The sequence below is a fragment of the Aulonocara sp. 'chitande type north' Nkhata Bay genome, linkage group LG19, assembly GCF_057382095.1.
Source record: "Aulonocara sp. 'chitande type north' Nkhata Bay isolate Kocher_YH1m ecotype deep benthic linkage group LG19, A_spYH_male_GT1.1, whole genome shotgun sequence".
NCBI classification, from domain to species: Eukaryota; Metazoa; Chordata; class Actinopteri; order Cichliformes; family Cichlidae; genus Aulonocara; species Aulonocara sp. 'chitande type north' Nkhata Bay.
The window spans coordinates 30,927,323-31,212,282 of NC_141362.1; the positions used below are offsets into that span (position 1 = coordinate 30,927,323).

Sequence of the window (284,960 nt, forward strand, 5' to 3'; positions counted from 1 at the left end):
CCTTGACCATGCAGGTAATTTACAGTGTTATGGGACGAGTGCAAAACATGCTGTAAATAAATAAGACTCGACCCGTTTCATTTTAGGACAGTGGGGAGGTCAGCTGTCCCCCCCCCCCACCACCACCACACCCAACCCGGCCCAACCCCCAAAACCTCACCCTGCTGCCCAGCTAACACAGTGATGTCCCATCACTGGGTGCGTCGGTATATCACCAGGAGGAAGGGGACCACAAATGGGGCAGCAAGCTACACTCTGCAGTCCATTTGCTAATTTCAATATGGTGTCCGTCTGCACGGGTATGGCCTTGGGCACAGTAGCAGTCCCCCTCTCAGTTCACTGCCGCTCCCCCGTCTCTCCATTGTGTCCCTTTGACCTTGCACTCAATCACAAACAGACTTCACACACATATTGACAGCATGAGAAACTGCACACAATCCACAGCACACAAAGAAACTCTGGGGTAAATAAAAAAAAAAGATTCATATATTCATTTTAGTTTAGTGCCACTTATGCAAGTTTTCTTTTCTTTCTTTTTTTTTTATGGAGCAATTAAAAGCGCCTCTTATTGTCAGACTCAGGCAAACAGAAATCTACCCGAGCCTGACAAACATCCAATATTTTTAGTGTACATGCTCTTTTTTTCTTTGTGCAGTAAGAGCTCATGTATCTGCGAGGCGTTTTAGGACACATTCAACGTAATTAATGAGTGAGCAGTCAGAGGATGAATAATTTTAGAAATCCCTGTGACCACATCGGTGAGTATGTGTGTGATCTGCAGCTTGTCTCTTGGCCCCAGCAGCGCAGACACACACCGCACATACCTGCATTTGAATTACTGTGACTTGCTCACAGCTCTCTACAGTGACACGGCTATGATCATTGCCCAGGAAACTGGTTTCTCTTACTGCTTCTCACAAACTTTCAAAGACAGACAGAAAAACTTAATCTGAAAAATTAAATGAAACTTTTTCCTGCGATCACATCACATTGTTTTGTCCTCAGTGCCCAGCACATCTGCCTGCCTGCTATTTAAAGCTTTACTGGTTCATGAATCGTGATGAAAACATCTCCTGTGAAATATCTTTTACGCTTGTTGCAGTTCGCGCGTACCCACAACCTCCTAACTTATAAGTGTCTGTACATGTTCTCTCATCCTCCCCTTTCATTTCATCTGTGTGTGTGAGTGTGTGAGTGAGAGAGAGCGTAACGAGAGTTCATGTGTGTGAGGGATAGGTGTTAGAGCAGAAGCAGAGGGAATATTACACAATCCTCTGTGCATTATTGTAATTAGATTTCCCAGGATAGCTCAATTAAGTCATACCGCTCCAGGGACCCGGTGGTTTGTGGTTTGACACTCACCCACAAGGGGTCCAGTGTATTAAGTAAGGCAGAGAAACACAACTAAAATGGTCACTATAGCCGTTTAAATGTTTTTTCTTCCTGAAAACGGCAACACTTTTGGGTTTTTTGTTTTAACATGGAGCAGGTAAAGGTTGAGCCTACACCACAGCACAGCTCTTGTGATGCTGTTTAAGGATGATGGACGGCGCACAGTTACCGGAGAAGAGCCTTGTAATGTAATGTAATGCATATTCTAATGAGAAGAGCTCCATCTATGGACCACCTGTTGAACTGCATTCATGATAAAATCCTGTAAACCCAGCTTGGTGTTGGGGGAGCAGAAAGGCTTGTGTGGGGCAATTTCAGATTTCAAAGCTCTATTTTTAGCAGCCACGGGATAAATCTGATGGACACTCAGTATTACTGTAGAGGTCAGCCTTTAAAGGGCCCTCCTGGCTTCCTGTGATTATTTATTTGTATGAATGCAACAAACATGAATATGTTTGGAGGAATTGCATGTCATGTGTGGTGACAAAAGGAGATTCAGCACTTTTGATGATATGTGGTTACATTACTGGTCTCAAGGCTGGCGCCGAGTTTAAATGCTCCAGTAACATTTCCTTTTATTTATATCCGCAGACCTTGGCTGAAATAAATGAGTTGAGACAAGTGTGAGGGGCCGGTGTTACGAACAATTTCTTCCTGACATCGGGAAACGAGTATGCGCAAGACATTCAACTCTTTCACTGCCAGTGGCTGACAGGCCGTCCCGGCTCGGCAGCAGGAGGCCTCTTAAAAAGATTCAATGTCGGCATCAACGTGAAAGTCGTTGTGTCATTATCTTAAATCTTAACTATCCAGCAGGATGAAAGTGTGAGAGACAACCATATCTGTCAGGGGTCGGCAGGAGATGTTTTATTCTCTGTGTACAGTGAGTGCCCCCTCTCACACGCTGAGATTAGCAGTCCCAACCGAGGAAGTCACTCTATAAGGGTCATTCTGCACCCTGCCTTCAATTTACTGCCACTTTTAATATTCTGTCATAGTTAAATTTTTTATTGCCCTCTTTTACGACCATATCCTTATGTCCCGTGCTTATGAACTTTTCTATGCAAATCACTCACTTGAATCAAAAATGAAGGCCCGTGCTCTTTGTTTTCAGGCAGCTGAGGCATCAAGAAAATCAGAAGCTTCTTGTCTTCTGTGCACAGTTTCTGCAAGCCCACCCCGTTTCTGAGACAATGTGTGGTCCGCTGGATGGAAGGGGACAGCTGTCCAGACAAAACAACTGAGGAACAGTGTCAGATATTAGGAATTCAAAATTACGTCAACTCGACGCTGTGTTTGGTTCAAAACATTTTTTCCCCTTTAGTAAAAGTGTATGAGTCTATTGTGGGAGCAAACAACACAACCTGAGCTGAATGCAGTGCTTCCATCCCATGTTTTTCTCTCTCTCTCTGTAACGGTGCACATGGGCTCACGGGGGACTGGTTTCTCTGAGCTCAACATTTGTACTTCCTTCACCTCGCTGTATTTTCACACTCTTCTTGCTCCCTGACAACTGCCCCGTCTTGTTTTCTCTTCCTTTGAGGCTTGACAGGCCAGCGGGCATCTGTCCCTCTTGAAGAAAAAAAAAAAAGAGCGGCGAAGAGGATGAGCCAGAGATTTACGGCTGCATCGATCTGCCACCCGGAGGATGAAGTTTATGAAGTTTATGATTTTGTCCTCTTTATAGGTTACAACGTTAAATGCAGAGAGCCGTGCCTTTTGATATGCCAGAAGCATGGATCATACAGTCTGCCACGTGGAGGAGGAGACTGGCGTGAGACTGAGTGGTCAGCAAGGCTGGACTATTGTCCTGGTGCCATGGTGACTGGGACCAATCGATACTGTATTAGTTTGATATGGATACGAGTTGGTGGATGCCTCTCTCCACACTCACACACCCACAAGCACACATGGACTTTTAATGATAGTTATCTGATTGGGAAAGGGGCATCGAGGAGAGGGCAGACCCCACCAGGGTGATGTGTGGATGTGCAGGGGGCCTCTAAGTGCTCATGAATGGCCCTAATGAGGGTGGCAAATGGAGACATAAAGAGGGAATGGGTACACTTTTCACTTTAGCCTGACATACCGTTGCTGCCCCCTAAAGCCCTTGAGGGGGCATTTGTAGAGGGTGCAACCATGCTTCAAATCCTCCTCCTCCTCGGACTAATTGTTGAGGATATTGACCTTGGGAAGGAGGAGAGAACGAGGGAGGGGAAATTGGGTGAAGGGTTGAGGTGGCTCACAGTTCATGCCGGTTGCTTGACCTACAGCTAGGCCATCTCAGTGCGGCCCACACACATAGTTTACAGTCTCAATGATGTTTGCAACCTTTGTGGAATCAAAGGAGTGCAAATAACATCACATTCAAGAACATGGCACCAAATCTGTTGGAATCAATCACTCCATTTTCTGGCCTGATTTTTGCGGCACTTTATTGATTTTAAACACGAACGCAGCACTATTGAATGCAGGAAGCCGAATGTGGGGGTCTCACACAAACATTCCCTTCCCCTGTCCCTTGCCCTGACCCTGATCTGCGTTAGACAAGTTCACCATCCCGTTCTTCTTCAACACCCAGTCAATGAGTGTCAATAAGCTGGATTGTCCGGGCGACAGGGGCTCGAAAGGGAGTCGATGAGGGGCTGAAAAGCAGGCTGCTTTGTTTTAGTAATGACGGCTTAAAAGAACGCCCGTCGGCCCTTCCGTTAAACCAGAGCCTCAACTCAAACAACAAGCTTACATCAATAAAGGGACGATAACACATATCTCTAGTACGGCTTCATCCTTAAAACATTTATGACACGCAGTTTTGCACAACCTCTTCAGATATTATTTTGATGCAACTTAAAGTGTCAAGCCCAAAGTTCACAACGTCCTCATCCAGATCAAGGGTTGCAGGGTCTTATTTCTCAGCGCTAACTAAGAAATTAGAAATCCAGCACTAAAACCCTTCCTTTTTATTTTTCATGCTGATTAATTGCCAGCTTAATGGCATTTTATAATGTTACATTAACACTTTAACGATTTAATACTCTTGGTTCTGCATTGTAATATCCAAAGTTCATTAGAAGTAAATCATATCTCATTACTGATCATGCTGGAGTTATTGAAATTGTAATTCTGATTTATATTACACCGAGATATACGGTATAGCAAGAAAAGCCGTGGATGCGGATGCAAATGTTTGATCAGAGGTGACTACGCATGAGCGTGCACATGCAACACAGCATGTATTCACACCACGGGAACTTAATGCACGCTTATGCTGATTGCACATGAAAAAGCAAGGGCGGCCGTGTGTCTGTGCTCCATGCATGGTTTTTAACCACTTACGTACTCGTTCCGTTGCTTTAATAAAGATGTTTACATTGCATGGCCTCCTGCTGGGAAATCACCTTTCAGTGCCGTAATTTTTCCCAACTGTTAATTGTCATTTTTCTCATTTAACTGTCTCATATACTCCTGCTCACAGTGTTAATTTTACTATGTATAGACACGGCTTAAAGACATAACAAAACACTATGATGAAGTTAATCACGACAGGCGTATAAAAGAGAGCTGCGGTGATATATTTATTACATTAATATGTGAGGTGTTGCGGGAAAAAAGAATAATGTTTTCAATGGATCATTGCCCCTGTTAACATTTAGCCTAAAGACTGCTTTGACCACTTGCTGTGCTGTACTGTATGACTGCAAACAATAGCCTTTTTACAAGAAAGCACTCCTCCCTCTCTCTATGACAGGCTTTTATGGTGTGACAGTTGCACTATACCTCCGCAATTACTTTTCAATTAGCACGATGAACATTTCCAACACTGCGGCACAATTATTTTATAGCCCAGTGTCTTAGCCCATTAATGGTGCTACCAACAGCATGGGAAGTGATAAACCATCTGGCCAGGCTCCCAAAGAGATAGAGCACACTTAATGGAGTGAAAAAGTAAAAGCAATTAATGTCACATTAATATAATGATAATAATGCCTTCCCTTACAGCTCTGGCAGGCAGAGCAGGATACTGGGACAGGGCTTTCATGAGTGCTGCAGAGCTGAGGACAGGAACTCTGCTGGGACTCTGCACAGCCCCAAACAACCCAGAGGATAGGGAAACAACCTCACTGCTCCTCCAGCTGGAACATGAATGGAAAGAAAGTCCTGGCAAGGGAGGAAAAATGTGAATGGAGAGGGAATCGGATACAACAGCAAGAAACGAATCCTGTTAGATATTTAATTCCTGTACAATTAGGGAAATTCATAAGCGGGCGATTGGTTTGAAGAATGTTTATGTCTATTGAAATATTCCTCCATCAATTTGAGTGTTTACATCTATCAAAGGTGACATTCCCTCAAAGGTGTATTAGCGCGTGCACCTGCAAACGTGTGTGTGTGTGTGTACATGCTCAGAAACATTAATGGGGTTCATTTTATTTAAGCCTGTGTGTGTGTTGCGTGTGTGTTTGTGCGTGTGTGGGGCAGTGCCTGTCTCACGAGCAGCTTCCCTGTCCTATCTCCTGACCCCTCTGTGTTCCCGCCGCCCTGCTCTGTTTGTGTTAATTCCTCTACATCTCCAGGGTGGCTTACATTAGAATATCTTAACCACTGGGCTGCATTAGCATAGTGTGATGGATGCCGCTGAATCTCCATGCCAGATAATGTCCACATTTTGCATTTTAAACTAAGCTACGCTATGGACGTGCTATCCATTTTCACAGGGGGAAATTAGGTCCTGGTGGGAGAGCGCCTGGCACTCTGTCATCCCAAGCAAAGCTCCCTGCCCAGGTTTTATGACACCTCTGGGGCACCATACAGAGACAGGTTGAGGGTCATTGTCTAGCACTGGTCAGCTGTGATGTCACATAAACACTTCGTAAACTTGGCTGTCAGTTTACTCCACTTGTTTGTTTTTTTAAAGCTCACCAAAGTTGGGGATGGGATTGTTGTGTAGCGTGCACCTGCAATATTCATGCCTTTCTGTATGGTCCACCTGTCCGCCAGTCTTTCTGCAATGCATCCTGTAATTCTTTCCATGGAGTTACTTGCAAGCGGAGCGTGATAAATCATGCATAATTTCCATTTTAATCCTTACAGTCCAACAGATGACTTGCGTGCACATGTGTCTGTGCAGTCAGACTGCCTTGGCTTTGAGGGAGTGTTGATTTCCGTTACGAGGCTGTCTCGGCCTCCGGCAGTTGATCAATAGGAATAAATCAGTGGGCTCCTTTATATGACATGAGATAGTTGTACATTTATAAGCCTCTTTATGAGATAAGATCTCAACACTTGAGATTGCATCATCCACGCTGACACACACTCGCATGCAGTGCCAGGTTCTCGGTGCTTATTAGGCAGCAGAATAATGGCATATCTGTATACTTTGCCTGAGGTGTGATATTCCTCAATAAACATCCACAGACGGATTTTATCACTTTTATCCTTATTGACAATGCTAACAAATGTTCTGACGGTGTTTTATAAAGCATCAGCCTTTAAATCAGATTGCACAAGCTAAAGAAATTAATTTTAAAAAATGACAACACTATGATTATGAAGGGTCAGATTGCATTACAGTAAAGAGCTGGATGGTTTTCACCAGTATATAAACACCACTTATATGCATAAGCCTGTGCAATGACTAGCTCATTGATTAGTCGTCTCCTTGCTTTTTCTTCACACAAGCATGAAAGGCATTGCTCTGCAGCCTAATAATTCCGTAATGTTCTGCTAATTACGTTTGACTAATTATGAGTCTTTTATGCGGCAATATAAGCTGGGAGTTTCGCCTATTATTACAATATAGGTCCTGGCTGTGCTTCATTGATTCACGATTGCACACCAAGGTCTCTGCTTTCTGTTTGTTTTGTAATTAAATATTAGCTTTAACCACGTTGAGGGTAGGGAAAAAGGGGGGTAATTAAACTATTACACCCCCACGCACCCAATGACCGCTCCAGAATGTGATCAAGTGAGACTCAAGCTTTAATTAGACGCTTGGACATCACTGTTTTTTTTCCCCAGGTTAGGAAAACCCAGGCAGGATGCTTTCAACACCAAGCACATTGACTGAGCTCAAATTACATCCGCCTTTAAATAGTGGATTGATTGGGGAAAGGATAGGCTGTCTTTACAAGCTAAGTATTTCTGAATAGAGCTGCAGCATATATCTCCTCTACTGCCCTTTCATATTCCCCCATAAAAAAAGGGCTCCGCTCAAATGGAGTGGGGAGTATGTGAAAAACAGAAGTGATTCAGATGTTTACAGTTTAATGAAAAAAAAGAAGGAGAAGAATCCATGACCCTAAAAAGTGAGGGTATCCTGCAGCTTTGTTGTGCTTTGTGGGGCATTTTCCAAGCCTAGTTTAGGTGTACTGTAAATCAGTCCAAAACCTTTTTAATGAGTATAATTTCTTCAAGACATGAAAATCATGTGACTAAAAGGCTGTGGTCACCATTGTCGTGAGACCTCGACCAACGATTATCAAATTTGATAGTGCATGCAACTATCTTTTGGAACCATGTTGTTCCAAATGTTCCCTTCAAAATACCCTCAGAGAGGTAGAGAATCTGAGCTAAGGCATATTGAAGCTCTTCCTTTGTCGCGCTTTGGCCTTAACACCATAGCAGGACACCTAATGTTGTTGTTGGTTTTTTTCCTTTAATTTGTCACCCGCCCGTAATTGAACAACACTTGTGTAGATGAAAAGGAGGGGGCCAGCGCCGTGGCAAAGACAGGATGTCTCAACAGAGAGTTCGAGAGAGGAATGTGCCGGGAAAGGTGTGTGCATGTGTGGGTAGGTGTGAGCATGTGTAGGTGTGTGTGTGTGTGTGTGTGTGTGTGTGTGTGTGTGTGTGTGTGTGTGTGTGTGCACGCGCTGGGGTGGGATGGGGGTGGAAAGCAAAGTGCCACTGTGCTCTCTCTCTCTCTCTCCACAGATGATGGATAGCAACAGTGGGGAGAACAAAACCAAGCATTCCTCATGCTGTCACCACAATGAAACAGGGACATAACAGGATTTGGTCACAATGCGAACGGAGCACTTCAGAGAGATGCCAGGCCATCATGCCACTTCTACTGGAAGTCAAAGACTCCATCCATCACATATAACGTCCCCTTAGCATTTGACTGGGGCTGGCGCTGCTGTCTTCCATGGGACTTCCCAGTCTAACTTGCTAGCCTGTGTGATGGATTTATTTCCCTGCCCATTGTTTAGCTTCTGTTGTTATTCTATTGAGGGAGTTGTGAATTGGGTGTGCAGAACAGTTCATGTAACATATGCAAACACAGGAGATAAAATTAAAAACCTATTGTGTCTCTTCTTGAGTCAGTTTAAAGTATTAATAATAATTTGTTAGATAGATGAGAAGGTCACCATCCCATTGGTTGATTAGTGAGCTTTGAATCTGCTGGTAGCCAGATATGGGTTTTCAGTCAGGCTATATTTTTTCCTCCATTTCTTATTCTTATTGTAAGCTAAGCCATATTTGGTGGTCTGAAAACTGAAACCAGGGCAGAAATGTTGTAAAATGGCATTCATATGCTATTTCAATTCAATTCAGTTTCATTTTACTTATATAGTGCCAAATCACAGCAACAGTTGCCTCAAGGTGCTTTTTATTGTAAGGTCAATACCCTACAATAATATAAAGAACACAGAGAGAACCCCAACAATCATAAGTCACGCTATGAGCAAGAACTTTGGAGACAGTGGGAAGGAAAAACTCCCTTTTAACAGGAGGAAACCTCCAGCAGAACCAGGCTCAGGGTAAGAGACACTCTTCAAATCAGTTTCAGCAGCCATGGCACAACGTGCCAGGAGACGAAAATTGGAAGGTGAACGACCTTTGTCAGACAGTACTGTGTGAGGTACTGCATGATGGGTATAAAAAGGCCCTTAGTGTGTCGCTATCTTGTCTAGGATATGTGCATGCAGGGTACTCAGGTTCTCAGCCTCACTTTCCTCGCAAATAACAAAAAACGTTTGCTAAGATTTTTTTTTTTAAACAAAAATCTTGCACCCTGATTATTATCATAAAACAAAGAGCGATGACTGTTACACCTGTCTTTTATTTACAGTCTAATGGGACAGCTGTGACAGTACCATCTACCTTATCATGTAATATTTAGAAAGCAAACAAATATTATTTCCCGAAAGTATGAAAATATAATTTGAAGCAAACTTCAAGTTTAAGATGCATAAGAATTATTTAGCATATTCTTCTTTATACCATTTAGTGATTTAATGTTTGTTTTTGCTCTGATGTTTTAAATCCACTTTGTCGGTCCTTTCTATTGATGGGTGTAGTCCGTGCAGCGCAGTGCTAGCAGGTGTTTCCCCTTGTGTCCCGAGCTAAGAGATCAGCTCTATCTATAGTCATGGGCTGTGCTCCTGTCTGTAATGTGAAGCCCCCCAATCACACCACACAAAACGAGGACCCTGGGGGGGGAGGACAGCACTTACAGCCGAGCTCCGGAGTGATAAACCCGATTGTGTAACACTCCTGTGATAATGTGAATATTGTGATGTGAGGAGCAGCTGGGGGTGTGGGTGCTTGGAATGAGTGATTGGAGGAGGGGAGTTGCATTCTCAAAATTAAAAATTGTAGCCTATTAGTCTGTGTTTGGTAGCTGAGCACGCGCCCATGCCTAGCACGCCTGCTAATAGGAAAAGATGTGTGGAAGTGTATGATTTATGGTTGCACGCAAGCAGGGGTGGAATAATTTGGTGCAGAACGGGTACTTACTGAACGGCAACAACTCGGCTACTTATCCGTACTTTCTGGTGATAAATTAGCTCTTGTTTAAAGTAGCTGGAGACCCATTTTTCATTTTGATTACTACACTTGATATCTCTTTCTTTCTTACTCTCTCTTTGTCAGCAGTGGTTCTTAGCATTTTTTGTGTGTGTGTATATGGTTCGGTGTATGGTGTATGTGTGTATTCAGTCAAGCCGCTGGTCCTTAAGCCCTCAGTGACTAGACACTGCAGCACACTCTCATGTAAAAACAAGGTAGCATTCCTAATTACGCAGAAACGCAACATGGTCAGAGTGACATGGCTTTTCTCATTGACCGTGAGCTGTCCTGCTGCCAGCTGGATGCAGGGCTCCTGTCAATCAGTGGCCGACCCCTGCCGGGACCTTCCCCTGCTCAGACAAGGTTCCCATTGATCCCTTCGTCGCCCCTCTGACAGGAAGCAGCTTCAGTGGGGGAAATAAGAAGATAAAATATTAAGTTATAAGTCAACTTCCAATCAATAAACAGAGACAGAAGGGGAGGGGTGGAGTCTGCACAGCAGGGTCCCCACTAGCCAGGGGGTAATGCGATTGAGGTCTGCGGATCACCCCAAAGACCTGCGGCAGAGCCGAAGCTACTTCTCTGCTCCCTGACTGAGGCTGTCACACTGAGTACACTGCCAAGTCCTGCAGCACTAGCTGGCACCCGCTCTTATAGACCTTGGCTTGGCACTGCCACCCATGTTAGTGCCCAGACAGAGCTGGACACTCTACAAACGGCATAAATAAAACATATGAGAGCTGTAATGAGAAAAGAGTTGCAGGGCCAACAGAGTCAGGGTGCACTGTCCATTGATACACACAGAGAGACAGCTAAAAAGGAGTCCGATACAATTACAGATGTAACAGAAGGCTTGCAGAGCCAACAGCTCCACCTTTGGAGAAGCACAGGTCGTATGTGTTTGAAGCCGTTGTCCTGAGTAGTTTGCTTAAATCGGTGAGCCTCTAGCCTCGGGGTTGGATAGCTTGGCAGGTGTCAGCGGTTATCTTGGATTGTCTTCTGTGGACAGGGCAACTGAGGAGGTAGCGATGAGCCCTTGTCAGCCCCCCTCCCTGTTAGGCCTGAAGGGGCAGGGGCATGGGGGCAGTAGGGCAGCTCAGAGAGAAGGCCTTTTTCCAGCAGGGCTACATCTCCAGGGTCTGCTCCTCCAGCCCCCTCCCCTCTCCACTCCCCCCTATGCTTGTGCTTCTGACTGACAGCTATCTTCCAGCTGCGGGACATGCACCCCAGCAACCCACTGCTGATAAAATGTTAATGTAATTAACAGATAATGGCTGTTGTTTTTAGCTGTCAATACTCGGACTGGGAAGGGATAAAGGATTGAAGCCGCACAAAGTCACATTCAGATATCTGCCAACCATTGTAGAATTCAATTATTCGGCAAAGCTATCCCCCACCTGTCCCTAGCTGCTAACCTCCACACCACCATCTCAGAAATCTCTTTTCTCACCTTTATTAAGCAGAAGCGCACATCCGATCGTCTCTATGTGATATTGACAGCATTTCCTCTGGCCCGTTATTCAAGGGTTATGTGACTGGAAGACGGGCTCGCTCTCTGGCCAGCCATCGGGAAGTTTTTCCATATTCAACTGCTGCTTTTGGATCATAAATCATGTGACTGAGGCAGGCAGCCACGGGGCTCCTCTCACCTCGGACAGCACGTCGGACACAAACAAACCCAGCCAGCCAGCCTGCCACAAGACAAATGTATTTTTATTTGTAACCAAAAACACAACGGCTATCAGGACATGGTCAGTGCTGCTTTGGACAGCGCCTGCCTGACTATTCTGGTATTTTAATAAGTATCAGGCCCAAACAAGATTAGGCTCTTCCAGTTTACGAAATGTCAGCGAAGGCAGTGCTATCACTCATAATAAATGGGCTTATGCAAACAGTGGGGTTTTTGCCATGCATAAGAGCTTGTTTGGTGTGCTCCACAGTGATGCTGTATGCTGATATGCAATTATTCTAAAGAGTATCAAAGTTCAGGTGTGAGTCTACCGTCTTACTGGAGCAGTGGGGGATGCTCTGAGCAGCTACAGATTACCACTGGAATATTCCATGAATAAAGAGGGGAAAAAAATTGTGACGATAAGCGGGAGCCTGGGAGTATGATAAAATACATTCCATAATGGATGGTTCTCTGTGTAATCATATTTTGTTTTTGGTCCAGCTCTATGGCCGATGTGAGTGATAACTCTGTAGCCCTAGCCTTAGCTGAATTTACTCCCAACAATGTCAGACTGGAACTTTGATCAGTCCACCTCAAGTGTTTGTGCTCCCATTCCCTAATTAACCCAGTTTGTATGTGCTAATGACACCTAATTATCATTTGTGTAACAAGATTGCTCTCATTGCCATAATGAGAAAAACTCCTTCAAATGTTGCACCGCTTACAAGCGGCTTTCTGCTGTTATTAGCGGAGTGTTTATGCAATCACATCTAATTGAAGCGTTGATTAAATCAGGAATACCATTTTGCTAAACAAAGACGCTAGGTAGCGGGAGAAAGCTAAGGTTAAAAGCCTAAAGACACCCCCTTTCTCGCCAAACATATTTTAGGAGCCTCCCCCCCCCTTACCATCCCCCACCACTCAAACCACACATCGTCTCACCCTTTTACCAGCTGCATCCACAGATGAGGAAGGAGAACCAAATAGAGGTGATTGGCACTTTGACTGGCTAGTTGAAATCAGGCCCCTCCCTCGCTCCCTCCTGCTGATTCACTCTTAATTGCCATGCACAAGAAAGTGGAAGGCCTGACGACTTTTGACCTTGTCTGCCCATCAATAATCATGTACCCGCTGAACGAGGACAAATATCAGTAGTCAGTATGTAGATAGACTGGACACGTTTTAGAAATCTAATGTGTATGTGTGGCCAGCAGAGACACACATTTGTATATTTACTTGACTAATATTAGCACAACATTAAAATGTAACATAACAAACACTGACTGTGACTATTATATTTTCTTGGATTTTTTTTAAATGGCATGAATCATCAAAAGTGCCATAAACACGTATCTTAGAATTTTAATTTGACATAACAGCTCACAAAGCTGAGAGAGGATGGAAACTCATTTCAAACTGCAGGTTTGTGTAATTTAGAAGATTTCTGGTTACTCCAGATAGAAAAAAATAATGCAGCAAAGACATAAATACTGTTATTACACCAAGTTTGCCTCATTCTTGTTAAAATGTGGCCTCTACATTACCCACAAAACACTTTGCCAAATCTTAGTGTGGCATTGTTGTAGCCCTTAAAACAAATTGTCTAGTACGGTGGCCCATGGAGCTCAAACGCACTACAACAATGCAGAAAAAATGCAGCAAAGGCACAAAAAAACACAATGGAAATTGATTTAAATACAAAGGAAATTAAAAACAACAACAACAAAAACAACAAAAGTGTTTTGGGGAAACAAAAATAATGTGACTGCAGAAGAGACATGCTAACAGAGAATGGCTAAAATCAAATTAAATTGTGATTAAAACACACATTACCTTGCATCTTTTTCTACCTCACAACAATGAATCCGTTGCTTCTTGTGAGCAAGTATCAGTGCAGACCTCTGCAGCTGTCCCGTCACATTATTGTCTCCCCAGAAACACTTCAGTTGTGTTTCGTGTGCCTTTGCAGCATTTTTATATTTGCTGGTGTTTTCTTAATCGGCAGTACAATTGACCTCTCGGGCTATTACTGAGATCTTGGGAAAAAACAAAACAAAAGATATTCCCGCTCTGTACTGTGCAATTCAGTGTGTTGCATTGCAGTGTTTAAAATATACATGTGAGACCTTTAAAAGCACCTGAGATCACTTCTTTCTACCTTTGTGGTATTAAAGTCAATACAGGTAAGACAAGTAACTCAAACATGCTATTTAAATTCTCAGTGCAACGCTCAGGAGCTGGCTGTGGAAAGTGTTGTGACGGAAATGTGTGTTTGTGAAATGTGTGCGTTAAGACTACATACACAATAGGTCATTCGATATTGTAGCAGTGATACACACATCTAAAAAGAGACAGATATTGCAGGTATTGGCACACACACAGAGAAAAAGCTTCAGTTAGGAGATTATGAATTGATTTCTTCCGCCCTATAAAGCTGATGTCTTCCTCGGTGAATGCAGTAATGTGTCCACTTGACCTTTCTTGGTGGACTCCTTTCTGGTGAATTGACTACTAAGTGTTTGGCCCTGGCCTTTTCAGCACCATGGGTGTCCTCCATCTGCAGAGTGTGGCCTGGCTGGCAGACATCAGCAGCCTGTCAGCGCGTCACGCTCGCCCTTACAAATGCAAGCACGCTCACTCTCACACGCTAAGTGCATTTAACTGCTGAGGCATAACACAGAAGGCCTTACTGTATAGTAATACAGTATGTCTGTATAAGGCTGATACAGTGAATCCAGCTGCAGGCAGACAGAAAACAAATCAAATCAAATCACTTTTTATTGTCACATCACATGTGCAGGCACACTGGCACAGCACATGCGAGTGAAATTCTTGTGTGCGAGCCCCACAAGCAACAGAGATGTGCAAACACAACAACACAAACGAGCAAAATACAAGAATGGCCAACCTGAAACTAATAAATATATGTACAATATATAATAGTGTATGCATTTCTGGATGTGTATACTAAATATTTTCCTACGTGTGTGTGTGTGTGTGTGTGTGTGTGTGTGTGTGTGTGTGTGTGTGTGTGTGTGTGTGTGTGTGTGTGTGTGTGTGTAGATACTGCATGAGAGTGCCATACGACTGAATTTATTTTGTTGACCTACACCTATTAAACTGGACTTTAGCCTATAGTTCTACCCAGCATAGTTAATGCATTATGCAGTGTAAGACACATGTATAGAGTATTTGCTGCCACTGAATTTCCTGGTCTTTGTCCAAGTGCCGTCTCAGGTCTGTGGAGTGTGGTGGAACTGAGAATGGTCAGTGACACCGAGGTCTCGGGCATCTGAACTAGCATCTGTTGCGGACAGGAGCAGCACAGCGGCCGCCCTGTCCTCGCTACTGGTCCGACATCCTCCCACACCGTCCACTGTCTGTCACATTCAGCACCACGCAAAGTTAATTGTGAACTAGAGTGGCGCGTTGGGGCCCTCTCGCTAAGCAGCCCCTAATGACAGGCAGAGAGACAGCTACACATGTTTGCTGGCTCTCCCTCTGGAGGAGGCTACAGATAGCGCTCCGGCACAGACACTGACCTGTCACAGTGCTGTCAGCAGCCAGCCTGTCAGCCACGCAGCCCAGCACGCGGCCTAGCTATCCCAGGTGCTCAGCTGACAATCTCTGCATCCTGTTCTGTCGGCTTCTCTGCCAAGCCTGCTGCCACTAAGATTCATTAAGGCTTTATTCAAAGCAGCCTCGGCCACTTCATTATGAACACACCGAAGTGTGCGGGACACACTTTACAAGCTTTGAATTGCTGTTCAGAGGCTTCTAGAGTCAATGTTGTTTAGTAATCTTGTACGGGTGTTAGATTTTGAGAAAATTCTCACCCCCTCTGTTCCACTTGGTCTCCCTTGTTGTGGCGGCTCCTGAGATGTGCGTTTTGTGTTTCTGAAGGATTCTCCTGGTAGTGCAGTGGAGCTCAGCACAGACGTATGGAACACATGTGCTAATATCTCCTCATAGGAGCCCAAATGAGCCATTACAGAAGCTAATCTGACAGGCACACTGCATTCAGTTCCCCATCTGCCATCCGCGGTATTGAGAGCCACATTGTGTTCCTTCTGAGTGCAGAGCTGGAATGGATCGGCCAGATGGAAAACACTCTACTTTGGAAACAAACTACTGACCACGGATACAGAGCGATGCACGGAGGAGGAGGACAGTTGATAGCATCGTGGAATTACCTGGTCAGGGGGAGATGTTTGCGGGAATCAACGCACAATTCAGCACTTTTGTGAATGAGGTTGAAGGAAATCCTTATTTAAAATTATACAACACCTTTTCTACCTGGCTACATGGACCCTCTGCATCTTCTGCTTCCATGCAGTTTCTCAGTTTCCTCCATGCTCTTAACCCATGGATATTAGGAGAAGAAAATGTGGAAGGAACAAAGGAACAGTACAGGCTGCTGCCTACCTCTTGAGGAAGAAGACATATAACATTAACGGCATCTGTTAACATCTCCTTAACCCCAATCCTCTTGCTTTTGGAGCACCTCCCATCCCCTGTGTCGTCCCCCCCTCGCAGCCAACCACAACCCAACACGGTCCCTTCTACCTCCACCCCACCCCTCAGGCTTTGCTCCCTGGGGGCCTGTTTGTTTCCCTGCCAGGGGCACAGGCGGTGGAACACTGATGAGGTGCTCAGGCCACCGTGAAATGCACCATAACCTGCCAGCGCAGGGGCCTGGTGAGATTGCCGTATTTACTTTTTAATCTGGCCGCCTTAATACATGCGATAAAAACTTTGTCACATTAGATGGTGACAGATGGGCCCGGAGATGTTATTACTGGTTGGGGGTGGGGGTGTCGGGAGGAGCGGGCGCGGGCTGGGGAGCACAGGGCGGGAAAAGGGGGGCAAGAGGGAGAGAGAGGCAATGCCCCCAATCACGATAATTTTTCATCACCCCAATTACATTGTTGAGTGCGTCTCGCGGTGGCATGTGCGCACCCAGTCCTGTTGCTGGGAAAAGAGCGAGGCAGAGAGACATAAATAAAGATAAAACGAGGTGCCCTAGGTCTTCTATCCCGCTGACTATTCCTCTGCCATCTCTCCAAACTGATGGAGGCCCTGTTTAAATGAAGGCTAAATCTTATTTAGATAAGAGAACTGAACTGCTGCCCGGGACGAGAGCATCATTGTTTGTTACTGATGGCTGGAGAGGTGGAGAGGAGGAGGAGTATGGGGAGCTTTAGGGCGGGGGGAGGGGGGTGGTCTTTGCATGTTCTTATGCTATGAGAGAGATTGAATGTTGTTTTTGTGTTTGCAGGAGAGCAGGCGAATGATATCTGACACTACAGAGATAGACAGGCGTGGTTTTTGCTTTCCAAGTGTGCATTTGTGAAGTCAGTCCCATGGTAATAAAATTTCATTGCAGTATATCTATCCTAATGTCATTTCCTACCTGGGAGCTCTTTTTGGCTCTGTATTGCACGGAATAAAAGATCACAATACAGCTGTTGTTTATAGTTTCCCTTTATAGATGAGCAGCCGAATGTTTGTTTGCATCTGTGAGTATTTGCTCCACAAACAATTTGCCTGAGCCGCTGAGCATGCCGCACTGAGAGGCCTCAAGCAGGACAAGTTTAGCAACTGTTTTCCTTTTTAATTGTTGCGGAAATTAAATAAGAGAGTTTGTGACATGAATGTTGGAGGTAATGAGAGCCCAAGAGCAGCTGGGAGGCTACGGGCCTGGCGTGTGCATCATTAGGAGCTCAGAGGCTCCCGGGCTCCACGCTAGCGTAAGCCGCTAATGAAAAGAATGTAGTCACAGATCTCATTTTTCAGGCAATTCTTGTGTAAACTGGAGATTTTCCAGTGTATGCACAGTGGAACAGGGGCCCCACATAAATCACGCGGGCTGGCTGCCCTCGGTAAGAAAAAAGAGGGGGTTTCGAGCGCATGCTAACTGCACAGACATATGCTGCAGAAAAGTGGAAATCTGCAATGGCACAGCTAGAGGGAGAGCAGCTCACAACACCTACACCTGTCTAACCCACTCACCCCACCCCAACACATCTCTCCCCATCTCCTCAAGCTCTCTATCCATCTCCACTGCCCCTGCACAACAGCCCAACCCCCACCACCACACCACCCCCAGACACACACACACCCATAACATCCCCTCCTACCCGCAGGCAAACCAGGCAACCGGCAATGCCTGCATGCAAGCTATTGAAATGGGTCATTTTTTAATTAAATACAATATTAATTACTGCGAGCATCATTACCGATATGTGAGATTTGACTAATTAGTGTAATAGTTTTGGAGTCACGCTCATTAAATATGAAAATTACAGCAGTAGAAAGGATTGGTTCCGTGATCAATCTTGTATGGACAGAGAGGAAATGATTTAGAGAATAGCTTTTATTGTACAATTAACTCCATTACAACCTGCCAGACAAGAATAAAGAGAGCAGGGAATTTGGTCGATGTTAAGAGTTTCACACAAGTGCTGCCTTCGGGTGCTGGCTCGCTCACTTTCAAGCGCAAATTTTTTTTCCCTCTAACTAAAAGAGACACTTGCCAAAGCATACTGTACAATACCCTCCCAAGGAACCTCAGCCTCATCACCCACTCAGTTATGACAGCTGCTAAATGGAGGACTTGTTGATCTCTTCTATTTGACACCCTAAGAGTTCTTTGTACTTTAGTTTGGCAGCTTTGCACGCAAAAGGGCAAAAAAAGTAGGTCAGAATTGTTCTGGGGAAGCTGCGATTCGTTCTGAGGTTCATCTTAGCTCAAAAGCTGTCCCTGGAAATTGCCGATCGACCCCCAAGCAAAAGATCATCAACAGGAGAAGGAAGGTTCAGGCAGGAAAAACGTAGCAATTCAAATAGACAATATTGTACAAAATAAACGTTCCACATGCCAGAAATAGATTATGGATGGTCTCCAAGGTGGCCAGTGGGCACAGAGCTCTATGTTATTTGTGTGCATCAGGGTCTCTCTCCACTGCCCTGGTAAACACATTGCATAGGACCACAGCCAGTGCATAAGAGCTGAACAGAGCTCCTCTATGTCCTCACCATTTGTATTGCTAAACACTGAGAAATTGGCCCCTTTTTTCTGCAGTGGGTTTTTTGTGTGTTTAGCATATCAAAGCTGTGAAAATAACCGTGTTTGCATTGCCTCTTCCCTTTCCAGGTGGTCTATCATATCTGGGCCCTCAGACCGAATGGCACGAGCTGTGTGTGCTGATCAATATAGCATCTGGGTAAGGGGAACACCCCTGGCTGGCACTGCAAGTGTGGTAGTTTCAATAGAAGTGATGGCAGCCATGGCAAAACAAACATGTCAAAAGCCTCATTCAAATTAGGCTTCTTTTTACATACGGTAATTGAACATTTTTTGATGGACAAATATCACCATACTAAGAAAGATAACCTTGCAGTTACCCTTTGATAAATTATTGACTGCAAGTCACCTGATAAATGATCACCCCCTAATAATCATTAAGTTTATTTATGTAATGCATCGATCCTTGTTCATCAGTTGCTCTCAGTCGTAAATAAGCTAGATTGTCATTTTTAATCATATTAAAAGGGATCTAAATATTATTCCTGTGAACTGTTTTGCATTAATATTGTACTTTATTGGCATCAGTTTGAATACAATTATATCCTCTTTGCAGTAAAGCTCCCTATTGTTCATGACCTTGTACCTTGAATGTCTTTGCGACCCTCTGCTTGTATACGTATGTACCATAAACATTTCCCCCCTCTTTGAATATATGCAATAATCCTATCTCCAGCCACATGAATACCGGCCCTCCATATTATTGTAATGCTAACCTCCAGACTGCATGCCTGATAGCCACTATTTTATCACAGCTTTGCCTTTTTTATGGGTCTGGTGTCTCTTTAAAATGATTGCCCCTGTTTTGATCTGATTAATTTTGTGTGAGCACAAACAATTACTTTTCATCTTTATCTGCTCAAGGAATCACCCTTTTTTTATGGGTATCATTTATTACAGGTGGACAGCTACTTGTTTATTAGAATTTCAAGCAGCCTATCGCTGCTGAGATCTCCCGCGGTCTATATTTACATTTCAACTTCAGCTAAACAGGTATGACAAACACACACAGCAAAGGGCCAGCCATGGCCACGCTTCATTTTCATATTGCCTCCTCACGAGCCAGCCAGACTGGACCTAATGCAAAAGTTCCTGACATGGTGGCAGAAGGCGCTGAGCGGGAGGGAGAGAAAAAGAGAGAGGGAAACTGAATGAGAAAGGAAGCAAGAGGAAGGGAGAAGGAGAGAGAGGAAGTGAGAGGGATGGGAGTGGAGGAGGTGGGATGGCGAGAGCAGGTTGACTGAGTATGTGTTTGAGCTTTCAGGTGAGTGTCCATCATTCAGGGAAAGAGAATGGGTTCATGGCCTCTGAAATCCATCCATGGCAAGGGGGTCTTCACAGTGAATATAAATATATGTGTGTGTGCCACGGCCAGGGCCACTCTTGACAAGCCAACAGCTGTTAATTATGAATTGGCCTGCAGCGAGGGAGACAGGCTAGTGAATATGCAGAGCTGAAGGAGCGCGCAGAGCCCGTGCAACACAAGTGTCAGACCCCCACTGCACCTAGAGTGGCAGGGGTTGACCTGGGTGTCAATCACAAGCACTGGCCAAGCAACAGGACAGAGTTTGCTTGGAAAGGACCCAAAAAACTGCAGTTTGACTCACACAGAAATTAACTTTTCTATTTGACGACAGTGAGCAGAGGTAAGTGCAATCCTTACCTCGTAAATATTGGAATATTAAAAATTAAGACTCGAGGGTGAAAGGAGAGATAGTTCAATCTTTGTACAGTGCTTGTTTTTAATTTCTCATGACTAACTGATGCTGTAACAAGCCAGTCACTTTTTTTTTCTTCTGTCTGCAGGCATTTTATCCAACCTGAATCATAGCTAAATGCATGTTAAACATCCAGAATGGAAGACGGCAGGTACATTTTAATTAAATAGAAATGTACTTCAAATATAAGCACCATAAATCAACATTTAAAAAGACACATGGGATATTACAGGTAAGAGAAAACAATGCTAAGTTTACATTCTTGCTAGCTGCTTTAGTAAGGGCTTTGAGCTAATTGCTAACACAAGATTAGCATCAGGCTTAGCTGTTTTTCACACTGTTTATCTTATTTGGTTTAGCCTGTTAGCAAAGATAATAAGAGCTAATGAGAAAATAAGTCGCTAAGGGCAATGGTTTGGGAGACATTTGGAATCAAACACCAAAGATGCCAGAATTTTGATTTATGTTTTATGGATGAATTTCTGTATACAGCTTCCTTAGAAAATCCCATAGCAATTGTTATTTCATTGCTGTGTTTTACTGTATTTTTTAAGGTACTGAGTTTAAATCAGAGCACTAAACCAAGTAAATGATATGGCTAAAAATGCACAACTAACAAAGACTAATTTAGATGAGAAGCTTCAATTTAAATATGTCTTAATTTCTTATTGATTTTGGTATTGGACATTTATAGCTAATGGTACTTTAGTTTTAAGTATGGCCTGATTTTACTGATAGTCTTCTACATTTGGGATGTAATGGCTCTCTAATGCAGACAGAAGCCTAACTATGCAAAGGTTAAAAAAATGTCATCCCTAAAATATATATATGCACATCTCCTTCCATTCACAGTGGAGAGCCCCTGTGTATACACTAGCTATTCACAGTAGGACCAGGGTTAACAGGGCCTGTGCCTTTAATGACAGGGATATCTCCAGGAATTTTAATTAATTTTCCACTCTTAGCAGCTGAATCCGCGTTAATTTCCCCCTCAAGGACTTTTATAAATTTCATCATTAATAAAATCAGACATTCAATTAGTCCCAAAATCCAGATTGCCAACTGTTTCATAACAGTCGTGGTCTGATTTTCCCTTTTTTATTGGGTTGGGTGAAAAAAAAGTTAAAACTAATTTCATTAATCTAATTGTCATAACTTCGAACCATCTCTTAATTAGTTCAAATTAATATGATTAATCACAATAATGACAAAAACTCATTCAATTACAGGTTTTCAATGGCAAGTGGATGTGTTCGGGGTGATAGGGGCATAAAGGATGAGGGCGGGAAGCTGAGCTGGCTGCGAGAGTTGGGATTGGTGGTGATTATTCCAATGACTGACAGGTTATCAATCATGCTGCACTTTTAATAAAGGCTGCCTGAACTTCAGTGGAAGGCCTGGCTCAGTTGTCTCCTTTCTTGTTTTATTTCTTCAAAATCCTTTGGAACTCTCCTCATTCCTCTGTGAAATATGATCCCTCTTTGAATGACTTGAGCTGCACATTTTAATGAAGAGAGTAGTGTGCGTGAAAACAAAAGTGGACTCATCCATATGTAAATAAAAAGATGGCAGTGCATATGCTCATCTTCACTACCCCATTATTGCAGAAAATTGCATACGTTTATGCACTGGAATGATATCACTTTATTTTCATTTGTCTGAGCCTTTCGCTAAAGCTGAAGATGAGTCTGCCCCCTCTTGCGTTCCTTTCTCTCCGATCCTCTGCAGACATATGGGTGTGAGAGGTGCCTGCTGCTTTGCTTTCAATCAGGGCCACCGATCTAACAAAGCAGGGAGCGGAAGCATGTCACCATTTGTCACATGCCACTGGGGCACAAGTCGAGCAGCAGGTACACCCTCGGGTGTGTTAGGCCAGGAGGGAGTGCTGCAGCTGCCAGTCTCAGGCAGGTTCCCTCTTGTCCCGTGCTGTCCCCCTGGGACCAGCCACCCAAATGTCCCCAGTCAGTTGTCTGGGACGATTTGACCTGTGATCCACCCATCTGGAGAGAAGGCTGCATTCTAACGGCTGCTTAGTTTCCATCACCCTGAGGAGGAAGGAGTCAGATGATCAGTAAGTCCATCTGCGGTTTGAGATCCCCGCCCTGGAGACTTCGGAGTCCTAGAGATGTACCTGTTTTGGCTATTCGTGCCCGCTTATTCCCTGCATTACTTCAGACACCATGCTTTGATCCCTTCTCCCGTGGGGATTGGTACTCAACAGGGGAATTCACCTGCCACCCCAGGTGAAGCCAGCCAAAGCCTGCTAGAGCGTTAAGCAAAGCATAGCATAGATACATATGTTATGTCTCTGTGACAGTGCTTATCATGAAGCTCAAGGGCTCCCATCCTTTACCCAATGGTTATATCTCACACAGCATTGGATCCATGTCTGATGCATATCATGGGTGACAACATAGTTGAAAGCCTGGAGCAATGATAGACATGTAAAAGTGTATATTGTATATTGAACTGCTCAAAGCAGTGTACACTGCAGCTTTTAAGTTGCTCTACTCTGCTGTGGCATTTGTTTATAGACCCTAGTGATTAGAGGCTGCTGGATGTGATGCAGAACCACATAGTGCCATACTTTCTGGATGTGGGGCAGCATATGGAGCAAGTTCCTCTTCTCTCTCCAGGACTTTTTAGACATGTCACTTGGGCCTTAATCATGCGTTTTTCTGCACAAGGAGAGAATTGGAGTATCTGTGCCAAGCTGGCTTTTGTGCCCATGCAGTTTTTCCACCAACAAAGTCAATCAATAGTGCCCAGTAGGGCTGCCACAAACGATTATTTTGATAGTCGACTAGTCACCGATTATTTTTGCGATTAGTCGACTAATCAGATCATCATCCATTAGCTTACAGCTTTAAGTGTTTAAGGTCTGTGCTAACTAAAAATAAAGACAAGATGATAGTTTATTAAATTTTAATGAAATTTGCAGATTGTTTCGGTGAAGTTTAATAAACTCCTTGCTATCTAAAATATAACAGGACACTGGAGTATATTCTGGAGCATCTCACACTTCTGATAATCAGCTGTCTGCTTGACGTTTATTCAGCTGTGTAAGAACTATAACTTTAATCTCAGACAAACTGATTTACTCAGGAACAAATAAAATACTAAAAAAAAAAGCCAAACAATAACATTTTAAGTTATCTAAGTGACTCATATATATTTAACCTGAGTAGCGAAAGACGGCGGTGGGTTTGAAAACGATTTGCGGGGAGTCCGGTGTTCTCACGGCTCTAGTTAGCCTCGCCCCCGGCTCGCTAACGAGCTAGTGGGTAACAGACGTCTCCGAAAACGTCGGAGCGCTTTTGAAAATATGTGGTGTCCTGATAAACTGAGCCGATATTTGAGGTTTACACAGCTACATTCTCGCCTGAAAATATGTTAAACGTTTATTTTGTGACCCAGAAAGAATAATAAGAGTAACATTAAAACTAACTAGCTGCCGCCATTGTTGGAAACTGCGCTGGGCCGCGCTATGAATTCTGGGACACAGCTGCTTCTTCTTCTTCGGGGTTTAACGGTAGCTGACATCCTTGTACATGCAGTGCTGCCATCTTCTGTTTCAGTCCGTTATTACACTCTTAAATCCTGCCACTTATTCCTGCGTCTTTTGTGATCGTACAAAGTTTCAAACGACGCGTCGACTATTAAATCAGTCGTCGACGATTTTGATAGTCGACGTAATCGTGACTAGTCGACAAATCGTGGCAGCCCTAGTGCCCAGTATCAATATGTACACAATACACAAACACACAGTCACAGACAAGCGCAGTAAAACACATACACACACACACACAGTTTACCTCAGTCCTATTTAGGAGTCCGAGCTTATGCTGTCTGTTATTCAGGCCACCGTGCTTTAGACCATTCCTTATTGTCATCATGCTTTTTAATTAGAAGAGAGTGAACTGGTGGATGGGGGACCATACCTCAGTAGTTTAGCCTTCCAGAGACTCAGGGACAAAAAGGGCATTTTTCAAGGTCTAAACCCACCCTCCCCTAATATGCTCAGCCATCTCCAAGTCCCCAGCCACCCTTGAGAGGGAAGCACAGCCTTCCATGTGCATAAAGTTGAAATAAACTGCAGTCTGTATTTTCATTGGGGAAAGTGAACCCAATTTACATGCTGCTCCATTGAAGATGAGCACTCTAGCATACCCTAGCTGGTAATCTTGCCCAGATTCCCCCCTTTGTGTCCTGCATTATTGTTGAAATAAATAACCTTTCACTGCAATCAGTGTGGGGATCTTCACTTAAATTATCGCCCCACAGATAGCTCACTCATGATCTGCTTCTATATCCATTAACTATCTGGGAAAGTGATTTATTGGTGAAGGGTAAGAAAAAGGGAATGAGGAAAAGCAGAGGATTCGGTTGGGTTAGACAATAGTGCCCTCTACTGTCTGAAAGTGGATCAGCGTGACGGAGTGAAGACTGGAGTCCTGCACTGATAACATCTTCAGCGGTGATGCTGCGATGGAGTTTTAGGAACGGCTTCGGTATCTCTTGTAAACAAAAACCTTGTTATATCAAAGTCTAAAAATTCAGTTAAAATGATCAGGCATGGCAGGATGAACAGATTAGATAGACAGCAATATTAGCGCACAATGTAAAGGCCAGTATATCCAATACTCTATTCAGAGAGACAGCAAAAACACAGAACTTTCATTTCAGATGGTAGCATGGGCATCATTATGCCCTCTCTCAGCAGCAATTTAAGCCAGGGCTCCACTACCTACCCCCCTCTTCATGCCTCCATCCCCTCCTCTGCAGGCCCTCCATCCCCACACTCCTGTGATGTGTCGTTACACGCTCGACTGGCTCCTCTTCCATGACAGACTGTTACTTCCTGGAGTGGAAACACATTTGATTGTTAACATCTGGGCCATTACAATTGCAAACTAGGGCTCTGTACATCAATCAGGAAGTGATTTCAAAACAAAGAGACCGTCCTCCAATCAATCTATTGGGAAGCGGGGGCATTACATGCTCCTGTAATCCCGGCTAATTAGCGGGATAATGGGAATGAGATTTATGAATCTGCTGAGGAGAGTGGAGGTGCGAGGGAACACTCAAATTAGCGGGGATGCGCAGCAGCCATTGCTGCAATAAGGAAGATGTGCTGTTGATTTTTTTTATAAACCTCTTGCTGCCTGGCCACCTTTGGCTTGGTGTCATTGTGAAGGAGGCATTACAGGGTAATGTACAGGAACTATGTAAGGCAGGGGTACAGTAATCACAAAGAGAACTAGGACTATAAAACCATGATCAGATTCTTAATGCTCCTGTTGAACATCTGCCACTTTGCAAAGGAATATGGTTTACATGTTATTAAACAACAGCACTAAAATGACCAACGTACTTTAAAGACTTTTTATATTAGATGTGTTTTTTTGCTTGCTCTTTGTATGGTTGTTGCTTCCTCGGTCCCTACCTAGCTCAGGTTTTTACATCTTTTTCCGCTAAAAAAATACCCACTTTGTGAGCTGTATAGCTACACACATCGGTCGGTGTTGGATTGGAGATAAAGGAGCTCTGATGATTTGAATGGGAAGATGCAGCCTGGTTGTCTCTGTCACCTGGAGTGCAGTGTATTCAAAAGTAAACATTTTGGGAGTCTTGACTTCTGGTTATATCATCAACGCCATATGATTGTTGGGTTTTTCTCTGTATCTATGAAGCGCCTTGAGGCGACTTTTGTTGTGATTTGGCGCTATATAAATAAAATTGAATTGAATTGAATTGAATTGTCTCTTCCCTTTCTCTTTTTATTGCCAGCTACTTAAAATCTATGATGTTAGGAAGAAAATTACAGTCTAAACTAATTCGATGTATAGTTTGGAATTTAAAAAATGTGGCAAACAGCCACCGGTCTCCTCTTTTCCACAGCTGTCTGTATGAGTGTATGAGAAAGATTATGTGTACGACACTTGCTGTGTGGTAGGCACTGTGTGTGAGGCAGTGGATCCCTGGAGGTGGCTGTCTTGGTGGGACCCTGAAGCCTCTTTCGCCCCAGCGGGCCCCGGGCCTGACCTTGCCCGCTGGCGGGGGGACATCTCCCATTAAAGCAGTGCATTGTGATAAGGCCATTTCTTTTCCTTCAGCATCCCTTTAATGTCATCCCTGAAATATGAAGTCATTAAGCGATATTAAAACAGTGCTGACAAACTAATTAACAGAAGACATTATACGGGATGGGCTCGATTAATCCGCTTTAATTGCTCTTTTAAATGGGGGCTCCAATTAAAATTAATAAAGATTTACTGGTGATCACACCAAACTACACCAAGAAGTGGTTGTCTGAAGGGCAGCCTAAAGTCAGCGGCTTCCATTCTCAAGTTACACTCCCTTCTGCTCCGAGGGCCCTCCCTGTGCGAGCCTGCCAAAAAGCTCCTATCCACGAGCAGGAGATTAAACAGAGGGACTCTCCCAGTGCCCCGAGTCCCACGGCTCCTATTGTTTCTAGCTCAGGGGTCTTTGATCCTGCCTTTGTCTTTCCAGGACCCCGCTAAGGAGACCAGATCTTTTTTTTTTTTATTATTTTTTTATTTTACAACGCACACACTGACAGTGCAAAATCATCCATGCTTCTCCAGCATCCAGACGCACATTTTGCAAATGAAAAATCTGTTATGGCAAAACATTTCATTCAGTACTTCATAGGGTCAGTTTGCAGTGTTTGCTGTCCTAATTCTCTTGGCATCCTCTCAGATTCTACACAGTGACAAGTGCACCCCTGTGTGGAGAATAGTGTGCATGACGCAGTCTGATGCTCGATATTTAATAGAATTAAACATTATATATGCAGAAACTTAAATTTATAAAGAATTGTAGCAATTGGTTGAAATGTGAAAACATATTTGCATACAATATACACTTAAAAGTATTCAACTTACTCCGTCGGAGTTGAATCAGTCAAGTTTGGGTCAAAGCTGAGATGTATGTGCGATACAGCAGACAATCACTAGATGATGCTGTTACCCTTCTGTAAATACATTGCTCTATTTCTAGGAACTGAGCGATTGGCTCTGATTTTTCTTTGTACTGAAAACAAAAATCACATTGTCGAGAATTTCCACGAGGTTTAATCCAAACAAAAAGCATCTGCTTAGCCAGTGTTTTTCTTTTCATTTTATCACGTCCCCGTGCCTTTTACTTTCCATTTCATCTTCATTACACAGCGCGGCGTTTTATCTGAGATTCTCTAATACAGAACATAATTTCATATCGCGCCGTTTAAGTTGAGGCCTCGTCAGCCGGAGGCAGTTAAACAACTGAAGGTATTTTCTTTGTTTTCTTTCATTATTTCAGAGGTTACCAAGTCTTGTTCAGAAAATGTCACACAATAAATTAATTTGAGCAAAGCACTTTGGTCCAGTCGGAGGCATTTTAATTGAGTTGAGAATGTAAATCAATTTGCTGAAGAAGACTGATCTAATTGAAAAGAAATGTCTATTAAAAGATTAGTGAGGTTTATTGTCTCCAGTCTTTGTCATCAACCAATCCAACTAATGTTTTAATTTCCTTAATGTTATCATTTCTGATGTAATTGGTGCTTGGGTGCCTAACAGGTTTTCCAATTAAATGTTTGGTTTTGGGCACTGACATTTGAATCTCACGCAGTGGAGAGAAACACTCAGCCTGCACTTTCGAGCTGTTGTGCACGCTGCGGTCCACCTTTCTTTTTGAAATTTTTAAAACTTAAATGCATTTTGCAGCCTTGTTCCTAGAGTTTTACTAATGTAATTACCTGCAAATATTGAATAATATTATAAAAATTGTCTATTAACTCATTCACTGCCAGCCATTGGCAGTGAATGAGTTAAACCCATTGACTCATTCACTGCCATTGACGGCTATAGACGTCAATGGCAGTGAATGAGTTAAAAGCGACACAAAAAGGAGGTGGCAAATTTGGCATTTATTTCCCCGCTGTGTGTTTATATTAAGCCCGGGGCATCGAGAGTAGCCAATCTGTGATTTCTGTGACATCACCAACCTGCGTGCGTGCGCGTGGTGTTTGCGATCAGCGTGGTCTGAGTGGATGCCTGGAAGAAAGAGTCAACGGGTTTGTGGAATTTTGCTTTGGTGGCACAACTGCGATATGAGGTCACCTCGGGCATTAGTCATTAGGAGGGAATGCATTGTGGCTGTTTTTAAGACATGGCAGTTGTCCGCATCCGCACAATGAATGCAGGCCTTAGAAAGTTGACTTGAATTGGCTCTGGTGAACAATGTGAACAGCATAGTTTGGTGGGGCATTTAACAGCTGGCTGTTGGACGTGGATTAGAGGCACCTTAGGGGCTCAGTACTGGGCAATACTGCTTTCACAGGAGGGTTAAACATTTACAACCCCAAATAAAGTGTGTGCCTGCTGCTTCTTGTGTCTTCAAATCATGAAAATATGCTCAATATAGTGGAAACTGTAAATTAGAAAAACCACAACACACTAGTTTATATTATAATTTAGTGCATCTTTAATTTTCATCATCATCCAATACAATGTCTGTGACTGAAACATCAGAAAATGATTGTTCTTTACATAAGAATCATACCTTTACACGTGGTAATAAAAAAACACACACATTATTTTCACATGCTTTCTGTCAAGGTAGTAGTTTACAGCATACAATCTGAAACACAGAGTAAGTAAATATACAGTTACAAGACACGCAGAGCAACAACAAAACAAAAGCAGAAAAATGGAATTAAAACTAAACTAATACCAGCATATCGAATGAGTTCCAAGAGGCTCAGGCTACGCTATGAATGAATACACATCTGTAAAACTTTATATACACCTACAAACTCAAAAAGCTCTCTAAATGTGTCGAGGCAGAATATATAAGTGAACACTACAAAAATCCACAAGAGCATTGCTGTGTGTTGTTTTCAGACAACAGATTCGTAACTCTTAAAATTGTGTGTGCGTGTGTCGGGGTGGGGGTACAAATTTCATCTACAGTTCACTTCACTAAGATACACTACAATAAATTATGATATAATACTGCCAAGTGACTAATTTCAAAAATCACCCATTCCTTCACCTGTACATTTCGCTACTTCAGCCTATAAGTAGGAAGACGTCTTGAACTCCTCCGGGACGTCGCTGTCCAGTTTACAGATTACCTTGTATATGGCTTTTTTCCATGACGGGTCTGAATCTTTAGTTGCGGAAATGGCGTTGTAAAACTCGTGCAAGGTAATCTCAGCAACCTCCAGAAACCTATCAGGGACCTGGAAGAGCAAAAGGAAGTGAAAGTAAGTCTAGTTAAAATCATACTTAGTGGAGAAATGCTCTTTGTGTAAAGCTGTGTTGCAAATGTGCCAAAGCGCCTGCCTTCAGATTTCTCAAAGTCAAAAACATAGCATGAAGAACTGCGGTGCAAACTCTTCAAACACTCAAACTGATGAAAGGCAGCTCTACTCTTTGTTCTCTGCACAAAATACAACAAATGTAATGCTTCAATAATTAACTTTAAATTAGGGGCCTCTTTGATTAGCTTTTTGTGTTTTCTTGAACCTTAACTAATTATAGGTAAGCCTTCTCCCCAGGGATTCTTCTCAGCTTACCTAAATAAAGCATTAGTATGAATTTCAATAGGAATATAGCAAGAAGCTGAAATTCGCTTGTATAAACCTTCAGACGAATAAAGATAATTGTGGATAAGTAAAGATTTGGAATGGTTATTGCTGGGGGCAAGAATATGGGACTGATAGGATCCACAAAAACACACCAACAAATAAAGGCTGGATGCAAGTGATACTGGGAGGAAAACTATCCAGCAGTGCAGCACTTGTTTCCCATCCATTGGCCGGTTAGCACAACAGTTGTTGGCATAAGTTATTTTTCTTTCCCCTCATCTCCTGACACAAAAGCATCCCTGGGAAAGGAATGTCTTGGTCCCAAGGTAAAGAAAACGGTCTCATCCCTTTCCCACCAACCGGCCTTCTCCCTCGGAATCCACAGCGTCTTTCTCAGCATTCCGCATCAGTAGCAATCTCTGTCTCGCTCAGGCGTACTGGTCCTCTAATCCCAAGTTGTTTTAGTGGGATTTTGCGGCTTCCTCTTCCCACAGTTTGATAAAGCATCACTCTGGAGTTTAGATAATGGCTGTAAAGGCTGGCCAGCCACAGGTGCAGTGTGACACACAGGTCAGCACACAGACATACATGACTGCAGCCACATGTTGGAGGTCCGACATGGTTACTAATAATAGTTGGTAAACAATGAGTCATTGCTTGACATACTGGGAAATACACATTTTAGTGATGAGTTTGGTGAGATTTGTATTACCCTTACATCTGTAATTACAATAACAAGGCTACAAGCAGCAACTAGTTATCTCAGCCTACTCTGTAAACAAGGGGAACGTCTAGCTTGACGAAAAGTAAAATAAAAATCAGCTAATACCTCTAAAATCACAAATGAGGTTAGGTAGATATATTCGTCACAGAAGAAGTTCAGAAGAAGTCATTTCAAGTGTTTCTTGGCCTTGTACGATATCCTCTTGGAGTTTCTGGAAACAACTGCGCAACATCAAGAAAATGCCTATTCCAGCATCCCAGTAAGCGATAACTTGAACAGTTTGTTAGACTGTCAACACTAATACGTTTTTGTTTTAAGCCTAGCATCTGCGCTCCTACAATGTTTTGGAACCCCTTATAATAGAAGTTTCGGAAACACTGCTGACACAGTTTTACTTTCAATCCTCTGATTGCATTTTAGTCAGGATGAGCAGAAAGCTGGGACTGTAAACAATAACACAGACGTGCGCGTTCACAGGACGAGAGCGCTGCTTCTTTTGACTAAAATACCTCCTCAGCGAAAGCATCAGCAAGATTTGTCAAACAATGCAAACTGGAAAACAAAAGGTCGGTGACTAACAGGTGACACTTACGTGAAAGTCGTTGGCTTTATTGTAGTGCATGTTCAGTGCCCGGAAGAGCTCCGAGTCCCTGCTAACTGAGATGTCTTTGATGTCGGTGACGCCGTCAACGATGGCCTGGCGGGCAAACTTCTCCATCTGGATGTAGTAGAACTCCCTGAAGTTACTGAACCACTTGATCAGCTGAGAGGTGATGCAGCGATTAAACTGGAGGTGGAGAGAAAAGACTTGTTTGACATAATGTAAATTAGACCAAGTTCACAGCAAGAGACTGCCCTGCGACTGAAGCTGCAAGCTGAGAAGAAATGCTCCAGCCAATGAGAGTAGCTCAGGGGAAAGTGGCTGTTTTGTTGCTAACTCTGACCTTTGTCCTCCTTGCTTGAGCAGACAAATAAATGCAGATTTCTTGAAATGGAATATATTATTTCAGAATTCAATTACAGAACTCAATAACGAATCTTGATGCTTTTTAATTAAAAAGGTCTGGTGTTTTGGCATTAGCAGCCATTTCCATTATTGACTAAAAAAATTAATTTAGTACCTGTAGGGCAAAATGTCACCTAATGGTCTATCACTAGACGGAACATTAATTGCTCCAATCTTTTCCCACCGATGTCCGGGATGAAAAAACATCTGTCGGGGCTCTGTGTTTCTAAACTCAGTCTTGACATTAGTCTTGTTTTTCTATCTTGTCATCCAGAAAGACAGAAAAAAAATGCCTAAGGGCTGGGCAGGCATCAAAGACGCTTCTTCTCTCTGGTGTGGTGGGTGAGAAAGCGGCGGCATAAGAGCAGAAGGAAGCTTCCCTCTCATTGACTCGGGCTGATAGGATGGAATCAGACATTGGGATTAGGCGCTCTTTTGTTCAGTGCCACTTCCCACCACAGGATTGTAAGCAAGGAGGAGACGTTTGCAGGGCTGCAGCGACAGCATCCTCCCCCCTGACCCCAGGGGTCAGAGCAGATAGAGAGGCATGGGGCCCGCACTGGCTCACAGATCCAGGAGACAAAATAGGAGAGGAGATGGGAGAGAAAGTTGAGAGGAAGCAAGGAAAGGCAGTGAGTATTAGTTTGTGAGGTAAAAAGATGGAAGAAGAGGAGCGTAGAGGCTAAATTAAAAATGCTAACACAAAGAAGGAAACAAGAGAAAGAACAAAAAGATGACATGAGACTGAAGCCAGAGCACACAGGATGTTGTGTTTAGGACGAGCTCACCACAGCCTGGTTGCTACCGCATAAGTCTCTTAATACCAACTCTCTGTTGACACTCAATAGCAATGCCTTGCCTACAGAGTCCTTTGTCAGTCCATTTGCTGACTGGAGTGGCTTTTTTTAAAGAGAGAATACCCCCGTATCTCCCTCTGCCCCCAGGACATACTAGCAGCTCAGTGCCTTTGTTTTTTAAGCCCTCTGCGTTTTTGTTTCTCTCCTCCAACACACTGCTGATTGTTTCTGCCCCAAACACACACTGACAAGTAGATACCAGGAAGTTAAACACAGGGCAAACCTTCCATAAACTGTTCGACATGTTAACATATTTGTGTACGTGTACATATAAGAAAAATTACCTTGACATCAGGGAAGAAGGTTTTCAGCACGTTGGAGCTGGGGTAGCGGGTGTAGAAGAACATGAGCTTCGCCTTCTTCAGATGACTCGGGGTGAGGCCCTCCTGGATGTTCACGTTAATGTTAAGGAAAAAAACCCAACTGAGAACTATACAGCACAGCATATAGTCCCATGCAAAGTGATAGGAGACCAGAGTATTGTGTTGCCTCAATCTTCAGCTAAATTGAATTTCACTAAAGAACAGCTTGGCATTAACTAGCGAGTCAATAATGACCCTAACATGTGCTTATTGGCAAAACAGAATTACGAATTAGATTAGGGATTTTTAATTAGAGAGTGAAGCACTTCATGCCTGGCAGTTAAGACAGCTTGTTGTGAAATGTTTTGAAAAAAGGGAGACGATTTTCTGATATAATTGAGTCGATTTAAAGGCGGCTTATGCTGCTGCGTGTTGTTTTTTCTTTTTTTTTACCCCATGAAAAGCCGCAAAAATGAAAAAAAAAAGATTTTAAACAGCTTAAAATAATAAAATACAATAATTTAATGCCGTAAAGGAGTAAACAGTTTAACATGTAACAACATTTCCTGTAATTAACACATTCATAATTAATAATTGAAATTTTCTTTCTAGGTTTTCGCCCCCCTCCCATGGCAATAAAGGTGCTCTGGATCATTTCCTCTGTAGTCCACCATTTCGCCTTCGGTCATAATATTTCCTTATCAGGTCACCGCACTACACATTTATTAGGGAATCCTACCTTTGAAATATGAAAGTTTGATAAAAGATTTATGTGGTATTGTTCAAAGAGAAGCAGAGCTCTTTACACTGTAAAGATAAAGCAACTCCTGACAGGATCCACACAGTATTCATCTCTAATGCCCCGACAAGACAATCACAACACTTGTGGGATTTTCGTTTGGTTTTTTTTAGGATTATTTACTTGTTAATGAGCAGCACAAAATTAAATTTCTTTCGTCTAAGGAAAAGAAAAATGAATATACACATTATTTTAATAGCATCAATCGTGCATGCTGATGACCTGAAAAATGCATATAGTTTTCAAACAATACCCATTTTTCTTCTTCCCATAAGAAAAAAACCCAAAACTTGATTTTCTTTGAGTTCCTGTGAGGTACAAATACTGTTATCTTACACTCAATTTCAATCATGTACGTTCTGACAAAGGTATCCAACAACAAATGCTCAAGACAAGAGCTCAAGTGTTATGGTTTGGAAGCACTTGTGGTTTCCACCAGCACTCAGATGTGACCTTTTTGATGCACCCCTATCACTCTGATGATGGAGAAATAGATCCTGCACCTTTTCAAGTCTGAAAAAACCACGCTTCCTGAAACAGAAACCGATGCTTTCTCTGCCTTTGAAAAATTGGCTTTTGTTCCTGGCAATTCTTATCAAAGCCTTGTATTCCTTTTTATTTGTCTTTTTCTAGACTTAAAGTCATTACTCTGCTCAGATTAAAGAAGATGCTATAATTTTCTATGGGGTTAGTGAGATCAAAGAAAAAATTCTCCTTGAAGTTTGTTACTGGAACTGCTCATGCTGCAATGAGCCTCAACCGAGCATTGTTCAAATGGAGAAGCTGAAATATGTGGGGTTTGTATAAAAGAGAAGGTAAATATGGTCTATATATATGAAATTATCAAACATAATCTGCGCTGCGAGAGTCAGGTTTTCGCTTCAAATTTTGTTTGTGCAGAAAAAAGAAAAGATAAAGAGGAAGTCTTAAATTAATACATTTGATATTGCTAGATGTTAAAAATGAACATCATAAAGGTGATTATGTTTATAGATACAGATGCCATTCTGACTCAGCTGTTAGCGAGTGAAAGGATATGTTTAGAGACATATACGGGTTTCTGTCGGCCATGCCCTGCAGTTCACCACACTCGATCTTGACGTGAGGGAGACACAGGTTGTCGACCGTCACCCCCCCAAGAGAGGAGGGACGAGCGTGATGGCCGAGGTGGCTGGATGTGACCTTGGATCTCATAGCAATGGTCTCCCAAGGCAGGTCGACTGAGTCTGGGGAGGTTCTGTCCATAGACGGGGGCAGGCAGGGGAGACCCCCGAAGTTGGAATGCGGCCCATATTTGAGAAGATGCTCGAGGATGTGGCTGTCGTGCAGAGGGGTACTGTAGCTGAATTGAAAGGGTGCCTGGTGCACAGGGTAGGGTCTCTTCACTGTAGGGGTGACGGAGCTCATAGGCGGCACCGCAGGCTTCCGTACCACCAGTGACAGCGCCTCGGTCTGGTCCTGTGGGCTGTGAGCCTCAGAGCTTTCGTAGTATTCTAACGACCGGGATTTTATCCCGACTCCCTCCGCCTGGGAGTGGTCGAGGGCAGAGCTGGCTTGCTGGCTCTTCCTCTCTGCACCTGTGCTAATTTGCATCTCTGGTGACGAGCAAATGCGCTGCTTAGGGGACAGGTCGAGCCCTTTGGAGGACACGTTCTTGAACACCCGGTCGACACAATCATTAACAGCTCTGGTGAGCTCCTGCTTCAGTGTTTCCTGTAGGTTCTGACTTTCTCTTTGCTGTACCAGATAATCGGCTACTTTAATACGGTCCTTACACTCTGCAGCCACCCTGTTATTTTTCCTCTCAAAGTCATCTTCAGCGCTTATGTAATGTGACTCTGTGCTTTCTTCCAGGATGTCACGCTCAACACCAACTTCGGTCTCATCTCTGTCATATTCGGCTTCTTCCTGGTGGTAAACTTGAAGAAACTTTTCCTGGAGGTGGCGCAGGAGACGCTGCATGCTGTGGAGCTGTTCTTTCAGCTTGTGGCACTCCTCATCCTTGGTGTTGCAGTTATCACTGCTGCTGCTTCCAGGCTTTCTGCTCACCTGCGCTGAGGCGCTGTGTTCCTGATGCTGAGGCAGCCTCTGCTTGCGTTTGTTCTCCCTGTAAGCTTCTCTGGCCTCTCTGGTGTCTCTCGCCTCATTTTCAGACCTCTCACTGTCTCCATGCTGCCTGCTGTTGGGAGAGCCAACCATGACTCTGATAATGTTCTCCACTCTGGCCCTCTTGGCCTGCAGATGATCGGACATTGCATGCTCTCCCTCTGGGCTGGCTCCTGTAGGGGCGTGACCACTGGGCGATGCAGCTTCGACAGTGCTGTCCTTTGAGGAGACACTGCTCTGGTCCTCCTGGCTGCAGTCAGCGACAGCAGAGCTGGAGAGGTAGAAAGGGCTTTCATCTAGTGCCCTCTTGCTGTGGATTGTCTTACGGAGGAGTTGGGAAATGATGGATCCGTTTGAGTACGAGGCCAGAGGCTCATCGTACATGTTTCGGTGGAAGCACGGCAGCATGACATCAGCTTTGTCGTCCTCTATGCAGCCTTCGCTCGAGCTGTGCATGCTTTGGTCAGGAAGACTGAGGTTCATGGTCTCTATTGGGCTTTACAGTACACACTGATGAATAAGATACGTAATACACAAGAATCTGAAAAGAGAGAAATTCAGACAATAAATTATAAATAATAACAACACCTCTTTACTGTCGTTAAATCCTGCGGGTGACCTTTTTTATATTAGCCTATGTGTTTATAAAAATACTTACCTAATACTTTTAAATGTTATTTTCTGGACACTGGGAAATTAAACATGCCTAGTAATGCTGTGGAATTATGACTATCTATCTATTATCTATTTATGTTTTCAATAGAATATATAAATGTGTGAAGAAAGCAGATAAATGAAAAGGTACAAAACATGTAATGCTTTAATTCGGTCTAAAACTTGATATTATAATTGTGATTGTGAAAGCAACTATATCACTATCACACCAACGGAAAAACAAGGAGACCGATGATATTTTCATATCTTCAGTTAAGGAAAAAACAACCACAACAACACCCATAAATGCTGAGCTTATATAAAGGAGCATATTCTTTTATATCCTTTCAGCTTTGGATTGTAATAATGGTTGACACAAAGGTTAAAAAAAATTGTGATAAAATCATGAAAGGTTACATTCAGGTCATGAGAGCAAAGCACTATGCAAAAGAAAGAGCTCTGTCTATACATTATTCACAAGAGAAACTACTCTGAAAATGTCTTTCTCCTTCTGATTTCACTCTAAGTAATAACAAAGATCATCAGTGCCGGTGAAAACAAAAAAGCTCATGGGGTGGAGACTGGCTTTAGCCACGTTTTGTCATAAAATACACAAATTAATCAAATCAATTTAAAAAAATGTGAATAGGGATAAAAACCAAATTGATGGTTTCAAGGAGAGCAGGTTGAACTTTAAATGTTCAAGTCAGGAAGTCCCACCTGTGTCTGTTTCTTGGTTTTTATATGTGTTCACTACAGTGTGGCAAATTAAATAAATACATAAATGAATAAATAAAAATAAAAATTACACTAAAAAAATCTTAGGAGTAATTTCTGTATTTCCTTTACTCGCAACAATTTTTTACAGCTTCTGCAATATAATGTAGCTGCAGTCCAACTGCTTGCTGGGCAAATTGTAATTTCGCTAATGCGCACTGCGTAAAAAAGGAGCATGCACTTGCAGTTTAGATTCATTTTAAAATTTCAAATTCATTTAGATAAATCTATAACAGATTAGAGTACTGACGGGTTGTCTATAGCCTTTTTAATAAACATAACACCCACAAGAAAACACTCGTGAAACATTCTCTAGACAATAAATAAACACTCAATTAGTCGATCAAGACCTTCAATATTAAAACCATAAAACACGCATTTATTAGCTGTAATGTGTGTGAAAGAGTGACTATTATTAAGCTTATTAAATTATTTTTTTTAAAAACCCCACTAAACTTGAAGAAAAGTGAGCTGCAGGCATGCGTTTTCACACTTGTAGGGTAGTGCAGCTAAACCACGGTTCGCAGACGGAGTGAGCGGCGGTGATGGGACCTTACCTGTTGCGCTGCGTCGCTGGTGTCGAGCTGCTGGCCTGCGCAGACTGTGAGTTGGATAGGAGAGTGCAGGAGAGTCGATGCGATGAGAAGGAAACTGAGCTGGGGCGTGGCCACATGAAAGCAAAGATAGTCCAGTCAACCCCACTCAAAAAAAAAGGCCCTGCAAAGGAGGAACCACAGCAGTAATGTTGTGTAGTTTTCACTTCTCTTTATGCTTTTAAAATACTGTTTCGTGGCGTTGAGGAAACATTTATTTTCAAGTTTAACAGCAGCGATGCCCTCTGAGTAAAACATCGTTCTTTTTGTGTGGTTTGTGCACACATATTTAAGATGTTGATATTTTTGAAGTCAGTCTTTCACTTTGTTTCACTACTTGAATATTTTTAGGTGGTGTTATGCCACAATATTGTTTGCCAAACTGTGATAGTGTTGCACTTATATTCATAACTTTAAAGTGTTCAGACATATATCCAAACAAGCTCGATGTATGAATAAGTGGCCTTTATTGGCTTATTACAGGTCAGTATGCTTTCATTTTTGCCCTTTTTGTACTGATTTAAAAACGTTTTTCATTACAGAACATAATTCAAAACAGAAGAGAAGAAAAAGTACTTTAGGTAATATAGAAATGTTGTTATTGTATAGTTTGCCGAGCAGAACGGACTTCTTTTGTTTACAGTACTCTGCAACACCTATAGCAGGGCAGGTCTGAGCATCACAGCTTAGCAGATGATGATGAGACACTGCTCCAGTGTTAGTGTTCATAAAAAATGAAATACATTTTCCCCTAAAAATATCAGATTTTTTTCATTCTAAAATCAAAGTGTTTGTTGTTTGGTATCTGTGTTATTAATATTATTATTATTATTAGTAGTAGTAGTAGTGATGTGCAGTGAAAGCACTTGAGCTGGTTACACAACACCCCCACCCTTTACATCCAAATGTTTTATTTCATCATTATGTTTAATTACAGTGCAGGTTGTGGCAAGTTTAAAGACCCAGACGTAGTCTGATTTTTCTATTTTTTTTTTAAAGTGGATCACCTACCCGATGAGCTTGTGAAGAAAGCAGAGGATGATGACTGTGCAGGGACATTTCTTTACCAGCTGTCAAGGAATGAATTTGCTCAGAGAAACTTTCACACTCACGGAGCAATATTAGAAGCCAGCTTACTCCTGCTATGAAAGTAACAGGGCCTAAAGGTAAGTTTTAAGAATCAGTGCTGGTTAATTGAGTAGACTACTTCATTTTCTTATTTTCGTGTTGCATTGACAGGATCGGTCAAGATATGGCACACAGACTGTATGTGATCACAGCGCATAGTACAAGGGAGGCACAACCTCTTTCAGCTCTAAGATATCAGGATATAATGAAAAAAACAAACATCTGGTGCTCGTCAGATAAGTACAACCTCAGGTCAATGACAAATGACATATTAGACCACGTCATTATTTATCTGACACAAATTAAGGCAAAATACAGAGGCAGTGTGTGAAAAGCCTTATTGCTTCCACAGGAATTAACTGGGTAAGTAGCAGCCGGTGCTGCTTATCAAATGCATTTGATTAATTGATCATCAGCAAGTGTGAGCACCTATATAAAAGAAGAGGTTTTGGTAAAGTGCAGTTATGGAGCAGTCAGCTCTAGTAACACTATGCCGTAGAGGAAAGCATCAAACATCACTATATCCCATCATTCATAAACTTGTTGAACCCCTTTGGTAGACATAATGGGTAATCATTTTCTATTACGTCTTGTGGTTTGTTCAAATGCAGTTTTGGAAACCTGAGACAATCTGTCATGTTCTTTTTAAAGAAAAGAGGCCTTGTTCAGTGTTTTTTACGCCATTAATTTTAACATTTAGCATGCTAACTGAGGGCTGTAGTATCTGAAATGTAGCTCTTGGGTTATTTGCAGTTTCTCTGACCTTTGCACAAAATAACCTTGGGAAAGATAAGTGGGTATCTTCAGCGTTTTCCACTTGGAAACACTCTTTCTCACTGCAGAATGGATGAACTTCAGATTGTTTGGAAATGACCTCATAACCTTTGCATTTGGTTAGTCACACCTAGATGCTAACTGAATGCATGCAGTAAGGATGTACTTAGCTTTTCACATGCTACTTTTGCATTTTAGCTGAATTTTTTGTCAAATAAATAATAACACAGTCTAAAAAGAAATGCTTTGTTGTTCATCTGAGGCTGTGTTTACCTAATTTTGAGACCTGATAAGGGCCAGATGTTTTTTGATTATGCACTGATATGTAAAACTGTCTCATTTCAGAAGAAATCTCTAGAGAGGAAGTGTTGTGAGGAGCACTAGAAGACGAAGGCTGGAAGATTAAAAAGTACTTCAATGGTTTTGTCCATTGCAGTAATTGAGTTTACTTACCTTCACTGAAATAAATCTAAGGGTTTTGACAATTAGTTTGCTGCAAAGACTCTGTATTGATATTATATTGAATGTGTTGAATTTGAGGCTTTAGTAGAATCTCGCCACGTTTTTGGCTACAGGAGGTGAAGTTTAGGGTCTTTTTGAATCGACTGAGCCTGATGGGCTTCTGCTACAGCTGCTGATCATCTCAGAAAAGGTACAGAGAGTATCTAGCCAACATAAAGGAAACACGGGTCTATCCATGCTATCCATGTTGCTTTCCACCTACCTTCAGATATGCCAGTGAAGCATCGCAAATTACAAGCATTTTCAAGCTTGACGATACTTACCTTTTCACCTAGCATCCTCACATATATCATCATCTGTAAGAATAAGATAAGTTCTATGTGAAGAAAATTTAATGCAACTTAATAATTATATTCTAATTTAATCAATTATGTTGATTCTAATTTAATCAATTATGTTTATTAAATTAGGTCATTTTGATTCATTTTTTTTCTTCAGTTATATCTGTTTGCATGTCAAACAATGCAGTGAAAAATGCAAATACTTTCATAAATCCTTTGAAATAATGTTCAGATAGAGATAAAAAAAAGTTGACAGTGCAAAGCTCTGACACTGGGGACCTAAATTCAACCCCAGAGTTTGCCGTAATCTGATAACTACATAACTGTATATTTTTAATATACGGTTAACATATTATTTTAATGTGTCATTTGGAGAAGGCAGTTATGCTATACTGCTGTTTAATGGTAAACATGACAGTTAAAAATAAAATATTGATCTTATGATAACATTGTGTACATAGTTATACACTCACTTTAAGTACATATACTCACATTTTAGGTGTCAAATTAATAAATAATCATAGTCAATAATTTGACTGATGGGCTTTAAATTCTCGTTTGTTTCCATTTTTATACATACTGCATCAATATTCTTATTGTAACTTATTTTGGCCATGATATCAGACTATTGAAAACCTGGTATCACATAAACTCTTATGCAGTTACTACTGCAAGTCACACTACAGTCACTGTGAGTTTAATCACTGACTAGCCACCCATGTAATGCCAAAAAAAAGAAACTCCACTGAAAGCTTTTTTCAAACAGAATGGGCCAAAAACGACGGTGAATCTGTTACAAGTAAACTAAAACTGTGGCAAATAGATGTCAAACATGATGCAGGCCTTTATAAATGAACATAAGCCTCAACCTCTTAATTTTTTATTTTTACTAAATAAATTACCACATTTGTCTTTAAATCCAAACGTCGTTAAAATCTTGAGGATAAAGAAGAAAACAGGAGAAGAACAGTGAAAAAGTTTAATATTTTAGGTTAACTACAGATTTAAATATTTAACCAAAAAAATAATTATCTCATTACGTTTTTTTAAAGCTCACCAAGATAAGCTTTGTCAGGTGAAACCCTAAATTATCTGTACCTTACCTTAATTTATTCAGTTCTATATTACTATTTCCGCGTTTACGTTGATACTTGTTGGCTGCCTGCGGGTGTATTCATGGGTGTACTGTGCGTACACAGTTGGGGGAGTAAAGGCTCGGGGGGGCAGTATGGACTCCCCTACTCCCCCTCCAGTAGGAGCAGTTGGTTTATCCCATAGTACTTCCTCAGTTGTTGCGCGTGCCTAGCTTAGCTGGTCTGTGTGACCGGAGTTTCCCTTCCGCTGACGGGCTGCTGTCACACACACACACGTACCATGTTTTCCCATTCCCGGTGTCTCACCAGGAATTTTGGCCGATCCCTCTCTGCCATCCGCCAGGTAGGCCGCAACCTCATAAAATGTTGTCTTTGCCATTCACAAGGGAATTGTATCCTGCGGCAATCTCTTCCGTTCATCTCTACCAGAGCTAACGTTAGCATTAGCCGGCTAGTTGCTATAGGCCAAGGAGAGGCCGTAACATTGTAAGCCAAGGACAGTATGACACTGCCGCTCACAAGTACTTGCTGCAGCTTAAAGTTGGAAACCGTACCTTCTGGATGTGTTTGATTTTGCCTTTTGACATACGTGTAGGAGGCTTGTGGTTTAGGCAGAGAGTAGTTGATCTATGTTCATGCAAAATCATTAAAAATGATTTCCACAGAATATGCTAGCTGTAAGCTAATTGTATGGATAACATAGCTAGCTGTCATTTTTCCGAGGTCATGTCAGAAAAGTAAGAGTCTGGTAGTGTAGCTTTCTGTGGCTATGTTAAAAAACTTTCAGTTAATCAAGACAGGTCCAGTTAATATAGACTGTCAGGTTGTTAGTGGGATTAGTAGTAAATAATTAAGCGTTAATGCAGCCAAGAATCCCCATGCTGAACACTCGGTCCAGCTGTCGTTCACTTCATTTTATTGATCATGTCAAAGGTCATCTTACGTCAGTGTGTGGAAGTGACTTTTGACCGCCAGCTTTCTCCAAAACAATTTATTTAAAATTAAAACTGTGGGTACTGTTTAACTTGATGGTGGATATTTGTGCATTTCCAAAGGTTGCAGATGTTTTGTAATGATTGACTTTGTCTTTTTACAGGGGAATAATGTGTTAGCTCGTCGGGCTGCAGCAGGTATGTATACTTACTGGTCAAACATGTTCATCCCTTCTCTAGAGAAGTTCTTTACATGGTTATCTTGTCATTCCTCGAACAGCTCTGTCAGCTAACAACTCTGTCATCATCAACAGCAACAATGTGTAAGTGCATACACTCTCTAGAGACTGTCTGAGCTACAGTCAGAATATGAGGACACTTTTACAAGAAATATGTGATAATGAGCTGAGTGTTATTCTATTCTTAGCTGGTAAAGTTTAATATAAATTCCATTTATCAGTGTCTCTTTACTTTTTTTTTTTAATTATTCAATAAACACTGCATGCTTCATGCATATGTTTCTTGTCTGATTGTTTTTTTTTTCTTCCTCCCTTTTATGTTTAGAAAACATAATCCCCGATCCAGTGTCTTCCAAATTCAGTACTTCAGAACATCTGTAGCCTACAGTAAGTATTAACTTGATTTTGTGAGGGCTGTTTAGCATTTAACATATTAGAACAGTGGACAGGGGAGCTGTGGACAGAAAACGGGGGAAGACGCGCAGTAAATGTCTTCAAGGGAAGTCGAAACTTGGGCTTATAGGTTATCTGGTCAACCCAGTGATCTAAACTGGCGCCTCAGCATTAACATATTTTAATGTTTCATTTTTACTCTTGTCTAACTGTCACTAAAGCACTTTCACAATACATTGAAATGAATGTCCTTTTACTCGTCTTTGCCCTTCAGGAGATGAAGTTGTCACAGTTAAGACCCCTGCATTTGCGGAATCTGTCACAGAGGGGGATGTGAGGTGGGAGAAAGGTAATGCTTTTAATTCCTAAACATAAACTCATTGTTTCTACTATAGACATTGGCAAGATTGTTACAATGTTTTCTCCTTACAGCTGTTGGAGACACTGTCTCTGAGGATGAGGTGGTGTGTGAAATTGAGACCGATAAGGTAAAACTAAATAAATGTTAAACTAATTCAATATGTTTTTTTACTGCTGGTGGTTGTTGGACTTTGAGGGCTAGGATATATTTCCTAACTTTACAATCTGTTTTGTATTTACCTATTCAATACAAAAATGTAAGATTGCAATCAAAAGGTGGTTTTTAAATACATTAATTCTTAATTTCACATGTTTTAATTTGGCACGGTTCACCTCGCAAAGGTAGACTGTGTGATATTGGGTTAATATCCTGGAACTTTGTGTATTTCTTTATATATTTTAAGCATTTTTACTGCTTTTCCATGTTATTAGACATCAGTGCAGGTTCCCTCTCCTGCCTCTGGAGTGATCGAGGAGCTTTTGGTCCCAGATGGAGGGAAGGTTGAAGGAGGAACTCCACTTTTTAAGCTTCGAAAAGGAGGTCTGTGGATTTTTGTAAAAAAAAAATTTTTTATTGATTAAACACACTCTAAAGACTGGGTTGTCATAACTGTTCATATCTCCATCTTTTAGCTGGTGCTCCTAAAGCTGCAGAAACTCCAAAAGCCGAAGCTCCAGCTGCTGCAGCCCCTCCACCGCCTTCTGCTGCCCCTCCACCCCCTCCCCCTTCATCCGTGGGCCCAATTCCCACAGCCATGCCCCCTGTGCCACCTGTGCCAGCACATGCTCTGGACAGCAAACCAGGTTAGTTGCCATCAGACAGACGGTCTGTGTCATGTGAGAACTGTTTTGCTTGACAGCTGCGTTCTTGACCTCCAGCTTACTTGATTAAACGTTGTTTGGTGCTCTTTCAGCAGTTGTAGACTGTATACTGATGTCCTTTTGCCTCATCAATTCTCACAGTTTCAGCCATCAAGCCCACCCCTGCTCCAACTGCACCAGTGGCACAAGCAGAGGGAGGGGCCAAAGCAGCCAGGACAGAGAGCAGGGTAAAGTGCAAAACATGACATTTAGGTGTATTTGAAAATTTCAGAGTTGTTTGATTTGAAGTAGTGTAGAGATGAAAAATATGCAACATAATTCTGTGTGTATTTGTGTTTTTTTTAGGTTAAGATGAACCGCATGAGACTGAGAATTGCCCAGAGACTGAAGGAAGCCCAAAACACCTGCGCTATGTTGACTACGTTTAATGAGGTCGACATGAGGTAGGAAATTCGAAATTAACTGACCTACATTATTAAACGCTCTGTGCTATTTTAGATAATCAATGTGAAGTGTTCCTTGTTACATGAACACACACAAATGGAAATTTCTAAAGAAAAAAACGACAGACTTTGCAAAGTTTATGAGCCAAACTCTGCAACTGTGCAAACGTGTATTTGTTTGTGGTATTTTGTGTATGTAGTATACATACTGTATCACCGTTAAAAGCCAAAGCAACACTTTCACAAATGGTTATAGATTGGAATCTGTCCAGCAGGAAAAGCTTTTTGAAACCCAATATCCTCTTAAACACTGGAATGTAAATATTTGGTCATAATTCCATCTAAAACAAAGATAAGAATTGTTAAAACAGGTTTTATTAATTTACAAGGAAATGTTATTGTCTGCACTTGCCCCCTGTGCTGAAGAGGACACTTTGAGGATTTCTTTTCCCCGCAAATGTGTGGTGTCAGCTTTCAGCTATTCAGGGTTTTCTATGTATCCTAATTAGATTGACATCGACGGTCTGGAGGAAGACTTCCCAGGCTAGGGCTCATCTGGAGCCGAAGGAGCTAGTCAGAACAGGAGGCTGGAGCATCTGCAGGGGCCCACAGAGACCTGCGCTCTGAGTGGAAGAGCTGCCTCAACCGATATGGGCTTTTATGACAGCCCAATAAGATTTACAGGCTCTAGAAAGTGAAGATTTTTATCGCTTCTTCTCTCCTTTCTCGGAGAGTCTGTGTCTTGGGAGGGGCTAATTACGTTAGCGGCGAAACCCTAGAGCTTCAACAGGGTTAGATACAGGAAAACAAACAATTAAGAGATACAAGAGGAAAAATGACCAATAGTGAAACAATTAGCAGGCCCAAAGCTTTTTTCTTTTTTTTTTTCACTACTATCAGAGCCAACATTCTTTTATAGCCATCAAAAAGCCATGTGTTAAACTTCAGAAGATACAGTATTTAAAACTCTTAAATAAATACAATAGTGGTGCACTTTGTAGTAGAAACTTGCACAACGGACAATTAAACGCTGCTCTTGTTTGTCAGCATGAGAAATAGGTTGTCATACTTTATTAAATTGTAGCTCAAAGCTTGCTAACCATTGGTTCAAAGATGCTGCCTGGCACAGCTCTCTCTGTGTCTCAGGAATTTAGACACAGTCAAGTTAGACCAAGACAACCAGAGTAGTTCTGCAGTATTTTGATCTACTAACTGAACTCTGTCAGCGTTAACTGAGCTATAACCACTTAACCAGAAGAATCCTCAAACGTGGTCTGCACAGACACGTAGACGCTATCCTTCAAAATTCATAACTCTGCTGGTGCTAGAATGGCCAACATGAGCCACACTAAACAAGCTAGCTATTTAAATTATATTGTATAAAACCATGTCGTTTAAATGGCCTTTAAAATCTTATGCTAAATTTGTACAGACAATGTTTATTCATGTTCCTTTTAAATGTGCTCAAGTTTGGAGTTTGTTTTTACTGTTAGACTAGTCAGGTAGTGTTTTTCTTCTTTTTTTATCACTTTGTAAATTAGTCAGCAGGAATAATTTCGTGCCTTACTAGCATGAGTCATGGATTGTCTGCTAAGAAATACTAGTGAAATCCTCAGAAAACCATTAACTTAAAAAAATAAAACTACTAAAAAAACTAAAACTACTACTAATCAAGTCAATCAGGGATTGTAATACCATAGAAATGATGGCATTTCTAAGTAGAATATATATATATATATATATATATATGGCCATTACATTATATTTTTGGTTATGCACCACCTTTTTGTTTTTAAAGAAATCAAGTTTTTTATAAATATTTTACATCTTTTCATTCATATTTAATGTGAATATATATATTCAAATACTGAGATCTTGTTAGACTGCACCAGTTAGAATTCCCTCCTTTTTTGGATTCCATCAAATCCAGTGTCTGTAGGCTTGAACTCTGCTTAATCCCCAAGTTGATGATTTTTTTGTTTTTTTTCCACAGCAACATCACAGAGATGAGGAAGACTTACAAAGATGCTTTCCTGAAAAAGCATAACATGAAGTTGGGCTTCATGTCTGCATTTGTGAAGGCTGCTGCCTACGCTCTTTCTGACCAACCTGCTGTTAATGCCGGTATAGATCAACCTCAAAAGAATGAGAACCCTTACTTGGTGGTATCAGTTTCGCACCACTGCTTTGCATGTTTGGTATCAAGTCATAGCAAGTATGTGCGGTGAAGAAAAAGATTTAAGTTTCAGTATCTTTCATTGCCCAACCACAAAACCGACTCTAACTTATTTACTGCTCCTAGACCACCCTGACCTATTTAGATAGACCTCAGTGAAACATGGGTGGTCTATATTTCTGCCCTATCTATAATTGTCTGTGGGTTTTTCTTGCCATGAGTTTTTACTTGCATGTAAGTGAAAATGGTACATAAGAAAGGGAACTTTTGGTTGCATGTAGTAGTGGAGATTCATAATTTAAATCTGCATGTAGATTTTCAGTAAGTCTTTCTTGTTTTGTGTTTCCAGTAATTGATGACACAACCAAAGAGATTGTGTACAGGGACTATGTTGATATCAGTGTGGCTGTGGCTACACCAAAGGTAAGACGAGTGAATTTTATGGTCGAGCTCATTGTGAGTGCTTGATGGCTCGTTTCTGAAATCTGACTCACGTGACTTTTTCTTTCAGGGTTTGGTGGTTCCTGTAATACGAAATGTCGAGGGAATGAACTTTGCTGATATCGAGAATGCCATCAATTTGTTGGGAGAAAAGGTAAGATTGTGAAACATTAAAAATTTTGTTATAGTTTGTTCCTTTTTTCTGTTTCTTTTCTAAAGTTTTATTGTTTTACATTGTTTTATTTACTGTTATATTGTTTTTATATTCCCATTTTCTGTGTTGTAAAGCACTTTGTGATTTTTATCTGTGAAAAGCGCTATATAAATAAATTTTACTTACTTACTTAAATCCTTGTTGGTAAAGAGTTTCTATCCATGCGTTTCCTCATTATATAAATTATGCGTTCTTAGGCCCGTAAGAATGAGCTGGCTGTCGAGGACATGGATGGAGGAACTTTCACCATCAGCAATGGTGGCGTGTTTGGGTCTCTGTTCGGCACCCCTATAATCAACCCACCGCAGTCTGCTATATTAGGCATGCATGGCATCTTTGACAGACCCGTTGCAGTCGGTGGAAAGGTTTGTGCTCTCATTATTAAAAAGAATCATGCCTGACAGAATCACTATTTAATGAAAATGTGCTGATAAATCTCTTTGAAAGGGTACAGCTTGGTTTATTTATGAATCAGGTTTAACCTTTGTGCACATATCTCACTAACATGCATTGGTCTCCAACTTGTCTGGGGAGAAACTTCACATTTAACTTAATATGTACAAACAATAGTTTTTTTTATATACCGGTACATAAAAATCACTGTAGTGCATACACATTGTGTCAGTAGTTATCTGCTGAATAATATGGTGCTCCACGGTCTGAGTATAGAGTGGCCTGGGGGGGGGGGGGGGGGGGTTTAATTACCCTTTGTACAGACTTCCTGTTCTCAGTCGTGCCCCCTGCTTACCAAACACCCAGCCAGCAGGAGAGCCACTGAGGAATAGTAGAGGGCCAGCAGCAGCTTCTGGTCCAGGTTATTCTTCCTCAGGACAAGGAGGAAGTGCAGCTGCTGCTGGTCCGCCTTTACCAGGGCATTTGTGTTGTGGGTCCAGGTGAGATCGACTGAGATGGTGATGCTCAGAAACCTGAAACCTTAAGTTGGAAAAAGGATCCCACCTGTTCTACATTTATAACATTTATAAATGTTTTTGGTGTTTTACTGCCAAAACTCAAATATAGTTTTGAAACATACAAATATGAGAATGTAAATACATTAGAAAAGTGGGAAATAGGAATGATTCACATTATGAAGACTGTCCATTGTTTTGTTTTTTTTTGTTTTTTTTTCACATGTACAGTAGAGTGACACTGATCGGGCATAACATTATGACCACCTGCCTAATTTTGTGTTGGCACCCCTTTTGCTGCCAGAACAGCCCTCATCCTTTGAGGCATGGACTCCACTATACCCTTCTCCAAAGTGTCTGGCACCTAGATATCAGCAACTTTAAGTCCTGTAAGTTGTCAGATGGGGCCTCCATGGGTCTGACTTGTTTGTCCAGGATGTCTCACACATGCACGATTGACTTGAGATCTGGGGAATCCATTTTTGCTCCGTGGCAGGGTGCGTTATCCTGCTGAAACAGGCCGCAGCCATCAGGGATGACTGTTTCAATGAAAGGCTGAACATGGTCTGGAGCAATGTTTAGATAGGTGGAATGTGTCAAAGTAACATCCACATGTATGACAGGACCCAAGGTTTCCAGCAGAAAATTGTCCAAAGCATCACACTGCCTCTGCCAGTTCCCATAATGCATGCTGTTGTCAGGTGTTTTCACAGGATAAGCAACCAGGCCACCTTTTTCCATTGCTCTGTGGTCCAGTTCTGAGGGTCACATGCCCACTGTTGGCGCTCTTATGTTGTTAACAGAGGTCAGCATGGGCACCCTGATGGTCTCCAGCTATGCAGCCCCATATTCAACAAACTGCGATTGCAACAAGCTCAACGTCAAAAAGAGTAAAGGTCGCTCTCGAGTAGGACTGCACGATTAATCGTTAGAAAATCGCGATCTCGATTCATACTTATGTGCGATCTCATTTCAAAAAGACGACGATTGTACCGCTTTTTGATCCGGGATGTAATCTGCATGAAAACAAGCGCTCACTCTTCCTGCTCAACAAATGACAAGGGCGGAGCCTTATACCACGTGATGCAGAAGCTGTGCTGTGTGATGCTAAAATTAGCAGGGAAAACCAACGGAGAGCACGTCAGGGATATGTTCAGTCTCAACTGTTACGAAGTTGATGTGCAGTTAATAAGTGCAATAAATATTTATATTGGAGAAAAAAATCGTGAGAGAATCGTGATCTCAATTCTAAGCCAAAAAATCGTGATTCTCATTTTATGCAAAATCGTGCAGCCCTACTCTCGAGGATGCCACTGTTCACATTTTGGACCCGAGAAGACACATTCGGTAAAAGACGCCATCTACGTCCACTGTAAATGGCTGTCACTGAAAAGAGGTGGTGGGTAACAACACCAACTGCCAGCCATCTAAAGTGTGCTCTTGAGATCCCTTCCCACGGTCCTCAAACCCCATTCACATCTTGCGTTAGGTGACCTCAATAGGCCACATGATGGGGTGGGGCAAGGTCTGATAGTGGTTTCACCTGAAACCTTTGGTGGTATAACCCACACCTTTTTTTAACACTTTGGCTCACATGATTTATAGTGGGTCAACAACCACCTCCTAAGAGACGACCCCCACTAGGGTTTAGTACCTGGGCCTCTCTGGCTTTTGGTTTTTCATTTTAAAAAGTTAAAAAGAAGTTTGCTGAACTTCTTTAAGCGCTTACCATGACCTGGATGACTGAGAACCTACACAGACAGCTCGTCTGCCCAAACAGGCCAGCCTTCGTTTCTCATGTGCATCAGTGAGACTTGGCAGCCCATGACCCTGATCGCTGATTCACCACTATTCCCTCCTATCACTTTTGATTGATAGTGACCACTGCAGACCGGGGATACCCCACCAGAGCTGCAGTTTTGGAGATTCTGTGTTGTCAAGGCATCACAATTTTCCTGCTTCTAACACATCAACTTTGAGGACACAATGTTTACTTGCTCACTAATATATCACACCTTAACTGGTGCCATGCTGAAGAGATAATCAGTGTTATTCACGTCACCTGTGATTGGTCATAATGCTGTACCTGATCAGTGTATATCATTATGACTCCTCTCTCTGTTTTATTAAACGAATTTTTATGTACAATATTATCAAGTAAGTTAAGTTAAGTCTTCACTTTCTTCATCATTATCGTTTGGTTGTGTCTTGTAGGTGGAAATCCGTCCAATGATGTATGTTGCCCTGACGTACGATCATCGGCTGATTGATGGAAGAGAGGCTGTCACTTTCCTGCGCAAGATCAAGTCCGTGGTGGAGGACCCCAGGGTGCTGCTCCTTGACATGTAAACCTCTGTGAACTCCAGGCCCAAACAAACAAACCACCCACACAAATAGTGGCTGTACTCATCTGACGAACATTACTACATGTAATTTTGTAATGTGTTGTTGTATTGGTTAACTACAGGGGGAAAAAAAGAAGACAACACTTGGGTTGTGCAATGGACATTTGCAAAACTAGCAGTGATAAAGGGTTTTGTGCTGCTGTGGAGAATTGTTGGGGTCTGGGGTTTCTGGTGCTGGTCTATAGATCAAAAAAAGAAAGAAAATTGTCATACTGATGTGCGCCATATGTCGTTTTCTACATAGGACTGAAAGATTTTCAACTTATTGTGAGACGAATGGCAGACACAGTTAAAACTCCATAGATTAATTTTATTGTTTTAGCAGAGAGAAAAACAAAGAGCACATATTGGGCTAGAAACCAAGAAAAGCTGTTCTAAAATCTCCAAAGTGATGAAGTCCTCAGAGAATTTACGCCACCTGCTCAGAATAAAAGAAAAACTGTCTCGTTTTGCTGTGTAAGAAAAACTATTTAAGAAAAAAAAACATTTTAAACAATAAAAGCTGAATTACTCGACTGTAGTCCTTGTCTGGGTTTGTTTTATTCCTTCCAGATTAACCACAAGGAATAGATGGCTTAGAAAGTAGCTGATTGACGTGTTTCAAATGAGGGGTGGATATGTTGCTTTGTAACATGAATGACAAAAATATGGGATGTAATCCAGCCCAGTGGATGGTTGCAGAGAGAAAAATGTTTGAAATGTCCACTGCAATTTACACCAGAAAACATGGCTGCAAGTGCTTCAGAACCGATTGCTTTGCATAGGTTTTGGTCAGAAATGCCAGATGTCTGACTCATTGTTAGCTTGAAGGCGGCCTTACTTACAAATTACCCGTGACCTGCCTTAGTACGCACAAAGGTCTGTAGGCCAAAGCGCCATGCTGACACACTGCTTTGAGTTATGACAGTAGTGTTCCTTTGTAATGGCACATTGTGTATTTTTTATTTTATTAACCTTTATTTAACCAGGAAGATCCCATTGAGATTAAAAACCTCTTTTTCAAGGGAGACCTGGCCAAGATAGGCAGCAGCAGATGTCTCACAGTTACAGAAATTATTCAAACACAGGCAGCAACATCACACATAAGTGAAAGAATACAAATAAAATAAAATAAATAAAATTCAAAAACAAAAAAAGTCAGTTAAAATGACAATCAATAAAAAGCTTGTTAGAAAAAACTAAAATCCATTTAAGATAGTTTTAAAAAAAAAACAAAAAAATACCCCAAAAATTCAAAGCAGACATTCAACAAGGAGACATGCTGCTGCCATCTTGGACTGTGGACATGCAAAATGTATGCATGTATCCAGGCAGAAAGAATCCTGAATAACTGCAGTTATTTTTCTGAAGACATCTCAAGCTCTTAATGTGTTTTGTTGATTTAATGTGAACTTTTTAAGAATCCAGTTGCAATTCTACTAAAAGAAAGTGGGAGATGTTGGCAAAGGATTTTGAAGTTGGAGCTGCCAGGCAGTAGGAGGAGAGACCAGAGAGAAGATTCATTGATGCAGTGGAGGAGCACATGAGAAGGACTTGTGTGACAGAAGAGAATGAGCTGCTGTGTTGACCCCTAAAGGCACCGGCTAGAGGAAAAATGCAGAGTAGTTTTAAATTTCTGACCCATTTGAGATCAAGTTGCACTTCATGTGACTCATGTGGGGGCGATACCATCTGTTGTAAATAACTTGTTTATCCTAGTTTCTGAACATACACTCACTGGCCACTTTATTAGGTACAACTTGCTAAGAATGGGTTGAACCACCTTTCAACTTAAGAACTGGCTTAATTCCCCATGACATAGATTCAGCAAGATGCTGGAAACATTTCCCAGAGACTTTGGTCCATACTGCCACGATAACATCACAGGGCTGCTGCATATTCATTGGCTGCACACCCATGACACAAGTCTTTCATTCCACTACATCATAAATGTGATCTATTGGACTGAGATCTGGTAACTGTGGAGGCCACTGTGGATACTCAAACTAGCCCCCGTGTCACCAATAACTGCACCATGTTCAAAGTCACTTAACCCACCTTTATTTTCCCATTCTGATGCTTGGTTTGAACTTGACCACGTCTTCATGCCTAAAAGCACTGAATTGCTGCCACGTGATTGGCTTATCGGTTTAATGTTTGGGCTAATGTGCAGTTTTAACAGGCTTACCCAACAAAGTGATCAGAGAGTGTAGGTATCCATGTCAATACCTGTACATTTTGAGTCATACTGCTGCAAATCTAATCTCAATAGGTTTAATGTATCCCTGATAGTATTACTGTTGTTTTAAAATTGTGGAGCCTTAAGACTCAGTGACAGACTTTGTGAACATATCCGAATGTACAACAAGGAAACACAACTCCTGAAGGGAAGGAACTGTCAACTTAAATGTAAGTTTCAGAGTGGTCTGTGGAGGTCCACAGCTATGGAGTGAACTTGAAAGCACAATAAAAACCCTTCTCTGTCTTTAAAAAGTGTTTTGCACCGTAGCCCAGTCCACACCCTAATGAATCTACACTTTTCATATTTTCATGTGTCACTATCAAGAGATGTAATCATTTCATGATATGATACTTTAGGATCTAGTTTAGTATGAGAATGTATGTTCAAAATGATATATTTTAGGTATTATGCAAGTATTTGCTGGTGTTTTGGGTCCCTGGTTATGAGCCCTGCATATCTTTTGGGGAGTCCCACTTCACAAATGGCTACTTTATATGTAATCATATTTGAAAAAGTTTAAAATTCATTTGAATAAACCAAAACTTAAAATTGTGCCAATCTTTGGACGTAGTAATGGCCTATTTATGAATGATAACCCAAAATGACAAAGGCTTTATAACAGGAAGGGATGTTCAAAGAAGATGTAACAATTTATTGCCTATTTATTCATTCTTCATTATTGTTTTTCTACATCAAGTAGTCCAAAATTAGTAATTTTTTCAATTGTCACATGTTAGGTTTAGTTGGCATCGGTTTTCATGCACGGTGATACTGAACTTGTAAAACTATCAAAATTACATCAAATATATATTAAGTTACATCTCAAGGGTTTAAAATAATCCATCTTGTTTCACTGTCCATGTGACAGTTCACCATTTTTGTTTCAGTTTTTATTTTGTCATATTTCTTTGGGAAGCACAAAATTCAAATGAAACCAGTATGCGGTGCTACAACTGTTAGGGCCACGTTAGGATGCTCGGATTCAGCCCAGTGTTTCAAGTCCAGTGTAACACACAGGGATCATCTCCTGCTAGCAGCTCAGAGCCTTCCAGGAAACTCCATTGAAGAAGGGATGACATTTGATGTCACTTACACCCCCACCTCCAGAGCCAAGGCGATAACCAGCATCGAACTGGAGCAACTGTAAGTGAAAATGAGTAGAAACACAGTTTAAAACTTTTTGAATACACTCTTTATAACAAAAGCCTTGCAGATCTTTCAACCCTTAACTCTAACCTCGGTAAGCAGAGAAGCGGCCGCGGTGCTCAGGTGGTCGGGGATGAGCAGCTGAGTGTGGGAGTGGATTCCTGCTGGGTGGAGCTGCCACAAAGGCTGCGGGAGAGTCAGAACCAATATTTTGCAGGGATGGTACAAAACTTACAAAATTCAAAAGTTGCAGACTATTACATTATTAATATGCTTGGAGAGCGTTTAGCTTACCATTCCTGTAAGAAGTTCGAACAGCAAAGCCCCAAGACTCCACCAATCGCAAGACTCTGTGATCCGGGACACTCCGCCAATTTCTGTCAACAAACATCAAGCTGAGCTGAGTTCAGGTATCACTGATGTTTCCTGAAGGTGTGTTTCTTGTTATCGCTTTATATTCACTTGCAATGTGTCGAGTTGGTTGAGATGAATTTAAAAGGCTCTACAGCTGAGTGAATGTGGCTCAGCCAATAGAGTGGCCAACTGCCTAATTGGAACGTTGGTGGTTTGATCCCTGGCTGCTCCAGGCTGTGTGGCAAAGTATTTTTGGGCACGACACTGAACCTCTAAGTTTGTCCTGATGCTGGATCACAGTGTGAATGGTAGACAGAGAGCACTTAGATGTAGAAAAATGTCCTTGTGTGAAGGTGTTTTGTATAAGAAGAGTAGAAAAGTGATATATAGAGACCTCTCCACTTACCATGAAGTACCCAACTTCTTGTTCAGGACAAAGTGGACCAAATGGACATTGCCACTAGGTGGCAGTTTATGCTAAGGAGTAAGCAAGGGTGCCAGCTTAGAGTGAAGTCTTACCGGGAGCACAGTACATCTGTTCCATGGATTTGGAGCTGATCTCTGACTGAACCTCACTCCACTGGCTGAAGAACGTCAAACACACCTTTCCTGTGAAAACATTATAGCAAATTAAACTCAAATACAGCACAAATTGGGTTTTTTATCATGTGGTCTTTGACAGTTGCTAGATTTGATAGCCTTACCGTTGCTAGTGAGCAGAACATTTCTAGGGTTAAGATCCCGACACAGGATGCCTTGCTGATGCAAACTCTCCAAGGCCAACAAGATCTGTGCCCCCCAGATGCGCACTTCATTCTCAGGAAGCCCCCAACAGGTCTGCATGGCCTTATCTGCAGCCCCGGGTGACTTGATAGGGAACCGAGGCAGATGGCACCACCCATCCACCTCTATGATCTGGTCTTCTCTTTCACCATCTGGTCTTTCTGGTTTTATAAAACCATCCACATCCTCTCGCTTCCTGTTGGGCGGGGCATCATGAGGGCCAGAGGAGAACCAGCCTACAGATGATCCCTTTGTTGTAGGTGCACGCTTCTCTCCAGGGCTTAGCAGCTCACGGGCTTCCTCTACTCCTTCTTTTGCCTCACTTGAGCAGGCTTCCCCTTTATTACTGAGCCCTGAAAAAGCCAAAGGAACCCTGGAAAACATGTGCTTTTTTTCTGTAACACTGAGGCAGAGTGAAGCTGAGGAAGGCCAAGAACTGTCCGAGGTGATCTGTGTATCTCTGTGGTCAGAAAATACTACTCTGTCTGTACTTCTGATAACTACCATTCCATTTCTTTCTTCCACAGTGGGACTGCTGCGTTCCTGCTTTGTGTTTAATTCTGCTGAGTTTACACCTAAAACAGATCCCTGGGGAGAGCCATTCATATCCCATGAAGCCCTGCCATGGATCTGGGTTTGGCAATGAAGAGGAAGATGCAAGATGGCAGGACTAGAACTCAAAACATTTTCACCGTTTTGTGACCCTGCTTTAATAAACGAGTCCAGATTCGTATGAGGTGCAGTTCGTTCTAGGGATAAATCAGCGTCAGTCAGTGCATAGGGGTTTGTTTTCTCACAGTTGTGCACTGGATCCGCAGCTTTCCAAGCCACTTCGAATTCGGAGCTGCACTCTATCAGCCCCATTCCAGGTTTCTTTTTATGGAGCTCCGACATGACGTCGAGAGCTTGACTGACACGAGCGCAGGAGAGAGGAAGAGCTGGCTTTTCCTGAGTTTCGCTGGAGTGCAAACACAAACTAGGAGCTGGTGGATGGATGTGAGTTTTGACCTGTGTCCTCGTCGGGCCAGACAGCAGAGTGAGCCGATCAAGCTTGGTGTAAAAAGACGCCGCCGAGCGTGTGTTCTGCAGACAACCCGTCTCTTCGATGTAGGAGTGAGTCCCGCAGCTCTCCAGTCGCTGCTGCGTCTCATCCCACGAGGTAGGGAAGTCTGCGTCGGGGCTTTCGTCGTTTAGTTTCTCAGGAATCACCGCTGCACTTCTGCTCTGCTGGTAGTCTGCGCTGATTGCAGGTGAGGTCCGGCTGGTCTTCAGCTTGGTGTTATGATGGCGAGAAGCGAAGCATTCTGGGTGTTCCTTGGCCTTCTCGTTCCTCAGTTTATGCAGCTTGGAGAAAAGCCTCCCACCTACAGAGAAGGAGCAATGCAAAAAACAAACAAAACAAAAGAAAAAAACCCTCTATATTACACTCCATTACTGTTACCAAAAATCCATCCACATTGTTCCAGCAGCAGTGAGAGCAGTGGTTAAACGCTCACCTTTGACATGCTCCAAATGCAGATACACAGCATCCTCACTGACGTAATATCTTAGCAGCTTAACCATGTATGGCACCCCTTGAGGAATGATGGTTGGCTGGTCCCTGCTCTCCCAGCTAGACTTAACCAGGCTCTGGAACATAATGAGCATGACTCATATAGTTATATATAAATTAGCATTTTCTAGATGAGAAAGACGCAGGTGCATTATTACTCATTCAGGCGTAGATTAACCACTGCTTGGATTGACCCTGTAGGTCCAAGTGCCTGTCTGCTGCAATGTCTATCTGTACACTGAAATATGAGGTGCACTAGCACTGGCTAAAAGGGTGAGAGCTCTTAGCCTTGATTAATGTGGAGTGATACTCTGGGAGACAATCAGCATCGACTAGCCTGCAACAGAATACAACAACGGTGTTGCTGCTAGACAGCCACCCTCCCCCTCAAATCATCTCAACTATCTGTGGACACGTGTTGGCCAATTGATGTGTTTTTATAGGTATAATTTTGTTGATCAACTGGCTACTATAGAGCGCACACTCACCTTTACCACAAATGTCTCCTTGTTGACCATACTTTGCACAATTAGGACCTTAAGAATGAGAAATAACACCTTTAGCCTTCCACATAAAAGCGGGTAAATTATTACAGCAAGTTTCAAGGTTGGAGCGCAGTTGATCATTGACACTTTCACTGTGTGCTACAAGGAGTGCAAAAAGGCAAAAGAAACAATAAAAATCAAAATTAAAACAAAAGTCTTTCATACCTTGTCAGCCACACCCACAACCTTACACATCTCCAGATCCTCCACGGGTGAACTCAGGTGTCTGATTGGACGGAACCTCAGACTGCTGTAGCCCTGATGACACAGAAATCAACCGGATCTCAAGTAAGAATTTGAAACTTGGTTTGTGATAGTAGGCACTAAATGTTTTGTCCTTTGAGAAGAGTACAAGCAAGGACTGCTGAGCTACAATATGTTACAACCCTGCATACAGATCAACAAACAAGATGCCTTTTTTTCTTCTCTTAAAAGCAGCAAAGGATGATTGTCTTACCCCTAAATGAGAGCTCCCTTTCCCCAGGTTATCCTGTAGATGTGTTATAAAGATTTCTTCTGCTCTCTTCAAATACTGGGTTGTTTTCCTCTTCACAGCCTCCCGACGATCCTTGTTCGGATCCACTGCAAAACAATTAAACTCAGTCTCACACCAGTAAAAGTGGGTAAAACCTTGGCTTTGGGAATATATTAAATGCCACAAAGTACCTTTGATCTATAAAACAGCAGCACACACCTAAAATATTTGGCCAGCAAGCAAATCTGTGCTTAACCTTTGGTTTATGACTTCCTGTTTTTATACTCGTTCACATCTTCCCATCACATGTCTTGTGCAAACATGCATTTCCATGTTCCCTATTCACTCTGTCACGCAGAAAAGAGACCAGATATTTTCCACTTACATTGAACCCCATTTAGCAGCAGGTCCACGCCGTTCTTGTAGTAACTGAAAGCTGCCTCATAGTCCTCATTCACCTCACTGTCCAGTGCCATGCGGATCTGCTTGGCCGCCTCCACCAAGTAATCTCTTTTTGCCATCACTTCTTCTTTTGGACCCGTCAAGGTCCAGCTGGGCCTGTGCATAGCAGGGAAAGTTAGACATTACTCTTAAATAAATGGAACTATATTTAAATATAGTTGAGATATGAGCAAACTGCCTAATCACAGAAACAGAAACTGAATATAAAACTTGGGTATGTTAATCACACTGCTGCTGTGAGGCTTTTAAAATGATATTAAAACAACACAACCGTTCAGATTACCTTTGCTCTTCAGTCTTATCAACAGCAGGGCTCATCTCTGCCCTCGATCACTGGAATCAGAGCGTGTCTGCTCCCAGTGACTCCAAAACGTGGGTCTCTGCAGAAAGGCATGATCATCTGAGCGAGCACAAGCAAAGAGTTAACCGTCAGAGCAGAACAGGAAGTGAGTGCAGGCTTTGCTCTTCTATTTGTGATGAATGGAAAGAAGCAGAGCAGAAAATGTCCAAGATGACAGAGAGATGACTCAGAGCACTGAGGCTCATAGCTGTATGTCTCATAAATGCAATGTTTTTTCCTTAAAATATGATAAATACGCAAAGGTTTGCCTGAAAAAGGTGTAGACACAAGGACTCCCAACTGTACATGCTATAAAAACTGGGGTAATCGACTCGCACAAATCACATGACAGTGATCACTTCCAAGGAGCAAAAGTATGTGCTAACAAGAGGCTTGATTAAATTTTTAGTATGCCATTTATAACATTAAATGAATGAATTATCAGGCTGCATGCGGAGGCTATGGCTCAAAAGAAAACCTTCTATATATGAAAATCCTATATCCCCCCTCCAGTTCAGTCTACACTGAAACATCAGAGCCATACACACCCCATCCAGCCGTGGAGGCGTCATCATCTGAGAAGTGTGAGCCACACAGACCCATCTGCAGTCTCCTCCATTATAATCCATCATCTTCACAACATTCACCTCATAGCCAGTAAGCTAGCAGTGTATCATGATACATAAGTGCACTAACACCACAGAAAACACGTGTAACCCGCACAAATGCACGCTGTGTACCTGATGCAAGGCGAGCATGGCCTGGACCCTCCGCCCCAGCAGCATCAGCAGCAGCAGCAGCAGCAGCCCGTGTCTTTAGCAACCAGAACACATCATCCCACAAGCAGGACAGGAGGAGAGAGCTCAGGCGAGGCTGCTGATTGGCTGAGCATGATGTCACTTTAGGGTACCATTCCACACACAGAGACCACTTCCCCCCTGTCATCCTGACAGATGCTAGAGGATTTAAAGAGACAGTGCTGTATTTGTGTTGACTGACTGAAGGCTATTTTCAGCCCAGATTTATTTATTTATTTAATTAAAAATAATGGATTTTCCTCAGATTTCTCCAGACAAATCGCATTTAAAATTATTCATTTTATACAACAATCGATTATTTTATTTTTTTAATGTCGACCATGTACAGTTAATGAAAGGTTCCTCCTGTTTAGAATTGATAAGCTGCTGGGTTTTGGTGGGTACTTGGTACCAGATGGAGCCACGCTCCAACCAGAGCACAAAGGCAAGTCCTCCCCCACCCCCTCACCCACCCAAGGGAGGGATTGGGTTACGGAAGTGGGAGGAAACTCCAGCATGTCCCTGGAAGAAGGGGGAGAAAGAGGGGCATAAGATCAAATGCTGTAACCTTATCCAAAAGGGGAGGGGTATTAGTCACCACAGAGGTTTTTTTTTAACCCATCCACAATTAAATCAAATCAAATTTTTATTTTGTTTTAATTCAAACTGAAGCAAAATAACCCAGTTGAATGATAAACTTTGATTTTAGCACAATGTAAGACAACATTTATGACAATCACAATACAGGAGACCAAGAAGATATCCGGGTGTTGAATGTTTCATGATAGGAACCATGATGTCACTGTGTTTGTAGATCGTCTGATTAGTGGGATTGTATGCAAGCTGACAAATTTCTCCTGAAATATCTGTAAGATGATTCTCACTTCCCTCAGTGTCATAGGTAGTAGAACTTCAAAGTATCTGGCCTTGTGACATAGATATCGTTTCCCACGGCGATCGTGGCTCAGGAGTTGGGAGTTCGCCTTGTAATCAGAAGGTTGCCGGTTCGAGCCCCGGCTCGGACGGTCTCGGTCGTTGTGTCCTTGGGCAAGACACTTCACCCGTTGCCTACTGGTGGTGGTCAGAGGGCCCGGTGGTGCCAGTGTCCGGCAGCCTCGCCTCTGTCAGTGCGCCCCAGGACGGCTGTGGCTACAATGTAGCTGCCATCACCAGTGTGTGAATGTGTGGATGACTGGATATGTAAAGCGCTTTGGGGTCCTTAGGGACTAGTAAAAGCGCTATATAAATACAGACCATTTACAGTTACAGGCATGTACACAGTTGTTGTCTTTTGTATTTCGGTTTTATTGAAAGAGCAGCATTAAAGACAAAGCAGTTGTGCTCTTGCTTGAAGAGCTTCTAACGTATTCAAATGTGACAGCTGCTGTTATCTGTAGTCTAATACTCCTCTTATTATCTGTGACATCATTTCATGGCCATAAACATTTTATTAGAACAGCATCACTGACCCTTGAGATTAGTGCACATGTGTGCATTATGCATACTATCCTTGGACTACTACAGGTCCATGACAGGGTTCCTGTTGTTTGTTTTCTTTATTTAATCTGATGTATGAAAAAAACAGAATTAAAAGATGATTATGGCGAATCTTTATCTTAGTACTTATGGTGAGAAACTTGAGTTTTTAGTATCAGAAAATAAATCCTGTATGAATTCTGTGAAATGTGTGTATATGTTTATTTGCATCGCATGATAACAGCTTATCTTCAGCTGCAGTTTAAAACAGTTTATTATCTCCTTTAAACTCCTGTAAACTCTCCAGTTACATGAAAGAACTGCTCAATTAGTTCACTTTGATCAATGAAAGCTAAAGTGATTAATCTGCAGTAAAAATCACATTTTATACTCAACTTTATGCGCATGTTAAATTCTGATTGTGAGTCTTAATGCCCAGCCGCAGATAGAGCACACAGTTATTTAAACCCCTGTTTAACATGTGAACACTGGACAAATGTGCACCACTGTGTCCCTATTTGTCATATTTTGGTTCATGTTTTTCTATTGGACTTGGGTGCAAAAATGTTTATCTGAATACAGTAAGAATTGTTTTATCAAATTCATGCATTTTTTCCTGTTTCATTTGATTATCTAGAACTATTTTAAATCTGAAGCTAAATTTGTGTGGCATAATTTCATAATGATATAATTTATGTGCATAGACAATTGTTCACTTTATTTGAATGCTTCAGTTTAATTTTATTCAGGAAAAGATGGCCAAAAGCCAGTGCATCACAGAAAACACAGGGCATAAGAGATTACAGAAGACTCGTATCGATCACAATACGGCAGATGACCGAGAGATAAAATTATTCTTTGTCAAATTTCACATTATAGGACACATAATAGCCATTGTTGTACATGTAGAGTTTCTGGTCGGTGGGGTTGTAGTCCAGGTTGGTGTATTTGTCCTGGAACTTCTGGAACTGAATACTGAGGTGTTTCTCCTCCTTGGTCTTCGTGTCAAATGCGTAGTAGATCTCCTCTGTGGCAACATCCACTGACCTGGTGGCATACATAACTCCACAGGCCATGAAAGAATTACCCACCATCTCCTTAAACACACCAGTATTCCACTGATCTTCAACACCAAAAGATTTTTCTTCTATCTTAGCAATGACAATTTTCCCTTTGCTTGCCTCTGAAGCATACATTACCCACATTCCATTTTCATCAGCTGCAAAGTCTAAGAACTGACTGGCTGAGTAACTGTAAGAGAACTTCGAACTAGCGGCTGAGATCACTCTGTAGTCATATGTGGAACTGGTCAGGTTCAGTTTGGCCATACTGAGAGGTGCGTTGCGCTGATAGTATAGGCTGTTACCGTGAACAATAAAATTGCTCCCAAGCCCTGCCCACCCGTTTGGTGTGCGATGGTGTTTGAATGCAGACCTCAGAATCAGCTTATCATAGTTAGAGTACAAGTAAAAGTCACTGATTGAAGGGGAGCTGTATGCACCAAAGAAGTACATGGACTCAGAACCTCGAAGAGGTTTGGAGTCTTTTCCCCAGCCCCCATAAATGGAACCTGGGGTCAGATGAGCATTCAGCTGAAGCACCATTGGCTTGCTGAGGGCCAAGATTCCCGTGTGATTGCAGTTACCTGAAGAGAAAAATAAGCATGTTTAAAATTATTAGTAATGTCAAAACCGTACACCAGCGTTAATCCAGCCAAGGCAGTGGCCTTACCAATATCTGGATTGATGAGCTCCTGCTCCTTCTGGCAGTCCTCCAGCTTCTTCTGCAGCTTAGCCAGCTCAATGCGGAACACCGCCAGGTTGCTCTCATCATAACTCTCCAGTTGGTTCACAATGAGGGTCATGTTGTGGATCTACAAAGCACAGAAAGACAGACACATAAATTAGGTGCTCTTAAAAATAAGTCATTTGCATGTAAGTTCAAACGCAGTTTTTACCTCAGTGTACAGGCTGTCAAATATGGGTGAGGAGGAGTTGAGAGAGTTTTTGAGCTGAGATACCAGAGCCTCAAATTCTCTCAGCTCAATCCTGAGCAGCTCAAAGTCCAGTTTCATGTATTTGTCAGGACTGCTTTCCAGTATGTTCACTCTAATTGTCAGCTCAGTTAGGTCCTGCAGGTAGACCGCCAGCTTAGCCTCAAAGCCCACTATCTGGAAGGGTGAAAAAAAGCAATGTTAATGTCTTACTACAGCATATGCTTTCAAATGTCACATAATTATTTAGTCCTACTGCACCTTGTTCATTTGGATTTCCACTTCCAACATCAGATCTTTAGTGACTTCTTGCATGTGCTCAACCCGGTCAGCAGGGAAGGTTGTGTCAGGCAGAAAAACATGGCAAACACACTGACCTGACTCACTCACTGATGCCGTTACATTTCCAGACTCCCAGTCCTCCACTGGCTAAAATTAAAACAAACAAACAAACAAACAAACAAAAAACATTAAAGAGACATAACTAATCACTGTGCCTGCATGCTTTATTAGAAAAGTAAAGGCACTTACAATCCAGGCCAAAACAGGGCTGAGGGCTGGCAGGAGCAGCAGCAGAAGAGCTGGCAACATTATGTCTCTGTTCATCTCTCAAAGGTTTTCTCCGTGGCTTTCTCAGAGTGTTTTTAAAGGTAGCTCTTATCAGACCATCTCAAACACCTTCTCTCTTCACAAATTTATTATCTTAGTCCAACATACACTCAGGCATTGTATTTGTTTGCTTATGACAAGCACAGAGGAATCCGCCACGTCACGTTTAATACAAATGTGGGGTGCGGATGAGAAGCACAGCATGTGTTGCTGCTGTGTTGTTATGTTTATGACCTGACAATTTGGACAAGTATTCATTCTATGATCCCGAGTCCTGTTTGCACAAAGGCAAACACAACTTTTTTTAGGAGTAGATTGCTGTAAGTCATAAAGGTTTTTTAGGACATCGTCCTAAAAGTGTGAAGTCACAAGTCCATTAAAATGGAGCAACTTATACTTCTCCATCTATGCCAGTAATTGCAAGTGACTTGGGTGGAGTTTTTGAACACCGTAGTTTGTGGAAACGAAGCGTTTTGCCACAAAGAACTTTGAATAAAATGCTGACTCAGCTCAATAAAATCACTATGTTTGACAAACCTATCTGAATCAAAATGCTGGTTTAAAGATTTCCTCATTAAATAGCATTAGAGTTTAAATGTATTAATAAAAGGCAGATGATACTCGAATGCATTTTCTTGTGAAAAGCTGACTGTGAGTGATTGAAAATCAATAAAGAAGGCAGTAATTGAAGACTGTAAACGAGCAGAGACAAGTGATAAAGCCACTGCTCTCATGACACAAACCTCTGAGGGCAGAAGGACTCACTGGATCATTAGATGAAGTATGTGTGAATCAGTCAATTTGGGCTTTACAGTTACCAAATGTACCAAGTCTACCAAAAGTATTTTCTATATCAGACATGATCACGTCACTCAAAGAAAGAATTTCCAGTAACTAAAGCACTTTGGATTTAGTTTATTTTTTTTGTAACAATTTCAAATGTTTGCCCTCATTAAGGTCTTTTTGGTTGAACAGCTATGGGAGATTTTGCCTGTTAGTGTGTGGTAGCACCTCACCTGTGAACTAGTTCACTATATGAACTAAATGATTTCTGCCTTTCTTGCTTTGACACACAAACATATTTATGGGGCTTTTATTTATTTATTTGTTTGTTTGTTTGTTTATTTCACATATTTTTGAACTCTTAAATATGTTTTCACAAAAAAAAAACACCCTGCTATTTGTCATATTAGAAAAACTGAAAAACACTGAGGGACAATCTTGCAATGACAATTCGAATGAGTTCTTGAACAATCTTCAGACTTGGCGTTCACACCTGTAAAGTTTTGAGACGACTTGATTTCATGATGAGATACAAACATGGACTTGCACAAAGACTCAAGAGGTGAAACAATACCAGGTGTGAGAAATATTGATCTTTTTTTTATTATTTATGTGGTATCAAGTCTGAATGTCTCCATCCCATATATGCCTAAGAATGCCCTCTAGTTTATTTTGTAAACACGATAAAGTTCAGTGCAAGGTGGGATCACGTTTGTTATATGCAGGAATAGAACCCTGTGTTGGGTGTCTCATTTACCCAATTGCAGAATAAGTTCTCTCTCCCTGAGTCACATTTTTTCGATATTTACAGATAAGAAACTATGTTCGTCAGAGTATTTTAAACTTTCCATCTCTTCCAGAAGGGGGGACCAATTTTTAAGCTCCTTCTGGGCTCCCCGAACTCTAACAAGTTGGTTTCTGGTTTTGTGAATGTTTTTCCAGAGTATTTGAATTCTAAATCTGACTTTGTGAAGAATGCATGGGAGGAGCTGGGTTTGCAAATTGGGGATGAGGCGTGGGAGAGGAGTCCGTGTAGGAATCATCATTGGAAATGGGGTAGGATGTATTCTCTGACTGTAGCAGTTTTTAGTCAAGTTACTGCACATACAGGATGATTATTCCATTGCACTTTAAATGCAGACATGCATACAGTGGTTCAGTTAGATCATTTATGACTGCAGTCAACACAGATGTTATAGTTTTGTATGTTCAAGTAAGTTTTATTTTTATTTCATTTTGACATTTTGTTTCTAATTCTGCATAATTTCAATTTCCAGGGTGGATTTCCACATTTGAGTTTCATTTTTATTGTGGGAAAATGTTTAGTTGAGTTTGGATCAGTTTCAGTGTTAGTTTTTTTTTGTTTGTTTGTTTTTAATCTTTTTAAATTTTACTGAATAGAGGGCAAACATCTGAGGCAAGATTGAGGAAAATGAGTACAGGTGTTACAATAAAAATATAGGTTTTGAAACCGTGGACTCACACTCTTGTAGACATGCCTATCAATGATTTGTCAGGGAAGTTATAATAATTACAAATATTGTATTAATAGTTAGCAAACTAACTAAAACAACAGATATTACCTCTACAGTAGAATAGAAGTGTTTGAAGGTACAATTAAGAACCATTTTTATTTTAATTCAGTTTTAGTTTTCAAAGTTCACAAAAAAAGACACTCATGACACTTGTGTGATGCTTGAAATCATTTATTAACAATCAAGAAGGATTAGGAGGTCATTACTCGACAAGATGAGACAATAGTTGGCTCATTCATATGATGTGATACTTCAGAAAATATCAGATCTTCAATTTAGGTTAAAAGAACTTGTGGCGCCGTGGTGGTCGTAGCCACAGCTGTGTGGTTAAACCACAGGTGATACTGGACATAGTAGCCATCATTGTACATGTAGAGCTTCTGGTCAGCGGGATTGTAGTGCAGGTTTGAGTACTTCTCTTGGAACCTCTCAAAGGGAATACTGATGTAAGTTTCCTCTTTGGTTTTAGTGTCGTACTTGTAAAATATCTCTTCAGTGATGGTATCGATTGTCCTGACCGCATACAAAGTGCCACAAACCATGAAGGCATTGCTCACACCCGGCTTGTAGATACTAGTCTCCATTTTCTCCTCTATCCCAAAAGACGCCTCATTTATTTTAGCAATGACCATCCGACCGGCAGACTGCTGTGTGGCATAGGTCACCCACAGCCCCGTCTCATCGGCAGCAAAGTCAAAGTTCTGACTGGAAAAGTATGCATAAGAGAAGCCTGAACTAGCCTTGGGGATCACCCTGGACTCATATGCCATTGTGGTGAAATTCAGTTTAGCTAACCCAAACGGGCTGTTGATCTGATAATACAGAGTGTTGTCACGGAAGATAAAATTGGTTCCTGTGCCACGCCAGCTGGTTTGTAAGCTGTGATGCTGAAAGTGGTTTCTTAAAATGAGGTTCTTGTAGTTAGTGTAGAACCTGATGTCAATAATGGAGGCACTTGTATACCCAGAGTACCAGTACATGGACTCTCTGTCTGGAATAGGTTTTGAATCTTTCCCCCATCCACCAAATTTGTAGCCAGCATTTAGATGGGCATTCAGTTGGCTTACTATGGGTTTGCTGAGCTTGGTGATACCAGTGTGTGCACATGAACCTGCAGAAGGAGACGAAAATTAGGTTGTAATCACAAAAACAGGGATTACAACTGGAATGACGGTATAAGTGAGCTTACCAATGTTGGGGTAGAAAAGCTCCTGGTGACGTCTCTCACACTCCTCTAGTTGCAGCTGCACCTTAAGGTATTCTCGGCGTGTCACCAGAATTAAATTCTTGTCGTAGGTCTTTTCCAGCCTGTTCAGGGTCTCCACCATGACTGTAATCTGAAAGATAACACAATGGATCTCCACTGCTTCTGCTGGCTTTTAAAACACCTTCAGCTCGGGACATACCTGTACACGCAGGGATTTAAGGACAGCAGTGGAGCCGTTGATGGAGAGCTGCAGGTCTACAATCAAGGCCTCCACTTGTTTAATCTCAATCTTTATCTCATTCCGTTCACTTTCACTGTAGCCATCAGGATTCTCCTCCATTTTTTCAATTTTTGCTGTGAGTTTTACGATCTTTTCTTCATATTCTGTCACTTTGATTTCATATTCCCCCAGCTGAAATTTAATTGGGAAAAAAAACATTCAAAAATGTTTTTTGTCACAATTATGCAATCTTTTAATGCACACGTTCCCTTGTGACTAAATACCTTGCCCATTTCCAGCTCCAGTTCATGTGAGATCTCCACTGCTGTCTGCTCTATCACCACCAGATCACCTACAGGAAAAGTTGAACCGGGCAGGAAGGCGTCACAGGAGCACCTTTCACCACCTCCACCTCCGGACTCATTTCTTGGATTCCCTTCACTCCACACGCTCCTCACTCCCTAAAAAAGAGTTAGATGGAAGAAGTCGTCTCACCTAAATGTGTACGGAGCTTTAAAGAATAAAGATGAATCGCTTGATCTACCTCATGCCATGCGTACCTCCCAGGCAACCGTGGAGCTCAGCAGTGCTGAGAAATACAGAGTGACGATCATTCTGCTGCAGTCAGAGTGGTTATGACTGAGATAGGTGGATCATTTGAATTTATAGATCCTCCTCCATCATATCAGAGGACACAGCACCTGTCTCAGTTCACAGAATTATTAGTTGAGGAACATGCCAGGATATAATGCTCGTTCTTATCTACAGCAAACAGAAATTAACGTCAGATGTTTGTTTACAGAACACCATTCCCGAATACCATGATGAAATATTATGTTTCTGAAGAAGGCCCATCCCACTCAGTGTCGTTAACTGCAAGGTGGCGAAGACATGACCGCTGATAACTTATTAAAGCAATAAATATAGATTTTTAGATAAGATTGATAATCAAATGTGTTATTTATTCATTTAAAAATATTGCATGACATAATAACCAAGGGAAAAACAAATCACATGTATAATATATCACGTAATACAGCATTATACAGTGTTCATGTCACTTGACCGTTACTGCAGGGTTCTTTGAAGCTTTGTCTGCATTCTTCTTCGGTTTCTTTTTCTTCATTTTCTTGGCTTTGACTTTACTTTTACCCTCTGACTGCTTTACATTGAGAGCGGGCCTGGATCTCGTCAGGCTGTTAGCAGTGGGGCTTAGCTTGCTGTGGCTCATCTCTGGATCTGAGCGAACGCCCTGAGCAGAGATGGACTTGTCTGGAGCAGAGCGAGGGGAATCGGCCGACAGGTTTGGCTGGGAGTACGAACGCATCCCGGAGGAGCTGGTGGGACGGTAAGGCGTGGCGCCTCTTAACATGGGCAGGTGGATGTTGCTCATGTTAGTGACAGAGTAGCGGCTGCTGTTGGACATGACAATGTGGTGCCAAGAGCTGAGAGGGGTGGCGGAAAAGTGTTGAGGGCCACTCGAGTCTTCTTTGGCACCTCCTGGAGACATGACTATGGAGCTGTGAGGTGTCACCGCCTCCACAGCACTTTGGAAGGTTTTGAGAATGCGGTCACTCTTCTGCTTCTCTTTCTTCTGACGGGACTCAAATTTCCTAAGCTGGCGGCGGTGATCCCTCATCATTTGTTTCCTTGTATCTGCCAGTCCCCTGCACAGAATGGTCAGATTGTAGTATAAACATCACTGACTGCTTTTAGATTCATACGCCAACCAATTATCTACCTGTCTCTCCACAACTGCACTTTTCTGTGAAGCCTAACAACTTGAACAGCCTCTCCTACCTCACTAACAACGTCACTACAATTACTGCTTGGGTGTCCTTAATATTCTCTCAATTTCAATCTCGACAACTGAGGTTCTTGTGTTCGGACCTGACAGCTTCTCATTCCACTGGCTGAGTTAGAGTTAATTTCAAAATGTTAGTATTTATCTATGTGCAGTGTGGCAGAACAATGAGGCAGTGGTTAACACTGCATGATGGTCCTAGTTTGAACCCACCTGTGTGTGGAATTTTTGCACGTTCACTGTACCCCAGATGAATTACATACAGTATAAAGCCCATCATACCCAGGCTTCTGTATGCATGAGGATCTGCTTTAACCTTATTCCAGCAGTAACCTCCCTGATCATATGATCAGGGTCTTATAATTGTCATATTTATATATTTTATGCTCATATTTAAATCTAGAGGCGATCATGTTTTTGAGACTGTAGCTTCTAAACGTTGGTGCAACCTCCCTCAGCCTGTCAGGATGGCTGAATCTGTGGTCTGCTTTAAACAACTGCGGAAAAGGGTTAGCTTTTTCTTAAACCTATGATCATTACTTTTCATGTAGTTTATAAAACACCTATATAAAAATATGAATGTATAGACCACATGGTTTACCATCTGTTTGCATGTTGAGCTACGTGGACTTCTTTAACATGTGTTTTTATCCAAACTGTGGAAGAAAAGTTCCCATACAAGTTATTCTTAGCTTATGATTCTCTCTGTGCTATACATAACTATACATATATAACACTATCACTACTTCAGTGGAGCTTCTGCGATTAGTTTGGTGTGTCTGTCTGTTTGTCTGTTAGTAGGATTACTTAAAAAATGTGATCAGATTTCTTTTCAGGCAGATTTGCAAAAAAGAAAAAACAACTTCTGTAGTAAATTATATATACAGTAGATCTGTGAATATTTGGAAAAAGCTTTTACCAGTGCGAGAGACAACCCAATATCCTAATATACCAGTCAAATAGACTTCTGCCGCAAGTGAGTGAACTTTTCAGGCTTGAAGAGGTTTTCAGCTACTCTTAGTTTTGATAGGGTCAGTTGAACTTAAGATCTGGGCAAATTCCCAGGTCATAACTAAGACACTCTATGCCCAGCTGTACTATCAGTAAACGAGAGATAAAAACAATCAAAATGTTAAAATGATAAGCTTTAACACGCCAAAGCTCCACCTTGTAACGTAAATATTGAAGCGTCAGATGTGAGTATATTTAGTCAGTATGGGAAATGCTCACCTGTAGTCCACCATTCCTGTCCTGTCCCGATCAAGTCTCTGAATCAGCTCCTCAATCTGGTATCGGTCCAAGGGAATGCTTGATTGCTTACAGTTTCACACAAAAGAGGAAAAGGGAATCAGTTTCATAGTTGCTCTCTTTATCACAGTAAACTCTCAGTGAAATGCACTGACTCTACACGGCTCCATATACAGTATCACAGTTTGTTTGGAAAACCTGAACTGCTTTCCTGAAGTCAGTAACAGACACTCTCATGATGCCATCTTTATCGATGTTTCGAAAGAAATCCCACAGCCGCAGTTTCCGTTGGTCCAGATAATCCTTCAGAAGCATTGGTAGAAGTGATTTTGACAATAATTAAATGCAGACCAACAAAATAAGTAAACATCAGAACAGCAAATATACTCTGAATAAAGAAAGAAAGAATAAAAATAAAGATATATTGTGTATATTTTCACAATAAAATTCATGCAGTATGTGTCAGATGCTCATTCGACCAACTGAGACAGACCTGAATGACTTTCATTGGATCAACACGTTTTGGTGGCTTCTTAGCCATGAAGCCTCCTACGCCTCCATACTGTACATCCAGACCAGGATGCTCCTGACACGTCACCTCCAATAGATGCACAAAGTGCTCATTTACCAGCACATTCTGTTCAGATAAAAGACAACATGATATACACACACACACATTTTGCTTCCTATGTCAAAAAAAAAGGAAAAAATTACAACTTTGACTTAATATGAACACAAAATTGAACTGAAATCAGAGCAAAAAGGAGTTGCTTAAAGAGAAAGTTCCCCTTATAATTACATATGTTTAAATCTGGCCTGTAGTGCAGTTTCTCTGTATAGACTTTTTAGATGAGAGTTGCTCAGTTTCAGTGGCACTGAATATTTCCAGAAATGACCTGGTTGTGAGCAGTTTCATTACTATTTTTTCTCCATAAAACAACACCTGCTGACTGCATAACTGTACAGAAGGAAGTGTGCATTTACCCATGACGAGAACCTGGTGATTGTGACAGCTTGGCAGGATGTAAACGCTGATAATGCTTTCTGCTATGGTGTAATATCAACCAGCTGCATGTCTACATTAGATTATGTCGTTTGGTAGAAAGAAAAAAGGACGTCGTGCAAGAATTGCTCTGAATTGCTCAAGAATTGCTCGGCTCTAATTGGGTCTTGATCTGCGGAAAGAAACATAACTGTGGGTTTTTCAGATGTATTATTTGAGTGCTTTGAGCATCACAAGTCAATTTCTATTAAATGTAGACACATCTCTACAACCAATAACTCAAGAACTGGGACATTTGCACCAGAACAATTCACATGGATAAATCCGACTACAGGCCAGCAGAACAATATGTAAATTTGATTTGTGGATGCACTGTCCCTACAGCCTGTGGTAATCTGTCATGACATGGAGCAGAGCAGGATGCACAGCCACTCACACATATGTTGATCTCCTCCAAGGCAGTTTTAGGTGAGTTCTTCACCACGTTGACTAGAGCCAGTGCGCCCTCTACTGTCAAAGAGTTATAAGCCAACTAAAGAAATAGAAGACATTATCCGATATTTCACTTGAAGCCATGACTGTGATATACGTTACCCTAATGCAATTTCATCCACCCACCGTCAGGACTCTGAGTGTGTCATTGAATTCAAGACCCCTGCACAGCATGCTGGCGCCTTCATTGGTCAGGCGGTTATTGTTGAGGTTGAGATGCACCAGGGTGGTGTTGAATTTGAGGGCTTCTCCCATTGCCAGAGCACCTTCGTTCCCAAAACCGTTCCACGATAAGTCAAGGTGCTTTAACATCATATTCACCTAAATGGGAAGACTGTGATGAAATGCTGCACACAGAGTAACTAACAAATTTTGTTAATCAGCCCTACTTTTAACCCAGCGCAAAAAGCCACAGCCCCTTTCATTCTTAGATGATTCCAGCTGAGGTCCAGCACCTCCAGGCCCTCATTGTTTGCTGTAGAAATAAGAAAGCCAAGTCAGTGAAAGAATACATCTATAATGCTATTAAGAACTAGTCTTAGACCTATTAAGACCTTTTACCATACCCAGCAGCTGTCCCAAATGCTCCCCTCCTTTTCCACAAAACTCATTATGGCTCAGATCCAGTACCTTTATCCTGGAATTGGTCTGAATGTAACAATATGTGACAGGTGCAAGTAGCAAAAGAACAATTTATGAATATAGAAATGACTAAAATGGGTTGTTATGTGTGAAAAAGCAGGACATAACTGATAACTTACTGACAGAGCATCTGCAAAATATTTAGCATCATCATCAGTAAATCCATTCCCTGCAGGGAAGAAAATGCATTCAAAACAATCATGAAAAAAAAAGATCACAATAATTATCGCTGTTAAATAGACAAACCAATCAGAAACTAACCTCGACTAACCTGTCAGGAAAAAGGCAACCCCGACACAACAAATGTAAGCTGACTGTTTGTGATGCCAGTCATCTGTCACGTAACATCTGACAAGTTAAATGCATTGTCACGTGCATATTACCTGAAAGCTTCACAGATTTTAACGAAATGCTGTCCAGCAGCATTTTAGCCACATACTCAGCCCCAGCAGATTTCAGATGGTTGTGGGATATATCCTGCAAAAAATGTATTATTAAAACCAAACTTGATGTAGAGCTCTCAGATTTAGACCTGAAATACACTTGTGCCCTCCAGTGGTCAACCTGCAGTCTTACATACCAGGTGCTGAATGGTGAAATTAGCCCTCAACGTCTCCATGAGGTATTTGGCTCCCTCAGCTTGAATTGAATTGTCTGCCAGTGCCAGGGCGCTTATTTGTGTATCAGTCTAAATAAAACCTGATCATCAGTTTTCTATTTAAAAGTGCCTCATTGATTAACAGCTCTTAGATTTTAAACATACCACTAAAGCAATAGCAAGTGCCTTGCATCCCAAAGGTCCGAGCCCATGGTGGGAGAGTGTCACAGCTGGAGAGTCAAGGTTTCGAATAAAGTAAGAGACCGGCACCACACCTACCAGCTTGCAGGCCTGCATGTACACCTCAGCAGTGTCCATCTCCTTGTTGATCTTATTTCCTGCATATTATAAAAGTCATAAATTAATATAACCAATGTATAGATTTATAGTAATGACTACTAAATTACTTAGTATTTAAACAAGAACCTCAAGGATTATTCCATGATTGAATTTAATATGCTCACCATCTGATTCCAAGTCTTTGTCAAACTCATCGCCAAAGCTGTCGAGATCAGTTGGGGATGGACAGTTGTCATCGTCTTTTAAGCAGAGGGACTCAAATGACGGTATCGACATTACGGCCTGTCTTTAAAACTTGTCCTTATTGAAACGGTTCCCACTCACAAACATCAGGCTGTGATGTGCCTGGTAAGAACAGGGCCTGTGAAATGAAAGGGGCCTGTACTATGCCCCGGGTAATTCTACCCCTCAGGTTGTGTGTCTTGTGTCGTTAACAATTTATGCATCACTCGGGTTACAATCCTAAGCAAAACCTACAGTTATAGTGTGCTGTAATTTAATTCATCCAATGTTATTTATTAGTACAATCTCCCACATTTACAAAATTCAACACATGACTGTCACAAGCAAAGTATGATACGTGTGCAGAGGAAGTTTCATAAAAATGTAATTTGATCTTCTTAATTGAAATTGTGACAATCCATCAGTTTGATGGAAGCAAGTGTATGTTTATGAGCAAATGCTAATGCTAACAGATAGAGCTACCAGTCGCTGCACCGTTGAAGTGTTAATATATAAAGAATTTAATGGGTCAATACTGGATCAATACTGGAGTTATTTAGCAAAAAGAAAATTGACTGCATTTCCACTGTAATGATTACTAACTGGTGTTATATGTAAGCTTTACTCCTTCTAGAAAATATGGAGCATTCACAGCCATTATAATGCTGAAAAAATCATGAAATAAATGCACTTATTCAAGAATTCACCAGTGATAGAGAAACAAGGATTAATTCATTCATTATGTCAGAGATTTATGGATTTCCACACAAGAATTGGCCAATTTCTGAATGACTGTGGGCAAGTGCAGCGCTGAGGTCTAGATGCCAGCAGATATGAGACAGCAAGCTGAGAAGGAAATTTAGTTAATCGTTTAAATTTACTAGTCAACACAAGTTTCAGTTTATATGAAGATTTAAGGAGGAAAATCCATCTTTGAAACAGGTTTCAGTTCAAATATACATGTAGTGTAGGTAGTCTCTAAACAGCTTAGAAATGAGTTTTTTTAGATTACTGTAAACACGTAGTAAAGGCTCATAATCAAGGGAATAGGGGGGGGAAAGGCACAAAGTTTTAGAAACTTGCTAGGAGCAAGTGAAAGCTTTACTAGTGGTTGAAGCTGTAACTTCTACATCCTGAATTTGGCACCAAATGGACCATTAAATAACAACAGTAACCTAGCATTGTGTTTCAGCCCACGCCAGGCTGCAGAGTGCAGCTGTCTTCATTATGCTAAAAATGAATCTTTATTTTTGAACAGGAACTTGTTACTTTGTTAAATACATGTGTTTAAAAAACATGCAAACAATGAAACCTTTATTGTTTAATAAAATGCAAACAAAAAACCCTAAATTAATTAAAATGTTATTGAGTGAATATGGTGAAGAAAAGTCCAAATGTATTATTTTTGAGGGCGTCGAATCTCAGGAGGCTATTTTTTTTTTTCATATACAAATATATGCGTTTTAAGGAGTTTGTCACGGCTGGGATAGCTGTTTGCAGAAGGAGGACTCAAGTTGCAGACACAAAGCAGTGATGAGAATTACAAAGTAAACTGAACTGGGAAAGCCAGTAAGCTGACCTAAAAACATAACACAAAGGGAAGACATGAGGCGAGAAACAGAAAACAGAGAGACACGGAGAAACACTAAAATAACACAGACGAACCGGCGATGAGCACAGACCGACACCCAGGCTATACACACACACACACACACACACACACACACACACACACACACACACACACACACACACACACAAGGTAATTAGGAAATGACACAGAGGGGGGAAGCACAGCTGATCCTAATCACAAGATGACGGGGAAACACAAGCTAAACACAGTTAAGTCACACACGGATCTACAAAGTAAAACAGGAAGTTTCCAGACAGAATACAAAATCAGAATAAAACTAGAACACGAGAAAAATAATCAAAACAAAACCACTGCGTGTGCAGACTCAGGACCATGATAGTTACTTAAATACAATGAAACAATAATCTTTTTCATGTTTATTCAGAATAAAATTGTTCATTTAAAAATTAAATACCGTATAAAAGCTTCTAATCTACTGGTTGTGAAACAGAGGCTTCTCTATTGGGTTTTGGAGGTGAACATAGGCCTCAAAACACACAACAAAGGATAAAGGGAGACTGACACAGATGTAGCTGGCAATGGAACAACAGGTGGGAAGACAGCTGAAACTAATCACAGATTAAAGAGACAGGGGAACCAAAACTGAACAAAACACACAGGGGAAAAGGGAATATTAAACAGGATACCTGGCAAACATTAACAAAAAATGTAAGAATATTTAACAATATCCAGAATACATTTAAGCTGGAATCACTGCCTCGTGGTTCTTTGCATCAGCCAAATTGTTAAGTTGTGGTTTAAATTCTTGTCTGTCGAATCATGTCTAGAGTCACTTCTGGCCAAATACCAAATGGCATTTATGTCATCAATGAAGCCGAGACAACATTTATCCTAGATTAACACTGTAGGACCTCTACCTTGCAATTTGAAGCAATAGAGATGAGTTTTTGACAGTTAAGCGGTGCTAAATGAAAATAAAATAAAAATAAAATAAATAAAACTGAACAGATCTAAAGGTGTTCCCGTAATTCGGGTTTATTAGAATAAAAGATCGATGAGGAAATTTTAAAAAAATATATGAGTTGGGTCAGTCATATACTCTGAATAAGTTCACTACATGTCTTAAAACTGAAACAACATTATCTGATGAGGGTATTTCCAAGCTTTGTGAGGCGGTCAAGGGATCCACATATGTGTAACAGGTGAGCAATCAGCTGAGTCTTCATCAGATGTACTGTGTGACATTAGAGATGGTAAGATATTCAAAGTAGTTCTTTTTTTTTTTTTTTTTAAACCAAAATCCATTATGTTTCAAACTACTGCTATACCAAGATGCCTTCGAAGTTGTTAATCCTTTAGGTTATGGAAATAAATAGATAAAACTGTAGTTAAAGGGACCATGTTTTGTATGCTGTAGATAATTTGGGCTCACATTGCACTGGTGGCTTCTGCTTTAGTCGTACACATCATTTCTGTAGATATTGTTTAATGATGCAATCTGTTTTTCAGGGTGGTCCAAATCAGTGTGGAGCAGAATGCACCACAGAGATGTACAACTCTCCTGCTGAACACCTCAAGACTGAAGGTACACCAGATATAGGAGGAGTAAAGTTTGAGTCAGTTTTCAACTGTTTAAAATATTTTCACATCTGTCAGCCAGGTTTGCCATTTTGATTAGGACACAAGATTTTTATGGCATTTTGTCATATGATGTTGTGCTGTTTCTTAAATTTTTTTGTGAAGAAAAAGAATGGTTCGCCTACTCCATTCTGAATTGGAGCATTAAACAGTTTAAATACTCTGACTCTGGTACCTCTTCAAAGCCGTGTGAGGTCAGTCCTCAACAAATTCTCAGCACAAACAAAACTGGAACTTTTTAAGGCTGTTGCCTCTCATAATTGGTGACAGAGTGGAAGATGGAACAGATGACTTTTACCCCACTGCATCCAGACTGCAAATAAATCGCGCATGTGCGAAGGCACTGCTGGCATGTGATGCACAACAGCAGAAGAAAAGGACCTGTGAGGCTCAGTAACAGAGATTTTATTAGAAAACTAAAGACATTTTGCCCCGAAAAATATATATTTTTCCCAATGCATCATGATAACTTCATTTCAGTTTTTTCTTTTCATCAACAAATAAAGGAGGTTACATATAAGCTACTTTTTTTTTATTGCTCAAAACTTGTCTGAACACAGGCTGCACGTGTTGGTCCACTGTGATGTATGTGGCTGACGAAAACAAATTGTACAACCTAAAAATAACAGCAGTCCTGATCAAAAGTTTTAGATCATTTGAAAAATGGCAAAAAATCATATTTTGCATGGTTGGATCTTAACAAGGTTCCAAGTAAAGCTTCAACATGCATGCAACAAGAAGAAATAGGAGTAAGGCAAAACATTTTTTGAGCATGCAATTTATTAAAAACAACGCTTAAACTGAAACAGGCTGTTTTACAGCTGATCAAAAGTTTAGGACCACACCTCCAAAAAACATGGGTAAACCCCCAAAACAGAAAGTTCCAAACGTGAACTCAATAATTAATTGGTCCGCTGTTATTGTTGATCACTTCATGCAAGCGTTTCCATGAGGTGAGTGGGAACATTTCTCCAAGTGGTTAAGACGGCCACACGAAGGGTGTCTACTGTCTGGAACTGTTGTCCATTCTCAGTTGGATTTAGATCAGGGAAAGACGCAGGATGGTCCAAAAGAGTGATGTTATTCTCCTGGAAGAAGTCCCTTGTCCTACGGGCATTGTGTACCGTAGCGTTGTCCTGTTGAAACACCCAGTCGTTACCACACAGATGAGGGCCCTCAGTCATGAGGAATGCTCTCTGTATCATCTGGACATAGCCAGCAGCCTTTGGACACTCCTGCACCTCCTGAAGCTCCATTGTTCCACTGAAGGAAAAAGCATCTCCCCAACCATTGTGGCACCCCCTCGTCTGTAGGGCGTAGAAAACATCTCAGGTGGGATGTGCTTGTCATGCCAGTAAGGTTGGAAGCCATCAGGACCATCAAGGTTGCATTTTTTTACAGGAGAAAAAAAAAGGTTATATTTTTTTCTCATCAGAGAATTTTTTTTTGAAGCTCTTCACCACTAATGGCCTTAATTTGGGTTGAGGATTTTTTAGGTCTTCCACTTCACGTTTTTGTTCCATAACCCCCGGGATTAGTTAGGAAATGACCGTCTTAAATGCATCCCACCTCAGCAGCGATGGCGCGCTGTGAGCGACCCTACTTATGCAGTTCAACAAGTCGACCATGTTCAAAAAGGAAATTTTTCTTTGCTTTTGCCATCAGAACATCCTGACAGTCTGACTACCTGACAGAAAATGACAATGAATCCACAGTTTTGCACAGATTTGGCCTTTTAAAGGCAAGTGGTCCTAAACATTTGATCAGCTGTAAAACAGCCTGTCCCAGTTTAAGTTTGTGAAATGTAAGTTAAATGTTTTGTCTCACTCCCATTTCTGCTTGTTGCATGTTGTTGGAACCTTGTTAAGATCCAGCCATGCAAAAGATGATTTTTTGCCATTTTTCAAGTGGTCTTAAACTTTTGATCGGGGCCGTATTTAATAATCAATTAGTTTCTTCTGAATGGATTAAGAATGCTTTATGTCCGCATTGCAATGCATCACAATTGTAAATCATTACACGATTAATTGTGTCAGCTCTATTAGATGTAAGATTGTATATTTGCTTTTGAAATGGGCAGTTTGCTTTATTGTGCTTTGTATTTGCTTTCAGACTGCAAGGAAAGAACGCTAATGTACACCGAGCATCTGAAGAACAACATGCAAGTGCTCCAGCACATTGGATCCAAAACCTGTTCCAGTTCCTCAGACACCGTCAGAGACTGTTTTGAAAGCCCTCTACTATCAATCTGGAGAAAAAGAAACTTTGCCAACCACTGCAAGTATCAAGTGTTTTAAATTTTGTTTGACTGTTTATTATGTACTTATTTGTTTTTGGTTGTATTAAGTTTGATATTAATTAGATCAGTGCCTTTTTAGTCATTAATTTGATTATTAAATATAAACTGTTTAGGGCAGCATGGTGGCACGGAGGTTAGCACTGTTGCTGCACAGCAAGAAGGTCCTGAGTTCAATTCCACCATCAGGCCGGGGTCTTTCTTTGTGGTGTTTGCATGGTTAATTGATTAATCCAAATTGCATAGGTGTAAATGTGAGTGCGAATGGTTGTCTGTCCCTGTGTGTTAGCCCTGTGACAGACTGGCAACCTGTCCAGGGTGTACTCCGCCTCTCGCCCTATGAAAGCTGGGATTGGCTCCAGCACAACCCTGAAAAAGGATAAGCGGATGGATGGATATTAACTGTTTAATTTAATCATTGTCTCTACTGGTTTTTATTAATGTTTCTAGCAAATTATGACAAAAAGTCAAAGAATGTAAGTTTTATGCCTATTAGCCCTATTGTGTTTATTACCTCATTTGTTGGACCTTAATCTTTTTAGACCACATTCTGGCTGCAACAGCTGCCAATAATTTCGTGTAAATATGAACTTTTGAATAAAAAGGCATGTTTTGTATTATACAGTTCTTCTGTGCTTTGTCAATAGGAGACGGTAAACAAGCTTATTAAAATGTATTTAAACTGGTTTACTTTATAATAGTTTTTTATTTCAATGTAATAATTGTACAAAAACCAAAGTTCACTGTGAATTTTACATTTATCAACAAATATACCGTTATGTATTCTGCATTATCACTATATTTTCCACGGTGAAATTCTGGCAACCACAGCTGCCAGTATTTTACCGTAATATTCAACTTTTTAGGTATGATACCGTATTATTTTATACAGTTTCACTATATTTAACAAAGTAAGACTGTAATCAGGTTAACGGAATGGGTGTTGTTTTCACATGAATTTATGTTTAAAAGTTAAAAGTTAGGGTTTTTTTGTTGCTCTTGTTTACTTTTAAGCCAAAAATAAAATAAATAAAGCTACAAGGTAGGGCTGGGCGATATAATTTGAAGCATGTGCGGTAACGATATATATCACGATATATATTCTTTTCTTCTGTATAACCACACAAAAAATCCTTTAATTTTCTCAAAAATCGAGAGTGCGCCTTATGTATGAATTCTGGTTGTGCTTACTGACCACGAACCGATTTCTGCGTGCAGAAATCTGTTAAAAATGTTTTATTACAACTTTGGCAAGCCGCACTGCTTGATGGATCGTCAGAGCATTACGGCTGCTGTAGTGAGGAGCTTCGTGGAGTAATCAGGGTCCAAAACTCCGTCCCTTCAGGTCCCAAAGTCAAACGAACACTGAGAGTTAAAAACGGTCTAAATTCTTCCATCTTTAATAAAATCATCAGCGTTGCTGCTTTATCGGGTGTAACAATTAAGTTTAACATCCAGGCATCCATGAAAACAGAATTTATTAAATTTAAAGGAGTTAGAAGTTAACAGGAAGTTAGCTCGCTAGTTTACACCTAAACATTTCATAGCATGTTCTGACAGAGATTTTTGAAGCTAATTAAAACGTACAGCTCTGCTATCACTTCCAACATAAATGAAGACAGAAAACTAAACAGCAGTGGCGTTTGCAGGGTTACTGAAGTTGGACTACCTGCTATATAATGATGTGCTACGTGATTGCTAGCGACACAGCTATGTTAGCATAACATTAGCACAGTGAAGCTGGAGGATGAACGCCAACTTTTTTCCACTCGATAAAAGTTAACGTGAGGGATTCTGGTGGTCAGGGACAAATGCAATCGCATAGCAGGATGCTGTACACGGGCCAAACTTCAGTCAGGAGAACAACTGAGATTATTCATCCACAATACGAGGTTAGTCATTAATATACTGCAACAACATGGGAACAGAACAGCTGCGAGAGAATTCAACATTAATGAATCAATGTTACGGAAGTGGAGGAAGCACAGTTTTTGGCTTTCCCCATATTTCAAAAGTGCTTCATCTCTTTGCTATGACTGTCGCCCAGCATAATTTGCAGATGATAATGGTTTTAGCTGCAGCTATGCTTTCGACCAAAACAGGCGCAGCTTGATGACATCATCAACATGCGCTATCGGATAGAGCGTCAAAGTCGCTATCGTTGGCCAAATTTATATCGTTTCTATCGCCCACCCCTACTACAAGGTTTAATATTGAGAAACTTGAGGTGGAAAATGACTTGAGCATTGTATAATTCAAGTAACATACATTGAACATACCATCAAAAAATAAAATAAATCATAACATTAAACTCACCTTGCTAAGTTGATCAGGCTTTTTCTTCATCCCCTGAGACCAGCTGCACTGAATCATCACCAGCTTTCCTCATCTTTTTCGCTCAGTGAGGTCTTTCCTTTCCTTGGCCATTCCTCTGCCAGCTGCCTTTGCACTGGAAAACCAAAGTGTGTGATCACAGGTGAAGTAAGGGATATTTTTTCCAGTGCAGGGTGTAGAGTAGTGATGGTAAATTTGATTCTTTTTACTGAATCGGATTTTAATGAGGCGCTCACCAAAGTGAATCGGTTTTTTTGAGTCATTTGATTCACTGAGTCAGTTGACCAGAGAGTGCAAAAAATTTACATTTTCACTCAAACTTAATTTGTCTCTCTTTTCATGTAAATCCCACTGCTAAGATGAATGATTCTAAAAAACAACCCAACTATTTTATGGAGCATAAAAGAGCAAAAACATTTCTAAAATTAAGCAATTTCCTATCAAAATTGCTTAATAAACATTTATTTTGTTTATTTTTATTTTATTAGTATTTTCCTTAAATGTGTTAAATATATATTTTCTCATCTAAATGTCCACTGAGCTGTGAGCCAGGGGGCGGTAATGCGCCTTAACATTGGTTGCCAACCAAGAAGAAGAAGAAGCTGTGAGCCAGGAGGGAGGGGGTGAGTGAGTGAGTGATTCGTTCGCTCGCTCTATGATTCAGCACAGGAGGGAGGGGGTGAGCGAGTCCTGAGTGATTTGCTTAAGCTTACGATTCAGCACAGGAAGGGAGGGGGTGAGTAGCTCAAATGTGTTGTTAGCATGTTAGCAGAGCGATGCTACTGTGAACCGAGGAGCTATTTTCTTGATGTGAGCTTCTACTCAGGGTTTTTTCTTCCAGTTCAGAGCAGAAATGCTTTTGTTAAGAAACTGGCTGTTGTTTTCTTCCCCCCCGCAATTTTAATTATAAGCTAGATATATTTCTACTAAGCAAATTAGTTTGCTAACAGAAACAGGGATGAGTCAGTGAGTCAGTTGGGCTTGTGAATCATGATTCACGAGTCAGTAAAGTGATTCTCGAGTATTGAACGATTCGTTCACGAATCGAACATCACTAGTTTAGAGTGCTCCATTTGGTGATAGCTGTTAAACAACATTTCTAAGGATGTTGAAAAAGACAAATATTTCTGTTTACTATTAGGCAAAATCATCACATAAATCACATTTTCAACAAAAGTTAGAGCGAAGGCACAGTTACAGGGAAAATGTGTCTGTCTGTGACTAAATGTACTGAGGTGAGTAATTTGCTATCAGCCTGCTTATTGATTCATTGTACTGATGCTACAATGATTTGTACAAATTTTGGAAATCTACAATAACATTTCTAAATAAAACTGATGATGTACAATGTTGTCAAACCACCTGATTTATAATATTGTTACTTAAGAATAAGAAAAGTAACAGTCTTCAACACTTGCAGATAACAAACTCACAGACACTCACCTCACGCTCGATGATACCAAACGCATCAGCAAAGAGCTCATCAACCTCCAGGATACTTACAAGACTGCAGTGGAAACCATGAAGGATGCCAGGAAGCAGCTGGACAGTGAGATGAGCCGTCAGACACAAACCAACTGGGAGCTTGAACACCAGACAAAAAGAAGCAATGACTATAAAAGTCAGATGGAAAAAGTTACAAAGGAAATTGAAGCCATGAGAACACGCTTATCAATGCTTAGTAAGACCGGTTTCATTGTTTCTGTATATGATAAAATTGTAAAAGCATAATGATTTATTTCATAATTTTTTATAAAGGTGGTATTATTTTTTGGAAACAGGCGATGGCTGCAAACACTGTCCTGCAGGATGGATTTTAATGAACTCTGTATGTTACTACTTCCCCTTGAAGTCAAATGAATTCAAAACATGGAAGGAATCCAGAGATTTCTGTCAGCTGCAGGGAGGAGATCTTATAATCATAGACAGCCAAGATGAAGAGGTTTGTTAGTATTTCTGTGGAGCAGTTTTCATGCAGATTTCTGAAAATTTATCTTTGGTTTTGTTTCTTTTTTTGTTAGAACTCAACAGTCAATTATTTGAGAAATCAGCTACTTCCGTGCAACTGATATAAGATGCGGTAACCTGAACACAGCTTCAACCGTCTGTTTGTTGAAAAATAGTAACTGTAACGGCGTTGTAACAATAGGAATAGTAATTAGATTACTCATTACTGAAAAAAGTAACGCCGTTTCTTGTAACGCCGTTATTCCCATCACTGGTCTTTCCTCATCATAAAATTTAGATTTTGTGGTAACAAACACATTGATGGCTTACATAATTGGGATAAAGAAGTTAAAAATATGTACAGCTTCTGAATTTAATGTAATTAAAAGATAAAATTCACAATATGCCCGCTCAAGTATTCACCAGAGAAAGAGAAAATGAATTAATTCATTTACTATGTCCCAGATTTAGGGGCTTCAACACAGGACTTGGCCAACTGGAAATCAGGCCGAGAAGGCAAAAATACTTTTAAAATTAAAATAGTGTTTACATTTATTAGTCAAGTTTGACTTTATATCGAGACTTAATGAGATAAAGGCAGGTTTCAGATCAAGTAGACATGTCAGGTGTGTGTTTGAATCAATGCCTTTAGAAAATGTCTGTTTGCTCCACTCATTGCAATGAAATGTTTGTAAAGCATTTTAAAAATATATAAATATTTTCCCGTTTTTGTCCGGACCAGATTATCAAATCAAAGCAAAGTAACAACTGAAAGTAACACACTGGAAAAACAAAACAAAAAACGTGACTTTTGCCTTCAGGCCCCTACCCTCCCACAGCTATCACCAAATTCGGAGTGCGCATGCGTTGATTTTTGTACCGCAACATGATTGGCAGTCTGATGTTTTATGTGCTCTACTATTTATCACGGTACCTGACCGTTCGACCCTCAGGTAAATCTAACAGTGGATTTGCAAACGTGTCTGAACTTGTGATTGTCGGCTGAGCAAATACGGACTGAAAAAAAAAACTACGTATGTATTTCCCCAGACACGCTGCCTGGAGCTAATAGTGCTAAAGTTTAGTTAGCACTTTTTTGCTGTCTGCTTCACCGGCATGAGGTTTTTGGTAATGTTTCCCGTTATAAGCTCAGTGTGACACACGTTGTGGTGTCCCCAATTTGCCAAAAGTTTCCTCTTTGTGAAAACGGTAACGAAGAACATATTTAGCTGTTGCAGTGTAGCTAACTTTATGAAGTGCTACATGAGTTAACTTGCACCTGTTCTTGAGGTCTTGACGCCCCCTTGTGACGCAAAGACGCTATCACATGACTTTTATGGTGTTGTTTATGTTCAGTAAGCACGTCTGTGTTTTCATGGGTTGTCGTTGACCTCTTAAAGTATAAGGTTTAGTAACTTTTAGCATACCTGCTTTCTTACTGTATTCTTGGCTTACAGGGGCCTCAAAAAAGGGCCTCCCTCCTGCCGTGGTTAATGACAAAGCTGCGTGGGATGCCAAAACCCGGAGGTTCACCGATTTGCAGACAGAGCAGCTGGAGCAGCGGCTCCGCCCAACCGGTGGTTCGAAGGGAGAAACGAAAGAAAGGGTAAAAGATCCAAGCCCGGAAGTGGAAAAAACTACAAGGAGCAACATGGACAAAGAACCTCCAACGGCTGTCCCGGATAAAGATACAATGAGTGACGGAAACTCAAACATTACTTCAGAAGTACCATCTGAAGTAAAAGAGGAAGAAGCGGGGAAGAGACATGGAGCAAATCAGGAGAACTTTCAAGATTCAAAACAGGAGGATAGAGAAATAATTACCCACCTTAAGGTGCTGCATATGGATGCAGAGGATGGGGGAATCTCGCCAGCAAAGGAGACGATGCCAGAGCAAGCACTCGAGGAACAGTTAAAGTGTCTGCAGACAGAGGACAGCATAAAAGATACTGCATCTCAAGTACAGAAACAAGCCATGGGAGAGTCTGGATCTCCAGCTAAGAAGAGCACACCGGAAATGACCAGCTCAGCAGAAGACCAAATTCAAATACCATACATGGAAAAGTTAGAGACTACTTTTGAAGAGTGCTGGGATGAATACATAGTCCCAGCTGCAGATGAGCCACATGATGGAGTCAGCATTTCCGAGACGGTGTTTCCCTCCCTTCTCTCTCATCCTCAGGCCCACTTTAAGCTCAGTGAGCAGCACCATGCACAAACCAGCTGGCACTTCCCTGCAGGACCTGGTCTCACAGAAGAGGTGCAGTGCCCGCTTATAACTTTTCCTTCTATGAGCTATTACCCTCCTGTAGAGCCAGCACTTCCCTTGGAAGGTGAGGATGAAGGCTATATTTTGTTTTTAATTTAATATTTTTACTTTTTTTAAAAACTAATTTACAGTTCAGTAACCCGCTCCATGTATATCTGTCCTTCTTCCAGTGATGTGGAGAGTCTGGGTAGAGATGGATGAGAGTGCTGCTTCAGCAGAGCCTGCCCTCATACCCTTCACAAATGCCACTATGGACTTCACTGTAATGTCCTACAACATCCTTGCTCAGGACTTACTAGAAGCCAACCAGCAACTGTACACACACTGCCCCCTGGAGGTGCTGGATTGGCATTACCGATGTAACCTGCTTTTAAAGGAAATAGAACAATGGCTACCAGACGTGAGTCATGTCAAATTCATGTTTCTGAAATTTAACCTGCAAAATTTTATATCTAATGTTAGGTGTCCGCTAATACTCTGTGTAGATTTTGTGTCTTCAAGAGGTTCAGGAGAACCACTACCATGAACAGCTGCATCCTGCCCTGTCTCAGATGGGTAGGTCAGCTGAGACAAAACAGTGGAAGAGTCATGTTGGGGGATGTTTTGACAAAGATGTTACACATATTCTGTTCATGTTGTTGATCCAGGCTACACTTGTGTGTACAAGAGGCGTACGGGAACCAAGACAGATGGATGTGCTACTTGCTTTCGTAGCAGCTTCTCTCAAGTGGCTGCCACTCACCTAGAGTTCTTCAAGCCTGAGACGGAGCTGTTAGACCGGCACAATGTGGGCATTGTTTTGCTTCTTCAGCCACTGGTCAACCGGGGTTCACAAGTGAAGGAGGTGGGCTCGCCACTCTGTGTAGCCAACACCCACCTGCTTTTCAACCCCAGGAGGGGGGACGTGAAGTTGGCTCAGTTAGCAATATTGCTGGCTGAAATTGACAGCGTGATCAAGTCCTGTAAGGCTAAAGGTGAACACTGTAACGTAATAATGTGTGGAGACTTTAACTCTGTCCCACACATGCCTCTGTACCAGCTGATCACTACCAGCCAACTCCACTACCAAAACCTGCCAGCATGGATGGTAAGAAAATATAAACTAATTAAGTAACACCTTGTCTCAATTTTTATTTAATCATGCCTCAGTAAGAGTTTCTGTATTCACTGACAGGTATCAGGTCAAGAAGATCTGTCATATAAGGCCAATTGCCACAGACTGTTGGCGCCACTTTGGCCCAGCTCTCTGGGAATCACTGGCAGCTGCCAGTACACTACTGCCAATGAGATATTTGAGAGACAGAAATCAGGTAAGGTTAAGTCAAGTGCACTGTTACTATAGTAATATTGATCCATAGCGCATGTCTCATTCTTCAGTGGTATCTTTTCTCCATAATTTCTATTGATGCTTGATGATTTCTTCTTCTTGCGTAGGGAAATGTCAGTACAGCCACGACTTCATGCTGCAGCTGCGCTACTGTCCAGCTGCTTGTGTCCGTCCTCAGGGCCTGGAAGAGATTCCAGGGGTGACTGACATCACACCAGGTAGTACAAAAATACAATACAGAAACTGCACTCGCATTTTCATTTAAAGCTCCTGATTTCCTTACCATGATATGTTGATTCTCTGTTCATTTTTTTCTTATTGTGCACAGATGCTTCAAGGGCAAATCATCTTGATGATAAAAGGTCAGTTTACCACAGAAGCAACAGACAATAAACAACATAGTATTAAAGTTACTGTAACTGAATTCTTTCTACCATTTAGAAAGTTACATATCACACATGGAGCTAATGTATGATGTACAATATTATCAAGCTTACGCTGATTTTTAGCTCCATGTTTTTAGTTTTAGACTCTCCTATGGTAGCTTTACATGGTTTAAAAAGCCCTTATTTATGTTGAAGTGAACCTCGGTGGAGAGCTCTGCATCATCCGCTGTCTGAAAAAAGTAGTTTTAGCTCCTGTCACTTTGAGGCCACCTTACCTTTAAGCCCTTTGTTCTGTTTGCTGCCCTTTGTAAACAAAACATTACGTAGCAGATGTATGGTGCTGCTGTTTACCTGGTATCTAGTCGTTTACCTGGGATGACAATATTAAGGATGTCCACACTGAGCCTAAGCTTTTGGGTCACACGGATCACATTTCAGTACTGTGTAAGCCTCTTTACATTTCTTTATATTTCACCAGGAACTTGGGAAATGCAGAGATTTATTGAAATGCATACAAAGATACAAAGTTTGTTCAATTCTAATGAGCTTTTAAAGTCAATAGTTGGTATTCTTCAGCACTCTATTAGGCAACTTTATTGTAATTTATTTAAGTGGTCTTTATAAATGGATCTTCAGGTGTTTTGAAGGACATTCAAAGCTCTTCTTTGGATGTTGCCTTTTATCTCATTCTCTGTCAAGATGATCCCACAGTGCTTCAGTGTTTTTCTTCATATCCAGGTATGCTTATACTGCATTGGTACTATGTTTGGGGCTGTCTTGCGGAAAATTCTAGCTTTTGTCAATCAGTTGCCTTCAGATAAGTGAGGCACAGTGGGTGAAAACTTCACAGTATTTTTATACATGCATAATTCCATTGTTTTGACAAGATCCCCCAACACCACTGGCTGAAATCCCACGACAGAGCCTTCCTGTATTTTACAGACTGCTTTAGAGGCCGTTTGTACCTCTCTTCTCCCTCCTCTGTGCATATTAATAATGGTTGGGGTGAGAAATTTCAAATTTGGATTCTCATCCCACAGCGTCATGGTGGTTAGGACTGTTGCCTCACAGCAAGAAGGTCCTGAGTTCAATTTCACCATCAGGCCGGGGTCTTTCTGTGTGTACTCCAGCTTCCTCCCACAGTTCAAAGACATGTAGTTAGCTAAGTTAGGTTAATTGGTAACTCTATAGTTAATTGCCCATAGTGAGTGCGAATGGTTGTCTGTCTCTATCTGTTATCCCTGTGACAGACTGGGTATACCCTACGACAGCTGGGATAGACAAAGATAAGTGGAAGAGAATGGATGGATGGATTCTCATCCCACAAGACCTGCTACCACTGACTTTCAGTCCAGTTCTTGTGTAATTTGTCATTCTTCATCCTTTTGGTATGGTAGCTACCCTTCCAGTAATTGTTTCTGATGAGGCTTTAGCAATAAGGATCGGCTGAAGGGCCATCTAGAATTTTTTTTCCTATTTCTTACCAAAATAATTTTCAAATACTGTCCATTTTCTGTTGATAGTTTCTTTTTGACTTGTTATTGCATCTTTTTTTCTGCACCTGTGCCGTTATCCTATTTTCTTTTTAACGACACACTGCACACTCTGCCAAGTTTTAGGCTAATAGCTTTTTGAAATTTTGCAAAAATACAGTACTATGCCTGTCAGACTTGTTATCACTGGCACTTTTTGTAGATTCAGCTAAAGAAAGTACACCTAATTATGTTTTATGTGACAGACTGCTAGCAACAAGGTGCCTAAAGAAACATCCCTTGAGTTTTTATGCTTCAGGGATCCATGGGTCAGTGTGAAGTGGCTTAATAAAGACCAAAAGATATTTATCTGAAAATGGTCTGTTTCAAGGACTGGACTAAAATGAGTAAAAAGCAGCCAATATCCAAGTAAGAACTTTTTTTTTTTTTTTTGTTATTACTTTATTCTGAACAAAACGAGACAGCAACTTAGAAGAGACAGATCCAGGACAAGGACATAGATGACTTAAAAACACGGACGATACAATAATTGAAACACGGGGGATATAGGAGCGAGTGTAGAATTTATAATGTGCAAGGAACCTCAATGTGAGAAGTGTCTTTAACCAGAATCTGTCAGTGATCAGGTGAAAGATGGTGGGATGTGGCAGCCCAGCAAGTAAGACAGCTGTGCAGTAATCTGGGTCCAAAAGGGCTTCATGTAGGTGCAGAGCCTGATTGCATCTCGGGGTGTTCTGAGAGCACTGTATGCAAGTATCGGTGTCGCTAAATCCAATTTTGCAAAGGTGATGCCAAGAGTGAGATGAGTAATTCTTTTTTTTTCTTTCCAAATAGTTGAATTGAACAAGCTATAATTGAATACAAAGTCTGGGTTATTGAAGATTAGTGACTTAGATTAGTGGATGGTCTAACTACAGAGTGTGTGATCTGATATGCATCCCACCAGAGTTGACGCTATTGTTATACTTTGGAAGCATTTATGTTTTTTAAGAGGCTGGGTGATAAGCGGTAGGTCTGACAAATGTATATCTTTACCAAGTACTTGTTTGGTATCTAACCAGATGGTTTCATGTTGGGAGTGCAAGTATAACTTTGAAAGACCTTCAGAAAGCTTGGAGAACTACTGCTCAAGAACACTTTAAAAACACGAAAGTGTCATTTGAAGCAAGATATCCAGAAAGGAGGGGGTGGCTCAAGACTTTTGCACAGAACAGTACATATGTTGACCTAATTGCATCTTTGGCCAAAACTAATGAGCATCCACCACTGTAACAGGATAGACAGATGAAAGATGATAAGTAACAGCAAAATATGTCCACTGGAAGTATAAATAAGATCTATTAATCATTAATTCTATGGTTTTGCAGGTTCAGACACACAGTCCACCATCGGTTAAACCTAGAGTCGGTTTATAAGCACATTCTCCCAGGTTCTGGAAATCCAGAAGTGACAACCCTGCATTCAGAGGTCGGACACACAGTCGACTACATCTTCTATTCTCCAAAACATGTTCTTACTGGTCGACAAGGTATGAGGATGTCTGACACGAAGAATATTTAAGATGTTCAAGCTCTAAATTAATTATTTGTGACATTAAATATATTGTGTTGTTTATTGTTTCTTTTCCTTAGCTTGTGCTAGCTTTCTGAACGATGGCCTGAAACTCATCGGGTCTCTTTCTCTTCTGTCTGAGGATGTCTTGTGGTCAATGAATGGCCTTCCCAATCACATATTCCCCTCAGACCATCTCAGTCTTCTCGCTAAATTTCAGCTGGACCTCAGTAATGCTTGACGGGAAGAACTGTGATTGAATGTTGGAACATATTTTCTTTCCAACTGTTCATTTATACAGGTTTTTGTTATAAATACATTTTTTCTGCTTCACTACTGGCAACAAAATCATAGTTTTGCAACTGAATAGACCTTAATTTCTTTTCCCAAATAGCAATGTAAATAATGGCCACCATTTTTCAGTCTACTTTTTTTGTGCTTTTCATTAGATAAATACTGAAATGTCACAATTCTTTAATGATGCTTTAACAGTTTCTTTTAAAAATGCAGCCATTGATTGCTTTGTTGCTGGTGTGGAAACTACATGGACCTGTTCATGTTCATGTTGGTGAATGTTGTTTTGTTTGGGGTGGGATTTTTTTCTTCTTTTAAATTTAGTCTTGAAACTATGAATATTTTTTAGATTGTTAATAATGCTGAATAAATATATTCCCTAAATGTGTGCATCTCCCTGTGTTTACTGTCTGGTGATGTCTGGATGACATGAATTAATATTTGTGTGGTGTTGATTTGTTAATGCATGATGAATCTTAGTGTGAAAGGGTAAAATGTAGGCTGTAGAGTGTGTCATCACCCCTGTCAGTATGCTGTTTAGATATATAGGGTTATGATGAAGGAAAACCATGAACCCCTTACCTCTGCTGGTATGATTTTGTTTACTTTGTGTGAATTGCAGTTAAAGTTCAGTTCATCATATACTAGTGCAGCCCCTCGATTAACCCACTGTTTGAGACGAGTCATTTTAAGATAACATACTTTATTTCTCCTTAAGTTAGGACATTCCCTTGCCCTGCTAGCTGCTTGTCCTGTGTGAGCACACCATGATTATTATTTCTACTAGGAGTAAAACTATAAATAGATTATTCAGTTTGGGCATGGTCTTACTTTTTCAGCATTTTTTCCAATTTGAAGGTATTCTGAAATCTAAAAGTCCAGTATGTTGAACTCTGCCATCGCAGTATGACAGTGCTTTAGTTTGCTGAGGCTTGTGTTTCCCCTGTTATAGAAGTGTTTGCTTTGTATAGTAGTCCTGACAGAGATGGTGTTTAGAGAGCTCAGTGCGCTCTTGTTATGTGCCTCTGTTCTGGAAGGATCTGCAGTGCTCATTATGAACTGCTGATAGATAGAAAACCAAAAAATTCCCTGCCTGGCACAAAGACACCAAATTACAGTGTGTCTCCTTGTTAAGTATAGAGTTTATGATCTTGTTAAGGATTAGCAGACATTTTAACCTTTTTTTAAGCAAGGTGTTGCGTAATCTCCAGGCATTCAAAGTTTTTTCTTTGGTCATTTGCTGCTTTTCACAAATTTTCAGTCCAGTCCTTGTACCTGACCCGTTTCCTAAACCACATAACACTGACCTATGACTTATTCAAAGCATAAAAAAGGCACGTAATTCAAGCAACGAACCTGTCTTGTGTTTACACATTATAGAAAGCTGAGCAAAGAACCAATTTTAAATTCTATATTCAGAAACTTTGTTACTAGAAGCCTGTCACAAAAGCAAATTTGTTTCCAGTTCTTCGGTTAAATCAAGGAAAACAACAAAAACTTGGGATATCTCAGTATAGCATACAGTGTGTTCTTAAACAGTCTGAGGAACCTGGACAAGTAGAAGACCAAAGACGTGTCAGGCCTAAAACCGTATCTACAGCAGATAAGCACCATCGGAAATTCCTTTAAAAAATTGGACAAATTCAACAAAGACTTAACCAGGGTCCAAGAGACCCATCTAGTGTCATAAAACTGTCCACAACTTGCAGTTATCACTAAAAAATAGATATACAAACACACTAAACCACTGCCTTAACTTTCTTGTTGGAGGTAATAAAAAAACCCATAAAGATGTGTTGCCATAATCAACGTGACTCTTTATTGTGATTCTGCAAATCAACAGTTTTTGATACAAAACAACCGTGTTATAAGACATGAGAATGGACAACACCTACCGTAGAGATAAAAACGTTGGCTGCAGCAACATTTGAAACAGGGTGATAAACAATTAAGTATTTACGGGTGATCGTCAACAACGAGGGTATAAAATGACGGCATTTCCAATAAAAAAATACAAAATGCAGGTAAAAGTGCTGTAAACAAACTGCTATACACTTTTGTTTAAATGGAAGTCAGTTACTTAGGTTACCACTTAAGGCAAGTGAAGCATTTGATAAAGTTGCTACAAATAAAAGTACAGTTCACACAAACTCGCCTCGTTGTTACTTTACAATAAATGCAGCTGCATTACTCATCGGCTTTAACTCATGTGAAAGATGTTATATTTATCAGTTAGAATAACTGATGACACGTGTGTTTATGTTATAGTGATTCAGACGGGCAGAGCTGCTTTGTGTTTAGTCGGGCAATAAGAATAATGGGTTAGATGTTTTTAAAAAAGTGTTTATCCTCCTCTTTGAATTATCACACAAGGCACGAGGGAAGTGGTTTGCAAACTAGTCACTACACAAGTAATGGTTGCCCAGCAGAATCTAAGTGGATATATACTACATGACATTTATTTGCACACTTACAGTACAACTAGACAGATTGCAGACGAGCCTCGAGAGCTTCTGTAGACAGCACAGGGACCTGTGATATGTCCAGCAGCTGAGCCGGTACTTTTTGTCCAGCTTTAGCTTCTTCGCTTTGTTTTACCAAAACTTTTTCAGTCATTTATAATGTTTACATATTACTGCACTTGTGCCCCAGCTCTGTTTTATGTTGGGAGCACTGCCAGCACCAATTTCTATGCACAGTAACTGCTACAGAAAAATACTGTAACAACACAGGGAAGCTGAATGAGGCGTTTGTTTGCGAGGAGTTGCTGGTAATCTATTCAACACTGAATCCTGTGAACGGGCCAGTGTGTACAAAAAAATAAACCTTAGGTTAAATCACTGGCCCCTGGAAAATATCAGATTCACGTCATATGACATGTAACACATTAACCACCACTTCCATGATCTAAATCTAAATCTGTGGGCACAAATTCAATGAGCAGCATTGGAATCTGTGAGCAAGAAACAAAACAAAAGGGTAGGAAGGCATAGAGGGGTACCTGTGTGTACAAAGCTCAGATCAGCCCCAAGCATGAGGGAAATTTATACACAAGTCAACTCTGCTTAAAAAAAATAAATTCTGCTTCTGCTTCTCTCACGACCTGATTCGAGGATTAGAAATCTCTCGGCCCTACTGTGATTGGTCACCGTAAACACAGTCATACCCACATGGAGATTCTTGTACTGTCACTGACAGCTAATATTACAGGAAGTCCAGAGGCGGTGGAGTTAATGGAGACTCCAAATTAAGGGTCCACATAACAAATTCAAGTAAAAACATTTTTGTCAAGTAACATATAAACATTGTAAAACTGGCAGGGAAAAAGTGCATTGTAAGATTTTCTTTAGCCTATCCAAATGAATAGCATTCCTTAACTGTTTTTAAGCCTGAATAGGTAAGGCTACACAGTGGGTATAACTGTTTTGCAGCAAAACACTCAACTCACACGCTCTGCCCTTTGTTCCTGATTGGATCATTAAATTGAAATTTAATAGAAGTGAAAACATCAGAGCAGGCGTTTTTCTTTTTACACTGAGCTGTGGTTGCACCTATAGAGCATCCATATTTCACTGCTGTAATCAGATTTTTAAAAATTGATATTGCATTTTTTATGTTGTTGTACCATTATGCAGCATACTGACTGTTTTTATGCTGCATTTTAGCGCTTTTTCTTTTAACCAAAACACATTTGAAAGATGATGTCACTTCACAGCTTTAGCTGTGCCATAGCATTAACCTGTATGAGCACGTGTGTCCTCCAGCACCAAGCAGAAACGCTCTCAGACACATGTCCCATTCTTTGCCTCTCCCTGTGTTTTTTGTTTCCAGCTTGCAGCTGCTTCCCGGTCATTGAATTTGTGCATGAGGACTTGTGAGTGGGTGGCAGTTAATATGTGCACGTGTGGAAATAATCAAATTTTCTAATGAACGTGTTCTGTTACGCTCGTATTCTATGGCAAAATCTAACACCCTGTGTGGCGCTTTGAAATCTGCTAATTATCTAAAAAAATAAAATAAAATCTTCCTCAGACTCGAATCTGGTATCCGTTCATATCTGTGGAGGATTTTTGTTCCAAAACCTTCTTGTCTCCAGAGGGGCTGCAAATAAATAAATAAATAAATGTTAGAAACAACAACGAGGTTTATTCATATAAGAAGCAAACTGTGACTAATTTAGAAGCTCCTTCTTTTTGCCTTCGATCATAAGACATCTCCAGCGCAAATACTGAGAGCTATGCAGAGCATGTGATTAATCATACCGCCTCTCAACACGGCTGATCCTCCGTATGGGGCTGCCTGGTCCTCTGAGGGGTGAACCCATGCTGTTCCTCCTATCTTTGGTGGGAGATGGAGGTGCAGGCTTTCCTATCTGCAAAACCACAAAAGAACATAAGAGCTTCATTCACTTGAAAACATCATGAGTGAGCTACCAGTGCTTTCACCATTACTCTGAGTGTCAGTGGCTGAAGTATGTCTCTGTCTTTAATGTGATTGTGTAATGCACTGAGTGCACAAGATCAGCTACTGATGGACAGAGCCACCCTTGAGTAAAGCACTGCAGAGCAGCGTCAAGTCAGTTTTATTATACACCGAGCTCAGCATCCAGGCTGCCTTCATTATATGAGCATCAGAGGTGATGAGAGAACAGCATTTGAGAGAGATTGCTCTTCAAACAGCAGTTCAAATCAGTGTCACCACGCATGAAGAGAGAGCACGTCAAAGGGAATTTGATAAGCAGAAAGGGCAGTCCACCTGCGCCACTCTACCTTTAGCCTCATGTCTCGAGTATGTCTCTCCAGCTCCTTCCGTAGCTCCTCCTTGGTGAGCTTGTCCACATCAAGTATCGAATGTTTCCACTCTATCTGCTCCACGCTGTGAGGATCGTGGGAAACGTACTGGCCAATCTTGACTTTTCGTAAGGTGTGCCAGTAGCCCCTGTATGCTCCTTCAAACTCCTGGACCAAGTCCAGTAGTGTTCGAAATTCCAGGGGCTTAAACATGAGTTCCTCTCTTCGGCTCATGCCCAGCGCTCCGAAGCGCCCCCCGCTGTGGACTCCCAGCACAATGTGGTGGAAGTGGTTCCCTGAGAACTGAGATTTAAAGCTGAGGGGGAAGCGCTCCACGGCAGGCATGTTGTTGGTGAGGTAACTGCATCAAGCTGAGTCAAGGAAACGTACAACTGACCTTCAAATCCTAAGTCTAAAAAACGTCTGTACAAATTGATCTAAAACCGGGCATATAATGGTGAAGCCTGCTGCTTCTTATTATGTAGAAAATCCATCTGTTTTGTTCCGCTATACTAGATAATATCTGAAGCCAAAATTTGATGAGAAAACATACGGTAGATCTGCCAAAAAACAAATTTATGAATCCATTTGTCAACCCATTCTGTCAGGCTCCACTGGAGTGAAGCAGAAAACAAAACAGTAACACTTTATAATACGGCCGTGACTAAAGGTGCAATCCCATAGCAATTAAATGGAATTTCATTGAATTTTATGCATATGTATTGATGTATCCATTAATGTTTTAAAATTACTGTTTGTTTTTTCACTAAACTACCAGGAAATTATGCAGTACTTAAATTTACATACAGTATAATTATTTCTTGTTTACCTACCCTTAAGTATTTGTGTAGAAATATAATTACATTGTAATTTTAAATAAAATTAATTGAAATTTAATTTAATTACAGGGTAATTACGCCCTTAGTCTCAAGCTGTATTGTAAAGTGCTGCCAACAAAACAATAAATTAAGACCTGCACCACGTCCTCTGTGGTCATAAAGATACATTCCCAAGATCACTGCCTCCAGACATTTGATTGGCAGAGCCTCCCGCGTCATCTCCTTAGCAATGTCCATTAACCTGCGCAAAACAAACGAAAAACAAGAGTACCATTTAATGTCATTCTGAGTTAGGGGACAGCAGCCTACTGCACTACCAGTTACAGGAACACATTGTTATTGATTTCATGAAAACAAAAGCATTGTCATTGAGCCAGGGAAATAATATTGGCGCTACTAAATCTAATAAAGTGAGGTCAGGGAAAGTGTTTTCCAGCCCTGTGCTGATTGACACACACTCCTACACACAAAGCCCTGAAGTAAACCAGAGAGATCCATATGCATGCACTCACAGCAACACTGGGTAAATATTAAGAAATCAAAGACCCTCATCCCAGACATCCTGTGATTGCTGCTGTAAATATCTGTGACTGAAGAACTCCTTACGCAGTAAGAGGGCGGCTTTTCTTTATTTCAAAAAACTGCGTTCCTGTGTGATTGTACCTGTAAAGCACAGTTAAGGTCATACTGCGAGAAGGCAACATGACAAATGTTTTAAGAGAAAGGAAAAGGCAGCTCCTTAAAGTGCTCTGTGGGAGTCATAGGCTGTTGGTTAATAATGGATGAAATCCTTCTCTGGCTGGAAATCAAGCTTTCACCTAATATAGCATCTGTGGTGGCCTACATTATATTTCAGCTGTCTGGCCCATATTTTAAACTGTGAAAAAAACAGTGGGTCAGTGGGATTCTGCACTTTAACATCCACATTTCCTATGATCGGTGTGTAAAATCTATAAACAATCTATATAGTCTCAAAATCATTTTAAATGCACCCTGTTATCACTGATTTAGTTCTAACCGGCTTGCTCAAAGGATACTGCAATTCCCTGATGTACTTCTGTATGGCTTCCAGGCGCTGTGGGATAGTGGTGGTAGGCTGGTATGTAGGCACACTTGGTATTGGAATCTGTGGGACAGAGCATCCGAACATCTGCATTACCATAACACAATCCCAATATTCATTGCAGCTGGTGAATGTAGCATTGTTTGACCTCTGTGCTCTTCTGTTTTGTATAACTAATAGCAAAAGTAGCAAAATAGAAATTTCCTGTGCAGGGAAGTTTGCACAAAACACGCATTATATATTCAGTGCTGTGCGAGCAGCTGCATTTCCTTCCTCCTTCCTTCGGGCTTTACCTTGGGCAGGTCAGTGGCACCTCTTATCTCCTTCGCCAATGCTTCACCGCTGGGATGGATTCGAGCCACATGGCGCCACATCCTCTCCCAAGTCTCCTCATCCACCGGGAAGCCACTTCTGTTCACATAGAAAGGCACCCCTCCATCCCTCAACTCTTCGTCGCCTTCATCCTCCTGCTCCTCGTCTCTCTCCTCCAATGAGCCAACTGTGGCCAAGAGCATCCCCTCCTTTACCAGGAAGCCCAGCAGAGTTCTGGCACAGAAACGTCCTGACTGATGCCTTTAAATCCTTACACCTTGATTAATCTGCTTGCAGGTTTAAGTAGGTGTCCACGACAGATGGCCAACTCATGACACCGAGTGGATTATGGCATCAGTATTTCATAAAAGAAAGGCTGATCTGCTATAATTAATATTCGCCTGTGTCACAGCACGTAAATATGAGGCAGTGGTTTAATAACGTGTATTAAAATCGTACTGCAATAAGTATTAGACACTTTGAAATAAACAATAGTAGACTAAAGGCATTCAATGACCAGAAATTGAAATAAATAAATCGAGACAATAAGGCTACTTAAGGTATAAAATGCTTGGCCTTACTGTTAATGTTCAGCAACAACCAAACACAGGCCAGCCAACATTAACACTCTCGATGCGAGGATTGACTTTGCAGACAGCAAAGTATAAATTCCTAATTCCCCCTTTCGTTAGAGGTCATTCACGCCACAGACATCCAGCAAATCGCCGCTCTCCTGCATTTCCATCTCCCCGGCGCTGCTCACACGTCCGCTTTGTCCGTTTCACCAAACGATTTCCGTCCAAGTCCGCCGGTTCATTGTTCACACAGATGCTCTTCTTGGCTTCAGCGTCTGCGGTTATTCACATCCAACGAGCTACTCAGACACTCCCCAAATCTCTTCTCCTGCGCATGCTCCCTACTTAGCGGATGATCTCAGCAGGGGTACGATGATGCATTTAGGTGCTCCTCGTAAGCTGTCAACCTGAGGTCTGCTTTAGCTTATATTTCAATTTTCCAATTTAACAGTATACTACAAGTAGAAAATAAGGAAATGTACTTCTTGATTATAAAATGTCACATTACTGTTAAATGTTAAATTAGCTCTGAGTAAACATCACTTTACACATTTAACATGGAAAAATGAAAGACAAGATATTTCAATAACACGTTTATTCAATGAAAAAAAAATTGGAACAAAATGTTTCAAGAACAAATCACTCAATTAAATTATTTTGCAGTTTGAAATGTGATCAAATACACCCCATCCTCACTAAATGAAACTTCCATCCATTCAAGGCTTATCTAATCCAGCTGACACTGGGTGAGAGGAAGGATACACGCCAGACAGGTCACCAGCTTATCACAGGGGGTGATGATCACAATCATTCACACTCAAACTCACCCATACTGTCAAACCACAATCCCCAGTTAATGTGTTTGTTATATTAACCTAACATGTACGTGTCTCTGGACTGTACGAGGAAGCAGGAGTATCCAGAGAAAACAAAATAAGCCTCAATCCTCAATATTTTTTAATACAAATGAAAGGAATAATCAACAAGAAACTTCAGTCTATTTACACTTCTTGGTCAGCTGTAGATACATTAAAATCTTGGAGCACCGTAGTCATCAGGCATCCGCTCAATGTTATACCTGTTTTTAGAATCAGAACAAATTGATTTCAAAGTTAGCAATAACATTATTTTAATTTTATATTTGAAAAACACTTGGAAAATAAAATAGCTACAATCAAAGCTGCCATATATTTTAATTAAAATGCAGAACCCTGCTACCTGTGGTTTGAGATGTACATGATGGGAACTCCAGGGATCTTCCTGACCCTCCTCTTCAGATCTCGGTCAACAGTGGCCAGGATGTAACACTTGTGCTGCAGAAATATTTTTACATAATTTACATCTCCCCTTAGCAACATAGCCAGCGTTAGAAGATGGACATTTATACACATCACAGTTACTATTTGGCAATTTGCCTTTTATCAGAGAACTGTTCCAGAAAGCAGGATTAGTGTAAACTTTTAACTCTATCACACTCCTCTTCTTACTGACTGGTTTTCTTTAATAAACCTGAACTGCTTATTTGATTCCTTCTACAAATACACACATGCATATATATTTTATCCTGTTTATTTACCAAAATTTTTAGTTTTTATGTTTTGTACCTCAGAAAATGTTTAATAAGATTGCCTTCTTTGCATATAATTTAGTTGCACTTTTACTTTTGTATAATGACAAAGATTCTGAATATATGTGCTTTGATATCAAGGTATCCATAAAGGAAAATTCAAATCAAGAGTAAATAATAGAAGAGTGGAACACACAAAATAAAATGCAATTCATGGACTTTTTTCCCCTTCCTGTTTTCTAATTCATTTGATCATCCTGTTTTTTGTTGTTGTTTGTTTAAATACCACATATCACTAATAGGGCTGCCACGATTAGTCGACTAGTCACGATTACGTTGACTATCAAAATCGTCGACGACTAATTTAATAGTCGACGCGTCGTTTGAAGCTTTGTAAGATCCCAAAAGACGCAGGAATTAGTAGGATTTAAGAGTGTAATAACGGACTGAAACAGAAGATGGCAGCACTGCATGTACAAGGATGCCAGCTGCCGTTAAACCCCGAAGAAGAAGAAGAAGCAGCTGTGTCCCAGAATTCATAGCGCGGCCCAGCGCAGTTTCCAACAATGGCGGCAGCTAGTTAGTTTTAATGTTACTCTTATTATTGTTTCTGGGTCACAAAATAAACGTTTAACATATTTTCAGGCGAGAATGTAGCTGTGTAAACCTCAAATATCTGCTCAGTTTATCAAGACACCACATATTTTCAAAAGCGCTCCGACGTTTTCGGAGACATCTGTTACCCACTAGCTCGATAGCGAGCCGGGGGCTAGGCTAACTAGAGCCGTGAGAACACCGGACTCCCGGCAAATCGTTTTCAAACCCACCGCCGTCTTTCGCTACTCAGGTTAAATATATATGAGTCACTTAGATAACTTAAAAATGTTATTGTTTGGCTTTTTTTAGTATTTTATTTGTTCCTGAGTAAATCGGTTTGGCTGAGATTAAAGTTATAGTTCTTACACAGCTGAATAAACGTCAAGCAGACAGCTGATTATCAGAAGTGTGAGATGCTGGAAAATTTACTCCAGTGTCCCGTTATATTTTAGATAGCAAGGAGTTGATTAAACTTCACCGAAACAATCTGCAGATTTCATTAAAATTTAATAAGCCCTAATCACTAATATAATATACTCGGAACATATCACAACCTGAACTCAGAGTGATAACACAGAATTAACTGATCTAACTACAATCAGCTGTTCTGGAAACTGAGACTCTGAGGTGATTTTTGCACATGAGACCTGGACGATCTTGAGAAAAATCTGGTTTTAACTTTGTCTGAAAGTGTCCTTTCTCACATGTAGCACACAGCAAAACACTAATCGTTTCAGCTGGGTTCTCACTATTGGAACTACTCTGTTTAATTTCAGCCTGAGTACAGGGTAACCACTCGCCTCATCAAATCTGCAATCGGTGTCTGCAAAGTCAGACTTAAGAGATGCAGCATCATACCTATGTTTTATCATCTGTTTCTTACTATCAGCAGATCAGACAGATAGACATTAGATATCTGACATTGCCATTTCCGGAAAGCTGACAATGAGCTGGCTAAACAACAGCAGCTGATTATAAGCTAACATTATTCCAGCTACTGTTAGGCTAAAGTGTCCTAAAAATCAATTTTCCATCTGTTGAACAGTTTTATTACATTGTCACATTTTATGAAAGTTAATTCAGTAAGTTTCTAAGTCCAACAATGTTTGTTCCACTTCAAAGAAAGTCTTACTAACACCACTAACAGCGGCAAAAACGGCAGCACTTAAAACCATCAGTGTCACTGTCATCAGACAGAAGTGAGCTCATATACTCATATCAGATTCCTTTCATGATATTTTATAGCGTTCTCCACAGTAAATGCACAAGGACACCAGCTGAGGTAAACAGCAGACTGCAGCAGACATTTTCTCTACATCCTTTACCTAATTTCTTTGTTTAGGGAATAGCTGCAAAGACTCCACTCTAGAGAGTTTTGGAGTTGGTTACGTAGTTCCTTTATTTTCTGTGGTCAATTTTTAAGGCTACCTAATTGTGTTATCTTACTGTTCAGCTCTTGTGTGTGCTGACAAGCAAACAGCTGGTGCAAAAAAAAATTAACACTGACATTTAATTGCATATATTACCTGTGTTACTCGTTGGACTAAACAGTCATCGGCATAAGTTCCCTTGTGTGTGCAAGGCAGACGCTCAAATCTTGGATCTTTTGCTATCCTACAAAAAATAAACGGGGTGAAGACTGTTTCAATAACAAACTTAACTTTAAATGCATTCAAGTTTGAAACACTTATTTACATCAAGCAGCCTTTACCTGAGTGCGACTCTGTATTTCATTCCAAGCTTTTCAATCTCCGCCATTACACAGTCTGTAATATATGGTATACCTGGATGGGATGGAATTTATTTAAAAAATTCATATAAACTTTCTGTTTTATTGGATGCTGATATAAAACAAGTGACATACAGCAACTTTATTATTTTCATAAAAAATTCCCACTGAACACTAATACTTACATTTGGCATAAAGGCAGTCCATCATAGACTGAACAATGTCCAGTTTGGCCTTGATGGAGAAGTTTATAAAGTTTGTGTCAACCAGAATGTGGTATGGTGGGCCAAGCTGAGTGTTGTATTGAAAAAAGAGGCACGATGGGTACTTAGTCCTGCACAAAAATCAAAGAAATGAAACCAAATTCATGATCAAACACTTTTTAACGATCCAATGCGTATTTCTGTTTCGTGGCTAACTTACACTTCTCTCTCCTTCAGCTGCGAAGGGTCTTTCTTCTTTTTCTCTTTTGCTTTGGCTCGGTCTGTCTCTTTTCTACAAAACAAACGATGAGTTGTGGCAGCTTTTTACGTGGGAAGTGGGTGAAGCAATGAATCACATGGCTCTAAATAAAGCAGAGACGCAGAAAGCACTGGCGAAACTTACATTCTTTGGTCCTTGAGACTGATCATTCTTTTCATCGCTGCATATCTCTTCGTTTTCTGCTTCCCCTGCATTGATGAAGCCCAAAATTGATCACAACCAACACTTAACAGCAGAAACTTCAACTGTGTTAATATACAATTTCTCTAAATAGAGTGACAGAACCTACTCAAAACCTTTTGAAACGTTAACGCTCGTTAAAAAAAGATACCGTTCACTGTTTAACCTTTAAAACGTCGCGACTAAAGATCCGATGTGGAAACATTGCATTAGCATTAGCATGTTAGCTTAACGGTAAATCTGCCAAAACTTTCTAACCTTCAAGTTAAAAAAAAAGAAGTTATCTAACAACAATTGTTAAGTCGGTGATGTTACTCTGATACAGTGAGAAACTACGTACCATTTCAAATTTCAGTGACTGAACCCACAGACCGGCTACAAGTACGACTTGCTACCCTCGTGTTAGCAATGCGCAGACGTAATCAAAAATCGACGCCCGTTCTGCGCATTTTCCGGTGGCTACGCTAGCGCCTCGCAGACGAAGGTAACTGCAGTGTTTAATAATAGTTTGGCTATATTACAATATTGCATTTGTTCAGTTTTGTTTTGTGTAGTCGTGGTTTTGCAAAAGGCACCTGTGACGATATGCACCTTAATAACCATTTTGGGGCAGGCGACGAGATTTCTGAAAGGACGCTGACATTCAGGGCTAACTCTGCTAGCTGTTAGCGTTGTGTTGTCTGGTCGGAGTGCTACTGTAGCAGTTGTGAAGGGTAGCCTTCCCACTGTGTCAACAGACCAGAGAGAATTGATGATGTTGCAGTTAACCTTCCGAGGCTTTTGACCTTCCCAATAAATTCTAGTTAAGCTTTCTGTTTGAATATGTTATTTCTTTAGCTAGCAGATAGTGTGAAAACGTGCTGGCAGCTGAGCTAGCGAGACCAGAATGGTTATCAATATCTGTCATAATCAGTAGCTGCACTGTTGGTCTCTCATTGGATTTGACTTGCATATCTTTGACCCTGTTTGTCCTTACTAAAAGGTTTGTCAGAGCCTCGTTTTTCATACATATTTCAATGCCACGGGTTTCGTATTATTCTGGACATTTTAAATATTCATGTTTGTTGGCAGGGATAGCTCAGTAGGTAGAGTGGTGGCCCCATGATCGGAAGGTCGGGGGTTCGATTCCCCTGAACAACTACCCTGAGGTACCCCTGAGCAAGGTACCGTCCCTACACACGGCGCCCAGTGGCTGCCCACTGCTTCACTGAGTGAATGGGTTAAATGCAGAGAGGGATTTTCCCCACGGGGACCAATAAAGTACACTTTCTTTCTTGACAGAACAGTCTACAGCCGGGCTCCTTGGTGTTTCCATCTACTGCTTGTTTGAGCAACTTTTTCTTTAAAATCCCATCTGGCTAAACTCATTTTTCCTCTGTTGTAGGAGATTTGAATAACTCGATGGTGTTTGGTGTTTGAGCACAGAGAAGTCTGAGTGAAGGCTGAAAGATGGTCTGATGGACCGCCGTTTCTTCCTGACCTTCCTCTTCTGCTCACTGTCGTGGATCTTTTTCTGGGAAGTGCGCTGGAAGAAAGGAAAAGAGAGTCAGATCGAGGAATGGCTCAAAGGACATAACCTCTCTCAATACAGAAACTTATTTGAAGGTCAGTGGATCACCTTTGACTTCAATCCTACCTGACCAAAACAATACAGACATTTAGCTGATTTCTTTTTCTTTTAAAGAGCAAGCTGATGTTAGTGATATGTGTGAGAAGACTTGAGTTTTTGCAGAAATAACAGAGGCAAAAGTATCACTTTCAACTGGATTTACTATGGGTTTATTTCAGAGAGATTGCATTACCTCTAGGTTTGACTCTGATGATATTTTTGTTTTGATCAGTAAACATTCAGACTAAATTGATGCCAGTGGCATGCACATACAAACAGCACAGGCTTAAGCTTTCATTATAGTAGGTTTTAATGAGGATATAGACGTTTCGGGTCATTATACTGATGTGGATTTACTGGCAAGTATGAGTATTGGAGATTTTATATGCTGTTCATGTGCCATCCAGATGTACACACACTTGAGGAACTGAGTCTGAGTGTTCTTAGTCGTTTGGAAGAGGTGGTGAAGGAACAGCAGCGCTGGAGGGAGATCGCAGAGGCTCACATCCAGCTGCTCCGAGACTTTGCCTTCCAGGAGTGGCTTTGCTCCCAGAACCTGGAGCACTATTATCATACGTAAGCAATGAAAAGTCTTAACTTCAACATTTCTACTAATCTGGTATGAGTAGCAACCCTTTGATGTAATCAATTACTTTTTGCCTTGTCATAAATATAGATTATTCCAGGTGATTTCTAAGATTTTGTTTATTTTTTTTAACGCTTTTTAAGTTGTTTCATGTTGGTTAACACACACTAGGTTTATTTATGTCCACTTGAGGGCACCCTCTCCATTCACGGCTAGCTGAGTCTGCTGACACGGAGCTGTGTAGGCTGCAGTGTTTTGGAGGGTCACTGCAGTAAAAAGCATTCTTTAGAGACTGCATTTGTGAGACCCTGCAGTAATGCAGATGTTTCTGTATATGTGTTGGGTGCTTTATTCTGATTCAAACAGAACCAGCTATGATTAGTATTAGTTATTGCGCTATCAAAACAATAAGTGTGCTGGGATTCTTTTTTGAGTAAACTGTTATGTTTCTAGAGATCAGCTTTGTTTCAGAAACATGGAAAATACTGTTTGTTAGGAAGATTCCTGACATTTTTAGTGGGATACAGTGTCACATTTCTGAAGGTCATGGCTGCAACACTATAGCTGCCTCCACTGCTGTTGGCTTTTATGTAAGCCTTCATTGCCCACATCATTTTTTTCTGTGCTTTTGGTTCAGTAAAGAACTGAAAAAGCCAAAGTTAATTATTAATTTTTTTTAATCAAAATGTAGTGTAAGTGGGGATTTAAAGTTGCTTTTAGTATTAGTTGTACCATTATTGTCAGTATGTACATATTAAACTGAGACAGCATCGCGCATGCTGATTAACAAAGGATAGAAAAGGCAGTCTTACAGTTGATTTGATTTTAGTTATTCAGATAATATTTTATACTAATCTCTATTTTTGCCCATAAAGATCATGCTGTGAAAGCGTAATTAGAAAGTGTACTTTATTGATCCCCGTGGGGAAATTCCTCTCTGCATTTAACCCATTCACTCAGTGAAGCAGTGGGCAGCCACTGGGCGCCCGGGGAGCAGTGTGTAGGGACGGTACCTTGCTCAGGGGTACCTCAGGGTAGCTGTTCAGGGGAATCGAACCCCCGACCTTCCAGTCATGGGGCCACCACTCTGAGCTATCCCTTTTCCCTGCATGATCTCGGTGTCAGCTGACACAGAGACAGTATGAACATTTGTTTTAGAGGATTAAAGGTCTTCTTTGTATTTATTAATACACTGTATTTATCCAGTCCATTGTTGCTGATCTGATTTCGAGCTAATGTTGTCAGGAAGATTTTATAGGATGCCTCTAGCTAGTAAAAATGTGTATGAGGGATCATTTGTGCCAGATGCAATTAGTGATGCTGTGATGTTTTTTCTGAAGTTTTCTGTTGTATATTTATTAATGTGTGCTGATAATTATCAGTATATTTATTTATTATTGATTTGTGACTTGGTGAACCAAAGATGATTTTCCATTAATCTGGACAGTAGCGTTATTATAATTCTAATAATCTTTTGCTGTTGGCTCATCCAGTATTTTCCTCCTCCATGTACACCACAGGAATTAGATTTTTTTTTTTTTTTCCTTTTATTCTATTTATTTTGAAAAAGGCTTGTTGGAACATGTCATCCGATGTAGCTTTTGCAATACTGGAGTAGTTTAGGAGATAAGATTGAGGCTCCTGGCCTGAATTGTACTTAAACCAGATTTTGTTAAGCATGCCGGACGGGTTGTGTGTGTGGTTGGAACTGCATTCTTGTTTAACAGACCTTGAGTTAAAGTTAGGTTTCAGTCCCGAAGCCTAAAAGAAAGGCGGTTGCTTAATGCTAGATTCATTTCTATTACCTGCTTGACATACTTTCACTTTTTGTTTTACACTGCAGACTGAAGACCTTGGGTTGTATGAATTTGGATGATCTCTCTCAGTTTGACAGTCAGCTGCAGCTTTCTTTAGCTGCCTGGGGCTACTACTACGAAGACTACATAAAGTTGTCTACAGGCATCAAGATCCTCCAGACCTCCAGGGGGAGTCGTGACCAGGACTACGAGATCCGGCTGGTGCACAGCCTCGCTGAGAGACGTCTGAATGAGAAGTGGTCATTTGGTGAGACCCTGATCACGTTTTTATTGTTGCCTTTAAAGAGTGTTAGTTGTGGTTGTGTTCGCCAGCTGCAAAGTATCAACAGGCATTCAGATACAACATATAAACCGAAGTACTGTTTGCTTAGTCTTTTCAAGGGTTTTCACAAATGTTACTCAAAGAAGCATAGATCATTTGAAAGCAGCTCAAATTCTCTAATGGAGAAGTTATGTGTTACTTCATCTGTCTGACAACAAAACAACTCTCTACCTTACCTTACCAGCTTTCCTGTTGTTTAACAGGGTGTGGTTTTTCATACTAAAGGACAAAGCTGGACATTTTTGTCACACCCTTTCTTTGCATTTGATTTAAAAATAAATTTAGTGGTATGGAAGACCTACCCGAATTTACATAATAAGAAAACTATGTGCTAGAGACAAAGGAAAGTGCAAGCATTGACACGGACTCTGCAGACAAGGAAGAGGAAGTGAGTAGTTTCTACAATTGAAGTAATCAATAGTGCATTGTGTTACTGTCTTCTCAGCGGGAGCTCTCATATTTGGCTGTAGTGTGGCACTGTGCTTCTTGATAAGGGACCTCATGTTTTACGTGATTGGTGAGTACAACATTATCTGGTAGTGTAAGAGTTGATATGGTTGGTGTTTACTTGTATGTGACTGATTTTTATTCCTGCTCACACTTTGGCTTTAGTTGGTGCTGCTGTTTTTTTTTTGTTTTTGTTTTTGTTTTTTAAATAGTTGGTGATGAAACGTTGCTTAAACTTTAGTTATTTTAATACTGAAATGTTTTTTTGCAAAATGAGTTCCAACTCTTGTGCTTCTTTCCTTCTTGTGGCAGGTGGAATTACTGTTTCCATCATAGCGTTTGTCTTTACCATCAAGTTCCTCTGTGAGCTTGCGGCAAGGGTGGTCAGCTTCCTGCAGAATGAGGATCCAGGGCGACGCGGTGATCGTAGCATCTACGACTATGTCCGGGGAAACTACCTGGACCCACGTTCCTGCAAAGTGTCGTGGGACTGGAAGGAACCACAGGAAGTGGGACAGACTATGAGTTTCAGAGTCCAGGTCACACTAGATTCTAGATGTTGAGAAAGGAAAAAGAGATGATAATAAAATCTCATTTCAGTATTAAATGGCACTTTTTATTTTTCTATTTTCGCCTTTTCAGCTGTTCTATAAGAATGGTCAGCCTTTCCCAGCACATCGGCCTGTGGGGCTGAGGGTCAACATTACCCACATTGAACTGGCCCTGGACATCCCTGTCACACAGGAAGTCCTGCAAGACCCAGAGTCCAATGTAGTCAAAGTGGCTTTTACAGTACGCAAGGCTGGACGCTATGAGGTTGCAGTCAAGCTGGGTGGACTGAATGTGGCCTATAGCCCTTATTACAAGATATTCCAGCCAGGTAGATGCATAAAATGTTTTCATGCAGTTTACATGTCAAAACAAAGTCTTTATTTTGGATGACTATATTTCTGTTCTCTTTTTCACTTCAGGTACAGTTGTTCCATCCAAAACCAAGATAGCCTACCATTTCTCCACCCTGGTGCTAACAAACGGACAGCGGCACACTTTACAAATTGAGCCCAGAGACGAGTATGGAAACCCTACTAGTAACTCCACATCTCTGACAGATGAAGCAAACTACAGTGTCCATGTGCACTCTGTAAGCGAGTGAAACTCCTGTTCTTTTACCCATTAAACTGAGATTATTTTCTTGATGATGACGAGTATAAAACCTAGGATTAGTTTTTATTCTTAAGTTGCACAATTGCACAACCATTAGCTTTAGAACTAAGCTTGGATTCATTTGTAGTCTTTCTGCTCTTTCAGCTAGGCACAGCAGATGATGACAGTCTGGAGGGCCTCTACAGCAAATCTGTTTCAGTCAACAAGCAGCAGTGCCAGGTTCTGTTGAGACTGACCCTGAAGAAGACTGGTTGTTTCAGGGCTCGCATCTCCTACAAGGATCAGCCGCTCAGCAATGGGGAATTTGACATAATTGTTCTCAGTGGTGAGCAGCTTGTACGTGCTGAAGAGAAATGTATTAGCTACTGTTTTCATAGCCTAATGCTCCTCTTTGCATGTCACATTGCAGAGAATGAAAAGGCCTGCGTGGAGAAGAATGTATCCACTCCTGGCATAAGCATCTACTTTGAGGCATACCTTTACAGTAGTGGGAACTACAGCAGTTCATCGTGGCAGTTACCAGCCTCCTCTTTGTTGGTTCCCCAGAGGAGGCCCTCCATGGGAGAAGAGGAGGATGAACATGACTCTCCTGTGGAGGGACAACCTGAGAAGGTCAAGAAACCAAAAAAGGTCTACTGTTACATATCGCCAAAGGTAAGTGACCGGTGGCAATATAATGGTTAGGTATTGGAACCAGAATCACCTTTACTGTCCTCGTCCTCTAGATCAGTGCCCACATACATACAGACCTATTTACACAAAAGCTTTAATACCTGGATTATATTTTATGAAGTAATAATTGAAACACTTCAGTTGTTCTTGTATGCTTATTGTCTCTTCCAATTTATTTATTTATTTTAAATTCAGAGATTTTAAAACTGCCGGTATGAAAATATGAGGGCATTGAACCTGAGTTTTTTCAAACAGCAATTATCCGTGAAGGAATTCTACCTGAAAATTATTCCATGGCGCCTTTTCACCTTTCGAGTATGTCCAGGAACAAAGGTAAGCAGAACTAATGTTAGACAATCCTGGAGAATCGGTATATTTTTTTTTAGATCGCTTTGTTTTATATGTGGTTAATGTTTAATTGAATTATTTTCTTTAGTTTACCTATTATGGTCCTGACCCAGTTCACAAGTACCTAACTCTAGTAGTGGATGATGGGATACAGCCTCCTGTGGAGCTAAGCTGCAAGGATAGGAACATCATGGCTGCCACCTTCATTCGCTTCCTGCACAAGAATATTGGTTTGTTTGAGTGGAACGCCGTTACTTTTGCACGATCTGCACTTAGCAAATACCGTCTCTTTGGAAAACTGTAGTAGTAATTTAATAATGTTGTTTTTAGGCGGCTCTGAAACGTTCCAAGACAAGGTGAATTTCTTTCAGCGTGAACTCAGGCACATCCATTCCAAGAGACCTCGCACCAAGACCTGCCTAAAAGTCAGCCGACACGCCATTCTGGATTCAGTAAGTCTTACGCCGTATGTTATTCTTTCTAGTGGAAAAGCAGAAGAATAGACATAATTTGTCTAATCCAGTGTGTAATATGTGGTATGTAATTTATTTCTCCAAAACAGTGCACCAGAATGACGTTAAGCATTAAAGTCCGAGGTTTATTAACAAAAACATTTATTACCAATGTTTTCTGATTTTTAAAAAAAAAAAAAAGGTTTAGAGGAAAGCCTTTTTAAATATCAGCTCACATGTCACTCTGACCTTTTTCCAAAATGTTTTTTCTACGATGCCAAACACGGTGAAACAGTGCTCCCTTTTGTCTCTGTGTGTGTAGTACACATGTCTGATATATTCCTGCATAAGAGTTGAACTTGGCAGGAGTTACAGGATTTTGCATTAACCAAATGGCGCGTGTTAATCTGAGGCATGATTTCACCATCTGAGTATGAGCCAGACACACACACACACACACACACACACACACACACACACACACACACACACACACGTACGTCAGTCCTCTGAGATTTCAGTTTCCAAGTGTTTTTTGTTTTACATTTAGGACGTTCTATTTACTCAGATTTGTTTTATTTTTTTTATTATAAGCTATGTTTTAAGACCACAGGTGTAATCATAACAGTGACGTGACCATTATGATCATATAGACTGTTTCAATTGTCGTTTTTGTTCTTTGTTCAGTCATTGAAGGCCACGAGGAACTTCTCAGTGTCTGACTGGAGTAAAAACTTTGAGGTCGTGTTTCAGGACGAGGAAGGTAAACGCACAATCAACACGAGGCCTATTGGAGAAATGACATTTTGCCTCAAGCACTTCACTTAAAATCAGAAAAGGATTTAAGGTGCGTTAAAATCTTTCCTCTGCAGCTCTGGACTGGGGCGGTCCACGCAGGGAGTGGTTTGAACTGATTTGCAAGACTCTCTTTGACACATCGAATCAGTTGTTCACCCGCTTCAGTGACAACAACCAGGGCCTTGTGAGTTTCTGTTTTCAACCCTTTGTATATTCTGTATACACCATCAACACTTAGTTTTGAAACTCACAGAGTATTCGTCTTCATTTTCCAGGTACACCCAAATCCCGAGAGGCCACCCCACTTGCGCCTAAAGATGTATGAGTTTGCGGGTCGCGTTGTAGGGAAATGTCTGTATGAGTCTGCTCTGGGTGGAGCCTACAAACAGCTGGTTCGAGCTCGCTTTACACGTTCCTTCTTGGCCCAAATCATTGGCCTGAGAATGAACTACAAGGTATGCAACGCAGTGCATTCCAATTAAAGAGACACTTTGCTCAGAAGTTGGAGGGTCACATCTCTATTGTTTATCCTCTAGTGTCAACTGTTCTATCTCATCACTTAAACATTCCTGACAAAGCCAAGAAACCTCATTTCTTTCTTGGCATTATTTATTTAACAGAAAACTACCCAATGTGTTTGGCTGTTTATCCAAATAACTTCGCTTTCAAAGTTGAGAACTCCAGTCCACCCAGTCATCTTTTTATCCTTCCCTGCTAGAAGATGAAGTACCGTGTTTATTTAAAAATTTAATTTTTTTTTTCCTGGGTTTTCGTTTGGTTTTCCACATGCAGTACTTTGAGACGGACGACCAGGAGTTCTACAAAACTAAAGTGTGCTTCATCCTAAACAATGACGTGAGTGAAATGGACCTGGTGTTTGCCGAGGAGAAGTATAGCAAGTCAGGACAGCTGGAGAAGGTGAGGCAACACTTTGGAAAGGAACCTCCCCTTATTTTTATTTTTTTTTAAGTACTGATGTAGGAGATCCCAGGAGATCGAAGCAGTAAACCAAGCAAAACAAACCATATTGCTTGTTTGGCTAGAGCCTCAATTTTTCTTAAAAGAGGAAGAGTGGTGAGTTTATATAAAAGGATGGACGAGTAGAGTTTGGCATTCTTTATAAACTTTGTTGTTCACTTGTAAAATATCACCCAAATAGCTGGCTGCATAAATCTGTGATGAAACAGAGCTCAGACTCGCAGATTTTTAATTAAATAACGACGTTACTTCATCAAATTGTTTCTTTAACATTAAAATGAATTGCCCAAATATTTATAAATTAGCTGAGAAGTAATGTGACATTTTTCAACAGGGTTTCTGGTCTTATATGTACTAATTCTTTCCTCTGGTTCTTGCTGTTACTTGCCAGTTTTCAACATACCTTAAATGTCATTTTCTATCATTTTCACCCCGTTGTCCTCTCTTCCAGGTGGTGGAGCTTATATCTGGTGGAGCTCAAATTGCTGTGACCAATGAAAACAAGATGCATTATCTTAACCTGCTGGCCCAGTATAGACTGGCCAGTCAGGTAAGAGATGAGGTGGAACATTTCCTTAAAGGTAAGGAAATGAAGCTAGCACACAGCTGCATTTTTGCATTTGTATTTTTCTTGCCAGTTCCTCTCATTTGAGATCTCTGGTAATGTGCACATAATTGGTGCATTTTTCCTGATCAATTGCAGGTTTGAATGAACTGGTTCCAGAAAACCTGCTAGCCATATTTGATGAGAACGAGTTGGAGGTATGTGCGATGTATTGTAATTAAGTCCTGCTGACATTTTAATCAACACCGGATATTTATGGATTTTTGTGCTTCTAGCTGCTGATGTGTGGCACTGGTGACATAAACGTACAGGACTTCAAGGCCCACGCTGTGATTGTTGGTGGATCATGGCACTTCCGAGAGAAGGTACGTCACGGACGCTTTTCTTATCTTGCCTTCTTCCCTAGCAGCTGGTGGAAATGTCTGATCTTGTTTGCTTTTCCTTTTTCCTTCCCTCAGGTGATGAAGTGGTTCTGGGCGGTGGTGTCCAGCTTCACACAAGAAGAACTGGCTCGTCTTCTGCAGTTCACCACTGGCTCCTCTCAGCTACCCCACGGCGGGTTCAACACTCTTTGCCCCTCGTTCCAGATCATCGCTGCCCCCACACATAGCACTTTGCCCACTGCACACACCTGGTGAGTAGAAGCACACATACTGAGAGAAAAACATGCCTCAACAGTGCTGCTATGTGTTTTTCTGACTGCTGCCAAATCCTGCATCATGTCTAAAACCAACAGTCTTCTCACTGATGATATAAATCTTTAAGACCAGATCACAGGTACAGTAAAAATCTTTAATTGTACAAAAAAAATGTTATTCAAACAGGAGAAAATAGCACATTTCTGTGGAATAGCTTCAGTGGCTTATTTATACATACTAATGAGGTTTTTTTTTATGGCAGCAACAGGATGGCATACATGGGACTGAGTCAAAATAAACTGTGTGAGAGAGTGGGGAAAAAAAATCCCCACTGCAACACCATGGCTCACTGATATGTTTTTAATAGTTGTTGGAAACAATAGAGCTCTGTGATGGTGTGTTTTGCTGTATCACGTCTGGAAATGTTTAAAATCATTTCCGTTTTTGGTCTTTTAATTTGATTTTTTTTTTTCTCTATACATAAGAAATAATGTAATATCAGCCCGTTCTCCTTTTCAAATCAACAATAGTTCAACCACATGCTGACTCTCTGTGTCTGTCTAGTTTTAACCAGCTGTGCCTCCCTACCTACGACTCCTACGAGGAGCTGCACAAGATGCTGAAGCTGGCCATCAGCGAGGGCAGTGAGGGTTTTGGCATGCTCTGACTCTTCCATCAACTGGCACTGTGGTTTCACACATACAAGAGACCAGCACTGCTCCACTGCCCTGGTTTCCTGCATTCGTTCACATTTAACGGGTGGACTTGTTGGCACTCTCACCCTCCCTAATAAATACCCTCTCTCAAGATGAGCGAGCGTTTCAGGAAGTCCCAGGAGGCTGTAGTGAATCTCGTATGAACTCTAGTGCTACTGTATATAAAATATTCCACTTTTGTATAAGGAAAAAAAGACAAAAATGACAAAATTCCAACTGCTGAAAAAGGGTGTTTGGACAGTTTTTATTTCCTGATGCTAAAGTTTGCTTAGTTTTATATGCTTGAGAGACGAGTAATACTAGAGCAAAAGCCTTGAGTATAACTGTATAACTGCTTCTTTGGCATTTTGCAAACTGAGGAACACTTAAGTGCAACAGCAGCCTACATGTGACGTGGGTGACACGTGCATCTACAGCACTTTGGCCTTAATCGATCAGGGACTGATGTGTGTATGTAAATATTATAATATCACTCTTTAATTTGTACATACTAGCACGTATACAAATGTTTTCATCTTGTTACTTTTTGATTTAATATTTAAGGAGAAGGGATTTACTTTACTGTTGCACGTCTGATGGGTTGAGATTTAATATAATTTCTACAAGTTGTTGTTTTGTTTTTGTTTTTTCTATCTGAGCAGAAGTGGTTTTAAAAGGAGCCAAGTGATATTGTTTCTATATTTACATTTTAACTTATTGTGTCTTGAAGGTAAAGTTTCTGTTGTTCCTTAATCTTTGTTTTTATGTTTTATAAACCCGCCTTATTCTTGCCCTTTGCCTCTGATTGTATCCCGGGGGGTGTGTAGGTGAGAGAAACATACTCAACAATAGTAGGTAATAGTCATGTTATGATTTTCTCTTATCACATGCAGAGGTTACTGTGGATGTGAAAGCTGTTTGGGTGTTGGAGGGCTGAGCCCTTGTATAACATTTTGTTATATAAAGCTTTTGACTGACTCATTCACAGCCTTTCATGGGTTTACCTCAGAATCTCCTTTGCCACCTATGCATCCTCTGACACAGATGTGTGTTTTCATGCACATGCATGGCAAACGTGCATACGGTTTGTTCATAGTTGCCTCCTTCCAGCCCTGACTGTACAACCTTTAGCCATATGCTCCATCATCCTGTAAGCTGAGCAAAGCATCTTTGAACAATAAGCCCTGTTTGTTATATTGTTGTAAAACTATTTATTTTTATTGCTGTTAGTTTTGTTGATATCCTGAGCCAACAGAAGTGTTTCCTTGTTTGTTTGTTTGGTTTATTAAGTTTTTTTTTTTTCTTATTTATTAGCACTTCCTTTTGTGTTGCAGAGTTTACATGGTCATTGGCCAATTTGGAGAAGTCTGCTGACAGCTTGTAGAGCATTTAGGAAAAGTGATGTTTACTCATAGCAAACAGAAAATGTTAATAGGTAATGATTCTTCTTAGTAGTGTTTTGATTAGTTTTGCCCCGTAAGCAGTCAAATTTGATTCAAGAGATTGAACTTAGTAAATGGCAAAGAAATCCCATTTTGACAGTAGGTGTTGGATTTATTTGCATTGGCTCCTCAGTGCCAATCGAATGTCAGAGCTTTAGCTGATCTTACAGTGTTAAAGAAGTTTGTGAGGGTTTAGGCGCTCGTGTTTGTTTGGGTTGTGCAATGTTGACCTGACCTTCAGCACCAGTACCAAAAGCTGACATATTTATCCAGCACAAAGCGTGAGCATTACTTGTACGACTTGATCAGTGTAAACAAGTATAACTGAGTTCTGTCCTGTAATTTTATGTTGTTTAATGTTTTGCTCTTCATGATCATTTACTACTCTGTTTTCTGTTTAGATGCTTTTTGGATCAGATGGCCTGAGTGTGATTTTTTTTTTTTAGCGATTTAGATGTTGTGAAATATTTGCCTATGAAGTTGAAGATGGGTGGGGTCCGGGGGGGAGGGTGGGGGTAATTTTTTCCTTTTACTTCTTTGTTTTTGTTTGTTTTGGGTTTTTTAATGAGCCTCTGCTGCTGATGAATGTTTGAGATTCTCTGGATGGAGCTACTTTGTTTATGGGAATAAAAATGATGGAATAAATTCTTGTCATCTTATTTCAACCTCTGTATTGTATTTATCTTATCTGAAGACGTGTTATTACACACCCCTATTTCCACCCAAAAACCCAGTCTATGGTTTGGTGCCTCACATGTGCTGGTTTGAAAATTGACCTTGATCTGACCCTAAAACACCCTGTAAACTAAAGTGGCGTTCATTTAGAAAGCTGGGATACGTGTAGTGCTTGAGAATAAGACTTTCTTGGCCAGATGAATGCATGTTTTAGACACAAGAGGGCACTGGCTCTACATGTGACATGAGCTCACCATGAGTGACAGATGCGTGCTGCATCTTCTATAATCCCCACAGACAGGTTGGCTGCAGTGATGAGGGAGCTTTCCTGTCTTCAGATAACCCTCTATACTTTAAGTCTTCCACACAGAGGGAATCCCTCCATTTACGAGCATTTCTCATTCTCTCCTCCATGCTCGCAAATACAAAATAAAGTTAATTTAACTTGGAGGGGTAAATTAAAATTTGTATGGTTCCTAAATGCAGAAAGCATAATGGGGGGGATGGCTTCCATCATATGGAGGCAGCCGCAGCAACACAGGATGTGATAGAAGTACACTCTTGCCCTCCTGTTTGTTTTCTCAGTTGATGTCTGATAAGCCCTCAACTAAGAAAACATCTTTAATGCCTGTGGCTATGCAGGTCCTGTGGCCATCAGCACGATACCCACATATTCCTGGCGCGACTCCACGTACTGTGGTCTGAACACTATCAGGAGCCGGGAGAAGGCATCTTGAAGTACTTGGAGGCAGAAGTCCAGTTATTTGGTCTTGGCATGCACCTGTGGATTTGCATAATGGTCTCTCTCAAATTTCCCCCAGGAATGCTCGCTAAAGAGGGACCACAAATCAGAAAGTCGTCCTCTGGCATCTAACTAAGAATAATGTACCATGTTGGAAAGGCCTTCTTTCCTTACAGAACCCGTGGGAGATCGCGCAGCAACAGTACAGTGTTGTTTTTTTCGGTGTGTTTTTTAAATAAATGTAAATCTGATGATAAAAATTCCCTAGAAAAAATATGTTTCTCAGACAAATTTTCCATGCACTATTCCATAAACAACTCCAGACCCAACTGTAGCTTGGTTTGGAGGTTTAGGGTTTGCCAAGTTCCTGGAGGGGGGGGGGTAGTCAATTTATGGGTGGTTCTCTTCGACCAAAGAATTTACTTACTCATTTCCCACTTCAGACACCCCCTGCCTCCGAGGAGATGTCCGTCGGTTTCTCTGATCAAAGATAATTGTCCGCAGACAGGGATCCACACAAGGGAGACAACACAAATGTGGCACGCCTATATGCATCTTTAGAACATGACCGCGCTCTCTTCCCTGCTAAACAGCCGTGGGGGTTGTCTGCTTCCCATTCCAACATGCAGGTCCTCATTACCTGATTGGACGGTGCTGATTAACTGCCAACTGGATTGGCTGCAGATATTTATCATTTGCGATGATTGGGCCAATTTAGACTCCAATCTTAATCAGGGTTGTTGAAGGACAGCAGCAGGCCGGGACTTCAGTTCTCTCCAGGAAGTTCACCGTTACTGTACACAATCTAGTGATTTCATGTTACATGCAAATGCGTCCAAACCCTCCCAAACATCAGCTCTCTTCATATGCTGGTCCTCTAGAAGAAGCAGAGTATGAAAGAAGAGCCTCCCTCCATCCGCAATGGCTTACCACAAACGCGACTTTGACTGTTTTGGCTTTTTGGGGGAAATTCTGCCTCAGCTGTGCCTTCCGAAGTTGGCCTATCAGCATCTTAGAAGTGTGGTTCTGCTATTGACGTTGTTGAGGATTATGGAGAAAACAGCTGTAAGAAATGCACATCACAGTGATGACAATGGTCTGGCAACTGAGTGCGGCACAGGAATGTATGGATGGGATGTTACTGCTGATTAAAGAGATTTTTTTCCCTGTGATCTCTTGATATTTCACAGATTCTCTGTTGCTCCTATCAATTCTTCTGTTATTTAAGTGATGAGATCTGGCTCTCAACACTTAGGCTGAGATGACTGCAAGTCTACCTGGAACAGCATGTAAAAGCGGCCTGACAAAGGAGAAAGGGCCTTGTTTGAATACATTCCTCTGCCGGGAACAGGACCGCCAACATGTGCTTTGTTTTGAAAGTGATATAAACGTCCATGCTGAGGTCAGAGACAAGCAGAAGCACGCGTATTGAAAAACGGCTAGCGCGGAGATTAAGTGTCCCCCAGCTGATGGCTGTCTATATTATATATGATGCTGGAATGTGCCTATTGATTCATGGGGTTAGCTGTCCTGCTGGGATGTGCAGCTGCACTGTATTTGATATGTTGGGAAACATTTCAGTAGTTATATTTCTTTTGTAATAACAGGGACTCTAATGTTGATTGTCTAACTGTCTGAGAAATACCCCATGCTGCTCCGCCCTTATTGTTAGCACAGTTGTCACTATAGCGTGTGTGAATAGGCTGTGAATGTTAACAGCATGGGTCGCGGTCTAGTTGAGTCTGTCACCTGACCATTTTAATCTAGACTGAAACATCTTGACAGTTTTGTACAATTTGTCTCCTAGTGACTTTCCTCAACTTTTCCCCATAACACTAGGCTTTTCTTTTGTGTCTGCTGGACTCATTGTCAGTGGGACAGACTTGTCCTGCATCCCTCTCAGAAAACTGAAATATCTCAGCACTACTCTGTACATTTAGGCATTTGTGGTTTCCCCAAGTTAGTGATGTTTGATTTCTCTTCAGCTGCTGAGTTTGACACAGATCTGCTACAGCTCATCTAATGCTATCACTAGATCAAAAAAATCTATTTTTAGGGGATTTATGATAACAAAAAATTATGATAATATCTTTTCTAGTGTAATACTATAGTACTAAAGTCTTTAGCCTGAACTCTCTTAGGCAGCTTTCTTGTCAAGCGGTCTTCAGGAATAGTTCTCCAGGCTTCTTGTAGGACGTTCACTGCTCTTCTTTGGATGTTGGCTGCCTTTTGTTCTGTTGTCTTTCAAGATGATGTTGGGTGTTTGGGATTATTGTCATGTAAAAAGAAAATGAATCGGGTGCCATTCAGATGCTTTCCAGATGGTATTGCATGGTGGATCAAAATCTCACTGCACTTTTCTGTTTTCATAATTCCATTAATATTGAGAAGATCCCCAACCCCAGCGATTGAAATGCAGCCCAACACATGACAAACCCCCCCACAGTGTTTTAGAGATGACTGTCACTCTCACTGTTGTTCCTCTCTCCTGACCTCTTGGACCTATTGGTGACGTTTTGAACCAAAAACTTCAGTTATGGATTAATTACACTGATTTTACCACAGATTTTCAGTCCAGTTCTTGTGTAATTCTTCTCCCCATTTCCCCTCCTTAAGAATGGCTTCTTGATAGCCAAACTTCCACTGAGACCATGCTTAGTTATGCCAAGTTTTATGGCTTTGGGAATCAGCTTGTTGTTTGAATGGGGACAAATGATGATTTTGCAATAGGCTGCTTGTAAGTGCCTACAGATACAATTTAACATTGGTTCTTTGCTAAGTTGTCTGTTATATGTAGACACAACATTGACTCATCCCTTGAGTTAGGTTCCTTCTTTATGCTTGAATGTTTCATAGCCCAGTGTTAAGTTTCCGTACAAACTGGACTGCAAACGAATGAAAAAGCAGAAAAGACTTCAGCAAATAATATTGCTGAAGAGCACTTTCAAAGTCACAAGAAAGTCTGACACCTTGGAAGTGAGATATAAAGAAATGAGGGGTGGCTCAAGACTTTTGCACAACACTGTATACTGCAAACACTGTTGGATATTTAATTCCAATACAGCTTTACAGAGCCACTAGTCTGACTCTCAGCTCTTTTAGTACTTCTGTCCGTATCCTCATAAAGTTTCCCATATCAAATTGTCCCTTTTACTGCGCGCATGTAAAATGCTTCATACAGTTTCTGAACCATGAAGAAGAACAGGACTGTTTACAACAAATTCTTCTGGCGTGATAAAAAGCTGCATAACTCTGGTTTTTGTGCCACAAGGTCAGGATCAAACTAGCTGTCATGAATTCTGACTCCCACAGTTATGCAAATAGAAATATTAGGGTCTAGTAGAAAATGACCAATAATAAGCCTGGCATTGGTCCTCTTTCCAACCACATCCACTCCAAGTCAGTAGAGTGCTCCAGGCCACTGGGCTGATCCCAAGCACTGTAATTATTCACCTAGGAAGCTCAGTATGTTCAGCACAGTCGTCATATTTTGTACTGTCCTCTACTCTGTGTATTACAACAAACTTGGCTTATTTGGCAATTCGCTTCCAAATGACAATACAGGTGCCTTTAATATATTTTGATTTATAAACTGTAACAGTGGATTCAAGTGCTTTATTTCCTTATTAAATTAAAATAAAAAGAGCTGCTTAAGGTTTACCCACAGTTCCCCTGCACAACCTAGAGCTCCTTATTTGTAAAAAGCACTCCACTGCTGGTCTGCGGCTTGGGCCAGATCACTACAACGTGGAACTCTGACAGCTTTTAGTCATCCTCGGAGGTACGGTTTTCTTACTCAGGGGGGTAATAAATCCATTCATACTTTCTCCGGTAAGAAAAAAAGAGGCTTTAAATGGATTTCACTGACCACAGCAAAGCAAATACAACAATAGTAACCACATCTGGCCAACACATGTGCCATCTTTTTTTGTGTACATATCAGCAGCATCCAGCTCACAGTGTGTTTACAGCACGGAGCCAGATATCACCTTCTCTTCTGTGCTGTGAAATTGAAACTGTTGAGAGGACAGAAGAAAAAGAAGAGTTTGACAGAAGCATCAAAAACAAGCCAAAGCATTTTATTTGCACACATCCAGCTCAGCCTAGAGGTGCCAGTTTGGGAGGGCTTAGGCCGGGACTGAATTACACTCTACATACTGCTGCAGATGAAAGAACGGGAGAGGTACAGCACACCTGCTGGAAACTGCTGATTGAAGGGAAGTGTGTTCCTGCCTGCTGCGGTGATCTCTGCCAAGTCATACCGACAAGAGATGGTCGACACAGTTGGGACCACCCTGAAAAGAGAGAGGAACAGGGTGAGGCCTGGACTGACAGAAAGATTGACGGCATCCTATCAGCTGCTACTTCCCCAACATGTACAGCCATTTAGATAATGGCAGGCTGCTTCCTAAACCCTGTGAAAAAGAGGCTTCATGTTCTCCCTCGTGACTGCATTTCAGCTCTCATGAATAGCAGATTCATATGGGTCTTCTTGACTGTCAGTACACATATAGAAGTCTGATGATTGTAATCTTGCTGAATAATCTACACTTTTCCATCCATTTTTTTTTTTTACTGCTTATGCAGTTCAGGGTAACAGCAGGGTTGGAGCCTCTCCCAGCTGTCACAGGGCGAGAGGTGCTGTTCACCCTGGGCAGATCGCTAGTCTGTAGCAGGGCACTTTTCATGTGCAAGCCTTATCACGATATGATGTAATGTATCCAGGCTCCTTTCTGGGATAGCACTGTAGTCTGTCATGGCAGGGCTCGCTTCCTCGTTAAGGCTGTCATCGCCCAATGGGATGATGAGAATGCCATCCAGAAATAAGCGTGGACATCAGAGAGGCCACAGACATGGCATCAAGTGTTTGTTTTGCTCTGGGTATGAATTACACAAGACACTGTCTGTGTATTTATCAAGGTTAGAGAGGGACTGCTACTAAGGCTCACCACACGTCTATATTAATTACATTAGAGATGTTAAAATGAGAACTTTCAACAATACCTTTCAAACGTGTGAGTTAAAATAATGTTTTTCCTTTTCTGAATGTTCTCTAGATCATATTTTAAGGTTTGTTTTACTCTGTAAGCTAGTCAAGTTATACACATAGGTTTAAAACAATTTGTAAAAAGAGAAGCATCCTCTAAAAGAGGTCAGTGTTGTGAAATGCCTGCATAGTAATAGTCAAAAGAAAAACATACAATTCTTTATATTTCACTAGGAAGATGAGAAATATGTGGAGCAATTTATTGGAACATTTGCAAACATATGAAAATACAGCATATAAAACAAAAGCAGAATTTTTACAATTTTAAGAACTTGAAAGTCAATATTTGGTGTGATCATGTTTTATTCTTTAACATAGCCTGAAGCTTCTCGTCATTTCTTTAGGTTTGTCATACTCTTCACAAATAGGTCTTCAGGCTTCTTAAAGTTGTATGTTGGCTAGCCTTATGTTCTGTTCTCTGTTAAAATGGTTGCACATCTTGATCATCTATGTTCAGGTCATGGATCTGGGAAGGCCAATCCATGACTGATAATGTTTCTGCAAATTAGGAGGCTGGAAGCTCACACAAAGTTGCTTTTACTGCGGGCATTGGGCCAAAATACAAAGGAAACAGCCATCAATAATCTTACAGTGCATCTGGGTTTATTTCACTTTACATTAAAGGTAACTAAACTGGAGAAAGAACACAAATGGAGTGCTCAACTCTTAAATAGAAAAGAAGGTTGGACCATAAGTCATTAACTGAGAAGAACAATTCTCAAAATTCTCAAAACTCATTTCAGCTGCAGGAGTGAGACGAGCAAGCTAAAGGGCCAGGTGAGCTCAACGGTCAAAGAAGCTCAGGAACCAATGATGAGAAATCAAGAGAGGAAAGGAGGTAAATATGGTAATAAAATAAGAATATTAACTGCAGTTTTGTTGTGTGTTTCTCTGTGCACTTATGGTTTGACTGAACTGGGAGTGTGATTTGGGATCATTGTTAAAAACGGAAGCTGTTGCCAATCCTACACTTCCCAGGTGGCATTGCATGGTCTATCAAAATCTGACCGTACTTTTCAAGGTTCATAATTCCATCAGTTTAGACAAGAACGCTGACAACACTGGTTGCAATACAGCCTCAAAACATGACAGAGCCTCCACTGTTTTTTTACAGATGGCTGTAGACACTCATTGTTCTACCTCTCTCCTGATTTCTTAAGTACACATTCAAATTTGCCACTGATTTTTAGTCCAGTTGTTGTGTAATTTGGCATACCTCAGTCTTTTTCGCTTCCTTAAAAAATCTTTACAGCCACCCTTCCACTGAAACATTTCCGATGAGGCTTCAGTGAACAGGAGATGGATTAATCGAAGGTCCAGATGCAGCTCTCAGGTCCTGTGTCAGGTCTTTGCTGGATTTTTTCCTGTTTAGGATGTGACTTTCAGATACCGATCATCTGCTGCAGATAGAACTGGCAGGCCCAAAAAACTTTCAGGAATACGCTCCAAAACCATTCAGATATACTGTATGTCAGGGTTTCAACTACTAGCTCTTTCCTGATGCAAAAATATCATTTTATGTCGTCAAGCTCATATTGTTGCTACTTTTTGTAGAGTTGGTTAAAGAAATGGGAACAAATGATGTGCTTTTGTGACTGGTTTAAAAAAAGAAAAAAAATATTTAAAACTTTTTTTTTCATAGCTTGTCTGTCATGTGTAACGCTTAAACAACACAGTCTGGCTCCTTGGAAGCAAACTATAAAGAAATCAGCGGTGACTCAAGACTTTTACACAGTACTGTGCATGCATATAATCCTCCTCTGGCTAGACTGACAGACGAGAGAGATGCTGACATGCTTGTAGTTTGGTTGCCGTATTTGGACAATGAGGAAAAAAATATATTGGGTAAAGGCCCACTGTTGACATTGTCCAAGCTGTGAAACCCAGTAAATACACAAAATACTGGATATTTATTATATCTTCAGCCATTAAACTGTCACCAGTCAGCCCGGCTGTTAAGACGTTACATTTCGTGCCAGTTAGTTCACATAATTCACAGACTGGATGGAATCCCCCAATTTTTTTTAAAGTCGTCCAGGCGAACGGCCGTCGTCGTTTCAAAATCGCTCACAGTATGGGCCAGCGTCTCCACAAGGGCATGCAAAAACTTTTCAGATGTCCAACATTGTACATAAAATGCGGTTGAGACATTTTCCATCCACCAAATTCATCAGTGATGTTGTTATGGTCGTTAGAGAACGCAACAGCAACATTTTTGTGGCAAAGTAAACATTACCTCAACAAAGAATTTGCCCAAAGACTTCTCCGAGGAGGTTTTGCATGGAAATAAACTTCCAAGTAAATACGGTGTGTGTAACACTTTTCAGTCAAACTCCACAGACGCTCTGTATTTATTACAGCATAAATATGAAAGCCTCCCATTTTTGGTCCCATTTTTTTTCCTAAGAATGAAAATGGCACAATAAAAGGCTGTTATGCAACCAAAGATGTTTCTGGGTGTTTCAAACAAGGAGATTGAGCTATTTTCTGTTTAGGTTTGTGATTAACAGCCCCCAGGTTGTCTCCAGATGTGGTTTGGCCTCAGACACACACACACACACACACACACGCTGACTCTGATCAGCAATAAAAAAGGTGACCCCTCATGACACTATCCATCATCATAAGAGATGACGCGGTGATCTAATAAGAAGATCTGACTCTTTGTGCAAACATGAAATCATTATTTAAGCTAAATGGTGACAGCTGGTTGAGCGTTTAGAAGCACAGGCAACAGTTACCAAACTTCTCATCACATGCTATTAACTGGTGACATAAAAACAATAAGGTGTTGGGAAACAGTGGGAGAAGTTATGTGAATTCAACCATCAGAGCCATCTAGGTCTTTTGTACCTCCATTTATTTTATGAGGGAGACTTGGTCACAATCGATCTATAAAACAACAAATAGAGACCGAGCTGTTTGTAAATAAAAACTGCCCCCTTCCTTTCCACTGTCCAGTTTGCCCATTCCAAAATCCTCTGGAGCCTTACATAATTTCCAAACATAAAAATCTGGTACACAACAAAAAACGTGCATGATTTTAATCCTTTTTTAAAATTGCTCTGAAATGCATCTAAACATCCCACGCACCATTTACTTATATCATGATCTATCACGCAAGTCTTAATATACAAGCCCTGTGATTGATTCCTCTTGGGTTATCTTATCTTCAGCTAAGTAGAAACAGTTGAAGGACAGTTTTATGACTTTATCCTTTTGTTAACAGCTCTCCATAATTGCCGTGTCACCGTGTATTTTTCTACTCAGCTGTCATCCTGTTTTTATTCATTTAGTAACTTACCTCTTCCTATGATAAACACTCTTCCGGACCGTGCCAAGACAATCCGTGGAGAAAGGGGTCCTGGGTACTGCAGGGCGAGTGCAGAAACAACACTGCATTAGTTATCCTAAAGTCAAAGAGCTCCTTAATGACAGAGTGATAAAGTGCAACCTTGATCTCGTTTCACTGTGCTATATATTACTGGTTTCTTGCATCTTAAGATTAGTCACACGAAACAAACCAAAGCTCCCGTTGCGGAGATCCTGTTTTTAAATTTGGATTTAAGGATATAATTCTTTGATAGACTGACTGTGACTGAACATGTAGTAGGCTGATAGACATGATAGAGCTGCAGATTCGTGTAAACACATTGGAAACAGTGGTGTACAGTAACCATGAAGTTTACTGTAACATCAGCAGCAGCATTATTAAGTAAAAGGGTTCTAGTTTTATTTCAGAAACTCAATCTGATATTATTCAACCTGCAGGTGAGGAAAAATGAACAGGTAAGCACTTATCATCTGTCTCTATAGAGAAGCTACAGCAGGCAGAGAGTTAGCTTGGCTTAGCATTACTGTAAGACTGGAAACAAACAGCTAGTCAGGCTCTGTCCAACGCCTCTTAAACTGCTAGCTTTTACACTTTTCCTGGGTTTCATAAAGATTAACATGTATTAAATCTTGATGAAAGACCTTCAGCTATGTTGGCAGGTGAATTTGGAGATTTGTATCTATAGCTTCACAAAATCCACTTTTCGTCACCATAACCTGGTGACTCAAGAAGCCCCCCCCCCCCCCCCCCCCCCCCAGCAGCTTTGAGCAGCTTTGTGTAGGAAATTGTTTCTAAACTGATTCTTTATATATCCTTTATAGGTCTTAGGACTTTTAAAGCAGTGCTTTAAAATAACTTTAAAATTATCTGAAAAGTTCTTCCAAAACCCTTTCCTTCCTGATAAGAGAAGCAATACCCTCGCAGCAGAAAGTTTCATCTAATTGCTGGTTTAGACTGCACGGCCTGCTGGAGACTAATTTGAGGTAAGCAAATAAACAGATTTAACTCTCTTGGATGACCTTGAGCTGGTGTGACTGTGAAGCAAGCGTGGCACACTCAGTGAATTTTCCTCTTATAAATAAAGGTTGAGGTAAACACTGCTTAATCATTTTGTCTAAATTCATCAGCTTATACTAAGTACTTATTTACTTATTTCCATCCTGACAGTCAATCGTGTACAGTATTTGATTGTTAGGTCCTGTAGATATTTAGATGTGTTGCTCATGATGCCATGAAGTCATGAGGATCAGCACAATAAGTAAACTCACCTCTTCTGGCACTTGAGGCTGTTTAGCAGCATGTCTGTCTGCGGGCTTATTAAAACTTGGCTCCCTAATGAACATTCGCCCTTGAAGCCTGCTGAGTGCTTAGTGCTGCTCAGGAGACGAGGCTCTGGACGCACGGGGCCTCTCTTCCTGCTCCCTACTGAGCGCTCGGTATAAAACTCAGCTGTACCGGCAGGCCGGGTTAGAGTCATATGAATACTTTTACATTACAGTGAACTGGAATGTTAACAAAAGACAGTCCACAGAATAAATTCTATGCTTGTTCCTCCATGTTTTATTTCAGGAGGAAATAAATTTTGTGAGCTAATGTGGAGAAGTGTTGCTTTGGCTTGGTGACAGTTCCTGTATGTCGTTTTGTCATTGTCATCTTGTCAGCTTTGCCTTGGGTGATTTAAACCCCACTGCTGCAGCAGCATGGGAGAGCGAGAGCAAAAAAGCTGTTCCACATGGGCTGACTGAGACCCTGCAGCCATGCCGTGAGTTCACACTACACCATGCCAATGTGTGTGTGCATGTGTATGCATGAGAACTGTAGCTGAAGCTGAGTGTGATGTGGGGCAATGGTAGACAGAGTTGCTCAATAACATAACCAGTCCAAGATTTCTCTCATGGGTGTGATTCACAAAGTGGGCAGTTATGGGAAACATCCAAGAAGTCCGACTTAAAAGACATGAAAATCCTGTTCTTTTTATCTATCCATCCATCAAGAACATCAAACCAACAGTCAATTGTTCTGGTAGTAGTGTGATTGTCTGGGGCTGTTTTGCTGTGTGAGGACCTGGACAATTCATCAAGCCATGAATTCTGCTCTTTACCAGGAAATGCTGAAGGAGAATGTCCAACCAACAGTTCATGGCCTGTTAAATTATGCAGCATGACAATGATCAGAAATGCACCAGCAAAATCACCAAAAAAAGGACAAAGCACAGAAGAGTGGGCTGAAATTCCTCCACAGCATTTTGAAAGAGTCATTGGCAGTTTTCAAAAACACTTTATTGACGTTGTTGCTGCCAATCTATCTATCTATCTATCTATCTATCTATCTATCTATCTATCTATCTATCTATCTATCTATCTATCTATCTATCTATCTATCTATCTATCTATCTAAGTCCTCTGGTTCTGCCAAAGATGAATGTGACGCTAATTTAAAAAACAGTTCAAAGACATTCCTGAAAAGTGCCATGATGAATGGGGCAGTTTTCCCAAACATCTGTTGGAGGCCTCAGTTTCTGTCTGCCTGGAGGGCTCTCGCAGACAGGTCAGGGTAGTCAGAGAGACTTCCTCCCTGAACCTTGCATCCCTCCAGTCCAGTCCCATGGATCCCATGGTCGTAACAAGGTTTCATTGATAGCTGTTCCACTGACTGGACTAAAGTTTAGCCGTTGTTGAATGCTGCCGTTGATGTTACCCTACTGACCTTCACGCACTCAACACTGGCGACTGATAATTAACAAAAGCCTGTGGCAGAGAGCACTTTGAAGTCATCTCTGCTAATCGTCGTGTCATCCCCTTTTTACTTGAAGTTTGCTTGTGGTAAACAGAGACTAGGCTATGGTGGGCCAGAGGTTTGTTCTGACTAAATGGACTATGGGGAAAAGGTTTAATGGATTGAAAAATAACAAATTTATCATGCTTAATAAGAAGCTATTCAGGTCAAATTGACCTCATGCGGGGGGTTAAATCGCATCGTAACTTTCTGGTGCTCGACCTTCACTGTTAATTGGGGGCAGTGAAGAAGATTTTTCATTCTCCTAACTGCTGAAGAGAGCACATGATTCTCTGCTCACAGCTAACCAAGCATAAGGCCCGTGCAGCAGGACTAGCAGGCCTTAAACACGAGCATTACACGAGTGCTGCATATGGAAAGAAGATTATTCCTTCAAAACACAGCTAGCAATTAGTTTGCCTCAAACTCCAGCGCCATACCAAGTTTATGTGCTGTCATGTTGAAGGCTGGGAAGCACGTGCCATCAGTGAGTCAGCCACCAAATAGGGTTTATGTCTCATCCATTCCCAGCAGTAAAGATAAACAGAACTTAACCTGCATTACTCAACAGGCCTGCAGTCTAATATCAAAACAACTGACAATTTGTTCAATCTTTGCTTTATGGTGCGTGCAGTCAGACTAACACATGGGTGGCTTAGGGGTGAAATAAAATAACACAGTCGACGTGTGAACTAAAAAACCCTGCAGCAAAACAAGGTTTAAAAAGCAACAAAAAAAGTGAGTTACAGCTGACACTGCTGTAAATAAAGATAAGATTTAAAGGCAGATGTACAGTTTATTCACCACACAGGCCTATACTTTCCATATTATAAACATTACAGGCTGTTTGTTGATACTAGACTTAAATCATCGTGACCTTCTGGAGGCAATTAAAGGACTCTAATGGGAACAGCGTTTTTTCAGGCAGTTTTTCAGATGTATGGTCTATTTTATAAGACGCTACCTGACACTAATAAAGTGTAAAAGAAGAAGAAGAAGGAGAAATCGCTCCTTTATTGCTTTTTAACTTTTCCCACTGAAAAAATAGTCCTTTTGTTTCGAGTGCACTCCCTGAATTTAGATGCCAGGTTGGTGCCACACAGTTTGCATGTACTTTGAAGTGCTTGTCTCACCTTTGGCCCAGTTTCTAAAAATACCTAATCTAATATCACCCCTTGCATCTTTCTTTGTTGTGTGTTATGAAAATGTGATGAACAGAACCATCAGTTACCATTTTTGCGAGATACACGTGTGGAGCAGTTTGTTTTTCTTCGGTGGGCAAGGGGCTGAGGGGTAAATGCAGCAGATATCCATTTCTGTCCACCTGGTAAAGCTGCTAATGTGGAAAATGCTTGACCTTGATTTTCCACGGTCGGTTGGTAGAGACAGCGTAAAGCCGTAAAGCAACGAGAATAGGGGCCGAAGCTTTGAGGCACGGCCCATCTATAAACCCTTCAAGACAAAACAGCAACAGAGTCAGCCCAGAGCGCCTTGCGTCCAGGTCACAACCAGGGGGACCAGAAGGAAGAGAGCTCCAGGGGCTCGGGCCAGCGGCGCGAGATGCACGCTTAAATCGAGGGTAAGGGGCCAGGAAAATTGAAAGGGAGGAGACAGAAAAGCAGAGAGGAGGAAGAAAGCTCCGGTTGAAACGCCAGAATGATCTATCGCACACATTAACTCCTCCCTCTGCTGTTTTTTTCTTTTGTGAACTGAATACTCAGAATTTACAAGAATGCATGTCACCAAGGGCACTCCATCGCACTCCTATTTAGACATTCCTGCCAGTGCTGATTTATGCTGTGACTGATTTCTGAATCTTTTAGGCTACATCTGGCTAATGAGTAGAAGGCCCCCACATCTTTAGAAAAATGTATGTTTTCTGGAAAGTTATTGCATGTTCTTATTTGACCTAATTGGCTGCCAGCATGATCCACCCTTTGAATCCGCTCCAGCAGCATTTATCATGCAGCGGTGTGACATCATTCTGCATATTGTTCATTGGAGACATTTTTAAATCAAACTTCAAGAGACAGAAGGACTGCACAAGAGAATTTCAGGCTGAAGTGGAGCAGCAGACACTTAACCAAAGTGTAAAAAAAACAAAACAAAGGCAGCATATTACACAGCCTACTGAAGCCATACAAGAAGACAACAATACATGGCAGCAACTTTAATGTCATAACCTAGAATTTTACATTTGAATGAATCCAAAGGAATCTTCTATATTCTTTTTTGTGATGCAGGACTTTTGGCGTAATCAAATATAAACCTTACATTTATTATCTGATTTCTGGATCAAAATTCAAGTAGCATACATTATTCAGCAAATTAACACCAAGAAGTATCTAGACTGGGGTTGTGAAATATGAGGCCCGGGGGCCAGAATCAGCCTGGCAAAGACATTAACGAGGACATGCGTTTGAAAATCTTTCCTACTGATAAAAGTCAACGTCAAGTTATAAGCGTTATTAACACCAAATATACCTGACGATGCTCTTATCACGCGCAGTAGAAACCATCTTCCCACTGCTGCAGAAGCTAACATCCACGGTTTTCCTTCTCTCCGACTCTTTAATCTTAATGTACCAGATTTTTTCCTGGATTGGCTGCTTTGCAAACGCCAGCCAATAGCTTGTCAAGTCAAAAAATCTGTGAATAGATGAATTTTCCATGAATACGTTCCAGAAATAGGTGATTCTGTGAATACTGAACCGTGGATAAAAAGACCTCCCCCATGACCGCTCATACCACACCATACCACTTAGGTTAAACTTCTTCGTTGGTTAAATACCTGTAGTCTTAGTATTATAACTAGTTGAACTGATGGAAAGAGGAGATTCAGTGGTCTGGCCCACTTAAGGTTAAAGTGGGCTCTACACACCTTTGACACACCTGATCTAGACAAAACCAATCAGATGAAATCAATTTTTTAAGTACCTAGATTGAATCACAGAAAGAAAGACAGAGTCTATGTCAGTAGACAGAGTCTACTGACATATTCAAGAAGTTGTGCAAAAGCTCCACGGGGGTTCATTTGCTAGCAGGTACAAGAATGGATGTCTTGTCTTTGTCTACTATACTGTTTATTATACACAGTTCTGCTGCTAGGAGTTTCTCTGTTTCACAGACTGTGCTGCAATATGGGTTATAATAATACATAATTATTTCTGTATCAAAGCCAATCTTTTGAAAGGGGGCAAAAGGATAATTTGCAAAAGGGAAGTACTTAATCTAATCTTTGTTAGAGTTTTCATCATTCCAGTCAGCTAAAGGTCTTTGTTAACTTAACAACTCACACCCATAAATGAAAGAGCCGATCACTCAGCTGAGGCGGACGCGTTGCCAGTGCTATGACATGCATCAGAAACGTTGCCAGTGGCGCTACAGTCTGTCTGACTGTAGCGTATTTCTGGAGTGCTCCGCCATTTGAAAGTGTAGATGGAGCTGAAAGATTTCCCTCTAGATCCAGCACCGTACAGTATGGCTCGGAGGCAAACGCACACGCATTTCTCAGTTGTTTCACAGCTGCACTTCTAACACCCATAAAAAGTACGAATATCACGAAAGGGAAAGTGAAGGTGGTTGTCTTAAATAACACCCATGTGACCTACTTCTATTATCCAGCTGACAGCTCTTTGTTCACACAAGCTGGGAAAGACCCTGCAGCCCAAGCCCCAAGTGCATTAGATTGATCCTGCTCTATCTTTAACTGTTTCCTCTAGTTGTGCGAATGCCTGTTTTATGTACAGTGCTGGAGCGTGATGGAGAACTTCTGTAATGATCCTTCTAAGGAAAAGCTGCCATGTTCGATGAAAAATAACACATCAATAAAGCACGTAATTCGAGTTTTTACAAAGTGGTTTTCTGCCAAAATGACCCTCCTTTTTCCACATTTTCCCTCAGGTCCTCACCACTGCCCAGTCTGAACAATGTCAGTATTATGTTAGCTCCCGGGCAAAAAGAAAGGAGAGTTGAAGTCCTTGATACAAACAGCAAAAGGTAGCTAATGAAGAGATTGGCGCTCCTTGTTGTTAGTGCTCTCTATTGAAAGTCAATACAAGAGCCCGATTCACATAGATCACTTAAAATTCTGGAGGAGAGGCTAAGAATACACAGTTGATACTTGGTTATAACAGGAGCCCTACATTCTGGTAATGATACTGCTTAGTTGTCTTGTGTCTTACACTTGACCTCTGACCCCTCGCTCGTGCAGCAGTGACAAGGCCGTCAACTAAACTGATGCAAATATGACATTCACGCTGACAGCGCGGATTCAACTCGATGCAGTTAATCAGCTTCCATCTATTTGTCCAAGATTACGCCATCGAACGTGAGACAATGAAAAGCACTTAATAATGTGGAGGCAATTCAAATCCACTTCAGGCTTGCTGTATCAATCACAGGCACGCACACATAAGCGGATCGTCGGTTCAGTCATGGGACTTGGATATTTTTGCTGATTTGACCCTGCGCTTTGTGTGAAACCTCGCAGTGTAATGCAGTTATATTTCTGCTCTGCATTTGAAAGATGATAGGAGTGGCTTGGTTGTCATGCCAGAGCTTTCAAAGGACTCTTTGTGTAGAAGCGTCGGTCATAGCCAGAGACATCCTCCTGGTATTTATTCTAGAGTTCCTCCAGATGCTGCAAATTGAAGCCTATCAAATTGGGTCACATTAAAGTCCACTTTCATAACATTGTTGCTCCACAAACGTTTAATGATTCCCAAACAAGGGTTAGTTAAGGGGTATGTTAAAGACTGTATCTAGGGTAATCTGAATCTATCTATCTATCTATCTATCTATCTATCTATCTATCTATCTATCTATCTATCTATCAGATAAACAGATATAGATCTATGTGTCTATCTGCCAAGTTTGGAGTAGTTTGCATCAAGAGTTCCTTTGATAGCCGAAGAGCAGACAGAGACACATCTACCTAACGTTTATCTCACCATCAGTCTAAGATGGTGGTAGTAGTGTGATGGTCTGTGACTGCTTTACTGCTTTAACACCTGGACAACTTGCTGTAATTGATGAAGCCAGCTCTCTACTAGGAAATCCTGAAGGTAAATGTCCACCCATCAGTTCATGCCCTGAAGGTTAAGCAGTCTTGTGTTCTGCAGGAGGGGGTGACTGTAAATGCAACAACAAGTCCTCGTCTGAATGGTTAAAAAAAGATGAAAGTTTTTGGAGTGGCCCTGTCAAAGTCTGGACTTAAATCTGATTGAAATGCTTTGGTGTAACCTTAAACATGTCGCTCATGCTCAAAACCCTTCCCATGTGGCTTATTTTTAAAAGATCCTGCAAAGACCAGCGAGCCACAATTCATCCACAGCGATGTGAAACTAATGCACTTAATCAGGTCTCCCAACAACACACCTCCCAAGTTTGGAGTAGTTCAGGTGAAAATTTCTTTAGATGGCTGAGAAGAACATAAATTATGGATTTTTGACAAGAAACTAAAGGCGTTGGACAGATAACCTGTTGACATATTTTCTTGTAGCTGATAAATAAAACTAAACTAAATGTAACTGTCTAAAATGCTTGTCGATACGTGAGAATCCAAGTGGAAGAACAATTAATAGTGTTAAAAAACTTCTAATAAAAGCATCAACTGACTGGAACATAAGGAGGTATTTAAGTGTGACACGGGTGTACACCTGCCAGGAAAGGTTGGCAACGTCTGCCCTACACAGATACAAGAGCATCTAACATGACTCAGAAACAGATTAAGACATTGATTTAAACTCAGCAAGGAACACTTGAGCAGCAGCCAGCTGCTCATTCGCACAGGTCACTGAGGAGATCTGTCTGTCCATGTAGGGGTAACCCTCATGGATGCTGGGGTCAGATGGCTGTGATCTTTTTGTTGCTATCTGCATTAGGAAAGCATGCTTGATTTAACTGTTATCAGGCAAAAATAGGGTACAGTAGCAGGCAGCAAGCTAGAGATGCATAAGACAAATGTGGCATCCTTTGTAATTAGATTAGTATGGGTTGGAAGATAAGCTGTAATCAATTGTAGTGGTCAGTCCGAGCCTTCACAGATTTAGTTTGCATGGATCGCTAACAAAAAAAGGAACACAGACATCACTTTTCAGGGGTTTTGGATATTTCATGGCTGGGAAAAAGAATGAATGGGTAGAAAACAGCACTCTGTGTGTTTTGGATGGCAGTTCTGTGAGTGGTAATGGTGCTTAGGGAGTAAGGAGAGCGCTCATGAAAGAGACAGGCGTGCATCTTTGTGGGCTGAATGAGAGAAGCGAGCCAGCTCTCTTTGGGTAGTTTAGGGTCTTATGGGAGAAGAGAAATGTGTTATTTCCAGACAGTGAGAAGGAAAGTGATGATGCAGCAGATGAAAAGAGGAGATGAATTAGATGTTACATAACTTGACCAGTTTTCCAAGGTTTCAGTTTGAGGGAGTCTGAACTGTGAGCTTTTTACTGCCAGATCAAAATGTGTGTATGGTCAGGAAGCACGTTTTACATATATCCTGCAATCTATAAAAGCTTAACAGTACCACTGTAAATTAGCTTTAAAGTGCCCTTACACTGCACTCACAGTGTGTCCTACCACAGAAATGGGTTAATAGAATAATAAGCCTAATTAATTAAAAATAATCATAAAACGGTGACTTTGAAATAATGAAACAATCAGCTCTGCGAAAGGAAGAAAAAACATCTGGAAGTTGTATAATATTTTCTACGCTGTCAACTTAAATTTAAATTGAAGGTAATGATTAATGCAGCTGCATTCATAAAACAGTCCTGCTCCGAAGAAATTCAGAGCAACAACATGTAACTTGGCAGAGAAAGTGCGTGTGGGCACATGGACCGAGCGATGCTGTAAGTAGAAGCAAGAATACATCCGACAAGGGGGAGTTTCTCCACGCAAAGCGCATGCAATCCCTACAAAAATTCCCAGTGACTTCAGATCCAAGGAGGTGGTGATACTCATGCGAGCACGATTCAAACTCTCTCACTTAGAGTAAGAATACAGCCTCAGAGCCCAGAGCCAGCGCGCTGCTCTCTTTGCCCCTCTTTTCTTGTTCAACATAAACTAAAGAGACGCAGATAGAATAATGTTTGCGTAAAACAGCATCTTTTTAGCGCGGGGGAAAGAAAAAAGCTGATAGTGTTTTCGGACTGTAGAAAAGTAAAGACTTGATAACCTGAAGACATTCTGTTTACGTCTTACCTGGGCATTATGAAGAGGTATCCGGGCATTTTTCATAGTTGGGAGAGGATGCGGTCTTGCTGAGCTCGTGTAAAACGGTTTCTCGTTTTATTTGTATTTTCTTCTTCGTTTTATTTTTTTATTTTTTTTGAGTTGCTCCTATTTCAGTGGCTCTTGATAGAAACGGTAACGCGTGTGTCCTTTTACGCGGTAGTTTCAAAAAAATTTGCATGCCCAAAATGGACCGTGCAGGATTTGCTCTTTTAATGATTTTGACTGTTGTGCTCGTGCGAGTTGGTGACGGTCAAAGGGACGCGGCAGGTGGGAGGAAAGAGGGTGCGGGGGCAGGCCGGGCGGTCTGGGACCAGCTGCAGTCCCGGGGGATCAGTCGAGGTCACTCGCCGAGGGGACCGCGGGACGGTTCGTCCTCGAGAACATCCAGTGACTCTTCACCTGGGACCAGTCAGTCGAGGACTCTGGTCCGCCTGCCCAGGGGGACATCATCTCAGGAGAATCGCAAGCACATATCCAAAGAAAGACCGGTCCATGCTGCTGCCACCTCCGGGGAAGATCTTGTCTCTGCGCCGAGGGATGGTGCGCGGCGCACCGCCAGACACCCTACCAGCCAGCAGCAACGAAACAGAGTGAACCGCAGGCAGAGCAGCAGGCACAGCTCTGCCAGCACTAAGCGACTTATCGGGTAAGAGTGACGGCCAAGTTCCCCACTGTCAGCAGTCTAAAAGTTTTACTTTGCTTTATCAAACTCTGGGTGAGCAGCAGTGGGCTACTTTAGGAGGAACGTGTGACCTATTTAGCTGTAGCGGTTAGTCCATGTGATTTACTGCAAAGTGATGGTGGCCCCTTTAGCGTAATCTTTCTTCCTGTAAGGTAAATCAGCACATTCCCCCAAAGCACTCCGTATACTGCATTAATTTGTCAACCAGTAGGTGACAGCTTTAAGCCAACTAAATATGAATTATAATAACGTATGGGTTTTGTTATCAAGGTCATGGCAGAACATGAAATAATAGCTGAGGTCAAACACCGTTGATTACTGGGCTGATGTGGCGGGGGCAGTAATGAACAGCAAATGTGATGCATATGGGTGAACTGTGTTTGAACTATTTAACATTGCATTATCACCATTTCCTCCCATTACTACACACAGTATATTCAAATTGCAGGAGGAGAGTGGCTGCAGCCTGCTTCAGTGCGAGTGCTCCAGTTTTAGGCTTTTGCCTGTGGCCATGTATTGTAGTGGCTCCACCAAAGCGTTGGCTGGTGAGCATTTAAAAAATTTGCTCGGTGATCAGAAACACCTGTTTCTCCAGTGGCACTCGCTCCAGCCTGCAAATCTCCTGTTGGGTCTCTGTTAAACTCTAAACAGGACAACGGGCTGTTTCCATATTAGACCTCTTTTCTTTTTGTTAAATGAAGCCTCCTGCATCCACTCATGTTTGTTCCACTGGGACAAAGCTTGATACACACTGGAGGGTGAATGTTTACATAATAATCAGAGGGAGATTTGAACGGCTCATCTTGGACTGCTGTCACAGAAAATATATAAAAAGCATTTCTTCTGTGTGGCATAACAGGTCTATTATTGATATGTCCAAGTTATGGAGGATTGTTTAGAAGAAATAGATGGGCCTGCATATGATATGCACTTACAGCCTGCTACCCCAGCTACCTACTTGCTACTGACTCTACTGTAATGCCTTTGGTGAGCAGGACCTTGAGAAGTAGCATGCCCCACTAAACTCACGAGGCTTCACAGACAGGATATGATGATGTCAGTGCTCACATGTACCTTTCTCTCTGCGTAGCAGATGTGTTATGTTGTTTTGGTCTGAACCATTAAACCTGAAAAAACCAGCACATTCGGACCAATCCATCACTCAGACATCGAGGTGCTGTCTGTTTAAAGCAGCGTGCAAAGAAAATCGCTCGGCACAGGATTAGATCCAACATGCTTTATTGCAGGATAGGGCGAATGCCTTACTTGATGTTGCCAAAAACACATATTCCAGCGTTGAATGAATGGGGTTCTTTGAGTTTTCGAGCAACATAAAGGAGGGCGTTGCGTAAATCTGCGGGAACATTACCTTTTAGTAGTCTGCGTGGTGATTTTAACACTTATTAGTTCAGATGAATCATCTGCTGCTTGTTAGAGAAAGTGTTCGCATGACACATTTCCTCTTTGGAATTCCCACTCGCTCATTTACCGTACCCCGCAGCACTGGCAGAGCTGGGCTCACTTAGCTCTCCTTTACATTAAACTTGACTCAGTGTGACTCCTCTTTCTGTTTTCGCTGCACCTGTCAGATAGGTGATTGATCCAGATAGCTCAGCGGTGAAATAATTCTATGCCTCCTAATGTTAAGGTTTAAATAAAAATATAACAAGGTGCGAACAAGGTGTTATCTACCTATATTTTAGCCTAGGGCATGCTACTAATATGTTGTATAAAGGTCTCCATTGCATGCATAAATCCCTTGATGGAATTTGAACGTGATGACTGATGTCTTTGGCACGAGCCTGACCTGATGTGTTTGATTTATGACAAAACTAATCTTGCCAGAGGGTCCAAATAACTGCATTTTATCCCTGTGACGCCTCAGTAACACTCAGAGCATCCACTGAGCGCGATCCAACTGAGGTCAATGAGTCAATCCCCGTTATCTTCTCAAATCACCATGAGTCAGACATCCACTTACTGTAATATCTTGTGAAAAGATGATGGGGCACAGAGCCATGCCAGCGTGTTGACTGTTGCCCCAGAGTTGCTCTTGCGGTCTGGTGCCTTTTCATCTATCTCGCCGCAAAAATTGGCCTGGACTACCAGTTAGGATTAACGAGTAAAAGAATCCAGATATAGCTGTTTAAAACTTGTCATCTCTCATTTGCTCTATGATTTATAGGGTGTTTTTTCGTGTCCCGTTTGCCTCGCTTAATCCTTCCAGGGCTCAGATAACTCTGTATTTGTCTTCACCCTGGACTCTCGCATAACAGCACGAGGGACTTGTGGGTCCACACGCAGATAAAGTTTCGTGACTTGCCCTGAATTTTTTTTTCATTATTAAATAAAATGCAATTATAGCGTAATCTCCAAGTTGTTCCTATCAATAGCCTAGCCACATCAGAAGGATTTGAAACCCTTAACAGCCTTTGCAATCAGATCAGTTTGTCATGCGAGGAGGTTCACCCTACTCACAGTTATTGCCTTGTGGATTAACACCTGAGAAAAAGAACTTTTATTTCACCCTGTTTTTCTCGTCTTTTGTGATCTTTTGTTCAGGCCGAATGTCTGTGGAGGTCAGCAGTGCTGCTCTGGTTGGGCTTTGGCACCAGGAACCAACCGCTGCATAAAACGTAAGTGTCGTTAACTCAGTACCCTGTGTAAACTTTAAATAAACGTACCTTGCTTGGATATCCTTTGATTTGGCTGCTCAGTTTGGCAACCGAGGACACACAAATTGGTGAAGCGGCACACAAGCACACTGCCATGCATTATATAGAAGAGAACTTCCTCTGCTAGTAAACTTTGCAGACAGAGAGGCTTTACAATCTAAGGCCCTCAGACTGAAAAATAACATAGTAAATGGCTACTAATGACTATCCTGTCAAGCGGAATTGCCCTATGAAAGTTTTCCCTGAGTGTTATTGCCCCCATGGTCATGTTCATCATGCAGTGTTTGCCTTTTTCTTTTCATGTAAGACCCTCGCTTGGAAATTACCGACACTTAGCACTTGGCTGTCTTTGTGACAGCAGTCCTTAATTATGGGTGGAACTGCTGCTTCTTTTTATTCGACCGCAGCAGTATTGAATAACCAGATAATTAAAAGTGGAACAGAAGACACAGGCTGTGAATGAATGCAGAGCCATATCTTTAAAATGTAACACTGACCTGGGCTGAAAAAGCGCTTTTCAGCCCAGGTCAGTGTTGCTGTTTCTTTCTTTAGCTTGCATATGGACTATCTCTGGTAGGGCTGCCACAAACGATTATTTTGATAGTCGACTAGTCACCGATTATTTTTGCGATTAGTCGACTAATCAGATCATCATCCATTGGACGCAAAACTACAGCTTATTGCACCAGCAGCATCTGCTCTTATATAACTATCATTAGCTTACAGCTTTAAGTGTTTAAGGTCTGTGCTAACTAAAAATAAAGACAAGATGATAGTTTATTAAATTTTAATGAAATTTGCAGATTGTTTCGGTGAAGTTTAATAAACTCCTTGCTATCTAAAATATAACAGGACACTGGAGTAGATTCTGGAGCATCTCACACTTCTGATAATCAGCTGTCTGCTTGACGTTTATTCAGCTGTGTAAAAACTATAACTTTAATCTCAGACAAACTGATTTACTCAGGAACAAATAAAATACTAAAAAAAAGCCAAACAATAACATTTTAAGTTATCTAAGTGACTCATATATATTTAACCTGAGTAGCGAAAGACGGCGGTGGGTTTGAAAACGATTTGCGGGGAGTCCGGTGTTCTCACGGCGCTAGTGAGCCTAGCCCCCGGCTCGCTAACGAGCTAGTGGGTAACAGACGTCTCCGAAAACGTCGGAGCGCTTTTGAAAATATGTGGTGTCCTGATAAACTGAGCAGATATTTGAGGTTTACACAGCTACATTCTCGCCTGAAAATATGTTAAACGTTTATTTTGTGACCCAGAAAGAATAATAAGAGTAACATTAAAACTAACCAGCTGCCGCCATTGTTGCAAACTGCGCTGGGCCGCGCTATGAATTCTGGGACACAGCTGCTTCTTCTTCTTCTTCGGGGTTTAACGGTAGCTGACATCCTTGTACATGCAATGCTGCCATCTTCTGTTTCAGTCCGTTATTACACTCTTAAATCCTGCTATTATTCCTGCGTCTTTTGTGATCTTACAAAGCTTCAAACGACGCGTCGACTATTAAATCAGTCGTCGACGATTTTGATAGTCGACGTAATCGTGACTAGTCGACAAATCGTGGCAGCCCTAATCTCTGGGAGAAAATCCATTTTTTAGACATGCTATTTCAGATGATCCTAAAGTAAGATTGCTGCAACTCATTCCACATTTGGTTCTTGCATGTTGTGCTGTAGGCAAAAATAACAGGTTGGAATGAAAAACCTTTTTTTTAGTAAAAGTTATCTTTAAATTTTACAAGCGCAGTAAAACCCACACTGTTAAGTGACATCCAGTAAAACTGGCCATGGTTTTTTCTTTGACTTGTTTACTGTTTTCTCTGTTTTGTTTCTGCTAATTATCTCCCCCTCACACACGCAACCCCGTTTCACGCACATTTCAGCCGGTACACAGCGAGCTGATTGGCTCCAGCGGTCTTCTTATTAGATCTGCCTCCCTCGTGCTCAACACAAAGCTTCCCTCCATTTTTCCCCCCCTCCCTCAATGCAGAGTTAAAGGCACACTTACCAAGGCGTAAATTACATTTAATGTGGAGCTGGAGTTACCTAAATTAAAAGAGTAAATACTTTTAATCTGCCAGATAATAACAGGTTCAGCCTAGCGCCCCTATGTTAAACAAGGCGGAGGATCTGAGCAGGCCAGGGGACTGTCTGACCATCTGGACCCTCTTACGGCTTGGCCCTGACCCAGGTCTGACTGGAGGCTATGCTATCATCAGCTGAGTGAAGCGCCACAGCCGGCAAGGTGCCAACATAAAGGCCCCAGACTGGAGTGCGGACTGGAAGCCCCCATGTAGAAGACCTCCGTGGAGGAAAACAAGCTCAGGTTATCTATACTTCGTCTTTGCCCGACATCCAGCCTGCTTTACTGGGAGAGGGCAACCTGAGAAAACATGTTCACAGTGGGGGAAAGAAAAGGAACAAACGTGCCGGGCGGGAGCAAGAAGTAAAAACATAACGTGGCTGAGTTGTGTCTAGGAAATTTTCACTGAAGGGATTGAACTATTGTCTAATACAAAGTGGCGGCTGAGGGCTTCACCCGCGAGGCTGCATTGAGTGTCTAGAATCACGCTTTCCTCACAATACCTCCTTGTTCAGTTGCGTTGAGGTCAGAGAAAACGTGACAGGAACTGGATCACAGGTCGTCCCGGGAGTGCGCCTATTTTTACGTTTAAGAGCCGTGTTTATTAAAAGGTTGACGTCTCAGTCTCGGTCGTGCGTCTGATTAGAGATCGTCATCTGGTTCACTAAATCCTCGGTCCTGCCCACATCCTGGAAGGTTTGGTGCTGACTATCTCTGTTTTCAAGTTCAGGATTGATGGTTAGCAGACTTGTTTATGTATTAAAGCAAATTCCATGTGCCAAAAATAGCCAGCGAGTTCTGACTGTTCGGCTTTGAATCATTGAGAAGAACATTGCATTTCCTCTGCTGTGTCATGCTTGTTCGCCTTCTGGTGAAGTTAACTGCCTTTATTACAGATGAAAGCTTATAGGCTTTTATTACCACAGTTTTACCTAAAGAATATTAATTTTATTTATGGTGGCTTATAACCAAAGATGTGTGTGTGTGTGTGTGTGTGTGTGTGTTGCGTTTGGCTGGTAAAGTGAGGCCAGGTGCAAGCTTGGCTATATTTCCATCTGTTTACTCGTAAGTAGAATCGAAGCTCCTGGTGAGTTAAATGGGGAATCTTGTTTCTGGGTCAGCACTTAAGACTTAGTTCCTCAGTGTGATGATTCACATCTGTTCATCAAAAGTGCAGTTGCACAGAAAAAAGGAGCAGAAGGAGCCCATATTGTAGCTTCACTACTAATAGCCAAGCAGCAGCCTTGCCTTAGTTATAAGACAGTGTGCTCCATTACTGGTGCTGTCAACAACCTCGTGACTATCTGCAGCTCTCAGATGGAAAACTGCAGATAGTTCATGGTCAAAACTCTAACTAAAACATAAGAATTTCCATCAGTTTAAAGTGTTGTTTTAACCATCAGCTCGACTAAATACATCAATAAGTAGTAAACCATAAAAAACGAGAGAAAGCAGCATGTTTGTTTAGTACCGACAAATCTGTTGCACCGGCTTCTAAATAACCACTATTTACAAAACAGTGAGATACTTAGATATGGAATTAGAGGGGAAGTTTGAACTGCTGGCATGTTTTAGAATAAATACAGTAACCCTCAATTAGACGTCTTGTACACCAGCGTAAAATTACTGTTTTAAAGTTTTGGTTTAAAACACGTTTTGAAAAAAAGAACCCAAACTTTTAAAGCCCCCTGTAACCGGAATGTAGATTTAAATCACACTACTGTGTTTTTTCCACTCATATCTTTGCGCTCATGTGGCTGGCAGTAAATCATTTTGTGGATAGGGTACTACGGATTGCTCACACGGGGGTTTTTTGTGCCAAAATGGAAGCAGTTTACTGTAGTTTGTTTAGTAGCAGCCACAGATGCTCTGTCGGGCTGCACCTAAAGCAGTCCTGCTAATATGCACAGAGTGATAATGTTAGCATGACGACTGCAGCCCTGAGCTTGTTTGCTACAATGCAAATGGGCAGCTCAGTACCACAGGGCATTCAGTGCTTCCTAGCCCAGGATCATGCAGTCAGTGTGATGTCCGTTTATGACCATGTGAGAACTGACCTGTGAATTCGAGTGGTCGTCATATGTGTTACATCCTGTGTGCTCAGTCTGAGCTCCATCCTGTTCCTCAACAAAACTGAGTATTTCAAGCAGAGAGAACACTTCTAAGGAAGGCCACCTTCTTTTGTGTGCTACATATGAGAAAGCACGGTCCCAATCTGAACTCTCTGAGTTCATGTGTTGAGTGACTATGCCGATGATTACCAGTTATTATATGCATTTCATTTAGAGCTAAACATAAAACATAAAACACAGCTGTAGCTGATGAGGATTCTACAAATAGGTGAGGTATTTTCTCATAAAGCCAAACTGAAGGAAAAGGACACGAACATCTTTATAAAATTTCATCAAATACTTATGTCACTTAAAATTGAACAGTGTACACCTCATTATGGCAGCAGAGAAGACGGGAGAAGACAGATGTTCTTTATTTTAAAAAAGAAATAGAAATTTATTCAACTGCTGTTGAAATATTTCAGTCCGCGTGCTGAAAAGGATGGCTTTCCTGGGGCAACCATATCACCTCAGTTGTACGGAAGGCCCAACAGTGCCTCTACTACCTGAGGAGACTGCGGAGCGCACACATTCCCAGATCTCTTATGTTGAACTTCTACAACTGTGCCATCAGCAGCGTTCTGACGTATGGATTTCTAGTGTGGTTCCCCAGCTGCACCAAGGCCGATCAGCAAGCACTCCAGCGGGTGGTGAAAGAAGCTGGCAGAATTATTGGAACAAGTCTGCCAGAGATCAGTAATATCTTCCCCACTCGCTGTCTGAGGAGGGTGCACAGTATCCTGCGGGACCAACATCACCCTGCGCGCCACCTTTTCCATCTGCTGCCCTCAGGGAGAAGGTACAGGTCTATACAGGCCAGAACATCCAGACTGGCCAACAGCCTGTATCCACAGGCTGTGAGGCTCCTGAACTCTCTGCCCCCCTCTCACGGACAATAACCATATCCAACTTCTTAATAGCAATGAACTGGTCTGCATTGGTGCATCATATCTTTATTCTCTTCCCCCTCCTGCCCCCCCCCCTCTTTCTTAAATAGATAACTATCATATCTGATATCATATCTCACAGTACAATAATATTGAATGGGGTGCATTGTTGTATTTTGTCATGTTTCTCAGGTCTTTGTCTGAATTTCTACGAACATTATTGCTAAGGATTGTCTTATTGCATTGGAGTCACACTGGGTTAAATATGTACACTTGGGTTTTAAGGGGTATTTATTATTTTCTTCTTTTTTTGGGTTGTATGGAAGCCCCAAACACAATTTCATTGTTCTTGACAATGACAATAAATAAATACTACTATCTACTTTAAAAGAGCGCACTAAAGTTGTTCTGGGTTGTTCTGGCTTCGAAGGTTGATGGCTGTTTTACTAATCAGATTAATGGCATGGTTTGCCACACACAGAGTGAATGCATGGGACAATATAGAATACTTAAGGGCAGGAAACAGTGGGGAAAGGGTAACTGCAGCACTGACAGGAACTACCGTTCTTTATACCCCCGGCTCGTAGTGCTCCCCGAAGCATACGCTTTTGGATTGAGCGGCAGAATTAATTTCACCACACTATACATCACAGTGTTTTGACAAAAGCACGTGATACATATGGCAACATGCTGCAAGTACGGCTAACAGTGAGAGCGTGACCCCACAGATGGCTCCTGATTTAACCCTGTTGTTTCTTAGAGAGGGCAGATGAAAGGTGCTTCATTCACATGGAGGAATAAAGTTGTTGTCAGTCTCTTAGGCTGTTGTTGATTGACAGAGTGTAAGGTGGTAGAAAGGAGTTTCTTTTTGATTCCCTTCCAGCTTTCTTTGGCCTGCTGTGCTCTTCAGAGCACCATCCTGGCTCTAAAGTAACTCCTCATGCAGAAACATCGCTCTCCCTCAGTTTTTACCTTTGCCACCACAAGGTAACTTTCCTCTCAAAGCAAAAAAATAAAGCAAGCAACATTTTTCTCTGATTCCATCATGTCCCCAGGGTAGCTTGAGCAGGATTACAACTTTCCTGTCTGGAACACCGACAGTACAGTAAAGGCTCGACCCTGCTGTTTAAAATTTCATGGTTATCCCTTCCTACAAAGCCTTTTCTTTATAAATTAATTCATTAATTGCATTCACCGTAAAAGTATAAGACCATGCCTTCTTCTTTGTCTATTTATTCATCACAGCACTTCATTTTTGAACCTGATCTTATGTGTGAAATGCATTTAATGCTCATCTTTGTTATAACATGTGGGAAGCAGCTGGCAAAGAAACAAGTACATGCACGTGTCTTCTGACCTTCAAAGCAGTTCCCCGAAATGCAGGTCTGCCATCTTTGCTTCAGCATATTTGTTGCATCACTTTCTATTTTTTAAAAGTCTGTGACTCCCAATACTTTGACATATTTAGACATATCAAGTCATATCAAGTCAAATCTTTTGACATATGCTGAAATGAAGAATCTGGACTTGCACATTAGTGTTATTTGCACCCTTGTCTACACACGCCACATACACACTGTATGGATAAAAGTACTGGGCCACACCTTTCAATCTTTGAATTCAGGTGTTTCCAATCTCACTGAATAGGTGCCTGAATAAAATCAAGCACCTAGCCATGCAGTCTGCCTTTACAAACGCTTGTGAAAGAAGGGGTCGTTCTAAAGAGCTCTCTGAATTCAAGCCTGGCACTGTAGTGGGATGCTACCGTTGCAACAAGTCAGTTCATGACATTCCCTCCTACATATTTTCCACAATCAATTGTAAGTGGTGTTATTGTTAAGTGGAAGCATTCACAGCAACTCAAGTTGCAGACTATCTAAAGTTACAGAGCGGGGTCACAAAGTGCTGAGGGCCACGGTGTGTAAAAGTCACAGCGGCTCTGATTCATGAGCAGTTCCAAACCTCCTCAGGCATTAACATCAGCACAGAAACTGTGTGCTGGGAGCTTCACGGCATGGCTTTCCATGTCTGAGGAGCTCCTGTAATGTGTAGGTGACCTAGTTTGTCTATTATGTGCAAAATGAGAATATTTTATAGAATATTTTATTTATTAATGGCAGCAGAAGAGTTACTGATGATAGGAAAATGTGTAAATGTGAAGCTTCTATGGGATTTCCAGGATCCCCTTAATGTAGAGCACTAAGAATTTAGTTCCCAACCAATATGATGAAGACAAAGACACTAAATAAATCCTGCATTCCCACTGATTAGTCATTCAAATTCAAAAAAGAAGACTCATTAATACTCTGAAGGAGTGAATTTTAACTGACATCAGGCCTAATACCAGCGAGATCCTGGCCAACATAGCACTATTCTCTGCTTTACAAAAACAGGAAGAGGTTTTTAGGATGCTTGTGTTTCTGTTGACGTCATGTGTCATATGTGTGGATTTGTGGGGGTTGCACAGTTTACACTTTTGGGGCATGACACTCCTTTGGCAGTCCTGTAGAGAGTTATGGCCTGTTAGACAGATCCTGTAATCAATACACACCCCACTGTCCCAGACCCCATCATTAACATAGACACTGGACAGCCCGCTCTCAGTTTGTCTTCTCAAACCAGGAGTGCTGTTTTCTCCAGTCCAGCTGGTGCTTCTCATTGTAGGTTGCAATTGGGCCCTGTTTTGGCCTCCTACACCACATGTTTTTCTAATTGCTACCACAGACAAAAGTGTGGTGAAAACTATGTACTGCTCAGTGTCTGGACCCAAACATCTCCTTGTAAAATGCCTCTTTTGTTTATCATCGTTGATAAGCTGCTAAGAATTAAATAGAGAGGCGAGAGGGAGAGCGCAATTAGTCACACAAAGCTACTTCATTAACACGCGACACTTTATTCGTGACATCGTGTTGCGAGAAGTCCATCTGCTGAAGTAGATCGTTCAGCGACCCCAAGAAGAAAGCCTGAGCTTGAGTGACACTTACAGATGAACATTAACAGCAAGCACCGCTCTCCTTCAGTCACACACCGACACACACACACACACACACACACACACTCTCACTGAGGCCACAGCCCATAGCCAACCATATATCACAGCACCCTCCTGCTTAAAGACCATATGGAAGTTGTTGGGATTGTGATCCCTCACGAGGATGGGGTTTGTGGGTTTTTGGAGAGCACCACGTCTCACAGAGTCAGCTTTACTAGCTGCAATCCCCCCCGATCCAGATATCCTCAACAGACTGGCCCAGCATGTGACCCATTAGGGGCTGAATGTGGGAGATTGAGGGGCGTGGCAGAGGCACACAGCAGCATGGCTAAAAGTAATGTATACATTGTTATGGGTCAGATGTAGGTTAACAAATCCCCCCCTTCCACACACACACACACACACACACACACACACACACACACACACACACACACACACACACACACACACAGATTTTGGAAAAGAAAAGCTTTTAACTACTGTACTGGAACAAACAAGCAAAGAAAAAACCCACATTGTGACTGTAACTGCACGTCTATGACAGAAGCACCTTAATTTAGTGAAATATTACCCTTGTAAGCTTCACCACAAAGAGAAAATATGGGATCAGTCACACAGCGTCAGGCGCACTCCCCCTATGGTTTTAATTATAAAAATAGAGATGTGTGTTTATGAGCATTTAATGAAGGCTTGCAAAGTTACAGTAACAGCAGTTTGGGTATAGACAGCAAAGTTAGCATTCGGGGAATGCATGAAATGATGGCACTCGCTCCAGCAGCCATGTGGAAATCACATGTTGCGGAGAGATTAACACTCACTTGAAATGGTTAGCATTGAAGGTCAATTGTATTAACTGCTCAATAGACCAATTCTTACTTCTTCCGTGGACAGGGAGTCCAGATGAGCAGAATTTTTTTCAGCTTGTCTCTTCGCCGTGGCCCCCACAATCCTGAACACTCGACCTATTTCATGAGATCTGTCAGGTTCTGTGGTGACTCCTAAAAAGAGCCTCCTGCTGTCATCACATGAGGTTTACCCCACTACATGTTGAGTCACAAGATTTTTACTCATGCCTGCGATGCTCTGAATGCCTTTCAGAATCTTGAGCCTCTTCGCAAACATTGCATCCGCATGCATGTGGACGGAGATTGCAAACTTGCAGCAAGTTGCTCAAATTGCACTTTCATTCTTATTTTCCAACTTCCTGCCTCTGAGATTCAGGGTTTGTAGTCGAGCCCTTTATCACATTGTACTAAATTCTAATCTCCAGAGCAGCTTTCAGCCTCTAAATCTCATAATGGTGCATAATGCTCTCAGCCTGTAGCGGGTCCTGCCTGAGATTATTGTGATTAGGCTTTCAATACTAATATTATTTTCAGAAATGTCAGGTTACCTCTTGCTTGCTCTTCTGACCTGTGTAAAGCGAGGAGATTTTTCTACAAGTTTGTATTGTGTCAGATATGGTTTCAGGTCACCCTTTGCAGAATGAAAGGACTGTAAAGATTTAATGGGTTGTGTTACTTTGAATCAGAGAGAAGGGAAGGCAAATCTCTGGTGGACTGTAATGTGCTGGAAACGAGCGCTGAGCTGGAAACGAGAGACCAGAGGAAGAGGCACAAGAATCTGTCTGACTTACGTGCACATGCAAACCTGAAGTTATGAGGTAACTGTAACCCAATAAAGAAACTATAAACAGTAAAACCCCTGGCATTGCTTATATATTGGTGAGGAGTTATTATGCAACCAAGAACTTTCCCAAATGAAGCAATTTAAAGGAAAGTGTTTCTTCACTGCATGAGTGAATTTTGGATGGAGATTTGCTTTAACCGTAGCTGTCAAGCACTTCCTTGAAGATGCCACTTGGACATTAAAGACTAAAGATTTTTTCCTTCATTTCTCATGTGTGTGGATCAGCGTGTTTGCGCTCATCGATCAAAGCTTTCGATACCCGTCCAGCAGCCCCCCTCTTTTCAGATGACTGGATGTGGACGCAAACTCCAAAAACTTGGCCCGTCTGCCTCACTCATAATTAAGGCTGAAGCGGCAAATGCCAGGAATGTTTGCTATTTCTCCTCTTTTATTTCCAATGGATTCTCATTTTATTATTACTCTCGCAAAGTAATAATTGCTGCGCATATTTGTGAAATGGATGGAATGCGAGGCAATTAGTTTTAATGATGTGCAAGACAAATCTGGACGGCAGCAATTACTGTGACAATGTGCTCAACAGCCCAGAGGCAGGGCACAGAGACAACACAGATACCCACGGTATACGGCGTCACGGCCTATGTGAGGTTCGTATGGGGCATATGTCAGGTCCAGAGTCACTGACCTGCCTGTGCTGCTGTCAGCACAGGCAGCATTTGTTTGTCTGGTGTCAATTATGCGCCTCGCAGCTGAAAACGGGTCACGCGATTGAACATATCTCATCGTAAGCCAGCCGTGAATCGGTTATTTTTCTCTCCGTGCACTTTGGTCATTTTGTTTCTAAAAGCCTATTTGAAGAATACAGTTTGATTACACCTAGTTTGTCCCTCCAGCATAATGTCCCGGGAATCTGTGGCCTAGTTGATCCACTGCTTCATCCACAAACTTGAGGTTAAGCAGACTCCGGACAAGACGGTGGCATCCAGCCAGCTCGTGCTTTAGTTAGATGATGTATTTTGATTCTTGCCAAGTAGAGCTCAGACAATCCCTGTTTTATCCCATGATGGAAAATTCGGATCACATACCAAGTCATACAAATCTACAACCACATTTCTTCTCATGTGTACACTTCATCAAATGGGGTGTACATTTTCCTCAGAGTAATTAAAAAGAAATGAATTAGGTGGTCTAAATAAAATGTGCTCCACCATGAAACTGAAAAGAGCGGTGAATGTCTGATATTTAAGCCGCAATTTGTTAGGATTTCTGATCATACCACAGCCTGACGATGCATAATGTAGTGGTTTTCAATGAACTATTCAAGGGCTCTAATGTGAAAACCAAAAAACAGAGCTACAAACGCAGATTTGGCACTCATATCTTATCTTTGAAAGTAAATGTGTGACGCCACAGTTGTTACACAGCGCTGTCGTGTTTCCTCCTGTCAGTTTGATCTGCTGTCATCAGAAACAGCATCCTCGGGGTCCTCTTGTGCTTTTGCTCAAGGCTAAAAGGAAACATAAAATGTCCAAAGTCATACCAGTATTGCAATAACAGGAAGTGTGCAGCAGGTAGAGCGCCGTTCGCACCCAGTGGGGTCCATCTGACTGCCAGCGCTCCTCACTGCCAAGAGCTGTGGCTGCGTTCCTGCCTGTGATTTGTCAGTGTCCACTCCAGCATCTGTGTCAATAGCATTCCATAGCCATGTTGACAGAGCGCCGCTGTTTGCTTTAGCCACTACAGACCAGTGGCTCGATTTAGTGTTTGAGGATAATGCCATGAATCCTCGAGGGCCGTCAACTGCATACATTCGTATCCCGAGATTGAGAGCTTATTATCTGTATTAGAGCTGCTTGATATTGATATATATATGGTATCAACATAAATATCCTGTGGTACAGTCAATATGAAAACTTTGCGGAGCAATTCGAAAACGAATTTTGACATCACCACATAAGTTTGAGCAGCCCTGCCTCCACTGAGCGCTCTCTGTAGCACATGTAGCAGAGTATGCCAATCATTGTGGTAGCATCTTTACGGCAAGTTGCTAAGGAGTCCATGAAATACACTTCTGGAAAGCTAATAAGCAGTTATTGCATATTTGTTTGTGTTTAATACATCATATGCAATAGACAGGACTGAGTCTTGTTCAGGGTAATTTGGCATTTTTCAACTAAAGAAATGGGAGCAAAGACTGGCATGTCTTGGCACAGTGTGCAGTGTGTCCTTAAAAAAAGTCTGAGGAAACTGGGCGAGTGACAAAACAGGAAGTATTAGGCCTAAAAGAACAGTATATCAGAAAGTAATTTCCTTAAGAAAGAGACCCCCCCCCCCAGCAAAAACCTGATATAGGACCTGGTCCTTCAGCTGATCCATTGACTGTTCATAGAAGCCTCCTGAGAAATGGTGTCAGTGGAAGGGTGGCTGTCAAAATGCTGTTCTTAAGGAAGGGAATGTCTCCAGCCATTGGTAAAACATGGTAAAGCTTCTGATGGGCAACAGCTTCAGTTTTCAGCTTGACGATGATCCCGAACACAGTACCAATACTGTAAAAGTATGCCTGCATAGAAAAACATGGACTGGCCTTCCCAGAACCTGGACCTCAACATTACTGAATCAATGTGCGATTGTCTTGACAGACAATGAAACAAAATGCAGCCAACACCGAAAGGAGACCTTTAAATGTCCGTCATGAAGCCTGGAGCACTATTCCTGAAGACTATTTAAACAAAATTGGCAAGAATGCTTGGATAAGAGAGTTTAGGCTGTCATAAGGTGGTCATACCAAACATTGACTTTCGAGCTTGTTAGAATTATGCAGACTCTGTTCTTCCATTTATGTCTGCATGTTTCTAAAAATCTCTGAACCCTTTTTGCATTTTTGTAAGAAAATATGAAGAAAAGAGGGATAGCTTGAGACCTGCACAGTACTGTATGCATGTATGTCAAGAACATTGCGTGATAAAACTGTAATATTCAAATATTAATACATCAAAAAATTTTAATTGCTGAAAATTGGTTTCAAGTTTCACTCCAAAATATCAGTATAATATTAGTATCAGTCAGAATTTCCTGTAAGTTGCGTGCCACAGTGTTTTTCAGTATTTGAAGTGTCTGGAGGATGTGGGTGGGCTTGTAGAGTGACATAGATTATTTTTCCATGACCATGAAATAACCTCAGTACGTTGTATTTTCAGACTATTGATAAATATTATGCACACATTCATCTCTTAAGTACCGTAAGCCCCATCAGATTTAGTTTGTTTTTCAGCTTTACAAGACATTTCTTTGATGAAGTGTCAGATATTTGCAGTTGGCCTTCTGTACAGTTTTTCCTATTTGCTCATTTTTTATGATTGCTTGCTTTTATTACCTTTTTGAACTGGCTGCGCTATAGTGAACGCACATACTGGACTCTAGATCAGAGACAAAAGGTCTTTTTAGGAAAGCTCTGTATATAGAAATACCAGCTTCACTGGAAAGAGCCATGAACTTGTCTTAAAGGCTTTACCTCAGAGTGAAATTGGGTAAGGATTTAATCTAAGTGATTATATACATTTAGACTAAACAGGTCAGTTTAAAACACAAGAGAAATTGTGCTTGACAGCCCCTACAGGCTCTTAGGTCGGGGCTCTGCTGAAGGAATAGGAGCAACTTGGTTAAAAAGTGAAACTAACGACCCCTCGATTAAATCAATTTAAAGTGGACCCTTGTGTTCAGGCAAAGCCTTTTCTGTTTCTGCCCTTTCGTACACAGGGGGTACATGCCTTGACTTGACCTGCTGATAACTTGATCTCCATCTGTGGTCTCTCTTCAGCTGACTGTCAGCCCCCCTGCCAAAACCGTGGCTCATGCAGCCGGCCACATACTTGCGTGTGTCGCTCAGGCTTCCAGGGCGCCCGCTGTGAAGAGGTGGCTCCAGAACAGGTGTACATCCGTGATAGAGGTGCCCTGAGGCGTGTTCAACCTGGCACCAACCCCTTCCAGAAAGACCAATCACAGAAAAGGCCCTCAGAAAGAGACACCATTGATACCACAAAGGCCAAGACCACACGACCTTCGACTACAAGACAGCCAGCCCACACTGCGTAAGTGATTACCTAACTCTTCTTATTTTAGGCAGAAATAGCCCATAGCTTTGCCAGTGCTCAGAAGACTAAAGCCTTTTCTCAGCTAGAAACTGAGGCCTGCCACACTGGAAAGGTTATGACATACAGCAGGTACTACTCGTGGTTTGCAAGCTATCAGCTAACAAACTAGCAATAACTTATTATTTCATTCATTAGATTTACTGAAAAGTGCAAGAAAGTGTAGAAGGTCCTATATCAGTTTAAAAAAAGAAAAAAAAGCTGAAAATGAGAAAAGCTAAAAAATGTGAATTCATAACTGGCCACTGGAGACTTGTGAATGAGCTCTGACTAACTCTCATGTTACAGGGAATTTAAAAGCATTTTAGCAGCCTGGCACAAAAAACGTTTTTGTCACTTTAGTTTATTTCCTTTCAGGACAGTGATTCATGGGACACGGTGATGCACTGGGTAGTAGGTTGATTATCCCCCCCCCCCCAAAAAAAAACAAAGGATATTCAGATTATTAAGATACTCCTGCAGCAGTATTGATGCCAACAGTGCCATCTTTGCATCTTCTACCTTACTCACAACTGCTACAGACAGACGAACACAAAGCTCCTCTGCTCACAAAAAGCTGAAGTAGTTAATGTTTATAACACTGAACACTTTATGAAGGTTTTCAGTAAAGATACCGTTTCAACAACACCGAAACTATTAAACCGTTATCTTTAGTGTTAACATGTTGACGTTAGCCGTGTTACTATTAGCAATTACCAGATTAGCCATCTGTTGTCATTCATGTAGCAGCTAGCAGACTGTAGTTAGATAAAAGACGAATAATTATTTCAGGCTGAACGGGACACAGATGGAATATTGAGACGTGACAGAGCAGATTATGGACACATAGAGAACCGGGCAGGTTGCTGGCTGTGCAGAGCAGCAGACAAACCGTAGCTGAACTGAGCAGAGAGCTGAGAGTGTGAAAAACTAATCTGAGCAAATAAAGAATAAGATTTCAACCTGCTTTTTTATCTCATCATCAGATTTTTCCTTTCACTTCACTGTTGAATGCATGTGAATATACAGCTCTTGTGGTTTTGAGATATTTATTTCAGCTACAATTGCTCTCATACAGACAGGCTTACAGAAAATCGACACGTTGTGCTTTTAGAATTTATCTAAAGGCTCGTGAACAAACAGCAGTTCATTACCAACAACTTTAGTGCTGGATATGTTTACCATTGCAATAAATCAAGCCAGATGACTGGGTTCATATGTTAAATCCTTAATACACACTAAGTAGAACTAATATCAAATAAAGCAAGTATGAATTTTCTGACTTGCTCTGAAAAGTATTAAGTTAAATCTGTAAAAGGTAGGAAAACCTAACATGGTGCGTCCCATGCTATTTGCTCTTAAAATAGTACAAGGAGATTATTTTCTTTCTTTAAGCTTTGACCAGTTCTGCTTGTTCTTGGATTTTTTGGAATAACTTTGCAACTATAATGTATCCAGCTAATAATTGCTCAGATGAAGGCCTCTTTCACAGCGCATTCAGCAAATTCTCCAAAGACTGCTAATCAGACAGGCTTAATAGTTTCTTGGCTTGGATGACTGACTGTTTTAGTTCCAATCTTGTTGGAAAAGGCTTTTTGGTTTGATTAATCACTTTACCATGACTAGAGCCATATTTTTGGTCAATGATGTTGAAATGGAGTAATTGTTTCCGGGAATATTTTGATGGATTTTTATTGCTTACAGCTTCAGACTTATCTTGTCAATTTGTGCTCTACTTTGGGCTCGGGCCCAGTGCTTTTCTAATCCGCTCAAAGTCAGTTTAAGTGCCATAATTCGTTTGGGCACTGAGATCATCATTTCCTTTTTTGGACAATTTGTCATTTGGGTAATTTCTCTCCACCAACCCACTGAAAAATGCTCATGTATGTCTGACATTTATGGCGCTCCTCTTGCTAATTGCCAGGGTCTTGTGTCTTTTTGGGCTTTTTCGCTAGTATTATGGAATTATGCTGGATGAACTATGCACGTGTTTGTGGTAGCACAATAAAACTTAACGAAATGTTTTGGCAGATGGTTCATAAAAGAGTTTTTTTTCCCTTTCCTCCTTCCTAAAACAATTATCTTGAAGTCATAGTAAATCTTTTAATCAATACAAGACTTCTGAAGATTGCACAGTTGCTATGCATATGTTTGCTTTGTTCTTGACTCACAGGACATATTTGCGTCCTGACTCACTGATCTGGGATAAATAGTGAGACTCGGCTGCAGGTTCAACATTGTTTCGAAGCCGACAGTGTTTCTGAATCATGAATACCCCAGCTATGACTTTTTCACTGTCGTGTTTCTGCCGAAGCTGACTAACTGCTTGTAAGAAGTGCTATTAAGTTTCCAAATTTCCAAGCATTAGTTGTTGTGACCAACATATTTCTCTGTCATTTTCTGAACAGAATAAATGCTTCGGCCAACATTATAAAATGTCTTCATTTAAACATTAATCAAATAGCTATTAGAATACTTGACTCTGAACACTTCCAGGAAACTATTTGAGCGCTTGTATGATTCACATTTAAAGCTTAGCCCTTGTGAACTGTTGCAGATTTTCTGCATTGTCAGCCTAGAATGATCTTTAAGGGGTGGAACAGTGCTCCCTCTGGAGAAGTGGTAGATGCAAGTCTCGGTTTCATATATCAGGCTGAGGTTCCACTGTTTTCAAAGCCAGGAAAGCGTGAGCAACGTGAGGTCACAGAGAGTGAGAGTAAGCTAGAAAGACTGGTGCCAAGGCTCAATGAAAGAGTAAGAAGACTGGAGAGGGGAGGACAGATGCTCAGGCTGAGATAGATCATGCTGGCCTTGCCCTCACTTATATACTGAGATAGCAGCTTCCCGGTGCATGCAGCATCCAGCCAGTCTCCTGTAATTATTCTACTACAGAAGGTGTGAGGTACTATATATGTCTTACTTGGAGCAGGGTTGGCTTGTTATGTCAGCAGCACCCTGTTACTAACCCTGCCTGTCAAGTGGCGCCAAGAGTAAGAAATAGTGTAGAAAAGGAATGAGTCAAACAAGGAGGGAAAGAACAAAAACAATGATAACAAGAGAAAAAGTCAACAAGGTAACATGAAGTTCCAGGATATACTGTAGTCGGATCTGTTGTAATTCTTCTGTCCAGACACGTTGCTTGGCCTCTTCACTGTCCAGTCAATACTCAGCTTTGAAGCCCAACTGCGCAAATGTCAGGAGGCGGCAGACAGGGAAAGTGTAGTGTCTGCGGCTGAGGTTTGTCAACATCTCTGAGAATCTGATACTTTCCTCAGTTTTCGGCAGGCCAGCAAAACTTCTGCGTCTGGACTCAGGCTTTTTTTGATTAGGCACAGAGTAACCGAAATTCATATTGTGGTTTGGTAAGTTTGTTACAGAGTGTTTTTACTTAACTATTTACTCAGTAACCAAATAGAGAATGTTGCAACATCATCTTTCAAATTGCCATTGCATGAAAGAAATTAGGATGTCAACACTTGACTAAAATATTTATTTTCTTTGGTTTTCCATTTATGTTTTTAATTGTGTTATATAATAAATAAGTAAATATGAAATTACTTGGGCCTCAGACACACAGGCCTAGAGTGTAGCTAATGAACTCCTGCCAACTTCCTGTCTAGGGAAAAAAAATGCATTCCCCACCCAGTTGGTGAGTAGTTGCTAGCTGGAAAGAGGGTGCGCTTGTGATTACTTTGGTCACTAGGAGATTGCTCGTAGTTTGCATGGAAGACACAGACTTGTCTGTATTTACTTTTCAAGCTGTAGAAATGAGGAACTTCAAAGTAAAAGTTTTGCCTTACTGCTGCAACCAACACTTTTTTTCAGTGAAAACTACTAGCAACTACCAGCAACCACTTGCCAACCAGTTGCATAATGCAGACGTTGCCCTAGTGATGGTTAGTCGCCAGGGAGTCACTGATTAGTCTCTAAGCCTGTATGAATGGGGTTGTACCGGTTTTACAGCAATTGGCAGCGACCTCCAGCAATCACTCGCAACTGGTCAGAGAATGCACATTTTTCCTTAGAGACCGGAGGTTTCCAGATGTTCGCCAACAGGTGTGACTGAGGCCTCACTTGAGCATTGTTATGCACAAACAACACAAAATAATTTATTTTGGGATTCAAAATACCTTATCATAATGTTATAATGTAATATTACTCAAGGTTAAAAGAGTCAAATATCACTCTGGAGGTATTCTCACCTTGTGAGGCAGCTGGATTGTTGCAAGACTCAGGAGAAGTTCATCTTACAGTCTACGTATGACTTTTCTGCAGTCAGGCTTCTTTTGAGAACTTTTTTACACCTATCACCCTCTTTTTCTTAAAAGGACCAGATTCATCTGACAGAGCTGCAGTGACTTCTTCCTAGCTTTCAAAGCTCCTCACACCTCGGCTTGCTTTTCCTCTTCTGCACTCTTTGTATCCCACTTTGCTGTTGATGTGGCTGGTGGATGGTGATAGCCAGGTTTTTGAAACTGCTTGGTCTTTGTCTTCCAGGATGGTTCAGTGTACAGTCCATTCCTATTACACACCCCTGTTAATCCATATCAATTTGATTCTGTCTTCTCCTAAGCTCATGCATGGATCAAAAGTATGTTGTTTTTTTCATGCAAAATTTTATGTTTTCTTGTTGCAAGTCACAGTATTCTGTTATTTTCTAGGCTTCCATCTAGCTTTTTTTTCCTCAAAAAAACCTCTTTAAGTTTGTTTAGAAGAAAAAAGAATTAAGCTCATTATTAGCTCATTGTGTAAAAATTGTTTATTCAGTTACCTATTCAGATGTTTAGCCCAACTAAGCCAAATAAGCCAAATGTCTTTACATCTGTACAGGCAGCCAGTTAGCCAGCATCATATACAGTATGCCAAATGCGTGCTTATCAACAGTGCTTGACTGTTTGAGCGGCAGCTCAGCATCTGTCCGATCTCATGACCAACCAAGTTAAGGTCTTATAATTTTGTCCTCATCTCTCTGCATTTCCTTCTAGTCTTTGTACATTTATGAAGTAGAATAAATCAAATCTGCCAAAAAATGTGGAATATTTAAAAACCATTCACATGTCTTCTCTTCAGTTAAGACCCTCACCTTCTATTCATGGCCACGTGTCTTTATGTTGACCTAGGTTTGACTATGAATAATTTATCTAAATTATTTTTATCACATATTTTTTAACTTCTCATTTATTAGAAATGATCTCATCCATGGTGATAAATTCTTCCATCAAGAAAAACTGTTTCTTTTGTTGTCTGCCTTTTTTTGTGGGGGGACTGAGAATAAAGTGCACCATGAATACCCCCACTGAATGAATTTATGCTTGACGGCATAAAATAAAAGTCTTGGTGGGATGGACAAAACATATGAGGAGCCTCCTTTGCTGTGGGATTCTGGGAAGCACAATTCCTTGTCATACTCCCTCCTCCTGTATTCCTGTCTTCAGTCTTAAGCCTCTCTTCCGACCCCCTTCAGCTTTGTCCCAAATGTCCTAACTGCCTGTTTTGTGGGATTAACCATAAAACGTAAAACTCAGCACATTGTATATGGCAAGCCAATAACTGCTTCCTCCTCTGACCTGTAGAACAAATGCATTTCAGTGTTTCTTGTAATGTCTGTGGTGGGATGTCAGCATTAGATTCTGTAGATCACAGTTGGCCCCTGGTATGAAGGTCAGGGCCAATGATCATGTGTAAAGGGTGTATTCACCACCACCACCATGAGTCCTTCATATAATCTTCACTGCCTTGCCGTTCTCTGACATCAGTTCTCTGCAGGAAACAAAGCTGGGTAGAGCAGGATGTATGCTGCATGCAGGTTACCCCTCTAAAGGTCATCTCTCTCTGGTCTGTTACATGATCTGACTCAGGGCCAGCGTCGGCAGCTACATAGATAACAAAGCTGCAATTCATACCACATAGAATTCAAGCCGTTATGTTTAGACTAGACTTCAGGTCTGAAGACTTTCACAGTAGAAAATAAATGACACACTTTCAGCAAAAGAAAGTACATTATTCTAGCTATAGTGATACATCGTGGTGCCCATGATGGTACTGCTACTATACCCTTCTGTAACATGGTGGTTTGTACCTTACTGAGATTATGCTTAAACCTCAGTTTTACACAGTGCAGTGACATTGTACAATATGAAACCTTTTAGAAACGTACAAACCAATTAACCTCACATATATTTGAACTGTGGGACGGAAACCCACCAGAAACAGGCCCCATAATTTGTTTTTGGCCAAACGTAATGTCTTCTAATTTTGGAGAAAAGGCAGATTTCTAGGCCTGAGGTAGAGTTTCCACTTTTATCTGTCCAAAGTTCACTGTTTAATGTGAGAAGAAAAATCAGACCAGTAAATTAAAGCCAACACTTCAGTTGATTTTTGATTGTCATCCATCGTTTTCCACTTACTCAATGCAGGGCCTATCCAGCAGCCATAAGGCAGGAAGCAGAGTGCACTCTGCATAGGTCTAATACAGAGAGAAAGACAACCATTCGCTCTCACATTCACACCAATTTAGATAAACCAAACTCCACCAAATTCATGTAGCTGGACTGCGTGCGGAAGCAGGAATAGTCAGAGAGAACCTACAAACATGACACGGAAAGCCCAAATGGTTGGAGGTAAACCCAGGACCTCTTTGCTGTGAGGCAACAGTGCTAATCCACCAAACCACTGCTCCACATAGCGTAGCAGGAGTTTTATTCTTTCATTTTAGATTGTGGTGGCACACAGATAATTTGACTGTTACAGTGAACCCTAAAACATCTTGTTCATAGACAGACAATGTAAAGCAAATTGAACAAAGTGATCACACTGATTATATTGAATGATTGCAGCCACAATGCTAATAGTAATTTAATCAAATTTATTATCATTGTTAGAATAAGTATAAAACATATAATACAATCAATCTGATTAATAATCACTATGATGTGCTCAAAATGTACAACATAAAGTCGTTCAGTATTGTCAGATTCAGTCTTTTCACAAAAAATGATTCAGTGCATTCAGGTAGGAAATATAACTTTGGGTTTAAATGCCACTAATATTGGAAGTAGTGGATAAAACGAAATTGGATCATTGTGTCATCAACACTGGTTCTTTGTTTGAATTTCCTCACAAGTAATTCACTTGAATTACTACAAGAAAAAGAAAAACGCCCAGTGTTCTGGTCACACGTACAGGTTCTCTGCTTATATCGGCCCCACCATTTTCCTAGTGACTAATAGGGCTGGCGGTTATGTGGCTTGTTGACTCAAGGCTTTGTACATAGCCACACAGCCATTTCTCAGAGGAAACTGTGGTTGTAGTGGGAGTTTTCCACGTTAATCATGGATCACTGGTTGCTTTCACTCCCACTCCAGACAAACCACACCACCAGCGCTGCTGGGACCTGTCAAAATCCCCTAGGTGTACTCTGCACCTGCGCTGAATTATTGTTTTGCTGTTATCGCCAGTTTTCTTAGGAGCAATGATCACAATGCTTGCCGAGGAATTTCAGGTATCAGACGCAAGAGAGACAAAGAGCTTAAATGCAGAAAGGCAGGAGTGGATATTCGCTCAGGAAGCCTCTGTTAATACAACTGAGTTGAGAGGATAATAAATTAAGAGCAGCCCAAATCCCACATTAGCTTTACATCACATGTTGCACTTGAAACTTATAACTTTGATCAGATAAGTGTTTTCTTATGACTGAAACATATATCCAAGGCTCAGCCTGGGAAAGTTTTCTGACTGTATCACCTGGCAGTCTGCTTTGCTACTCAAAGAAGAACTGTATAGAATCATCCTCTTTTTTTGGCTGCTCCCAAAAACAAGGAGAGCTACACAGGAAGTATGGTTAAAGTATAGTAAAGGGGTAAAAGTTAATTCCAGCAGGTTGTGTGTGCTGCTCTCCTCTGAATAGGGCTCTCTTCTAAACCAGGCATATGACTGCATGTCTAGAGGACTGATTTGTCTCCCGGCATGGGAGTGAAATTGTGTGGAGTCAGGTTCACCGGCTTTCTGCTTGTTTATACAGTATTTTGTGCTGATGTTGCAAACTTGACATGTACCCTGAAGCTCAATCCCTGGTGAACTTTTTTTTTTAAATTTGTGAATGGCCCAGGGCTTTCTGGAGTATGGCTTAAGGTCATCTGTTGTGGTTTTACAGGACTTGATGTGGTATTGGAGGATGCAGGGGGTCCCTTTGCTTTTGCATTAATATGCCAGAGTAGAGCTATGGAGGCTACACTGTCCTTAAGTGAACCCTCCACATGATAGAAAAGGCGTGTTAAATTCGTCTCAGCGTGAAATAGTAAAGATTGATCAGCTATTTTTCATTACACTTATTACTATGCACATCTAAATGTATTCTAGATTGCTGTATGTGAGCAATTTTAACACACAACAATACTAACCGAGCCAGGCCAGGAAGAGTTGGTGTTTTTTTTTTCCTACAATCACAGAGCCAAACGAGTCCCATGAGTGTTTGGCTTCCTGCTAGGCCAGAGGGAACAAAGGACCATAGAGAACTCAGCAGTCAGCATGGGACAGATATGTCTTTCTCTCCCCCGTCCCACCTCTCCTAAAGCCCCATCTGAAACACTCTCTCTGAGTCGCCGTGCCAGCGGGCTCTGCGTCCGTGGCCAAATCCACCTCATCAAGCTGGCCTGTGCAGATGCAGCTGTCGGACGGACAAATACTGTACAGCAATTATAGAAAGAAAGAAGCACGCCTGTCCCAGAATGCTCTCCGGCCTCCACCTCCGGCACTGAGGCAGATGGAGATAGCATCAATCAGACACATCTCCCAGATATGGGGCATGGTGTTGAAAGCATGAATTAGCAGTATGGCTATGCATGGGACCAGTTAATCCATTCAGATGTCAGGATGTAGGGTTCCTGTGGGTTCCACTGGGGGATGAAGTAGACCTCCAAAAGTTTAAAACTATACAAAAGTAGACCTCCAAAAGCGGGACTTGTTCATGTCTACATTTCTGCCCTGTGGTCCCTGTAAAATTTCTTTTCAAACCAGCATTATATTCCAATTCAAAAATTTGCTTAATCACTCTTCTAAATGGAAACCCTTTTTGGCTTATCGTGAAAGCAGTCTGACATATGACTCTGACCAGCATATATAGCCTCAGTCAGCAGTTGGTAATGGCTCTTCCTGCTGACCTGTCTTGCGGCATTTTTACTAAGTTAATGATCAGAGCAACTACAATAAACGGGAGAATATTAAATGGCTTCTCAGCTCACCAGGCCTGCAGGCATTTTGGTTCTGGCCCCTGAACCACAGCAACCACACTGATTTTCTTTCATCCAGACTCACTGCTTCCTGGATTTGAAAACCCTGCTTTTTAAATGCTGAGGCGAAAACTTGGCACATTGGCACGGCTACTGCCTGCCCCCTCCCACCCCCCGGAGATAAAAAAAAGGGAGCTGATTATTTCACAGGTGCTGGCCTGCGCTGCGTTTGAGCAGACGGCAGGAGTCATGTGTTTTGATCATGTAATGTCGGCAAACCTCAGTGAGGTCAGATTTACAGAAAATCTATTTTCATGCAGACGCTGGGGGAAGTTATACCTATAAAATTAAGTGGAACTTCATCTCTTCATTTGTCTGCGCGGCACTTCGGCTGATCCAAATAACAGTCTTTGCTCAGTCAATTTCTCAAGACCCTTTTCTGCTTTCCATGGTGCACCAGGCCCAGTTGTTGCACTAATATAAGACTCTTCCCCTGGGGGAGAATAAAAAGCTTTCTGAATCAATCCAGCCCCACTGTAACTCATTTCACCCAGGCTCTGGCTGCTACTAGTGGGATTCCTGGAAGGCCGTCCAGACAGAGAGAACATGATTTAATCCAGCCTCCGTGGCTGGTGCGATAAGCCCTTAGACACACCCATATTTTCACAAGGGGGAATATTCTGCCAGGACCCACAATTATCCAAGTCATAATGACTAGAGATGTTATCAAAGAAAGACTGGGCCTTAATTGCTCACTGATGTTTGGCCTTATGCGGCCACGTATACGAGAAAAACCTGTTTTAGTAGAGAGGAGCTTATCGTTAAAGCAATGCACATGTTCCAGTGACTAGGTGTTTCCTTTTATTCATACTTTATATTATGGGACAGATGTTGGACCACTGGCACTTCTGGCACATTTAAATTGAATTTCAAAGGTGCATTCAGTTAAAATTTGTTCATTTTCATATACAGTGGAAAGAGAAAAAGTCACGAATATTGGAAAAATTCTTTATTTTTTCTTGCCACAACTTAAATGAATAGACCGTTATCACTCTCTTGCCTGTGCAGCACATTTAAGCTTGGTCGAGGAGGAGATGAGGCATATTTTGTGACCCGTTAAGATATTTGCTTCAATCTAAGACTCAGATATCAGCATGATTATCCTGCAAAAGATGCTGCGACAAACGCCAAGACTCTGGAGGTCAAAACATTTACTACCAGACATTAAACATTCACAAAAAGCTGTAATTTAGGGTAAGACTTTAATGTGACAGAGGCTGGTGTTGAGTTATTTTTGAAGTTTCACTGAGCACAAACTTTACCACTATGCCATTGCATGACGTTGTTGCTATGAGGAAGGACACAACAACAATAAAATGAAAGTGTCCTTGGGGTTGGATATTATATTTATTGGTGCATGTTTAGGATCAGACCTCAGGGTTTTATTGAAAGAAACACACAGGGACCTCGGTGGCGAATGATGAATGGATGAGAGTGTTCTCCATAAAGTCTGAGGAATGAGATGTGTGACCGCAGTGGGGTTTTGGCCACCGGTGGTGCAGATGGTTTGGTGCGTTGACTGGGTTGGTAAGAAAGAATAAATTCTGTTTCAGACTTCTTTCACCTCCTAAAATACACCAAGGCTGTTAAGTCAGACCAAAGTCTCCTAACCAAGCATCTCCCCCATTTTCCTGGGGGGCGGGGGAGATCGAATATGGCAAAACAAGGCTATGATTTCAAAGCAAAAACCAAAATAGACTCAAAATATCCAATGAGTAATTAATTTCTTATCAAATATCAGATACAAACAGCTCAGATTTAGCTAAATCTAATTCTGAAGCAAACAAGTCATAGTTGGCAACGAGACTCTTAGCCATCCTTCAAGTATCATTACTGCTAATCTGGAATATTTTCTATTTTCCTTGCTACATTGTGGTTGGAGTCTTGGACCATCACACAGATTCACAACACTACTGGGATTTGAATAGCAAAACACGAACAAGAGTCAAGTGTGTATGTTCTTGAATAACACCTCCTGGGACTAGTTTCAACAGTGTGCACTCTCCCTCCTTGTCTGCAGGCTTTAGTCTGTGTAATGCGGAGCACCATCTGCTGTAGAGATTTTGCTGAAAAATGTCCTTGCTGACGTTCTCAATTGTAAAATATTGTACACAAAGATGGATGATTTCTGTCTGTTTCAAAGATGTTCTCGGTTTAATGTTTTTTTTGTTTGTTTGTTAGCTGCGTGGCTAATTCTTTCCGAGTTCAGATCTCGTAACCGTTACTTTGCCGCATAGTAGGAACCTTTGGAAAGCTTTGGAAAATGGCCAGCATACTTTGTTATACCCCAAACTTTTTGTACCCCCTCGCAAAGTGCGCCATACAGTTCACAGTGCTCCCTCTTTGACTGCGAAAGTGCACGTCTGTCGTGAATACGCTCATAAATCTTCTCTTTTCTTTGTTGCCAACAACAGTGTTTGCAGTGGTTGAGTAGTACAAGGTTTTCATTGTTTCAGCTGCTGTTTGCACATTTTTTCCCAGTTTTGTGCTCCCCCCCCCTTCAGTTTGAGCGATGATATGCATATCCAAACATAACTTTTTGAGCCGAACAACAGCGTTTAGCGCTTCCTCTGAATGAAATGGATGTGAGTAAACTTTGATTTACACTTGGTCTTTGATGACCGTCATTTATTTCCCCATTTAACAAGTAGGCTTCAAATTGCCCTAATTATGCTCAGCTCTTATGTAATAAGGGTTCTTTTGGCTGATGTTCCATGTTGGAAAGAGGTAAATGGAGCTATTTAACTTTTTGTTTAAATAAGAAGAATAATGACTCGATTTTCCTCAGCGCTATTGAGTGACTCTTGTTGATTGGTTTTAAACCTGCTGATGGATTCAGAGGTTTGCCACTCATCGCTCCAGAGGTTATGTCCTACTCCACAGAAAGAAAACTAAAACTGGACCAAGTGACAAGGCTGAGAGCCACTGTGACCCAGACTGGGATGCTCGTGCCAGACACTTCTGCCTACTGTCAGACTGTCTTGTTTTGACAGTCTCGTCAAAGCCAAATGGCTCCATCTAACAAGCAGACAAGCTCTTCGTATCAGCCTATTTTCTGCATTAGCTACTAGAAGTCAACAACCCAAGCCATTACATGTGGCTACAGACTTTGGTATTCTCAAACAAATCAAAATGAAAAATGTGCTATACCAGGTTGGACATGTGCTGAGTTTCAAGTGGTGAGCAAGCTAGTGAAAAACCATTTAATATCACACAGTCCTGACCTTTCCAACTTATTCAGCATCCTGAGGCCAGAAAAAACGGTTTCTGCCTGAAATACGTTAAACTGACAAGTGTGCTTTATATAGCAAGGAGATTTATAGAGACAGTGGGTAATGAAAGCGCCTCAGAGACAGAACTGTTAGTGAATGAATCAGCTGTGGCCCATACATTACTGCGCTGTGCTTCACATAAACACTTATCCGGCGTCGTCATGCAGTGTGGGCTACGGAGACAGTTTAAGGTGTAAACAGTTCTTGAAAATCTGGGTCACTGCATGCATGTGTGTGTGAGCGAGTGCTCGGGGTGAGCAGGATCATTAGATAAATCTTGAATTTCTGTCGGAGCAAAAGGCTAGACACCGGGCAACTTACAGAAACAACAGTCACCACTGGGATGGTTGGAAGCGGTGCTTTTCGAGCAACTGCTGTTGGAGTTTCGTGGTGCTTAAACAAATCCAGATAGCTGACTTTATCCGCATTTATCCTCGCCCTTCCACAGATCACAGTCTTAACATGAAAATTCATGCTACACCTGCTATTTTGTTTGGAAGCGTCACTGAGTTGGAGGATCTGTAGTCCTTTTGACTGTCCTCCAGTTCTTGATATTGGCTTGTTTTCACAGTGCTTAACTGTGTACTGTTTGTGCTCCAAAAATGCCTCCTCTCCAACTCATTTGAGCCTGACGAGGCTGGAACAGGCATTCACGCCGGCTGTCATGCCTTTGTGAGAGCTAATGTTCACATATTGTAATGCTAAATGAGTTCAAAGATACAGTATGTCGCAAGCTGAGTGCCAAATAATACTTTTTGCAGTGTTTTGGAAGTGTTGCAGTGTTGATTCATGTAGAGCTTATATTCTTGGCCCCGAATGTGATTTGTAATTTCTTCAGATGTGATGAGGTTTAGCTTTAAATGTTTTCCATGCATGTGAAATGAATGATAATGAGTGATAGTGGACACTGACAGTTACTTCATGTCTTAGTTGGAGGCTTCCTTTGCTGTCAGATACGAGCTGATGCTTTGATCAAGTGTTTGGATCAAGATTTATCAGAATTCGTTCTCTCTCTGTGAATATAATTTCCGAGCACATGTTCTGAACATGAATTATTTCATTTCATGGGCTTAACTCAGACAAACTTTGCACTATATGGTAGTGTCCAAGCACAGAGCATCTATAACTATAAAATGGATATAACCTCATTTTACTTTATGATTTCAGAAGCTTGCACTACTTTGGGCCTTGCTAGTGAAATCATAAATTACATTATGTGTGCTTATTTTGGAGAGTGATATCTGATGACTACCAATTTTACGTCTGCATGTGAAGTGCTGCAATTGTGCTTTAGGGAGATGGCGGGGTCTTTCTCATGCTATAAAAGCGTCTCACCAGAAAGTCAGATTTAATATCTGGTATACCGGCATGTACATTTTACTGATGCTTTAGCATACGCCCACCCACTGCCTGCTTCTAAAGCTTGCATTGGATTTGAGAATGGTATTTCCAGTCTTGGTGTCAGTTCATATTTACTGTTTTTGTTAAAAGGTTCTGATTATTCAGAAAGGGAAGTAGATGTCCCTGCAACCTTTCAGTATTTAAATAACATGAAGCAGTACTAGTCAAATTTCTGGAGATCTGAGTAAGTTCTTATCTGTCTTTTGGTGTCAGCTCTTGGGTTTCTACGCTTCATTATTAGTACCTGCTTGGGCTCCTTTTGCCTGCTTTAAATCTTCAAACAAGGTGCCGGAGTATCCCTCAGAGATTTTGGTCCATATTGACATGATATCATCACACAGTTGCTGCACATCCACATTATTACTCTCCTGTTCCTCAGGCTCAACACAGCAGGATAGATTCATACTTTTATGTTGTTTTCACTCATTTCTGATTGTAACATCCTAATCTTACTGTAGAAATTTAGACTCATCTGACCAGGCAATATTGTTCCACTTTTCTGCTGCCAAATTTTAGCGAACCCACGTGAATCTTAAACTAAGTTTCCTGTCTTTAGCTGCCTTAGTCAAAAGTTCAGCTTTTTGTGCATTCAGAGATGCTCTTTTGCATAGCTTTGGCATTTGAGTTACTGTTGCCTTCTGACCATTCTGCTTTGACCTCTGTGATCAATAAGGTCTTTTAAACCAGAGAACTGCTGCTCACAAGATTCTCCCTTTCTCACCACAAACCCATGAGATGGATGTGTAGAAACCCCCAGTAAATCAGTAGTTTCTGAAATACTCAGAACAGCCTATCTGGCACCAACAGCTATCCCATTTAGAAGCAACAAAGCCACTTAAATCCCCTACTCGGTTTGAACTTAAGGCAGGTCGTCTTGACTATGTTTACTTGCCTAAATGCATCGAGTCACTGCCATGTGATTGGCTGATTAGTAATTGTCCTTGACAGTTGAAAGGTTGTACCTAATAAAGTGACCAGGCAAGTGAATGTGTTTCCTCTTTACCAACCTATATTACATGCTAGCGTTGTCTGTTCTGATTGGTGCTTGGTGAGAGCTTTTTGGATTTCATAAATGCTAAGTAGCTTTGTTGAACTGAAAAGTGTCAGATGATACCAGCTGCTGAAAGACTGAGAACTACGCAGCTATTATTTTTTTTTCCCATTCATTTTTATTTGCCTTATTTCAGAATTTGTACCATGTGCTCAGCAGCTCTGTTATTGCTGACTTAAGTGATTTAATTAAAACTGTATGGCCATTGCTTGATACCCCAAACATTACTTCCATCTGTCTGTACAGCCCATGTCCCATGTAAACTTCGAAATTGCTTTCAAGTCACCCAGAACAAGGGAGGGGAATGATTCCGCTTTAAGCCACAGAGGCCTTGACGTCAGAGTGAGGTTGTGCTTGCCCCGTGTGCTCCCTGATCTGCAGGCAGAGAGGGTAAACATGAGCTCACACTGGGAGGAAACCACTTTGCCATTGAACATACGAGAGGTAGACAGAGCAACATCTGGCTAGGCCTAGGAAGTGAGGCAGGATGCTTGCAGGTCAGGTGTCACTGTTAGTGATGGAAAAACCCAATCACATTTGAGCATGGAAGCGTAATGGTCTTTTGCCACCTCCTGTCCACCGTTATTACCTTGGCAGTAGCACCTCTTGTTTCCCTGTGTCACATCCTTTCTCCAAAATCTGCCCATATCTACGACAGCTGGGACATGGTGTGTCTGTGTTTGCTTTTGTGTGGACAAATATGCATTTTTGTGCGTGTGCGCACATGTTTATTTGCTTGATTATTGTTGTGAGTGTGTGTGGGGGTTAACAGAGCTGATTTGTGATGTGTGGTTTAAAAAAACACAGTTTTGTACAAGTGTTTATTTGATCTATCCAGCATAGCTCACCTTTGTCCTTCACTGCCTGTCTGTCAGGGCAGATCAGTGGGATCCAGATGTTTTTTTTTGTTTGTTTTTTTGTTTTTTTGCAGGGCTGAATCCCGGCATTCCAAAATCAGTCTTAGACCCAGGTAGGCTTGTCTGCCTGTCTGTCTGAGAGGCACGCGCCTCCTCCAGGTCACTCACATGAGCTCAACTTCCAGGTCGTGCAACACTGGCTCAGTAATTGACCCAAATGAAATGCTCACTGGGGAAAAAACTTGGCCCCTTGCAGCCCTGGTTGAGCTTTGTTCGTCGACCCCAGTTTTAATACTTCCTCCAGTTCAACGCAACACTCAGGATGTTGCTCTCTGGTTGGCCACAGTCAGACAAAACAAGGAGTTCATAATCTAGTCATGCAGACACAATGTGTGATGGAAAGATCTGATGTGTTTAATCACACACTTTTCTAAGACGAGCCACACACAGACTCTCTTTGGCTGCCTAATATTTTGTTGGCCAATCCATTCCTGTGAAATGGCTTTAAGATGTCTGCAGTGTGCTGTCATATGTACACTGATACAATGGTGGGTGGTCATTTTAACCATGTTCAAAGATTCAAAGAAGAAGGTCCGCTTGTGTGACCCAAAAGTTCGACCTTCAGACTGCCGTTACTGTTTTCTTCTCTTGGATTCGTGCAGGAGAGGACCAAACAGAGATCTCTGCATACGATTATTCGACACGTTTTTTGTGGGTGACAGTAGAGACTTTTGTTCTCGTACAACATTTGACTGAAAGACTAAGTCCACTAATAAGCAGGTAATGAGCGTAATATTTACAGAGAATAGATGTCCAACTGATTTGAGAAGCTGACAAAACAAGAAACTGAGTTTTGTTTAAAAGATTAAAAGTTTGTTTTTGGAACCTCAAAACCGGGAAGTTGAGGATGTGGTGCTCACAAGCACATGAGTCTGTTTGCAGAACCCGACAACCAATCAGAAGTAAGTTTGCTTACTGAGAGGATGGCCTGAAAGATATGGGAGCTAAAATAACTTGTTTCTGATGGTGATAAAACTGAGGGATTGCATACAAATAAATAATAGCTGTTCTAGTGGAGATCCAGAATAACAGTATGGCGCTGAGAATACAGTGTTAGGCCCACTGTTATTTTATTTTAGCATTGTAGTGCTTAAAGAATGATTCAGTAAAATCAGTTCCATTAAACTTCAATGTTTTATTCTATAAAATTGATTAAGTATGATTAAGTAATCTATGAGCTAGATGCCATGTTTGTCTCTTAGGAGTCCTACTTTCTGTTGCACACACTGAGCACACTTACACTCATGGTGACGCGTATAAGATGCTCATGGGTGTATCTTTGTGACTGCATATATGTGTGTGTGGGACGTTAGCTTTTGTCTGAGGTCATGTGTTTATGGCCTTGTGATAATTTACAGGACCCAAGTGAGACGGGGACCCCCTGACTCCTCCCCTCAGCAGACCGGGACCTCCCGTACTGTGAAACGTTATCCATCATCCTCTGGGCCTATAACCTCCAACGCTCTGCCCAATGGCAATGGCTACTCTAACGGCAACGAGCACGGGAACTGGTATGGAAACAGGAACGGGCATACCAACACACATTCCCACAATACTCACAGGCCAACCAGCAACAGCCAGCTGCACGGACAGTTCAGCAATGCATTATTACCAGCAGGTAAGTGTAATGAGACTGAATACATGTAGGTCTTCCACTAGAATATTTGTGAATATCATAAATCGTGGCTCTGTTATCATTTCACATCCTCTGCCCCTAGCTACCTCAAAACAAATGCAATTGCTACGAATGCCTGACGAAATTCAGAGTGACCACAATACATGCATACACTTCCTGTGGTGTCATTGTTCAACATTAGCCACGAGGAAAAATTGGCAGCGCCCCAGGATGCACTTCCTTTCTCCCTCTGTCCAAACACCTCACACCCTCTGTGGTCTTCATCACATGCACAGACGTTTCGTATCAAAGCTATTGCAGTTTGAGCATGTGCGAGATTGCGCAGTTACGTACTTCAGAACCTTTGGGAATTTACTCAGACACTTCTCTGACATGATAGACACTGGACCCTGGTTGCTGTTGGAAATGTGATGTGAACGTCACCAGTTTTCCCCCCCTTCTCTTTGATCCAACGTGCACAGCTGTCTGCCGTTCCACATCCTCCTGTTTTTAGCCACGTACCGCAGCGACGGCTGTTGAACAGCTTCCCACCATTACACAGTGCTCACCTACACTCTCTTTGTTTCCTTCACCCATACACATATCCAAAACACCTTCTCTCAAAGATAAAGGGCTTGGAGCCTAGCCCAAAAACCTAATAGCCTTCTCACCCCCCCCCCCCCCCCCCTTTTTTTTTTTTTTATTTCTTTTGCTGGTCTGTGGCACATCGCACGTTCAGCTGCAGCGTGCCACTGGCCAACCGTCAGCGCACACCCTCGCACTTATAAACCTCCCTTTTGCCCAGACGGGGAGTGTGTCACAGTGAAGCTGAAGGTGGAAGGATGCAGCTCGTCTCTAGCCTGTCTCTGCTGCTGCCCCTTCTCAACCAGGTGTGTGTGTGTTTTCCAGGGGCCAACCTCACCTCCAACCTGGATCGCATCAAGATCGTCTTCACACCTATGATGTGCCGCAGGGTGTGCTCTGGAGGGCGTTGCTATAATAGCTGCGAGAAGGGAGACATGACCGAGGTCTACAGCGAGACCTCGCCCCATCAGCAGCCGAAGAACCAGGGCTTCCGACTCTGTGAGTGTCGACCCCGGCCCTCTGACTATCAGCAATGCCTGTCTGCCTGCTTATCTCTGTGATACTGCTCTGTGTTGTCCCTGAGTGTCTCTCGTTCTCCCTTTCGATTCTCACACACAGTCTGTGTTTGGTATCTCATTCTTTTTTTTATTGGGTGAGCTAGATAAAATGGGCATGCTGTCTGTTCTGAATACCAATCTTAGACAGGAGGCAGAGTGGTGTAGATTAAGCATGAGAGCTATGCTGAAAACTTTTACTGTCAAAGAAAAAGACAGACAGGGGAGAGCAGATTAAAAGCAAGCTCTGTAAAAGGGGCCTAATCTCCCCTTGTACACAGACACGTGGACCTAGTGGTCCCACGCTCCCCAACACTTAGCCCCATCCCTTTTGCGGTTTACACCTCGCAGTTGGCCTCGCCGTTAACCGTTTAACATGCTCTCTGGGAGGGCAGGAATGGATGAAAAAGGAGAGGGATAGGCTGAAAAGAGAGAAAGAGTAGCAGCATGAACAGGGTTTTACAGGGATTACATTAAACCTGTCATTTATCCAGAGGGCTTTGCTCCAAATTCACACAGGAGTGTCCATGGGATAGCAGGGGGCGGCTAGTGCCAAGACGAGGGTCGTACCCCCTGCGTGTTTCTGAGTTTTCTCATCAGGTTTAATGGTCCAGCTTAGACCTCAGACTAATTATGGATTAGAGATGAAGGGCGCGCATACCACACACATACATATATAGATCCGCTCCAGTTACAACTCTCATAAATATAAACTCAAACAACGATACAAACATGCAAACAACCCTCACCGAAATGCACTAGCTTATTTAGGGAGGACATCGCAGGCTTATGAATATATAAACAGGTCGATGTTGCAGATTTATGTGCACATTAGCAGGGTTTTGGAACACGGTGTAGATATTCTAAACACTTCAGCATCCTGGCAGAGACCCTTCACGAGATTACATTCCCGGCATTTCCACTTTTTCCTCAGTGGTTAGTTTTTATGTCCCACTTTTATTCTCAAACAAAAAACAAAAATCCCCAGTCTTCGTTATGTAAAAGCATGCGTTAAAGAGCACATTAAAAAGAGATTGCTTTCCATTTAGGCTCGCATCCTGTTATTGCTCGGGCCTGCGTGTTCGTCCAGGAATGTCAAGTGGACAGCAAACAGTTATCTCATGCTGTTGTTACGTTGCTTAAACGGCGCAGTAAAAACAGCGCAGTAAAAACAGCGCAGTAAAAACGGCTGGATAATTGCAGCAGTGCCTCTCGATGCACAGCCTGTGTACAACACTTACTTAAAGCTGATATTAGATTGGTAGAAGTCTGTTTATTGGGTGAGAAGTGTGTGCGCATGTGCGTCTCGCTCGTTAGAGGTTGTTAAATGGACAGAAAGATAGGCAGACATGGAACCTGCTGCGGAAAGTCGACAGTAGGATGTTGTCTAAGAATAGTTCCTGCCCCATACCAGGGTGGGACTGGCCTGACACAGACCAGTGCAGACATGCATCCAACACTGAGAGGTTTTAATAGCCCTCCTTGAGTTGATAATTTAGCCCGCATGTCGAATCACAGGAGGTCTTTCTCTGTGTCTGGACATATTTAGTCTTTCTGCCCGTCTCTGTCCCTGCATTGTTTCTCCTTCGTTTTATTTCTGTTTCTTTTTATTCTGTTTTTAATCTATTCTGTTAGCATTCTCCTGCTAATCCTGTTACTGTCCCATCTGATACACGATTCTATTCTTGTTCTATTCCTCCCTCTTTTCGTCCTGTGGTCTCACTCTTGTTAATGTTATGTGACAGGGAGCTCATTCCCTACATGCCATCAGAACCCGCCAGCATCTCCCTGTTCCCTGTTTGCACCCTGTTAGCCTCAGTGAGACACAGAGGATGAAGTTCCCTGTTTGTTTCCATGTCTGGCATTCTCTTTAATCTCATAGCATGCAGGCCATTTGAATCTGTATCTTGCAAAACAGTCTCTTGTTTTTGTAGAAGTGCATTGCTTCACTTTCTCATCCTTCATGCTCCAGAATAGTTCTATATTCGTCATAGTTGGATAGATTTTTTTTCCTCATTTGATTGTCTTTGATGTTTTCAGTTAGGAGAGGTCAGAGTGAAACTGTAGATGGGAACAGGCCCAGGTATGTAGGGCGCTGGGCTGGCACCCATCCCTTATGCCAAAAGATAAGGCAATGAAAGGGCTGTTAAAGCACTACTGTCAAACACCATCTGGCCACTGCTGGTCTGTTCTGTTTTTCTTTCCACGGCAAATTACAAAATATAAATCAAATTGTAGACAGAACACATTTTGGACTTGGATTTACTTGGATGGCTATGAGCCAGTTGCACTCCTATCAATTTCTGGACAATATTTGATATTTAGGGGAACTTTTTCGCCTTTTGTCATCCAAACACGTGTCCCATATGGTATGTTGTTATTATTTTCTGCAAATTATTACAGCATGAATCATACATCATCCCTCATCATCCTGCACAGGAGTATGTAATTACTGATGAGAGGCAAAACATGCCATTGAAGGAGGCACAGCGTGAGGGGCATGGCTCTGTTGCGAGGACAAAGTTGAGATTTTATAAACGTCATGTGGAATGAGGTGTCTGGTAGTGCCAAAGCAGAGAACAGCATGACTGTTGCTAACCGTTTGCAAACAAAGGCTGTCCACAGGAAGCCCTAGCACATGCCCTTCCTATTAGGACTACGCCTTCTGTTTCTTATTACCAGATCCTTGTGTGTAAGGTTAGATGATGCTGTGCAATTAAATGTGGTATGTTGTGTATTCTAAAGATTCCTCTCATTCATAACCCCTTTTTTTCTCCGTTTCTTGTCCTTCATCTTTGCAGTCTTCTGTCAGATCCCCTGTCTTAATGGAGGCCGGTGCATTGGCAGGGACATGTGCTGGTGTCCGTCAAACTCAACAGGACGGTTTTGTCACCTGCCAGTCCCTCCTCCTGCCCGACCCACCCCTCAAAGCCACAGGAACCACCAGAAACCAAAATCTCCATCCCATTCCATGTACACTCTCCCACTGTCCAATCAGCCAGGTAATCACGCTCCGGCACGCCTCCCCACTCACTCTAACTTTATTAGCATGTCTTCACATTACGAGTGCTGTTAGCTTGACACTGTGTGTGTGACATTGGCCATCACTTTTCATTTAGGATATTGTGCATATTTAAGAGACCTCAGATTGACTGTCAGTTAGCTAACATGTTCATTTCTTGATGACTCTGGCTGTACTCGTGCCTCATAACTGCAAGGTTTCCATTCTTCTAGTAAAGCTTACACTCCAACAGAGAAGTGTCGAAAAAAGAAGCAAAACACAGTTAATAAACAACAATTGTGGGTTTCCTGGCTCTTCCTTTCTTCCAGAAGCAAACGATCTCATGAATGCCTGCGATTAATCCGTTTCATTCAACATAAAATAATCACCTGACTTGAATTTTGCAACAGAAGTTGCCTTAATAAAAAAAAAAGGAAGAAAAAAGCATAGCTTCATTTTTAACATTGTTTATAGTGTAGTGTTATTGCTTTCCTTGCCAACAGCAGAGGTCACTTTCTATTTTAAGCAGAACAGCTCATAGATGACTCAGTACAAGTCATCTTATTGTTCACACAATGCCGCGTTCACCAGACAGAAGATATTAGAAACAGAGCACGGCAGCAATACGAATTGTTGTGAATAAAAGAGATAAATTCACTCTCATCTCCTGGTGTAAGCTATCGTGTCCTCCTTTCTTAGTTTCTCATTTTATGGAACAGTTAAGTAGAAGCAGAAGGTCAGTCTAAATTCATTTAAATTACACTCAGACACATTTCATCCTCTTCTGAAAAATTAATTACTTAATAATTGCATTTAATGACAAATCCAGTCAGTGTGTTATCATGGTACAGGAAAGACATTGTTTGTCCTGCCTGTATGCTTTATATATGAAATGGAGCCATTCTTGTCCTGGACTAAGTTTTGCATTTTCTCCTTGGATTCTGCTGTCTGTGTGTGAGGTTATGATTCATGAGAGTGGGTCGGGATTCTGGGAAAAAACCTGGCACTCCCTGAAGATGGATGCTTACCCCGTGTCAGAAGGACAACAGAGCCTCACATTGCAACATCTTCTCAACTCTTCAGCAAAACTGTTTTCAGTCTTTAAAACGATTTGATTTAAACCAGAGAATCCGAAACGCTCTGTGTTGTTGTTGTTTTGTAGCATCTTAAGGGCCTCTTCACTGCCAGGAACTACCAATATGCACCAAATCTCATGACTTGATGATGAAGCAAGTGTTTGTGTAAGACTTTAGCTGAGATCTCATGCACTGCAGTATATATATACAGATTTTGTCCCTTGGCAGAGGATGCTTCCCCTTAAACGGTTCAAATTTTGACACTGTAAACTATCTACTATGCTGTGTAAGCTTTGGATCTCTTCTTCTCCAGTGTCTCTCCACCCATCCTTGGTCAACGTCCACATTCAGCATCCTCCAGAAGCTGATGTCCAGATCCACCAAGTAGCTCGAGTCCAACCTGGGCAAAGACCAGCCACCACAGAGGGGGCTCACTCTGTCCAGCAGCGCTCCCAGCCTGGAAACGGACACGAACACGCCAGCGAGCACAGCAGCAGACACCCACACGCTAACGGGAATGGCCACGGCCACGCCACAACCCACATCCGTCAGAACGGAAATGTTGGAAGATGCTTTCAGGAGACGGTCGATGGACAGGTACCGTGTACACTGCTCTCAACTTATATCAATACACATAAAGTATTGTGGTCTAGGTGTTGAAACGACTGGAACGCAGTGTTTTAGCCACAGCTGCCATTATATAGTCACATCCCTTAACCTTCTCTGCTAGCTGTTGCTTCAAACAGGAAGTTTGTGAAAATGATTTATGTGTAAAGTCCGGGATTTATGAGGCTTGGCCACACTGGCCATCTCATGTTCCACCGCTTCCTCAACAAAAGCATGTTATGAGTTAGGATGCATTCAGAAGAGGTGAAGGTGAGGCTTGAAACCTCCCCATGTGGCCCAAACGGTGAGATTTTCATCGCCTGTGTGCTCAGAGTGTGGCACATTTTGTAGATTTACTTTGCTTTGCTTTAATGTATCCTAAAGCACTTGGGAAAAGGAAAGGACTTTAAGTGGCAGTGCGTGAGCTCGGCTAATCTCAGACCTCATACAGCCTCTGTTAGCTTGGCTATTGTTGGGTCTTATTAGTATTTCAGTTGCAACAACACAACGAGTTGTTTTTGCCAGAATTAGTTCTTGAGTTTGTTTGTGCTCAAGTGCTGTTTCCATTATTTCCTCTCTGGTTAAGTAAGGCAATTTAAATTAAACCACTTAGTCACTATGTCAAAGAAGAACTAAACTTCAGCAAAAGAGCAGATTCACCCTGCAAATTTCCATATTATTTAACCATAATAGATTCAATCTGGAGGAAAAAATATCATCTCTTAAGTTTAATTTCTATCAGACAAAATCCGACAAGTAGGGTTTGATAGGACATTTAACCAAGAGCCCTTAATGCAGCACACCAGGAGTTTCTTAGCTGTTCTTAGGACTCGGTGTGTTTATGTCCACCTCTAACTAAACAGTCTCCGATGTGTCTGGCACACGCGCTTGCACACAAACAAGCGTGCCTACCCAAACATGTAACACTCATTCTCCAAACTTGTTTCATAGATTTAACACAGATGTGTCTTGTTGTAGTGTGGCAAGCCTCTTCCAGGGCTAACCAAACAGGATGATTGCTGTGGAAGTATTGGCGCCTCTTGGGGCCTAAACAAGTGCCAAAAGTGTCCGACCAAACCAGGTAAGCTGTTCTGACTAATCCACCAGAGTTATGTCACTTTTTTCATACAGAATTAAACTAATCTGGTTTAATTCTGTTTTGCTGTTGATGTTTGTCCTTTGGTAATCTTGCTCTGTGCCACACATCAACTCAAAAGGTAGAGTTTTCCCACTCTGATTGCTTCATATTAAGGTGTCTAAAAATTTATGACTTAGCAGCCATTGTTTATGGTTGGTGGAGTTTTATCAGAGCATGTTTTACAGGCCTAAACAATGCTAATGAGCGGTGATGACTAGAACATAGCGGCCTTTGTTAGATTTCTAAAAACCTTTGAAAGCAGCTGCGTGACTCGCCCATGCTCCCAGTTGTTAAAATGAAGCTGTTTTCACTTCCATAAAACCAAAACCGGGAAGCAAATGAAAACACATTTAGCATGAAGATGAGAGCCTGGCAGGCGTGCCACCCACCCTGCGGGCAAAGCAAGCCAATGTGGCCTTGAATGAATGAGGAAATGAGCAACTGGTTCCCAACCAGAGATGCGGTAGGTAAGTGAAACAGCAACAGGGTGGTTGTATGTTGGCAGGAAGGCTTGGTGGTGACACTGTCCACTGTAGATGGGGGCTCTGACAGCTCTTTTTACTACTCGGAGAGCACGATGTGGTCCATGCACTGGTTTTGGCACTCCCACAGCGTACAGTGCCACATGGGAGATTCAGTTATTTCTCGCGTATCTCAATCATATTATGTTCATACCCCGCAGATTTGCTAGTTTTACTGTTAGATTGACTGTACCCTCTTTAATATCTGACCAGACGTTGATCAGAAGCAGACATCATCTCTCTCTCTCTCTGTCTCCCGCCTTGATAATAGATGTCGATCTATTCTCTTGCCTCCCACGCACTGTCTCCCCAGGCATGCCAGATTCCAATTCTTTCTAAGTCCACGGCATGATCTCTTTTGGCTCCCAGATGTTTTCCCCTGCTCCCTCCTTTGAAGTTGGGGGAGAAAACAGAGTGAATACCCAATTTGCTCATTTTTGTGGCTCCTTTTGGGGGGCAGCATATCGTAGGCCAGGGTCACACAATGGCAAAGAAAGAAAGAAAGAAAGAGGGAAAAGTTAAGTAAAAAATGAAGTCATATACTCTCTCCCAGAAGTCTTTGGGTGAGTTTTAATACGAGAAATACTTTGAATTCCTCCAAGAGTGCTATTGTTCTCAGGGTAAAGACTTGGGCTTTATCTCTAAGCTACATTCCCTGCTTACTCGTCTAGGTGTGTGCTTTCTCATGCGTTTGACAGGAATGATGTGGAGCTCCTGAAGAATGATGTGTCTCTCTTTATTTTATAGCGACTGAGTCAGCCGTCGGCTCGCAGTGAGGAGAGAGGTCGTGTAGCTTAATAGGACTCTCCCGTGTGTCCTGTTGAGTACGTGATAATGATGTCATGAAAGCCCAGGTTGTTTCTAGGCGTGCATTACTACCATTGGTCAGTTTATTGCTAAACATGCTGTTGACTAAGAGCAAGGCTTGCTACTTCATTTTTTATGATATTGGTAGAAGATGCCAGAATGACCACAGTTTAATGGGGTGCTGTTGCAGACAGGACTGCTAAGTCTTTGCTGCCTGCCTGCACATCACTGTCAGTATATCTGCATCGCACTCACTCGATACAGTCATATAGATCCAGAATGCATTGCTACTGTTACAGTCTGGCTGTGTCTCAAGTCCGTAAATGTACAGTTAGTTGTGTTACACAGCTGGATATGATATATTATTATGCACCAAGAACACTGTATCGCTTAGGGATATTTTGTGGGCTTGTTTTACTGTTTGTGCATGTGTTTGTGTGTTCATTATATTAAGAAGGTCTGACATTGCAGAGGCATAAATGCCAGTGTGTCCCATCTCAGTGGGAGATGAGGTCTTAGCAGTTAGTGCCTTTAAAAGTCACATGCTGAGGATTCCTGGCCTGTAATGAGTTCCAGATCGACCAGGCTGAAGTCAGCTCCATTTCTTTAGTTCGGATGATGAAGTGGAGTAACAAAGCAAACCCTGTGCTTTTCTTGGATTTTAAACCATTTCATTCCATCGCTGCAATTTCTTTCAGCAATGCAGAGGTCCTCAAGTTTGAGAACTAACCAGTGACTTGTTAAGTCAAGTGAGAAAGAGAATAGGTGAGTTGGACAGGAGGTGATTTGGTTACATGAGTCCCATTAAGAGAAACTGGATCCGTTATAAGCTGAGAGGAATTTTATCCTTGAAAAGCAAGTGATAGGGCTGTTTGTGCAAATCTCTGGGTTAAGGATACATTTCAATCAGAAAATTAATCAGAGGTTCCCAGTTATCTGAAGGCAAATTGCTATGGCCCAAGTCTGACCTATACTGTCGTGTTGGCATCACACTCTATAGCTGGCAGCCTTTTCCTCACTGTGTTTCACTGCTCATGGAATTTCACAAGCCATTTGTCTCCCCATCTGTCACTGATGGGCAGCTTTCCTCTCAGTGACTCTCTCCATGAGCCAGGCTGAAGCCTTGGGAGGCTTCCCAAGGAGTCGGATCAGAGGTCCCCAGGGACTTTAAGTAACCACCACACCCACGGGAGCCTTGGCTTCCTCTCTCTAACCCTACCTTCCTGGGTCACCGAGGTCACCGTGTTGTCACTGCCCTCACACTGTTTTGCCCCACCCTCAATTCGACCTCTGTCTGTGTAAGTCATCTGCCTCTTTTTGCTCCCCACTCCTCTCTGTTTTCTCTCTGTAATGAGGAAGCTATTCTTCATGAGGTTTAGATCAGTAAAGTCAGATGAGGCGAAGGAGGGGCGGTGGGGGTCGGGGGGCACTCGGAGAGCTCCACAACTTCCAGATCTTCCCACATGAACTCATCCCTTCCTAAATCTTCCATCTATTCCTGAGACATTTAAACTGACCAGCTAAAGCCTGTGCTTCTTGCTTTTTATTAGCGCTGATCAAACAAGAACACTTGTTAATGACCAACAAAAACCAGAGATGCGATTACTTTGCCTTAGAAACAAGCAGCAACAGAACAGATGCACTGGAACAACTTCACAGCAGCTTCTCGTGGTGATCAGATAGAGATGTCGCATCTCTTTGACAGCATTTGATTCATTGATGTTGACTTAGCGTTATCCCTTAACAACTCAAATTATGGAATCTATTAGCTGGGCAGCAGTGTAGCTAATCAGCGCTGAGCCGACCTAACCACTACGAGAAATAAATCCCAGTTGGAGGCGCATGGATTTGAAATTTGCGATGCTTCTTAATTCGATACAAGCTACGTTAAGCATGTTTTTTTTATTGGGAATGTTCCGTGGCATGCCTTATTTTGGAAGAAGCCCAGGTGGTAAATAGTCCACAGATATCATGGAGGAATGTGGTTCTGTTTTAAATGTGTTTCATGCGGGTTACACTGCCATCAGCATCTTGGAAAAGGACATTATTAAGCAAAATTGTCAAACTACAAACACTGACATGACATGCATACTTTCGTGAATAGAGACAATGAAAAGTATGTTTTCAGTAAAAGATTTAATGTGGCAGAAAAATGAAATAAACTCCTCATCAAAGCTGTTTTTGTCATTGCATCATATGTCCCATGGGATCGTTGTGTGAAAGCAATACTATACAGATGAGACTGCTGTTGATTGAGCAAATGCAGTATGTTGCAGCTTTTACATTGGTATGCATTCGCAGTGTGACGCTCATGCTAACCGCACGTATCTTTGCTGATTAGCTTTAGCTTCACTTGCAGGGACGTATTTACAGGCCGTGTGATATGGACTGTGCCAGATTGGCAAGTATGGCTTTTGCCAAGGAAACATTCTGTTTTGAGAGAAAATGACTTGTCTTTAAGCTGTTTGCTCCAATCAAGTATTGGCTCAGAGGCCAAGAAGAGATGGCTCTGCCATCGTTGCGATTCAAAAGACCTGAAACTCTGTGATGATTAAAGAGCTCCGTTTGCTCCTTCTTTTAGTTCGTCCTGTGGCGGAATGTCAGAAAGTAATTTTATGGAAAGGATCATGAGGTCTTGGCTTTGCTCTTGGGTCTTTTCTTAGAGTATACCCCGATGGAAGAGAAAGGAAGACTGTCTACCGTTTGCATCCTGTGGATGGCATCCATCCCTCCTCCCTCTTGTCCCACAAGTTCTCAGGTTTTCCAGTTGGTTAAGAGAAGAAGCCCAACACTGAGGCAAGTCCCTGGAGAAGCTGGTGAAGGGCTCTGAGCCCTGTGATTGATGGACCAGACCACTCAATCGTCTTAGAAGAACTGCCTGCAGGCCGGGTGGTCTACATTGTGATCGCACCAAAAATCTGCAATTAAAGATTTCTGTATGGCTGAGAAACCCATCTGACTCTAAGCTTTCTCCCTTCTCAGCTTCCTGTCTCTTTTTTTTCTTAGCCAGCTCTCTTATTTTGCATAAGCTGTCCTTTCATTTGAAATCCCAGCAGTGCTTTTCACTAAACAAATTTTACTTAAGGGATTTATTCAGATTTAAGTTGGGATAACACCAGCTATCAAGAAGTTTCAAGGAATCTGAATTACACTTTCAGGTCAGGGAATTTGAGCAAATATTATTGAACAGCCTCCAGTGGAATGCACAACACAACTGAATGGAGATGGACAATAAATTAGTGAGGCGTGACGAAGTCTTTTGTTGAACAGGGCTAAATGGATAGACAACAATTGAAAGGTTTTGTCTGTTCCCTCTGTGGATACAGACACGTCTGAGTTTACAGTCTTTGTAACCAAGGGCGACACTAATGATGCGCAGCTTGAGCTCACTCTTGCAAGCCACTGGCTGTGGAGCTCTATATTTTCTACACAAATCATTGTAGAAACAAGCATGGGAACTGGCACGCCATTAAATCAGGACACAATCATGCTTTACTTTTTGGATATTAATGAAAAGTACATGGCCAAGTTGTCACCCATTTTTAGTTTTGGGGCTGATTATCTTTTCTTGAGGTTAGAAGACAAGGTTCTGATTCGCAGATACAGTTTCAACCAGTAATTAGGAAAGTCATTGTGAACTTTGGCAGGCAGAGCGCTTTTATGCAATTTTTTTTTAACTAGCCACAAACAGCTCAACCCTGTGGACCAATAAAACTTTTACTGAACTTATCTTAAAGTTCAAGCATTTTTAGGTCCAGGATATGCTTAAGGAAACTCTAAGTACTATCTGCCTGTTAGCTTGTAGTGAGGAATTGATTTAAGTGCAGGATACAGAATCTAAAGCTTTATTAATTAATAAATGACACTTCAAAAAACTGGCAGAAGAACCTAGAAACCCAAAAGAGGAGAAAACCGACCTTTACTCAGCAAACTAAACTGACATCTAAGGAAACAAACAGGAATTTTAAAAAAAAGTCAAGGCAAAAACTTGGAGACCTGGTAGGCACATGAGTGCAAATAACAGATAATCTAACAAAGACACAGAGGAAGGAGGACTCTAAATACACAGAGCAGTGATTACATGATGAGACACAGCTGGGAGCAGGCAGACAGGTGAGAACAATCAATGACAGGTGAAGTCAGTCACAGAGGAGGAAGTAAAACTCACACAAGACAGGAAAGAGAACCCTTCAAAGTAAGGAACTAAAGGTCAATTGAAAAATAAAATCAAAACACTAGAACGGGGATGTTGAACTCGTTTTACATCATGGGCCACATACAGCTCAGTTTACAATTGAGTAAAATGTTTGGCATCACTGTCAGTGAAAAAGGGTTTAACCATGAATTTAATCCCTGAGATATCTTATTATTAGAAACATAAGTACAATTTCAACAGCATGTCTCAGTTTTTTCAAAGAATTCAGCTGTAGCAAATCAAAGACATTTGTCAGCACAACTGTTTGGGCTTCACGTCTAAGAAATAAATGTGTAAAATTTACAGAAAAAAGTTCTGGTAGCTCATTGCCTATACTGTCCTGTAATTATAAAGCAGAAATGTCTGTTAATTCACAGAAAACGTCCTTTTTGGGGGTGTGGTCCCATTGTAAGAACAGAAATTTCTTTAGTTAGTAGTGAAAAAACAGGAAATTTAATTCTTTAATCAACATTTAATTTAATGTAATTATTTTGGTGTAGTGTGAATAGCCATGGGTGAGGTCTTTATCAGCAGGAAAATCTGTAGAACTTGTTAAAATACATTTAAAAGTCCAAATGGCCTCCTTCACAATCTTTCAAAGCCATCCACTGAGCCAGTTCTAGCCCTTGGGCCTTATGTTTGACACCCCTGCACCACGAAAATAGTTACCCAAAGACGCACCACAACTAGATAAACATAAGAAAGGTGAACTGGAAGTAGAATTATAATGATAAACTCACCGTTACTAGAATAAAAATGACATCAATCGAGAATCCAAAACTCAGATACACGGAAAACCCCCTAAAACCATAATGACACCAAAACAGAGTCTGTGCTAGCAGTACTTTACTGTTAGCATGCCTGTATATGTGCCTGTATATGTGCAAATATTTCAGTTTTTCACCACTGTTACTCAAATAATTAGGCTTTAAAGATGCACAAGCACAACATATTACCTGTCTCTCAAATTCATCTTAAAGCTGTTCATCTCTGCAGGGAGTCTTCTTCTCCCTGCTAATAAGCTTTATTGAGACTCCCGGACCTCCCCCACTGTGCTTCCCTTGGCATGTGCGCCCTGCTGTCACTCAGACCAGACTTTCCTTGATCCCATCACTGCGGGAGGACGTGCCCGTCGCTCCTACCACAACATCTCATTACTCAGAAACTTTGGAGGGGGATTAGGAGGGTCTGGAGGAAGATGAGGAGGTGGGCAGGCAGGAATAGGGGCGTTGCTTTGACACAGTTCCCCCCTTTTCGAGTTGCCCGCTTCATGCTGACCCACTTCTGCTCTGTCAACCCTCAGGTACATTGACCCTGCCTGGTCGACTGGGTCACAGCGGGACCAAAGCACAACTCAGCTTCCAGGACTTCATTCCCAGAAGTGCCACACATTCCAGTCACTCCTGGGAAAATGGCACAAACTCATGACTGATTGCTGGGTTTTGGTTTGATGGATTGCTGTCTTGGCATTTTGACTCTTGTACACTATATAGTAAATAAGGGAGCAGCTGAATCAATACCGGAAGCATGTATTTAACCTTGGTGGCATGTACAGACAGAAAGAACTGATGGATTATAGAGAGAGGTTCTTTTCTGGTTCTTCTTACCCTGTCAGGCATCATTTACATCTTACTAGAGCACTCTTTCAGTCAACAACACATTGGTTTTCTTGGGCTGAACCGAACTGACTTCTCTCCCTTTCCCAAATACCTCTGCTGGCAAAGCAGAGGTGTTTTACGTCCTTGCGTGCGTCACGTCTTTTCTAGACCCTTCATCACTGTGGCAGCAGATTCAAAGCAATGCATTGCTGTGGTATAATGTTATTTTTTACGCCCATAGTGTGAATCAAAAGATTGTCATTGCTGTCATTCCTTTCTTGAGCAAAAAACCTTCATGTTTTTTTTCCTCTCAGTGGATGATGACTTGAAGAGGGCGAGTCTTTAGCCAAATCTGTTTGGTTGTGTGGGCGCTGAGTGGCAGTTGTGTTGGCATGGTTAAAACTCCTGACTTTTCATGTGCTGTATGCTGGTGCATGATCACTTGCACTTAATATCCTCCCTCAGATGCTTAAGGCTATTACACAAATTCAGCCTTACCAGTCTGAGAGAGTAATGAGCATACTGGTGGTCATGCTCTGCACCTGATGCCCCATTTTCAGGCTTAGAAGTAATGGAAGTGCTCCAGAGGTACACAAGGAGATGACTTTGAATCAGACAGTGACCAGATTTAAATAGTTTTTGCTTTTTATGGGCGGAGAGAGAACTTTTGATTGCACCTCATATAGTGTATATAGCACAGGGTGTTGTAATCATTTCTCTGAGCTGTCTGATGTGTGTCACACTGTACAGTCTATAATAGCTAAAGACTCTTCTGTCTTGCTAACAAGCATATTGTTATTCTTTACAGTCCTCTACAGCCAAAAATACATGTTTTTTTCTTTCAAAATCAGAAGTTAGATATTATCTTTTCAACAGTCATAGAGAATCTGAGTCATCTGAGTCATGGAAAGATCTGGTACCAATAATCACTGTCTATGTTAAGAAAGACTTTCATAGAGTTCCCCCTAATCTCTGTTAAAAAACACAGATATGGATACACACACATTTAGACACTAACAGACTTACTCTTTGCCACATTGACCCCCTGTACATTTAATGGAGCGTGCCGGGGCTTGACTGGGTGCCGAATAAGTAATGACACCATGTTTTCAGGCTTCTAACACTGACAGTTTGCCCGCACTGGGGCAGTAACCGAGAAATGTGTTATTTACTGCAGCACCTCTCAAGCGCACACCTGAAACACACACATGCCACGTGATTTGTACTGCTTTGGCAAAAAACAAGCGTTAAGACATTTTGGCCAATCATTTTCCTGTGAGCAGCACATTAATCGTCATTCCTTGTGCGCACATTTAAAGCTTTAGTCTCTCGTTTAACTAGATTTGCACCGTGGTTGATGAAAACGGTCAGGGCTGTCATAAAGGCTTAGTCAACAAATTTATGATGATGTGCCTAGGGATTTACACAATTATGAATGGCATAGAGCATTATTACATTTTGTTGGATGACAAAGCTGCCTTATAAATGTAGTTGATGGGGAGCCCATTTGACTCTTGCTGGAGTCCCTCAAGGCTCAGTTGTGGGTTCCTTGTTTTTCCTATTACTGAGACCTTAAATTCTCCTAAACCTGAGCTCCTTCTCTTCTCCCTCTCTGATGAAAGCACTCCTCTGTACCAAAGAATCATAGCACATCATTTAAGATCACTGAGCTTCTCTGAACTGTTGTTTTTGTTTCTGTTTACAGCATATGCAGTGATTGCGAATGGACAGGTGGAATGTTCCAAAGGTTTTAAACGAATGAATGTCACACACTGTCAAGGTAAGCCTTTGCATGAAATATGCTGGAAAGGGTTTAAACATTTTATGAGCTTTAAGTGACTGCATGTTTATTTTAGCAGTAACAAAGATATATTAAAATAATTAAATCACTGTGATCAAATAAACTCACTGTCCACTTCATCGGGTATATCTTGCTAGTACCAGGTTGGACCCTCTTTCACCTTCAGGACCTCTTTAATCCTTTGTGGCATAGATTCAGCAAGGTGCTGGAAAGATTTCTCAGAGATTTTAGTTCATGTTGACATGACAGCATCACACTTGCTGCTCCTCCATTATATTTATTTACGGTTCCACCACGTTGGATCGAGGTCAGGTGAATGTGGAAGCTAGTCGAATAAAGTGAACTCATTGCTATGTTCAAGAAATTAGTTTCAAATTGTATGAGTTTTTTGACATGATGTGTTCTGATGGCTTTGCCGAAAGCAGCCATCAAAACATGGGTGCACTGTGGTCATGGACAATACGTAGGTAGGTTGTGGCATTTAAATGATGCTTGACTGGTACTAAGGGGCCCAAAATGTGCCAAGGAAACATCCATCCACCATAACACCACAAACGCCAGCCTGAACTGTTGATACAAGGCAGGATGGATCCATGTTTTCATGGTGTTTACTCCAACTTCTGACCCTACCATCTGAACGTCTCAGCTGAAATCAAGAGGCATTAGACTAAGCCCATCTGCTTCAAGGTTTAACATTTTGTGTGATCAGAGATGGTCTTCTGCATACCTTGGTTGTACCAAGTGTATCTTTGAGTTACTGTTGCCTTCTTATCAGCTCATAGCAGTGTGGCCATTATCTAACAAGACATTTTCTCCTGGAGAACTGCTGCTCCCTTGATGCTTTCGCTTTTTCTGATCATTCTCTTTTAACCCTAGAGATGGTTTTGTGGGAAAATTCCAGTAGATCTGCAGTTTCTGCAATACTGAAGACCAGACAAGCCTGTCTGGCATCAACAACCACATTCAAAGTCACTTAAATCAAGTTTCCTCCACATTGTGATTCTCAATTTAAACTTAAGCAGGTTGTTTTGACCATGTCTACATGCTTAAAAGAACTAAATACATGCCTGTTCTAGTCATTGATAGACACCAAATCCACTATCTTGAATGTTACTCGTGATAGCTACATATGAATCATTTCTCCACCGCCTAGAAGGGCTGCTTATAGTGGCCATCTAGCTCACAGCACATTTCTAGAGCAGAAGAAGGACTGCTGTTGTCATTTGCAGGTAACAACACAAAATGACATAGAAGACCTCCAGCAGCAACCTGGTTAGCCCCCCAGTGGGGAAACTCGAGTTTGCAAAGAAGTACTTTCAAAATCTTCAAATGTTCAGATTATACTGTGGTAACCGATGATGTACCTGGAGAACACACTTAATTAAAGTCCTTGCTTGGGAGACTGCATGACTTTTTTGCCCCCCACTTCCCATGTCTGGGAAACAGGTCAAGACCACAGTTAGGGTTTGTCTGGGGTCAGAGTTCAGCAGTCAATAAGCACCTGGGGCTCCTGTTTTAATTGGTCTTGGGGTTCTGAGTTAATGTGGTAGGCTGTGATCGTGGCATGGATGGCTCTCTGAGTACTTGTGAGCATCAGATTGCTGCTTTGCCTGCTTTTCCCGTCCATCTGTATGTAAAACAAACATGGTTGTCCCTGAACATATACACTGTGTTATCGTCCATTTCAACATCCCAGCAGTGGCTGTTTGTCAGCTTGTGTTTGGTTTAGGAATCAGTAAACACCCACGGTGTCAACTCTCCCGCTAAAGAATTCCAATCATTTGCATTTGTTGGTGTCAGTAAATAGCCTTGGAAATGGCTCAATGATGTATACTTTATTGATTCCTCTCTGCATTTAACCCATTCACTCAGTGAAACAGCCACTGGGCGCCCGGGGAGCAGTGTGTACGCACGGTACCTTGCTCAGGGGTACCTCAGGGTAGCCGTTCAGTGGATTTGAACCCCCGACCTTGGGGCCACCACTCTACTGAGCTATCTACCTAACACTGACAACTGAGGCTAACAGTTACAAACTGCAGCTTTTCTGATGGCTCACATTATCATGTCATGATCCAAAGGGCAATGCTTGCTGAGGCATATGGAGTAGAACAACCTAAAAGTCCAGTTTTGACTCTCCGTATAGAAGACCTCATCCTTTAGTTCAGCAAGTTCAACATGTTTTCTGCAGAGAACAATCACAATATTGATGTTTTCAGGTAATTATTGAGCAGGACGCTCCTGTTTTCCAATAATGTGTCGAGCAGCCAATGAATGTAGAAATTTATCTTTCTATTATTCATGCTTTTCTTCTGTGATTGCTTCAAGATGTTTCCCTCTTCCAGTTGCTCCTTTCCTGAGTTCCAAAAAAGCAAAGCTGACAGTTACCCACAATATTTACTAAAGTGCTTTAAATCTGTGTTCGGCTGCTGCTCCGTTCCCCCAAAAATTATTTCTAATTTAAGGACTTTTGCTATCTGCCAAGAAGGAAAAAAAATCAGCTTTTTCTGAGATTTTGTCATTATTATTAGGATGGGGTCAAGCCCTCCTTCCTGTGGCTCCAGTCTCGAGCTGCTTGTAATGTGTTTTATTGGAACAGAACAGGGCTTGTCTCGTATTTGGTAATAGTCCTGATTTACTGCCAGTCTGCCTACATCCGCTGACCTTTGCGGTCAGTGACATCGTCGCCACAGCACGATAAGATTTCCTATCAGCGTCATGCTCTCAGGTCTCAGACTTCAGAGATGATTCCTTATCTTCAGAGGCTTCCTTCTCAAAAATTTAGGTCACTGAATTGGCCATTTGTAGCTGTGGTTGTTAGATGAAAAAGCCCGCAGAGATGCATGTGCAGGCCCTGTTGTGTGTGGTAAACTAGTGCTGGGAGCAGGTCACATTACTCATACACCACTTCAAAGAGGAGATTAATGAAGTCTTATGCAACTCTTTGGACATTTTTGATCAAGTTAATAAAAGCTGCTTATGATTTCACAACACTGACATTTGACACTCATCGTGTCGACTTGCTAGCCTGGTATTCAGGCTGCAATACTGATAGAGAAATATGTTGAAAAAGCCTGGTTTTCCCAGTAATGGCGCTTTGGCTAAATTCTGACCATGTGTATTCACTTCACAGACTTCCAAAGTGGTCCAAAGGTGCTCTCTTTACTCACAACCCAAAATACACAGTATAGGGAGCAATGTTGCCAGTTTGCTTTACATAGTTTCTGTAGATAATTCTGTAGGTGTTCACATGGGTTTTGAACAAAGAGGGGAAAGGTCAAGTAAGCAGCAGACTGTTTGATGCTCAAATCAGGGAACTTTGTCATGTGCTGGTAGACTATAAAAACAGTCACGCTAAAAGCCGTGAGCTCTTACCACAAGTGATGTTTGTCAAGAAGAGCAACCAAGCATAAATTCAGAATAGATGTTGAGATTAGCGCTGGTCATGGAAGGTTGCCACGGAAGCCGGTTTCAATTTAAATCAACCCACCAGCAGACTGTAACACTACCACTAATCTGGGACTCGACTGAATCATGGATTAAAGACCATGAGATAAACGGTGACCTGATTTCAGGTGTCCAGACGCTACCTGAACTAAAGTTAAATCACTACAAAAAGTGTAGACTTGGGGGAAACCGGCATGACATCAGTCGTTTCTTCACAGTACGTCACTGTAAGGTGGAAAAGCGCAACGAAAACCCAAAATGGAAACGAAAAAGGGGCGACAAACAACAAGAAAAACATTAAGGCTTTCCCTGGATTTCTTTCAGCCCATTGATTTTATCAGCCCCGACCTTTTGTAAGCTCACTTTTTCCAGCAGGAAGGAAAACAACAAAACAAGAGCAGATTCATTCAAATTGGGGGAAAATCTGTGGTGGCAGGTTGTCGGGTTCTAGTCGTCAATGCAGTGGGAAAAGACCTAATGATGTACTCTTTGTTTAACACGGTAGAACAACAATCCTTGCCTGGTCCCAGTGTGATCACATGACTAAGCGCCTTAAGCATGTCCCCCTATGCTTCTGGCTGGCACACTTGTTAGCTTGTCTCCGTTTACCTTAGGGACTCAGGAGCTCTTGGAGCGAGAGGCAAACTCCTCTGGCCACTCTACCATTTCTACATGTGGTTTAAGCCAGACAGAGGAAAAATTAAATACATTTTAAAAAATCTCTTTAATAACTTTCACTTATTGACGTAAGCTGAGGATCTCGTAACCATATTGGACGCTGTGAAGGAAAGATGCTGAGGATGATGACAATCTGAAACTCTCAGTGATATGCTCTATGTCTACATGACTGCACGTGTTCCCACAGCTGCAATATTTTACTTTCCAAGCAAGACAGGATTTTGAGCGTCAAATGTGTACGTCTCCCTCCTGTCATCACGATTTCATGCACTTGTGTAACCTTAATGTTTCCATATTTCATCGCCTCCCCACAGCGAGCGGCTTTGCTTACATGATCTGTTGCAATTTTCTGACACCTTTCAATGTGTGAATCATTGCTGCCCAGTGTATTGGAAAGAAAATGCACCAAAGTTGATATTGATATGTGCAGTTTTGGTGGGGGGTGAGACTGAAAATCGTTTTTTTTTCCTGGGAATAAACATGACTTCATGAAATTTCCATAAGCCAGGATATATTTGAAATGACTGATGTACTCTGCCTATTTCACAGACATCAACGAGTGCCTGTTGCCTGGAATATGTAAAAACGCTGAATGTCTCAACACCAAAGGAAGCTACAGGTGCACATGTAAACCAGGCTATATGTTAGATCCTGCCAGAAGCCACTGTGTCTGTAAGTATTGCTTGTTTTTTTGGATTCGTAACACACACTTTAAGACTAGGCTTTTTTATGCCTTTCTTGTGTTCCAATTTCTCTTCTCTACCAGCGGACAAAGCAGTGTCTGACCAGAGGGCGCCGTGCTACAGGTCTGTTTCAGCGGCGACATGCTCTCTGCCACTCACTAATCACCTCACCAAGCAGATCTGCTGCTGCAGCAGAGTGGGCAAGGCCTGGGGAGCTGGGTGTGATCGTTGTCCTTTACCAGGATCAGGTACAGCCCCAAAAGCTGCCCTGTGCTCCTCTTCTGCTGACCCAAAAAATGATCTTGTTTTCTATTTCTGCATTGACTGTACTCCCCTTCTTGAGTTAAACGCTTTTGCAGAAATAAAGTGTTGCATGCAAGCTTATGCAAGGGCTAGCAATGGTAATGAAAGAATAGGGGGAAAAAATATTTACCGCTCAGTCACCATTCTGTTCTTTGCCAGGCGTGTAATGCAGTTCAAAATAGCTAACTGTGTTTGGAGTGGAAAAGGACCAAAAACATAACAGTTTTCATATTTTGGAGGCTACATAAGAGTGGGAGTCAGTCTTGTGTTATCGCTCCAACCCTCAGAGAGAAACCCCACTAATAAACCGGCAAAGCTTCACAGCAGAAATGCGTGACCTCGCCAAGTGAAACATGGGAAGTAGTTGTCGTTTTTTCATACTGATTTAATCTTCAAAGTCTCTGAGAGAAACAAGCTGGTTTTATTGAGTGTCTGTACTAGCCAGTGATTCATGGGGATTGTCATAGATCAGATATCATAGACACAGACCTCCACGGTGCTGCTCAGTTAGGACCGACGCAGTGCATGGGCGCACGGCCTTTGATTATTTCGGACGTTAGCTTTTTGGATGGCCTGAAAAGCTGTTAGACCCCTGAACAGAGCAGCCAGAGCCATTACTTGTGACTCGGTAACAGGAGCCCAATGAGTTTAATTCCATATTTACGCCGATTCTTCAGATGTGGCTTCTGATCATATATAGCCCCATTTCCCTCCACTTTAAATTCATCATTCAGTAGCCTATCATATCCACGTTTCCTGTATTTACACAAGCGTTTACAGTGACCGCATATCTGTCATTACTCATATCTCTATTCCAGACTCTTTTGGCATAGAGTAGCCGGGTTTCAGGTCAGGTAGGGGACAAAGAGCCTCTCACTTGTAATGGATTCACCATTGCTGAGGCTTTTTGGACTCCGATACAAAGAGGTGCAGTCTCCTGCCTTTTATCTAGCCAGCCAATCCTCCATTAGCCTCTCACTCACATGCCTTTACACCAAAGAGTTCAAAGGTCATTCAGCATTACATGATCCTCTACTTCCCACAGTTTGAGAGTGCCGATATGCCCACATGTTTTCAAATCCCGTCGCTGTTAGCCTCCTCTGACAGCTGTCACTGGCCTGGCAGCTTGCTAAGTTCTGCAGCAGTCACCGAAACCCAATCTCCCTGTTCACAGCAGAGCATAAAGTACAGCGTGCCTGTCGTAACTGTATTACATGGATGGCTTATGGTGTTACTTTGAATATCAGATAGAAATAAGAGCCACGATTATGCTGTCAAAAGTTAAATGTCAGTTTTTCGAGCTGAAGCTCAGAATGCAGAGGTGATGTTTTCGATCACTTACTGGTCGCTCCTGTGTCTCCTGTGCTGCAGACCACTTCAAGGAGATCTGCCCCGCTGGCCACGGATACACTTACTCGCGATCTGACGTCCAGATTTCTCTTCGACAGCTGGATGATGTTGAGCTGCAGAGCATGGGAGTGTCACTCGAGGATGAGAGCCCTACTTATCCGCAGTTTCCATTTTCTCAGCCTTCGTTTCCCAGTGGGCCCCAGTACCCCAGCTACCCCGAAACACCGCAGCTACCCCAATACCCCGAATACTCTGAGACCCCACAAGCACCCCAGTACCCTTTGACTCCACAGCATCCCTCACATCCAGCCAGAGAAACACCTAGACCGCCACACACAGATGGTAAGAATAAGTTTTATGTTGGTAAATATTTGCACTGTATGACAAAGAGTTGAAACAGTGTTCTTAGCGAATGCGTAGGCCTTGGATGTTACCTAAACATGGTATTCATTTAAACCCGAGGATGTTTCAGTCAGGACCACCATGCAGTGGTCAAAAGAAGATTGTCAATTCTCTGGCAACGATTTACATTTGACCGTATGGCTCTGATCTGGGACCTGGAAAGCACAAGTCAGCCTTTCATGCCAGGCAAAGCAGCAGCAGGGCCATTCAGATCAGAGCAGGCATCACTGAGAGCAGATGACATTCATTAAGTCAGACCCAGAAGAAAAGGGGGAAGCTGGGGTGGAGCTGTTCTGCAAAGTGTCTCGAAGATGCAAAGCAACTATAAGTTGGCTAGAGGAGCTTAAGTAGTGCTTAAACAACACATACCAGCTGGATGCATCAAAGGGGATGAGCTGACCCATCAACTGACATGGGCTGGCACGTAGATCAGCTGATGAGTTTAGTCTGTCAGAAGAGTGACGAGCTTGATTTTTGCCACAGCCCGTGACATAAACGGTTCAGAGCAGCTGCAATGATTGCACAATGGCAGTTTTTTATAGACAGGATGCAGTGCATTAACATTATTGTGAAAATGTAAACATCAACAAGCTGCTTTGATCTCCGTGAATAAAAGCTCGATAGATGGAACATATTCACAGCCGTCTAAGTGAAACCCCAGCGAGCATCAAAAAAAGCCTGCAACAACAAGTAATCCACACGGATCATGAAGCTTAATCCTCAGGATTTTAAGCAAATGCATCTTCCTGATTTAAGCTTTGTGAGATACTGTATTGGCAGTGCTGCAACATTTTGATTTGTATGTGGAGACAGTTCTTTAAATATTTTGGGATTTTTGTCTTCATTATCGGAGATATCTAATTCCATGTTTTTCTTTCATTTTTCTTGGCCAACAGTGTACACTATCTCTCACAAATATTTGAAAAAAAAAATCTGGCCAATTTTTGTTAGGGAAAAAAAAGGATCACCAAAGCTGCAGACGAGTGTCTAAAGGCAACATGCGTGTATACATAATTGAACAAAAATGTGTTTTGTGATGGCACATGTTAATGCAGATGTAATGTGTTCTCCACTGATAAACTTTTCCTCTTTTTTTGTGGTAGATGTGGAAAGTCTGAGCCCGGTAAGTCCTCCCTCCTTTGGTGCATGCTTCTTCTCGGCATGTGTTCTAGCTATTTCAGCTGGAGGGTTTGTTATGATTATATAACTTCTTCAGACCACATTTTGGTAGATGCGCACATCTAATTAGCACAGAATTTACCAACGAATACCGGAATGCTGTGAATATAAATATGGTGGTGAAAAATGTAGCCCAATGTTTTTTAATGAGTAATATTTGCTCGTTTTCCAGCCAGCTGTTGGGACAGAGTTACCGCCACAGTATCCAGGTATCTTCTCTTTTCCTTCTTTATTCATTCAGATCATACGAGACTGGTAGTTGAACAAGTAAGATAAGATAAGATAAGATAAGATAGAACTTTATTAATCCCTCGGGTGGGTTCCTCTGGGAAATTCGACTTCCAAAAAGCACAGCAACGACCGAAGTTACAGTTACAGAATTGTTATATACACACACACACACACACACAGACACACACACACACACACACACACACATACACATATATAAATACAGAGACAAATATAAATAAAATATACAAAGGGGATAAATAGAATAAATAGGAATAAAAAATAAAAATACAAGTGAATTGCACATTTCAAGTATTGAGTCTATTGCACTGTTGACTATTTACAAAAAGTATTGCACAAAAGGTATTGCACAGTGAGGTGAAGAGGCACTACAGCTTAGTTGTTCCCCCCTCCTTTGTCCTCCTGTTTCCCCTCCCTCTCCCCTCCAGAGAGGAGTTAAACAGTCTGATGGCGTGTGGGACAAAGGAGTTTTACCTCCAGCTGTTGTTTATTGCCTCTTTGGGTTTGATTTACAATCTCTAAGCTTTCTGTCAAGCACAGACATGTTGTGTAATTTCTATAAACTGCTCCCACACAGTAGTGGCATTCACAGTCCTTACTTTGCCCTCACGTCAGTGAAAACACTGACATTCAAGTCTGAAGGCTATGTTCAATGAGTCTACCTGATTTATTTTGGTCATTGTAATTTGTTTTAGCCCGGAAAAATGACTAGATCGCTTTTATAGTCTTGAATAGGCAGCTAAGGCATTAGAGTGGCTGGCAAATCAAGCGGCGTCTTGTTTTGGTTGTAGAGACTAGAACCTGTCAAAGTTTAAGAGAGATTTAGTTGACTTTGTCATTTGTGCTTATCTAGTGCCCCATGACTCACCTTAACTGTCTTAATAGATATTTTTCCGGACTTCCCGAGCATCAACCCGAGGCCGGATTCAAAGGAACCATCCCATACTGATTCAGCTACAGGTAAACAATAGATTAAAAAGTCACATTATAGGAAATCAGATATATTCAGCCCCACTTCATACATCTAAAACAAAACAAACAACATGACAATGAACAGGTGGACAGGAAGTTGCTATGCGAAAGAGCACCACAGGGCTCAGCTCTTCATTTTTTATACACTCTGTAAACTTCTGGCAGACAGCAGCACGACTCATAAGGCATTTTTGTAGGCTTACCCAAAGTGAAGCTGGAGAGAGCTTAATTTGACCTCTTTTCCCAGAGCCAATTTGGCTTGAAGCTGCTATTCTGCACAGAGGGTGAGAGGGCGAGAAACCAAGAAAGAGTGTGCCTTTTGGAAGAGGAAGCTACTCTGAGTGGACAGAGGCCAGATTTATGAAAAACTTAGGAAGAGCACGGGACATGGTGAAAGCGTGTTTGTGTGACAGACTCAGCGAGAGAGTGACAGAGAGATTTAGGAAGTGAGAAGAATTTTTAGTAATCTTATAGAGAAATGGGATTTTTTTCTTTTTTCTTTTCGTCAGCCAGACCCAGAGGCCCAGTTTAACATGGCTCTTTTGGACAGAAAAACACAAGTACAAAACTAATGTCAGGCTCTACTGTGCATGACCTGTTTCTTGCCGAGCACTTTGTACGCGCTCCATACCACCTGTTGGAACGCTACAGTGCTGTAAAACCAGCGCTCCCATCCACGACTCCACCTATAAAACAGCACGATGAGTTCCCCTGGAGAACAACATGTGTTCGTGGAATGCACATTTATATATTTTTTAGTTTTTTTAAACCAATGTTGCGCAACCTTAGGTCACAAATAATCTTGTTTGTTTTTCAAGTGACAACTCTGCACATCTTTGTTCCTATCCATAGGTATTGACAAGTGTGCCACGACCCCCTCTATATGTGGCCGTGGGAGATGCGTTTCTGTGCAAACGGGCTACATTTGCCTCTGCGAGCCAGGATTCAAGCTCAGTGCACTGCAGACCAACTGCATTGGTAACTAACAAATGGAGCAAGAGCGAAAAATGAAGCAAAACAGGGGTAACAGTGGGACACTCAAAGAGAAGGAGGAGCACACAAACACACACAGACATGCTGACACCAGATGCCACGGCAGCTCTGTCCGTCATCATCACAGTAAAAGCCAGTCTTCATCACCAGTGATTATAAACCTTTGAGAAATTAAGTGAGCCAAAATGATAGGACTCTGTTTGTTTATGCTACCCTGTCCTGTGATGCTTGACAACAGCTCACGTCCCACCCAGAGAGCTGATGCTGTAGTCCTTTTTTTTTCGCAAAGGCTTTTGGACACAGCCTCTGCTCCACACAGCTGGGTTTTGGCCCGTGTTGTTTCTGTTTCATAGAGGAAGCTCTAAAGTCGGTGCTTTAAAAGTGTACTGTGCTGGTGAAGTGCAACAGCCACGTGCTTTCCTTTCTTTTTCTGCAGATGTGAATGAGTGCGATGAGGATCCATGTGAAGGAAAGGGACGTTGTATAAACAGCTATGGGTCCTACACCTGCCACTGCCACAGTGGCTACAGCCAGGTGATCACTCAGAACAGGAAGTTCTGTCAAGGTGAGACACAGCCCCAATCAGCAGCAGGAGATATAAAGTTTCCAATGGAAACTAAGCACTGCAAGTCCTCGTCTGTCAGCGCCGTTCATTTTAAAAGTATTCTGCCCTAATTAATGCTGCGGAACACAACAGTAACTTTCTTTTTTCCCTTGGTTTTCATTCAAACTGGCAGACATGAATGAGTGCAGCATGCCCAACAAATGCCAGAATGGCAAATGCGTCAACACAGAGGGATCTTACACCTGTGAATGCAACGCTGGCTACGCCAAGTCTCGGAGAGGCGTGTGCGAAGGTAACTTGCGTGGGTGCACAAGCAGCTACGCATACAGGCTCAAGTTCACATAACAGGGCAGTCCTGGCCAGGCCTATTTGTTTGCTTCCATGAATTAGCTGAATGAGCTGGGCACTAACAAAACACATATTGTATTTTCCTTTAGTCAAAGCCAGGAAGAAAACTTTGCTCATTCTGTGACAGACGGACTGTGTATGTGTACATTTGCGGCCTTACACCCTCTCTTTCTTCCATGCATGCACGTATTGTCTTAGTAACATTGTTTTAGCAACAACTCATTCAGATTTTTCTTTTTCATATTTTCCACTTTGTCCCGGAGCAGATATAGATGAGTGCAGAGATCCCAGCTCCTGTCCCAACGGTGTCTGCGTCAACACTCTCGGCTCCTTCCGGTGCCAGGTTTGCGGACCAGGGTTCAGGCCTGTCGGTGAAGGTTGTGTGGGTAAGGCAACCTCACACCCCATTATAGCAGTGGCACCAGTACCCAGGATCCTAAGGGTGTTTCCAACCGCTGCATGGAAACAAACAGGGCTTCCCTATTATGTATTAGGTAACTTTTACCTACTTGAAGCTGCTGTTCCTGGTTGGCATCACTCGAAAAAACCTAACAAAAAACAAGGCAACAGGCCATGCCATTAAAGATGTGTTGACAGCCGATGATGCAGTACAGCTCCCCAAATATCACAAGCAGAACTAAATTTGCAGGATTGTGGCTTTTTGCTCAAAGGGACTGCTGATGTGCATTAAAATGATAAAATAAATAGTATTTTGCGCTTCAAACGACTTTATATTGGATGTTTTATGTCGAGCAAGGAGCACTTCTGGGCCCCAACGACAGCCCAAAAACCACAGTGATGATGGCTATATAGCATGGACTGAGAGCACGACTCCACCGCCTTTGTCTATTCAGTGCTTCCACGTATAATAAATCGACTCCTCCACCCGAGCAGCCCCAGAATATCCCAAATATTGTTTAAACACATCCACCGTGCTATTGCTGATCTTTTGATATCACTGGCCCTGTAAAAAGATTGTTTGTAATACTTCAATTTGGGAGAGTCCAAATATTTTCTCTTGGCTACAGCCTTGAACAAACAGTGTATTATTGTTGGAGAGCTCTCCCAGCAGAGGCGAGCGAGGCTTTATTACCACTGCTGGGCTAGGTGAGTGTTTCAGGAGACGTATGAGAAGGTCGAAGGCTCTGTTCCCCCGCCGCTAAAAGGTCCTGGCACGCAAACAAATTTTCTCACTCACCCGTGATGTTGTCTGTGGCCCGCTGTAAAGGTCTCACTGCAGATTACTAGACGTGACCACACAAATGGCTGACAGATTACACTCGGTATGTGTTTTGTTTAAGATTACACGCCAGCGGCTACCAACCTAAAAGTGGCCCTGTTACATAACAACCCAACTGCTGTTAGTTACCACATCCCCTCCGTATGACCTTGCACCCCTCTAATTTGTTTGTAAATAACGCAGAAATGCTCGCACGGCGAAAAAGCACGACAGAAAATATGGAAGTAATGTTCAGTGACACTTATGAGTTCTTTAAAAATTGATTTATCAGTGAGTCAGTTGAGCGACGCTCAGGTTTAAAGTCTCACAATTTCTCGTGCTACCAAAGAAAACACCGCTTTAGCCACTTTCATGTTTCTGCCAGTCTACTATTATTATACATTCTCTGTAAACCCGTGGTGTATAAATAGTAACTGAGAGGAACTTCGTAAATGAGGGATAACGCCAGAGGTAAATATTTTTGCTCTGGACATTTGCACAAGCAGCGCTAACAGTCCTGCGGCATAGGTCTGCCGCTTCGGGAGTCACATAAAACATACAGCATCAGCAGCAAGTTTCCAGCGTTTGCTTCAGTCAATTGCCGACAGCACAGTGCAGTAGTTTGAATCCAATTGACCAAATCGTGGATAAGCCTAATTGTTGGCGTGATTGAGAAAACGGTTCCACTCCCTTGTCGGGGCTTATCGCAGGCAGGCCTAAGAGATGCCGGGTGATAGCAGAAACAAAACACTGGGCCACACTGACAGACATCTGGCAGCGCCCGTGGTTAAGCAAACAAAACCCGCTCTGTGACTCTCGTGCAGTTTCCAGCGTGTGTGCTCAGTCTCCGAACATTTATCACCTCTCAATACGATCTTCTCTTCTCCCTTCCTCCTTTCGCAGACCGCCTCCTTCCTCTTTGATAGTCTTCTTCTCAGTCGCCCACACGATCACACTTCACTCTCATTCTCTTCCCGCAATTTAATCTAACCTAAAAAATAAATAAATACGCCACTGTTAACACTTGATAAATTCCACTACAATGCTATAAAACACTGTTTCTACATGAGGTTTTCCACAATTATGATTCCTGGGTCAACAGCTCATGAGGTGGAAAAGACAGCTTCTTCAACAAATAGTAAAAGGCTTTCATGAATGAGGCATGGTCTGCGCACTGATGTAATTTAATGACTGCTGTTTGTAGTCATTACACACACTAATTATGCTGTAATTGTTTCCCTTTTCCTGCTAAACAATGCTGACACGGCCCTTATTTTCAAAGGAGATCTAGAGCGTTTTTTGCTGTGTTGTGCTTTTTTCATTTTGTCAGACTTGTATTTTTTTAAAGGCTTTATTTACATAAAAGTATATTTTTTCATTTACTCCCAGTGTCATCAAGCCAAACAGAGACATTTTTTAATTTTATATCCAAAGATTTTTGTGTGCAGAGGCCAATTTCTGAAAGTATAAAAAACAAATCTATAATTTTAGATTCTGCAAAAGTGGTGAAAATGTGTGTTTTTTGTTCTATTTTCAGTGAGCTAAGCCTTTTAATTTATGCTCGTCCCACAGCACAGTTGTGGCAGGGTGAAACCTAAAATCTGTTCATCCATCCATTTATCCATCCATGCATCTGTCTTCTTAACCGCTTTTCTAACTTATGGTCAGAGTCGGGGCTGAAGGTTATCCCTGTTCTGATGACCGGTCCATCACAGGGCAGCAACATGCCCGCAGATCCACACGTGTGGCCTTTTTAAAATCACCAAGCAACCAGAAAGCCATGTGCTCGACAAAAATCTTGCAAGAACAGGGGGAACATGCAAACTCTACACCAGGGATGTCAAACTCATTTTAAATCATAGGCCAGATACAGCCTGCTTTGATCTTTAGTGGGCCACACCAGTGTAAAGAAACTTAACTACATATTTAACCCCTGCAATATCTTAAAATAGGAAAAAAGAAGTGACATTTCAGCAGCATGTCTCATTCTTTGTGCGTATTAAAGACATGCTTCTGTAGTAAAGGAAAGAAATCTGTTAGCGTGGTTTTTTTGGGCTTAAACTATAAGAAATAAATGCATAAAATTACAGAAAACGTTCTGGCATGTCATTGCCCAGACTGTCCTGTAATTATAAAACAAAGTTTTTGTTATAAAACTTTCTTTTTTTCCCCTTTAGTCTGAAATCACTGTGAAAATTAGAAAATTCTTTATCAGAGAGTAAAAAAAGTAGGAACTTTTCTGTCATTTTATTGTTTAACTATCTCTTAATTACATTGAATGTATTAGTTATTAGTATGAGTGGTCTTGTGTGAGGTCTTTATCATTTGGAAAAGCTGAAAAACTTGTGAAAATACAGTAAAACATCCAAAACGGATCCCAACATTTTCCAAAGCAGTACAACGGGATGGATTGGAGTCTTTGCTAGGCCATTTCTGGGCCCCCGCACCTTATGTTTGACACCCCTGCTTTACACTGGTTTGAACCCAGAACCTTGTATGGGGTGTCAAAGCTAAACGCTGCACCATGCTACTGCCCTTTAAACCTAAACATCCTTCCTGTATACGTTTTCAGATATGAACGAGTGCTTGAACCAAAGCGTGTGCGGCCGTGGGCGGTGTGTCAACACCGAGGGCTCCTACAGGTGCAACTGCTTCCAAGGCTACAAACTCTCACCAGACAATGTTTGCCAAGGTATATGTCAGTCAGAAGATCGGTCAGACATTATTCACACCCCATGTCAAAGTTACTTCTCTGTGAGTAGTTCTCCACAGGGCAGTCGTGGAAGCCTTGCAGTACCGTTGAAGGTTTATTTAAAAAAAGAAATCTACAAAGAGTTAGAGGTTGGCTTTATTTTCTTTTTTCCCCCTATGATTTCTCTCCAGATGTGGATGAGTGTCTGCTTCCGGGAGTCTGTCTCAACGGCCGATGCGTCAATCTGGACGGAACCTACAGATGCACCTGTAACCATGGCTACCAAGTCACCTCAGACAGCAAATCATGTGAAGGTCTGCAAAGGATTATCTAGAGCTGTTGGGTGTAACTCATCACCGCATACTTTTCTGCTCGTGGCGCACTCTCGACAGCAACTTAATGGCTGCAAATTATTTCCCTGCTAGATGTCAATGAGTGCGCAACTGGTAATGCCTGCCCTGCGGGAATTTGCATCAACTCTGCAGGTTCCTACACTTGCCAGAACTGCAGGCCTGGGTTTGAACCATCTGCTGACAGACTGAGATGTGAAGGTATGAAACTGGCCGCCTAATGGTTTACACTAACGTGTCGTTTTAAGGTAACACCGGTAGGCGGTGATGATATTTTTGCCCACTTGTGATGATATTCGCCCCTTTTTCGCTTTCCAGATGTTGATGAGTGTTCCCAGGGCGACTTGTGTCTAGGTGGGGTGTGCGCCAACACAGAGGGGTCCTACATTTGCACCAGGTGTAAGGCTGGTTACAGAGTGTCTCAAGACCAGCAGAGGTGTGAAGGTAAAAACAGTCTCCAGCTGTTTCCAGCTGTTCTCGTCATTCAGCGAAAGTCATTAGCATTGTTATGACTATTAAAGGCTTACTCAACACGTTTGAGCAGCTTGTCGTTTCCCTGTAAAATTGACTTTCCCTCGAAACTGCATTTCCTGTATGTACGGAATCTTTACACTGATATACACGGTGTGTTTTTTCCAGATATTGACGAGTGCCAGTCCCTGTCTACTTGTGTCAACGGGATCTGTCTAAACTCAGAAGGTTCTTACACCTGTGAGAACTGCCCCACGGGGTACAGAGTGTCGTTTGATGGAGAGCTCTGTGAAGGTTGGCTTATTGAAAATTACTCACTTAAATGGAGCTTTTTCTTATTTTTGAGTTTGTTGTTGTGAAAACATTGCAATCTGCCAGTGAATGTCTAAGTCTCCATATTGTTTCCTAACAGATATTGATGAGTGTGCCCTGCCCACTGCCTGCCCCCAGGGAACATGTACAAATAGAGAGGGTTCGTTCACATGTGTTGTCTGTGAGCCCGGTTTTAGAGTCTCTGAGGATGGACAGCGGTGCGATGGTGAGAGTTTGTGGTGGAATGTCCTTGCTTATGTTTGCATGCTTGAGTCCAGGTGTGTGTAGATCTGGCTTTCCAAACATGCCAGACTTCACCTCTACACCTAACAGAATCTCATTTGCTCTGCAGATTTGTTTCTCAGCTGCTTTATGTTGTATGTAAATAACATGAGGTGTGGTAGCATGAACCCAAAGTCTCCTCATCTGAGGCAACAGCTCTAAAATACTTCTAGACATCACATCATAGCTGGATCCTGGACCCCTCTGGCTCTGGCACCAATCATCTGTTCCTTGCTCAACACAATGAGACACCAGCCCTCAAATAGAACAGGATGATGTCAGGCAAATATCCTGCAGATAGCTCAGCTAAAAAGATAGAGGTGTCGACATTTGTGATTCCTAGCCCTAGTGATTACCCATCTAACTGATTACCACTGGCAAGCTTTATTTATTTGAAGCCAGAGATGGTAATCTGTGCTATGATGTGCCTTTGTATCTGTGTCCAGATGTGGATGAGTGCTCAGTGGCTAACTTGTGCCCGGGTCAGCTGTGTCTGAACACTGAAGGATCGTACACCTGCAGGAGCTGTGAAGCCGGCTTTCAAGTGAATGAGGGCGGCCGTTACTGTGAAGGTAAGAGGGCATCTGTACTTAAGTACCTGCCTAGAAAAGTTTGATATTTCAGTATGCTGCAAAGTTGAGCCAAAGTTATAGTGGACCACAGTACAAGAGGAATGCATTAGGCCCAGAACATGATTACAGAAAATCTTTACAGCGTCTGGTAATTTTTCATGACATGATTTATGGGATAAATGCAGGGAAATGGCTGCTTTGAGGAATCCAGTAAAGTCTGTCATGACTTCATGGAAGCAGAACAGGAATGATTATTTAAATGGATTAAAACATGGTCTCAGTTAGCCTCATATACTTTGGTGTGTTTTTAAACAGAAGTGTGGATCTAGCCTCAGAGGAAGATCCCACCCCCCCACCGATGTATCTTAGCGCTGGGAAAAAGTCGCACAGTAAAAGCCCGACTCTGAGTCAGCCTCTGATAGGATTTTAATGGATGTCTCTGATGCCATGGAAAATATTAAGGACTTAATTTGAAATGAAGTCAGCCACTCCCCTGCTTCTCACTTATTGCAGCAAACTCGCCCTGTTGAACTCACTCTGTTCACCCAAAGGCAAAAAAAAATCGAGCCATCTCAATCACTTAACAATGGCCCGCACTATTTTCACCACAAGAAATACAATCCTACCAGCTCGAGGAATTTCGAGGGAGATCACATAACAGTGAGCCAGTGACTGTTTGTAGATATAGTAATTATACGCCACCTGTAATAGCTTGCTGTTTTGGATTCAGTGACTGTCCCACATACTTATCTTTCTACCCTTTTTAATAAAACACTGTCAGTGTGATCTAATAAGGAGGGCTCTGCTTACTGTACATTAGGCAGCACAGTAGGTTAAGCTGAGCTCATTAATGATTTTTAGCAGATAAGACAGTGGAAGCACAAAAACGGGGCTCTATATACCTTTTTGTTCAAGATGATAACCTACAGCCAATCTTTTCATCTTCTATCTCTTAGACATCGATGAGTGCCAGTCTCCGAGTGCTTGCCCCACAGGTGTTTGCGCCAACACAGAGGGCTCCTTCTCCTGCATGGCCTGTGATCCGGGCTTCGAGCTGGCATTTGACCGGCGCTCATGTGAAGGTACACTGAAATGGGCGGCTCGCTGCGGTCGCTCGATTTTATGATCTCGATGCAATCATTTTCGCAGTCATCTGTTCCAATATAGTAAGTCATTACTTGCCGTCTTACATGATGCACGACTTCTCTCACATGTTCAGTGTGGTCTGGAAGTTTTTCGGTCTAGATGTCAAAACTTGGGCAAATTTGAAGTGACGCACGGTGATTTACAGCTGGTGTGGATATGTCATGCCGGTGACGTCTGTGTGTGTGTCAATTCAGATGTCAATGAATGTGAGGACGCCAGGCTGTGTGTGGGAGGTCAATGCACAAACGCCATCGGCTCCTATAGCTGCTCCTGCCCCTCTGGCATGGAGCTGGTGGATGGGACGTTCTGCAGAGGTATAAACATGCAAATGCACTATAGCTCTAAAATATGAAATTAGTGGTTAGCCGTTTCTCGTGGCTTACCTCATGTTGGGATATTGACACAGCTGTGTAAATGTACTTATGTGTATTTGTGCTTGTTTGTGACAGATATCAATGAGTGTTTAACCGCTGGAGGGATCTGTGGGGAAGGAGACTGCCTGAACACTGAGGGCTCCTACTTATGCATCTGTCCTAATGGGTATACCACCACCGATGGAAGCCCCGGCTGCCAAGGTGCAGTATAGCACTGGAGCTAGAACGCTTAGAGCAGTGGGAAATCTTGATTCTCTTGGGCTTTGTGTAAATAAGTGGAGTAGACTAGGGATTGGAGCAAGTTGTTAATAAAGTAATAATGGATTTTTCAAATATTGCTTAAGTCATTTACAGTAACATTATTGGCTTGCTTCTTCTTTTTTTTTTCATTGAGTGCAGACAGGCTGTTCTCGCCATGCTCTCTTAGGAGTTGAAGCCAAGCCTGGGACACCTGGCATGGGTGCACAGGCTGTAATGGGCCATGGCTTCATCAACTATCTCAGCTCACCCTCCCTCAGCTTGGACAGTTTGATGTTATTCCAGCCGCACCCAGTGACCCACTGGTAGTAGCCTGATCATCAGCTAAAGGAGGGCTTTACAAGAATCTGGAGCAATTACTAAAACAATACATGAAATAACTCCGGCTAGGATGTCAGAATTGGATCAGTGTTATTTCTGGTGGGTCTTGCAATCTGGTGGAGGATGAGTTAAGTAAAAGATGTCTGGCAGTGAACTGTTCTGTCATGATATGAAGCAGGTAGGCTGGCCTCTGCGAGATGCTGGCATGGTCATGGAGTTGGCAGAATTTACTTGCAGCAGAGGACAAGGGTCACTCCTCGTGCAGGGGCGTTCTTTTGGCCTTGGAGTGCTTCAGATATCACAAACTGAGCAAGTTGCCCAACATGGATCAGGTACTTTGGCTATTCGCCCCAACAAATACTGGGCCCTAATTATCCTATAAATCAGCAGTTGTCATATATTTTCTTGCAGTCTGCCATTGTGTGTACAGTGCTGACACAATAAAAGCCAGGCCCCCTTCTGACATGAGCCTGAAGGACGCGAAGAAGGGAGGACGAGGGTTTGTGAGGTTATGGGAATGAAAGATACGTTCAGTCAGGTGGGGCCAAAACGACGCTTGGCCTTTCCAGACCAGCAAAAAACAGCATGAGCAATAAAAGACTGACAGCGGACTGAAACATACCTCAGCTTAATCCAAATCAACAACTTCTGCCATGGCCTTCCTGTTCCTTTCAATAAGACTTTGAAGGATTTGAATACACTCCAAAGCTATCCAGTCACAGCATATTTATGTATTTACCTAAAGTCTGGAGTGCTGCTTTTTTTCCCTCCCTATCGTTGCAATCGGGTGTTTACCTTGTCGTCTCTGTAAGATTCATCTGATTATCAAAAGACTGGAAAAGGAAGGCAGGCATTTTCCTCAGTGATGAATTTCCTCTGGTTTCTTGCGTTTTCCCTCACCTTTCACCACAAGTCCAAGTACTGTATAAGCTATGCTGTAATGCCGCAATTATCCACCCATCTACAGCTAATCAGGCATCGAGCATTCGTTATTAATTTTAACGAGTCTGGGGGAAATGTTCTCAGCCTGAAAAGCTGAGGTAGATCTCTCTTCTGCTTTGTTTCCTGTTTGCAAGTATACCATGAAGCGCTCCAAATGGCCAGCACGCCTAGTGTTCAGATGAGCGCTTGATTACACATTCTTTTTCTGATACGAGAAGAAGCCGCGCTCCCCGTGGACTCGCTGAAGATGGAGGATCCGTGCGGATAATTGCTGTTAATCAATCTGTAAGATCTTGAGCCGCACTTTCCGCTAATTTGTCTGCTTTTCTTTCCCCACTTTTTGTCCGTCGTAGACGTGGATGAATGCAGCAAGGATGATGTGTGCATCCGAGGAAAGTGCATCAACGGCGAGGGCTCGTTCTTGTGCTTGTGCGAGGCCGGCTTCAAATTCAACACTGATACGGCTGACTGTGAGGGTAAGACTGATTAAAACTTCCTTTTGTTTTCAAGTTGTGTTTGTCACGGTTGTTATTGACCCTACCTCTGCCCAGAAGTTTCATCTGTCTGACTAAAACAACATGTCAGCTTTAGCTGTTTGATTGTCACGCTACATTAAGGCTCAAACATACACAGTATAGCACAGTTGGATATGATTGATTATCTATAGCACGTCAGGCTCCAGTGAAAGTGTCCAAGCCTGGCTTAGAGGCTTTCCTCCGTGGTCTTGGGACTGAGGGGTGCCTGGATTACATGGCTGGAGCCCTCAGCTCCCTCTCCCCAGTGGGAAGCATGAATGACCCCATTGTGAGCAGGAGGTGTTTCTCCCTCTGGAACGTCTCCCTTTAGCTCCTTCACAAGTTCTTTGGTTGCTGTGATAATATTGTTCTTGGCCATTCCCTTTGCCTGCTGCGTTTACTGAGGACAGCTACACCACAGGCCTCCTGGCCGACTCCTGCTTTGCAGCCATTACACCGGGAGCAGAGGAGCAGTGGTGGGAATACGAGTTTGCGTGCGGGGGTGCGCGCATTTGTGTCTGATTGCACATGTGGTTACGTTTGCGCCTCTGTTTGTCGGTTACTGACAAACATCTGTCTCTCTCTCTCTCTTTTCTTCTTCTCTATAGACCAGAACGAGTGCAAGGAGTTTGGGAGCTCAGTCTGTGGCACCTGGCGCTGCGAGAACACCATCGGCTCTTACCGGTGCTTTGTGGGTTGCCAGCCTGGCCTTGAGGGAGAACTCGCCACAGGCTGTGGTGAGTTTTCAAAATTGCACTGTACTTAAAAAGACTAGCACGCTCAATTATGTGGAGAAAAAGAATTAAACAGGCATTTTTAGCCTGTTTTTGCAAATTTAATTGTATTGAAAGGGGGTTGATCTATTTATAGACTGTGCATGACCTAATACTTCATTACTCCATGGCTGTAGTTTAGTATTCAAATCAAGTCACCACCACCACACCACTCTACAGGTCTCTCACCCCATCGCACATATCAGGTTGGCATGCACACATAGGGACAGATGCAAGTTAAAAGCTATCAAGACCTCTGGGTCTTCCTGCACAAAAGGCCACCATGGAAGATAATGAGAAATAGCCCAATATTGAGGCCCTTTGAAGACAATACCGCACTGTCATTGGAAGCCAATTGTAAGGCCAGAAGCTGATAGAAGTCATTCACCTGAAAACAGAGATAATGGAGCACTCTGGCAGAGTCCCAAAGTAGAACCTGATCGCTGCAGTTCTTCTAAGAGAAGAAAGATGAGATAGTCAGGCAAGGCCAGCTTACTGTTTGTCCCCCCCACCCTCGTAGAGAAGCCACAGTCACCTGGCACTGGCTGGATGGGTTTGTACTCACGCTACATCTGTGAACACAGCTAGCCAACAACAACAGGCACATGTCCATGACTTCCAGAGTCCACGAAGACTTATGTATTTCCTGGCAGGACTGAACACCTTGGGCTCAAGACATTTGCAAAGTTTGTTGCACAACAAATTGGATTTTTTTTTTGCTCTTTATTTTGTAATGTGGTATTGCTTGTCTTTGTCACTCTCATAGCACCATAAAACAACAAATGGAGTTTATGACCAGAAAAAAAGAAGGTCTAGATATTTTCCTCATGTTTAGAGAGGATCCAAACAGTCACTGGAGAGTGACAGGCGAAGAAGGGAAAGCAGACTGAGAGCATCAGAATGGAATGATGTGTTGGACCGTAGATTGAAGCTGTGGGTGTTTGTGGCCGATTGCGTGTGCATGTCAGCGTGACTGTGTGTGCGCACGTCTGTGGTTAAGTGTGGGGTTATTTTTGGGTTTTTTTTGGCATCCTCCCGTGTGTGTTTGTGTTGGAGAAAGAGAACCAGAGACTGTGGTGGTTGCAGAGATGCACTCAGGGCAGAGTGTGGCTTCACATGTTTTCATGACCCAAAGTTTTTATTAGACTATCAAGTGATGCTCTGGAGAGAAAATGCTGCTGCGGGCAGTGTTGACCGGTGACAGATCGTAGATCTGCCCACCACCCCTCGTCTACTACACTGATCCTGGCTATGTGTGGCTGCCTCCTCACTGCACTTTATGATCTTGTCTGTCTGAGTGCAGAGGCCTTTAGTTCAACAAGACTTGATTGAAGCCAGCTGCTCACCTCTGCTCTTTTGACTTCAGAGACAAAACACTGCTAAGCAGCTCACACAGGTTAGATTTTCATCATTGCTTGCTGTGCATTAGGGCTTAAGGACTTTGCCTGCCATGATATATGCATTTTATTTAAATCACCCCATGTGCCCTTTAGTTGCCTCTAGTGTGATGATCCCTTTTATACCTTTATTTGCCCAAAACCGTGAAATTCTTGATGCTGAAAGTGTCTTTTGAAGGAGTTGTGCTGGAATTTAGCAGAGACACCCAATCTCCAGGAGAAAGCTCATACAGACATGTGGAGACTCCACACAGAGCTGCCTGGGTTTGGACCTCTTAGTCCGATTCCACTTCTGAGCCACTCACCCAGTTGCTAACATGTCTGACATGCTCCTGAGGAGTCCTGAGATGTGGCCTGATTACAAAATCTTCTTTTATAGTTCCACAAAACTCTATTTATCTCATCTCTGTGGGTGCTTGACCATTTTTCTCCTGTTGCTATGTTGTGATGCTGTTTTCACTAGATGCTACAACAAACACTCGCACAGCTCAGCGTTGACTCACAGCCCCGGTTTGAGAACCAAGCCCTCTTACTTTTAAAATCACTCAGCGTTACACACAATAGTGGCTTGTTTCACCTCGCGAATGGAAGTTTTGGGAGATGCTGCCGTCACCTCAATAAAAAAATGTTTAAAGAAAGCCCAAGGATGGAGCCAATTACTCCCGGGCATTTTTTGGTGGCTTGCAAAAAGAAAATCATCAAATATTCAAGAAGAGACCAGACGTGGTAATTTGCAGTTTCTGCGAGGGGGTATTGCTTTATTTTTACTCACCCGCCTTTGAAAGAGGCAGCGGTTGTCGTTGGCTCTGCTCCCTGCGCTCATTTAGATTTAGAGGCCGTGACACAAAAAGGGAAAAACAGAGGGGCTTTTTTTTGCCACAGCAAATGCCACCGCAACTGTGCTATAAGGTCTACGCTCAAATCTAACACGATGCCGTACATAAGTGTTTGGACGCGTGTGTGTATGCGTGCTGCACATCATTGTTTTTAGCTTTAATTCACCATCACGCTCGTAAATTCCCCCGAGCTATGCCTCGTCTTTAATAAGGCTTTTACCCAAGGGCGGAAATTGTCTGCGGTCTCACTCTTGCCAGCCTCCCACCCCTGTAAATGTATAGAAATCTGAAGACTTTAACATGTGTGTGACTCCTCGTGCAGTTGTACTTTCTTTTTAAGATGTACACTGGTCACACCGCAGGTTGGTCATCAGTGTAGTTAACCCAGGACCGGTTGTTGATGTAATATCTGATAAAGCCCGCAAACATGCTTCCCTGAAGGCAAATACCTCACCTTATCCTTAACCGATCATGTGTGAAATAACCTCTGCATATGGGTCCAATCAGACAAGGGGTTGCCCGAAGAACAACGGAGAAGTGTGGACTGTGGCGGGGTGAGTCAACAGTCATTGATGTATCCCTGTATTCTCTTTGCCTGCCGCCATGTGCTTCAGATTAACACATGGCACAGAGACCAGTTTTTAACACTCCTCCACACCCAAATCCACCATCACCGGATCCAGGAAGCATGTCCTCCCGGGTCAGGCCGTTAGAGTAGGTTGTTTTTGGGCCCGTGCTGCCCCTTCATCTCAGCTTTCCTGCCTCACTTCTTCCCCCCAGGCAAATTACAGCGCTGCATGTGTCCTGACGTAACTGATGATCGCATGGAAAGACTAAGAAAGGCAACCCCATGTCGTGCTAGTGTGAGACTCGCTCTTGGTGGAGTTATCTCATGCTGTAATATTCATTTTTTCCCACAAATCATTAGTGCTGCAATTATCAGCCTGACTGTCTGTGGTTGACAGACCTAAATGGCTGGTCAAGTAATGCTATCACTCAAACACTGCAAAAAGACGGGCACAGCAATGACTAAATTCCAGTTTTCGTTTTGGTCCAGATTTTCTTGTTCCTCTCAGATATGATACTTTGAGTGCATCTCATCCCAACATGTGGTTTGCAACAGATTTTCTTCCATGTCACACACGAATGAAAATCCGCCTTCAGACACTGATTATTTCACATATTAGCAGAGAGCTTTCATCGACTTCCCTCCCCGGACCTCCCAGCTGGTCTCTGCTGTCAATTCCAACATTCCTAACTCCACTTAAGCTCTTCACACTTGAGAAAAATGTTCCTTAAACCTTGGTATACAATACTTTCCCCCCCTTTAATAGAGAAACATGGCTAACTAGGCCTTTGAGATGTTATTCCCTAAAAAATTTTCAATTGTGTGCAATTCCTTAAAGTATTCAAAAGCACATCCAGTAAGTTGGCGGTTCTTAGTATGTGTCCGTCCATTTGAGCCCACAAGTCTATTCTAGCAATTTCAGTCCTCCTCAGCCCTTCCAGGGAAACATTTTACAAATGACAAAGGCAATTTTGTCTCCACAGTTTTATTAGCTGGTGGGAGACCCTGTCTCTGACCCCAGAGGCATGTTAGAGAAATGTCCAAGTCAGGACAGAAACACTGGTAGAGGATTAGTTCCCCCAATGAGCCTGAGAAAGGAGATTTCTGCGTTGGAGGAGAGGACGGGGCCCTGGCCAAGCGTGCTGTTCAAATCAGATGGATTGCGGTTTCTCTGTCCCACTTTCTTCCCCCTTTTTTTTTTCAGCTGAAGCGGCCTGTATTAGTCCTCATAGGCAAAATAGAACAGGGTTAGACAACATGTGAATGATGGCGCTTTTTACACCATAAATCATATTGTCACGAAAGTTTAAGGTACCACTGGTCTTAACATCTTGTCTTTATTACAGTTAGAGGCAGATGTATGAGAGTTTTTAGTGGAACGGATCAAAAATCATTTAAATATTCAAGATGTCGTGATTTTTTCCATGTTCAGAATGTTTTTTAATTTCAAGTTTTGTTTTGTTTTTTCCAAAGCCTATTATCACTCCAGTGGAGTTACTATTAGTCATGGAAACTAATAGTTTCCATGGAAGGTTATGAAAGTTAAAAAGAAAATATTAACAAAATCAAATTACGCTTACAATAAAACAGACACAGTAAAGTAGTATTCTTTAATTTCATCTGTACAATTCATATCAGTTGTGAGGCCTGCCTGTTGTAATGTTTTTAACTTGGTGCCTTGCAGAAAAAGTACAAGCACTTAACTTCTGGCTGTGTTTGTCACTTTTACTTTATCCAAATTGTTGATCAAGTTACCTGAATTTATATTCCAGCAACCCAAGAAGGAGGGAAACTGACCAGAGAATAATTTCATGTCACTAAAGTGTGACCATTAAGCACTGTGAGTGTTTTTAAAACAATTATAATCAGCTTTACCCCCCTCCCTGCAGCATCAGTCTTTGGCTTCTGCTATGCTGGCGATGCCAAGAAATACTAAATCATGTATGTTAGAAATTGCAAACAAATGTTACCTTTCAAACAGCAACTGGTAGGGGGAGTCAGTGCGGTTACGAGGTCCGCTGTTAACAGTTTCGACAAGCCGAACTGACATAAAGCATATAGTTTCTCTTGTGATTTTATCAACCATGTTTTATGATTTAATGCCTTGCAAACAAGAAACTACTGCAGACCCGCCAGATTCCTAACTTCCATTTCAGGCCCCCACAAAGTCCCCCTATGCTCTCAGTCCTTTCGTAGTAAGAGCCTGTTTTTCAGTACATTCATTGATTAGATTGGAAAGTGGTTCATGCCAGAGAGCTGCTCTTAATGCCAGATCTGAACTCTCCAGCTGCTTGTAAAGTCTTGGTGAGTACTGAATGTTGGCTGGATGCTGCGGACTCCTCTGTCACTTCCCACTCGGCTGACACAACTAAAGAACATTCACCCGCAGCTTTCCAGACCCACATCACGCTCACGTTACACTGTGTCCATGCAGAGAGAGAGAGCGAGTCCCCATGAATCAATCCATGAGGAGCAAAGTTTGAAAAGCTTCTTAACGAACTGTCTAATCTGTACACTGTCCCTGACATGTTATGATGGCAGTGATTTCTCTTGTTATTGTACGGTCAGAATGGTAGTGGTGTTTATTTTGGAGAAAGCGGCGTAGTGTTTACGGAGGCAGTCCGAGAGTCTGTTGTGCAGAATGACACTGTAAATATTAACGCTGCGCTCACCTCTCTGCCTGCTCTCGCCTTGCAGATATTGATGAATGTGACAACGAAACCATCTGTGGGAGCAACGGCTTCTGTGAGAACACAGACGGCTCATTCCGCTGCCAGTGTGACCGAGGCTACACCAACCCTCCGGGAGATATGACCAGATGTGTCGGTGTGTTACTGCTGTCCAGAAAGTATCCGCTGTAGACAAGTTAAACTAGCCTGTTCATATAAATGTGTTTTTCAAAATTAAATACACTATGTTGAAATATATTCCAATACAATCCATAATTCGTTGGTCAAAGTAGTAACATCCACCATGGAGGTGTACAGAGGCATACTCTGTACACCTCCATGGTGGATGTTAAATCAGACAAACAAAGATGCAGTTTAAGCATAAGGAGTTTTATAAAGATAGTCTATGAACTGTTTAGGAAATACACTCGTTTTTATACGCAGTACCCCATTTTCAGAGGCTCCAAAACCTAAATCTTAAATATGATATATATTTTTTAATACAGATGCTGTCTTGACTTCCTGAGGTTTAGAACCCAAGGCCCAAATGCTGTGTTTCCTCCCCGGAGATGCTCTCCTAGTTCTTTACTGCAGCCACTTTAAGCTGCTGCTTGTTTGTGGGTGTCTCTGCCTACAGTTTTGTCTTCAGCAACTAAAAAGCATGCTCTGTTGGACTGAGACTGACTTGGCCATGAAGAATATCCTATTTCTTTCCCTTGAAAAACTCTCGCAGTATGGTTTGGAATTCATTCAACGCTGTGAAGAGCTGTCTGATTACTTTTGCAGCGTTCGGCTGAATCTGGGCAGAGAGTGTAGATTTGTACACTTCATTTATCCTGCTGCTTCACAACATCAGTTAGATGCTATAAAGTGTTTGTTTTTTTAAATTATTAGATATGTAAGTAATTTTGACATGATTTACTTTAGTTGTCTTCTGTGATCTTTCAGCGCTTTTGGTGTTGCTGAGCTGGTCAGTGCATTCATTCTTTTTAAAAATGCCCCAGTTTGACGATTCGCCGACTCCTAAAGTTTTTGTTTTTGCCTATTGGTGGCGTCATATTCATATTTAAACACCCTGCATCAGTTTCAGCGATTATGTCTGCTTCATTTTTCATGGAATAAGAATGGAGCAGGCCTCTCCTGGACATGAACCTGCTTGTCAATTGTCCAATTACTTTTGAGCCTCTGAAAATGAGGGACTGTGCATAAAAATGGGTGTAATTCCTAAACAATCAATGCAGCAGTTTTGTTAAACTTCTTCAGTTAAAGTTGGACCTTCAGTCACATCTTAACTGTTTGCTTTAAACACTGCAGCGGTATACTGAGACAAAACTACAAAAATTGTATCTTTGTCCAAAAAATTATGAAACTAACTGTTAATAGTCATTCTGAACCACTTCCACGTATGCACTCTCATAGTCTAAATCTTAAAAGTACATCTTTTGTGTACAAATCTGCAAATGAAAGACTTTCTAACACATACACTGTTAACACTCATGGTAAAAACTACATCCTCCAGCTGAGAATTTATTGGCTGGTTATTAAACAATAAAAATTTACATTTATCATCTATTTGTAAAAAGTCAAATCTTTCTTAAGATAGATAGATGTAAGAATAGATGTAAGATAGTTTTATAAAGAAATGCATGAAGGACTTTTCTTTCATTTGAATATCAAGTACTCTTCTGACAACCGTGTGCATGTTCCCGATCCTTTACTGACCTAAAGCTTCCTCTCCTGCTTTTCTCAGACGTGAATGAGTGCGAGATGAGCTTGGCGCTGTGTGGGGAGGCCCTGTGTGAGAACTTCGATGGCAGCTTCCTGTGCATCTGCCCCAACGACAATGAGGAATTTGATCCCCGCACCAGCCAGTGCCGTTCCATGGGTAATAGAGCAGGACTAGAACTCAATCCCGTCATTGGGAGACGAAGTTTTCCCTGATTTAATGAGCCGTCTCTCATTATCCAAACAAGGGCGACTAGGTGGACATGGCTTACTCCACATCTCTTAGAGTATCTTTTGACCTGCGTGTTTCCTTTTTTTTTCTTTACAGGCTGGGGTTATGGTTGGGTGGGTTTCCCGCAAAAATTTGTATCAGCCTAATCCGCCAGACAAACGATGAAGTAACTTCTCGATCGGAGCCAAGCAAATGCCCTGGGGCCTTAGTTACCGTAAACCCATTTCCCCACCAAGACAAACAGGGATAAGGTGTAGCTATTAGCAATTAGAGCTAAAGACACATTGCTCTGTGCTCTTGTGCTAAAATAATCGGAAAGTGCAGAGGTTAAAGATATGTAATGCAGTGTAATTTCAGGATGACTAAAGCCTTTTGAGTCATGGAAATATCATCACATTCCCAGTTTGATAGGCACATGTGTACACAAATTGGGGGTATTTACATTATTAAGCTACGTGCCCTCAGCGGGGATGTTTTTTCTTCTGCCTGGGCTCTAAACCCCAGTTATGCCTTTGTGTACCTTTCTGCCACATTCCACTGTTTGCTTTTGACGTGTGTTAATCAATCATGTGAGACTGAATGGTGTGTTGACTCACATGCCAGTGTTTCCATTTGGCTAAGCCAGCAGCTTAACGGTGAAATGCCTGAGCCCATGCCTTTGGACAAATGAGCAGGCTCAGCAGTGGCAGGCGAGGGTAATGCACTACCTGCTGAAGGGATGTGGACGGATGAAAGAGCGGAGGCCCTTTGACGCTGTTACGGTGTGATGATGTGCACCTCAAGGTTAGGATTTATTGTAACTTTAGCTTCCTGGAGAGCTCGTCTGTGTAGTGAGGTATGACTTCAAAAAGCTGTATCAGAGAGCATTTTTCCTTCCTCAAACACCAGACCGTGACTAAATCCACAGATGCTTTCACGACCGTGATCTCTGACATCGCCTCACCTGCTTTATTCTTTGTTCACCTACAGCTGAGAGGGACACCAAACCCATTCCTGCATTCCCCACTTCAGCAGAGGAGAGGAGGGAGTGCTATTATAATCTGAATGACGCAAACTTCTGCGACAACGTCTTGTCTCACAACACCACCAAGCAGGAGTGCTGCTGCACGGCTGGAGCAGGCTGGGGCGACAACTGTGAAATCCACGCCTGTCCCGTCCAAGGAAGTGGTACAACAAGAGCTTTATTATCGGAATAAAGTGAACATATTGTAATATTAGAACAGCGTTTTTCTGTGTTTTGTTAATCTGCTTGTCTTTGTTTTTCAGATGATTACAAACAGCTGTGCCCTTACGGCAGTGGATTACTACCCTTGCCTGTTTCCTCTGTACAAAGTTTTGGAGATGAGCAACGGGCTTACATAGGTACACACTCTTCGCTTGTAAATGCTACCTCGTTTTGTAGATTTTCCCTGTTTTAACCCCTCAGCCGTTAAAGCACGATGGGGTTTTGTTCTCACACTGGGGTTGGGCATGCAGCATGGACTCCCAAGTTTGCAAATGTGATAACTCGAGAAAGACACCAGGTTAAATAATGGAGGCCTTGAGTCAAGTATTCTGAAAATCTCTAAAAAAGATGTCACCTTAGTTAGTTAATATTAGTAACCTTGACCTCAGAGTCAGGGTCACAGGGTCAGGTTTTCTGAAAATCTTGTGCAATAACTTGAGAAGGAAGTCAGGATTTTCAAATGTATACAATAAGTGCATCAGGGGTTAGGACTGGCTGTCAACAGCATTTTTAATGGCACAAAAAGGTGAAATGTTTTATTTTCACCTGCAGCAACTTTTAAAGCCAGATGGACCGGCCTCATGGTAAACGTGCCTCTATACCTGAGTATTTACTGTAATTGCAGCTTTTAAAAAAAGAAGCGAATGACAGTTCTAGCACAGGGTCAGGATTTGAAACTTTTTCAGCTCACACATCGCAACGTGACGCACATGACGCAGCTCTCTCTGTCTTTGCCCCTTAGATGCAAATGAATGTGAGATTTTTGGGCCCGACATCTGTAAGAATGGGCAGTGTTCAAATCTCTTTTCTACGTATACTTGCTACTGTCGCTCCGGCTTCTTCTACGATAACATCCGGCTTGAGTGTGTGGGTAAGAAAGTCTTTTTTTTATTACCTATTATGTATGGTGTATGTATAAATGTATGGTCTCATTCGTGGTCTGCTTTGTATTACCATGCTAATGTGCTAAAATGCAATGATTTTGGTGACGTCTGAGTCTCTTTGCACTAATTTTTTTAAGATTATGATGAGTGTGCATTTGGAAATGTCTGCGAGAACGGGGTGTGTGTGAACACGGCCGGGTCATTCAACTGTTTCTGCAGTCCTCCGTTGGTTCTCGACAGCACACGGCGACGCTGCATTGATCTCAACACCACAGAGGGTGTGACACACACACACAAACCGATTCAATTTTTTTTTTTTGACAATTTATTCTTCTTGGATATTCAAAGAAAAAGTATAACTTGGTTAGCTGACTCTTAAAGTGATATTTTTCTGATTCTCTTATTTTTTCTCTTAAACCCTTCTCATTGTACATCCCAGAAGTTGTGGACTCAGAAGATGACGTGCACGTGGATATTTGCTGGCAGCAACTCGAGGGCGACAACATGTGTGCCAAACCGCTATCAGATCGCAGAACTACATACACTGAGTGTTGCTGCCTGCACGGTGTTGCCTGGAGTGAACACTGTGCCCTCTGTCCCAGGAAAGACTCTGGTGAGAAGCAGGAATCAGATAAGATAGTGATTTTTTAGTTTCATAATGAATCTATGTACCATGTTCATAGCATAGCGTATTCATACAGTAATGATTTTGTAATTTTCCATTTGATTTCAAAAGTAAATGATCATTTCTATCCCTTGTTTGCTGCTGTGTACAGCTGACTATGCAGTAATGTGCAACGTAAGAGGAAGTTCAGATAGTCTGCGAGAGCGAATAGGATATGAGTACGGTGTTGAGGGGATAGATGACCCTGCAGAACATTTTGGCCCTCCATACTGGGATCATTACGGCGGTGCTGGTGGACCCTATGATATTTCTGAAGGTGAGAACTACTACGGCATTCAACAGCCACCCCTCCACGTCCCCGTCCGTGTGCCCAGTGTGCAGCCGAGAGAGTACCAGCCGCAGCGAGTGGATCCATATGCTGGTGACTATATGCATGCAGTTGTGTTCTGTTTTAGTAGTTTAACATAATATTTCATAAGCTTATCAGGTATAGGCAAATATACCTACCTGGGATTCAAAGTAGCTTTAATATATACAGCAGCTACAGTACTGTGCAAAAGTCTTGAGCCGCACCCTGCTTTCTTTATGTTTTGCTAGGAAATCAGTACATCAGTTTATTAAATTGTGCAAACATACATGGATATATAGCATATTAGGGAGAAACTTAGCAGCTTGTACACTTCTAACAAGCCTGAAAGTCAGTATTTAGTATGAGCACCTCTATTCTTGAACGCAGCCTGAACTCTCTTAGGCAGCTTCCTGTAATTGCTTAAGTAGTCTTCAGGAATAGTTCTCCAGGCTTTTTGAAGGACATTCAAAGCTCTTCTTTGGATGTTGGCTCATACTTGTTAAGCATCATGACAAGATGATCCCACACCGCTTCAATAATGTTGAGCTCTTGGCTCTGGGGAGATCAATGACTGACAGTATTCCATTCTGTGTTTTTCTATCCAGGTATGTTTTTACTGTATTGGCAGTGTGTTTAGGATTATTGTCATGCTTAAGAATGAAGCTGTTTCCAATTCAATTTTATTTATATAGCGCCAAATCACAACAAAAGTCGCCTCAAGGCGCTTCATAGATACAGAGAAAAACCCAACAATCATATGACCCCCTATGAGCAAGCACTTTGGCGACAGTGGGAAGGAAAAACTCCCTTTTAACAGGAAGAAACCTCCGGCAGAACCAGGCTCAGGGAGGGGCGGGGCCATCTGCTGCGACCGGTTGGGGTGAGAGAAGGAAGACAGGATAAAGACATGCTGTGGAAGAGAGACAGAGGTTAATAACAGATATGATTCAATGCAGAGAGGTCTGTTAATACATAGTGAGTGAGAAAGGTGACTGGAAAGGAAAAACTCAATGCATCATGGGAATCCCCCGGCAGCCTACGTCTATTGCAGCATAACTAAGGGAGGATTCAGGGTCACCTGGTCCAGCCCTAACTATATGCTTTAGCAAAAAGGAAAGTTTGAAGCCTAATCTTGAAAGTAGAGATAGTGTCAAACCAGATAGTATTGCATGGTGGATCAAATCTGATCTATTGTTCATAATTCTAACAGTTGTGACAAGATCCCAAGATGATCACAGATGCCTGTAGACACTCACTGCTGTACCTCTCTACTGTCATCTCCTTTGTACATTTTGACAAGTTGAACCCAAAATTTCTCATTTGGATTCTTTACTCCATAAGACCTGTTATCTCTGATTATCAGCCCAATCACTGTGTCATTTTGGATACTTCAGACATTTCTCCTTCTTTCCCTTCCTTAAGAATGGCCTTTTGATAGCCACCCTTTGAATGAGACCTTTCCTGATAAGGCTTCATTGAGAAATTTGTCCAGTTTCTTAAAGACGTAGCTTACAAACACTCTTCATCTGCTGTAGATCATTTTTTTGTTTTAAAGACACACCGCACACCATTCCAATACATGTCAGTTTTTCATCTAATAGCTCTTTGTAAGTCACCTTGTTGGTGCAATTACAATACAATTTTATGCTGTCAAACATCATTATATTTAAAATTTTATGCAGATTCAATAACAGAAATTAGAGCAAATGATGTGTTGTTGAAAGGGTTAATAGTAGCAAAATGGCTGAAGAAATGACCTAAAATTGGTTCTTTGCTAAGTTGTCTCTTAAGTGTAGACACAACACTAGTTCATCCCTCAAGTTTGGTGCTTTTTTAATCTTGAATGATCGATGGATCAGTGTTAAATGGCTTAAACATTGCTGAGAAAATGGTTAAGGACTGGGGTGAAAATGAGTGAAAAAGCAGCCAATGTCCAAAGAAAATCTTTGAAAGACCTTTAAAAGCCTGGAAAACTGTAGCTCAAGTACAAGATAAGTCTGGCTCCTTAGAACTAGGATGTAAAGAAATGACGGGTGGCTCAAAACTTTTGTACAGCAACGTATAAGCCAGAATATTTTATATTAGTTTTGTGAACGAGGATATCAAATGACCCATTAGTGGACTGGATGTCCTAACAGGTCCACTGACATCTAGCATTATGAGAGTTTGAAAATATTTTCTTTAAATAAATGTTGCAACAATATCATGTCTGTCTGTATATTTGTCCAATCAGAACGCTATGAAGGTTTTGAAGGTCTCCGGGCGGAGGAATGTGGAATCCTGAATGGGTGTGAAAACGGTCGCTGTGTTCGAGTGCGAGAGGGCTACACCTGCGACTGCTTAGACGGTTATGAACTTGATCTAGACAAGATGGCCTGTATAGGTGGGTTTTTCCTGCAGCATCTTTAGGGGCCTTCTCAGTAGGCTGCCCACATTTAGATCATGTTTTCCTAATAAAGAATGTTCAGGGGCTTCCTTGGATCAATAGGAGAATCAGTCACTTCATATAACATCATATCTCATTTAAAAATATGGTGCTGAATCTTGAAAACAAACCACAGTGAACTCTGCTTTCATGTTTCAAACTTCTGGAGCCAGTAGGTTAACTCTTCATGCAGTAAATCTTTGCCCTCAAGGAGAAGCTTTAAATTTAACAACCTTGCATTAACTTGTGTTTTATGGGAAACTAATGAAAGCCGTGTACTCCACAAAACCATCGTGTGTTACCCTTTGGTTTGACATTCCCTGGTTGTACACTGCCAAGAGCAAGGAGGCCTTGAATCTTAGCCACTTGTGTGTTACATGAGATATTTTTTATAAATGTACTTTGTTTGTTTTGTAAGAAAACAGAGTCTGTCTTTTAGTAATGAAATTCTATGATTGCAAGATTGTGTCCGCTACAGGCTTATCGACTTCAAGGTTAGCCAGTTTTCCCAAGAAAAGTCATTGAAAACCGTGGAAACATGTGGGAGCTATGCAACTCATGCCCTGCCTCCTTTTATAAATCTCACCGCTAGCGTTTCCCCAGCAGAACATGACATAAACACAAAGAGGGTCATTTGAGATTGACTGCTATGAAATGACAATCAGACCTCCCATGCTGGAAAAGAGAAAGAACAACCTGTTGAAGGCCAAAAGGAAACACAATCCAGTGGATTGTTAATTTTACCATCATTCTTAGAAGTCCGGCTCTCAAGATGGCTGGGAAATCGAGTGCAGATCCTGTCCAGCTGACACGCAACATGACGGCATGTTTGATTAAAGATATATGAGATTCTATGCAACACGTTTATCGTGTTGAGGGAAAGTAACTCCAACAGCAAACCTTTGTGAAAGTAATTAAAACACTTGTGTTGGTCACTTGTTGAGCAGCTACGGCTGAGGAGATAGGATGAGCTGTCCACTTATCAGAAGGTTGGTGGTTTGATCCCCACCTCCTCCAGTCCACATATCGAGTGTCCTTGGCAGGAAGCTGAACCCCAAATTACCCCTGATGCATTCACTGATTTGTGTACTGTATGATGTGAGTCGAACAATACTTCAAGAGAAAGGCAAGCACCTAATCCTCACATTTGAGAACTATTAGCTGTTTGATTTATTTTCTTGAAAAACAAGTAATTATCAAAAGTATTTTCATGTGTTTAAATCATAGTTTCTGATGTGATCATTTATCACGATGAAAAGTTAGAACAGAACTCAAATTTGTTGGAGTTTAACATGGAAAGGACGGGAAAGGGAAGAATTATAATGTTGAGGTGACCCCTCAGCAGCAGATAGGCAGCTTTTCCTTCTGGGATTCTCCCTGCTGACTAACTCATGCTGTGTCCTTTCTCCTCAGACATAAACGAGTGTGAGGACATCAGCGACAAAGTGCCTTTGTGTCAGAACGGGGAGTGCACAAACACAGAGGGATCGTACAAATGCACCTGCTTGCCGGGCTTCGTGGCCTCCGCCAAGCCACACAAATGCATCCCGGCGATCCCAGAGTCTAGGCTTAGGGAGGCAGGAAACTGAGTATGTTGGAGTGCCGGCTTCTCTGCCCATTTTCCCCCAGGGCTTGACTCTAAACCTCCAACAGTAATGCTGAAACGTCCAGTCTCGTTTCCCTACATACCACACGCACACATACTGACACATGTACATATAGAAAACACACACTTGCATTCAGCACAGGATGCATTATATCCCCCTCACACACATTCAAGAGGACCAGGAATTGTGCAGTGAATGTATTACATGGGATTTAGCATTCTCCAAATATCCATTTGCCTTAAAGGGATTTTGTGGACTTTTTTTATTCAGTAAGCCCAGGCAATTTGATATGCAGATATATATATTTCCACTTTATTTTCTCTATCACCTTCTCTTTTTGTGTGTTATTTATTTCATTTACATGACGGGCCTCTGCTAACTAAGAAAGCAAAATATTTCAGATGGCGTACTTGATTCGTCTCGTTTTACTTGTCTCGGTAATTGATGTCAGAGACAGTGTGGGGAAATAATAAATGTATTTTGTAAAAGAAGGAATGTCATCAGAAATCAGCCATACTGTATATCGGGATGCTCATCACTGTCAAACCTCTCATCAATTTCTCAGTCTCAGTTACATTGGACTAAACAGAAATTCAACACGGAACTTTTCCCACAGCTGTCTTCCTTTAAGATGACCTACAAGCTGCCGTTGAAGAAGCTCTGGACTGAGAACTGGGAGGTCAAAGCAGCGAAGCTTCCATAATACCAGCTTCACCCTTTATGTGGGCATGGAGAGACTGTAGATGTATAAGATGATCTGTGTGACACATGGAAAGCATTGTGATGTACTCTCACTGACCAGATCATTAGGTGTACCTTGCTAGTACTGGTTTGGGCCCCCTTTTGCCTTCAGAACTGCCTTAATTATTTGTGGCATAGATTTAACAAGGTCCTGGAAACATTCAGCAGAGATTTTGGTCAGTTTAAGTGCAGTGATCTCATTTTCATGTTGAAGAAACCAGTTTGAGATGATTAGAACTTTGTGACACAGAGTATTTTCCTGCTGGATGCAGCCATCTGAAGATACACAGTAGTCATAAAGGGATGGACATGATCAGCAACAATACTTTGGTGGACTTATTTGGTACTAATGAGCCCAGGTGGGATCTCTGCTTATGCTCCTGAGACCCAGCTTGTTCATTTATGTCCTCTGTAGTGGACAAACAAATCACAAAAAAAGTTCAACTAAAAGATTTTTTTTCTCTCAGTTCTCAGGAGTAGAAATGTGCCAAGAAAATATCCCTCACACCATTACACCACCACCACCAGAACCAATGATCCATGCTTTCATGTTGATTATTCCAAATTCTGACCCAGCCATCTAAATGTCATGGCAGAAACGGAGACTCATCAGACCAGGCAGCGTTTTTCCAATCTTTGTTTGTCCAATTTTGGTGAACCTGACAGGCCTAGCGCCCAGTCTGGTCGTTTGCTGCCGTAGCCAATCTGATTCAAAGTTTAACATGTACATAGACCCTTCTTCTAAAACCTACAGATGGTCATGTGGGAAAAATCTCAGCAGCATCTGATGCGTACTTTGATCTTCATCAACTCGTTATGACCAGGTCTATTTACTAAATTGTAGAGTCGCTGCCATGTAATTGGCCGATTAGCAAGTTCCATTAAGGAGCAGATAAACAGTTGTACCTAATGAAATGGACAGTGAGCGTATAGAACCTGTCTTCTTATGTTTGACTCCATTTTCATGCGATATCAGCAGCAATGTAGGAAAACAGTACCTTTCTTATTAACAGTATTAAGCTTGTTTTACAGTAGACGATCACAGCGTTGATTCTCTTTGTTGGCTTTGAAAGTGTGCGAGGGCAAATTTGTTTCATGCAACCACATCAAACAGGCAAAAGGATTTCTTTTTCCACACATAACATATTTGGTTTCGAATCTCACATCCAGACACTTCCCATGTCTGCATCTCTGAACACATGTAAAGACAAAGGCTTCATTTGTTGGAGAGGTTTGGTATATTTTGTACAGATCTAGTACTATGTATTATTTTTGTTATATATTCTCTCATTGCATTATAGCACAACAAATATTTTGTTCAACATAAAACATAAAATGTAAGAAATATCTGTCATTATAGCTTTTTGTAGATTTATATGTCTGTAAAAATGTTTTTTAAAGCATTTCTTTTTATGTATGAGGAGAGTGGCTGACACTGTACCAGAGGAACTGTGTGAATACCCTGCCCTGTGGAGCAGACATTGAATTATATTTTTTGGAAGTGGCAGCACTGTTCTAATTACAGACATTCTGACTCCTCCATTGCAAAGACGATGCTTTTGGAAGGCGAGCACCCACTTCTGCACATCACAACTTTACAGCTAAATATTAGTCGTTGTGAGCTTTAGTCTCTGGTGGATCCTTATGTCATGAATGTATCATAGACAGTATCAGCTTTCTGGTTTCTGAGTAACCACACGTGCCTTGTAGTCTTGTATTTTCAGGATGAAATTGCAGCAACACAGAAACATTAAAGTCTAATTCAGAGTCTGGAGGATGACTACATTTTGCCATTAACCTGCTTCCCCAGCCTATAAACCTACAGTTGTATAAATATTTTGTGTTGTTTTCTACATCCACTATTCTCTTCTGGTTAAATCATCACCTGAACCATAACTTTAAGAATTAAAAGAACTAAAAGAATATTTAAAATCTTTCAAAACCACAAATAACCTGAGATAAATGTAAAGCTGTGGTCAGTGGAAACATCATGCTCATTCATTTTGTTTACCTCTTGACTGTAATCACTATCAGTCATCAAAATAAAACATAAAAAAAGATCTACACGTTTGATAATTTACTTTGACAAATAGCACCCAACACACATTGCATTCATCATGTGTATACGCGCAGAGTAATTTGGGGAGTTTACTGGGATAAAACAAGAACAGTAAGTTTGTTTTAGTATGCATTATACAAATGATGATCATTAAAGTCATTAGGGCTTATTGCTACACAAAGCTGTGAGGTTCCCAAACAGTGTGGTTAAAGTATCTACACCAATCATGGGCATATTATTTTGTAATCATGATATGTTTGGTGGTAATTGTTGGAACAATTTCAATCAATAAATAAAAACTAATAACTTATTTTATATTTTTAAAATAGAGTTTAATTGTACTATAAGCTTTCAAATCATTCTGAAGTAAAAGTATTGATGCAGAAACACATCTTGTCGTTAAACACGTGTAGGATTTCTTTCTTTTCTTTTTCACAAATGTCAGTGTTTTCCCCTCTGAAATAAATTAAGCCTTATTAGGAACTACTGATGTTACTGAATTATTATTAAAGTAAATTTGTTTGAGAAGCCATATAAATTGAAGCAGAGTTATTTTGATTTTTTTATTACTTCTGCTAAGGAGGTTACGTTTTTGGTAGCATTTGCGTGCACGCCATTCTTTCTGTCTGTAAACACATTAGCTCAAAAAGGCTTGAGAAACTTTGCAGGGGTGTAGAATGATGTGATGTTTAAAATCCATTAAAATCTGGCTTACACCCACCAAGGTCTTCAGGGTCAGCTCAATGATTTATTGGTCAAAAATGGACAAAAAGCCTTATGACTTCGATAAATACTGTGATGACTATGATTCTGTCACGACCGCGGGTGGCAGACGTGTGGAATAGGAGATAGGACCCAAAATGCGGCAGCTCTGGTGCAGATGAGTATTTATTAAACAAAAGAAAATACAAACAGCAATGGTGTGGGTGATGGTGAAACAGGAAAACCTAAACTGGGTAAAACTAACAAAACAAACCAGAAACGAAGATGCAGGGAGGTCCGGGGAAATACACGTGGAGAGACGCAGGGAGACCGAGGGGAAACAACACAGACGAAATAGCAACTACTATGACAGAAGACACAACTTAAAAACACTCAGAGAACACAGGGAGATTACACACAGGTGGGGAACACAGCTGGGAGTGATTAACGTGACGAGACTAGGGAGGCAAACTGAAAACACTCACATAAGACGCAGACCTTCACAATAAAACAGGAAACACATACACGCAATGACATAACACACCAACTTAACACAGACTGGGGGACACAGAACATAGGAACATGAACCATGAAACAGAAGAGTACAAACACCCAAGGTAACCAAAACCACAGAATACTAATAAACTAAACATAAACACGGAGTCGCAGACCATGACAGATTCTTACACGTATGTTGTGTCCTGTCAACATATAGAAAGCAACATAAAACAATAAAAATTATCTTGTCACATTTGACCTCTGACCTCAGCTTCAGGGTCAAAAGATTGATCTGAAGGCCAAAGTTTTATATAAAGAATGATATATACGTATATTACAGTAACAAGTTATAACAATATGAATACATGTTCCTGAATGAGTATTACTATTTTCTGGAAAACAAAAAAAACCCTCTAGATTTTTATTACTAAACATTTAATCGAATTTTATTAAGTAATCAATTGAATCCTGCCCATATATAGCTATAGCCACGTAAATAAAAAATAATAAAAAATAATTGTACTCAAAACATAACAAAAGCCTACAATTTGCACCTGTTTCTACTGCACTACAAATTTCTTAAACTACGTTTAAAAATACAAAATAAAGCTAAATAAAGATAATACTTTTCCTTTTGTTTTGACAACTATTTGTTAGGATGATCTATGACAAAATAACATTTTATTTAAATTAATACACTTGTTTTAAATGCAGGGGTTGACAGATATGAACACACACAAACATGCTGACCGTTTTTCTTCAAACTGTGGTAAATTAAACGCTTAAAATGTCAAAGAAAAATGATTCAACATTGCAGCGCAAGACTGATCAGTGATGGACCAAATCCAGTTCCTAAAAAATGTGTATCCACTAGGCTAACGAGTGTGGGGTCAGCAAGTGCATACTGTGTTAACAAAATCTACCGTGAGATGTTCTCTTATTAATTAAACGTACTTATTATTCCCTCTAGTGGGCTTACTTCTGAACTACACCAACGTATTCACGCCTTTCCACATTGGCCAAATTTTAAATGCGTTTATTCGCAGTCTAAAAAGCGGCTCCCTGATCTGGTGAGTATACCATGAGTGTATTAAGGAAAACGGAAATGTACAAACACAATATTAAACAATATTAACAAACAATATTTTAGAAAAATCTCAAAGAAAAATTCCTAACATGCCAACATGACCCTTTCAGGGATCCGTAGGTATCCCTACGGCATCCCAGAAGGATTTTGGGAGGAACTTACGTTTGAACAAGTGGTTAAAAAGTTAAGTCGTGGTGAAGGGAAAGTGGTGGTTTTTCGTTTTTTGAGAAGTACTGGTCTCATCATGAGGATCTGAGGGTTCAGGAGTGACGGACGGTTAACAGCCAGGAGATGGCAGTAATGCAACAGTTTTGGATGCAAGCTGCCGTTAAACTTGACTGAAGAAGAAGAAGAAGAAGAAGAAGAAGAAGAAGGATTTTGGGAAATTTAGTTTATTCTTTCATCATCCATCGTCCACATAAATACGTGGATGTATTACACAGAAATACATCTCCTAGAAGCCAGCGTGTCTCAAACGTGTTTCATTGACTCGAGCTACAACCTCCCGTAAGGTGCCGGGCTCCTCCTAATGTAAAACCACTGATTAATTAAGCAGTAATTGTAGACTGTTAGCTCCTAGCTAATATCGTTCTAAATGTCGCCATTGGACCAGCGGCGTACTTAGCTAGAAAGTTAGAGAGGGGGGTTATTGAAGAAATTTGTCATTAAGTTGGGGGCAGTGTAACTGATATCATGTGTTGTAATTTGTTGAGTAGAGTAGGTGTGACGTTCACTGTCTGTATCGCCTGTTTTGACACACAGCTTTGAGAAGTGCTGCTAGCTGTTCAAACGTTTCTTCCTATTTATATCCGTGCTGAGTCTAGCTCCTCGCCCCCTGACAGCGCAGTTAGGTATCACCACATATCATATGGTTAGGTAGTATCACCCAAATACTGATTTACCTGGTGGGAAAGGGATCTAGTCGTTTGTATTACAGGATTATTTTCCTAATGGCAAAAGCAGAATGCACTCCAAAGTGGAACACCTTAGCACTACGGAACAGGAAAACATGCCCCACACCAGAAAAGAGCTTTCAGACCACATTCACTCCTGTGTCCAAGGACAAGAACAGTCAAACTGCTGGACACTTAGCAGGAGGTGACACACAGTCCTCAAACGGACCATCTGGTCAGTTTTTGGCTCGAGAAAGCATTGAGTCTCCAAGCAAAGTGCTGCTAATGCTGGTGGCAGGGCTGTCTTTTTCTACACGCCTCTACATGATAACTGAGCCCCCTCATGTGTGGTGAGTGACATTTACTCCATGAAGCAATGCTTACTTTGAGTCTTGTTTACAAGATGAGTGATTTGGGTCTTTCAGCTGGGATGAGACTCACTTTGGAAAAATGGGGAGCTACTACATCAACAGGACCTTCTTCTTTGATGTCCACCCTCCTCTTGGGAAGGTGAGATGGCAGAGTATGTCTTTGGTCTGTCTTCATGCAAGGCTCTTCAGTCCCGTACCTGTTGACCTTTGACACTCTGTTGCAGATGCTGATAGGGCTGGCTGGTTACATGAGTGGCTACGATGGCACCTTTCCTTTCATAAAGCCAGGAGATAAATATGAAAACCAAAACTACTGGGGGATGAGAGGGGTATGCTGCTTGTCACACTTGGAAAACTGCTTTTTGGGTCAAAACATGAATTGACCAAATATAAGAATTCCCTGTCTGACACTCTCTGATTTCCCTGATTAAAAAATCCTGGTTTATGATATGATTCTTAACAGTAAATCTGCTAAATTAAATTTTTATTGAATTGAATTGAAATTAGTTTGCATGTTAATACAAAAAAAGACTTTTTGTGCTGATCCCAGGGGCCTTTTCTGAAGTGCATTTTCTGCGTAATCACCAGTTAACCTAACCCCACAAACTGTATCTTTCTGGATTGTGGGAGGAAGCCAAAGTACCTGGAAAACATGCAAACTCCACTCAGAAAGGTCCCAGTAGGATGGTCGATTTGAACCCAACGTTCTTTCTGTGAGGTATTGCTAACCACCATACTAAATGTATGCTCTTTTTCATAAAGTCTGTCAATTTCACAAGTATTGAAATGTACCCTCTGGGGCTGTGCTTATAAAGAAAAATGTAAATATTTAAAAAATTAGTTTGGGGAAAATGTATAATGCCCCTAACTTCATCACAAAATATGTATATTTTATATGCAAACTTAAAATATTAGAAAGCTCAAAATTGGTAGTTTCTTTATGAAGAAATGTCTCAGAGATTGTCAGACTGGAAGCATGTATGCAGTCGACATGGAATTTCCTAATTGATTGCCGATACAGTTTTAATAGACAAATGTAAGAAATACCTAAGAAATGAATTCAAGGTGCTGATTTGTTTGTTCTTCCTCCTTTCCTGCAGTTTTGCGCCACGCTGGGCTCCTTCCTCCCCATCTTTGCCTACCTTATAGTGCTGGAGCTGTCTAACTCCTGCACCGCTGCTATCATCGCTGCTACCTTGCTCATATTTGGTAAATCATCATTTAATTGTCTTATGATGAAAGTTGCTATGGATTTCTTACACATACGAACAGTATGTAAGCAGTGAAGAAATGACTACACTATGACTCTGACTCAGAGTGACTTAAAAATGATTTTCCATCCTGGTCATCGTCTTCCTTTTCAGCTGATACCTCCTTTGATTACTGTGTATGTTGAGGTGAATCAATATGTTCAACACCTTTCTGACAGACACTGGCTGCATCACCATCTCCCAGTACATCCTGTTAGACCCTATACTCATGTTTTTCATCATGGCAGCAGTGCTGAGTATGGTGAAATTCAACCAGCAGAGATATAGGTAGGACACCAATAGAATCTGTTTGTCAAAGGTGAAAGGTTCACTATGGCCTGTTAATAATATTAACTACTTTCCTTCTTCCCTACTGAATCTTTTCTTTTCTTTCTTCTTTTTCCAGGTCCTTCAGTGCCTCCTGGTGGCTTTGGTTGGTACTTACTGGTATAAACCTTGCTGGGGCTTTGGGGGTAAAGTTTGTGGGTCTGTTTGTCATCATCCTGGTGGGACTGAACACAATCTGGGACCTATGGAGACTTCTGGGAGATATGAGTCTCTCGCTGGTAAACAGCAGGATATTACTAAGCTTACTGGTGCCGATATCGTCAGTGGTTATTGGAGGTTTGACCGCCCTTTTCCTCATGTTTCCTGGCACCAGGTGGACATTGCAAAGCACTTTCTTGCTCGGGCTTTTGCACTCATCCTGCTTCCCGTCATCCTCTATGTTACAATATTTGCTGTCCACTTTGTTGTGCTGAACAAAAGGTGAGAATGGGTGTTTAATAAGTACACATATGTTGACATTCACCGTATTATGTGAGTAATCATTATGTTTTTTTTCTTGCCAGTGGACCAGGAGATGGTTTCTTCAGTTCGGCCTTTCAGTCTCGTCTAATTGGGAACAACCTACACAATGCATCTATGCCTGAGTGTGAGTTGCAAACAGAGCTCTAAATAAAACCAAATGTCACTGCAGCTGTGTTTACTTAAACGCTACTCAGAAAGTGGAAAAAGAGGTCAAAGAGAAACGTAGACATTCCTCTAATATGATAGCCAGATGGGCTGAAAGGTTTGCTTACATTTTACTGTCCTGGGAAAGTTTTATAAGGATTTCACTATCAAGGGTTTAATCCCTTAAGCGGTTGGTGCAAGGACCACTTGTTACTTTTCAAAACATTTCAATAGACACTCTGAATAAATGTAATTATTTTACTTGTTTCCATGATGTAACACCTTGACATCAACTGTTGCTGATAAATGGGAAATCTATCGTTAATTCAGCAATTGTTAATAGTTATTTACCGTAAATGTCAAATGATATATTGATTACTAATCATTATTTACTAATTGTTTGATCATTTGTTTGTAGAACGCAGTCCGAGTCTTTATTACAAAGTCGAAGCCGTTGCAATACTACATTGCATCACACAAATTTATGTTTGTGATATTTGCGGTGGCATAAATCACAGAAGACTTGGAGACAGCAATTTGGGTTCTGTTTCGCTCACTGATAAGTTCTGTTTTCATTTTGTGCTTTCCTCTAACTGTATGGTTTGGTTTCGGGAAAGGCTGTGGGAAGACAGATCGGTCTCATTCTCAGGATCAGTGCAAAAGCAAACCTAACAGCTTTGACTAAATGCATTTCTTAAGGACATGACTTTTAGATGCTGTTGATCTCCTACAGTTAGTTTTTAGACCTGGCATTTCTTCTTTTGTCCTCCACTTGTCCAGTTTCCTCAATTATTTTTACGGCACACTTCACATGATGTATGCCAGGTTTTCCACTTTTACTTTGGGAATCACCTTGGTGCAATAATTTTGTGCCTGTCAAACTGTGTTATCTTTGCTAAATAAATGGAAACAAATGGCATGTTATTGTACCAGAGTTCTACTAACAGTGTGCCTAAAGAAACAATTTAAAATTGATTCTTAAGTGGCTTAACAGACAAAAAATATTGCTGTGATCAGAGACGAGGACTGGACTGAAACTGAGTGAAAAAGCAGCCGATGTCCAAAGAAAGACTTTTAGAAGAGCACTTTTAAAATAAGGAACTGCATTGCAACAAAGTCTTGCTCCTTCGAAGCAAAATATAAAGAAATATGTTCTGTAAGATTACAGATTGGGGCGACCGTGGCTCAGGGGGTTGGGAATCGCATCTGTAACCGGAAGGTTGCCGGTTCGATCCCTGGGCTCTCTGTCCTGGCCGTTGTGTCCTTGGGCAAGACACTTTACCCTACTTGCCTACTGGTGTTGGCCAGAGGGGCCAATGGCACGATATGGCAGCCTCGCTTCTGTCAGTCTGCCCCAGGGCAGCTGTGGCTACAACTGTAGCTGCCTCCACCAGTGTGTGGATGCGAGAGTGAATGAATAGTGGTATTGTAAAGCGCTTTGGGTGCCTTGAAAAGCGCTATATAAATCCAATCCATTATTATTATTATTATAATATAAATATTATTAAATGCAAATTAATTGTTTAACAGTAAAATAATTGGACTTTATTAAGTCTCTTAGCTATTTAAAATTTTTTTGATTGTGTGCATTATGTGGTTATGTGAGACATAACAAAAAAAAGTTTAATTTAATTTATTAATTTACATTTTCTGACGATGGTAGTGATCCTATGATTTGTTGATTTTCTCATGCAGACCTGGCATTTGGCTCTACCGTTACGATAAAAAACCTCCGTATTGCTGGAGGTTATTTGCACTCTCATTGGCACTTATACCCAGAAGGAGTTGGCGCAAGGCAGCAGCAGGTCAGGCTACTTGTTGAAAACTGAAATATTTTATATATTTATATTTGTAGTTTCTTTGTTTTTTTAACTTTAAATGTTTTCTTATAATTTCTTTGCTTACAGGTGACAGCCTACCTCCATAAGGACTACAACAACTTGTGGGTGGTTCACAGACAACAAGATAATAATTGTGAGGAACTGACGTTGATATATTTAACAATGTTGCCAAATACAATGTTAAAATCTAGCTGGGATAAAGAGTTGTTGTTTTATTGTTCATATCTATTGTTTTGGGGTTTTGTTTTTTTAATAAGCTCAATCTGGCAACCCTGATCTTGTTCGCCATGGTGATATCGTTCGACTGGAGCATAAAGAGTAAGTATTATGAGTGACAAGAAAAATGCACATTTTATTTAAAGTGATTCAGTCTCAGTTCTATCCCAAATCTCTTTGTGTGTGTGTTTTTCTTTCAGGACAACTCGTAACCTTCACAGTCACCTCCATGAGGCGCCTCTGACCAAGAAGCACTTCCAGGTTACAGGTTATGGCATTGTAAGGAAGGCTTTAACATAACATCTGCACTAAAAATACAGATTCAGTTGGACTCGACAGATTTATTGCATATTCTGTTTTGGGGTTTTATGGGTGTTCTGTACCCCAACACTAAAATTATTTTTGGTCTGTTCTTAGAATGGCACAGGGGACGCCAATGACCTGTGGCAGGTGGAGGTGTGCGGAGGTCGGAAGGGTGACCCAGTAAAGGTGCTGCGCAGCAAAGTTCGCTTTCTACATCGAGCTACCGGCTGTGTGCTTTACTCCTCTGGCAAAACTCTTCCAAAGTGGTAAAACGAGCATACTTTTAAATTTGAGATGACTTTGTACACAACCGATCAAAACGCACTACAAGTGTTGTTTCTGTTTAGGGGCTGGGAACAAATAGAGGTGACCTGTAGTCCCTACTTGAAGGAGACCCCAAGCTCTCAGTGGAACATTGAGGACCATATTAATCCAAAATGTATGATTAATTCATTCATTCCTATTTTGTGTTTGCACTTCTTGATGTCAGACAGCAGCTAACATGTTGTGTATTGTGTGTTCTGGCAGTACCCAACATTAGTCTGTCTGTGCTGAAGCCCAATTTTCTGGAAATCTTACTGGAGTCCCATATTGTTATGTTTAGAGTAAGTAATAATAAGAGAATAAATAAGCTCATCTGCTTTAAAAGAAAGTGCATCTTCATTTCTTTTCATTTTATTTTATTGTCTTTTAGGGAAATAGTGGCTTAAAACCCAAAGACAATGAGATGAATTCCAAACCTTGGCACTGGCCAATCAACTACCAGGTGCTTTAAATATAAATAAATAAAATTATTTTTTTAATATCTTTTAACTTCATGTAATTTCTTTCCGTGAAGGGCTTGAGGTTTTCAGGAGTAAATGCGACAGAGTACCGCGTTTACCTGCTGGGGAACCCTGTAAGTTTGTTTTTAAGTTTTATGCTTACAATCTCATTTAACCAGCAGATCAGTGTCCTCATGGTGAAAATGGTTTTCAGGTGGTGTGGTGGATAAATCTGGCCAGTTTGGGGTTGTATCTCACCATGGTGGCGGTGGCTTCCATAGCCACCCAAAGAGGTTTTTCATTGGGCCAACAAAGAATAGGTATGGTAAATAATGGTGCCTTAACAGTATGTGTTTGCATCGTGACTTTAAGTAAAGCGTTATTGTCCTGTGATTCAGAGCATTCTCTTGTGCTTGTGAGAGGAGGTGGACTGCTGATGCTCGGTTGGCTCCTGCATTATGCACCTTTTTTTACCATGGGTCGTATCCTCTACTTTCACCACTACTTCCCTGCAATGCTCTTCAGCAGCATGTTAACAGGTACCAAACTGTGCTGGATTTCTGTATTCCAACTATAACGTGTAGAGGGGAGTGCAGGGGTACAGAAGTGAAGTAGAAGCCACACATAAGAACCTTTTTTCAGCAGGTTTGGTGGGTGAAAGTGTCGCCAATACTTCACTTACAGCTTACTTCACTTAATGGCTTGCATTAGAGTCGACAGTGTTTAGGACACAGTTATCTCAGTTTTGCATACTTGACAGACAGTTTTTGCAATTTTGGTTAAATAATTGTATTTTTTTCCTCCAGGACTGACGTTAGACATCCTTTTCAGAAGTGCTGACCTTCTACTCCACCCACCTTATTCCTATTGGTTCCAGCGAGCTGGGCAGCTGCTGCTTCTGTTTAGTATTCTTTACAGGTGAGCTGAGTACTATGAAGAATCAGCTTGTTCTTAACACTGTCAGAAACAGCCTATCATTACTGTGAGGTATCTGCTACATAATGTAGTTCCTTATGATAGTCCAACTATTGTTTTATACTTTGATTGATGCTCTTGATGGTCCTAATGGTTTAATTAGCCATGAAGTTCTTGTAGCAGACTCTGTTTGCTGTGGATGAAAAGATTATGAATTATTAAAGGATTGTTATTGTTTTGTTGAGAGTTAATGACAAGATTAATACCTACAGCCCATCATGATTGATAAATCATTTAAGTTAAAGGAAGCAGGTGCTCTTAATATGCTATATATTGTCATGTATATCATGTAGATTTAATACAGTTTTCAAGTTTGGATGGACTATCATACAGATATTCTAATAGGATTACAACCTTCTCATCTGGCTCTCAGAAAGAAGCTTCTCTGCTAATTCTTACTAAATATTAAAAGAATAATTACACTGAACTTCTTGCTGCTGTGACTTTAGATCTCATAGCCCATTTTAGCACAAGAATGGAAGTATTTCATCTACTTAGTGTAACTGACTTTGATCCATTCACTGTCTGTCAGTTTCTACCTGTTTCATCCGCTGTCCTATGGCATGACGGGTCCACTAGCACACGAGCCGGGCAGCGCCATGGCTGATCTGAAGTGGATGGACTCCTGGGAGTTCTAGTCTGCTTTGCAGGAAGATGACACTAATGATGTGACTTGCACCTGTTCTGAGTATAAGGGACTTAAAACTGACAGAGTAGTGTTTGCACAAAGAAGTGATTCTTAAAAGGTACTGACTGAAATTCTACGTGTCTTAGTATTTGTGTCACAGCATTTGCACCTGACGTTGTCTATCATGCATGAAGAATGCTTGTTAAGGCAGACCTAACTCAATGCAATGTGAAAGCCCGATTGTGGTGTAAGTGGGAATCTTAACTTTGTCTCTGAGAGGCCTTAACTAACATCACAACTTCTGTTCCTAGATTTAACGTGTACTGTAATTAAAAACAATAAGCTAAAGTGCCTGAAAGGAAAAAGTTTTTAAAAAGTAAGTTTTAAAGGTTTAAATGCTACATCTCCCTGATTTTCGTTTTTAAATTTTGTACAGTTAGAAACTATTAGACTGTATTTTGATTAGGGATTTTCTGATTTTACTCATTACTTAGTATTTTGGTACTGTATTTAGCCATTAGTGCTGTGTGTTACACACTATTTTTATACTATGTAAGACTATTACCGACTCTGTTTACATTTTAATGTGATCAATAAACAGTGATACTGCATTCTGTATCTATACATGTAAAGTTTTCTACATTTTTGAAGTTGAAGGAAACCTTTAAATTGTTTTTATGTTCTGTACAATAACATGAAGCATGTCTTTACTAGACATGGTATTTTCAGTGTTGATAATTAAAATATGATTGACTACTTGAGATATCCCCAAAAGCTCAGAAATGTTTAGAAATCTGATAAAAGTCATAGAGTTCAAAAGATCATTCCAGTAATATCCATGTAAAAACATAAAAAGTAACACTGCAACAGCTTGATATTGGTCCCCTTGAAAAGAATTATAATACATTGCTTTGGTTGCAGGTGTATAAACATATTCCTGTGCTCCCAAAGTTATATTGTTAGTTTAAATGTAGGAACCGAAGTCACCCCGACCCAAATATAACCGTCAGTTACTTAATGTTCGTTGTATTTTTTTCTGACTTGAACTTAATGCTGGATATAACAATAAACCGGCGGGCCGCCTGGTGGTGTGTTTCTGAAGTACACCACATACACTCGTCAACTGTCAGAGCTGCTGCTGCCGCTGCCATTGGCTGTCGTTTATCACGTGATTATTGTGAAGATGGCGTCTCCAAATGGAGGTAAATTCTAATTCTTTACCCTGCGACGCTGTGTATAAAATGTAAAATTGAGATCTTTAAGCACATTAAACCGTTAAGAACTATAATCCTGTTTTATTTGAAGACCCACAGACGACAGAATACGCATGTTAGTGCCGTATTTTTGCTGTTTGGACATGTTTTTCCGTTGGCTAAAGCCCTCACTAGCCCCGGTGTTCGGTCCAGTAAATGGGGAAGAAGAGCGGGTAGCAAGCTTGAATTCTTTCGTGTAGTCTGACTCGCAGAGCTGAAGCTGTGCATCCTGCTAGCTAAAATATTAGCTGTTAGTTACTGCTGTACTACTAACAGGTTAAATCATCCCTCCTTAGACCAGTTTCATAACAAGTATAGTGTTTTTGTTTTGGTTGTATTGCTTTCTTCTTCTTCTTTTTTCCCAACGTTTTTTTTCTGTGTTGTACATCTCGTTATTCTTATTACTGGAAGCTGTGTACTTGAAATTGATCATCTTGTATGTTTAACAGTAAAGCACCGTGTGTTTTACAGATGACTGTAGACACTCACTGTTGTACCTCTCTCGTGATTTCATCCATACAAATTGAGAGTAATTTGACCCAAAATTTAACATTGCAATCCATCCAATCTAGTCTTTGTGTAATTTGACATACTTTGACATTTTCCTCAGATGCACATTGCATTCTGTAAATATGCCAGGTTTGGGGGTAATAGCTCTTTGGGTTCCTTGATGTGCGAAATGCTATTTTATATTTTCAGTCCGTGTTATATTTGTCATTTCTTTGTAGATTCAACTGAAGAAATTAGAGAAAATTATGTTTTGCAATTGGCTGCTAGTAACAAAGTGCCTAATACCTCTTGAGTTTAGTGCTTTTGTATGCTTGAATGAATTCATAAATCAGTGTTAAGTGGTTTGACAAACAATCCTCTGAAAATGGTCAGCTATTAATCATAAGGTGGAAAATAAGGGGAAAAGTAACAAATGGCCAAAGAAAAACTACTAGCCAACACTGGTCAAAGTCTGGCTCAGTGGAAGGAAAATGCAAAGAAATGATGGGTGGCTCAAGACTTTTGCACTGTACTGTACATGACATTAAACATGGAAGAAGATGCCCAAGGCTGTTAAAATAAGGTGTTATCACACAATTTGCCCAACAGATTGGCTCTGACCCAATTTTCTGCCTGTATTGTCACTACTGTGTGCAGGTCATGTTACTGCTGAGCAGATAATGGTGCACAGTCAATCAGTGTTTGTGAAAGTTTGTGAAATACATTGTTGGAAAGCTGGTAAACAGCCCAGCATTTTCCACTTTTTATATAATTGTGACATGCTGTAAGTATACATAGACAACTTAATTCTATGTTAATTCTTAAGGCTATTACATCCCTGTAATTTCACTGAAACACCATTCTTGCTAAACATAGATCCTTATCTGTTATTTTTTAATGGAGCGCCTTGTGACTTATCAGTCCAAAATAAGGTTTAGTGACTGTGAGTACCATAGAATCTGATATAGATGGGACCATTGTTATTCTATAATCAAAATAGAATTGTTTTTAATTATATGATAAAGGTGATTATTAAACACAGCTATGTATTGATTTTAGGAGACCCATGTTTTTCTGAACAAGTGAACCCGAATCATGCTGACAAAATTCCCTCCTCATAACAGAGACACTTAAACCCTGCTGGCTACAGTTTAACAAGTATCTAAAAACCACTTATTCAGGATTATTCAGTGTTGCAGGGAGAATGGACCCTATCACAACTGTCACTGGGTGGAAGATTTTTTTTTTTTTATAAAGATGTTTTTACTCTGTAAAAATCCATCCATCTATTTAGTGCCTAGCTCGTCAGATGCCTGAGGTGGCTCCTTCTGATGCAGAGGAATATTAGCTCTAAGAAAACGCTGAAGCATCATTTTGCCACTTGCATCCACAATGTCATTCTTGTATTCGTTGCCCACAGTTCGTCCCTCGTGGTTACAGTAGGAACATAAATCTACTGGCTCTAATTTGTTTTCTTTGTCTTGATAGGTGATGATTTTGAGTCGTCATTGCTGAGTTTTGAGAAGTTGGATAGAGCGTCACCAGACTTGTGGCCAGAGCAGTGTAAGTTTATCTCCTGCTCCTATGTGACTGGTTACCGTAGCTTTTATTATGCATAAACTTTATTATTCTCTGATCTCTCATACAGTGCCTGGAGTCGCAGAATTTGCTGCATCTTGTAAAACTGTGAGTTAGATTTAATATGGCTGAGTTTGAGTTACACATTAGAAACATAAATAGGCTTGTCACACTTCATGATGTGTGATCTGTAACTCTTTATCACAGCCCATCTGCAATTCACCTCCAAAATGGATGTCAGATCTGGAGAGTGAGGATATTGAAATGTTGAAAGGTTGGTCCAAATAGCTAAAATTATGGGGTTTTTTCCAGACAGATTTTTCAATTTACTTGTTACAGTTGGTGTTAAACAGAAAGACTGGTGGACAGAAGCAGACTTAATATATAATCCTGTCAAAATGGTTAACATTTTGCTGAAGTTAGGTTAGCGCTTTTATTATGGGTCTTGTTATCCTTCTGTAGAGCTGGGTAGCCTGACCACAGCCAACCTGATGGAGAAGGTCAAAGGACTTCAGAATCTAGCATACCAACTGGGCTTAGAGGAGTGTAAGTACACAAACAGCACACACATGCCAGTGTACAGATAATCCAGCCTTTATACCTTTAAAATCACTGAGAGTGCGAAAAGGATGTGGTCACATGTTACCACTAGATGGTGCTCATAGGCCTCTCTTGGGTTTTGCTTCTCTGTCTGGAAGAAGTAACTTCCCAGCATCTTTAAGAATCATAACACTGAGAAATCCTAATAGATTTAAGTTCACGTGGGCCTGTATGCTTTTGTCCAAAGACAGAAAAAAAAATGAAAATGTAACTTCAACTCCCAAAGCTTGTGTCTAACAGCAAGCATGTTGACCTCAACGCCTTAAATACCGTATTTAGGGTAATATTGGTAAACTTGAATGGTAAGAAAGAAAAGTATGCCCAGAGGAGACAAATGCCTAAGCATTTGATGGATGCAAAATCTATTTTTAATCCATTCCCCCAGTGCCACCATTGTCATAATCCTTGTGGAGTGTGGATTAGAGAGATGTAGCTAAGTGCTCATATTTCCCGAAGAGAAAAATCGGTTTAAATTTTTCCAGTTTAGAAGCATGCAAGTGGTGAAAAACTGTGATATACCCCTGTCATGGCAATACAACCTTAGCATTTTTTTTTTGTTTACAAATATACATGGAAAGTTTGCTAACTCAATTAAATTACCACCTAAGGGCAAAATGGTCAGATTTTGGCTCAATTACACTAGAAGTGCAGTACTTTGTAAGAGTCAATAAAGACAATCTGAGCCAAATAATGCAAAAAATAATATGGATAGGCTTTGATAAAAATTTGAAAGCAGCACATGTTCAACTGTCTAACAATGTGAGATTTTTAGATGGTTGAGTGATTTTAATGGCAAAGATTTGCTACAATGCTCTCATCTACAAATGTCTGTCGGTACATAAATATTAACAGGGTGCCTGTGCTTTAGTTGCATAAGCCATAACTTTAAAATCTATTTAGTTGAAAAATGTCTGATCTCCCAGCCTTTGCCTAAACCAGGAGAAGCATGTAATCTGGCTGGTATAAAGATGTTAGCTGTCATAGGTGCAGGACTGCAGGCTTTGCAATCATGTCATGTACCCCGGGATGACGGGACGCAATGACGGTTATTATTGGTGTCAGAGCAGCCCTGTAATCGGTGCCTGTTTAATGCTCTCTGGTTTAATTTTCTCCTTTTCCGGGCTGTCAGGGGAGGCCTTGTAAATCTCAGCTACTTTTTCATCATGTTTGTGCACTCTTCAGTACCCGTAAACATACTCCGCAGAGGCATGGCAGAGCGAGGGCAGAGGACAGGATTTACTGCCCTCCCCCCTTCAACATGTGGACCATTAAAGTTGGAGCTGGTTAATGGCAGAGCACAATCAAGTAGTGAAAACCCGCCCACCATACTGCAGTGAGAAAGGAGATTTGAACCAGAAATGTCCCTTTTCCTAGAATGCGCTTAAGCAGAATTAGTGTAGGTTTTTGCTTTTTCTAATATTTGTACATATGTATGTAACATGGATATGAGGGGGATAAGGACACAGCCTCCTCCCACAAGCAACCCTAAAAAAGGGCTGTGTGATGCTGGCCCAGTTAGTCCCAGAGGGTTTGGCGCGTGCCTATTCCTCAGGCCCCATCTGTTACTCCGCCCCATGATGAATACCCCTGTCGTGGGCCACTGAGCGTGGGCATCAAGCCTGTGGTCTCTAGGGAAAGCTGAGGACTCTGATAAGTGCTGTTATTGGAGGTAATTGAAAGCTGAGTGTTCCTTTGGGATGCACTGAAGGGCCTCAGCTACTGACACGACTGGTAACACGGCTGCTGGAGCTGGTGGGATTTTGCACTCTCACACTTGTGGCCTCAACTGACTGCCATTTAACATGTCTTCCCTAGAATGTGTCATTAGTTGTTGTTATTGAAGATTCATATTACACAGAACAACAGAAAATTTGTTGTTGTTGTGGTTGTTGAGTGTTTTCATGAACTTATAACAGTGACATCAGATGTTTCTCAGCAGTGGTTACTATAATATATTCAGAACATGCACCCTTTTAAAGTTTTAAAGTTAACCCTAAATATATTTTCCTCCCTCAAAATTTTGCCAGGCGCTAGAACTAATCAAAATAATTTTGTCATCTCCACATTGTTATAAAAATTGTAAGGAAAAATATCACTTATAATTCGATTCCAAAAAAAGAAAAACGACACGACTCGTTGCCTTCTGGGTGTGCAATCATATGTCGTGGCTTCTGTTGCACCCTGCGTTACCTCTCTCCTGCCATGATGCCACCCAGCACATACCCCGGCCAACTCTGTTGCATCTTCTTGTGTGAAGGTGAGACTGAAGGTCACCCTGCTTTGACAGCTCCTAATGGGGCTTCATCCACCACCACCTCCTCCACACCCTTAGGATCAATCTCCGGCCTATTAGAAGCATGCCGCTGCTGAATATGATTGCATTCACTGGGCCCCACTAGTGCTAATGTGCCTCCATCAATCCATCAGGGCGGGCTGACCGCAGGGCGGGTGGTTATGAAGTACCTCAGCTGACAACAGCTGAATGAGGAACAGAGGATACCTCCCCACCACCGCTACCACTCTTCCTCCTCCTCCTAACCTCTGCTAGTTCCCTGTGCTAGCCTTTTTACCTGTCCCCTGCTTTTCTTTGGTCTCATAGTTAGAATGAATGGCAGCGTTGTGGTGCATCTCATTCACAGTGGCACCTCATGTGTGCTGAAAGTAAAATAAGCATCTAGGATGGTTCAATTCTTACCTTCTTAATCATCTTAAGCACTTAGTACCTGTAGGCTTTCTGTTATTAGCTTTCTGAAATTGGCTCCCGCACAGGCATTGCTAAAATATGGATGGGTTTTATTTCATAACTAGCACTAATAATTATACACGTCATCATTCATCATCTTGAAAACTCTTAAGTAGTTCAACAGACATATTGCAAAAGGCTGACATGAGCATCTCCTTCCATGGTAAGCATGTTGCAGCTGTATCTGACAGAGCTTCGTCATATCTTATACAAGAATCAGTGTTGGGGCTGTGTGAGAGAGGCAGAGCTAACACACAAACACACATACTCACTGCTCCTCAGTGCTGCCTGCCTGCTGCTGCCTCCCTGAGCAGATCGGAAATGACACCTCATTTCCATAAAGGCATTAGGAATTCATTGGATTTTCTTTCCCAGCTAATCATAGTGCGGGTGTAAAACCTTTTAGGCTTTTTAATGAATGATTTTTGACTGATTGCCTATTAATAAGGACACCTCTTGAACAGGCATAGGCTGGGGCAGGGGTTGGGAGGTGCAGATGTGTTTGTTTTGGTGTGTGTGTGTGTGTGTGTGTGTGTGTGTGTGTGTGTGTGTGTGTGTGTGTGTGTGTGTGTGTGTGTCAGCCGGGCGAAAATGCATTGGAGGAGGAGGAGGGGTGGGCCTCTCTCGGTTGGGACATAAAGAGGAACCAGTGGCTCCCCTGGGAAATCACAGCTCGTGTCTGCATCTTAAATATCCCTGTGAAGTATCAATAAGTGGGTAATTGAATTTTGAACACAAACATGAGCGTCAGGTGTATGTGTAGCAAGGCGGGGGTGTTCAGCGGGTGCGTTGGATGAATATGTGTGCCTCCAAGTCCTTCCATGCTTGAGTGTTTGTGTGTGTCATTTCCTCTGTCTCTCCCTCATCCCTGGGGACAAGGGCAGTGAAAGTGGATGTTAAATCCATTAAATAAAGCTTACACCCCGTAATAGCTGAGCACCTCTCGGCGATGGTCATTGAGGGTCAGATAAGTCCTCTTAACGCTTAATGAAAGTGAATCGGGTCCGTCAGACTTGGGGTCTGCGACTTCAGTTAACCCAGGTGGTCATCGGTCCTGGCTTCTAACAGGCATCCGGGAGCTCACTGGGAGCATGTCATTTGGGTGGTGGTGGGGGGGGGGATTTGGGTTGGGCAAAGTGATGATTACTCTCATTTTATACACAGGGGATTGGTAGGAGGGGGGCTGTTACAATGGCACGCAGATCACTTGTTGTAAATGAGAGGAAAGTGAGATGTTACACCACTGCGTTTCCTCTGCATTTTCCTTTCGTCCACATGGGATTTGGCAAGTGAGGATGATTTACCAGTGTGGAGCAGAAAATTGCAGCAACATTTGGGTTGCAACAGTGCAGGCTCTGATACTTCAGAGGGCATATTTCCTGGCATACTTAGCTGCTTGCAGATATAGGTTAATCTCCATTGTTTCAGGGGACCAAATCAGAGCCAAAATCCACATCCAGAGGGTATGGGGCTGATAAGGTACAATTTCTTATTTTTTTTTTTAAATTTGCAAATCAAGCCAAGGGGAATGTTTAATTTAGGTAAAATTGACATATATTGTATGTTGTGGCTGTGTTTGATAACCTACCATAACATATGATGATGGAATCTGTGGCCATTAGGGCTAAATGATAATTAGATGGTAACAAATCAACAGGACAAGGCGATGGCCTGCAGAATCCATGAGGTGCCATTTAGTATGGATGGTAGTCGTAACAAGATGCTGATTAACTTAGTGCAAAATTAGTGATTGACCTTTCTAATCAACTAAACAAATCTCTAAGTCTCCCTAATCAGTATTGATCTGATCTCTTCAGGTGTATGACAAAGCCTGTGTGTATGTGTTTGTGTGCGTTGGTCAGCAAGCTTTTGAGTGAGTCAGGTTTTCTGTAGTAATGCTCTTTTGTTTATTTTCCAAAAATGAACAGCTATTGGAGTCTCTTTTGATCAGTCATAGAAAATCTCGAAAAGACAGATCCAGCAAAATAAACATTGTAATTAAGATCAACCACTTATTGTTACATTTTATCTGAGATACATAATTTCGTCTGAGTGTGTTTACAGTATATGGCAATCTATGTGTGATTTTTGGGTTGTGAGGGTACCACTTTGGTCCGTCTATACTTTGTAAACATGGATGCTGGGCTCAAATCCAAAATGAGTTACAGGGAAAAGAGAACATGGATACGAAGTAGAAAACACTGGCTGTATCCCAATTCAGGGTCTGCAGCCTTAACGGCCCACAAGGGCCGCGTACTTAAAGACCGCTAAGGCCGGAAGTGCGAGGCTTGTGAAATGGGACGCTCTAGCCTCCGTTGCGCTGCCCAGGTTGCCTAGCAACCATGATACTAACAGCTGGAAACGTGTCATACAGCTGTGTTTGACAGAAATGAAGGACAAAATCTTTTGTTCATTTGTTTGTTCCTACATGAGCTTTGATCATTCTCTGTGAGATTAAGCTCAGCTATTGAACGGCGTATATTTTAAAGTAAAGGCTGTAAAACCAAGTTAGTACAAACGTCACTAACGTCACATAACTTTGCAGACATGTGGCCAACAGGAATGTTTTAATGTTCTTCGTTATTAAACATTTGCACATAAATAAGTGACATAATATTCAGTACTTACTTAAAGTTTAAAGTTTACTCTTCGGGCGCCCCTCATCCGCCGTTTTTTTCCGGCAAAATTATCCACACCCAGCGCCGCGCTATGCATTCTGGGATACGTTGGGTCACGAAGTCTACACCGCCACGTCCTTAAAATTCAGGGAAATGAAGGACGCATTTGAGGGCCGCATTTCGAGCAGCCCTTGAATTGGGACAGCCTTCGTCGCGTCGCTGTGACATAATCGGCCTTAAAATGCGGCCTTTAAGGCTGCAGACCCTGAATTGGGACACAGCCATTGACGTGCAAATGCAGTCTGAATGGGAGAAGACAAAGGCTGTCTTCAAAATTTTATTTATGTCTAGTCTACTCAGTCCTGCAATAAAAAGTGTGATTATTGTGCACTAACTAGATAACCACTGCAGACAGCTGTTAACATATATCTTCCCTTGCAATAGTTTTTGTCTTGTCTTTCCCCTCAACCCCCAACCAGTCATGGCATCTGGCTGCTCTGTCCTGAACCTTGTTCTGATGGAGGTCTCTTCCTGTTAAAAGGGAGTTCTTCCTTCTCACTGTCACCAAGTGCTCGCTTATATCTGATTGTTGGAGTTTACTCTCTAATATTGTAATGTCATTACGTTCAGGTCACTCTTGTTGTATGTTGGCGCTAAAAAATAAAATTGAATTGAACTGTGTGACTGAGAGATTTTGTACTTTACTTGAATATATCATCACTCCACAAATAGGCATAATTTTTATTATCCCTGTTGCATGAACAGCAGAATGCTGCACCACATTTAAGGCCATAGACTCTACTACGTTGCTGTTTTTTCTGTACATTGTAGCTGTCATATCTCTGAGCATTTATAAAAATTCTGTACATGAGTATATTACAGAAGCATGCTGGAGGCTGCAGCTGTAACAGTGCTGTAAATTTTCAGTGGAATTGCAGAGTAACATTGCTGATGCAAAAGAGCCAAATCCTTTAAAATAATAGCAATAGTAGTAGTAGCTCTCTTGTTTTATACTGCAGATGCAAAAAGCTTCAACTAAAGTCTTAAAAATACTTTTAGAACTTGTTTTAATAGAGGATTTTTATGAAACTGCTTGGGCTACTGCATTGTTAAAACATATGAGGAGTGTTAAGCTGTTTGGAACCAAAAATAAGAGAAAAAACGACAGAGAAATAAAAAGAGAAAAAATACAGACAGTTTTTGTGGATATTCTCAGATTTTGTTAACTTTTTTCAAACATCATACTGGCTTTTGTTATCTTTTAGGTTAAGGTACTTTCAGTTTCAGCTGGACAGAGCCTGTGGTCTGTCTGCAGACAGTGACAGTATATTTAGTTACAGTTTGTTCTCGCTTTGCATTTTTTAAAAACTTTATCACTAACACACAGAGCCCCGCACGCTGCCAGCACTTCTCGTTTTATGAAAATAAATCCCACATTACTATTTCATAACTTTAATTTAATGTCTTTAATGTTATGATATTAGATATTTGAGTTTCTATCTGAGAAAGGGGAGGCTGAAGTGAACCGTAATTAATGAGACATTCAGCAGGGCGCGTAATCTCAGGAGAGGCACTGCTATCTTTGATCTGTTTTACAGGTTGAGCTCGTCACGGGTTGGAGAAATTGATAATAAGAAGGAGAGAAGCATTTCATGTTAAAAATGCAAATATTAACTGCTGCCCTTTTACCATTCCTTCTGATGCTGCTTCAAATAATAGTGACACCATCTTTCTGCCAGTTTAAGGGTCATCCCAGTGTAATTGCTTTCCCTTGCCTAATTTTGATGGCTTCACTTCAATCTAAAGAATCCTATGCGTGGCCAGAGGTCCGTTGATGACTCCGTTTAGGGTGATTTGAAGAGATGGAAAATTGGAAAATGAACCCATCCCATTCCAGTTAGCATCATCTTCAACCTAATGATGGACACCTCAAGGTGACATGGCCCCCACGCCCAGATGCACCATTATCATTCCACCCTGGGCAACTCATCTAAATTACTAACTGCCCTGGCTTTTTCATTAGCCACATTGGACAGAGGAGGCGGGGCCCCTCTGCACCAGCACACGCAGACACCAAACAGGCGTTATGAAGGTGGGCGACTTTGTGCTTAAAGCCCATTTAAAATAAGTGCTGTCTGCTGCTCTGTCATCATTTATTTGTCTGATGTACAACATTTGTAACAGTAAAGAAGGCGATCTAAGCTTTGTGCTTTTTAAAATCTGTAGTTGAAGCAGAGAGGCTGATCGTCTTCTTATCTCGAGTAGAGTAATTACTGTACCAAGAAGGTGCCTCTGTGGGGTTTATGATGATGCTGCAGGAAACTGTCTGTAGTCTCTATATTCACACTCGGGTTTGTCTTTGATAGAAAAGCCTCAGCAATGATTGGTCTCCCAGAGAAAGCCATTTTAACAAAGGATCTTCAGCAGGGACGATTATGTTTCAAGACTCGGTGCCAAGATGCTGGCAAAACCTTGTTCACTGAATCCCACTTGAATACATTTCTTTATCTGGTGCTATAGTGACAGTAAGCGACTGTGTTGGTAGGGTTGGTCTTTTATTAGTGTGTGGATGTGATAAAATTGCTGTTCATTATACACATTTCAAATTAAATAGCTTACACTCTGTTATAATGGAAAATCTAAACGGTATGAAGACTCATCTCCTGTAGATACAATATAGAAGGATCGATTATGCTCTTTTCCACCTCTTTTTTTTTTTAATTTTCACATTTTATTCTATTTTCAGAGTTGAAAATAATCCTCCTTACTGGGCTCTTCTCTTCTTTCCTCAATTCTCCCCTTCTTTCTGATTGGCCGCCCCTTAATAACATAACATTTTAATAGCAAGTGAGGCTGCTGCACTCACTGTGTATTATGTTTAAATTTCTTCTCATCTGAAGCATCAGCTTCCACAGAGTTAAATTATAAGAAAAAAGGGAAGAAAACCAACAGATTTAAAACAGTTGTATCCAGAGTTTTAACTAAACTAGCAACTCATAGTTTTTTAGGACAGTGTGCATCTTGTCTGAATAATGTAATATTTCTTGGGGAGGATGACCTGTCACAGCCCCGTACATTTATCAATGGGACCTCTAGGCTGGCAACTACTAAGTTCATTGCGCAACCCTAACAATGAAGCCTTCACTCACTCAATTATTCATCTTAATACTTGAATGAGTATTATGTTTCTGTTAGTGTCTGTCACTATTCATAACCTGTAATCATTTTTGCTTCTTAAATCACATACACATTAATACTTTTATACATGCATAGGTCTAAGACCTGTACCTCACTACAGCGAGCCAACAATTTTGTAATCACAAGACTCTTTGGTAGTTACGTCTCAATTTTATGTTGATTTTCATGTCCTGGATGAACAGATGTTTGTATAAATTGCCTCCCGATGTGACGCTGGAGATATTAAATACATGCTGTGCATTACTAACAAGCTTTTCTGAAGTTGTTAGAGCTGTAACCAAGTGTTGCACAAGACTGATTTGTTTCTGATTTGTTTTTTCTGACTTACTAAGAAGACTGTTGAAAGGTCTCTGACACTGTGCTGTAGTTTATCTAAAATATGTGTTTTCTTGTTTTCCAGCCAGAGAAATGACCAGAGGAAAGTTCCTAAACATCTTGGAGAAGCCCAAGAAGTGATTTATCTTTTTGTTTGGATTTCACAGTGATTGCAGTCGTTGCATTCACCAGTACGCTATGAACATGTTCAGACATTCACAGTCAAGTCAAGGACTGCATTCTGATTAAATAGAGCAAAATGCTCACTAACATTGCTGATGTCTTCTCATCAGACTCCTCTGTACAACTGCTGTTCTCTAAATAATCTTTTTCTTTTTTTTTGAAAGTTGTTGCTTTTCTCTGGATTTCTCTCTGACTTGTAGATCTACCTTGATTAAATGTTCCCTAATTATTCATACTTTTGAACATGAAACTTTTTTTCAGTTTGTGAAATTATTTAATAAACTATTAAAATGAAAAGATCTTTGCTTTTTTTTTTTTTTTTTTAAGAATTTAAGTCTCCTGTGAATTGATTACGTTTGCAGCCAAAGGAGCCAACTGTAGTGATGCAAAAGTTTTTAGAGACTGTTCAACTTCTTTTAATTAGGGCAATAACTTCATGCCTCTGCCACTCCACAGAGTGCAGCACCTCTCTGCTGTGGACATGTAAGGAGCTCCGACGTGGGAGTACTTTCTCGGCTATCGGGGCATGTTTTCTTTTTAATGAGCATTGGAAGCAGGGTCTCCTACACAAAACATTGAGTAAAAATAATATTGCTCATTGTCATCGCCGTTAATAAGAGTTGACATAATTACTAGGACCATTTCTTTTCTAATTAGCACACTTCAACGTTGTCGGAGCTAGCGGTCGGGCAAAAAGAGAATCAGACAGGCATGCCGAATGGGAAACAAAAAGAAGTCCATCCGCCATAATTAGGTAAGACAATGCCTCGGACTGTTCTCGGCTGGAGATGTCGCAGGGGCTCTGGCCGCTCACTCCCAACAAGTTACACTTCTCCCCAGGCCGGTAATAAGCCCCCAGTCGTCTTTCCGATTCACACGGACAGAGGCCGCCATTGCCTCACTGGCTTCACCCCTCGTGACCTACACGGACCCTGGCTCACCCCTACGAAAATATGTATTCATGCAGCACTTTGGCTTTGTCCGTGTTTCTTACTGAAGTGTCCTGGGACGCGCAGTCTGGCGAGCCGCTGACGCAAAGCGTGGACAGAAAAGAAGCCCAGCCCGTCTTTATTTATGGCCTCAAGAAGCTGAAGGCCTGTGCACGCTTCTTAAGCTGGAGTTTGTCATTCGGGTGCTGAGAAACATTAGAAATAAAACCAGGGATCAAACTGAAGAATTATTTTTTAGATCTGATCCCACCAAGTGTCACCAATGACTTGTGACGCGGTGGCTTTATGAAGTTAAAACATTTACTGATAATTTGTAGATATTTTAAAGCCACAAAAAATAAACTGAGTGTTTCCAGTTTTATCGTCTCTATTCTCTTTTCGGAAGGCCTTCGTTTATTAATGCATTCAATAACTTTAAAGCGCATTACACTTCCTAGTTTGCTAAAAGGTGAAGTCCCTCTAGATATAAATATTAAAAACTGCTTTCATATTATCTGTGAAAGCCCCCACACAAAAACGTGTAATAATGTTATATCAAAACAGGACAAGTTAATAGTTTGTGAGGGGATTGGTTGAAATCATGCAAATTCTATTCATATTAAAGTGCAGAAGCTTAGATTATGCATTCTTTTATTTATGCTCTACAGAGTGCATTTGACGATGTTGTGATTCTAATCGTAGGCTGTTGCAGAACTTATACACATTATAAAAAAGTGCATTATTTTAAAGTCAGTGTGTCTGCATTTCCCGCATTTATGCATTCAGTGCAACAACTGTGCCCATTTGAAGTGCCCCTGCCGTCTGTGGGACTGGCTGAATGTAGACACCTGTTGATGCTGACTGGCGAACATTGATCAGTCTGCTGAGCGCTGACGTGTTAAACGAGCTGACATCCTCAATATGGTGTACGCACTGTGGCTTCCTGTCACCCGTATAGCCTCAGTCCAGCCAAGCAGTCTCTTCGAGAAACGGGTCAGTCCCCGCAGAGCTGGTCATCCATATGGAGGGAGAAAAAAAAGAGAAACACTCCATCCATCCGCAGTGCGTTGCCCTGACCTCACGTAGCCTCTGTGCCCCGACAAACGTCAATCCGATGTGCCCCGAGTCCTTAAATTAGCTGTCAATTAGTGCAAATTAATCAACTCCTCGCCTAATTAAGCAATGCCGACGGGCAGCTACCAAACATGCCATTGTGGAGGAGCCATGAGAAAGCTGCGGGGCTTGCAAACTCTTTCAGTATACCGGGGGAGGAGGAGAGGGGAGTGCCCTGGAAGTGCTTTGGGAAAGCAGAGGCTTTTGGCTGAGCTTTAGTAGTCCCCCCCCCCCCCCCCCCCTCCCTGACTCGGCGCTACATGTGCGCTGTCATCAAGTTGCCTGCACCTTGTTTCAACACCGAGGATTCAAACTGATTGAGCACCCACACCTCTTGCATAAGACGTTTCTGTTTTGTTTTTTGAACAGTTTGACAACAGTCAGATTGGACACCTCAAAAGAAAGCCACAGGCAGTCCATGTGACTTATCCATTCACCAGTGTGTGTGTGTGTGTGTGTGTGTGTGTGTGTGTGTGTGTGTGTGTGTGTGTGTGTGTGTGTGTGTGACCTTCCCGTAAATACGCTGCATTGGCCTTTTTATTTTTAACATTTTAAATCTCACAGCTGTTTTAGCAGAGCCTCACCTTCTGCAGGCCACTCCTCTCTGAAAGCTGCTTTCATTTCCAAATGTTTGAGGACACGCAGCACGGAAGCACGAAGAGCGGGGGGAAGAAAAGAAATGATGTAGGGTGTGTGTGTATGTGCGTTCTCGGAGGGGGAGGGGGGGGGGTAAATAAACAAACTGAAAAAAACAATCAAATCCAACAGCTGTTTTCTTTTTAATCTACATGCGTTAGATCCTGCAGGTCTTTGATGGGCAACCTAATCTACACGAATGACTGAACTAAATCTCGAGCCTTATTAGTCATCCTCTCTTCTGCATGTAAATCCGCACGGACCAGTTTTCAGAGGAGATGGACTAATAAAAGTAAACACAAAGGAGGAACCATCCTACTACCGACAAAATCATGAGAAGAGAAGAAAAAAACGTATAGATTGCAACAGGAGTGATGATTGAGTGAGAGGGAGGGAACTAAGTTCCCTGTAGTTGCCATGTCCCTGTGACTCGCACTCTTCCTTGTTAATAAATGACTCGATCCCAGCGGGCCGATGTGCCATTAGCATATCCTAATAACATTGACTTCGTCACCAAATAGGGCCTAATTAGTTTCAACTGGCCAACCACTGATTGCAATAAATATTTTTTTCTCCTTCTTAATAGTCAAATTTTAAAGTCTTGATCAGCTGAGGCTCTGAGCTCCACCAGACTCTTCTTTCCATAACGGAGACCCACGCTTTCACCACCCACATGACTCATTCCCACAGGTTTTAATTAGAATGATTAATTAGAAAGTATTTTTTTTAAAAGAAAACTGTTAAATTATCCTTATAAGATTTTTTATTTTTAACATTTTGGTCCGCATCTTTAATAATAATAATAAAGATAAAGGTCATTAAAACCGTAACGCAAAGAAACATTTTTTCTTTTGTTGTGTTATTGCAATAAAATGAATGAAATTATTATGTTATAATTTATTATTATTATAATTTATTATTATTATTATTATTATTATTATTATTATTATTATTATTATTATTATTATTATAATTATAAAACAAAAAAACATGCTGTGGGAGTTTCTTGTTAGTTTTGTATTATTTTGTGTGTTCGTTGCTCATATTCTGTTTAATTTCCCACATCCTCCAAGAAAAATCCCCCTGTGGTTTATAATCTGTGTAGTCTGCTGCTGCTGTGGGATTAACGCTGTGCAGGACCGTGCAGCGCAGACTGTGTCCATGTCGTCCAGCTGTCGTTTTTGGGAGGGCCTTTGATTTGCGTGTGATGAGTTTCCCACAGCATCTGGAGATCAATTATCCACTCCTATGAGCCAGTGGTTGGGCAGAGAGAACTGGCTGTGTGTGTGTGTGTGTGTGTGTGTGTGTGTGTGTGTGTGTGTGTGTGTGTGTGTGTGTGTGTGTTCCATCGCTCATTGTTCGTATTTCTTCCAACAGATTGCAAACTTAAAGATCGCTTGTTCCTCTTTACCTCGGATCTAGTCTTCATTTATCCACGCAGTCCTCAGGAAAACACAGATATCCATTCGGGAGGGCGTATAATGCATCCATGATCCACAGGAATCCCGAATCCTTGCAGCTGATTGGCTGCTGGTTCTGCCTCTTGTTGGGATGGACCTGTTGGATAAAAGGACCATTTTCTAAAGGGCTCTTGTGTGTTACGCAGAGGATCATGCACTGGGGACCGTCCTGTTAGACGCCGTGATAAGAAACAGGCCTTTCAAGGAACATCGGAGACACTATGACGGGGAAACAGGGCTCCGTGTTGTCGGAAAGTTTAAATCTATCGGAGAAAACCTCTCTGGGTGTTAATGGAGGGAGTAATAGCCACCAGCCGAAGAGCGGCGCGACCAATCCACCGCCCAGGTGCACCGGCTTCGGCATCCAAGAGATACTGGGTCTGAATAAGGAGCCATCCGCAGCCCCGAGGAGCCCACTGGCCTCGCTGCCGGCCGGGGCGCACCTTATCGCCGCCAGGTCCATGCTGGGCCCCGCCGGCGTGGGTGTCGGGATGGGATTAATCGGCCCTGGTGGGATTCCATCGTTTTACAGCCAGCCAGCGTTTTTGGAGACTGTGCTGTCTGACGGGCAAGATGTTCACCTGCAGCCCCACAGCAGGTCCGTGGGCCCGCTGGACACCAGCCAGTCTGCCAGCTCAGGTGATCTGCAGTCACTTTCTAATGATTCATAGCCGTGAAATTATTACAGCAGTTATATTATTATCGCATTTCCACTCACTGTGTTACTGTGGATTAAGACAGATTCCAGATTTCTTCCATTTCCTCCTCCTCCTCCTCATCATCATCATCATCATCATCATCATTATTATTATTATTATTATTATTATTATTATTATTATTGATATTAATAATAATAATAATAATATTAATAATAATAATAATAATAATAATAATAGTAGTATTAGTATCGTGTTTGAACTGGAATGTTTTAGGCTGTGACAGGTTTATTTAAACCTGTGCTGTGTCGTTGCAAACATTTGCTCTGATCTTTTAATTTCATTTAACATTACGTCTTCTTCTCAGACTCTGAAGATTTGTCTTCTAATGAACGAAAACTCTCCAAGTCGTCAGTAAGTCAGAGCAAGAAAAGGAAGAAAAGACGCCACCGGTTAGTGCTGATTTCTGGATTTCAGGGGGAAAAATGATGAAAATGTTAAATTTCATGTTAATACAACATCCCTTTGTTCAACTTAATAAAATAAAATAAAATGCACAGTGGCTGTTATTCTTACATTTTTAATTTCTAATTTTTGGTCTTACTCTTTCTTTGGCACTCACAACTGTGCACATAAGGATTTACTGCACGTGAGCTTTTATTTTCTCAAATTATTGCCATCTAGGCAAATTGAAAAAAAAATTATCTGAAAAACAGGGTAATGTTATGATTAGTTTTTATTTAAGTTATTAAAACTGGCACTTAAAGCTGAACGCCTTTTTAGCTTTTCTCCAGTGCAAATTGTGTGTGTTAAAACATGCACATGTATTCATTAGTTTGTCAGAAAGAAAAAAATCGGGTTTTTGCGTGTGCGTGTGTTTTTTGTTTTCAAAGCACATTAATATATATTTCTCGCCTGTATTTAACCTGTTTCCACAGGACCATATTCACCTCGTATCAGCTGGAGGAGCTAGAAAAGGCATTTAATGAAGCGCACTACCCGGATGTTTATGCCCGAGAGATGCTGGCCATGAAAACAGAGCTACCTGAAGACAGGATACAGGTATAAAAACCCCTGATAATTATAATAAGAAATTATAAAAAAAATTATGAATATTTATTGAATTAGAAAAAAAGACCATGGAGCTTTTCCAATTTTTCTTTCTTTTTTTTTTGCTGTTCAAAGAATTTTATTTTATTTTATATGAAGTATAAAGTTGTTCGGTTATTTCAATCTACTTTTGCCCAGTTGTGCCTGTAAAAATGCGACGTTTCATATTATTCATTTAAAATATAAAGGAATGCTTCATTTGAAGCATAGTTTTATTTGTACATATTTTTTTCGTACAGCTGCTTTGCATACGAACAACAGGCTAATCAAAGCAACAGCAGAGTGAAAGTATCTCATAGTGTTTCACATTCATTTCGTTGTATTCAAAGGATTCGATCTAATTTTACATTTTTAAACAGCGCATCTGGGCTTTGTGGGCCATTCTGAAAAAATAAGCAACAGTCTCTTTAAAACCGGGTTCGTTCTGAACTCATCTGCCGTAATGATTTGTGTGAATATTCTAATCGCTCTCCTCATGAATATGCACCTGTTCGGGCGAATGCGCTTCGCTCATCCTTCACCTTTCCATCAGTGCTAATAACCCGCTGTAATATTTGAGTGGAGGCCGCCAGCTGCCCCTGATGCTGCTCTGATGTTAAAGGGACGATGGTCTAAGTGAGCCCCAGCAAATCGATCAGCGATGGGGCCCCCCTTCCTCCTCCCCTTCCTCCTCTTCCTCCTCCTCCCGTCTGAACAAAGACTGCTCTCCTCCAGCATCCTCGCCAGGACAGATAATCTCTCATCAGGCGCAGTTGGATGTGAAACAATTTGTTCTCAGAGAAGGAGCCGCTAACGACCTAATCAAGCTATCAAGGCGGAAGAAGATTGCAGTGTGACCTGGACCATCCATCTGCCGGGGTGCCTTTTAATCTCGTTCTCATTACCGGGCTGCAACAGTAGGGCCTGGAATAAATAATAAAAGGAAATAAATAAATAACCCTGCTCCCATCCTAAATAAAATTAACACCCAATTTTCTCATTGAGTGTAATTAGTTAAATCAGACGAGCTCGGGAGGCTGGCTGCTGCTGCTGCTTGGAGAGAGACGCAGGGAGTTCAAATGAAATAACTACATTGAATTTATTAGCATGGGTCAATAGCGCTGATCCCACGAGTCCCGGTAGTTTAATTTCCCGTGATATTTGCCCGCCTGCCCACCATCGATTGGGCCTGAAATTAACTTATTTTTCAATCAGCCTCGGCGTGCCCCTGGGTCGCTCCTCCTCGCGGCTTACACACTGGCTTCTTTTTAAGGGGCACATAAGCAATTTCTCATTAAAAAAAAGTATCTTGTATGAAATAAGGGTTATCCATCAGAATTACCAGAAGAAAAAAATCTAATAAAAAAGCTTGAAAACGATTTGATCGCTTTCGATTTAAAATCTGTCCTCGCTCGAGTCTTCTTTCTGCCCCCCCACCTTCCTCCTCTCTCAGAGCCAGAGGTGCCTAAGCTGAGTGCTTAACAATCCTGTGTTGTGCTATACAATCAATTTGGCCTCTCTCTTTCTCTCAGCGCACACACAGACACTCCGGGCTTTAAGCAGTTTGCTGGCTGTAGCCAAGTGAAGTGTCTTGTTGTGTCACACCATCTATAATGCAACCAGGTAGTTTGCGATAAGCAGTGACAGGAGGCAGAGATCTGTTACACCTGGAGCCTGCAGGCTATGGGAAATCAATGGACTCAAGCAAAACAGGACTTAAGTTGTTATCTTAAGTCACTTTGAATCGCACTGGATTCCTAAATGGATCATCTTTAAAATAGCTAAGACTAGGCTTAACATTTCTAAAAGGGTGCTTTTAGAAAAGCCTAAAATGGCAGTAAGTGGATGGAATGGATTAATTAGTTACATTTTAGGAGGGTTTGATGATCCCTTCTGGAAACGTTTGAATTAGAATTTCTTTGTCATCGTTAAGCGTTTATTATTGGACTAACAGCACGTTTTGGCTGGATAAACACAACTCAAACCGATTTTTTCCTCAATATTTGCTCTCATCGGTGGCTTAGAAGATATGCAGACGATCCATCAAAAAAGCCCAAACCTGTTTAGGATACAAATTGTTGCATCTTGCACATAATGCAGCAGATTCAATAAGATTGCCATTGTGAAACAGTCTGCCACGGTGAAACTCCTCTGATTTCCTCTTCTTGTGGTTCCCAAATTACTGAAAACTCATTCCCAATATCCTCTGTAACAGTAATCAAAAGCCCCAACACTATTCAAGTCCATCTCGGCTGTTTCCAAAAACTATTCATTCAAAATTAAAAGGTTATTTGAATGAATCAAATTTAATCTCTTGCACGTATTTTGGCCTCTGCTGCAGTGACCTGAAATCTGATGAATATGATGACTTAAGCGATATAGCTAAAAACTGGGGAACTTCTTCCTGTGTTACAGGTGTGGTTTCAGAACCGGAGGGCCAAGTGGAGGAAGAGGGAGAAATGCTGGGGTCGCAGCACAGTGATGGCTGAATATGGACTGTATGGAGCCATGGTGAGGCATTCAATCCCTCTGCCAGAGTCCATCCTCAAGTCTGCAAAGGATGGTATCATGGAGTCCTGCGCCCCCTGGCTGCTTGGTGAGGCTTTTGTTTTACTTTTACTGATTTTTCCGCTTTTGTTTTTCTAATTCATCCATTTTTGTAGATGTAAAGCACATCTTAGCTGCACAGTTCAGTCAGTTAGTGATGACTGAGTAATCATAATTTTAAATAATCAGAGGTTGCACTTCATTGAGTTAACAAGCTGAGATTAATGCGTTTATTCTGACTTTCCACAAGTACCCCGTGTCTTGTTCCCTTTCCCCCCTAAGCATGACCTTTTAAAACTAATATATTTCCTAAATTGAAATCAGCATGCAAAATATTTTTCATCCAGTACCCTGGTCATGCATTGCCACTGTCCATTTAAACATTATTTTCTAAACCGCAACTGTTTTTGCTTGCTATTTTCAGTCCAGGATGGCTTACCAATCAACAGACGCTATTCTAAATCTGAATACCCGCAACTCTTTGCAGGGATGCACAAAAAGTCCGTGGAGGCTGGAGCACCCCCGCCGTCAGGAAAGGACGATGCACCCCAGCAGCCGAGCTCTCAGAGGGCAGAAGACGCCGAGGCGGAGGAGAAGAGGTCAGAAGGCAAGTCCGTCATTTCTAAAGAGGAACTGAGAGAGAACAGCATTGCCGCGCTCAGGGCCAAGGCACAGGAGCACAGTGCCAAAGTGCTGGGAACAGTTTCTCATGACAGACAGTTGGAGGGCAAACCGGAGAGACAGGAAGCCGAGGAGAAGGCCAGCGACCCCCTGAGTTCACCAGAGGAGCAAAAAAGTCCATAGAGACTGTCGAATTCGCTGAGGACTCTTGTTTTCACGAGTGAACCCAGTGATCTGGCTGCTTTAAGCATGGACCTACCTGGTATGACTCACTGTCCTGCAGATGGTCTGCATCTGGACTCCTTTAAGGAGAAAACTCATCTGGTTTGCTGCTGCACACAAGATGCAAATGCACTTTCCCCCCCTCCCTGATTCACTTCAAAACATACAGCTGTTGCTTGATCATCATATAGAAAGGTTGAAAAGAGCAAGAGTGAGAAATATCCCTGTATATAGATCCCGCAATTATATAGAGACAGCCAGATGAGCAGAATTTCATCCAGTGCAACATGAAGTACTTGCAACGAGCAGTCAGTGTGTCAAAGTCTGCATTTCATTTTAACCTTTGCTTGTACAGTTACTAAGTGCTGGCGTTTTAGATAAGAGGCGCCCCACCGACAGAACTCTTTCAAGAGAAAGAAAGTAAATGTTGTCCTATATCGTGCTGTAAATAATTGATATATTAATCGCTCCCACTAAAGACACAAATTTGAAATATGTTTTCATGTAGTCTTAAAAATGTTTGTGTTTTCATTTCAAAATATGTATCACTCAAAATACAAAGCATAAAATAGAAATCACTGTTTATTAAATGCGGGTTTTGGTGTCAGTTCTTTTGCTTTAAATGATTCGATTACCACCCTGTTGCTCTAACTATTGAATGGCATTGAAGACCCCCTCCTTGCTGGAGTAGCTACTTGCTGTCACTTGCTGCTCTGCTGGCTGGGCTCATTAGGAGACCGCCCCTGGCTACATGCTTGGGTTAGCCCCCCATAATCTGTCGCAGTTGAGAGCCTTCAATTTCAGATTAAACTAGGGGAACCAGAGCTTTTGGGACAGGAGAAGAGAGTGAAGCAGGATGACCTTAGCCTGATTTCAAATCACTTCAATAGATGCTGTTAGCATCCAACACTCAAACTCTTTCATCCTCTTATCTGAATACTTAGCCAAAGTCTAACAGCTTCATTTGTTGGTAATCTTCATTTCTCCCCCGGCTGTTTATAAAACTTTCTATCAGGGCATTTGAATTCGGCTTTACAACACATCTACGTGGTCGCATTAGCTATAATCCATATCACATTTCACACACTTTCTAATGGGGCTTCTTAATGAGTTGAACAACTGAGTTCCATTCCAATTAAACAGAGAGCAATTTCAAAAGGCAAGGGATGACTGCGCTCAGTGTGGCCCCAGAGTGAATGGCTCTCAGTTCGAAATCATGATGTCAGTCGATAGGGAAAAGGTTGTTAATTACTTTGTTGACAGAGATAAGTATACATACAATCAACAATGATGGGTAAAAATGCTCTGGGATGTGCCAGGATAGCAGGAAATGTTGATGTTAAGAAGATTCTTCTCCACTGATGAGTTAATTTGTGAGCAGCAATGTTAAGGAAGGTTTAATTCTTGATTATAACCTTAGAAAGATATTTCAGATGTCATCATTTGTGATATTTGTTCCTGCTATATTTTCAGGGCAGAGCATAAAAATAACCAGCTGCAGAATAATCTTCAGACCTGATAGATCTAGCATTAAGGGACACTGCAGCAGATACATTTCATGCTCACAAGAACCATTACTAAGCTACAAGCTAATCTTATTTCGTATCCTTTGCTAACCTAGACATATGTTTCCAGTTTATGTATCACTAAATGATATCTTATTTTAGCTTTATACCCTTCTGCTGGTCTCAACAAACTGTTGGATGAACTGCAATCAAATGTTGCACTGACATTCATGATCCTCAGAGGATAAACCCTGCTGGTGGTCTCATGACTTCTTCTGTGGTGCCAATAAGAGGCAACTGCCAACCAATTAACAGTACTTAATTGGCGATTGATGGTTCCTGTCTTTCCTAAAGCGCCCTGAAGTTAAACTCTTGAACTCTTACAAGTTGCTATCTCTCTCTCTCCTTCTCAATCTTCCTCTTTCTTACTATTCTGAAGAATTTAAAGCTGAAAATAAACATCACATTAAACTGCATCCTCCTTACTGCACCATCCTTGAAGAAGAAATCGAGTGAGCGTAATGAATGGCAATATACATACACCTCTACTGCACATACCCTCAGCCCGTTTCAGTTATTGAGGCCAAGACATATACAGAGCTAGGATTATTCCTCTAAAGTGCAAAGCTATTTAATCCTCTGAGAGTGAAATAGAAGGTTATTATAGACCAGATTTGGTGAAGATCAAGCTGTTTACATTGGATATGAGGAGGTAATTCACAGTATCCCTTTTGATGGGCAGTCTGCTTGTTGAAGACCATGATAAGATCATCTCAATCCATGCAAAGTGATATCTGGGGGAGCTTTATGGAAAGATTTCTGACTAATGCAATATTAACATTCAATTTCTTTTTGATGGGGTTCTGAGCGATATGACTTTATGAGTGAGATTAAGTGCATACAGATCATTTTGGAAGCCTCTTGGCTCCAGTTTTACGCAGACTTGAAATCAAACGGAGATATAGATAAACCGCAGTGTAATGAAATGTGGTGCTGTTCTGCCCCCTGCTGCATAACCCTATCAGTACAATCAAAAACCTGAGCATCTGGCTGAGCAGATGGCTTTTCATTACATCTTTATTTGAGAACATGATGACAGGTTCTCTGGTGGGTTTAGAAATGGCAAAGTATGTGGTTCAAATGTCAGCACACAAGCAGGAGTTAACAATAAAACCCCAAACCATAGAAATAAAGCCACTGCACAACTAAAGAAGTCAAAACTCTCACCTCAAGTGATTCTTCGTGTGATGAATAACATGCCTTTCTCTTGTGCATGAAGGTTTTGCCACAAGCTAGATTTAAAACGACAATAATACTAATAGGAAATAATAAAGCTCCAGGTGAAAACTCAATATCTGCTCAGGAGATTTCATTATCAGCACATGGCTTAGTTGTCTGCAAACTTGCAAAATTTCCATTTCTCTCTTTTTTGTTTTCCTTTTTAATCTGAACGATCAATCCACATCTCATAAAATAATCGTTATATGCCCATAACCATAGCAAAAGCATGTGTGCCATGATTTGTGCACGTATTCATGCACTGGTATTTTATTTTCCCACATACTATACACTAACATAACATTTATAAATACAAACAGTGTGCATATACAGTCTGTTAACATAGATAGGTAGAGTATTTGCACTCTATCTATCAATACCATAAAATGTAAAATGCTCTGGGTTGATAAAGAAATCGATTATTCTGGCCACACGGTGGCAGTCTTGAGCTTCAATCTTGAGCATTTAAAATCAAAAGCCCTGAGTTCACGTATGTCCATGTAAATTTAATTAAAACACAGCTTCTCAATTACATATTTCACAAAATCCTGTCCATGTACAAAAATCCAAGAAAATCATTTCCATCTTATCATCGATTCATATCTGTCAGGATGAAGAGAAAAAGGGTCGTATAACAAGCTTCTGAGCAGACAGGATCTGATATCTTGATCAATATTTGTCATCTCTTGTCAGTCTTCTGGTGCTCTCTGTGATGAGGCTGTCTGCTGTGGGTTAATGGAGATGGAATTGATACTGTGGCTAAATGATCTGTGCTGCCCGGGGACTGATTTCATCTCCAAGGTTCTTTTTTCTTTTTTTTTGGAAAGCCACACTGACCCAGCTGGCTGTCTCTTACAAGTCTCTGGATTAGAATTATTATCTCTTTAATATTTAAATTTCACTGAAATCAGTGTTCTGAGTGTCTGCATGATATATTAGTCTCTTTGTGCAATAATTATGCTTCTTTAACCCTCAAATCATTTGATTAATCTGTTGTTGACGTCTGCTGCATTGAATAATCCTCTATTGTCTCCCCAGTATAGCAGATTTATGAGTAGCTGGTGTAAAAAACAAGAACATTTCATTATGTTTCCTCACCTGCTCACCTGTTGACATTTCCTATAGCATCAACATTGTGAAATTAAGCAAGAGAGAATGATTTTTTCACAATGTTTCTCCTTCAAAAATGTTATACACACATTTCCCTTGCATAAAACACACTGCTGGATTTCAAATTTCTCTAAATGCTGTGTGTCAGATTTATAGCCCGATTAAAGCAGCATGATGGGAGTTCTTTGTCTCTGGATGTGTGTCCTCTGTCTCATCTGAGTGCTACAGACAAAGACTGCTCTTTGTCACTGCTGCCTACTCTACTAATGGATATCAGTTATCTCTTGAAGTTGGACTTGACTGCTTGTCCCAGAAAGATTTATGATGTGTGGCATGACACCAGCAGCCATCCACTGCAGCCGCCCTCCAGCCTTCGGTGCTTGGTATTTTCAGCAGGCCATCTGTAGATAGTTTCAGATGCCAGCTCCAGTCATCTGGGCAGACATAAACTGTGTTAGACTCTGTTTACGTTAAAATGATATTATTGGCTTTTATTACTTGCTGCTTCATATTTCTTGTCTAGGAAAATTACATTACCACTACCCGTAAGGTGTCAGGCACTCAGGTTGCAATTAAAAACCATCACATCTTCTAGAGTCTTATCTTAGAGCTGTATTAAATGCTTTGGCTGGCATAAGACAGCAGTTTTGAGGAATGCTCTGAGCAAAGAGGCAAAAAAGAGGGAAAAAAGTGTCCAGTCTGTTCTTATCAATGAAGAGAACCATGAATGCATAGACCGTGCTCCCTTGTTGCTCAAGGGTGATAAGTGAAGCCAGAAGATGAGACTGCGAGGCCCTTATCAATCCAGTGTGCATCCTGGCAAATGCCGGCGCCACAGAGAGGGAGGCATGTTGCTGTGCGACAAAGGTGCGAGGGCAGATAAGCATGAATGTGTGAAATGCTTCAAAGATGAGCTTAACGCTGATGTGAAAGTGGGGTTTGAAGGGAGAGAAGAGAAGACAGATGGGTTTACAGAAACGGATGCTGACAAGTGTTGTGCTAAGAGTTGTGGGGATGTCTTTATTTCCTGATGCATACTAAAAAGTGCCTTGGAACACCTGTTTGGAATACAGATTTTTCCTACTAAGTTACATGGATCTCAATTACAAGGACCGTAGGTTACAGTGTGAATGATTAGGTGAGCCTGGTTCTGCTGGAGGTTTCTTCCTATTGAAAGGAAGTTTTTCCTTCCCACTGTCGCCAAGTGCTTGCTCACAGTCTCATTGTTGGACTTTCCTCTGTATTATTGTAGGATCTTTACCTTAAAGCTCCTTGAGGTGACTGTTGTTGTGATAGGGTGCTATTTAAATAAAACTGAATTGAACTGAATTGAAGTAAAGGTGGGCTATGCCACCAAAATATCAATGTTGTGTAACATTGTTTCCCACACATTGCAGTTCAGAGCCCAGAAAACAAGTACCTTTATATACAGGAAACACCAAAATGAAACACTGAATATGGTAACCCCTTTAAATCCCTTAAATTCACTGAAATGAAATAATCAGAGCAGCAAATGAGTAAAAATACTCATTTGCTGCTTCATTTCAAAGGTAGGAAAGGTCGTAAACCAACAGCTTAAAAGAACAGCCGGTGTAGTGTTAAAAAATGTAGTGGCGTGACAAGTACAATATTTCTCTCTGAAAAATAATGAAGCAGACCCATGAAACAGTATAAAGTGGAAAAATAAAGTACTGTAGAAGTACCTCAAAACTCTACTGAAATAAAGTACTTGAGATGTATGTGTGCGTGTTTTATTATGGAATATTACACTGGGTATTTTCATAAGATTGTATTTTAAAAGGACTCAAAATGACTGTGCTTCATTTTAAAAGCTAGAAATGTTGCAAAGTACTAGTTAAACAACCAAAAGAGGAAAAACAGACGAATAAATTACTCAATGATGTCACAAAATCTAGTGTCATTTCCCTGTGAAGTCTAATGAAGTAAAACCCTGAAAGAACTTTAATGTAAACTCAACTGTACTCATATATGATACTTTAGTAAACGTCCCTGGTTCATGTTCATAACTTATTGCACTGAATATTTGATATGACTTTTTTAAAGGGGTGCAAATAAAAAAGTTTTGATATTATAATTGATACATGTCATAGCTTTGTTTCAGTCCATTACAGACACAGAAGCATAGCAATCTTTCACCTTGGGGTGAATTTCCTGGGATGACCACTCCTGGGTCACTTCTTGCTCTTGTGAATCATCTTTCTCACTGAATGATGGACTTTAAATTGTTCAGAAATGACTATATAACCTTTCCCAGACAGATGGGCAGCAGCAATTGCTTCTCTTAGACAAGCGCTGATGTCTTTGCTTCTCGGCACCAAACGAACACACACCTCAATATACTGCAAACTAAAGCTTGTGCTTTTATGGAGGCATTCATACTTGTTTGCTGATGATCAGTTAATCAGATGTGACTGGTTAGCAGCAGCTGGCTGCTACTTATCCTCCTAATTCCTATCGAAGCAGTTAAGGTGTGCTTAGTTTTTCAGACATTATTTCTGCATTTTGGTTTAATTTTTGATAAATAAATAATGGCACGGTCTAATATGTCATGTGCTGTCCATCTGATTTCAACCTACTTTTAAGACCCACCAATGATTATTTTTATGATAGTCTGAAAAGTACCTTAGAACTGATGTAGGATGTGCTTTCTTTTTGCCATAACTACAATACTGTAACCCAGCACTTAAAATCAGAAGGTTCTCTTTGGACTTGCATATATTCAGCAGCAAACACAGTTTTAAGTTCAGTGATCGGAGATTATTTTATGCCTTTGAGGACACATTGCTGGTACAGTGTTGGTCCCCCTATATTGTCTTCAGAACTGTCTCAAGTTTTCACGGCACAGACTCAACAAGGAGCCGGAAACATTCCTCGGAGATTATAGTCCATGTTGACATGACAGCAGCACACAGTTGCTGCAGATTTGCCACCTTTACACCATCAGCAGTAGCACCAGCAGCAGCAGCCTGAACAATTTATACAAGGGAGGATGGATCCATGCTTTCATGTTGTTTACTCATCGACCATACAATGTTTATCCAAACTTCTGTTGTCCAATTGTGACGAGCCCATTTGAATCATAGCCTCAACATCTCAGTTTCTTGTTCTTAGTTGACAACCTGTGTGGTCTTCTGCAGCTGTAGCTCACCTGCTCTAAAGTACAACATGTTATGCATTCAGAGATGCTCTTCTGCATGCATTGCCTATATAGAGTGGTTATTTGCATTACTGTTGCCTTCCTGTTAGGTTGAATTAGTTTTGGTCATTCTCCTCTGACCCCTTGCATCAACAAGAAGTGTCACTCTTTAGACAATTGATCTTTTTTACAGACATTTCTTTGTAACCCCAGGGATGGCTCCAGTAGATAAAAGGCTGATTACATATTTGTAATATGTAACTATTAAAGTGGCTGTGTGTTTATGTAAAAACATAAATAAAAAAATGCATCGTTTAATTAAGCAATCAGAGTATTTCTCTCCTGGCATATGCTGTGGATTGTTAATCCTCCTGTTCTTATATTTAATAAATATATTTAGAATGAGCTGCCAAAATGTATCTCAAGTTAAAAGGGACCCTGCCAGCCAAAAAAACAAACAAACAAAAAAACTCTTCTTTATAACTTTGTCAGTGACAGACAGCAACTTTAATCTCTAAGATTTGGGATTCCTTTTGATAAATTCTTTATCTCATAAATAAAATAAAAAAATTATATTTTCTGGCTGTTACGTGTTTCCTCCTGCAGTATTTTAATAAATAAATTCTTCCATCCATTTCCAGTATCTACCTATTTAATGCGGCATTGTGGGAGGTTGGAGCATGTCCCAGAATATTCTTAAAGAGTGTGTATGTGTGTGGGGTTTTCAAATCCTACAGGGAGGACATCAGTCTGTAAAATAAATACAAATGGAATATAAATAAACACATTTCAGTAAAGAGAGGAAGAAAAAAAGCTTTTACATTTGAATCTGAATGTGCTTGAATGGCACCATCAAAAACTGCTGGCAATGTCGAAATGCTGACTGAGGACTATGCCGCTCTTTGCTTCTTGTGTCTGCATATAAACAGCTGAAATCTCTGAGGTTTCAGACATCAGTTTAGTTTTACCCATTCCAGAGAAGTCATTGGAGCTTTTTTTGACCTAAAAAATGTCTCCGGAATAATCAAATATAGATAAAATTTTTACATTTATCTGTCTACATGAAAGCTGATGAACTTCAGACAGAATGAAAGAGTCTATAATCTACCAGCTGAACTATGTGCTTTTGATTAAAGATCCGTCACACAACACCAAGCAAAGAGGTTTTGCCACTTTAATGAGATAACCGCCACATCTCAGGTCACAATGTCCACTTCCTCATTTACAACGTCCCTTTGAATGGTAAGTTTAGATTGTGGTTTCTGTTGAGTCTTATTTCTTTTTCAAAAGAGAAATGTCCACAATTTTTTTCTTCAATAGGTCAATAAAAAGAAGGGGGGAAAATCACAACATCTGTAATAAAAGATAGCAGGTATCGCTCTTTCTCGCAACCACTTCAGCCACTAAAGATATCGCCTACTCGTCGGTCGTCTAGTTGTGAGCAGGAAGAGGTGACAAGTATTTATTAAAGCGGTGATGATAATCTGAAAATGCCTTTCAGTTGCGTGATGATGCTCGCTATTTATGCAGCACTCAGCTTTAATGTGTTTTTGTGTTTCCACTCCATTCCAGTTTATTGGGCTTTTTGTTGCAGCTCATTCATCACTGTTATTCTTCTAGAAATGTGATTGTCCCACTTTAGTTCTGCGTACAAGACGCATTCAGTCTATTTTCATGATGTGATGTGACAAGGTGGGGGTGTGACTCGACAAAATTGGATAATTATAGATGCGATTATACTTAGAAACTCGGTACAAAGAATGTAGTGTCCTTTCAAAACGAAAAGCCTGGATTGCATACAGTGATGCTTACAGTGCAGCTCACATGTTCGCTGCAATATTTGAAGAAGTACACGTTCAACCTGCTGCCTCTTGGAAAGTTTTTATTCACGTGGGGGTGGATGACTAATAAAATCAGTTTGCTTCTGGTGGTCTGAGCTTGCTATGGATGCTGTGAGTGAGCTAGCAGGCGTGGGTGAAGCTTCCTATCTATTGAGGGAGAGAAAACACATGCAACGCTGCACTTTCTCTCAGAGTGAGCCCACTTCAGCACCCCATACAGCTCCCATTGATGAGAGCGGCACTTTCGCCCCCGTCTCCCCCATCAAGCCACATTTCATGCATTAGAAACTTGCTCGGGGAGAAGCTGAAAAAGAGAAAGCAGATGAATTTAGAAAAGGTGCAGGCTTCCTGTAAGACTTGCTATCTAGTCTATCTGATACAGAATGGGGTGTACATACATGTATATATATATGTATAAAACAAACAGAGGTCAATAGTCACTCTTCTTATTTGTGCTTAAAATAGTAACATAGGCATTCTTTTGCCTTAATTCAAGACAAACAGGTATGTATATAAACGTAGCACAACATAAAGTAAGAACATTTGCATTTGTATCAATGATTTCTATGTTGTAGCAATGCATCTTGGCAATAAATCTTGAAGATTTGACCAAGTTCTTCATGGGTGCAACCCACATGCTCAACTCTGCTGCTCAACCCACAAACGCATTTTCCTTACAAATGTGTCACTGTGGTGAACACAAATGTGCTACCACATTTTGGTAAATTTTATTATTTTTAAGAAAAACATATGTCAGCAATTAAGACAATTATTATTTTACATTCATTACGTGTAGTCCATAACAATTGAGGAGAGTAAACGTGAGAAATAATAAGCGGAACTGTTGACACTGTAGTCGTTCGCCCGCGGTTGCCTAGAGCGGACCAACTTCCTGTCCTCTCAGATGCAATTCGGGAAAAGACACGAGTGCTCCTGTGATTCTTTCTCTGAGACTCTACCTTTATTTTTACAGGTCAGTATCGTCTTAAAAATACAGTGTATGAGGGTTTTGTGCCTTGTTCTACTTCGGTGTTTACTGAGAGTTATGTTGACACCGCCGATGTAACCTTAAGTGGGGTTTAGTTGAAAATTACTGAAGCGCGGCACCGCAGCGGTGGTAAAGCCGAGCCGCGCAGCCCCAAGTCTCGCGAGAGTTGCCGCGAGTTATCGCGAGAGTTACCGCGAGAGTTCGCCAGCCCGCGGGATGTATTTAAATTCAAATCAAATTCAAATTCAAATTTTATTTGTCACGTACACAGTCATACACAGTACGATATGTAGTGAAATGCTTGGACAACTGCTCGTGACCTAAAGAAAACAAAAAAGGAAAAGGCTATGAATAAGATAGGAAATAAATATGAAAAATTAAAAAGGGTAAATTTAACTAGGAAGGAATAAAATATAAATTAAGGTTAAAAATGAAATAACTGTACAACACAAATTTAAACTGGGTAAACTCCATTTAACAAGCAAATATGTGTGTGTGGTGCTCCAATTTAACTGTAAAGGCCCTGACATCAGATTATTTGAGATTAAAATATTTTATATACACTTTATGGTTCAAGTGATGTGGAAATGTTAAGAATAAGCTGAGAATGAATGTACATTTATGTTGTTACATTGCAAAGTAATACATCCAGGTGTGTTTTGTCTAATCTAGTAAGATTTATGCACTTATATCGGATTTGTGGATAAGCTATTTTGAGTTTGCCCTATATGTGAGAGAGCAATAAGACAGTTAAGGCATTATATGGTATCTGCACTGCTGATGTAAATGAGTGAAGGAATAGTGTGATTAACAGTGTAAACTGGAGAAATGTAATGACCATAGATGCATATATTTGCCAAATGCCTTTTATTTACCTTTTACAGTTATTGAGCATATCTGACAAGTGAAAGCACTGGATGTAAATTATATTTGTTGATCTGAAATAAGAGATGCAAACCGGGAAAAGACACGAGTGCTCCTGTGATTCTTTCTCTGAGACTCTACCTTTATTTTTACAGATTTGTATTCTTTTTGTTATTGTGGTCTTCACATCTGGGACCCGTAACAAACTGTGGGGGCTCGTCCGGGATCTCTCCTCTACAGTCGTCGAGGGCAGATCCAGTGATACCAGAACCACGACACAATTGTGACAAGGCCGTTACTCCAGCCAATCCAGCGAGTAGGTGTCCAGGTAGTGAGGTGAAAAGGGGACCTTTGCCTCGACGTGGAACCGTACTGCAGTGAGGGGAGTGTGACGCATCCTAGTCACTATCGAGCTGAAGGATAATCAGAAATACATACAACATGTCGACCGAGAGAAAGGAACTCGCCTGGAATATCAGGAGACGCTTGTTTTCACTCCAAGGTCAAGACCTCTTCGAACTCGCTAAGAGCCTCGCATCAGAAAACAAAGACACTACACAGCTCAGTCAGGATGATAAAGAAGGTTGTATGGACTATATCACCTCCTACATGCAGTCAAATACACTATTGCAACTTGAAGATGAGGGCATGAGTCATTTGTTGACGCTGAATGATTTGATTAATCTAGTCATCCAAGGAAGTAATCCTGCCGTGCAAATAGCTGGTGAGAATGAAGTACATGCCATGCCCAGTCCACAACCATCCAATATCGTGCTAGACCCACAACCGCCGGAAGATCCACCAGATATATCACCAAACCCCTATGCAAACGCAGAAATACAACAGTTAGAGGAGTTGAGGAAAGCGTATGAGACACTGGGTGAGAGGCTAAGACTATGTGGAACTGTAAGGGCCCGGTCACCTGCTGTAGCACGCCAGCAGAGCAATTTGCAACCACAACCAATCATACAGATTAGCCCTAAGCAGCCAGTCACTGTAAGAGACCTTTCGTACTTGCCACGCAGAGAATTCAAAGTGTTTGGAGGACAGATTGGAGACAACAGTTCCGAAATCAGCTACAACAGTCTCACCAAGCAGATTAATGAAGGAGTTAAAGAAGGATTTGTGGAGGCTGAAATTGTTCGAGGTGTGTTGAGAATTGTGAAGCCTGGCACTTTCCGGGACATGTTAATGCTCAAAGATGACCTGTCTCTCCATGAACTTCAGGGCTTTCTGAGGTCTCATCTCGGAGAAAAAGCAACAACTGAAATGCTCCAGGAGTTAATGTGTGCTAGACAAAGTGAACAAGAGACGCCCCAGCAGTTTCTGTATCGCATGATTGGACTTAAACAGAAGCTTATTTTTCAGTCGAAGCAGGCCAACACTGAGATCTCCTATGACCCAAGAACCGTCCAGGAAGTTTTCCTCCACACAATCTATCAAGGCCTGGGGGCTAAGTACGCAGACTTGCGACAAAGACTAAGACCTCTCACCTCAAACAACAATGTCACTGACGAAGAGATTCTTAGTGAGGTCACAAAGATTATCAGTGATGAAAATGAACACCAGCGAAGGTTAGGCCAAGTCGCCCGCCAAAAGAGTGCACAAGCCCAAAGTGCTGGGATCGAAGCAAACAACAAGATAGCCAAAGAACAATCCTCACCAACAATCAAACAACTCGCCGCCCAAGTAGAGACTCTAACTAACATGGTCGCCAGCCTAATTAAACAACAGGAGGCAAAGCCTTGCCAGCTGTCCCCACAACCACCTCCCAACCCGCTTTTCCAAACCCCAGCCAACCCCAACAGACCTCCTCAAAAGAAAGCGTTCCTTTGTCCAAAGTGTACTGAACAGAACTTGCAGGACTGTAGTCATTGCTTTGTATGCTGCGAGTCAGGACACCGAGCGGTGGGATGTTTAAAGCGGACCAAAACTCAGGGAAACTGGAATCGGTCTCTGTCGAGGGACAGCCAGAGGCCGGCGCAGAGTCACAGTCCCAGCCAGTAAGGTCTTCCTCTGCACAGCTTACTACTGAGTGTGCAAGACGTCGCAGTAAGCTAAAAAGAAGGCAGCCAAAGCGAGACCAGAGAAAGCAACAGGTAACCTCTTGCCAAAGTTTAACACCAAACAGCTGTAAAGTCCCCCTAGTTGGAAAGAAAAGCCTCCTCAAGTGTTTGATTGGTGGCTATCCAGTGACAGTGTTATTTGATTCTGGCTCACAAGTGAGTTTAGTGGACAGACAGTGGGTTCAGCGGTTTATTCCTAACTATCAGGTGAGACCCCTCCAAGAGCTGTTAAATGATGGACTTGAAGTTTATGCGGTTAACGGACAAGCAGTTCCTTATGATGGGTGGGTTGAACTTACAGTCACTCTTGCTGGTCACGAAGATCCCAATCTTACTGTGCAAGCCCCTTTCCTTGTCAGTAAGCTGTCACTCCCTCAGCCCCTCCTGGGAGCGAACGTGCTTGGCGCCATTATCCAAACACAAGAGTCAGACTGAGAGGCCAGTGCTTTATTGTATAGTCTCCTACGCAAAGCTTTTGGTACAGACGAAGAGCAAGTGATGGCTATGGTAAACTTCATACAAGTACCACAAAGAGCAGAATGTGACCCAGCCACAGTGAGAATTGGGAAGAGCAATGTGACCATTCCTGCTGGAAAAGCAGTCCAAGTGTGGTGCAGAGTACCCCAAAGTTTTGACATTTGTGACCCCCTGGTGCTGTACGAACCCGACGAGAACACTGCCTTGAGACACCTGAGTGTTGGGGAAGGGCTCCTGGAGATCAACAACCCTCAAAGGCCATTTGTTAAGGTCCCCATCTCTAACCACTCCAAACACGAAATAATTCTACCGAAGAGAACAGCCCTGGGTACTATTCAACATGTCGCTAAAGTTATTGAGGCAGACCGACCCACAAACACATCAGAGCTGACTCAACCCACACAGAGCCCCATCACCATAGCTGAGGTAAGCGCAGCCACCCCTGTTTCTGAACTGTCCACTGAGTCATGGCTACCCCCAGTTGATCTTAGCCACCTGAGTCCGGACCAACAGAAGTCAGTTGAAAAGGTGTTAAGGGAAGAGTGTGAGGCGTTCTCTCGTAGCAGCACAGACATAGGCTGTATCCCTTCACTACAAATGGAAATCAGGCTCAAAGATGATACACCAGTCCAGAGGGCCTATGCTTCTATCCCTAAACCCCTCTACAGGGAAGTAAAGGAGTATATTCAAGAGCTGATTGTCAAGGGATGGGTAGTGAAGTCACAGTCGCCGTATGCTGCTCCAGTCATTTGCGTAAGGAAGAAGGATGGGTCTTTACATTTGTGCATCGATTACCGTCTCTTAAACAACAAGACTGTGCCAGACCGACACCCACTCCCCGGATCCAGGATCTCACAGACTCGCTAGGTGGTTACAGCTGGTTCTCGATCCTGGATCAGGGTAAAGCTTATCATCAAGGTTTCATCGCAGAAGGCTCAAGGTACCTGACGGCATTCACTACCCCGTGGGGCCTCTACGAATGGGTGAGGATACCCTTTGGACTGTCTAATGCCCCAGCAGCCTTCCAACAGAGCATGGAAGAAATGCTTGACACCCTCAGAGACGAGTGCTGTATCCCTTACCTTGACGACGTGCTTTGTTTTTCCAAGTCGTTTGACGAACATGTCCAAGTGCTACAGAAAGTCCTCCAAGCCCTACAACGGCATGGTGTAAAGCTAAAACCCGAGAAGTGTGAGCTGTTCCGTAAAGAGGTTCGCTATGTCGGCCGATTGGTATCTGCAGATGGAGTAAAGGTGGACCCCAAAGATACCGAGGCAGTACAGGCACTCAAACACAAAAGGCCACAGACCGTCGGAGAAGTCAGGCAGCTTCTGGGATTCCTAAGCTACTATCGGACGTATGTGCAGGACTTCTCCCGCATAGCCAAACCGTTGTATGACTTGCTCCAAGTCCCGTCCAACACACTGCCACCAAAGCCAACTAGAGGCAGAGCAAAACACACTCAGCAGCCTTCTCGAGCCCTGATACAGTGGAACAAAGAACACCAAGAGATCCTTGAGCGCTTGATCGACATGCTCACTCAGCCACCAGTGTTAGCGTACCCTGATTTCACCCGCCCTTTTATATTGCACACGGACGCATCCCAGAGGGGCCTTGGTGCCGTCCTATATCAGAACCAACAAGGCAAGATGAGAGTGATTGGGTACGGGTCTCGCACGCTCACACCTGCTGAACAAAACTACCACTTCCACAGCGGAAAACTAGAGTTTCTCGCCCTCAAGTGGGCAGTTTGTGACAAGTTTAAGGATTACCTCTACTATGCTCCACATTTCACCATTTTTACAGATAACAATCCCTTGACATGTGTCCTCAGCACAGCAAAGCTCAATGCAGTTGGACACCGTTGGGTCGGACAATTGGCAGATTTCCACTTCGACATCAAATATCGGCCGGGAAAAGTAAACATTGATGCAGATGTGCTGTCACGTTGCCCACTTGACATTGAGAGGTTCATGGGAGAGTGCTCAGAGGAACTGTCGGAGGAAGCCGTATGTGCAGTTTGGGAAGGGAGCAGAAGAGCGAAGCAAGGAGACGTAGCATGGATTGCAGCCCTTAACCTCACCGCACCAAACCTACCCATCAAAGAACCCCTACAGTCAATCAGTCATGACCAACTTGTACAATCGCAGAGAGCAGATCCAGCAATCGGAAAAGTCATTGACATGGTAGAGAAGGACATAAGACCAACAGAAGATGACAAGGCTGACACTAACACAAAGAGACTGTTGAGAGAGTGGAGTCGGCTGCACATGGAGAATGACCTTCTCTATAGAAAGACTACAGGACGCAAGCAGCTGGTCCTACCTACTCTCTACAGACAGGTAGCTCTCACACACCTCCACAACAACATGGGCCATGTCGGCGTGGAGAAAGTCTTGAACCTGGCTCGAGAGCGGTTCTATTGGCCTTTCATGAAGAGAGAAATTGAAGAGTACGTCACAAGGAAGTGTCAGTGCATCAAGCAGAAGAAGCCAACGACACACGAGAGAGCACCCATGGGTAGCATAACGTCCAGCTCCCCTCTTGAGCTTGTTTGCATTGACTTCCTGCACTTAGAGTCTTGTAAAGGTGGGTTTGAATATATACTGGTTGTTGTAGACCATTTTACCAGGTTCGCACAAGCGTATCCCACCAAGAATAAGGCCGCAAAGACCGCGGCAGACCGCCTCTTCAATGACTACATTCCCAAATTCGGCTACCCCTCCAAGCTCCACCACGACCAGGGTCGCGAGTTCGAGAATCAGTTATTCAAGTCCCTAAGAGAACTCGCAGGCGTTGGTCACTCAAGGACATCCCCCTACCATCCCCAATGCAACCCTACTGAAAGACTGAATCGCACCCTGTTACAGATGCTGCGTACACTGGGAGAAAAGGAGAAACAAAATTGGAAGGAACATCTACCCCATGTTATCCATGCTTACAATTGTACCAAGCATGAATCGACTGGCTTCTCTCCGTACTACCTCTTGTATGGTCGACACCCTCGTCTTCCAGTAGACCTTCTCTTTGGTCTCATGGCAGAAAACAACACTGAGACACCACATGGGTATGCAGAAAGATGGAAAGGGAAGATGACAGAAGCATACCGCATTGCAAATGCAAACAGTCAACAGTCAAGTTCCAAAGGCAAAGCAAACTATGACAAAAGATGCAAAGGAGTAATGCTACAGGCAGGAGACCGAGTACTGGTACGAAACCTGAGTGAAAGGGGCGGCCCTGGCAAACTGAGACCCTACTGGGAGCAAACGGTCTACATTGTGAGGGAGCAAGTGGGCGACAACCCCGTCTACAAAGTGAGTCCAGAGGCGGGAGGCCGTCCTGTTCGCACCTTGCACAGGAACTTGTTGTTACAAGTAAATGACTTGCCAGTGGACATTATCCAAAGTCAGGCTACAAGACCACACAAGAGAAACAAGAAGTCCACCGGAAGACCAATGACACCAGAGCCGAACCCTGACACAACTGACTCGGAAGAGGGTGAGCCATTGTACTGGCTTGGTGTACCCAGATACCCTCGAGGGGGCCATTCTCCAGTCACACCAGTTCCAAGTGGAGCGCAACGGAGCTCTGGTCCAAGTGAACTAGGACAAGTCTTAAGGGCTCGTGTCCAACCTAGAAAAAAAAGTGCCATGGTTCCGGAAGAGGATCTAATTGTGTTAAGAGACCCAGACCTACCTCAACTAAGTGACGATCAGGAGATGCCTCAGGTTCAAGAAGAAGTTGACGTCACTGAGTCCAGTCCTGATCCAGTAGAGGTTCCTGACCCAGAGCCGCAACCCAGGGTGGAGCCAGGGGATGACATCCATCCAGAGCCACCATCTCATCTTAGGCAGTCCAGCAGGCAGAGACGTCCCACCACATTCTTCACCTACCCATCCTTGGGTCAACCAGCCTATCAGGCTCATCCTGCGGTGAACACCATCAACATCCAGCCTTCGCCATATCCTTCCCTCTACTACCCTCTTCTCTACTCCCAACCCCCCTACCCCTCTCCCCTCACCCTTAGCCCTTACTTACCTGTTTCATATGTTGTTCCTTGCTATTGAATCGAACAGAAATCTCAGGAAGAAGAATGCCTGAAGTCTAAGGACACCTGGGCAAGAGGAATATTCCAGGGACTTCTGTAAAGAGACTTTGTTAGTTTAAAGGTTTTTTTTATAATTCAAGTTAAGTGTCAGGAGCCACTTTTGCTGTTGGGGAGCGTGTGGTGAACACAAATGTGCTACCACATTTTGGTAAATTTTATTATTTTTAAGAAAAACATATGTCAGCAATTAAGACAATTATTATTTTACATTCATTACGTGTAGTCCATAACAATTGAGTAGAGTAAAAGTGAGAAATAATAAGCGGAACTGTTGACACTGTAGTCGTTCGCCCGCGGTTGCCTAGAGCGGACCAACTTCCTGTCCTCTCAGATGCAATTCGGGAAAAGACACGAGTGCTCCTGTGATTCTTTCTCTGAGACTCTACCTTTATTTTTACAGGTCAGTATCGTCTTAAAAATACAGTGTATGAGGGTTTTGTGCCTTGTTCTACTTCGGTGTTTACTGAGAGTTATGTTGACACCGCCGATGTAACCTTAAGTGGGGTTTAGTTGAAAATTACTGAAGCGCGGCACCGCAGCGGTGGTAAAGCCGAGCCGCGCAGCCCCAAGTCTCGCGAGAGTTACTGCGAGTTATCGCGAGAGTTACCGCAAGAGTTCGCCAGCCCGCGGGATGTATTTAAACTGGGTAAACTCCATTTAACAAGCAAATATGTGTGTGTGGTGCTCCAATTTAACTGTAAAGGCCCTGACATCAGATTATTTGAGATTAAAATATCTTATATACACTTTATGGTTCAAGTGATGTGGAAATGTTAAGAATAAGCTGAGAATGAATGTACATTTATGTTGTTACATTGCAAAGTAATACATCCAGGTGTGTTTTGTCTAATCTAGTAAGATTTATGCACTTATATCGGATTTGTGGATAAGCTATTTTGAGTTTGCCCTATATGTGAGAGAGCAATAAGACAGTTAAGGCATTATATGGTATCTGCACTGCTGATGTAAATGAGTGAAGGAATAGTGTGATTAACAGTGTAAACTGGAGAAATGTAATGACCATAGATGCATATATTTGCCAAATGCCTTTTATTTACCTTTTACAGTTATTGAGCATATCTGACAAGTGAAAGCACTGGATGTAAATTATATTTGTTGATCTGAAATAAGAGATGCAATTCGGGAAAAGACACGAGTGCTCCTGTGATTCTTTCTCTGAGACTCTACCTTTATTTTTACAGATTTGTATTCTTTTTGTTATTGTGGTCTTCACATCTGGGACCCGTAACATCACCATTTAAGTGGATATAAATAAGCTTTCCAGTGATATTGCCAAGATACATTGTTTCAACAAAGATATAATCTACACAAACACAAATGTCCTTACTTCATGTTGTGCCTGTCCAATACAGTCTTGATGAGCAAACAAGATTTTGCTAACACAGGCTAACATGTTCTGCAGTGTGGGAGATGGCCAGCTGCTGTTACTTGCTTGTCTGGCAGTGGAAAGCCAGCTAGGCCTCTGTCTTCCTGTATTTGGTTCCACAAAGGTTTGGACAGCAGCTGAGGGCCAGTTTGAGACTTATTTTAGTTGTTCGTCCATTTTCGCTTCTTCTGTTCCTCTTTTTATTGTTCGCTTCAGCACCTGAATGTGAAAGGTGGATGCAGTCTCAGTGTCTGAAGCTATTAAAGAAGTGCCTTGAACGTGAATCCTTTCTAATGACTGGGAATGGGGGGCAAAAGGATGTGGAATTCTATGTGGAAAATTAAAATGCACTCTGATTTATGACCTCAGTAAACGCTTTGCTGATAAGGCAGGATTTATTATATGAAGTGGTTACCTGTGCTGCTGCTTTAAAGCAACATCATGTGCACAATTTGTCTGTTGCAGGACTGTGTGTGCTTCATATGACTCAAGAAATTTTTTCATTAATGTGCCAGATATTTGCCTGAATTGATTTTATGATGAGTAGGATTCTTAGCATTTAAATATTAGTGTCTACTACATTTGTTTGTTGTGATCTGTTTTCTCCTGCTTCTTAGCTATGCTGTCTGCAGAGTTGAACCTGACAGCTATTACTCTGAGGCTAATGAACTGTATGCATGGCAGGTGGGGCAAGAGAACAGGACGTGCGTGGTGGTGGTTCCAAGTTTTCGAGCCGAGTGAAGCGCTGGTCTAATTTTGTTTTGACATTCTGACTTCAGAGTGTAGGCACTGTTCCTGTTCCTGCTCACAGCATTCTGGCAGCTGAAGTCACCTCGAGCCCCGACAGTGAGTGATGCCAAACGACAGTGAAGAGACATGCCAGTGACTGCACTGGCTTGTGCCTGCAACAGTAAGTGGTCAATCTAATGCTCCGTGGTCGACAATAAGCTTTGACAGGCTTTGCAAACCACACAATCGGTGTCCCGTTTACTTGTTTCCAACCTTTGTTCTCTGATGTACCTTGACAGCCTTATAAATAAGCCAAGGATGCCTCCATCAACCGAGACTTGGAGCTGTTTTAACAGACGTTGCAGACTACATTAAAAATACATCTGCTGCAGAAACGGTAAACATTTTTCACGTTGTAACAACATAATCTCATACATTCAGAATGCCGGTTCATAAAAGACAGAATAAATTACCTTGGATCACTTCTTTGAAAAAAAAAAAAGTTGTTAATTTTGTCAAAGTGTAACTATCTCAAAGGATGAACCAGCATTGTGTATTCACGTAAATATAAATTGTGTCTTAAGGCACTGTGTTGCTAGCAGCGACATAATTTGCTCCCATTTCTTAAGTTGAATCTATGAAAAATCTCAAAGACAGCATTGTTGGACATGCATAAAATAGTATTAATGTGCCAACAAGGTGATTCCCAAAGAGCTATTAGCTGAAAATTTGTCATCTCTTGGCACAGTGTGCCGTGTGTCCGAAAAGAAACCAATTGAGGAAACTGAATAAAAGCACGAAGGCTTAAAAACCTTTCCACAGCAGATGGGCAGTATCTGAAAGTCATGTCCTTAAGAAACAGGAAAAACAATTCTGCTAAGACATGGCACAGAACCTGAGAGATGTATCTGGCCCTTCAGATCCAATCTACTTTTTGCTGAAACCTCATCAAACAGTTGAAGGGTTGATGTCAAGACTTGGCATATCTCTCAAGAGTGCAGTGTGTCATTTTAGGAAATGGAGTGAAATGGCTGAGGTATATCAAATTACACAAGAACTGAACTGCAAATCAGTGGCAACAGTTCTTATGGATTGATGAATAAAAATGTTACATTTTTGACAAACTCATTGTCAATATGTACTGACGAAATCATGAGAGGTACAACAGTGAGCATCTAAAGCCATCTGTAAAACACTGTCATGGTTTGGGGCTGCATTTCAATCAGTGACGCTGAACATCTTGTCAAAATTGATGGAAAATTGATGGCCTCCCCACAGCCTGATCTCAACATTATTGAAGCAGTGTGGGATCATATTGACAAAGAAGAGCTTTAAATGTCGTTCAAGAAGCCTGGAGATCTGTTTCTGAAGACTTCATAGAGTTCAGGCTGCCTTACATGCTGTGATTCAAGACTTTTGCGTAGTGTTGTAGGTTTTGATGCAAAATTTTTCACTATGACTAGCTTGGATGTTTGAGCCATTTTACCATTACATTTTTCCAACCAATAGTTTTGTCTGTTTGTTGATTACATTGAGGTAGCCGTCAGCTCACAGGGGTAAGGCAGGTCATCTAATCAGAAGATTGGTGGTTTGATCCATGGCCGCTCCAGTCTCCAGTTTCTCTCTGATGCATACATTAGGGTGTGAATGTTAGATAGAAAGAACAAGTGCTTGGATGAATGCGTTAACGAGGCATGTTGTATAAAACGCTTTGAGAACACAGCTAGAGTAGATAAGCGGTGTAAGAATGAGTCCATTTACCAACCATAGCTATTGCTAATCTTTCATCAGTTTAGTTATTAGTTTAAGCTTTGCTTATCAATCACCTTTCGTCAACAGCTATGTCAAATGTAGCTTAAGTAGTTTAAGTCTTTATTGTTCACTGCTAACTATTTTAGCCCAACTAACTGCTGCAACTTTCCATCATTCAATACTTTTAGCTAACCCCTTTAGCCATTTAGCTGTTCAGCTGTAGTGCAAGACTCTCCCCTCAGTCCATTCTGTCTCTGAAACAAACCATTTTAGTTCCCTTCCAGTTAAACCAACTTTGTCGTGATTGGCTGCCCATCATAAACAGTGTGTCTGAACAGCAGGTGCTGTGTTCACATCTAGAAACAGAAATCAAGCAGCTGAGACAGTCTAAGCTAACTCTGAGCTTTTGGTCCACTGGGATTTTGTACATAAACACATCCCTTAATATGTGAAACTTTGTGTTGTGAATGGGGTTTTTAATTTTGTTTTTTTTAAATCAAATTATAATCTGGAGTTCAGTTAATTACTTGCTTTTTTCCTAGCCCCATGCCAGTGCAGAACTATCCCTGCTCTGAGGCGCACCTGTCAAAGAAAATTGAATAAGGGAATATGAGACATTAGAGTGTTTAATTATTCATGCCAAATATATTTATTGACTAAATTTACAGTTCACAATAGACACTAATAAATTTCTAGTCCACTGCTTGGCATCTTTGTGTACACTTGACACATTTGTTGTCTTTCTGTCACGGGTCCACTTATCACGTCTTACTAACTGGATCCCTTTCGAGTATTCCTTAAATGAACAATCACCCAGAAATCCATTGGCTGACTGTTTTTCCAAGAAATTCATTTACAAAGAGAATAATACACAATCTGCAACAGTAAGGACAGATAGTACACTGAATGTAAAGGTCAAATAAAAATGCTGTAAATGATTAATGTGATAAAAGGTAGGTAGTGTCATACTCTATGAGTTCATTTTTTTCTTAGATAAGTGTAGCACAGTCTTTGTGGAAGAGTAGTCATCTTTCTCAGCACTGTCTTTTTGTGTTTTTATAGAGGGATCGGGAGTGTTGCATTCCAGAAATAAAGATTCAATCCAGATCAATATGCTGTCCAAGTAATACTCCATCCACACATATTTTCTTCTCTTGCTCTCCTTCTGTTCTTTCTCTTCATATAGCTTCTGCTTTTGCAGAGAGCCAGCTTCGACAATGACGCACACCTTCAGGAGAGGCAAATATCTGTCCACCCTTTCCCTTCCTTTCATCTTTATGTCTACCGTCTCCACCCTCCAAGCATGTGGTCCTAGTGCTATACATGTCCAGGCTTGGACAGGTAGGCTATGAGGGCCACAACCACCCCCACATACATCCCTGTTCCAATGGTAATGGAAAGTGCAGCCAGGAATAGGGCTCTTCTGGAGCTCATCCCTGCTCTGGAGAAGTCTCCCTTTGCAACGGCCTTGCCAGTCTGACAAAACAAAGCAGAGAGTGAAATGAGCTGGTGTGTTACTCATCAGCACCGAGTGTCTGAGTAGGTGTAAAGCCACAGTTAAAAGAGAGAAAACAAGAAATGCTCTCAGGGAGCCATTAGTTACCATGGCAATTAGGTCATTATCCCTCTGACAGTGACAAATGTGTTGTTTGGGTGTTTTGGTTTCCTATCAAAAATGAGGCTGGCCTTTATTTATTCTTTTGACACATTATTTTCTGTTCTGCTATAATTGTCTCTGCAATTATTGTGTTTCAAAACTACAGAGAAACACTGTGCTGCGTTTGAGGTGAGAGGGCTTGAAGCTAATGGTTTTTTAGACCAGCAGGATGCTAACCATAAGACCAACCAAAGGTGCTGCTATAATTGCAAATGAGTTCTCAGCTATGAGCAAAACAAGTTAAAAAACAATATAATGGCAGTCGGTCGCTCACACAGGAGCGCACTGTGAACCAAAACCTTAGAGTTAATGGTTTCCCAAAGTGAACACAGGTGACTGACAAGTGGGCCGAATCTGTTTAATTTACATAGCCAATCATCTGAAACAACTGCAAGGAGGGTCACAGGGTGGAAAATGGGCTGCGGCTGCACTTGTCTGAACGCTTGTGCTCACTGACCTTAAATAGAATGCAGTGTAATAAGAGTTGATGACATCCTTGAGATCTCTGGGCCTTTACCTTGTGAGAGTAGTAAAAGGCAACGATGCCCAAGGGCCAGAAGCAGCAGAGCATGGAGAAGATGGCGAGGCCCAAGTAGTCCCGAGGGGGCAGCACAATGAAGTTGTCCTCACTCTCACTGTCACTGGAGCTGTCACTCTGGAAGACGTTGATTTTATACAGAAAAATTAAAAGTCAGAAAAAGAACGGATGTGGAACCTTATATATAAACATAATAACAGAGTATGGCTGACGTATAAAAAGCCAGGTGTACTTTGGACAGCTTTATGGTGTCGTAGCTTGACATCTCATGCTCCCTCTCTACTGTATCTAACCTTTTCTACAACCGCCCAGGACAGGATGTGCTCAGTCAGCCAGAGAGGATTTGGTGCCTCTGTCAACACACATGAGCGGTCTGACAGATAACACAGGATTAACGGATTGTTCCATCATTGCAAGGTGACAGGACAGAGCGTCATTTATGTGCTAAATTGCTTTTACACTCTGAGAGACCTCCACCATCTTTCCTTAATGCACCAGGCATCTTATGAGGTGTACAACAGGAGCCTGTTGAACGCATCGTACCTTGAAAGTCAGGGCCACGGGAGCTAATGAGTGATAGATCTGAATGCCACTTAGACCACATGGGCACACCGAGCCTGCAGCAACGATGGCAATGTGACTACTACACAGGTGACCTTTAAGAGAAGGTGGCCTTACTTCTCTTAGCTGTCCCAGACATGGAGAGGATGTTTGTCTAAATAAACAGCCCCCACAGGAGCAAGGTTTCATTTGTTAGTCTTCCTGCCTTCGGATCAATCAAAGCAGGGAAAAAGGAAAGTGCAAAAACAGAAATCGATGTGTAAGGCGGGAACTGAACCGACCATTTTAGAGGTAATTAAGGAACAGGCAGTGAGGCAAGCAAGAGAAAAAGGAACCATACTTGTAAATAGCCACATTTCACAGAATATTCTAAACTATTTTCTAGCGTCTGATCGCATCCGAATTAACCAAAACACTGGATGCAATGTAATAACTTTGAGCTATATTCAGAGGATTTCCGCTCAGAAACCTTATTTAGAGGTCAGCGGGGGGTCCAAAGAGTTTACAAACAAATACCTTTGCCAAGAAAGAGATTACGAAGCTCTCTCTTATCTGCTTTATGAACACTGTCCACCTAGACAGACGGGTACGATCTATCAAAACAGCAGCTGGTGGTAACTGCATAATCTGACATCACATGAATAAACTGGTGAGTACAAACAGCAGTAATCTCCTTTTATCTCCGTAGCAAGAACTGATAACAGTTCTGAGTGACTGCTGCATTCAGTCTTACTGACAGCTTGCCTGACACAGAGTCCGGTCGGCTGGGAACACGCTCCCAGTCTGGTCTGCCAGTATAACGGATGGGGGTCCGCCGAGGCTCAGTGCCTTTAACAGCCCTGTCACAGCTCTCTCCTAGTCCTTGTTAATGTCTGAAGGGGACAGACGACTCAACACCGGGGCGCGCACACACACATATGCACGTATCTGTGCACCTAGTTAGCAGGGGCAATCACAGTGGCATCATGCACAGGGTCTTGTTACTTTGTTACCTGCAATTTATTTTGTCTGTATCACCCAAATGTCAAACATCACCTGCCAGAGACTTGATCTACGTTTTCCCCCCCTCTCTGTTGCTGATTGTACACAAGGCCTGCAGCAACATGCAACTGTGAAGGGAAAATGTGTAAACACAGCTGCCACAGACAATATATGGGTAATTTTGGAACTATATGGACCTTCCCCAGCTGCTGCTCTGTTTCTCTTATTTATATTCCCATAGCTGTAAAAATCCTCTTAATCACAGTTTCTCTGAGTCGGCATGACTCGAATATTAGCGCTGCGGCACACGGATGCACGCACAAACACAAAGGCAGGAGGAGAAAGTAAAGAAATGTAGGTGCAAAAGGTCTCATATTCCATTTGGAAAGCCAGCTTTTTATCACATTCATTTGCGCTTTTGAATTGACATGGAATAACTTTGGCTCCGGGCTCACCTGCTCTGACGGCCATGAATCAGCACAGCCTCGCTTAACACCGTTAAAGCACGACATTACTTATGGCATTAATGGCAGTTGCTGCTATGTCTCAATCTATCTGCCAGGCCTCCGAGTGACAGGAGCTGGCGTGATCATCAGCTCGGTAAGGGTGCTATACTTCTTCCTCTGCCAGCTCAGAGCCCTGAGTACTTCACAAGCCTCCCTGGGTGAAATTAGATTTTCACCACTTCTGAAAAGACTTTGCTCTTTTTTGCTGTCATGTTATCTTTTTTGTGACTATATTAACCCCAAAAAAGAGGGGAAAAATTGCGAAATAGATAAAAATCAGATGTGTCATTTTCTTGGAATGTAATTATAAGACAAAAGCGAACAATTACCCCGCACCGCATTTCAAAGAGTCACAAGCAGATTGACCATTTGCAGAAAAGAGTGAGAAATGCGCGTGAATCACGCCGACAATCTAATAGAACAGCAAATGAAATAATAAGCATCACTACAGCACCGTGACTCATTTTCTGCTGAAAGCTGGCCCTGACAGTTACAAGCAAGTGTTGAAACGCATTTAATTTCATATAGTGACTCAATATTCAATTACTCTGTCAACACTGCCAAACGGTTCTTGCTTCGGTCTGCTGCTTATGCATGTATGGCTACAGTAATCATTCCTGTATGCCTTGTATAAAAAATGAAGAATTATAAGTTTATTATTTCTCTAATAACTTAATAACACAGACTTCCTCATGTTGCATCAGATGCTTGGAGCTATGGATAACATGCCTATAAAGCATGGTGCCCTGCCATTTATGCAGACGACATATTCATGTTTTCCTTTCATGTGACCTCTGACCTCATACTCAGGACCTTGCTGCTCCTCCTCCACCTCATAGGATACCGTCTGTATCTTGGCATCCTTCTCCTCTTGCGCGCTATCCACTGTGTTTTCCGTGGAAACGCCATCTGACGCCTTACTCTCTGTGAAAGTGGTTTCAAAGCTCTCGCTTTTCGAGTCCTTGCTATGAAGGCTGATGTCGTCCTTGCACAGGATGAAGCTGGGCCTGTAGAAGGCCTCCACTGCCAAATGGAGAGAGGTGGCATCCAAGAATTGCTGAGCCTTATGTTTGCCATTGGCCCCAGTGCAGTAGTAGCCAATTAGGCTGTCCTGATAAGGCTGGCTCGGGTAGTCACACTGGTAGCCCTGGTAGTCGTTAGGAACTGCATGACTGCTGGTTTTGTCCAGCAGGGGGTTCTGGAGCTCGCTGAGGCTCTCCATGAGGGCTGGTTCAAACGTCTTGTGGATCAAAGGATGGAGTCCAGAAAATATCGGGCAGTCTGGCAGCTGAAAAAAAAGTCATCTAGTTAATAAAACCTGAAACATAAAGAAAGAAGTCAAGTCTAATCACAGCACATTCTAGGGAATATAGAGTTAATCTAGGTGTGGTATAGGTCTCCAGTTTGATCTAAGCATGAAAATGTGCCCTCTAGAACAGATTTCTAATGCAGGAAATATTTCATCTTGTTTGACAATCAGGATTCCTCTCCTAAGCTCTCACCAGTCTGAGCCATAAAAATCACCATCTGGTGTATGTTCAACTGTTGCATCTCACCCCCCCCCCCCCTCCAGTTTTATATAAACATTTAGTGAAAAAATATCTTCCACGTGTCACAGCTTCCTATAATGAATACGTGGAGAAAGGATGATAGTTGGTGCTGTATTTCGCGGTGTATACTAATTTGACAAGTCTGAAGTGGCCTCCTCGACTCCGCCTG

General features: G+C 41.7%; 15 protein-coding genes and 2 long non-coding RNA genes across 28 annotated transcripts in view; 8 read left to right on the forward strand and 9 right to left on the reverse strand.

Moving 5' to 3' along the window:
- Positions 1–20,469: 20,469 nt before the first annotated feature.
- Positions 20,470–39,361, forward strand: LOC147307394 (uncharacterized). Its single transcript, XR_015126317.1, has 3 exons — positions 20,470–20,590; positions 20,751–20,894; positions 39,078–39,361. It is a non-coding gene; the product is annotated as an uncharacterized LOC147307394 (long non-coding RNA).
- On the reverse strand, positions 29,158–36,537 carry prox2 (prospero homeobox 2). Its single transcript, XM_086275155.1, has 4 exons — positions 34,993–36,537; positions 33,132–33,245; positions 31,577–31,771; positions 29,158–29,912 (listed from the first exon to the last, which is right to left on the reverse strand). The coding sequence occupies exons 1-4, from the start codon at positions 36,535–36,537 to the stop codon at positions 29,745–29,747; spliced, it is 2,022 nt and encodes a 673-aa protein (XP_086131281.1). The 3' UTR covers positions 29,158–29,744.
- A 2,705-nt stretch (positions 39,362–42,066) lies between the features above and the next one.
- On the forward strand, positions 42,067–51,730 carry dlst (dihydrolipoamide S-succinyltransferase). Its single transcript, XM_086274381.1, has 15 exons — positions 42,067–42,220; positions 42,974–43,007; positions 43,090–43,132; positions 43,374–43,435; positions 43,716–43,790; positions 43,874–43,929; positions 44,234–44,342; positions 44,435–44,605; positions 44,765–44,850; positions 44,969–45,066; positions 47,060–47,190; positions 47,592–47,665; positions 47,754–47,837; positions 48,095–48,262; positions 51,020–51,730. Exons 1-15 carry the CDS (start codon positions 42,158–42,160, stop codon positions 51,152–51,154), a joined length of 1,389 nt encoding a protein of 462 aa, XP_086130507.1. The 5' UTR covers positions 42,067–42,157; the 3' UTR covers positions 51,155–51,730.
- A 1,965-nt stretch (positions 51,731–53,695) lies between these two features.
- rps6kl1 (ribosomal protein S6 kinase-like 1) lies at positions 53,696–59,957 on the reverse strand. Of its 2 annotated transcripts, none has more exons than XM_086274379.1 (12): positions 59,829–59,957; positions 59,032–59,148; positions 58,672–58,844; positions 58,269–58,393; positions 57,977–58,069; positions 57,755–57,802; positions 57,211–57,343; positions 55,636–57,078; positions 55,451–55,540; positions 54,872–54,954; positions 54,668–54,763; positions 53,696–54,572 (listed from the first exon to the last, which is right to left on the reverse strand). In XM_086274379.1, the coding sequence occupies exons 2-12, from the start codon at positions 59,064–59,066 to the stop codon at positions 54,462–54,464; spliced, it is 2,430 nt and encodes an 809-aa protein (XP_086130505.1). In that variant the 5' UTR covers positions 59,067–59,148; positions 59,829–59,957; the 3' UTR covers positions 53,696–54,461. The 2 variants fall into 2 exon arrangements, with proteins under 2 accessions (XP_086130505.1, XP_086130506.1); XM_086274380.1 differs by having other exon boundaries at positions 59,637–59,897.
- Positions 59,958–62,095: 2,138 nt separating this feature from the next.
- On the reverse strand, positions 62,096–64,037 carry olfm4.2 (olfactomedin 4, tandem duplicate 2). Its single transcript, XM_086275627.1, has 5 exons — positions 63,886–64,037; positions 63,616–63,783; positions 63,319–63,531; positions 63,093–63,234; positions 62,096–63,006 (listed from the first exon to the last, which is right to left on the reverse strand). Exons 1-5 carry the CDS (start codon positions 63,958–63,960, stop codon positions 62,213–62,215), a joined length of 1,392 nt encoding a protein of 463 aa, XP_086131753.1. The 5' UTR covers positions 63,961–64,037; the 3' UTR covers positions 62,096–62,212.
- Positions 64,038–66,456: 2,419 nt separating this feature from the next.
- On the reverse strand, positions 66,457–83,444 carry olfm4.1 (olfactomedin 4, tandem duplicate 1). Its single transcript, XM_086274963.1, has 7 exons — positions 83,383–83,444; positions 81,862–81,994; positions 68,269–68,409; positions 67,993–68,169; positions 67,688–67,900; positions 67,471–67,618; positions 66,457–67,392 (listed from the first exon to the last, which is right to left on the reverse strand). Exons 3-7 carry the CDS (start codon positions 68,320–68,322, stop codon positions 66,557–66,559), a joined length of 1,428 nt encoding a protein of 475 aa, XP_086131089.1. The 5' UTR covers positions 68,323–68,409; positions 81,862–81,994; positions 83,383–83,444; the 3' UTR covers positions 66,457–66,556.
- Positions 68,570–74,071, reverse strand: lrrc74a (leucine rich repeat containing 74A). The gene is made up of 13 exons (XM_086274965.1): positions 73,960–74,071; positions 73,661–73,833; positions 73,478–73,585; positions 73,281–73,374; positions 73,017–73,066; positions 72,822–72,903; positions 72,645–72,730; positions 72,382–72,576; positions 72,200–72,295; positions 71,254–71,397; positions 70,959–71,063; positions 70,743–70,828; positions 68,570–69,375 (listed from the first exon to the last, which is right to left on the reverse strand). The coding sequence occupies exons 1-13, from the start codon at positions 74,069–74,071 to the stop codon at positions 68,766–68,768; spliced, it is 1,941 nt and encodes a 646-aa protein (XP_086131091.1). The 3' UTR covers positions 68,570–68,765.
- Positions 83,445–84,645: 1,201 nt separating the features above from the next.
- On the forward strand, positions 84,646–91,537 carry angel1 (angel homolog 1 (Drosophila)). Its single transcript, XM_086274962.1, has 10 exons — positions 84,646–84,779; positions 85,284–86,159; positions 86,266–86,495; positions 86,581–86,650; positions 86,743–87,182; positions 87,270–87,405; positions 87,530–87,640; positions 87,751–87,784; positions 90,669–90,829; positions 90,933–91,537. Exons 1-10 carry the CDS (start codon positions 84,713–84,715, stop codon positions 91,091–91,093), a joined length of 2,286 nt encoding a protein of 761 aa, XP_086131088.1. The 5' UTR covers positions 84,646–84,712; the 3' UTR covers positions 91,094–91,537.
- A 1,411-nt stretch (positions 91,538–92,948) lies between these two features.
- On the reverse strand, positions 92,949–99,043 carry vash1 (vasohibin 1). The gene is made up of 7 exons (XM_086275237.1): positions 98,132–99,043; positions 97,813–97,901; positions 97,382–97,438; positions 96,942–97,016; positions 95,916–96,297; positions 95,409–95,518; positions 92,949–95,247 (listed from the first exon to the last, which is right to left on the reverse strand). The coding sequence occupies exons 1-7, from the start codon at positions 98,351–98,353 to the stop codon at positions 95,175–95,177; spliced, it is 1,008 nt and encodes a 335-aa protein (XP_086131363.1). The 5' UTR covers positions 98,354–99,043; the 3' UTR covers positions 92,949–95,174.
- A 258-nt stretch (positions 99,044–99,301) lies between these two features.
- On the reverse strand, positions 99,302–104,372 carry fcf1 (FCF1 rRNA-processing protein). 5 transcript variants are annotated; one of them, XM_086274818.1, is made up of 8 exons: positions 103,873–104,372; positions 103,225–103,289; positions 103,042–103,113; positions 102,804–102,952; positions 102,601–102,673; positions 102,416–102,503; positions 99,944–100,038; positions 99,302–99,803 (listed from the first exon to the last, which is right to left on the reverse strand). In XM_086274818.1, exons 1-8 carry the CDS (start codon positions 103,882–103,884, stop codon positions 99,755–99,757), a joined length of 603 nt encoding a protein of 200 aa, XP_086130944.1. In that variant the 5' UTR covers positions 103,885–104,372; the 3' UTR covers positions 99,302–99,754. The 5 variants fall into 5 exon arrangements, with proteins under 5 accessions (XP_086130944.1, XP_086130945.1, XP_086130947.1 ...); XM_086274819.1 differs by lacking the exon at positions 103,873–104,372 and adding an exon at positions 103,630–103,804 and having other exon boundaries at positions 103,225–103,290; XM_086274821.1 differs by lacking the exon at positions 103,873–104,372 and adding an exon at positions 103,622–103,804.
- Positions 103,463–116,473, forward strand: arel1 (apoptosis resistant E3 ubiquitin protein ligase 1). Of its 2 annotated transcripts, XM_086274815.1 has the most exons (22): positions 103,463–103,765; positions 104,666–104,886; positions 105,298–105,466; positions 107,320–107,540; positions 108,061–108,132; positions 108,375–108,601; positions 108,705–108,942; positions 109,034–109,203; positions 109,371–109,551; positions 109,636–109,880; positions 110,154–110,231; positions 110,335–110,476; positions 110,577–110,698; positions 111,386–111,461; positions 111,571–111,680; positions 111,772–111,951; positions 112,289–112,414; positions 112,926–113,055; positions 113,178–113,236; positions 113,315–113,404; positions 113,498–113,673; positions 114,242–116,473. In XM_086274815.1, exons 2-22 carry the CDS (start codon positions 104,739–104,741, stop codon positions 114,342–114,344), a joined length of 3,063 nt encoding a protein of 1,020 aa, XP_086130941.1. In that variant the 5' UTR covers positions 103,463–103,765; positions 104,666–104,738; the 3' UTR covers positions 114,345–116,473. The 2 variants fall into 2 exon arrangements, with proteins under 2 accessions (XP_086130941.1, XP_086130942.1); XM_086274816.1 differs by lacking the exon at positions 103,463–103,765 and having other exon boundaries at positions 104,647–104,886.
- LOC147307405 (uncharacterized) lies at positions 108,042–136,435 on the reverse strand. 2 transcript variants are annotated; one of them, XR_015126390.1, is made up of 6 exons: positions 135,585–136,435; positions 125,583–125,649; positions 121,426–121,526; positions 112,878–113,670; positions 109,704–109,830; positions 108,042–108,552 (listed from the first exon to the last, which is right to left on the reverse strand). It is a non-coding gene; the product is annotated as an uncharacterized LOC147307405 (long non-coding RNA). The 2 variants fall into 2 exon arrangements; XR_015126389.1 differs by lacking the exons at positions 108,042–108,552; positions 109,704–109,830; positions 112,878–113,670 and adding an exon at positions 118,844–121,247 and having other exon boundaries at positions 135,585–136,429.
- On the forward strand, positions 135,328–225,542 carry LOC147307406 (latent-transforming growth factor beta-binding protein 2-like). 3 transcript variants are annotated; one of them, XM_086274814.1, is made up of 41 exons: positions 135,328–136,263; positions 138,862–138,935; positions 152,532–152,802; positions 170,128–170,387; positions 171,294–171,467; positions 174,325–174,525; positions 175,914–176,197; positions 177,185–177,287; positions 186,171–186,245; positions 190,938–191,060; positions 191,155–191,319; positions 192,746–193,066; positions 194,230–194,249; positions 194,478–194,514; positions 195,443–195,517; positions 196,382–196,507; positions 196,959–197,087; positions 197,260–197,379; positions 197,702–197,821; positions 201,227–201,346; positions 201,538–201,660; positions 201,772–201,897; positions 202,015–202,140; positions 202,336–202,461; positions 202,580–202,705; positions 203,208–203,333; positions 204,290–204,415; positions 204,674–204,793; positions 204,929–205,054; positions 206,728–206,850; positions 207,498–207,626; positions 213,161–213,289; positions 214,883–215,017; positions 216,059–216,256; positions 216,356–216,451; positions 217,057–217,185; positions 217,336–217,476; positions 217,638–217,811; positions 217,975–218,139; positions 220,406–220,555; positions 222,011–225,542. In XM_086274814.1, the coding sequence occupies exons 1-41, from the start codon at positions 135,794–135,796 to the stop codon at positions 222,184–222,186; spliced, it is 6,138 nt and encodes a 2,045-aa protein (XP_086130940.1). In that variant the 5' UTR covers positions 135,328–135,793; the 3' UTR covers positions 222,187–225,542. The 3 variants fall into 3 exon arrangements, with proteins under 3 accessions (XP_086130940.1, XP_086130939.1, XP_086130938.1); XM_086274813.1 differs by having other exon boundaries at positions 135,329–136,263; positions 217,641–217,811; positions 217,975–218,244; XM_086274812.1 differs by having other exon boundaries at positions 135,330–136,263; positions 217,975–218,244.
- Positions 225,543–227,421: 1,879 nt separating this feature from the next.
- On the forward strand, positions 227,422–236,120 carry pomt2 (protein-O-mannosyltransferase 2). 2 transcript variants are annotated; one of them, XM_086275407.1, is made up of 21 exons: positions 227,422–228,534; positions 228,610–228,694; positions 228,780–228,884; positions 229,656–229,764; positions 229,985–230,093; positions 230,212–230,371; positions 230,467–230,573; positions 230,657–230,739; positions 232,455–232,564; positions 232,667–232,733; positions 232,858–232,918; positions 233,017–233,095; positions 233,234–233,385; positions 233,467–233,558; positions 233,648–233,724; positions 233,814–233,885; positions 233,958–234,017; positions 234,098–234,203; positions 234,306–234,422; positions 234,690–234,801; positions 235,391–236,120. In XM_086275407.1, the coding sequence occupies exons 1-21, from the start codon at positions 228,242–228,244 to the stop codon at positions 235,494–235,496; spliced, it is 2,262 nt and encodes a 753-aa protein (XP_086131533.1). In that variant the 5' UTR covers positions 227,422–228,241; the 3' UTR covers positions 235,497–236,120. The 2 variants fall into 2 exon arrangements, with proteins under 2 accessions (XP_086131533.1, XP_086131532.1); XM_086275406.1 differs by having other exon boundaries at positions 227,423–228,534; positions 234,282–234,422; positions 235,391–236,119.
- Positions 236,121–236,561: 441 nt separating this feature from the next.
- On the forward strand, positions 236,562–248,760 carry lin52 (lin-52 DREAM MuvB core complex component). Its single transcript, XM_086275258.1, has 6 exons — positions 236,562–236,688; positions 238,717–238,791; positions 238,877–238,914; positions 239,014–239,080; positions 239,269–239,352; positions 248,366–248,760. Exons 1-6 carry the CDS (start codon positions 236,670–236,672, stop codon positions 248,419–248,421), a joined length of 339 nt encoding a protein of 112 aa, XP_086131384.1. The 5' UTR covers positions 236,562–236,669; the 3' UTR covers positions 248,422–248,760.
- Positions 248,761–252,291: 3,531 nt separating this feature from the next.
- vsx2 (visual system homeobox 2) lies at positions 252,292–258,326 on the forward strand. 2 transcript variants are annotated; one of them, XM_086275566.1, is made up of 5 exons: positions 252,292–253,240; positions 253,625–253,709; positions 254,196–254,319; positions 256,762–256,942; positions 257,318–258,326. In XM_086275566.1, the coding sequence occupies exons 1-5, from the start codon at positions 252,823–252,825 to the stop codon at positions 257,695–257,697; spliced, it is 1,188 nt and encodes a 395-aa protein (XP_086131692.1). In that variant the 5' UTR covers positions 252,292–252,822; the 3' UTR covers positions 257,698–258,326. The 2 variants fall into 2 exon arrangements, with proteins under 2 accessions (XP_086131692.1, XP_086131693.1); XM_086275567.1 differs by having other exon boundaries at positions 252,293–253,240; positions 257,381–258,326.
- A 21,217-nt stretch (positions 258,327–279,543) lies between these two features.
- The window catches only part of LOC147307410 (synapse differentiation-inducing gene protein 1-like), a 7,318-nt gene continuing 1,901 nt past the window's right edge, over positions 279,544–284,960 (reverse strand). Inside the window, exons 2-4 of the mRNA XM_086274686.1 lie at positions 284,041–284,529; positions 281,173–281,310; positions 279,544–280,474 (exon numbers count right to left, since the gene is read on the reverse strand). Of these exons, the coding sequence (XP_086130812.1) occupies positions 280,316–280,474; positions 281,173–281,310; positions 284,041–284,463 (720 nt within the window). The 5' untranslated portion in view covers positions 284,464–284,529 and the 3' untranslated portion in view covers positions 279,544–280,315. The remainder of the gene's footprint in view (positions 280,475–281,172; positions 281,311–284,040; positions 284,530–284,960) is intronic.

Bases quoted from the DNA above. Each gene is read 5' to 3' on its own strand.
- prox2 (XM_086275155.1), bottom strand. From the start codon at position 36,537: ATGAACCTCAGTCTTCCTGACCAAAGCATGCACAGCTCGAGCGAAGGC. The intron at 33,246-34,992 runs CTAAACATATCC...CTTAACATTAAC, and splicing joins ACAGAAACCCGTATATGTCT to GTGAACATCCAGGAGGGCCT. The intron at 29,913-31,576 runs GTAAGTGTCACC...TTGCTCTTCCAG, and splicing joins ATAAAGCCAACGACTTTCAC to GTCCCTGATAGGTTTCTGGA.
- dlst (XM_086274381.1), top strand. From the start codon at position 42,158: ATGTTTTCCCATTCCCGGTGTCTCACCAGGAATTTTGGCCGATCCCTC. The intron at 43,008-43,089 runs GTATGTATACTT...TTCCTCGAACAG, and splicing joins AGCTCGTCGGGCTGCAGCAG to CTCTGTCAGCTAACAACTCT. The intron at 43,930-44,233 runs GTAAAACTAAAT...CCATGTTATTAG, and splicing joins GTGAAATTGAGACCGATAAG to ACATCAGTGCAGGTTCCCTC.
- rps6kl1 (XM_086274379.1), bottom strand. From the start codon at position 59,066: ATGAGCCCTGCTGTTGATAAGACTGAAGAGCAAAG. The intron at 58,845-59,031 runs GTAATCTGAACG...TGCTATGCACAG, and splicing joins GATAAGACTGAAGAGCAAAG to GCCCAGCTGGACCTTGACGG. The intron at 54,955-55,450 runs GTAAGACTTCAC...GTTTGTTGACAG, and splicing joins ACAGATGTACTGTGCTCCCG to AAATTGGCGGAGTGTCCCGG.
- olfm4.2 (XM_086275627.1), bottom strand. From the start codon at position 63,960: ATGAACAGAGACATAATGTTGCCAGCTCTTCTGCTGCTGCTCCTGCCA. The intron at 63,784-63,885 runs GTAAGTGCCTTT...TTTTAATTTTAG, and splicing joins GCCCTGTTTTGGCCTGGATT to CCAGTGGAGGACTGGGAGTC. The intron at 63,532-63,615 runs GTGCAGTAGGAC...TCACCCTTCCAG, and splicing joins TGGAAATCCAAATGAACAAG to ATAGTGGGCTTTGAGGCTAA.
- olfm4.1 (XM_086274963.1), bottom strand. From the start codon at position 68,322: ATGATCGTCACTCTGTATTTCTCAGCACTGCTGAGCTCCACGGTTGCC. The intron at 68,170-68,268 runs GTACGCATGGCA...ACTCTTTTTTAG, and splicing joins GCTCCACGGTTGCCTGGGAG to GGAGTGAGGAGCGTGTGGAG. The intron at 67,901-67,992 runs GTATTTAGTCAC...ATTAAATTTCAG, and splicing joins TGGAGCTGGAAATGGGCAAG to CTGGGGGAATATGAAATCAA.
- lrrc74a (XM_086274965.1), bottom strand. From the start codon at position 74,071: ATGTCGATACCGTCATTTGAGTCCCTCTGCTTAAAAGACGATGACAAC. The intron at 70,829-70,958 runs GTTTTCCAAACA...TGAAACTGTAAG, and splicing joins ACTTCAGGAAAGCAGTTCAG to CAATCAAGCATTCCCTTGGA. The intron at 69,376-70,742 runs GTGAGCATTTCC...CATTCTGTGCAG, and splicing joins ACAGGAATGGTGGACTACAG to GGGACTGGCAGATACAAGGA.
- angel1 (XM_086274962.1), top strand. From the start codon at position 84,713: ATGATTGGCAGTCTGATGTTTTATGTGCTCTACTATTTATCACGGTAC. The intron at 86,496-86,580 runs GTGAGTCATGTC...TACTCTGTGTAG, and splicing joins TAGAACAATGGCTACCAGAC to ATTTTGTGTCTTCAAGAGGT. The intron at 87,785-90,668 runs GTCAGTTTACCA...ATGGTTTTGCAG, and splicing joins AATCATCTTGATGATAAAAG to GTTCAGACACACAGTCCACC.
- vash1 (XM_086275237.1), bottom strand. From the start codon at position 98,353: ATGCTCTTGGCCACAGTTGGCTCATTGGAGGAGAGAGACGAGGAGCAG. The intron at 97,902-98,131 runs GTAAAGCCCGAA...TCTGTCCCACAG, and splicing joins GTGCCACTGACCTGCCCAAG to ATTCCAATACCAAGTGTGCC. The intron at 95,519-95,915 runs GTAGAGTGGCGC...GTGGTTTTGCAG, and splicing joins CTCGAGACATGAGGCTAAAG to ATAGGAAAGCCTGCACCTCC.
- fcf1 (XM_086274817.1), bottom strand. From the start codon at position 103,486: ATGTTTCCACATCGGATCTTTAGTCGCGACGTTTTAAAG. The intron at 100,039-102,415 runs GTAATATATGCA...ATATTTCTGCAG, and splicing joins TAGTCCAACGAGTAACACAG to CACAAGTGTTACATCCTGGC. The intron at 99,804-99,943 runs GTAGCAGGGTTC...TTCTAAAAACAG, and splicing joins ATGTACATCTCAAACCACAG to GTATAACATTGAGCGGATGC.
- arel1 (XM_086274815.1), top strand. From the start codon at position 104,739: ATGGACCGCCGTTTCTTCCTGACCTTCCTCTTCTGCTCACTGTCGTGG. The intron at 108,133-108,374 runs GTGAGTACAACA...TTCTTGTGGCAG, and splicing joins CCTCATGTTTTACGTGATTG to GTGGAATTACTGTTTCCATC. The intron at 108,602-108,704 runs GTCACACTAGAT...TCGCCTTTTCAG, and splicing joins CTATGAGTTTCAGAGTCCAG to CTGTTCTATAAGAATGGTCA.
- LOC147307406 (XM_086274812.1), top strand. From the start codon at position 135,794: ATGCCCAAAATGGACCGTGCAGGATTTGCTCTTTTAATGATTTTGACT. The intron at 195,518-196,381 runs GTAAACAATAGA...TCCTATCCATAG, and splicing joins CCATACTGATTCAGCTACAG to GTATTGACAAGTGTGCCACG. The intron at 215,018-216,058 runs GTAATAGAGCAG...GTTCACCTACAG, and splicing joins CAGCCAGTGCCGTTCCATGG to CTGAGAGGGACACCAAACCC.
- pomt2 (XM_086275406.1), top strand. From the start codon at position 228,242: ATGGCAAAAGCAGAATGCACTCCAAAGTGGAACACCTTAGCACTACGG. The intron at 228,535-228,609 runs GTGAGTGACATT...TGGGTCTTTCAG, and splicing joins ACTGAGCCCCCTCATGTGTG to CTGGGATGAGACTCACTTTG. The intron at 234,018-234,097 runs GTAAGTTTGTTT...AATGGTTTTCAG, and splicing joins TTTACCTGCTGGGGAACCCT to GTGGTGTGGTGGATAAATCT.
- lin52 (XM_086275258.1), top strand. The intron at 238,792-238,876 runs GTAAGTTTATCT...TCTCTCATACAG, and splicing joins AGACTTGTGGCCAGAGCAGT to TGCCTGGAGTCGCAGAATTT. The intron at 239,081-239,268 runs GTTGGTCCAAAT...ATCCTTCTGTAG, and splicing joins GGATATTGAAATGTTGAAAG to AGCTGGGTAGCCTGACCACA.
- vsx2 (XM_086275566.1), top strand. From the start codon at position 252,823: ATGACGGGGAAACAGGGCTCCGTGTTGTCGGAAAGTTTAAATCTATCG. The intron at 253,241-253,624 runs GTGATCTGCAGT...TCTTCTTCTCAG, and splicing joins CAGCCAGTCTGCCAGCTCAG to ACTCTGAAGATTTGTCTTCT. The intron at 256,943-257,317 runs GTGAGGCTTTTG...TGCTATTTTCAG, and splicing joins CTGCGCCCCCTGGCTGCTTG to TCCAGGATGGCTTACCAATC.